General features: G+C 45.9%; 12 protein-coding genes, 3 long non-coding RNA genes and 1 pseudogene across 20 annotated transcripts in view; 4 read left to right on the forward strand and 12 right to left on the reverse strand.

Annotated features, from left to right (window-relative positions):
• Window positions 1-11,190: 11,190 nt before the first annotated feature.
• Window positions 11,191-60,888, reverse strand: LOC115546839 (transmembrane protein 131-like). The gene is given in 42 exon segments (XM_030360606.1): window positions 11,191-12,232; window positions 15,393-15,565; window positions 16,002-16,102; window positions 17,451-17,532; window positions 17,906-18,027; window positions 18,839-18,854; window positions 18,857-18,994; window positions 19,317-19,529; window positions 19,692-19,825; window positions 20,393-20,520; window positions 21,026-21,195; window positions 21,560-21,954; window positions 22,384-22,545; window positions 27,735-27,920; window positions 30,268-30,454; window positions 30,895-31,037; window positions 32,035-32,186; window positions 32,429-32,495; window positions 33,715-33,824; window positions 34,153-34,291; window positions 34,552-34,666; window positions 35,257-35,332; window positions 35,720-35,872; window positions 36,175-36,261; window positions 36,617-36,721; window positions 37,241-37,375; window positions 38,599-38,709; window positions 40,431-40,601; window positions 41,307-41,460; window positions 42,930-43,038; window positions 43,265-43,373; window positions 43,899-43,960; window positions 44,367-44,423; window positions 44,899-45,049; window positions 45,541-45,621; window positions 46,540-46,662; window positions 47,330-47,446; window positions 48,000-48,120; window positions 49,518-49,586; window positions 57,651-57,685; window positions 59,074-59,135; window positions 60,712-60,888. Coding segments are annotated over 42 exon segments (5,466 nt in total). The 5' UTR covers window positions 60,821-60,888; the 3' UTR covers window positions 11,191-11,896.
• Window positions 60,889-62,127: 1,239 nt separating this feature from the next.
• On the reverse strand, window positions 62,128-63,652 carry LOC115546691 (protein NYNRIN-like). The gene is made up of 2 exons (XM_030360377.1): window positions 63,604-63,652; window positions 62,128-63,216 (listed from the first exon to the last, which is right to left on the reverse strand). Exons 1-2 carry the CDS (start codon window positions 63,650-63,652, stop codon window positions 62,387-62,389), a joined length of 879 nt encoding a protein of 292 aa, XP_030216237.1. The 3' UTR covers window positions 62,128-62,386.
• A 9,584-nt stretch (window positions 63,653-73,236) lies between these two features.
• Window positions 73,237-93,757, forward strand: LOC115547865 (cyclic nucleotide-gated channel cone photoreceptor subunit alpha). The gene is made up of 10 exons (XM_030362357.1): window positions 73,237-73,449; window positions 74,881-74,989; window positions 79,675-79,728; window positions 79,864-80,031; window positions 81,494-81,550; window positions 81,768-81,836; window positions 88,266-88,367; window positions 89,982-90,088; window positions 90,977-91,806; window positions 92,250-93,757. Exons 2-10 carry the CDS (start codon window positions 74,925-74,927, stop codon window positions 92,772-92,774), a joined length of 1,977 nt encoding a protein of 658 aa, XP_030218217.1. The 5' UTR covers window positions 73,237-73,449; window positions 74,881-74,924; the 3' UTR covers window positions 92,775-93,757.
• A 364-nt stretch (window positions 93,758-94,121) lies between these two features.
• On the reverse strand, window positions 94,122-119,454 carry LOC115547935 (ubiquitin-protein ligase E3A). The gene is made up of 13 exons (XM_030362447.1): window positions 119,119-119,454; window positions 118,312-118,356; window positions 116,758-117,101; window positions 114,165-114,475; window positions 113,148-113,522; window positions 112,322-112,888; window positions 106,145-106,289; window positions 100,659-100,864; window positions 99,752-99,916; window positions 98,539-98,694; window positions 98,277-98,350; window positions 97,717-97,860; window positions 94,122-97,198 (listed from the first exon to the last, which is right to left on the reverse strand). The coding sequence occupies exons 1-13, from the start codon at window positions 119,232-119,234 to the stop codon at window positions 97,078-97,080; spliced, it is 2,769 nt and encodes a 922-aa protein (XP_030218307.1). The 5' UTR covers window positions 119,235-119,454; the 3' UTR covers window positions 94,122-97,077.
• A 223-nt stretch (window positions 119,455-119,677) lies between these two features.
• On the reverse strand, window positions 119,678-136,369 carry ddx4 (DEAD (Asp-Glu-Ala-Asp) box polypeptide 4). 3 transcript variants are annotated; one of them, XM_030362450.1, is made up of 23 exons: window positions 136,274-136,369; window positions 135,596-135,647; window positions 135,473-135,512; window positions 135,328-135,384; window positions 135,201-135,248; window positions 135,079-135,117; window positions 134,953-134,973; window positions 134,810-134,866; window positions 134,674-134,706; window positions 134,534-134,590; window positions 134,263-134,295; window positions 134,145-134,180; window positions 133,686-133,721; window positions 133,159-133,301; window positions 131,508-131,660; window positions 129,468-129,622; window positions 128,899-129,028; window positions 127,866-128,032; window positions 124,620-124,765; window positions 124,164-124,263; window positions 121,004-121,274; window positions 120,394-120,501; window positions 119,678-120,112 (listed from the first exon to the last, which is right to left on the reverse strand). In XM_030362450.1, the coding sequence occupies exons 2-23, from the start codon at window positions 135,617-135,619 to the stop codon at window positions 120,032-120,034; spliced, it is 1,935 nt and encodes a 644-aa protein (XP_030218310.1). In that variant the 5' UTR covers window positions 135,620-135,647; window positions 136,274-136,369; the 3' UTR covers window positions 119,678-120,031. The 3 variants fall into 3 exon arrangements, with proteins under 3 accessions (XP_030218310.1, XP_030218311.1, XP_030218309.1); XM_030362451.1 differs by having other exon boundaries at window positions 134,555-134,590; window positions 135,201-135,251; XM_030362449.1 differs by having other exon boundaries at window positions 135,201-135,251.
• Window positions 136,370-136,864: 495 nt separating this feature from the next.
• kpnb3 (karyopherin (importin) beta 3) lies at window positions 136,865-170,201 on the reverse strand. Its single transcript, XM_030362452.1, has 26 exons — window positions 169,997-170,201; window positions 167,340-167,420; window positions 165,852-166,044; window positions 165,461-165,563; window positions 164,787-164,883; window positions 163,769-163,873; window positions 161,234-161,356; window positions 160,055-160,175; window positions 159,437-159,524; window positions 153,203-153,309; window positions 151,866-151,990; window positions 151,674-151,763; window positions 150,471-150,644; window positions 149,658-149,876; window positions 147,216-147,299; window positions 146,938-147,070; window positions 145,868-145,989; window positions 145,261-145,357; window positions 144,447-144,619; window positions 144,024-144,135; window positions 143,660-143,715; window positions 142,294-142,416; window positions 140,384-140,603; window positions 139,440-139,668; window positions 139,149-139,290; window positions 136,865-138,162 (listed from the first exon to the last, which is right to left on the reverse strand). The coding sequence occupies exons 1-26, from the start codon at window positions 170,072-170,074 to the stop codon at window positions 138,076-138,078; spliced, it is 3,282 nt and encodes a 1,093-aa protein (XP_030218312.1). The 5' UTR covers window positions 170,075-170,201; the 3' UTR covers window positions 136,865-138,075.
• On the reverse strand, window positions 160,959-161,077 carry LOC115548077 (uncharacterized; annotated as a pseudogene).
• LOC115547938 (zinc finger protein 687b-like) lies at window positions 170,153-188,911 on the forward strand. Of its 2 annotated transcripts, XM_030362453.1 has the most exons (8): window positions 170,153-170,252; window positions 182,184-182,246; window positions 182,441-185,071; window positions 185,245-185,331; window positions 185,473-186,587; window positions 186,682-186,837; window positions 187,480-187,565; window positions 187,723-188,911. In XM_030362453.1, the coding sequence occupies exon 3, from the start codon at window positions 182,448-182,450 to the stop codon at window positions 183,378-183,380; it is 933 nt and encodes a 310-aa protein (XP_030218313.1). In that variant the 5' UTR covers window positions 170,153-170,252; window positions 182,184-182,246; window positions 182,441-182,447; the 3' UTR covers window positions 183,381-185,071; window positions 185,245-185,331; window positions 185,473-186,587; window positions 186,682-186,837; window positions 187,480-187,565; window positions 187,723-188,911. The 2 variants fall into 2 exon arrangements, with proteins under 2 accessions (XP_030218313.1, XP_030218314.1); XM_030362454.1 differs by lacking the exon at window positions 170,153-170,252 and having other exon boundaries at window positions 181,819-182,246.
• Window positions 188,912-199,565: 10,654 nt separating this feature from the next.
• LOC115547799 (uncharacterized) lies at window positions 199,566-202,123 on the forward strand. Its single transcript, XM_030362251.1, has 2 exons — window positions 199,566-199,929; window positions 200,276-202,123. The coding sequence occupies exon 2, from the start codon at window positions 200,672-200,674 to the stop codon at window positions 201,791-201,793; it is 1,122 nt and encodes a 373-aa protein (XP_030218111.1). The 5' UTR covers window positions 199,566-199,929; window positions 200,276-200,671; the 3' UTR covers window positions 201,794-202,123.
• Window positions 202,124-203,142: 1,019 nt separating this feature from the next.
• Window positions 203,143-204,058, reverse strand: LOC115547800 (uncharacterized). The gene is made up of 3 exons (XR_003977427.1): window positions 203,988-204,058; window positions 203,703-203,805; window positions 203,143-203,569 (listed from the first exon to the last, which is right to left on the reverse strand). It is a non-coding gene; the product is annotated as an uncharacterized LOC115547800 (long non-coding RNA).
• A 1,121-nt stretch (window positions 204,059-205,179) lies between these two features.
• LOC115547361 (ankyrin repeat domain-containing protein SOWAHC) lies at window positions 205,180-209,390 on the reverse strand. The gene has a single exon (XM_030361541.1). It carries the CDS (start codon window positions 209,157-209,159, stop codon window positions 207,528-207,530), a length of 1,632 nt encoding a protein of 543 aa, XP_030217401.1. The 5' UTR covers window positions 209,160-209,390; the 3' UTR covers window positions 205,180-207,527.
• A 489-nt stretch (window positions 209,391-209,879) lies between these two features.
• LOC115547362 (septin-8-A) lies at window positions 209,880-227,042 on the forward strand. Its single transcript, XM_030361542.1, has 10 exons — window positions 209,880-210,041; window positions 210,584-210,698; window positions 214,304-214,499; window positions 215,830-216,016; window positions 216,951-217,112; window positions 222,293-222,389; window positions 222,830-222,998; window positions 223,106-223,238; window positions 224,567-224,757; window positions 225,949-227,042. The coding sequence occupies exons 1-10, from the start codon at window positions 210,009-210,011 to the stop codon at window positions 225,962-225,964; spliced, it is 1,299 nt and encodes a 432-aa protein (XP_030217402.1). The 5' UTR covers window positions 209,880-210,008; the 3' UTR covers window positions 225,965-227,042.
• A 9,622-nt stretch (window positions 227,043-236,664) lies between these two features.
• Window positions 236,665-237,409, reverse strand: LOC115547795 (uncharacterized). The gene is made up of 2 exons (XR_003977425.1): window positions 237,265-237,409; window positions 236,665-237,164 (listed from the first exon to the last, which is right to left on the reverse strand). It is a non-coding gene; the product is annotated as an uncharacterized LOC115547795 (long non-coding RNA).
• Window positions 237,410-238,190: 781 nt separating this feature from the next.
• Window positions 238,191-238,799, reverse strand: LOC115547796 (uncharacterized). Its single transcript, XR_003977426.1, has 3 exons — window positions 238,693-238,799; window positions 238,354-238,470; window positions 238,191-238,271 (listed from the first exon to the last, which is right to left on the reverse strand). It is a non-coding gene; the product is annotated as an uncharacterized LOC115547796 (long non-coding RNA).
• Window positions 238,800-238,935: 136 nt separating this feature from the next.
• LOC115546692 (uncharacterized) lies at window positions 238,936-240,678 on the reverse strand. Its single transcript, XM_030360378.1, has 4 exons — window positions 240,151-240,678; window positions 239,765-239,987; window positions 239,539-239,665; window positions 238,936-239,238 (listed from the first exon to the last, which is right to left on the reverse strand). Exons 1-4 carry the CDS (start codon window positions 240,179-240,181, stop codon window positions 238,936-238,938), a joined length of 684 nt encoding a protein of 227 aa, XP_030216238.1. The 5' UTR covers window positions 240,182-240,678.
• A 4,365-nt stretch (window positions 240,679-245,043) lies between these two features.
• The window catches only part of LOC115547797 (double-stranded RNA-specific editase 1), a 43,217-nt gene continuing 23,294 nt past the window's right edge, over window positions 245,044-264,966 (reverse strand). The window contains exons 2-10 of one of the 3 annotated variants that reach the window (XM_030362249.1): window positions 264,797-264,871; window positions 259,653-260,662; window positions 257,378-257,492; window positions 256,769-256,937; window positions 255,822-255,976; window positions 254,087-254,255; window positions 251,857-252,038; window positions 247,670-247,848; window positions 245,044-246,732 (exon numbers count right to left, since the gene is read on the reverse strand). In XM_030362249.1, the coding sequence (XP_030218109.1) occupies window positions 246,556-246,732; window positions 247,670-247,848; window positions 251,857-252,038; window positions 254,087-254,255; window positions 255,822-255,976; window positions 256,769-256,937; window positions 257,378-257,492; window positions 259,653-260,662; window positions 264,797-264,800 (2,160 nt within the window). In that variant the 5' untranslated portion in view covers window positions 264,801-264,871 and the 3' untranslated portion in view covers window positions 245,044-246,555. The remainder of the gene's footprint in view (window positions 246,733-247,669; window positions 247,849-251,856; window positions 252,039-254,086; window positions 254,256-255,821; window positions 255,977-256,768; window positions 256,938-257,377; window positions 257,493-259,652; window positions 260,663-264,796; window positions 264,872-264,966) is intronic. The other 2 variants (XM_030362248.1, XM_030362247.1) reach the window with 2 other exon arrangements.

Consider the following 264,966-nt stretch of genomic DNA (forward strand, 5'->3'; position numbering starts at 1 on the left):
ATCCGAGTGGACAAACGCCTGAAGCAGCGCACCGGGGAGCGAGAGTTCCGCCCTCCTCCGAGGTCACCCGCCTCGGAGGCCCCTCTCCCGTTCCTGCCAGCAGCGGCTTATCCCAGCCAACCAGAGCCCATGCAAGTGGACCGTACCCATCTGTCCCCAGCCGAGAGACAGAGAAGAAGGGACACCAATTCTTGCATGTATTGTGGTAAACCGGGCCATTACTCCGCCCAATGCCCGGCAAAAGGCAACGCTCACCCGTAGAAGGGGGATTACTGGTGAGCGTCACTCCTCTTCATCCCTCTTCTACCATCCGTACCCTTGTCCCTGCCACGCTCTTTACAGGAGCTCATTCCCACCCCGTGTCTGCACTTATTGACTCGGGAGCTGATGGCAATTTCATGAACACCTCCCTGGTCTCTGAGCTACACCTCGTCCCAGCCCAGCTGAAGACGCCTCTGGAGGCAAGAGCACTAACCGGAGCAAGGTTCTCCCAGATAACCCATGTCACGCCCCCGGTGAGTCTACTCATTTCTGGCAATCATCAAGAGAACCTAGTGTTCCATATGTTAGACTCACCAACTGCTCCCATCGTCCTCGGCCGGCCCTGGCTGGTAAAGCACAATCCACACATTGATTGGGCTAATAACACCATCCTAGGCTGCCTGAATAACTGTCTTAAGAATGCCCTTACTCCCCCGCCTGCAGTCTCACCAGCCACAGATGATTCCATGGATCTGTCTGAAGTACCACCTGAGTACCTGGATCTCAAGGCTGTGTTCAGTAAAGCCCATGCAACCTCCCTGCCACCGCACCGACCCTATGACCTGGCCATCGAGCTTCTACCTAGTACGTCACCTCCTAGGGGCCGTCTCTATTCCTTGTCTTCTCCCGAAACCGCAGCTATGAACAAGTACATCTGTGAGTCACTAGCTGCCGGTATTATCCGCCCCTCTTCCTCGCCTGCTGGTGCCGGATTTTTCTTCGTAGGGAAGAAGGACGGCACCCTGCGTCCTTGTATAGACTATAGGGGTCTAAACAACATCACTGTGAAGAACCGCTACCCTCTGCCTTTGATGTCCTCAGCTTTTGAGTTGTTGCAGGGGGCCAAGATTTTCAGCAAGTTGGATCTCCGCAGTGCTTACCATCTGGTCCGAGTAAGGGAGGGGGATGAATGGAAGACTGCATTTAATACTCCTTCAGGTCACTATGAGTATTTAGTCATGCCTTTTGGTCTCTCCAACTGCCCAGCTGTGTTCCAGGGTATGATTAATGATGTCCTGAGGGATATGCTTAACAAGTTTGTTTTTGTTTACATAGATGACATTTTAATTTTTTCTCCGTCGGTTTCCCAGCACTCCCAACATGTCCGTAGTGTCCTGCAGCGCCTTTTGGAGAACCAACTGTTCGTTAAAGCGGAGAAATGTGAATTTCACAAAGAGACTGTTTCCTTCCTGGGGTATGTCATCACAGCTGGAGGGGTCCAGATGGATGGTCCGAAGGTAAAAGCAGTCACCGACTGGGAACGTCCAACATCTAGGCGGGAACTACAAAGATTCCTGGGATTTGCTAACTTCTACCGGCGGTTCATCCACAACTACGGTTCTCTGGCTGCTCCCCTAACCGCTCTAACCTCCTCCAGGGTGAAGTTCACTTGGTCACCAGCTGCCGAGGCAGCGTTCAATGACCTGAAGAGTCGTTTCACATCGGCCCCGATCTTGAGCCAACCCGACCCTGACCGTCAGTTTATTGTTGAGGTGGATGCCTCAGATGTTGGGGTGGGGGCTATTCTTTCTCAGAAGTCTGGGGCAGATCAGAAGGTCCACCCCTGTGCATTCTACTCCCACAAACTCACTCCCACTGAGCGCAATTATGACATTGGCGACAGAGAGCTATTGGCAGTAAAATTGGCCCTAGAGGAGTGGCGTCATTGGCTGGAGGGAGCTAAGGAGCCATTTTTAGTTTGGACGGATCATAAGAATCTGGAGTATCTACGTTCGGCTAAACGCTTAAATCCCAGGCAATCTCGTTGGTCTCTGTTTTTCACCCGTTTTGACTTTTGTCTGTCCTTCCGACCAGGATCCAAGAATGGTAAACCGGATGCCCTGTCTCGTCAGTTCCCAGATTCGGATCCTGCTCCTGCACCTAGCACCGTCCTGTCCCCACAGTGCCTCATAGGAGCTGCTAGATGGGATATTGAGACCATTGTCCGCACAGCCCTGTCTGGTGAGTCCGGCCCCAGCACTTGCCCTCCTAACTGTCTTTTTGTACCACAATCCGTCCGCTCCCAGGTCCTGCAATGGGGTCACTCATCCAAACTGGCCTGTCACCCGGGTGTCAGACGTACCACTGCGTTAATCAAGCAACGCTTCTGGTGGCCTGCTATGGAGCGGAGTGTGCGTGAGTTTGTGGAAGCCTGTTCTGTATGTGCCCAGAATAAACCATCAAACCTACCACCTGCTGGCTTTCTACAACCCCTACCAGTACCCAGGAGACCCTGGTCCCACATTGCCCTGGACTTTGTCACTGGTTTGCCTCCTTCTCACGGTAACACTACAATCCTCACTATCGTGGATCGCTTTTCCAAATCTGTGCACTTGGTCCCCTTACCCAAGTTACCCTCTGCCAAGGAGACAGCGGACTTACTCGTGCAGCATGTCTTCAGGCTACACGGGCTCCCAGTGGATGTGGTCTCAGACAGAGGTCCCCAGTTCACCTCTAATTTTTGGCGTGCTTTTTGCAACCTTCTCGGTGCTAAGGTCAGTCTGTCCTCAGGCTTTCATCCCCAGTCAAATGGCCAGTCGGAGCGAGCCAACCAGCAGATGGAGACAGCGTTGCGGTGCCTGACGTCATAGGACCCTACAGCCTGGAGTCTTCAGCTGCCATGGGTGGAGTACTCCATGAACTCCTTGCCATCTGCGTCTACTAGTCTGTCTCCGTTCCAGTGCTGCCTCGGCTACCAGCCTCCATTGTTCCTGACCCAGGAGGAGGAGGTTGGGGTTCCCTCAGCACAGACATTCATCCGACGCTGTCGCAGAACGTGGAGGCGGACCCGGGCTGCCATTCTTCGCTCGCAGACCAGCATGAGGAGTCAGGCAGACCGTCGCCGCATCAAGGCTCCCCACTACACCCAGGGGCAGCGGGTGTGGCTGTCCACGCGTGACCTTCCTCTGAAGGTGACTTCCCCAAAATTGAATCCACGCTTCATCGGCCCCTACACCATCTCCCAGGTGGTCAACCCCTCTGCGGTTCGCTTGAACCTCCCTCCTGCCCTCCGCCGCATCCACCCCACCTTCCATGTGTCCCGTGTCAAGCCCTTCCGGTGTTGCCGTCCGGGTTCCAACTCCGGCCCCAAACCCCCACCACCCCCCAGACTCGTTGATGGGTCTGAGGTTTACACAGTTCGCCGCCTGCTCGACGTCCGCCGTCGGGGTCGGGGCCACCAGTATCTGGTGGACTGGGAGGGCTACGGCCCCGAGGAGAGGAGCTGGGTCCCTGCCCGGAAAATTGTTGACTCCTCGCTCATCGAAGACTTTCACCGTCAGCATCCCGCTCCTACCTCGGTCAACGCCAGGAGGCGTTGGTAGAGGAGGGTGTACTGTCAGGATCCTCGCATGGACTGTTGTTTTTGTCTCCCCCTACCTGTTGGAGTGTGATTGTTCTGGACTTTGTTTATGTTTGGAGCCATGTGTTGGTCATGTGTCCGGGGTTACACCCATGTCCTTATTTGGGCGACTTCCTGCCTTTTGTTTGTGCCCTCCATTTTCTCTGTCCACCTGTCCCTCATTTTGTATTGATTGGTGGAGTATTTAAACGCTGCCCTTTCTGCTCACTTTGTCAGATCGTCACGTTAGATACTGTTTGCTACCCGACTGCCACGTGAGTGCGACTAGCGTGAAGCTCTTTAAAGAGAGACAATAGTTTCTGTTCTTCCCGGTTTTGAACCCTGCCTGTTTGGATTAAGCCTTCTGCCTATCAGTTTTTGGATCTCCTGCCTGTAGCTGTCCGTCAGTATCTGTCTGCCTGCCTGCCCGTTTACGAACCCTGCCTGTACCTGGAATCTGATTTGCCCGCTGGACTGTATGGAAATAAACCCTTTTTGATCTGCTATTGATTCCCGTTCTGTGTCGTGACACAATCTGGTAGTGACATAGAGGTGAGTAGCCTAAGAGAGGAGTTCTGGAAACCAATAGAGCCTTGGCTTTTCCTATGTTCAATGCAATTTATAAGTTACTTGGGATAAAAGCGTAAATATTAATGGTTTAAACCGAATTGTGACATTAGAGCAGAATCCTGTTGGCAGTGGCACTGATGTCTATAGTGTGTTTCAGTTGTCTACTGGTAAATAGTTTGCTGATATCTGTGATATTATTCCTTCCATGTTTCCTCTGTTGTGTTCAGAGTAGAGCTAGTGAGCCAGCGGGGGAGACAGAAAGTTTGGAGGATGAAAGCACAGGGAGAGTTTGTCAATCTAGTGGTGGCATATAGGTGAGTCGCTTAAGAGGAGTAAATATGAAAGGTTAAGACCGAATCATGTCATTCACGCAGAATCCTGTTAACACACATGTATATAGTGTAGAGTTGTCAAATAAGATTATACTCAGATACTAATCGATCAAAATTAAAAAAAATAATATCGGATTAGATACTTATGTGCAACATTATCGATACTAAAATCGCTGTCTTCATCTCTTTTTTTCTCGCCTCCTTCAGTTGACACACAACTCTACACAGCAGCGTTGCAGTTGCTAATATAGCAATATAATAATTATTAAGTCAAGTTTCATTCAAGGTTACAAAACATTGTATAATGTATGTATTCATAGATTAATCCATAACTACCGTAATCAGAAAACATTTAGGTTATGTCCTTGACATGTCTAATTCTTTAACAGTGCATCATTCAATACGGCTAATGGTTTCACCATGAGATTAGCTCAGTGTGCTCTCTCGTGAAACTATCGTGAAACTATCTATGTACTTATTAAACAAGTGGATGAAAATATCAGAAATTCTATATTTTCTGAGGGGTAACAAAAGTTTTGGGGTGACTTCTATTTAGGTCCATGAGAAAGATGCACCTGGGTGGGTTTTACTCAGCATTGGCAAATGTGATGGTTATGCAATAAAAAATGTAATGGAAGTAAGAACTGGCTGGATTTTGTGTCCTTGTTGTGGTGGTGCAGGTGTTTGTTTGTGTGTGTTTTGTAAAAAAGACAAAACATCAATGAATGTAATGTGGAAAAAAAAAAGGACTGGATTGGTTGAAATATTGAGCACAAAATGTCATATTTAATTTAAAAAGTAAAGGAAAACAGAGCTCTGAAGTATATGTGTGTCATCCTTTTCCTAATTTCAAGTCTTCCACACTCCCAGACTGCTTGGTCACATCCAGTATTAAAGTGTTTTAAACATCCATCCCTAAAAAGGTCTTCAAAATTAGGTGCAAGGTATTGAGATTTTGCTCTCAGAGTGCACCAGATTAATGCATGTTCAAGATCTTTGCCTCGGGGGGGGCGGACCCCAGGCCTTTGTCCCCCCCAATGTTGAAACCATGGCTACACCTCTGGCGTACGCACATTTTTAGTAACGATCCCACGTTTTATAAATGAGACCCCGGGGGTCTCATTTATAAAACTGTGCGTGGGATCGTAAATCACATACTGACTACAATTGTGCGCAGCTGAATCAGCTTCAGTTCCGCCCTCTACACGCCCCTTTTTAACCATAAATGGTCAATGCAAATTACCTCATGAATGCGATCTGCATATAAAACAGACTCAGATGCCGGTATTATGTTTTGTTGGAAACAATGGCAGAAGTACTGAGAAAATCAAAAAAGCGAAATTTCACGGAGGTTGAAGTGGAGACACTTGTGGGTGAGATGGAGGCCCGAAAGGTAGTTTTGTTCGGCGGTCACGGGATTGGGATCGCCAACAACAAAAAGCAGAGTGAGTGGCAACATGTTGCTGCAGCAGTGAACTCTGTCAGTAGCACGGAGCGCACTGTCCCATAATTAAAAAAAGAAGTGGTCTGACATAGAGTTACATATTTTTATCTAGCCTACCAATAAATCGTTATGGTCCCTAAATACCCTCTCCCTCCGATTCCTGCCATTTGCATGGTCCGCCAGAAGTGCCATATGGTGCAGCATTACCACGGCGCTCACCTCTGTATTTATAGGGTTACGGTAATAAGACTGACGAGAACGCCTAGGATAATCAGTTTGTAATTACCCACGTAAAATGTTCTTGAACATAACCCCTTTTTAATGGCTGATTTGTCATGAAAAGCATCAAGAGTAACGGACAACGATTGTGATGAGGAGTGTGGCTTGGTTTTTCACACTTGGGATTTAATTGACATTTGATTATGTGTTTACAGTCTCATCTCATCTCATTTTCGTCCGCTTATCCGGGGTCGGGTCGCGGGGGGGGCAGCTCAAGCAGGGGGCCCCAGACTTCCCCTTCCCGGGCCACATTGACCAGCTCTGACGGGGGGATCCCGAGGCGTTCCCAGGCCAGTGTTGAGATATAATCTCTCCACCTAGTCCTGGGTCTTCCCCGAGGTCTCCTCCCCACTGGACGTGCCTGAAACACCTCCCAAGGAAGGCGCCCAGTGGGCATCCTTACCAGATGCCCGAACCACCTCAGCTGACTCCTTTCTAAGTAAAGGAGCAGCGGCTCTAATCCGAGTTCCTCACGGATGGCTGAGCTTCTCACCCTATCCCTAAGGGAGACGCCAGCCACCCTTCTGAGAGAACTCATCTCGGCCGCTTGTACCCGCGATCTCGTCCTTTCGGTCATCACCCAGCCCTCATGAGTCATGACCATAGGTGAGGATAGGAACGAAGATCGACCGGTAGATCGAGAGCTTTGCCTTGCGGCTCAGCTCTCTTTTCGTTACAACGGTGCGGTAAAGCGAACGCAATACCGCCCCGGCTGCTCCGATTCTCCGGCCAATCTCACGCTCCATACCCTCACTCCCGAACAAGACCCCGAGGTAGCCTACTTGAACTCCTTCACTTGGGCTAAGGATTACAGGTGTTTACAGTGTCACATAAAAATATTATGTTATTGACACATGTTGGACAGATGCTTTATTCCATGCAGTCGCGCCGTTAGTGGACAGTATGGAGTGACGGGATTAAATATAGAGAATTTATTTTTATTTCTATTCTAAGGAGATATTTCTGGAGTTATAACTGAGAAATAACGCAGTGGATTTAAATTATTCAGATTAGGATTTAACGCATTATACGGGTTGAAATTAAATTTATGAAGGGCGATGATAAAACATAAGCGTTCCTCTCACTCTGCAATTTTTCGGTCTGACTTCAGTTCACCACCACACCGTCTGTGTCGCCAATTCTCCTTTTCCTCCAAACCATGCGTACGCAGGGGTGGACTGGGACAAAAATTCAGCCCTGGCATTTTCTGTCCAGACCAGCCCACTACATTATCAGCACTAGGGGTGGGACGAGACGAACGGGAAGAACCCTGTATGTACTTTATTAAAACAATTTAATCAAGTACATACATCCTGCTATTTGCACTGCAAATAGCAGTGCAAATTGCTATTTGTGTCTCTTGTGCTGCTGACAAGGAAGGTGTGAAACCTGAACAGGAAGTTAACGGACATCCTGTGGTCGCTGCATCTCCATCCCCCATATCTACATAGCTACAAAACGCTTGTTAAATATCACACTTGATCCAACGCTAATTTCTCTCTTGCAGTTTTTAGTCTGTGAATGGGAAAATGTTTTTGTGTAAGCCCAGCATTAGTTAAAACCAGACTCGGACAATAATAACAAAATATCCTGACAAATAATCTAAATAGAAACATATTACAGACAGTAGCAGCATTAGAGCTGAAACGCATTTGTTTCAACTGTGACTCAGTCATTGTGAAACCATAAATAGAGAATTTTTTTTTTTTATCTGTAGCTGCAAGAAAAAGTCTAAGACATGAATTACTTACTCGTGGGAGTCGCGGACTCCCACGATTCCGGCCCATGCCATGAGGTCCCGCCCACCCTGGTTTGTGTTGTGATTGACAGCACTGTCAGGGCTCTCTGAGCCTGTCAGCCCATGATTGATTGACAATGACAAACATAGACCAATAATGTGTCGATGCTGGCAACACACTGCTAGCCCTCTGTAGCCAATTGGCCGGCCTAATTGGAGGGAATTTAGAGAGAGAGAAAAAAACGAAACATAGCGGACCGGACCGGCCCACATTGTGTCAACGGCCCACCGGACGATGCCCGGTGTGCCAGATGGCCAGTCCACCCCTGTGCGTACGCATGGGTCAGAGTTTGCTTAGGGCTGCGCACATTTTCCCGTCAAGTTGGTTTTTTATAGATCACAACCTTGGATTGAAAAGTCACGTACGCAACTTTCAGCCCCGTTTTGTGCGTACGCAACGGTTATAAATGAGACCCCAGGGGTCTCATTTATAAAACTGTGCGTAGGATCGTTACTAAAAATGTGCGTACGCCCAGAAGCCAAGTTTTGCGTGCGCCAAAAAGTATTCAGATTTATAAAACACTGCGTACGCACACCTGTACGCAATCTTTGCTTTATAAATCACATACTGACTACAATTGTGTGCAGCTGAATCAGCTTCACGTTCCGCCCTCTACACGCCCCTTTTTAACCATAAATGGTCAATGCAAATGACCTCATGAATGCGATCTGCATATAAAACAGACTCAGATGCCGGTATTATGTCTTGTTGGAAACAATGGCAGAAGTACTGAGAAAATCAAAAAAGCGAAATTTCACGGAGGTTGAAGTGGAGACACTTGTGGGTGAGATGGAGGCCCGAAAGGTAGTTTTGTTCGGCGGTCACGGGATTGGGATCGCCAACAACAAAAAGCAGAGTGAGTGGCAACATGTTGCTGCAGCAGTGAACTCTGTCAGTAGCACGGAGCACACAGTCCCAGAATTAAAAAAGAAGTGGTCTGACATAGTTACATATTTTTATGTAGCCTACCAATAAATCGTTATGGTCCCTTTTTTTTTTTTTTTGTTTAATATGCTCTCCCTTATGCATAACCCTTTATTCACTTTATGTTTTTTTTATCTGATTTTATGTATTTTAATTTTTAGATCTTTTGTCTTGTCTTCCTTTTATTATGGAAAACACTTCATTGTATTTGTGTAAAGCACTTTGGGTTGCCATTGGCATGAAATGTGCTATATAAATAAAAGTACCTTACCTTTACCTTAAATACCCTCTCCCTCTGAATCCTGCATGGTCCGCCAGAAGTGCCATATGGTGCAGCATTACCACGGCGCTCACCTCTGTATTTATAGGGTTACGGTAATAAGACTGACGAGAACGCCTTGGATAATCAGTTTGTAATTACCCACGTAAAATGTTCTTGAACATAACCCCTTTTTAATGCCTGATTTGTCATGAAAAGCATCAAGAGTAACGGACAACGATTGTGATGAGTGTGGCTTGGTTTTTCACACTTGGGATTTAATTGACATTTGATCATGTGTTTAGTGTCACATAAAAATATTATGTTATTGACACATGTTGGACAGATGCTTTATTCCATGCAGTCGCGCCGTCAGTGGACAGTATGGAGTGACGGGATTAAATACAGAGAATTTCTTTTTATTTCTATTCTAAGGAGATATTTCTGGAGTTATAACTGAGAAATAACGCAGTGGACTTAAATTATTCAGATTAGGATTTAACGCATGATACGGGTTGAAATTAAATTGATGAAGGGCGATGATAAAACATAATCGTTCTTCTCACTCTGCAATTCTTCGGTCTGACTTCAGTTCACCACCACCTCCGTCTGTGTCGCCAATTCTCCTTTTCCTCCAAACCATGCGTACGCATGGGTCAGAGTTTGCTTAGGGCTGCGCACATTTTCCCGTCAAGTTGGTTTTTTATAGATCACAACCTTGGCGTGAAAAGTCACGTACGCAACTTTCAGCCCCGTTTTGTGCGTACGCAACGGTTATAAATGAGACCCCAGACCTGTGTAACTCTGGCCAGGGCATAATTCGTTTCAGCGATCACGTCGCGTTTGTGGTGGTTATTCGGTGGTGGTTGCACAGCTGAGCCACATTTGTTTTTCTTAATAGTTAGTAGTTATTTGTATTTATTATCTAGGTTTATTTTATGCACTAAGGACGGACGTAACAGCTGGAGGAAATTGCCAGAAAAGATTGGACACGCGTCGACACCCAAACTGAAATAAACCCACGTCGTCCGGATTCCCTTGCCAACAGCGCCCTCCTGTGGCCGATCGGAGGAATGAATTATCCAGCGAGTTGCAGAATTAAGCATAAATTACCAAATAGAGCAGATTAGTGAGATTATGAGTCAGATTAGTAATTATATGGAACTTCTGGGAAAATTTAAATGGTGTAATTGTTCAGTCTTGTAATGTTTTTGTGGCATTACTATAAAACACAACACACAAACAAAGACACAACATACACAACAGAGACACAAAGACACAGTAGCCAGCTGCATGTTTGACGTGGTTTATTTCTCGTGTCCGACACTCAACCAGAAACAACCACCCATATCCGCATGGGGGGGGGGGGGGGGGGGGGGGGGGGGTCCACAAAAATAAAATAAAAATAAAATACAACTTAAAATTGTAAAAACACTTTTCTCCAAATATTTTTTTTATAAAAACTTAAAAATGTCACCCAACAATTTAGCTTTCTGGAAGCTGGGTGCTGATAAGGTAAATGCTCTGAAGTGCATGCTTCGAAGGTCACCTCGCTGAAGCAAGAGACACGATTTTTTCTTAGGTCAAACTTAAAAGCTGATGCCGCATTTCTAATTAAAAGCCTTTGTAGGAGTCAACTTAAAATGGTCGGGCGAATCCCGTCAGGAGAGAATACAGCAGCCAACCCTAGACTTTACGCTTTAAGCCTTTATCAACGACTTTAAATTAATAAATAAGGAGTCTCGTGGACGTACGAAGAGGTTTGATTAATGTCCGATAAACGGCAGATAAACGTTCGCAGATCGGAGCTCATTTTCAAGACAGACCGAACTCTAAAGCTCTCTCCTGTAAAAACAAAAACAGGTTTATCCTTAAACAAACACATCTGATCACTTTAGCGATTCCGAAATCCAAATCAGGGGGCGAAGTCATTACTTTGTGACATCACGAATCACAAAGCACCGAATGCAAAATTCTTTATATTTGGGTTGGTTATTTCTTGGCATTAAAAATAAAAATGAAAAGTTTAACAAGCTTTTCTTGACCGAGGGACTCAAACCAACAACCACGGCCTGGGGGAGGAGGTAGTACTGTCTGTACCTGGATCATAGCGCAGAGGGGGGGGGGGCGAGAACCCTACCCACTAGAACCCACCCACCACCACCCAGTAAGAGGATGGGGGAGGGCTGAGGATAGAGGGAGGGGTGGAGAACGAGGAGGTGGAGTAAGGAGGGTGGGGGTCGAAGGAGGGGTGGAGGTAGCGGAAGAGGAGGAGAAGGGAGGGTTGGGGTCAAAGGAGGGGTGGAGGTGGAGTAGGGATGGTGGGGCTGACCGCCCATGAATAGAGCATTGAGGAAGAGGAGGAGTAGGGAGAGGTGGAGTAGGGAGGGTTGAGATCGAGGGAGGGGTGGAGGAAGAGGGAGAGGTGGAGTAGGGAGGACGGGGGTAAGCATCGAAGAAGAGGTGGAGGAGGTGGAGTAGGGAGAGGTGGAGTAGGGAGGACGGGGGTGAGCGTCGAGGAACAGGTAGAGGAAGAGCTGGAGGAGGAGGAGTCGGATGTAGAGGGAGAGGTGGAGTAGGGAGGGTGGAGGTTGGGGGAGGGGTGGAGGTGGAGTAGGGAGGGTGGGGCTGAACGTCGAGAAAGGGGGGGAGACGCGGCCGTCGTGGTTGCGGGTGCCGTCATGACGATCAGTTGCCGTTGGCGTCCGGGTTCGGCCACGGCTCGGAGCTCCGTCGATGCCCGCCGCCCCCGGCTCCACCCCCGCTGCTGCCGCCCCCAAGGGTGGGGCGCCACATGCTCCAGGGATTGTAGGCGGGGCTGAGCTGGCCGGGCGAGGCCGGGACCTGGGGGGAGGCGGGCGAGGGGGGGCAGACGTCCCCCCCCAGCAGGAGGTCGGAGAGGTGGCGGTTGGGGGCAGGTGGCGAGGAGAAGGTGTGGAGGGGGGAGGAGTCAGCGCTAGTGGACCAGATGGAGGGGCTGAAGGGGGGGCTGGACGACCAGAGGCTGCTGCTGCCCAGGATGGACTGAAGGGGGGGGGGGGCACATAATTAACAAATTAGTATGACGACATTGCTAACCAATCAGAACGGAGACATCGTTAACAAATAAGCACATAGAGAGTGCTCTCTCCCTGTGTAACACACACACTCTAAACCCCTCCCACACAGACTAAACCCAGAACACAGAAAGGAGTGGTTCTTAGACTTTAGGGTGGGGGTTCTTAAAGACATTAGGGTGGGGGTTCTTAAAGACATTAGGGTGGAGGTTCTTAAAGACATTAGGGTGGGGGTTCTTAAAGACATTAGGGTGGGGGTTCTTAAAGACATTAGGGTGGGGGTTCTTAAAGACATTAGGATGGAGGTTCTTAAAGCAGGGATGCACACACATGTATGACAAAAAAAGAGGGAGCTACACGAAGTCGGAAAAAATGTGACGGCATGATATCCTATTGTCATGAAAAGGCCTATGCTATATGCTATATACCTAGAAAGATAAAAACTATATTAGTTACTCAGTTAAAGTGACTTTTTAAACTAAGTTAATTTATTTTCACACACACACAAACACACACCTCGGCATTGGATATGTGATCACAGGCACAGGTACTGGCCCTGATCTTATCTGCTACTTAGGGGGTTTCTGGAGGAGGGTTTCGGAGAAGCTGTGCAACACTTTGTGTAGTTATTGTTGTTGTCACTTTCATCCGATGAATGTCTGCCTTACAGTGTGCATACAGGGCATGTACACCCCTGCTGGCATCATTAATTTCTTTAATGCAGAGTGTGCATTTAGCACATCATTTTTTTCTCAATTTATTTGAAAATATCAGACAGTGGAAAGTTATGCTTCACTGAATTCCCCTCAGTCTTGGCTTCTAATTTTAACCCTGACCACTTCCAACTGCACTTGCACCCTGCGTCCTGCTGCACAATAAGTACGTCCTTCTCCGATATTTCCCACCACTATCCTCGGGTCGGGCTGGGCCTTTGATTGAGCGTTTTTTTATTTTTATCATTGGTTTATTGGCCTAATCTGAGGAGAAATCTATGGCATAAACAGAAATATTATAGGCCTTTATTACACAGGTCTTCTCAATGCCGCGGAACGCTCCGTTCATTTTGGTAGTAGTCCGGTCACTTGTTAACCCCAGCGTCTTCCGTTGCTAAGCGACGTCACCGTCTTTGCGGATATTTTTTATTATTGCTCTGCTGATCAACACTACGAATGCTGGTAACGAATAAATTGTAAAAAGGCACACCATGTGAAGTTATTTTTTTAGTTTTGGCAAGTAGCCGTGTAATAAGCGGGATTATGTAGGCCTATAGAACGTCGCCGGTCATTGTAGAAAATAAGCCCCTTCAGGGCGAAGCAAGACCCCTTCGCTGCGCGTCGGTGTCCTGTTCGCCCTGTCGGGGCTTATTTTCCCCGATAATGACCGGCATTCTATACATTATCCCTTACATATATATTTAGCAGAGTAGGCCTAGTAACAAATGTGTACAAAGTTACATATGTGTTAAAATAAATGTCGGGTTGAAATCGGGCCCGGGCTCATAATTACAGTTAATGTGTCGTGTCGGGCCGGGCTCAGACAGAACGTGCACGGGCTCGGGCCGGGTCGGGCTTGATTTTCTGGGCCCGATATAAGCTCTAACGTGCGCATGCGCAAGAAAAATTGTAACCTTCAGTCGACGCGACGGCACGGGCTGTGATTGGTCCTCTAACAAATTCATTTCCAGAATCCCTTTTCTTCGAAGGCTCGAGGGGTCTCAGTCAGTCAGATTACGGAATATTGACACCTGCACGCGCGCACCGATCGACGCCCCCCCCCCCCCCCCAAAAAAACAACTCTTCGGATCTGCACGAACCACACAGGTCCCCAAAATGTACGATAAAAAAGCGACTCGCGCCAAAAAGCGCGCCGTTTGCATGTCTGTTAAAGACATTAGGGTGGAGGTTCTTAAAGACATTAGGGTGGGGGTTCTTAAAGACATTAGGGTGGGGGTTCTTAAAGACATTAGGATGGAGGTTCTTAAAGACATTAGGGTGGGGGTTCTTAAAGACATTAGGATGGAGGTTCTTAAAGACATTAGGATGGAGGTTCTTAAAGACAGGATAGGAGGTTTTTAAAGACATTAGGGTGGGGGTTCTTTTTTAATTTGTTTGTTGTTGTTTTGATTAATTGCCCCAGAAATTATTGCGATAAGCGATAATATTGCCGTTTTTCCACTGATATAATGATAATGGCATATTAATGCAAGTACACCCTTTCGAAGAGCAATAAGCTTTTATTTTTAAAGAACACTGGAACTGGACGTATATCCAGAATAAATTAACAAACAACCAAAAACAATAAATATAATGGACTCAGTCTATTTTAACAAAAAATGCTTGAGGGGGTTTACTCGTTGTGCCCTGTAATTATGAGCCCGAGCCGATTTCAACCTGACATATGTTACTTAGGCCTACTCTGCTAAATATATATGATATATATAAATATATATAATGCATAGAACGCCGGTCATTATCGGGAAAATAACCCCCCGTCTGGGCTTATTTCCGATAATGACCGGTGACGTTCTATACATTATCCCGCTTCTTACACGGCTACTTGCCAAAAAGAAAAAATAATTTCACATGGTGTGTCTTTTTACAATTTATTCGTTAGCAGCATTCGTAGTGTTGATCAGCAGAGAAATAGTCCGCCAAAGACGTTGACGTTGCTTAGCAACCGAAGACGCTGGGGTTGACAAGTTACCGGACTACTATCTATGCAAGTGACAGAGGGTTCCACGACATTGAGAAGACCTGTGTGATAAAGGCCTATAATATTTCTGTTTATGGCATACATTTCTTCTCAGATTAGGCCATTAAAGCAATGATTTTAAAAAAAGAGTGCGAATGGAAATTATTGCGGCCGTCAAAAAGTTATCGCTCATTTTTATTTATCGCGCAATAAATTGATATATTGCTTATCGCGACAGGCCTAGGTGGGGGTTCATAAAGGTGGAGGTTCTTAAAGACAGAAGGGTGGAGTTTTTTAAAGACATTAGGGTGGAGGTTCTTAAAGACAGAAGGGTGGAGTTTTTTAAAGACATTAGGGTGGAGGTTCTTAAAGACAGAAGGGTGGAGTTTTTTTAAAGACATTAGGGTGGGGGTTCTTAAAGAGGGTGGGGGTCTCACGGTGGTGGTGCTCCCGGTGGAGGCGGTGCTGCAGGGCCAGGGCTCCAGGGTCTCGCTGGGCCAGGCCGAGGTGGGGGGTGGGGGGCAGGGCGCCGGGGACGACAGGTGGCCGAAGTCGGACCAGCTGGGTGGGGGCTCCACCACGCTGCGGGCCGACGTCATACCGCTGAACACTGGGGGGGGGGGGGGGGGGGGGGGCAGAAGGTTGCTGGTTGACTTGCGAGACAAACGACCCCTACACAGGACACTGTATATCATGGTTCTACATATCGTAAGTCTCATAGCATAATTTATATCGTTAGCCTGATAGCATAATTATTTATGCTGATAGCATAATTAGAATAATTTCCTAGCCTCAAAGTATACTTCGTCAGCCCCATAGCATAATTACTAGCATTGGCATAATTTCTATCGTTAGCCTCATAGCATGATTAAACACAGATAGCTAGGATAAGGATCATGTTTAACTCTGATGGACCAAACTCTATGCAGTTGTTAAAGCGGGGAAAATTATCTGTAAAGTACAAGAAGTCTAAAGTATGCTACATAACACCGTTTTCCATTGATTGACGAACTCGCTCCTGATAGGCTGAACAGAATCCAGCTTACCTCCTGATAGGTTGAACAGGTTGTTGCTGCCGAAGGCGGAGAAGGTGTTGCTCATACCCGATGTTGCCCGGCCGTTACCGATGGGGCTGAGAGGACCGGGGCTACAGGAGACATAAGGAACGTAAACCAACAACCCTCTGCAATCTGTAACTTTAAAGTCAATCTGTAACGTTTCAGTCAATCTGTAACTGTAAAGACATCTGTCTGGGTTGGAGTCCCAGAATAAGGTATTGGTTCATGGTTAGAGTCCCGACGTCTGTCTGGGTTAGAGTCCTAGAATCTGGGTTAGAGTCCTAGAATATAAATTGCATGCCTTTAGGTCGGGTTGGAGTCCTGACACAGGTAACTTTGAAGGGTTTGAGACCCGAGTTCTGTCTGGGTTAGAGTCCTAGAATCCGGGTTAGAGTCCTAGAATATAAATTGCATGCCTTTAGGTCGGGTTGGAGTCCTGACACAGGTAACTTTGAAGGGTTTGAGACCTGAGTTCTGTCTGGGTTAGAGTCCTAGAATCCGGGTTGGAGTCCCAGAGAAAGGACCAAGTTCCTTTAGGTCGGGTTGGATTCCCGACGTGGGTACCAGAGAGACTGTTGATCTGATCTTAAATACATTGCACATTCTAAAATGCTGATCTATTTTACTAATTTCTTTGCAGATATTTTATTTTACTTATCTATTATTTTATTTTATTGTGTGACAATGTTTATATGTGCAGCACTTTTAGTCTGCCTAGTGTATGAAAAGTGCTACATAAATAAAGTTGCCTTGCCTATAGTCCATTTGCAACTGTAAATTAAATCTGCAATTTAACAGTCAATCTGCAACTTTACAGTCAATCTGTAACATTACAGTCCATCTGCAACTGTAAATTAAATCTGCAACTTTACAGTCAATCTGTAACTTTACAGTCAATCTGTAACTTTACAGTCCATCTGTAACTGTAAATAAAATCTGCAACTTTACATCCCATCTGCAACTTTACAGTCCATCTGCAACTTTACTGTCCATCTGCAACTCTAAATTGAATCTGCAATTCTATAGTCAATCTGCAATTTTGCAGTCAATCTGCAGCTTTACAGTCAATATAAAACTTTATTATATTATCCTGCAACCTTAAATTAAATCTTCAACTGTAAATTCTGCAACTATAAAGTAAATCTGCAACTGTAAATGTAATCTGCAACTTTACAGTCAGGCTGCAATTTCACAGTCAATGCTTGTAAAGTTTCAGTCAATTAGAATATACTGTCAACGTCTGCCTCAAATGTCTCAGATCGCAGACATAAATATAATATATTTAAAAATAAAAACGTCTACTGATCAAACTGGCACATTAATGAAGTGATTCGTTTCATCTCTGCTTGAAACTTAGTGATGACAGTTAGGTCTGGTATCATAGTGATGATAGTGTTGTCATGACGATTGAGAAGTAAGAGGGAGAGAGGGACAGACCTGTCGGAGCAGTCACTGTCCACCGAGGAGGACGGCGCCACGCCCGTCCTGCTAATGGGGCTGCGGCCAGAGCTGCTGCCCCCTGGTGGACAAGGAAGGAAAGACAACACGTGAACAAGATGCATGTGTGCTTCTGGTTCAGACACAAACACACACACACACACACACACACACACACACACCAGCGGAGGGGGCAATCACATGGGCCTCATTCATTTGAGAATTTATTGATTGATTCCTTCTGGAATTCCTCCATTTGATAATTCACTCATTCATTTGATAATTCATTCATTTGGTTTTTCATTAATTATTTAGAGAATACATTCATTCATTCACACGCCTAGAGCGAATCACGTTGCGCATGTTGAGTAATGCCACGGCTGCGCACAGCGTGATTGGTTGAAACCAAGGGCGGAAGAGGCGCAGCTGACCCAAAAGGTATAGGTGTCGTTTACCTGGGCTTTTGTCATAACCCGCGGCGACGGCGGCGAAGGTAGGGTTCCCGTTCTGCCCCGGCAGCGAGGTCGACTTGATCAGCTTCCCTTTGGGGGCTGGCGTGACCTTTGACCCCAGGTCACTTTAAAGAGCGAGACAAAGGGGGCGGGGTTAAAGACACAAAGGAGGTGGTGTTAGAGAGACACAAAGGGGCGGGGTTAAAGAGAGAGACGCCGTCTACAGCGTTGACACGGATCAGACCGTTCATTTATTCATTCGAGAATTCATTCATTCATTCAGTCGAGAGCGCATTCATAAGTTCGAGAATGCTTTCATTCGAGAATGCATTCATTCATTTGAGAATGCATTCATTAATTCAGTCGACAATGCATTCATTCATTCAGTCGACAATGCATTCATTCAGTCGAGAATGTATTCATTCAGTCGACAATGCATTCATTCAGTCGAGAATGCATTCATTCAGTCGAGAATGCATTCATTCGTTCTAGAATGCATTCCTTAGTTCGCGAATGCATTCATTCTTTCGCGAATGCATTTATTCGTTCTAGAATGCATTCATTCGTTTGCAAATGTATTCATTCGTTCGAGAATGCATTCATTCGTTCGAGAATGAATTAATTAGTTCAAGTATGCATTCATTCATTCGAGAATGAATTAATTCGTTCGAGAATGCATTCATTCGTTCCAGAATGCATTCATTCATTTGAGGAATGCATTCATTCATTCGAGGAATGCATTCATTCAGTCGAGAATGCATTCATTCGTTCGAGAATGCATTCATTCATTCGAGGAATGGATTCATTCATTCAGTCGAGAATGCATTCAGTCGAGAATGCATTCATTCATTCGAGATGCAATCATGCATCCATTCGAGAATGCATTAATTCATTCGTCTGTCTGTCTGTCTGTCTGTCTGTCTGTCCGTCCCCTACCAGAGTGGTGAAAGTCCCAGGCCGCCGGCACCAGGGTAGAGGGAGGAGCTGGAGGAGGAGGAGGGGGGGGGGCGGGGGGGGGCGTTCTCATGGGCCTCTTCAGGAAAGGGTCGGCCTGCATGGTCTGGAGGGAGATCTGGTGGAGGCTGTCCACCGCTGGGGGAGGAGGAGAGGGGGAGAGGTTAGGGACCAGTAAATCCATCCAGTAGAGAAATCATCCATCCGTTCATTCAAGGTTTCATTAATTAGTTCAAGAATGCAGTAATGCGTTCGAGAATTCATTAATTAATTTGGGAATTCATTCAATCCTTCACTCATTCGAGATGCATTGACGCATTCATTCATTCATTTATTCATGAATTCAATCATTGCTGAATTCATTCATTCGTGAATTCATTCATGGATTCATTCATTCGTAAATTCATGAGTGTTCATCCACTCATTTGTGAATTTATCCATCCATCCCCCTGCTCCTCACCGCTGGTGTTCTTGAGCAGCGGGACACAGTCCCACTCGGGGGGCGGCGACACGTTGCTCTCCCCCTCTGAGCTGCTGCCGCTGCTGCTCCTCCCTGCACATCCTCCTCCTCCTCCAACACCAACTCCTCCTCCTCCGGCACCGCCCACAGCGGGGCTGGGGAGGTGCTTGGCGAGCGGCGAGGGGCGCAGCTCCTCCAACTTCCCTCGAGGCACTGGGGGGGAGAGAGAGAGAGAGAGAGACAGAGAGAGTTAGGGAGAAAGGGAGAAGGGGGAGAGAGAAAGAGAGAGACCCACCCACAGACAAACAAACACACACACACACACCCACAGACAGAGACACACACAGACACACACACACACACACACATACCCACCTCTGGGTTTGGAGGGGAGGACCTTGGTGACGGCGGGGGACCCGGGACCGGTCAGGGCGGGGCCCAGGGCCGTCTTGGAGGTGAAGGCCTTGCGTTTGTTCTCCAGCGGGGTGACGTAGGGCAGCTCCAGAGAGCTGATGACCAGGGGAGGGAGGAGCACAGAGAGGAGGAGGAGCAGAGGGGGGAGGGGGGAGGAGACACATAAATTAATCATACGCAGGGGGGAGGGGGAAGAGAGAGAGAGAGAGAGAGAGAGAGAGAGAGAGAGAGAGAGAGAGAGAGAGAGAGAGAGAGAGAGAGAGAGAGAGAGAGAGAGAGAGAGAGAGACAACACCAACAGACCACATCACAACGACCTCTGACCTTTTAACTACACTGGTAGTTATAATGTTGTTTGGGGGAGAGGGGGAGAGAGGGACAGAGAGAGAGTAGGGGAGAGGGCGAGAGGACCTAGGGCATAGGGTTTTCCTGGCGAGGGTGGGGCGGTCAGATTACCCAGCAGAGGGCCTGTGAAGGTGAGTTATGATTAACAACTGGTGGGAGATCTTCACCCACAGCGGGGGGGGTGTGGGGGAGGGAGACCGACAGAGAGGGGGGGGGGGGGGAGAGAAAGAGGGAGGGAGAGACAGAGAAAGATGGTGGAGAGAGAAGAGAGAGGGGGGGAGACAGGGAGAGAGGGGGAGAGAGGGGGAGGCTCCTGACCTGGAGCTCAGACTCTTGTCCTTTGTGTGGTTGGCTGGCTGCTGCTTCTTGTTCTTGGGTTTGAAGCTCTGCTCCTCCTTCTCCTTCTCTAGGGGAGGAGGAGGCTGGCTCCTCTTCACCGCCAGCTCCTGGAGAACGCAACACAGACCATGTTATAAACCAACCGAGTTCTTATAAAAGTTAATTATAATTATCACTCCCTGAAGGTTATGAATCAGGGATAAAAAAACACTGGATACTGGAAGGAGCATACGAGGTAGTGAGAGAGGGAAAGAGAGTGAGGTAGTGAGAGAGTGAACAAGAGTGTGTGTGTGTGGGGGGGGGGGGGGGTAAACGATAGTGAGTGAGTGAGTGAGTGAGTGAGTGAGTGAGTGAGTGAGTGAGTGAGTGAGTGAGTGAGTGAGTGAGTGAGTGAGTGAGAGAGATGAGAGTGGGAGTGTGTGTAAGATGGTGAGTCTGTGAAATAATGAGTAAGTGGGAGTGAAGAGAGAGTGGGCAAGTTCATGCGTGAAAGAGAGTATGAGTGAGAGGCTGAGTGAGATGGAGAGGGAGCGAGTAAGTGAGTGAAGAGTGTCATTGTGCTACTGTGCGCGTAGGTGTTTGTCTGTGTGTCTGTCCATCCGTGTCTCTGACCTCCCTGAAGCTGGCCTCCGTGTCCGTGGTGCTGGTGTCCGTGGCGACCGATGAGCTGTCGTCCGTCTCCTCCCGTGGAGGCTCCTCCCCCTTCCCCGCCTTTGGCCGGAGATCCGCCTCCTCCCTCCTCTTGGGCACCTTGGGCTTTCGGGGAAGCTTGACCTTGGCCCCTAGAGGTCAGAGGTCACGGCGGAGGAAGGTCGTTAAGACAACAATAACAATTGACTGACGCCTGACACACGGTGTGTGTGTGATTGTGGGTGCGTGCCTGTGCGATGTTTGTAAGTAGAATTTTATAACGATCCATGACGCTAATACTTCCACGTGTGAAGATTTTAGAAGCAAACTAATAATAATTAGTAATTGTACTCGATAAATGACCTAGCCTGGAAATCCAGACCCACATCTAGAAAGCAGTAGGGTTTGGCAACGAGTAATAAAAATGGCACAACTTGAGAGGCGGTACCAAGCACGCATTTGAAAATATCCCTCCCCCTCCCTCCCTCCCCCCCCCCCCCCCCCCCCCCCCCTCACCTTTGATCTGCGGGCAGGGTGGGGCCTCCGGCTCCTCCCTCTCCGTCTCTGGCCTCTCCAGATCCTTATCCATGGCCTCCAGCAGCTTGTTGTACTCCTGCTCCTCGTGGCCCCCAGCCCCGGGGGGGAGTTCCCTCACCCCCGACCCCCCCGCCGCCACCCCCCCGGGGGCCCCGGGCCCCGAGCCCTGTGCCTGGGGCTGCTTGGGGCCAGAGGAGCGCGCCTTGCGTCCGGGGTGTTGGCCCCCCAGGACGGGGCCGTCGGGGGCCCGGGACGCCGCCTGGGGGGGGTGGGGGGGGTGCTGTTGTGGGGGAGGCGGCGGGGGAGGCGAGGGGGCCTGGGGGGAGGGCCGGCCGGGACCCCCGGGGCCACGGCTGGGCTTAGCCGTCGCTGGGCTGGAGGGGGGAGGAGGAGATTGGGAGACAGAGGTAAGGCTGGGAGGTGAGGGGCAGACGTCCTACATTATGATGCGTGAGAGGTGTTAATCTTAATTGAAGGCCTCTTAACTCTTAATTGAAGGCCTCTTAATTGAAGAACTCTTGATTGAAGGCCCCTTAAATTAACCCGCTCTCCCCTCCTCCCTCCCCCCTGTCCTCCCGGTGTGCATGTGTCGGTGTGAGTCTCCCCTCCCCTCCCTCTCTCCCCCCTGGTGTGAGTCCCCCATTACTGTGAGGCGGCGTTCTGCAGCAAAGCCCCCTCTCCACTCCCCCCCTCCCTCCCTCCCCCCTTACTGCGAGGCGACGTTCTGCAGCCTGACGATCTCCCTCAGGTCGAAGGGCTCCCTCCTTTCCCTCTCCTCCCCCCCTCCCTCCCTCCCCCCTTACTGCGAGGCGGCGTTCTGCAGCCTGACGATCTCCCTCAGGTCGAAGGGCTTCCCGGTCTCCAGGGGAACCATGGCCGCCTCATAGCAGAGCCTCTTCTTGAAGCCCTCCCAGATGCCCAGGGCCTCCAGGTAGGCCGTCACCACCACCAGCAGGAACATGGAGCTGGGGGGGGGGGGGGGGGGGGGGGGGGTCAGAGGTCAGGGGTCAAAGGTCAGTGTCTGACCTGGCTGTCTGTGTATCTCAATCTGTGTGTGTGAGTGTGTCTTGGTAAATTGTGTCACTTCATCCGCCACTGTGTCGGGTAATACTTTCCAGTCCGGTCCGATCAAATTTGCATATTTAATACATTCGTCATACGGCGCTGCACAGTTCCACAACCATTAACATCCGGCCTTCTTCTTCTTCTACGCCTCTTTTGCTGAACTGCGACTGTCAACATCCGGGATAATATACCAGAAACAGGGCTCTCAAGTCTAACGCATTCAGCGTGAGACACACGGAATTCAACCCATGCACACGCTCACACGCCACACTTCGTATTTCTCACGTAGAGAAATTACCAGGATAGCGCCCACCAATTTGGGCCGCTATTTAATAGTGTTACAGGTAGGCATCAAATGGGTTTCCCGTACGTCGGGTAACCAGACATCCTATTTTGCCCGGACATGCGGAATTTCTAAATCGTCCGGGATTTTATTAAAGCCTCATACAAGTTCACATTGAATTTGCTTTGCATTTCTCTGGGTCGTTCACAAATTAGTTGGGCTACGCCCTCCCCTACTCAGTTCTGTTCGCTTTACTTTGGTGGAAGTGAGTAGGGGGAGTGGTTAAGTAGAGCCTTCAGATTGGACAGTTTGACTTACTCAGTTACCCTCGTGTTTTGTATTTATTTTTTTACCATTATTGTTTTATAGGGACAAACATTAACACATTTCCCCTACAGGGGATCAATAAAGTTCTATCTATTGAACAGAAAGAAACACTTGGTCATACTTTACACACTTCACCACAGCATTGGCCTGCTGAATGCCACAGATATATTTTCAGCATTGGACTGAATGCCACATCAATATATAATAATTCTTTTGCACGTTTGCAACGTTTAAAAGTTCAGGGTATGAAGTTCAAGTATATGCCTTGAACTTTATACCCTGAACTTGAAGGGCCAATAATGCTTACCATCATACGTTAGTTACCATGTCTCTGGACACATTTGTATGCAGTCACATGTAAATATAAAAAAACAAATGTTCCTATTGACTTATGATGGTGTAGCCATGCATGTTGTTTTATTGTTAATATGTCAATTTGTTTTCTATTGAAAATACTTTGCATAGATGTTTGGGGATGAATTATCCCCAAACTTGTCATCATAACACCTTTGAAATAAACATGACTTAATATGGCAGATACCTGTGTATTGTTTATCATATGCGGTAAGAGTGTAACATTTTCCACTCAGTTCCTTGGTAGCACCTACTTACAGTAAAAATCCCTTCTGATGGAGAAAATGATGTGTATGAAAAACACTTTTCTTATCTATTGTTACTATTATATTGTTAAAAATGTGCGCATATATTAAAAATATATATAGCGTATAAAAAGTGGCTGGTAAAAAAGATGAGTGGCTGGTAGATTTTTAAATCTACCTGCCACAGTGGCTGGTGGGCAAAAAACGTAATTTCCATCTCTGGTGTGCGTGTGTGAGTGTCTCATTCTGTGAGTCTGTTTGCCTAATTTTCTGCCTGTCTGTCTGTCTCTTTATGAGTGTGTCTCTGTCTCTGTGTGTTTGGCAATGCAATAGGTTTTGTAGGTGGCAATTTGTATTAGAGCCCGACCGATATATCGGCAGGCCGATATTAGGCTTTTTTTTTTTTAACTATTCGGTATCTGCATTTATAATGGCCGATAAATGAATATTAAAAAATAATAATAATAATAATAATGTTGCCGTTGCATAGTTTGTCCACCAGAGGGCGCTCTAACGCCCCAAATCCGCTGATTCAGCCAGAGTCAGGGAGAGTGAATGACGGAGATCGACGGAGATCATCGGTGTTGTTCATGTGTGCAAGTGTGTTCATGCCATGGTAAGTTGGCAACTGTCACGAGACATACATTGCTTGAATAACAATTAAAAGAACATCCCCATCCATTGTCTAAAGTCGATAAGCATGACTTAATTCATGACTACCATGTCCAGTTTTGCTGTTGTTACGTGTTAGCTGAGAGTGAAAAGGATATAAATGATAACTACAAATAACCAATGTTAGGGAAATCTGTTTGTTTTGTTGCGCGTACATATAAAAATACATATATATCTATATATATAGATATATATATATCGGCATATCAGATTTTTCGGTCGGTCGGGCTCTAATTTGTATACGGGGGTGGGATAAACTAGTGATTGTTAGTGCTTGGCACTTGGTTCTAAGAACATCCTTACTGTACCCACAGAGATATATTGTTGTTTCTCTTACTTCTGACAAATGGAATTATTGTAGGTCTTTTAAGAAAAAAGCATCTGATAAATCATAGCCCCATAGTCATAAATATTTGGCCTTTTAAGCCCTTTGAGACTGTAATGGTGAGTAAGGGCTATACAAATAAAATTGAATTGAATTGAGTTTGGCTGTGATTGGCTCAGAAGAGATGGTTGCGTTGGATTGCATCCTGTTCTCGGGGGATGTGCGTGTTGCTGTTGCCCGTCCCCGGTCTGACAGCGATCTCTCGACAGACCGCATGCTCGTGTGAGTCCGCGTGCAAATGTGCTCTTTGCATTGTGAATCAGGAACATCCAACTCATAACATCGGGTGTTTTACAAAGATAAAATCCAAACCCTCATCGTACTACCAGCCTGCTGTCCGATATTCAGTATTTTTTTATTGGAGATAATTTTAAACTGCATGCTCGTGTGGAGGGCTATATAGGAAGTAAAATCTCAAAAAGAGGACGTTATAGGATCCCATAATGCCTTAACTTGTTCAGTTGCTGTCAGTGTCAGATAAAGGGTCCGTTGCGAAACACGTAGGCCTACACACTTTCTTAGGACAGCCAACCCCATAGATCTGTGAAACACAGGCTATTACATTCACATTTACCTTACATTTACATTTAGCAGACGCTTTTATCCAAAGCGACTTACAATAAGTGCATTTGTCATAAGAAGTGCATCAATATATCGCTGTCGGTACAGAAAGGATGTTCATAGAACCAAGTGCAAGTACCACGATCGCTAGGTCAATCAATTCCCCATGTTACAGCCATGATAGCAGCTACTGCAGTTGCTACACAGTTAAGTACTACAATACAATACAATACAGTGTACAATGGTGGTCAGAAGTGGGAAAGTGGCTATGCAGAGTCGAGGTGGACTCTGAACAGGTGAGTCTTGAGTCTTTTTCGGAAGATAGTGAACGACTCTGCGGTCCTGAGAGCGGCAGGGAGCTCGTTCCACCACTGAGGTCCCAAAACCGAGAAAAGTTGTGACTTTGCTGAACGGCCTTTGCTAGCTCTTAGCGATGGCGGTTCCAGACGTCCAGCTGAGGTAGTTGAGCGGAGGGATCGAGCTGGGGTGTGTGGCTTTAGCAATGCTTGGAGGTAGGCAGGGGCAGTTCCATCGACTGCCTTGTATGCCAGTACCATCGTCTTAAAATTGATGCGAGCTACTACAGGGAGCCAGTGGATGTCCCGGAAGAGGGGGGTCACATGGGAGAACTTCGGTAGGTCACATACAGGGCGTTTAGCAGACGCTTTTATCCAAAGTAGGGGTGGGAACGGTTACAAAAAAATTATAACGTTTACACGACCCCTTTTTTTTTCGTGTACACGGTTAACCATTTTTTTTATTAATGAAAAAAAGTATTTTTTTTTTTTAAAGTGAACCGCAGTCACGCTATAGGGGGATTATTTGTTCACCAACACGGCGGATGCGCGAGCAGAATGATCTCAAAAAGAACAACTGTTTGACCGGTTGCCAAGGTTATCTCCGTGCGGTTAATTTGCAGTTGCGGTGTTAATTAGGATGTTGTCAGCTTACTGTTACATTAAACTGTAATCAGAAAAAGCGGTTATATGCTATAGACCCTAGAGTATCTGTGGTATAATAAATGCTGGGACGAATTTCGAATTATAAATATGTAAACTATGTTGAAAGTATAGACCGTCGCGATTCCCATTGAAACAATGGCGCAGCGTTTTTTGTATTTTTACGGTTTTCGTTTACTTATTTTCCTAAATGGTTATGATTTACTAACCGGTTACACGTGTACCCGGGCACACCCCTAATCCAAAGCAACATACAATAAGTCAATTTATCAGAAGAAAGAGAAACAACAATATATCTCTGTTGGTACATTAAGGATCTTCATCGAACCAAGTGCAAAGCTTGTGCTTTCTGTTTGTGTGCCCGTGTGCATCTGTGTGTGTGTGTGTGTGTGTGTGTGTGTGTGTGTGTGTGTGTGTGTGTGTGTGTGTGTGTGTGTGTGTGTGTGTGTGTGTGTGTGTGTGTGTGTGTGTGTGTGTGTGTGTGTCTTTGTCTGCGCATGTGCGTGTCTCTGTGTGTGTGTGTGTGTGTGTGTGTCTGTGTCTGCACCTGTGCTTGTCTCTGTGTGCATGTCTGTTTGTGCGCACGTTTGTGTCTGTGTGTGTGTGCCTGTGTTTCCCCGTGTCTCTGCGTCTATGTGCGCCTCTGTGTCGGTTTGTGAGTCTGTGTGCCTGTGTGTGTGGTAGGGCTTTGACTTTTGCCCAAAAATCATATTCGAAGTTCGTTTGTTTATTAATATTAATATTAGAATATATTCGAATATTTATTAATAATATTTTGACCATTAAATGCCTTCAGTAAGACCTGGATTGGGCTTCGCGAGGTTTGTTTACCGGCGTTGCTATGGTTACCGGTCTTGCGTGTTCCAACGATTTATTAGGTTTCTAATAAATCGCTGTCTAATCAATACTTCATTCACTGCCTCTTCCGTGGTCATTACAATATTATGCCCTTAATATTCAAACCTGTTATTACCATAACATGTTTGAATATTAAGGGCTGCCTAATATTCGTTCGAATTTTGATTTATTTTTTGAAGTTCGGAGTCAAAGCCCTAGTGTGTGGTCACCTCATGACCACGGAGATGATGATGTCTGTCTGTGTGTGTGTGCGTGTCTATGTGTCTTTGCGCCTCTGTGTCTGTGTGTCTGTCGTGAGGGTGTCTCGGAGTGTGTGTCTGTGCCTGTGTGACTTTGCGTCTGTCTGTGTCTGTCTCTCTGTCCGTCTGTCTGTGTGTGTGTGTGTGTGTGTGTCCGTGGCTGTGCGTGTGCCTGTGTGTCTGTCTGTCTGTGTGCGTCTGCTCACCTCATGACCACTGAGATGATGATGTAGAGCTCCAGCTCCCAGCTGGGCCGGGGCAGGGCTGAGGAGCAGGACGCCAGCATGTGGTACGGCAGTGAGGCGTTGAGTGAGAACACAAAGTGAGACCCCCCCGCCGTGCTCAGCCTCAGCTCCCGGATCACCCGCGACGCCGTGAAGTCCGGTGTGAACCTGATGGGGGGGGGGGACACGGAGAGATGGGTTATGGATCAACAGAGTCATCGTTGTGGAACCGGAAGGTTGCTGGTTTGATCCCCGGGGGAGAGACATCAATGGATGAGTTTTAACAAAATACTGAAAAGATGAAAGAGAGACACAGAGACAGAGATGCTACCTACGCTCTGTGAAGGTTAGGCGGTAGCTAAGGAGGTACAGAGGGTTGCCTTGCGACCTGAAGTTGCTAGTTGGATCCCCGGCTCCTCCTAGCTGAGTGTCGAGGTGTCCCTGAGCGAGACGCCTCACCCTGACTGCTCCTGACGAGCTGGCTGTCGCCCTGAAGGGTCGACTCTGCTGTCGGTGGGGGAATGGGTGAATGTGTGCATGGATGGGTGAATGTGTGAACGGGTGACTGTGTGCGTGAATGGGTAAATGTCAGGCAATGTTGTAAAGCGCTTTGAGTAGCCCCTGGTCAGAAAAGCCCTGAATAAATGCATTTACCTTTCAGAAACAAGTCAGAAAGCAGGGTATTTCTTTGTTGACATTAAATACATCGGACAAGTGTCCGAAAAGCCAAACTTTTCAAGGACGTCGCTGGCCAGCCAGAGCTCCACACAAAAACTATTCTAAGACAAAGGGCCACTTTTATAACAGAGAGAAAGTGGTTGTGTTCGTTAACTGGCCCTTCAAGACTCTGCTGCTGTGATCCTCTGATATAGCAGGGTCTGGCTGGTAGAGCTATAATCAGTGTTATGAGGGACACCTGGGTCTGAACTATGAGGTGGACAGGCTCGTTATGCCCGGGACAGAATGGACCAGCTATCTGTGCTGGGAATGAGTTAACCCAGGGTTTTTCAACCTTGGGGTCCCGACCCCTTGACACAAGCCTCCACCTCTTAAAATAGGGTCTAGGTTTCTGTTTGTGTGCCCGTGTGCATCTGTGTGTGTGTGTCTTTGTCTGCGCATGTGCGTGTCTCTGTGTGTGTGTCTGTGTCTGCACCTGTGCTTGTCTCTGTGTGCATGTCTGTTTGTGCGCACATTTGTGTCTGTGTGTGTGCCTGTGTTTCCCCGTGTCCCTGCGTCTATGTGCGCCTCTGTGTCGGTTTGTGAGTCTGTGCGCCTGTGTCTGTGTGGTCACCTCATGACCACGAAGATGAGTTAACCCAGGGTTTTTCAACCTTGGGGTCCCGACCCCATGGGGGGTCGCCTGGAATTAAAATAGGGTCACCTGAAATGTCTAGTAATTGATTTAAAAAAATATATATTGATTTAAAAAATTAAAAGAAAAGAAAAATAATAATAAACAAATTTATTCGCCCGCCTGGCCCTGTCCCTCCAAAGACAGTTCCAAGAGGAACTGTGGCACAGACACCAAAGACACAGCGAACATACGATTCAGTATGGATTTACAAGTGTGATGAAATGTTACGAGGAGAAGCCGAAATGTCTGCTATGTAGTAAGGTCCTCTCTGCCGAGAGTATGAAGCCAAACAAACTCATAAGACACTGAGACACCACACAAAGAGCATGTCGGCAAACCAAGACCTTTTTGCAAAAATAAATTTGCCGACCGAACAAACAGCAAGTGTAGCATTTCAACAAGGCTGTGACTGCTAGTGAACGGGCCCTGAAAGCTTCTCTTGAGGTGAGATATCTCATTGCTAGGAATATGAAGCCACATAGCATTGCTGAGACTTTAATATTGCCAGCTGCCATCGATATGGTGAAAACGATGTGCAGGGAGGAAGAAGCTCAAAAAACAACTAAATTGCGCCCATCGCAGACATACTGCACCAGGTCGTAACCATAGTGAATTACATCAAGCCACATCCTCTGCGCGCACATCTGTTTGCAACACTGTGCGCCGAAATTTTTGATGTCAAAATGGGGTCACAGCCAAAAAAAGGTTGGGAACCACTGGGTTAACCTATCGATTTCTATGAACATCCTTACTATTTCTATGAGCATACTTACTATTTCTATGAACCTCCTTACTATACCAATATATCGGTAGACCAAAGAAACCTCAAACTCTTCAGAAATCCCAAACACTCCAGAAATCCCTACCTCTCCAGAAAACCCTGAAATCTCCAGAAACCCAAACAATGCAGAAAAACCGAACTCCCCAGAAAACCCTGAATTCTCCAGAAATCCAGAACTTGCTCTAAGCGACCCCAACCTGCGTGCCAATTGCATGGGCGACTCACATGATGACGATGTCCCGCGAGGCGTCGGGCTTCAGGGACATCGTCATCATGTGAGTGAATGGTTGAATGTGTGCATGAATGGGTGAATGTTGGTGAATTTGTCTGAATGAGTTTTACCCAGAAAACCCAGAAGTCTCTAGAAATCCAGAACTCACATGATGACGATGTCCCTGGAGGCGTTGGGCTCCAGGGAGAACTCTTGGCAGTGGAGCACCTTGAAGCCAAAGCCCTCACAAGGCCGGCCGTTGATCTCCAGGGACCGCACCACGATGGGCAGCCGGCCCGTGTTCTCCACCTTGAACGACCGCCGTAGCGTGAAGTTGGGCTCCTTCGGCCGGTTCTCTGAAACATGTCGACCAGGGGTTAGGGGGAGGATGTCATAAATATAAGGCATGTTAAGCCTTTTGAGACTGCACCTTTGATTAAGGGCTATACAAATGAAATACAAATTCACCACATCGACCAGGGGTTAGGGGGAGGGGGAGGAAGGGGAGGAGGGGGAGGGGGGCAGGGTGGGGGTTAGGGACGATGGCGTGAAATGAGTTGGACACAACTTTATTGAAGCGCTTTTCGTGCAGAATAGTGTTAGCTTATGGAGACGTTAGCTTAAAGATCATTTTTCTTTTTTAAACCACCAGATGTCTCCGATGACCCTAGGGTTCTCTCACACACACACACACACACACACACACACACACACACACACACACACACACACACACACACACACACACACACACACACACACACACACACACACACACACACAGGGTGTGACCTACTTTCAGTGCACTCCTTGAGATGGGACTCCACCATCTTGAAGCGCAGGAAGCCCCCCGGCCCCGGGTACTTCCCCCCCAACTTCAGCCGCTCGTAGCAGCCCTGGCCCTGCACCACCAGGAACTCCACCACCGTCAGGTTGTTCCTGGAGGGGGGAGAGACACATATACACACACAGAGAGAGACACACATACACACAGAGAGATACAGAGAGAGGCGCGCACACACACACACACGCACAGACACACACAAATATATAGAGACACACACACCGCACACAGAGACAAACACAGACACACATACACACAGAGAGAGACAAACACATATAGATAAAGAGACACACACATAGAGGTAGAGATACGCACACACATACACACACACACACACAGGTCAGAGGTGGAGGCTTGTGTCAAAGCGTCACCTTACAACCTCCACGCCGACACATTCTGCGCTACATTCCCAGCATGACCCTCGTGAAACGCACACCGTGGTGCCGTACGACAAAAAGCTGTGAGTAACATAATCTGCAGTTTGACCCGCTGGAGGGAAGCTCAAATTGAGTTAATTGGATTGTGCCTTAACGAGCTACACCTGTGTGCACTTCGACACACGCTCTGTGTGTGGAGAATGAATGCATGTACGTGTGTGTCTTTACTTTAAAGTGTGTGTGTATCTGTTCTACGCTCTGTCTGCCTGTTTTGTGCTATGTCTGTTCTGTGCTCTGTCTGCCTGTTCTGTGCTCTGTCTGCCTGTTCCGCCTGTTCTATGCTCTGTCTGTGTGGTCTATGGAGTGTGTGTGTGATTATGGCCCGTGGTACACATGGCTCAGAGGACATTCTTTGGACACGGCTCCACTCACTTAAGTGTGTTAAGTGGGTTCTGATTGACGTGGAAATGCAGTCAACAATTACAGCTAAATTGTTGCGCTTTCTCTACTGGAAAATCTCGTTTTTGATTGGTATGTTTCGGATATTAAACAGGAGAAAGGCCAACACTACAGTGCATAGCAGAGTATTCAGGGAATTAGTCTATGGGGAATGCACCGCAAATCCATCTTTGAGTATTCTACACAATATGGAGCCCAAGTGGACCCTGTGGGGCAGACCCTAGCCTCCCTCCAGCCCCGACCCAGACCCCCCTACCTGAGGATGAGCAGCGAGGTCACCGTGTGGTTGCCCTGCGGGGAGAAGCGCAGCCTGAGCCTCCGGTGTTCCTCGGGGTTCAGGGGAACGTTATAGACGTGGGGCCGGGGGGCGCCTTCCACGAAACCCCCGGAGGACCGGGGGGCTGTCGACTGGGGGAGGGAGGGAGAGAGGGTGCACCTTTTATGTTTACATTCAGGGTGTTGAGCAGAAACAAGTTCACCCATTCACCATTCATACACCCATTAACACATTCATACACATATTCACCTGTTCATACACATTCACCATTCATACACACACTCACCCATTCACACACATATTCACCAATTCACACACACATTCGCCCATTCATACACCCTCCTTTTATTGGCATGTCCCCAGGTGAACTCACCTGGTTCCTGTGGATCTGGAACTCCAGGGTGCTGGCGTCAAAGTTGGGAAGTCGCTCCATTGGAAAACTGGGAAGGGGAATAAAGAATGAACAGTGGGACCAGTGGCCACGGGGACACAACCAGTGGTCGAGTTGTAAAATAAAAGCTAGGGGGGATGGTGGATTTTAACTTTTAGGGAAAGATCATTTTTGCTGATGACAGCGCATATGGTGGGATACCAACGGTGTGATAATTATTATTATTATTATATTTTTTTGGGGATAAAATAAGAGCGATGACTACTGTCATGTCATCGCTCTTATTTTATCCTCAAAAACGCAGCTGATCGGACGCATCACACGATTCGGAGGCATGCATCACTTTTAAGGATTTTAAAAACTGATTCTTATTCTTTTTTAGGAATGAAAAGGAGAAAAGGGGACAGAGTTGGCTGCGGAATCGATGTCTAAGATGCAGAGACAGCTTCATGCTACCAGTGTCTGTTTCGTACGGTGTGGAATGAGAGCTCGTGAAGGCACTATTGCGTAAGCACGCCTGCGTGCTTGCGCAATAGCATACTGCCCGAGAATGCAGTATCGCTGTCAAATCTGTCCATGGGAAAAGTAACGTTAATTGAAAAAGGAAACCGCTATAATGAAATAGCGGTAATTTTTCCACATTAATTGATAAAACAACAGGGGATGGGAAGGGGGGATGGCTGTTCCAGACGGGGGATGATTTTGATCATTTTAATTCCAAAGGGGGTTGCCATCCCCCCTCATCCCCCCTCAACTCGAGTGCTGGACACAACCCCAAAAAGGGCAAAAACCAAAGCGCTCACTCAGATGTTCGCCACATATTGTTAGCCTCATGGCATATATGATATTGTTAGCAGAGGGTGTGTGTCCCTATACAGTTTGGGGCGTGTCCATTTAGCAAGGGGCGTGGTCATACACAGAGGGGGCGTGTCCCTACAGTTGGGTGTAACTCCCAATGGCAAGGGTGAGTGGTCCTACACAGAGGGGGTGGGACCCTACACATAGGGGGCGTGACCATAGTGAGGGGCCGTGTCCGTATACAGAGGATACGTGTCCCTATATAAAGGGGCGTGGTCATACACAGAGGCGGCGTGGTCCTACACAGAGGGGGCGTGTCCTTATAGAAAGGGGGTTTGGTCCTACACAGGGGGGGTGTGTCCCTGCTTACGTTTGAGTCTCCTCACTATGTTTCAATGAAAGACGATAGTGAAGGGATTTGCCTATAGAGGGGGTGTGTCCCTATACATAGGGGGCGGGTCTTAGCTTACGTTTGGGCCAGCGTGTGAGTGACAGCGGTGGGGTTGGAGTAGAGCGCCAGGGGGAGGATCTGAATGTAGAGACGGCTGTCAGCAGGGTTCTCCAGAGTCACCTCCACCTCCTGGGGAGAGAGGGGGAGAGAGGGGGTGGGAGGGGGAGAGAGAGAGAGAGAGAGAGAGGGGAGACAGGGTGAAGGGGGAGGGAGGGGGAGAGAGAGAGAGAGAGAGAGAGTCAGAGACACAGAGAGAGTCAGCCCTGAAGACTCCCTTGACTTCACGGTGTCATAGTGTCATAGTGTCTTAGTGTCATCATTTCTTTAAGTCTTCATGTCTCTTAATGTCCTGAGTTTCTTGTATGCCGCTGTGTCTGTTTGTCTCACCGAGGAGCTGTTGATGGAGATGAGGGGGAAGATTTCTCTGTGTTTCTGTCTTTGTGTCTGTGTGTCTCACCGAGGAGCTGTTGATGGAGGTGAGGGGGAAGATGACGTGTCTGGAGGAGTTGATGATGGACGGCCACTTGAGCTGGGCCAGGACGCGCGTCTGCATGTTCTTCTGGAGGTCCGCGTTGGCCTCGAACACCGCCTCCGCTCTGAGACAGGAGGAGGAGCAGGAGGAGAGGGTGGAGGAGGGGGGGAGGAGAGAGAGGTGGTCACAGAGATACAGACAGGGAGAGAGGGTGGAGGAGGGGAGAGAGGGTGGAGGAGGAGAGAGAGGGTGGAGGAGGAGGGGAGAGAGAGACAGACGGACAGAGAGAGTTATTGAAACATAGATGTTGAACAGACACATGCCATACCTGTAAGGGAACCTTAGTTAAGTTAAGGGGACCTTAGTTAAGTTAAGGAGACCTACATGTGCTGGGAGCTCTCCTTGAGGGCCTTCCACCTCTTGTTCAACATCTGGTAGAGGTCCACGTCTGCGTCCCACATGTCCTCCTGTAGGGCCAACCCGGGGCCCGGGGTCTCCGCTGAAACACACACCGGCTGGGGTCACTCACCGTCACTGGACCCTACCCTTAAGGGTGGCCACACTGTTATACGGCCACACTTCAATTAGCTCCTAAGTTGCTTAGTTAAGATGATCTTAAGAACTGAAGCACGCAGTATCTCTACCCTAACCCTGATAACGTTAAGCGAAAATACACTTAAATTAACTTAAGTTACACAGTCATGGGGAATGAGTGATGTTTTGCCTGCATATTGATGGAGAAAATACTAAAGTATGGATACATGAATGTACGGTCATGTGCCATACTTTCATGTTTCATGTTGAAAGAGTGATGTGTTGCCTGCTTAGCGGTTGAGAATATACTAAAGTGTGGACATGATTTACAAATATAAATGTAGCGTTGAAATTATATTTTTAATTGAAAAAATATATATACTGTTTTAAATATTATTTTAAGTATTTACTTTAAAATCCAGATTTGTAAATAATAAAAACGAAATGTCAATATACTCACACACAGCTATTACATTTATATAGCTCCAATGAGATATGAAATATCAAACATATTTTTGAATAAAATTTCATATTTTGAGAGTAGGACGGACTCACATTTCAGAATAAAGGGCAGGCCCACGTAGCAGTAGTCCCCACACTGCAGGCTGGCATCAAAATATATCTTTGCCACCTGAGAAAAATAAATAAACACAATAGGCGCTGAATTTTAAGACATTCGAACTACGAAACACAGGAGGGAGGGAGAGGTGGAGGGTTGGCGTGATGGGAGAATGGAGGGAGAGATGGGGGAGAGAGAGAGAGAGAGAGAGAGAGAGAGGGAGAGGGAGAGGGAGAGAGAGAGAGAGAGAGAGAGAGAGAGAGAGAGAGAGAGAGAGAGAGAGAGAGAGATGGGAGGAGGGATGGACAGATGGGAGGAGGGATGGACAGAGAGATGGAGAGAAGGGACAGACAGACAGACAGACACAGACAGACAGACAGACAACCTGGCGGTACCTTGGACTTCTTCTTGTACAGAGAGAGGGGCAGACAGACAGAGGGCGTTCAGACATGCCGGTACCTTGGACTTCCTCTTAGGCTCCAGCTCGTCCCGGCTGGTCTTCAGCCGGCGGTAGAAGAAGCGCTTGTCGTCGCTCAACGAGCGGATGTGCAGTAGCTTCACCCGCTGGGAGAAGGAGCTGATGATGCTGAAGCTCTGGTGGACCGTTTTACCCTGGAAGGGGGGTCAGAGGTCAAAGGTCAGGGGTCAGAGGTCAGAGCAGAGGTCGGGGTATAGGTCAGGGCAAAGGTCAGGGCTCTCCTTTACTGAATACCCACAATACCCTGCCGAATACACACTAAATACCCAAAATACACCACTAAATACCGACAATTCACTACTGAAGCCATGAGATCTGGAAGCAATAAAACTACAAAAATGTATTTATTCTGCACAAAACGTCCTAGCGGTCTGATTCCCTGAGCAGCGTTCTGCGGTCCAGAAAAAAATCTCAAAGCTTTATTAGCAGCACCTACTGGGAACGACGGTGGTAGTACGATGTGTTTGGGGTGACTGGTGAGGGTTCCCACGGCGATGACCGCCTTCACCGGTACGGTGAGAATCTGTTGACCGAACACAACGTTAGACACACTGAAAGAAAAAACACGCAAATGTGCAGACAAACACACACACACACACACACTAAGAGGACACAAACATGCAGACAGACACACACAGACAAAGAGGAAGACACAAACACACACACACACACACACACACACACACACACACACACACACACAGGGGGGATGATACTAGAACAACACACATGGGACAGACATACTCACACTAATAGGAGACACACAAACAGGCTGAAAGACACAAACATGCAGACCGACAGACAGGGGGAAGACACAAACTGGCACAAACGGGACACACAAACACACACTCACACACTCAGCTGTGGGCCGGTGGTACCTCATAGTCGGTGGTGATGTGTATGGCGGCGTTGTAGTGGCCCTCCAGCCCCCGGGCGGACAGGGTGACCCGGAACACGGCATAGTACCCCGAGGCCAGGATCACCTGGGGGTCAAAGGTCACAGAGTGAGGTCAGAGAGGGAGGGAACACGGCATAGTACCCCGAGGCCAGGATCACCTGGAGGTTAAAAGGTCAGAGATCAGAGAGGGAGGAAGAGAGGGAGGGAGGGAGGGAGAGACAGAGAGGTCAGAGAGGGAGGAAGAGAGGGAGGGAGGGAGAGATAGAGAGGTCAGAGAGGGAGGAAGGGAGGGAGGGGGGGAACACGGCATAGTACCCCGAGGCCAGGATCACCTAGAGGTCAGGGGTAAGGGAGGGATGGAAGGAGGGAGGGAGGGAGGGAGTCAGGGAGGGAGGGAGGGAGGGAGGGAGGGAGGGGGAAAGAGAGAGAGAAAGAGAGTGAGAGACAGAGAGGGATGGGTGAGACAGAGAGATGGGAGGTATGGACACAGAAAGAGCAAGAAAGAGAGAGCGAGCACGAGAGAGTGAGAGCGAATGCTCGGGACGCCTAGGACGTCAGACACAGACAGAGAATTGTGATGGGGACGATGGATGGGGGGGGGTACCGTTTTGTGCGTGGAGGCTGTGGCGTTGAGCAGCTCCCGGGAGCGGCTCAGCAGGCTGGTGCGGTTCCCCCGCTCCGTCTTCAGCAGCTCCACCACCACACTCTCCCCCGTCACCTGCCACGGCCGCAGCACCAGCTGGGGGGGGGGGGGAGAGACAGGTGATACATAAGTTAAGGCAAAATTATGCCAACCGATTTTTCCACCCAATTTGGAATCGACCAATCAATGGCCTGCAGCGCTGTTAAGCCCCATCCACATGTCAAGACCAGGACAGTTCAGCAGCCGGCAGAAACAATGGTTAAACGAGGCCTTGAACTAAAAATAAAAACAGGAAGTTCCCGTTACCACGCCGACACAAATGACGACACGTTACCACGAACTGTTCTCGTAGATTAGTACCATACCTTGCCACTTAAAAAAGGTACAATACCCCGATTTATTAGTACCGGCCCTTTAAGAAGGAGTGACTCTGAAGGGGACGTCACAGGGGACATTGTTTTGTTCAACATTAAAACAATAAACATTCGACATGGTATGGTATCGAGTAGGGATGGGCAAAATGATTCTTTTCCGGGAACTAGTTCTTTCAGTTTAGTTCACTATAACGATTTGTTTGTTTGATTCGTTCGTTTTGATTCGTTCGTTACGTCAGTTTACGTCATTTGACAGGGAATCTCACAGGTGTCTGCCCCCCCCCCCGCGAGACGGCCCAGACTATAATTTAAGCGACTTCTAGGCTCTACCCCCCGTGAAAATCGACAAGATATACTATATAGTTTGACTAAAAGTCCCACCAACATTTATACCACTAGCTTACTCTCTATATGTCATTCATGGTTTTATATTTATAATTTTATTTTACTCCACATTTAATTCTTCATTATTCAGGCATTACAGAACTTTCATGGTCATAAATAAAAAATACGAACTGCAGTTTAATTTCTTTGTTTGTTCTTGAATTGACGTAGAATGGAGCAAAGACTCCTGGGATTGGGAAATGCGTTTATCCAATAAACAGATGGAGGTCAAGTCTATTTTTCGGAAATGTAGGGGGATATATGAGTGGCCCCACGTTGAATGGTATGACCCAAGATACGTCAGACAGAGAAAGCGCGCAAATTCGACATGAAGAGTTGTTTTGGGGAACCAGTTCTTGTCGTTCAAGTTCGGGAGTCGTTCGTTGCGAACGAATCGGTCGCGACCAACTCATCCCTAGTATCGAGCCATAAGTCTGGTATGTTGACCAGTGAGTGAGTGAGTGAGTGAGTGAGTGAGTGCAGACAGACAGACAGACAGACAGACAGACAGACAGACAGACAGACAGACAGACAGACAGACAGACAGACAGACAGACTCACCTCTATAGGGTTGCTGTTGAAGACGGTCAGCAGGATGCTGCTGGTGTCCGTGGCGCTCAGGACCCCGAAGTCCAGGAAGCGGGGGTTCAGGCTGGGGGGGAGAGCCAGCGGCTGGTGGGGGGGGGGGGGGGAGACACCGTTAGAAACATGTCGACACCACTACAAGCTTATGTATTAATGTAAACATTTATGAATAGAAAAACAATAATGAATCCAGTGAATGAAAACAGGGACTTGTTCTATTTTAGATGCTAAGCACTCATTCATTTATATATTTCTGAATAGAAAAATAAGAAATTATGAATTAAATAAGGGAAAGCAGGGACTTTTTTTCATTGAACAAACTACGCTCTAATTTATTTGCTTAAAGAACCTGATAAATAAGAATAAATAACTAGGACTGCTGGCAGTCACCAAAGGTATCCCCAGCTACCCTAGTGAATTAGTGAAATGAATGCCATCAGCCCACGGCCAAAAGTCAAAACTGAATCAACTTTTGGAGAAACTGAATGACGCGCTGCGGCGGCCAATCACAGGATGCAGAACCTTGTTTAGCATGCAACGTAAGCATCTTCCAGTCTAACTTTAGGTTAGACGTTTGTGTGTCGCCTGATGTCACACAAAGGTAGGGTGCGATTCCGAGAGTCTGTGGTTAAGGTTGATGAGGCTGTGTCGCTGCGGTTACCTCCGACCCGAGCCCGACACAGTTAAAGTCTATTTTTCTCATACTAATGACACGTTTACGTTTGTGTATATGAAAGTACGCCTTTATTAAACAACTGCAAGGCGAAGCCCGTGAACAGTGAGCACACGAGTGCTCACGCTTGTCGCGCAGAATCATAACCAATTTAAATTCAAATGGGCCCATCAAAAAGGCCACAATAACGATAAATTCCATATAATTACTAGAGCTGTCAGTTAAACGCGTTATTAACGGCGTTAACGCAAACCAAATTTAACGGCGTTAATTTTTTTATCGCGCGATTAACGCAATTATTTTATAAAAAAAAAAAAAAAAACTTTTTTTCTTTTTTTTTTTTCTTTGGCTCAAAACAAAGAAGCAGTAGCCTGACTGCTATGTTCAAATGACATTTGTTAAAAGCAGTCGTTTAATTGCTCTATAGGCTCTTTTTTTGTATCGTCCTGTTTTGATCAGTGTATATGCCAATGTTGTTATCAATAAAAAATCATTTGCACAAGGCAAGCCGATGCACTTCACCATGTTGATAAGAGAATTAAAATGAGAAGAATTATGGGACAAAAAAATCAAGGGATATTTAGCATAGAAAAAGAATTTGCGATTAATCGCGATTAATTAGAGTTAACTATGACATTAATGCGATTAATCACGATTAAATATTTTAATCGCTTGACAGCTCTAATAATTACACAAGAGGTTCTGAGGTTCTGTAGGACAGTTAGCCTATGAAACGTCTACACAAAAGCAACGCCCATGCCAATTCCAACTCCTTATCGCGCAGATGTGATCAGCCGACCCGAACCCAAGCATCACTTCTAAATATTTAAAAGGTACCCGATCCGGCCTGTCGGGTACTGTCAGGTTCACTCAGGCCCGGGTCGGGTTTCCATGCTCTAACACAAACATACACACAAACCCTTTGGCGTAACACCACCCCTTTAAGTTCACCGCGTGATGTCGCAAACGTCTCACAAACGTTGCACAAACTTCGCACAAATGTTGGTCGCTTTCTACTCTACTCGATCAACGGTGGATACTGATGCTGAGGCTGCGTTGCGTCGCACGGACTATACAACCGTCACTCTTGCACGACTCTGAGCTTCGGATGCTGAGGCTGCGTCGCCACGGTTACCTCCAGGAAGCCGGTGTAGGCCCTGATGGGCAGGTGGAACTTGGAGGCGTTGGTGACCAGCAGGATGTTGCTGTCCACGTGGGTGGAGGGCCGCAGCGGGCGGAACTCCAGGGAGAAGATGTACAGGGACCCCTGGGAGGGGATGAGGACGGGGTCCGTGAAGTTCAGCACCTGGAGGCACAGCGGGGGGGTCAGGAGCAGGCTAGTAACGATGCTATTGACAAATAACAATGCTAGGTAAGGTAGCTCTCTCCGTGGGCGTTGTTAGCTGACATTCATGAATAAGACTTTGCTAGAAGTTTACGTTAGCAAACTGAATGTCTTTCCCTGTGTGCGTGTGTGTTTTTATCCCTGTGTGTGTGCGTTTGAAAGCGGTGGTGTTGTGGGTGTTCATGGTGCTTTTAATTGTAGTGTAGTGGTGGTAGTGTAGTTTGGGTAGAGGTGATAGTGACGGGGTTGGTGCTGGTAGTAGTACTGAAAGTGGTGGTGGTGTGATGGTGGTGGTGTGATGGTGGTGGTGGTGTAAGTGCTGGTGCCGATGTTGGTGGTGTTAGTGTTTAGGGTGGTGTTGGGGTTGGCGGTGGTGTTTAGGGTGGTGGTTGTGGTCAAGGTGATGGTGATAGTGGTGGTGGTGGTAGTATTCGTAGTAGTGGTGGAATTAGTGGTGTTGCTGTTGCTACTGTTGGTGGTGTTGTGGGTGGTGCTGTTGCTACTGGTGGTGGTGTTAGTGGTGATGGTATAGTGGTGGTTGTGTTGTGGGTGGTGGTTTAGTGGGGGTGGTAGTAGTTGTGAAAGTGGTAGTGGTGCTGGTGGCTTTAAGGGAGGTGGTGGTGTTAGAGGTGGTGGAGTTGTGGGTGGTGCAGGTGGTGGTGTTACCTTGAACATGGCGCTGGCGTCGTCGGGCAGGGCTACGTGGTGCACGCGGATGGCGAAGTGGAAGGTGTTGGTGAGGTGGATGGGTTTCACCAGCACCTCCGTCACGCTGTCACGGATGTGGAACAGGGTGACGGTATGGTCAAAGCCCAGGTACCTGAGAGAGAGAGGGGGGGAGGGAGGGAGAGAGAGAGAGGGAGGGAGGGAGAGCGAGAGACAGCAAGAGAGAGAGAGAGAGAGAAAGACAGAGACAGAGACAGAGACACACACGAGCACACACACACACACACAAACACACAGGGACATAAACATACACACACAAGAGTGGACAGACAAAACACACAAACACAGGGACATACAAAGAAACACCAACAGGAACAGACACGCACAGGGACCCACACATACACACACACACACAAACGCCAAAGAGAAAGAGGAAGAACCAGTCATTTCTAAAATTATCATTAAAACCACTTCTGATAAAGAGAAGAAATTGCCCCATTGGTGATAACCGGGAATCATGAATCACATGACTCATATATTTGTTTTATTTCTCCTTAATGTTATTGCGCTGTTTATCAGTCTGTATGTTTTCGTATTTGTGCACACAAATTTTAAGCTTTTTATGAAAAAAGTTCCCCTCCACACACACACAATAGGGTTGGGCGATATATCGATATTTTAAATATATCAAGATTTTTTCAAATGAGATATGGAAAGAGACGCTATCGTCAACATCGATATAGTTTAATTTGCGTTGAAAGTACAGCACATTTGTTCCAAATAACAGCAGTTTCAAACCGCTCCTGCCCCCTGCTATTTCGTAACTCTGACCCAGCCCGGCACCCCTTCTACTCACGTCACTTTTTTAAATCCCCTAGGGTGCGAAACATGGAGTCCGCCAGCAAACGCAGCACCTATGAGCTTGCATGTAAGCGGAAGACAAATGGCTTCATAGTTTGGGAATGGTTTGGGTTCAAGGTGTCCAACGAATTACAGAATCTGGTATTTTGTAGAGAGTGCTACAAATCGGTCGCAACTAAAGGGTCGAGTACGACAAACGTCTTCTATCACTTGCAGCATCACCACAAGATGCAATATGAAGAGTGCTCAAAATGCATGCAGCGATGCAAAATCTAAGGCTGTCTCGATATTAATTATTTTTTATTCCGATAAAGGCAGTACAACAATTGTCCCAAAATTATTGCGGACTTCCGGACACCCGCTCCGGCGGGTGTAGCTCCATGTCGCGATTAAATTCTGCGCTTCAGATTGATGAGGAAGGGGAAGAACCAGAGACGCGGAGAGCCCGACACAGTTGTAATGATTCATAATATTCCGGAGGCGCACACAGCTTTGGCCGTGATATTTTATATTATAATGTTCTCAAATACGAGGCAGAGGTCTAGTCCACGGTTTATTCAACCATCAAACTATGCAATTCCGAACGGTAGGAATAGTAACAGTAAACACAAACGGCAGGTAGGTATAGTATAACGATAACTCCACGGTAACTAACTTAATGGTTTCTCACTCCGCAAGACCCAAACATATAACATAAACAAATAACCTAGTAACGCCAAACGTCAAACACACACACACACACACACACACACACACACTTACCCGTCTAGGACCTCAGCCTGGTACGGTATCTCCAGCTTTGAGTAGCTCTTCTCTTTTGCTTTGACGGTAATTTTTCCCAACGACTGCGACGCCTTCTGGACCTTGGAGGCTGGGAGGAGAAACACACAATCACAAAGAATCCTAACAATGCTAACAACAACAATCCCAGCAATGCTAAGAACAACAATGCAAGCAATTCTAACAACAACAATGCCGACAATGTACCTATGCTAACAGTGTGCCTTGCTAAACACACATGCACATAGGGACACACACACATACAGACAAACACACACACACACAGTGTATCAAGGAGTTCCCGTTTTTCAACGTACCATCAAAACTAATACTTGCGACTTTGGTATATTTATTTTCCCCGGCTTTGAGCGTGATTGCCTTGAAGTCTATCGTCACGGCCTCGTTGGCCGGACTGGCTCTGATACTCTGGCAGCATTCGGAACAGAAGAGTTCGGGATTAGGATGCAGAACAAGACAACAGCAAGGTTTAACCTTTACCACCACCGTCGCGTTTTAATCTATCTTTCATTCTACTAATAGAAAAGGATGGCTAGCCGGAGCACTCACTACAGGCTTATAGTGAAGACTATGAATGGTTTAATGTATTCTATATTGTTAAAGCGGCAATGTCTAAGATTAAACCCATCCTAGTAAGTAGGCGACTTTGAGTTCAAATGTCTCCGGCTGGATGGATGGAGGCAGAGAGAGAGAGAGAGAGAGAGAGAGAGAGAGAGAGAGAGAGAGAGAGAGAGAGAGAGAGAGAGAGAGAGAGAGAGAGAGAGAGAGAGAGAGAGAGAGAGAGAGAGAGAGAGAGAGAGAGAGAGAGAGAGAGAGAGAGAGAGAGAGAGAGAGAGAGAGAGAGAGAGAGAGAGAGAGAGAGAGAGAGAGAGAGAGAGAGAGAGAGAGAGAGAGAGAACTAAGCGACGTTGTGTCGTTAGTCGGACCACTCACCGTAATCTGCACGTCTTTTGAGCCCGAGTTGAGCAGGTGTAAATTCAACTGCTTCGCTTTATCTGTAGAGGGCGTTCAGAGTGAGAGTCAAGACGTCAAACACAGATCATCATCACTTTATCTGTAGAGGGCGATGATCAGAGTGAGAGTCAAGACGTCAAACACAGATCATCATCACTTTATCTGTAGAGGGCGATGATCAGAGTGAGAGTCAAGACGTCAAACACAAACGTCATCATCCCTGAACATGAAAGAAAACACATTGACTGTGTCTACTTATCTCTTCCCAACACACAACTCTACACCCTGGTACACACACACACACATACACATACCTCTACACCCTGGTACACACACACACACACACACACACACCTCTACACCCCGGTACACAAACATCAAACCTCAATACATCCGGAGCTGTTATTGAAGGTTTGGATGGACATGTCTGAGGGAGGGCTGCGTTACCTTGTGAGCGGAGAGTACCGAAGTCTAACATTTCTATGGAGGAGTATATCCCAGGAGCTGTGGAGCAACCAGACACAAGCAGAGTCAGAACCAACCCGGTTCAGAGAGACAATAGCAATGTAGGTGAGAGAGAGAGAGAGAGAGAGAGAGAGAGAGAGAGAGAGAGAGAGAGAGAGAGAGAGAGAGAGAGAGAGAGAGAGAGAGAGAGAGAGAGAGAGAGAGAGAGTGAGAGAGAGATCATAGCAGCCAGATTCGTCACTTGTGATGAGAGAAGGACCTCAAACTCCCCATAAACACTCACAAAGAGACAGAGAGAGCGAGAGATAGAGAAAGAAAGGGAGAGACACAGACAGACAGAGAGACAGACTTCATGTCCACCACCACTACAACACAATTCGTACGGCCCTCAACCCATCCTCCTCGACAAATCAGAGCCTCCCCCTAAACCCGTGGGCCCTTAATCCCTCCGGAGAGACTGGCGACCTCCAGGGGTCTGGGACAGGGGGGGGTCTGGGACACGGGGGGGTCGTACCGGCGGTGACCTCCACCTCCACGGGCAGGATGATGAACTGGTCGGGGTCCGAGGCGTTGGTCTTGATCCTGATGAAGGCTGTGTGGTTGTCGGCCTCTCGCGAGGAAAAGCTGGCCCGCATCACCCCCTTGGTCTCAAACGGAGGGATCTCCTGTTGGGGGGGGGTAGAGAGAAGGAGGGGGGCGGAGTCAGCAAGGGGGAACCTATGGGTGCCAAAACAACGCTGTTGTCGGGACCGGCAAGCCCCCATCACCGATCTAAAATGTTTTGCCTGAATATATATATGGAGGTATGTATGTGTGTACGTCAATCATGGCACCAATTGCACTCCTGATCATGCCTGGAATGCCGGTGCCACCACTCTGCGTTCCTTCTCAAGATTTCTTCCTCGCTAATTACGCCTCTGAGACTTGGCCTGTGATTAAGGACTGAACAAATAAAATTGAATTTGTGTGCGTATGTATTTGTGTGTGAGCGAGCGAGCAAGTAAGTGAGTGAGTGAGTGATCGATTGAACGAGTGAGTGAGTATATTTGTGCATGCTTGTATATGTGTGTGTGCGGGTGATTGGGTGAGTGAGTGAGTGAGTGAGTGAGTGAGTGAGTGAGTGAGTGAGTGAGTGAGTGAGTGAGTGAGCTCTCACCCATAGGTGCCTTGTGCCACCCTGCTGCCCCGTGGGCAGCTCTAGATGGAGGTCCCCCCCACTGGAGTACATCTCTACCACCTGGGGACACAGGAGGTCAGTCATACATACATTCAGTATAGAGACATATACATATAGATATTAGGGCTGTCAAGCGATTAAAATATTTAATCACGATTAATCGCATTAATGCCATAGTTAACTCACGATTAATCGCGATTAATCATAAAAAAAAATTCTATGCTAAATATCCCTTGAATTCTTTGTCCCATTAATTTTTAAGAGCATTAATTTTAATGCTCTTATCAACATGGAGAAGTGCATCGGCTTGCCTTGTGCAAATGTTTTTTTATTGATAACAACATTGGCATATACTGATCAAAACAGGACGGTACAAAAAAAAAGCCTATAATGCAATTAAACGATGAACATACAAAGATATGCCTTGAACATAGCAATCAGGCTACTGCTTCTTTGTTTTGAGCCCAAAAAAAAATATATAATAATAATAATAATTTGTGTTAATCGCGCATTAAAAAAATGAACGTCGTTAAAATTGGTTTGCGTTAACGCCGTTAATAACGCGTTTAACTGACAGCTCTACATATATATTTATAATAGAGATATCTATATATCTATTTGAGCAACCGCTCTTGTCGGTTGTTTTGTGTCAGTCTTTGTTGTGTGTTCTTAGCATGGAGCCGACTGTTAACATTTCAGTGCATTATATGTATGAGACATATAAAATCTGAATCTATATCTAAGCAAGACAGAAAGAGAGAGAGTGAAAGACTTTTTTCTCTCTCTCTGTCTTTGTCCGTCTGTCTCTCTGTCGCCCTCTGTGTGTCTCCATCTCTCACACCAACTCCCTCTTCCCCTCTCTCCCCCTCTTCACCTGCAGTGGTTCACTGTGGGGATTGTGGATGTTGATGAGGGGGAAGAAGCTCTCTCTCCCTCCCTCCTCACCTCCCCCCCCTCCCTCCCTCCCTCCCTCCTCACCTGTAGCGGCTCGCTGTGGGGGTTGTGGATGTTGATGAGGGGGGAGAAGCTGCTGTTGACCGGGACCCTCGCCCCGATGAAGGGGCGGAGCCGGTATGGGTTGGGGATCCCCACGCCAAACACCTGGGGGTCAAAGGTGAAGGTGAGGAGGTCACAGGTTAAGACTTAGGATTCAGCCAATGAGGCGCAGTTAATCAGCAGCGTTAGGAGAGTAGATTTAGGTTAGACTTCACAATTTGCCCAAAATACGAGAATATGGTTCACGTTATAAATTACGATATTTGGGGCTATATTTCCTGTCTAACTCTTTAGGAATAAAGCATAAAAATGCAATAGAAATTCCTAAAAAACAAGAAATTATTAATTATATCGATATTTAACGACAGTGAATCGAATCTCGTATCGCAATAAGAAGGCGACGATATATCGCCTCATAGATATTATGTCCAACCCCTCGCAACCAATAGCTGAAGACTATGATAAATAAACAACCAATAGCTGAAGAGATAATTAAACAACCAATGGCTGTAGAGTATGATAAATAAACAACCAATGGCTGAAGAGATGATAATTAAACAACCAATGGCTGTAGAGTATGATAAATAAACAACCAATGGCTGAAGACTATGATAAATAAACAACCAATGGCTGTAGAATATGATAATTAACTAGCCTATGGCTGAAGAGTATGATATAATAATATCGATTAGGCTATGAGGCTAACAATATGTAAACGTAAAACGCTCCAAGCGACAGGATGATGATGATGGTGATGGCGACGGGGACCCACCTGATATGTGAAGACCCCGTGGTGGGAGGTGTTAATAAATAATGTGTTCTCCACGTTGCCCACCACCCGCGCCAGGAACACCACGTCGAACGACGTGTTCCCCCCCGGCGGGATTATCTGGGGAGAGACAGGAGAAGGAGCGAGAGTCAGGGCAGTTTCAATGTTTACATTTAGCACTTTTATCCATGCGTCTTACAATAAGTAGAAAAGAAAATCAACTGTGGTAAGGATGTTAGGACCAAGTGCCAAGCACTAACAACACTAGGTTAACCCATTCCCCGTCTACAACAAAGATAGCTAGGATAAGATCATGCTACACAACGAAGTACTATAACTAAGTGTGACATACAATACGCCCGTACATTAAGTGCCAGGATGTAAGTGTGTGAGTGAGTGAGTTTCTTTGAGTGAGTCAGTGTGTTTCTGTAAGTGAGTGTGTTTCTGTGAGTGAGTGAGGGAATAGCATAACTTTCTTTGAAACAAAATAGACAACTAGCATGCAAGAACGACTTAGGGCAGAACTAAACCGTAGATCGCTTCAGATGTCTCTACTTTGAGGAGACAAAGACAACACACGGTGCAGAAGCCTTTAAAAACACACAGCGGGGCCACGGACCCCACATGAGGAGGAGGAGTCGTTAGTCAGAGCACAGGGGGGGCTGGTCCTTACCCTGTTCTGAAAAAACGACGCGTGGAAATGCGCCGTTGTGGCTGATATCGAAATCAGGCTGATTTCTTCTGGGCTGGAGTTGTGTAAATAAACTTTTTCCATTTTGGGCATCCCCACCGGCCTGGGAACACACATATAGAGGGAGGGACAAACACACAGATAGAGGGAGAGACACACACAGATGGATAAACACACAGATAGAGAGAGAGACATACACACACACAGATAGAGGGAGAGACACACACAGATATAGATACACACACAGATAGAGAGAGAGACACACACAGAGATAGAGATACACACAGAGATAGACACATGGATAGACACACACAGATAGAGACACACACACAGCGATAGAGAGAGACACACAAACACAGATAGAGAGAGACACACAGAGAGAGAGAGAGAGAGAGAGAGAGAGAGAGAGAGAGAGAGAGAGAGAGAGAGAGAGAGAGAGAGAGAGAGAGAGAGAGAGAGAGAGAGAGAGAGAGAGAGAGAGAGAGAGAGAGAGAGAGAGAGAGAGAGAGAGAGAGAGACACACACACACACACAGATAGAGATAGACATACACAGAATGAGAGAGACACACACAGAGATAGAGGTAAAGACAAAACACACACAGATAGATACACACACACAAACACCATTAGAATTCAGTAACAGTTTTGTATCGGCTGATTATTGATGAAAGCTGTTTCTTTGCCTCAGGATAATAAACACCACTACATCAAAGTGTGTGTGCTTTAGCAGTTTACAGAGACACAGGCCCCAGGGGCAGGTTGGCTTTAATGGGAGCAAATGTTATTAAAACGCTGCGAATGGGAGATTTGCATTTAATGCAAAGCAGCTGCAATGCAAACGTTTACCAACCCAAAACACAGAGGGAATAATGTGCCTTTGTCTGAGTAAACTGCTTAAGCTCGCACAGTTTGATGTATGGATGTTTACTATTTGGAGCCAAAGACACACTTTCTACTTACTCACTGGGTCTGACATTAGCAGAGCCAGGGACAGTATAATAATCATAATAATAAACTTGATGCCTACTTTTGCACTTTACCATATTGCACCTTTATTATTGCACCTGAATAACATACCGCAAAACACTGTGAATATTCTGTTCTGTATAATTTATGCACTATGTCTGTCTGTATATGTGGATCATTTGTTGTTTTTTTGGTCCTCTGTGTAATTACTTGTTGCACGGTCTGATTGACATAAAGTTCACTTTGAGTACTGCGCATACCTTAAAAGATGAACTGTGACGTCCATTGCTTTGACGCTAGATAATTCAGTTAACGTAGCTGAAAAGCTATTTGTTGCTACATGTTGGTTTGCTACGTGTTGCTTAGCGTACTTACGCTTTGCGAGTACATACGCTTACCAACGTGTAGATTTTTTTATTTCGCTTTTGAGCTACGTTACCTGAATACGCAACCCTTTACGTACACTCACCACATATGGTTCAGCTAACGTAGCTCAAATGATACACTAGCTGACTAGCGGTTAGCTACTCACTGTTCGTGGAAGTCCAGCATTGGCGGCTCGAACCGTATGGGCCTGCTGTTGCCTCCAGGAAGGGGGAAGCTAGAGACAGAGACAGAGACAGAGACAGAGAGTTAGAAGCCGGGGGGATGGACACTGCTCTGCCTTTGCTCCAACACAAAACCCAAAAACACACCTGTGTGTGTGTGTGTGTGTGTGTGTGTGTGTGTGTGTGTGTGTGTGTGTGTGTGTGTGTGTGTGTGTGTGTGTGTGTGTGTGTGTGTGTGTGTGTGTGTGTGTGTGTGTGTGTGTGTGTGTGTGTGTTACATGTGATATATTGGCCAATATATGTCCACAAGCCCTGTGGAAGCAGAATGATGTTCCTGTGAAATTAGAATACATTACGGCCCAAAGTACCAGAGAAACCCAGTCCACAACACAGGAAAAGGTTGAAACATGGAACAGCCTTCATCGATTAAGGTGCTGGAACAGACCCTGTCCAAAACGAGGGAAATTATGAAACATGAAAGGCCTATTTAAGGAATTTAAGGGGTTTTAAGAAAAAGAAAAAATATATATATATATTTAGGGGATTTTGCTGACGCTTTTATCCAAAGCGACTTACAACCATTCATTCACCCAATCAAACACAGACGCCGGACTCGACCCCTCGCGGCGACAGGAGCAGTCAGGGTGAGGCGTCTCGCTCAGGGACACTTTGACACTCAGCTTGGAGGAGCCGGGATCCAACTAGCAACCTTCAGGTTACCGGCCAACCCGCTCTACATCCTGAGCTACTCTCGCCCCCTGAAGGCGCAGGAAAAGCAAGTATTCCAAGCATTCTATCTTTAGTGCACCGCTGAATTCTGAGAAGACCTTGGGAGGTTCAGAGCTGTGGCAGATGGGCTGACACAAACAGACACACGAGAGAGAACAAACTGCCAAATGTGTGGTTTTCACGACTCGAGAGATAGCGTATACGTTTGTTGTTATCAACGCGGTTCGTGTATATCCTTCGGTGGCTTGTTGGAACGCCAGCGAAGAAACAGGGCCTGGTTAAATGTGTCAAGGTGATGGTGCAGATTAGCAGATGCTCGTGAGAAAACCGTTTAAAAAGTGGTTTTAAATGTGCTGCAGAGTTTAAAACACTAAAAGCATCAGAATCAGAATTGTACAGTAACTACACAAGATTCAAATTCTTCTGATTGTTTCCTCCACAGCCAAATAGCAGCAACAATACAAGGTAAAGTAATTAGATAATAAAAATAAAAATAACAATATAAAATAAAATATATATTTTTTAAAAAGTTTAAATAAGTAGCAGAAGTTGTCATGGTACCAGTCACAGTTGATTGAAGTGCAAAGATGTTGCGCAAATGACAGAAATATGCACTTCAATAATCGTTTTTTTGTTAAGATTGTAAGCAGGCCTGTTGCATCAAGTCTTATCTAGAAGCAGAATGTTGAGCTTGGTGTGATACGGTGAACTTGCCTATCAGCGGAGGCATTAATGATTAGACTAATGGATGATTATGACGTGATATCGTGAATAAGTGACCCCTGCTCACTCACAGGTCAAAAGCAACTTGGACCCTTTGAGTTCACACAGAAACAAATGCTTGCACACAGGGCTGATATATATATTTGTATCATTATATTATTAATTATTATAATCGTAGAATATTAAAACCGGATTCTCTAAAACAAAACAATGAGTCTTATTTTATTTATTTTGTTTTAAAATGTACATCTGATCGAGCATTATACAGATCTGAACTGTTGAAGAAAACCTTGGACCTGACCTTGCATTGGAGGCGGCACTAGGAGCTCCGGGAGCCTCCTGGACCGCTCTGACCTCCACTCTGCCTCGTGTACACATGAGGCAGAGTGTCTGCGCGTGTCCTCCTGCACGCTTCTGCACATGAGTGTGCGTCCCCTTGCATTTGCCTGCGTCTGTCATCGTGTGTGTGCCCGCGTGTGTGTATGCCGGCATGTGTGTGTGTGTATGCCGGCATGTGTGTGTGTCCGTACGTATGTGTACATGCGTGCGTGTGTGTGTATGCACACATCACATGTGTGTATGCGAGTGTGTGTGTAAATATATATATGCCAGTGTGTGCGTGCATGCGTGCGTGCGTGCGTGCGTGTGTGCGTGCGCCTGTCGGCACGAGTGTGTCCGTGGGCAGCCTGCACGCCCATGTACATGTTTGTCTAGCTCCCGCTGTCCCCGCAGGCATCCCGTCCAAACAGAGCCGGGGCTGTGAATACTGGGATTCATAGAGCAGCAGCAGCAGCAGCAGCAGCAGCAGCAGCAGCAGCGTGGCCTCCGAGTCGTCCACAGAGAGGAGCTGTCTTTCTCTCTCTGCCTGGCGGGAGGTGATCTAGTGGATCACCTGTCTGCAAGCCATCCAGGAAACGACCGGAAGGGGCTGGGACTTAATGCGCGGAGGACTCGGGTTTGATACGTTTTGGAGATTTGAAAAATAAAACTAAATGTACTACGAAAGACCATCTAGTTTCTCTAGTGTCACACAGTCTCTCACACACAAGCAGTCTCACAGACACAGTCACACACACACAGTCACACACACAGTCGCACACACACACGGGTAAAGTTTCTCGTAAAGGCAACGCTCTTAATTAGAATAGATCTACAGCTTTGCGTCATCTTTCATATCAGATAGACACCAAAAATAAAAAAAGAGGAACGTTTACAGCACACCAAAAAACAGGAAACACATTCGAGAGAGTGCACGTTCATTTTCGTGGAACACGGTCAAGCGGAGGGCAGAGAGCGACAAGCACTATAGCGTTTGCCAATTATTGTATGTTTGTACGTCCTTGCACTTAAAAACAGTACTTGGCATGGTGTAGCGTCTTATCGTAGCTATCGGTGTTGCGTATGGGGAATGGGTTAACCTAGTGATCGTTAGCGCCCTGCAGCCGGCTCAGGGTTCGAGCTGGAGGGCGGGGGCGGTAGGACAGGACGTGATCTGTTTTGCAACAGCTCTGTGGAAGCCCGAAGCGTGCAGACGTGGTTGCAGGCCAGCGTTTCCGCCGTTGAAGTGCAGACACTCTGTGCTCTGAGGTTAGAGCTGTGAGGCAAAGCTTGTGCTACACCAGTCCTAGGAGGCGGCCTCACCCCACCTAGGAGGCTGCCTCACTCCCCCTAGGAGGCTGACTCACTCCCCCTAAGGGGGGTGAGTCACCCCCACCTAGGAGGCTGCCTCACCCCCACCTAGGAGGCTGCCTCACCCCCACCTAGGAGGCTGCCTCACCCCCACCTAGGAGGCTGCCTCACCCCCACCTAGGAGGCTGCCTCACCCCACCTAGGAGGCTGCCTCACCCCACCTAGGAGGCTGCCTCACCCCCACCTAGGAGGCTGCCTCACCCCACCTAGGAGGCTGCCTCACCCCACCTAGGAGGCTGCCTCACCCCACCTAGGAGGCTGCCTCACTCCACCTAGGAGGCTGCCTCACTCCACCTAGGAGGCTGCCTCACTCCCCCTAGGAGGCTGCCTCACTCCACCTAGGGTGACTTTACTGGTCTCCTCCAGACACAGGAGGCAGCTTTTTATTGTAAGGTTTGCATGACCTGGTGCTCCACAATGACATGCAGGAGATCTCTCCCTGTCTGTCTGTGTGTGTGAGGGTGGCTGTGTGGTGACGGCTGGTTTAACCTTTGCAAACCTGTGAGGACTCAATGTGCAACAGGTGTGCAGCCTCACCCACCAAGCATCCAATCAGACTCCAATCAGACTGTGGATGAGGTGTGGCTCATCCACACACAGGCCCACTAAAAAAAACAGGAAACCTTACAAGGCAATCATTCTTTTCTCGGGGACTCACCTCGAACCTGCTCTGTCTGAAAACACGTGACAGCAGCGCAAAGGAGGCAGCGACCAACTCTGCAGAGTAGTGATCATAAAGAATAGATTGTACAGCGTTTGTGCGCGGGTGTGTGTCCATGTGCATGTCCGTGCATGTGCGCGTGTGTGTGTGTCCGCTCGTATGTGTTTCTAAGCTTGTGTCCTCACGTGTGTGAAGACACCATGAGCTCTCCCCTTCACACATTAACGACGTGACATTTGCCACTCAGTGCAGCTCTCTTTACACCCGTCTTTGCATCCACATCGCCTCCGACCCTTCAGCCAAACACACCAATGCCTTCACGCCCCCCTCTCCCTCATAAAAACACCAAGGTGCTGCTACTCACTAGGCCACACACACACCACACAAAACGAAAACACACGCACACACACACTCAAACAAACGTACACACACACTCAAACACACGCTCATGTACACACACACACTCACACACACACACACACGTCGGAGAGAGAAGTCTCTTAGGAGGCACTCACACTAGGCCATCTGTAACGTGCCCAAGTCTGTTTGACGTCTGTACCTCGTACTCAAGTACGATTGCCCCCCTCCCCCACCTGTCATAGGTCATCGCCAAACCCTGACACCGTGGACAGGCTTGTTTTCCTAGCCAGAAATCTGGAGTAGGCTAACTGCTGGCCTGGCCCGACCCAGTCATGTTATTTGTTCTTTTGTAATTTGTTCGATGAGATTTGAACAAATTAGAGATACATTGTTGTAGTTGTAGTCTCTTGCTTTCTGTTATCAGTTTACATGCTTTGTTTGTTTTAAAAAAAAGTATTTTATTGAACCTTTTAATGACATTTGCTCTTTCCAGAGATGCACTATGCATATTGTTCTGTTTTTGTTATCCAATAACCTGCTATTTTTTTAAAGTATGGAGCCTAATTTAAACATTTGATTACAATTCAGAGATATATGTAATGTTTTAAGTTACATTTAATTCAATTAAACAGCATCATACAACTGTGTACAACATGCACAGTGAAACTTGTAAAAACTTTTTGACATAATTATTTTTTATTCCAATAAGGCAGTAGGCTACAGCCATTGTCCCAAAATCCTTGCGGACTCCCGGACACCCGCTGGAGCTCAGCTCCGTCAGGTGTTGCTCCATGTCGCAATTAAATTCTGTGCATAATATTCCGGAGGCGCGCACAGCTTTTGGCCGTGATATTATTATAATGTTCTCAAATACGAGGCGGAGGCAGTGTCTAGTCCACGGTTTATTCAACCATCAAACTGTATTCAATTCAGAACGGTAGGAATAGTAATGGTAAATCGGTACGCGGCGCACAGATACATACATCATCATGTCGTTATACATCATCACCAAGCATCCCCTGCTTAATAGAACAACATGGAGAACAACGCAGAGCCGTTCTACTCAGATACAGCCCGCTCTCTATTGCACGCCTTTTTCACGGTCTACACGTTTACACTCCCCGTTTTACACACCTCAATTTATCTTAATGATCATGATCTGCTAATGATCATATCGCTGCGCTGTCTCCACGACCCAACACAGCGATATGATCATGAGCAGTTCTAACTGGAGAGAAAGTGAAATCCGCGAGCTGCTGATCATTTGAGAGAAGGTGAAGCAGTCGTATTAATCAAAGAGGTTGAAAGATGGTGCGATCTACGAGAGAGACGCAGAGGAACTGTCCTTACGAGGCTTTTGTCGGGATAAAAAACTGATCTGATCAGTCTGATCGTTCTGTAATGTTAGCAGGGGGTCAAGACACAGGATTTCGCCGCCCATACTTCAAGTCAAGAAGGTAAGCCCGACGGTTTGATTTAATCTGGATCATTAACTAAGTGTTGATGGCCAAAAGGAAGAGAAAACAAACAGCCAGTTTAATTTAATCGGGCCTATTAAGTGTTGGCGGTGACAGCCAAAAGGAAGAGGAACCAAACAGCAAGTTCCTCGTGAACGACGATTAAGAAACCCGGGTGAGAATGTTGCAGGACCGCGAGAGGATTCCTCTCTGCAGACTTCAAACAAAGCACAAACACCCCTCTACACCCTGACACACACACACACAAACACAAACAAACCTCAACTGACACAAACATTGCACACACACACACACACACACTGATTGACAACCACACACACACACACACACCTCTACACCCTGACTCACACCCCTCTACACAGACCCACCCTGACACCCACACCCACAGAGATGATTTGCAAACGTAAAACTGAAGCGTGTGTGTGGCGTGTGCGTCGTGGCCTCTATTGGTGTGTTCCTGAATCCTTGAAGCAAGCCTTCCTAGTTGCACTTTTGATGTCATTTTCCAGTCTCGGAGCATTTATAGCGTTCCTGTTAGTCTTTGTGATTGTGTCATGAAATTGGCTGGTCGTTGTTTATTGTTAGCTACATTAGCTCTTTAGCAAACCAGCCTGAAAACAAACAATACAACTTTACATTGTATTGCACGCACAGCAAGACCGTGCAATGCATAAATTGGAGACCGGAATAAAGTAGCAATGTAATCAAGTGTGTAAGAGCATTTAAAATCAAAATTAAAATGACCAACGTGGAAATACAAAGAAAATAAATCTCTTCACGGGCGCAGGCATTTTGTTGAGAGAGTCATCAATGCTCTCGGTCTACTCTCAGATTTCCGAAAGATTAAGACAAAAAGGGGGCTTGCCTCCACGAGAAGCCGCAAGACAGCTGGCAGATCTTCGACTCGGAAGTCTGGCATCCGATGATTGAGGAACACAGCATCTGTCTCAGATGTGTTTCGCAAACACACCTTGGTACAAATTTGTATACGGCATCCAGGGGGAACACTTGAGTGCCGCACTACAAGTCACATGCTCCCGGACCATTACCTCCATGTGATCAGGGCCCAGAGCCAGACCATAATATGCTAATCGCGGCCTCAGCAAGCCATACGTCCTAGTCAAATCCATCGCTCACGGACACACACACACACACCTGTATGCCTGCACACCTACACAAACACACACACACACAGAAGATAGCTAACACACACATCATACAACAAACAATCACGAAAGACAGACTTGTACAAATGGGTCTCTCACACACACACCTTTCTCATCGCACAATTAAATTCACAAATGCTATCAGACCCGACACACACCTTTGAAACAAAATTCACACGCACCACACACAGAGTAGACACACACAAGACAGGTGAGGCCAGGTGTCACAGGGGGTGTTTACAGCAGTGGGGCTCTGGCCTCTGACCTGGAGGCATCTGATTGGACGAGACCGGATGCAAAACAGACACACACACACACACACACACCCACACACACACACACACCTTTTATTCCAAATGCAAATGGCCGCTTCTGAGTACTTGCAACCAGACACACACACACACACACACACTTCCTAGATCCCCCACCAGGACTTCTTCACACTTGACTTTGGAAATGTCTTCGGGTCAGCCGGTTGACTTGTCGCACACGGCGTGACAGATGGTGTAGAGATCACTACCGCCACCCCACAGCAGCCAATCAAACGCAACGACTCAGTGACAGCTGCTCTGGTCGGCAGCACAAGGTGTGGCCCCGGTGGCTGGTATGTCGCACGTGTGTTCGAGTACGAATCCACAACACTGCCCTTTTAGAGACGGAGTAAAAATAACTGGCTCGCGGCGCGACGCATGAATGCCACAAATGTGCAGGTAAATTGCTGGCATTTTCCTAGTAAAAAGCACATTATAAGAAAGGATTTAGGGATTAACATTCAGGGCGTTTAGCAGACGCTTTTATCCAAAGCGACTTACAATAAGTCAATTTGTCAGAAGAAAGAGAAACAACAAAATATATCTGTTGGTACAGTAAGGATGTTCAAAGAATCAAGTGCCAAGCACTAACAATCTCTAGGTTAACCCATTCCCCGTACACAACTGGCTAGGATAAGATGCTACATGATGCCAAGTACTATATTACATGCCAGGATGTACAACATACAATAAGTGTGTACATTAAGTGCCAGGACGTATAAACATACACAGTGATGACTGATAACCAGGGTTGACCTTGAATCTTCGACAGCAAAGACATTTAGTCAACGTCATTTCTTGCAAGGACACCCTTCATAATAACAGACTCCAACCAAAGACTGCCTGAAACACATCATCTCATCTAAACATGATACAGAAACTTAAATCCATGACCAGACGCAACGCAACAAGAACAACGACGACAAAAAAGACTGCTTCTTTAGAACAATCTTTTAACCTGCATTACAAGTGTGTTTGTGTGTTTAAAAGAGTGTCTTACCTTTTGTGGTGATATGAGTTTATGTCTGGCTCTGCCTGTAACACAGAAGAGCGACAACGTCAGGGGACAGGACACAACCGAAAACACAGACACACAGACAGAAAGAGAGACACACACAAAAACACCCGCACAAGGTGACACACACATACAGAGGGACAGAGACACACAAACACACAGAGACAAACACAAACACACTGGAAAGGAATAACTAGGAAGGAACTGTTAGTTCATGTTTGAGATTCTACTCTTTAGAAGCACAGACAAATTTAAGGCTAGATCCTCTCATCTATCATATCGAGGGAAACACACACAAACGCAATGGGCTGCAATGAATAACAGCGTTATTAACACACACACTCACACGGAAAACACCTACACACACAAAAACGGAGAGGACACACACACACACACACACACACACGGAAGGGAAACAAACACACAGGGAAGGAATAAACACACACACCTTTTTGTTTGGTTGGGGTCTATCCTATACCTCACGTTGAGGCCTTAACATAAACCCGAGCCCTGGTGAATAATGGAGGAGCCGGGGCCCGGTGGACGCCACGGTCATATGGGGAGAGCAACTTACACATGGAGCCGACTCACAACAGACTCAGGCCCTATCGAACAGACTCAGGCCCTATCGAACAGACTCAAGCCAAACACAACAGACTCAAGCCCAACACAACAGACTCTAACCCAACACAACAGACTCAGGCCAAATAGAACAGACTGAAACCCAATAAAAGAAAAACACAGACACACACCAATTTCAGAATCACAATCACAAGGCTAAAGCCGGCTTCTTAACAAACTTCCCTTTTTCTAAACGGTAATAACCAACAAACACATCCTGCTTTAGCGAGGCTGTGTCCCAGACCCACGCTGTCTGTACCTTTACTTCCCCTACTTCCCCAACAAGACAGGATGTGTGGTAAAAACAGATAGTGAGGGGAGGGCTGGCTGTACAGTGGGATATTGACCTGGACTTCACCCCCCAATGATATGAACAGGTAAAAGGACGCGCTACAGATAGTTGTAAAGATAGTTGCTGTAAATGGACTGCATTTATACAGCGCTGTTCTAACCAGTGGCACCCAAAAGCGCTTTACAATAAGGCCTGACATTCACCCATTCATACACACATTCACCAACACATATACACACACACACACACACAAACACCCCCCCCCCCCCCCCCGGACGGCAGAGTCGACCCCGCGGGGCGACAGCGAGATGGTCAGGAGCAGTCAGGGTGAGGCTTCTCGCTCAGGGACACCTACACACTCTGCTAGGAGGAGCCGGGGATCGAACCAGCAACCTTCAGGTTACCAGCAAACCCGCTCTTTCTCCTGAGCCACATGTCGCCTGTATGTCTGTCTGTCTGTGGAGGTTCACATGAAGTGTACATCGCTGATCTTACCTGAAGGAGGCCTTCATCACCAAAGTGAAACACCTCTAGGATGGTGTCTGTCTGGATAAAAGCTGTGGAGGAGAACACAACAAACAAGGCGCTAGTAATTCAAACTAGAGTAGTAAACGCGTGATAAATGGACTGCATGTACATTAGTTAAAAAGTTTGGGGTCAGCCGGACAATTTCATGTTGTCGATTAAAACGCACACTTTTATTCAACAGTTTCAGCTGTGCTAATATAATTGCACAAGGGTTTTCCGATCATAAATTAGCCTTTTAACACTATTAAACAATGTAGCATTAGAACACAGGAGTGATGGTTGATGGAAATGGGCCTCGGTACGCCTATGTAGATATTCCATTAAAAACCAGCCGTTCAGAGCTAGAATAATCATTTACCAAATTAAAAATGTCTAGAATGTGTTTCTGATTCATTTAATGTTATCTGCTGTGCTTTTCTTTAAAAAATAAGGACATTTCCAAGCGACCCCAAACTTTTGAACGGTAGTGTGTGTACATAGCGCTTTTCTAACCAGTGGCCGCTCAAAGCGCTTTTACAATATGGCCTGACATTCACACACACACATTCACGGGTCATGAATTCCAGCTCGCTGTCTCCCCCCCCCACCGCTGGCTCAAGTAGCCTGCAGAAAGCAAACTAGCTAGAACATGCACCACACACACACACACACACACACACACACACACACACACACACACACACACAGGACATCCCTGCAGCGTTTAGTATGGGGGCGGGTAACTAGTCCTTTAAAGTTAAAAGGACCTCTTGTGTGTGTGTGTGTGTGTGTGTGTGTGTGTGTGTGTGTGTGTGTGTGTGTGTGTGTGTGTGTGTGTGTGATTAAGAGTGTCCAATGTCCATGTCAAAGTGTGTGTGTGTGTGTGTGTGTGTGTGTGTGTGTGTGTGTGTGTGTGTGTGTGTGTGTGTGTCCAATCAGTCTATCAATACGTCACTATTAATAACTTCCTAAACAGCCGAGGCGGACCCTCCTCTACTAGTGAACACACAAACACCACTTTAAGTCCAGGACCAGGGGGGGGTCTACCTGCCCTGCTTAACGTCCTGTCACGACCCAAACATCAACACTAGTGCTAAGTAGCGAGGTAATGCTAACAAGCGAGCTACAGCGGAGGGGGGTACCGCCGCCAGCCGCCCTGTCACGTCCCGTCCCAGGCAGAGATCCTCCACTAACACTGCGGTCAGCGCTAACGCTAACGCCGACGCTAACCAGCGACCTCCGCTACCACTGCGGTTAGCTGATGCTAAGCTAAAGAGCTACGGCGACTACAGCGGCGCGAAGTACCGCCGCTAAGCCGAGCCAGGACTCCCGGCTTCAAGGTCGTTTTGTTGAACTTTGACGCGGTTAGGATAGTCGGGTCCGCGGGGGATAGCGAGCAGCTAACGTTAGCCTGGGGGTGTTGGGCTAACGCGGCTAGGCTAACGGCTACACACACACACACACACACACACACACACACACACACACACACACACACACACACACACACACACACACACACACACACACACACACACACACACACACACACACACACACACACACACACACACACACACACACACACACACAGTCCAAGTTGAGCCACGGAACGGACTCACAAACCTTGCTTGTTTGCCTGCGCCGCGCGAAAGATCGCGAGCAGTAATATCCGAGCGAACATGCCGCGCGTCGCGAAGTTAGCGAAGTTCGGGAATCTTTCAGCTTGCGCCATTTCTTGTGTGTACTACGCGCTAGCTCGCGCTCTCTGACGGGGACTGAATCGGTGTCTCGCGCTCCTCCCCGAACATGAGCAGCGGCAGCGCGAGGCGGGGCGACGGTGACGCGCCGTGTCTTCGTGGACGTGTTCGGGGCGCGCGGTGGCGCGTTGGCGCGGCGCAAGGGCGACGCGGCGGTGAGGAATTCGACACCGCGTTTGTTTTGGGGTAGAAATAAAAAAAAATTAAGGATTTTTAGTATTTTATATTTTATTTCATGAATAGGGTTATTGTATTGTTGACTTTTGTAAAAAAAAAAAAATACATATAAAATACAAAAAATATATTTTTTATTATGTGTATGTTATATTAGCCTATATAATAATTTATTTATATCTTGTGATTATGTGGTTTGAGCCCTATTTAATTAGTCTTTGAAGGGATTTTTAACCAAATATATGATCGCTTCATTGTAATAACGCTGTAATTATTTAACCTTAACGGCAGTAATATGACCGCACTTCATATATTTTCTATTCGTTTTTTTTGTTATTTCTAAATAATTTAGAAATAACAATTATTATTATTTAGAAATAGTTTAGCTTTTGTTCACACCAACAAATTCAACATACTGCAAAGACCTCGCCGGTGACATAACGATGTCCAGTCATAAGTACTTGAAGGAACTTTAATGTTACAAACTAGGTCACTGAAACCCGTAACCAACGGCAAAAATCCACACTAACAACAACCGGAAACCCTCAACCCTCCCTCCTTCCCGAGGTGGTAGCTGGACCCTGTACACCACCTCCCCAATTCTCTCCAGGACCCTGCATGGCCCGATCCACTCGCTATAAAGCTTCGGGCATCTGCTGTCATGGTCTGTCTGTTTACTTGTCTTGTTTTGGTGTGTTTTCTGTTTTACTTTGGTATCTCTGTCTTGTTTCTCCCCATGTCCGGTCAGGTTTCCCTCCTGTGTTATTGCTGCTCGCTCCCCTAATGTGTTTCAGCTGTTACTCGTTGCGTGCCCTGTGTGTGTTTGGTATTTAAGCCCTTGTCTTTCCTTTGTTCCTTGTCGGATCATTGTAGTTCGTGGTGAGTTGTGTCCTGTGTGTTACCTGTGTTCCCGGTTTTCCCTGTGATACCCGCGTCACCTGTGTTCTCGGTGTTCCTTGCCTTTTGCATTAATAAATTATCCTTTACCCAAACTGTCTGCTATTGGGTCCTACCTGCCTGCCTGCCACCCGCTAACCGTGACATCTTCCCTTCTTTCTTTGCGGGCTGTAGGTCCAGACCAGCTCCTCAGCCTCAAAGTGCCTGCTACGAGAATGCACATCATAGTTCCTTTTCTGCCTCACCCCTGCGCTCAGCACCTGTCCCCTGGTGAAAGGAGTGAGCTCTCTCCAGGCGGTCCTGGAGTCTCCTGGCATACTCTGGGCCGGGAGGAACGGGGGGAAAATCGGGCAGCCGGCCAAACGCCAGGTCAGCTGGGGTGCGAAGCTCCCTCCCCAACATCAGCAGAGCAGGCGTGCAGGACGTCGACTCCTGGACAGCTGACAGCTGACTCCTGTATGCCATAAGCACTAGAGGCAGATGATTGTCCCAGTCCCGCTGATGCTCAGCCGAGACAATGGCCAGCTGCTGCTCCATACAGCGATGAAATCGCTCCACCAAGCCGTCACTCTGTGGGTGCAGGGGGGTAGTACGGGTCTGCATGTCCAGCCTGCTACATAAAGCCGCAAAGACACACGGGATTCAAAATGTCTCCCCTGGTCACTGTGGATGGACTCTGCTGCCCCAAAACGGCTAATCATCCCCCCGATTAAAGCGTCCGCTACGGTCTCTGCCCCCTGGTCAGGCAGAGCGTACGCCTCTGTCCACTTGGTAAAATAGTCCATGGCCGTGAGGACATACTTGTTCCCCCTCTCTGTGCAGGGTAGCGGGCCCACCACATCCACCCCAACCCTCTCCATAGGGAACCCCACAGGGAACTGCTGTAACTGGGCAAAGGACCTTTCAGCTGGGCCTTTGTGGGCTGTGCAGCCATCACAGCAGCGACAGAAGTCCTCAACGTCCCGCTTGTGCTGCCCCCAGTAGAAGCCAAGGCGGAGGCGACGAAGGGTTTTTGTCACCCCAAAGTGCCCCGAGCCCACAGCACCATGGATCGCTTGAAGCACTTCCCCACGCAGAGAGTGAGGCACCACCACTTGCCACCTCACATCTCCGGTGGCGGGTTCCTTCCAGGCCCGCTGAAGCACGCCATCCCACAGCCGCAGGGTCTTGAACTTAGCCCACAGTCCCTTGGTGACCAGGGAGAGAACGGCCACTTCTTCCCATGGGGGCCGCCGCTGTAGGTCCAACCACTGGAGCACTGGTCGAAAGTCTGCGCCCTCCTCCTGCTGCCGTCTCCATCCTGAAGTGTCGACCTCCCGGAGCTCACAGCAGACTGGGGACGCCACCTCTACTGCAGAACATCCTCCTCCTGGCTGCACAGCTCCTTCTCACGGCTCTCCCTCCTGTCACAGTAGCGGCAGCCATCCTGACTGCAGGGGCGTCGGGAGAGAGCGTCTGCATTACCATGGCGTGCCCCTGCCCTGTGCACCACACTGAAGCTGTAGGAATGCAGCTCCTCGATCCACCGTGTGACCTGCCCTTCTGTGCGGAGTGGTCAGTCCGTACAGTGAAGTGCAGGCCACAGAGGTAATATTTGAAGTGGCGTACAGCTCTAAAGATGGCCAGCAGCTCGCGATGAGTGACGCTGTAGCGGCGTTCAACTTTGTTAAATGTCCTGCTGTAATACGCCACCACCCGATCCCCTTCCGGCCCTTCCTGTGCCAGCACGGCGCCATTGCCAACTTTTCTAGCGTCCGTGTCCAGGATGAAGGGCAGGGTCAGGAGGGGAGAGCACCGGGGCTTTGGTGAGAGCTCCCTTGAGTGTCTCGAAGGCAGACTGGCAATCCTCTGCCCACACAAACTCCCTGTCCTTCTGTTGCAGGCGGAACAGGGGAGCGGCCAAACAGGAGAAGCCCCTCACAATGCGTCTGTAGTAAGACGCCAGTCCGAGGAAGCTTTTCAGCTGTCTGGTGTCAGTGGGGATGGGCCAGGCCTGGACAGCTTACACTTTGTCCTCCCTTGGTGCTAATGCCTTCTCCCCCCACCTTGTGCCCAAAGAAAGTTACCTCTCACCTCAGGAAATGGCACTTATTAGGATGGAGTTTCAAGCCTGCCGCAGCTGCTTTCCCCAGAACCTGAGGCAGCGAGGCAAGTGCTGTCTTGAAGGAGCCCCCGTGTGCCAGTATATCGTCCAGGTAGACGATACACTACTACCGGGGGATTCCGGCGAGCCCTCTGTCAATCAGCCTCTCGAAGGTCGCAGGTGCATTGCAGAGGCCAAAAGCGAGGACCCGAAACTGCCAAAAAATCCTCTGCTAGTGCAGAATGCAGTCTTTGGTCTGGCATCAAGGGCGAGAGGGAACTGGAAGTAGCCAGAGCGGAGATCGAGCGAGGAGAACCAGGACGACCCAGCTACGACATCTAAGGCTTCATCAATGGGGTAGGAGTCCTTCCTTGTTACTGCGTTAAGTGGCCTGTAGTCGACACAGAATCTCCACTTACCCCCTTTCTTAGGCACCATCACCAAGGCTGCTGCCCAGGGACTATCTGAGGGTTCTATGAAGCCTGCCTGCTGCATCTCCCACAATGCCCGGTCCGCAGCCTCCTGGCGGGCCAAGGGCAGGCGACGCAGTCGCATTCTGATGGGCCTGGCATCCCCAGCGTCGATTTCATGCTGCACCAGGTGCGTTTGACCCACATTGCTCTCATTCAAGGCAAAGCTGTCCTTAAACTCCGCCAGTAGTCGCCACAGCTGCTCCTGCTGTTGAGGGTCCAGTCCATCACAGTGCCTCTGCCAAATTGCCCGCAGTGTAGACAGCACAGTCTCCTCACCTGTCTGGGGAAGCTGGGCAGGGCAGGGGAAGGGGCCCAGGCTCATGGAGTGGGATGCCGGGGTGGCAAGGGAGTAGTCTGCAGGGGCCGAAACATTGACACGAGGGGGTGGGAGGGAGGGGGAAGGATTCCGGAAGGAGGACTTGGTCAATGGACAGGGATCGGGAAGAAAGGGTGGTTGGAAGGTCTTTGCAAGGGGGTAAAGGGGGCCGGGGACGTGTGACTGGTCCATCTGAGCTGTTGTCGGTGGGGGCCGGATGTAGGAGGTGTTTGGCGGGGCCATATAGACTGTGGGCCCTCCTTGGAAGCCAAAAGCCCCCCTCTCCAGGTCCAGCTGGCAGCCTATGCACCGCAGGAAGTCCAGCCCTGGGATACAGGGGACCTGCACAGCTGCTACCCACACTGGGTGGAGGACAGTCTTTTCCCCCACCCTGATGGACAACAACCCCTTCCCTTTCATGGGAGCCCTCTCCCCCGTGACTGTGCGGAGCTGCACAGTTGTAGGTGGGACTACTGTCCAGTTTGGCAAAATGTCTGGCCTCACCAGGGTCACTGTAGACCCTGTATCGACTAAAGCCAAACAGGCCACCCCCTCAACAGTGACAGAAACATGACAAAAGTCCCCTGCCCAGGTCCGCCCCACCACGACAACAGGCTCCGGGATGCTGTCTTCCACTTCTGGGGGGAGTGGAGCCCCGCTCCCCCGGCTGTGATGGTGGGCTCCTCCAGACGATGACGGCGGGGGTACGGGGGCAGGGCCTCGCATCTCCCCAATTACGTGGACCCTGACTCATTTCCCTGGGCTTTCACAGCTTTAGGGCACTCTCTGACAAGGTGGACAGGCTGCCGGCAGCCCCAGCAGACCCTCTGCCCTCGACGAGACAGAAGCGGCGGTCCGCCTGCATAGAGACAGCGCGGACGAGTTCAGTGAGCTTGTCCACCCAGGCTGGCTTCTGTGAGTCCTCACTCCTCTCCCTTGCCGATCTCACCATCGGCTGGGGAGCAGGATGAATGTCGATTGCTCCAGCCCAGACAGCTCCCTCTCCATGGCCATCTCCAGGGCCTCTTGCAAAGTCTGCGGGTGGGCTAGCTGGGTCTGCGTGCGTAGTTCTGTAGGGGGAAGGGCCTGGAAAAACTGATCCCGAGCGAGTTCGCTCTGCACGGCTGGTGGCATGTGGGCGTATGCTCGCCGAGACAGGCTCTCGATATCGTTGGCCAGGGCCCGCAGCGTCTCCCCTGGCTTCCTGCGCCTATTACAGAGTTTTGAGCGCATTAGCCCCGGCTTAACACACAGTCCAAAACGCCCCCTTAGTGCCCCAACTAGGGCAACATAGTCCCCCCTGTCCTCTGGGCTAAGCAGCAACAAACATGACAATGTGTCGTCCGCCAGACACATCGCAAGCTGCAGTGCTTTGACCTTCACTGACCATCCGGCAGCATCGGCCAAAAGTTCAAATTGGGTGTGGAAAGCTTCCAGGTCAGCCTTACCGGTGTATCTAGGCGTCTTGATGGACACCGGGCTCAATGCGAGGAAGGCGCCGCCATGTCTGTCGCCGCGAACTATGCGGGAAAAATCATCTTTTCAAAGGCGGCCGGTTCCCGCTGGGTTCTTCCCCTCACCAGAGACTCCGAAGCTACTCCACACGCCCCCTCGCCGTAGTCTTCCATCTCTATCCTCACCCGACAGTCCGCAGGGAGCATTATTGGTCTTGAGAAAAAGCGAAAACAAAAACAGAGCTAACGGCGATAGCAACTTCAGCCGACTCGCCGAGCAGGACTGAGAAAAAAATAAAAAATAAAAACTTTCACTTCTGACAACAATGTAATGACCTTGCCGTTGACAAAACGATGTCCAGTCATAAATACTTGAAGGAACTTTAATGTTTCAAACCAGGTCACTGAAACCCGTAACCAACGGCAAAAATCCACACTAACAACAATCGGTTACCCGGGCAACCCCCATCCCGGTCCCTTCAATGTGCAAACCCCCAACCCCCTGTTCTCCCAAGGTCCTCCCCCAGCTGACCTGGTGATTCGCCCCCCACACTGATTGACAAGTAGAACATTCCAATGCATGCACATAGAACACTGGCATAAGGGACAACGAAATACAATGCAACACATAATACACAAACTCTTTAAATGTCCCAGGGTCGCTACATTACTAACAATTTCCCTCCATTCATTCATTCATTCATTCGTTCATACATTTGTCAATATCCGTGCGCGATTATCCCCCCTCTGAAAAAACGTCGGCAGAGGGCAGCAGAGCCAAGTCTAAATTAAGACACGGGTTCAACGTTAACGACATAAGTGCGCGTTCCCCCTCCGGCCGTCTAGTCGACCTTTGACCTCTGACCTCTAGGGCCAAACAGACACATGTCGTCATCCGTGTCTCCTTTTTGACGCAGATACTTTCTATGTTGTATAATTGTTTTGGGCTTAAGTTGATGGAATTAACTAGATTGAATGACATTTTCTTTGCATAACAATTAAATTATATTCAATTAAATTCATTTCCATTCAATACATTTAAATTCTAGTCAATTAAATGAATTTCATTGATAATAATTTCATTTCATTCAATTCAATTCAAGGTTTGCATATAACAAACCTTTACAGGGAAGTTGAGAACAGTCATGTCATGGAGTTGGGAGGGACTTGGGAGGGGCAAAGTGTTTTCCAGAAACACACACGACCCCCCCCCTGGGGATTCGAGTGAGCCCAAGCTGTGCAGAAGGGCTAATGAGTTTAATTGCTCTTCGCTAGCTTGTTAACTCGTCAGCACCAATGGGAATGCAGTGTGATGCTAATGCATCAAGATGATTGACACCTGCATGAAACTAACAAGAAGCTTGCATGCGTTTGGTTTAGTTTATGTTCATAGTGACTAGAGTCCTAAGTCAAAACCGTATCTCTCACATGATAATGCGCTGTTTGTAAGAAGGAGGGTCTCTCAGACTGAGCCGCAGTGCAATAAAGGTGTTTCACATTTCCATCATGAAGGTAGCCTCCAGGGGCGGACTGGCCATCGGGAGGTTCGGGAGATTTCCCGAACGGCCGGACGATTTCAGGCTGAGCCGGCCGGCCGTAATTCTTTTAGATATATATATTTTTTTTTATTATTATTATATATTTATATATATTTTTTTGTTGTAAAAGATGTAAAAAAAAATGAAAAAGTTAAGTAACGCCCCGTGCCCACTACCTCCGTCAGTTGACCGTTGCCCATTGACTTTGAATGGGGACGGACGCGCAATGCATTGTGGATCCGTCCGTTCAGTTGGAGCGTTCGCCACCGTCAGAAAGTTGAAAAATGTTCAACTTTTTCGGCAGCGACGGTTCCGTCATCCAGGGCACGAGGCGTAACGCCCCGTGCCCACTACCTCTGTCCGTTGACTGATCCCCATTGACTTTAATGGGGACGGACGCGCAATGCATTGTGGATCCGTCCGTTCCGTTGGAGCCTTCGGCTCAGTCAAGAAGTTGAAAAATGTTCAACTTTTTCGGCAGCGACGGATCCGTCATCCAATCAGATCGCGTCTGCAAATTTAAGCACTGTGACGCGACTCGGGCTCTGACGATACTGGAAAGCGGGAAAGCGGGTCATCTTGCATCGCTACAAGCAGGAAGTAGCGGGAAGAACCCGGCGAAGCGATTTGATTGGCTGACGGATGCCTCTGCAAAGACTACTCCCCCATCAGTCAGCAACGCCTTCCTACCTCCGTCAGTTGACCGTTGCCCATTGACTTTGAATGGGGACGGACGCGCAATGCATTGTGGATCCGTCAGTTCAGTTGGAGCGTTCGCCACCGTCAGAAAGTTGAAAAATGTTCAACTTTTTCGGCAGCGACGGTTCCGTCATCCAGGGCCAGGGCCCACTGCACCGTCAGTCAACGGACGTGGGAAGGCGTGGCTGACGGATGGGGGAGTAGTCTTTGCAGAGGCATCCGTCAGCCAATCAAATCGCTTCGCCGGGTTCTTCCCGCTTCTTCCTGCTTGTTGCGATGCAAGATTACCCGCTTTCCCGCTTTCCAGTATCGTCAGAGCCCGAGTCGCGTCACAGTGCTTAAATTTGCATACGCGATCTGATTGGATGACGGAACCGTCGCTGCCGAAAAAGTTGAACATTTTTCAACTTTCTGACGGTGGCGAACGCTCCAACTGAACGGACGGATCCACAATGCATTGCGCGTCCGTCCCCATTCAAAGTCAATGGGCAACGGTCAACTGACGGAGGTAGTGGGCACGGGGCATTAGCCGTGATTTGGGGTGGCCTGCTGCCGGATATTTACTTACAGCGCGAAACGGAGCTCTTGCCTGACGATGAAACGGGGCCGAGGGGGAGCACCCCCACAGTGTATGGGGGCAAAGCGAGCGGCCGAACGGCCCCTCCCAACTTGGACTGCTCTGCGGTCTGTCATTTCTGATTGGCTCAGCCTGACACACGGCCGGGTCACTTACCGCTCGTTGATCTCACTGAAGTAACACAGAAATACGAAAATGTCAAAAAGGAAAAAAGGAGGTGGAGAGGAAAAAGAATTGGGTGGCGCTCAGAAGTTGAGGTTGAAAAGGAAAAAAATGTTAGAGCAAGACGCAGCCAAATGTGCTAAATTAACCGACCTTTTCCGTGGAAAAGCCAAGGTTGACTGACAGCGACGCCTCTGTCAGCGAGACCAATGGTTAGGCGGGAACAGGACACAGCAGCATAGCTATGACAGGTGCACTAGCGAGCATGTTTGGCAATATAATAATGACTTAAACTAATTATGGAAGTACCAGAGATGTCGGAGAACAATTCATAATATTGTAATGCCCACGGAAGAGGCAGTGAATGAAGTATTGATTAGAGAGCGATTTATTAGATACCACCGCTAATAAACCATTGGAACACTTCAACACCGTCAACCACAGCAACGCACAACAAACCCCGGCCCGCCCCCATCTCCCAAACCCTGTGTATGTGTGCGACAATCTTTTTCCACTAAAATAATTGTATCTTGCACTATTTAGATCATTTTCAGCCTTGATTTACCTTTCTAGGCACATGCAATTTCTAATATTTTGTACATGGACAAGAAATCTTATAAAATATTTCCCGGTGATCTTCACAATATTCTAAACACATGCACATCCGATCCCAACATTGACATGCCGCTGCAATGCACATATCCACGGATAAGGACTAGTTTTTATTATTTTACACCGTGGCAAAATTATACGCGCGCTATTCCCGCAGTCTCATAAAAGGCCCCTCCATCCCAAAGTCCCGGGCCAAATTTTTGGGCCAGTCCATCCCTGGTAGCCTCTATAGTTCGACCCTACCCTACACTACAATACATTGCAGCGAGCAAAAAACCCTTTAAAGCCGGACAGGATTTACATAACAGGTTGTTGACGTTGTGGTATCAATTTGATTCAACAAAAGGTGTTTATCTGCACTGTGTCTAAAGGCATAAAATATGAAAACAAGTCGAATTCTGAATCATTTCCATGCATTTCTATTGAAAGGGGTACCCACACCCCTCTTACGCTGTATGTTGTATGTCCTTGCACTTAAAAAAAGCTATCTTTGTTGTATACGGGGAATGGGTTAACCTAATGATTGTAAGTGCTTGGCACTTGGTTCTATGAACATCCTTACTGTACCGACAGATATATTTTGTTGTTTCTCTTTCTTCTGACAAATGTAAGTCACTGGATGAAAGTCTGCTAAATGCCCTAAATATAAATATAAATGTTAAGTTGCATGCCCCAGACATTTCGGATCTGTGACAAATTAACACGGTAAATCCAGGCGGCCAATTATCGAGCCCCTGGAGAGGGTGCAATTTGCGTCGGAGGCGGAAAAACCAACGACATAAGCAAGGCAATGACTGAGGAACAACAAGTCCCCTTGGACGACAGTGTGGTTCCAGGTGGGTTGTGATGATGCTGGGGATTCTCTCTCTCTCTCTCTCTCTCTCTCTCTCTCTCTCTCTCTCTCTCTCTCTCTCTCTCTCTCTCTCTCTCTCTCTCTCTCTCTCTCTCTCTCTCTCTCTCTCTCTCTCTCTCTCTCTCTCTCTCTCTCTCTCTCTCTCTCTCTCTCTCTCTCTCTCTCTCTCTCTCTCTCTCTCTCTCTCTCTCTCTCTCTCTCTCTCTCTCTCTCTCTCTCTCTCTTACACACCGACAGCAGAGTCGACCCCTCAGGGCGACAGCCAGCTCGTCAGTGTGAGGCGTCTCGCTCAGGGACACCTCGGAGGAGCCGGGGATCGAACCAGCAACCTTCAAGTTATAAGTCAAACCTCTTCTACACAGTGCATCATTGCTGCACCTGTCAGAAGATTACAGACAATCTGATTTGTGGACATTAATCTCCCAGGCTTTAGGTGTTCCTTCACCACCAAACACTACAGTGTGTACACATTAAATACATAAACACACTTCTCTATGCCGCGTTTGCATTGAGGGATTATCAGTCTATGTCACTCTACGTCACTCCCTGCTCTGCGAGCATGTCGTCAGCAGAAAGAGACGAGAGCGAGAAGAGCTGCAATCAGGTCTTGTTGTGCGGTTGGTTTTATTTTTCATTTATTCTACTTCTTGCTTGCCAACATAATAAAACAATTCAAATACTTTAATAATTATGCTTTTTCTTATTCGTATTGCATGCTTATTAAATATATACTCTGTTTGAGTTAATCTCCCTCAAAAATGTGTCCCCTTTAATTACGATCTATCAATCATGTTTTTGACACCTCAAAGGGCATTATCCCGCTTATACCATGGTCACTTGCCAAGGTTAAGAAATTAAGATCATTCATTTATATTTTCATGCGTTTTACAATCCAAATATAAAAATTTTCACATAAATAGGATGGACCGTAGCTACGACTTGGCAACTAGAGGTATTCTAGTCCGCCGAGCTATGAGCCAGAGAGCTAACGTTATGGATTGTACATATTTATAATTCGGAATTGATCCCACCCTTTATACCACAGATACTCTAGGGTCTATGGCATATAACCGCATTGTCTGATTACAGTTTAATTCATTTTTCACAATTTACCAGCTCTCGTTGTGTAGACTAGTCACCGCGCCATTCGTTTAAATGGGAATCGCAACAGTCTATAATTGTATCATAAAGTGTACATATTTATAATTCAAAATTCGTCCCAACCTTTATACCACAGATACTCTAGGGTCTATAACATATAACCGCAATGTCTGATTACAGTTTAATTCATCTTTCACAATTTACCAGCTCTCGTTGTGAAGACTAGTCACCGCGCTATTCGTTTCAATGAGAATCGCAACGGTCAATACTTTCAACATAAAGTGTACATATTTATAATTCGAAATGCGTCCCAACCTTTATACCCCAGATACTTTAGGGTCTAGCATATAACCGCGTTTTCTGATTACAGTTTAATGTAAAAGTAAGCTGACAAAATCGCTAATCAACACCGCAACTGCAAATTAACCACACGTAGATAACCATGGCAACCGGTCAAACAAATTTTCTTTTTGCCATCTTCCTGCGCGGGCATCTGCCGTGTTGATAAACAAATAATCCCCCTATTGCTTGTCTGTCTCCAATAAAATGTATAATAATTATTGAATAAATATATTATTCAGATATTCTATTCAGAATATTATTTATCATACATGTGATACACTTTTCTATGCTTTGCTTGCATTGCTTGTTTGAAAGACACGCCACCCATCAAATAAGCCTATCTACATCCGATCAAATGATACATAATAGAATAAATCAAATAGATTTTATACTTTTATTTATATAGATACTTTTATATCTTTCATGTATTCGGATGAGAAAATAGTTTTTTTTTCCGTTCGAAAAAATAATTAGTTCCCCTGTCAGGCCACAGAAGCTATTCATAGAAACCTTTTTAGCTGTTAGCTTGGCACAGCTAGCCTGCATTTTGCTTTCAGCTAGCCATCTGCGCTAGCTAACTTTAGCTCTCGCTCAACAGTGTGTTTAAACTCAGGGGCCCGTGAGCGCAGGAGCATTAGTGGAGCTCAGGGGAAGAACACTCGTAGCTGAGATTAGCTTAGTTTAACTGCTTTTCTTTTGGCTGCCTGCTGAAAGGATTTCCCTTGTGTTTTGCTGTCTTGTTTTAGCTAGCAAGTGGCTAAGAGGATTGAGCTCTTTTCCTTCAAACTTGGCCCTGGAAAATTCATCCATGTTTGAAGACAACCGCAAAAATGTCATTAAAATACATACATGTTTTCTTGTCAACTTTTGTCGAAAAAAAAAAAAATAGAAAAAATATGCATAATAAATACTTAAAATAATTATGTAGGCTATGAATTATATATTTTTGATGTATATTATATTATTTTACTAATCAATTATACAATTAAAGTAGCATACTGATCGATGAGTTGATCAAGTTGATCAATCAATTACTATTCTACAAGTTGATCACTCAATTACTATTCTACAGGCAGTCGCTCCCGTCCTTCCCGTGACGGCGCAAACATCGCGAGAAGAGAGAGCAGCGGGCGCATTAGACGCACGCAGATTGGGGAGCTGTCTGCTCTGGTTCAAACAGCGGGTCGCGAACGTTTCAGGCCGCGTGATGGGACGTCGTCTTAGCCTGGAAAACGTGATTCTTCCCCGTTTTACTTTCCTGGGATTTTGTTTAGAATGAATTGAAGCAAAAAGATTAAAGATGGAATTAAATCAGAGTTGAAGGTGAGTGTTTTACCTCTCTCTCTCTCTCTCTCTCTCTCTCTCTCTCTCTCTCTCTCTCTCTCTCTCTCTCTCTCTCTCTCTCTCTCTCTCTCTCTGTCTCTCTATCAAATCGATCCATCTATCTATCTATCTATCTATCTATCTATCTATCTATCTATCTATCTATCTATATATCTATCTATCATTATATCTCTATCTATACTATCTATCTATCATCTATCTATCTATATATCTATCGTTCTATCTTTGACCATTGTCTTAGTTTATCTTATTATTATTTAATATTGTGATCTATACTGCTACTCATCTTTACTTATTTTTTTCATGTTTTTATTTTTACTTATCTTTATTTGCTTTATCTTCTATTGTTGCTGCTATATGTGGCTGTGGAGGATTCAAGCCTAATCATTTTACTCTTTTGTACTTAAGTACAATAAGATGTAATAAAATTAACTGTGTGTTTTATGTTACAGTGTTTCTTAAGTCTTAGTTTGTGTGAAGACACATTAATATTCTCAATTACCACACTGAGGGAAGGTACAGTTAGCGAGTCTTTGTTTTTTCAGAGTGTGTTGTTGATCTCTTCACTGTGAGATCAACCAGTTCTGCTGCCGGTTTGAAACTCTAATTTTAGCCCAGTAATCTAAGAAAATGGGATTATCTTCTCAAAGAGTAGGTAGGTTAAGAGGACTCACTACTGTGTATCTCTACCTACCTTTCTATCTGTCTGTCTGTCTATCTCTATCTATCTATCTATCTATCTATCCATATATCCATCCATCTTAATATATCTTTGTATCTTTCATCTATTATATATCTATTATAGAGAGAGAGAGAGAGGGAGAGAGAGGGAGGGAGGGAGGGAGGGAAGGAGGGAGGGAGGGAGGAGAGAGGGAGGGAGAGAGGAGGGAGGGAGGGAGGAGAGAGGGAGGAAGGGAGGGGGGAGGTGGGGAGGTAGGGAGGGGGAGGAAGAGGGAGGGAGGGAGCAGAGAGATAGAGAGGGGACCATTATTGCGTTGTTTTGTTTCAAAGTCTCTCTCTCTCTCTCTCTCTCTCTCTCTCTCTCTCTCTCTCTCTCTCTCTCTCTCTCTCTCTCTCTCTCTCTCTCTCTCTCTCTCTCTCTCTCTCTCTCTCTCTCTCTCTCTCTCTCTCCATCTCTCCAATCCTAACTACAGCTAAAGAGGTGATATCATGCCACCAGGTGTTAGAGTGATCGGCCGTAACGAGCTGTTTGAAACTCTTGTGATTTAGTGACATGACAAGTGGCCTGTCCACCTAGTTGTGTCTCATTTGCTACAGTCCACCCGGTAGGAAGGGATTCCGTTGTGACAGGGGGGGTGGGGGGGGTGGTACTTAAGTCACTTCCAGTTGACCCAGGTCCTAACCCTTGCCCTCTGACCCCTGACCCCCTGACCTTTCACCTGTGCGCAGCAGAAAGGAGGAGGAGGAGCCAGGCGGAGGGAGGAGCTGTCGTCATGGCGACGGTCTGCACGGAGCGGTCCTCGTACCCAGGTCCGGAAGGGGGGGACCACAGCAGCAGGTGGGTTCCACTCAGCCTCCAGCCAATGGCTGACAGTCAGCTGCAAATATGACTTGACCCAAAACAAATTCTAACAAAAGGTTTCTCGGTGGATTACAGTAGTATCAGATGTACTTATCAACATACTAAAAGTTTACCAAAGTTTGATACCAAGAAAGGCCCCATTTTCAAAATAGCCGCCGTCAGGCCCCAAAAATTACAATTAGTCCTCTGTATTCCTCCTAGACCAGGAATACAGGTGCCTGATACATGTTTTGGCCATGTAATATTCTAATTTGCATATTTGCATGATAGATAAGTTATTAAACGTACAATTATATATTAAAACAATTGGTTACAAGCATATTCATGTGAAAAATAAGAACAATTTCCCTGAAGTAATTGCATATTTCTCCTTTCTCATGCATATTTCTCTCTTTTCGCCTTGTGGTGGTGGTTTCTGTGATTCATAACCATTCTTTTGATTCCAATAAAGAATATATTCATTAGAACTGTGTGGTACTGTAAAATTATTAAAAAACAGGGCTGGCACGTGAAGGCTCAGTACCGCTTACCCCTTTCATTTCTTTGTGTTTTATTGTTTTTATGTATATATTTTTATGCATTTTATTTTTTATGCCTTTTGTTTTTTCGATTTTTTTGAATACTTTTCTTATTTATGCATCTCTTTTTATATTTTCTTCAGTTGTTACCTCTTATTATGGTTTATTTTTTATATTATTTTGCACTGTGACCAGGGGTGGACTGGCCATCTGGCACACCGGGCATCGTCCCGGTGGGCCGTTGACACAATGTGGGCCGGTCCGGTCCGCTATGTTTCGTTTTTTTCTCTCTCTCTAAATTCCCTCCAATTAGGCCGGCCAATTGGCTACAGAGGGCTAGCAGTGTGTTGCCAGCATCGACACATATTATTGGTCTATGTTTGTCATTGTCAATCAATCATGGGCTGACAGGCTCAGAGAGCCCTGACAGTGCTGTCAATCACAACACAAACCAGGGTGGGCGGGACCTCATGGCATGGGCCGGAATCGTGGGAGTCCGCGACTCCCACGAGTAAGTAATTCATGTCTTAGACTTTTTCTCGCAGCTACAGATAAAAAAAAAAAATTCTCTATTTATGGTTTCACAATGACTGAGTCACAGTTGAAACAAATGCGTTTCAGCTCTAATGCTGCTACTGTCTGTAATATGTTTCTATTTAGATTATTTGTCAGGATATTTTGTTATTATTGTCCGAGTCTGGTTTTAACTAATGCTGGGCTTACACAAAAACATTTTCCCATTCACAGACTAAAAACTGCAAGAGAAATTAGCGTTGGATCAAGTGTGATATTTAACAAGCGTTTTGTAGCTATGTAGATATGGGGGATGGAGATGCAGCGACCACAGGATGTCCGTTAACTTCCTGTTCAGGTTTCACACCTTCCTTGTCAACAGCACAAGAGACACAAATAGCAATTTGCACTGCTATTTGCAGTGCAAATAGCAGGATGTATGTACTTGATTAAATTGTTTTAATAAAGTACATACAGGGTTCTTCCCGTTCGTCTCGTCCCACCCCCAGTGCTGATAATGTAGTGGGCTGGTCTGGACAGAAAATGCCAGGGCTGAATTTTTGTCCCAGTCCACCCCTGACTGTGACCTTCACTAGATGGACCATTAGTTGTCACTCTCTTCCTCCCATAGAGGTTGATTATAGTGATTCTCACAATTCCCAACTTGACATGGTCCACAAGCAGGCATACATGGTAGTCCATGTGCCCTGCAACTGCAACTGCACCGTTGTGTTCGGCAGGCAGTTGTGCAATTACAGTGGATCATCTTCAGGAGGCGTTCTGGGGCAGCAGACTTATTGGTCATAACTGGCAGGAACTGATTCTCCACCAGTTTCCATCCGCAATCGACTGTGTTCATGTCACCTTCCTTTCCAATCCCCACCATGATCTGGAAGTACATTCTTTGGCAGTGATATTTGGTTGAGGACTCAGTTGGAGGCAGACTTTCTGGGGTAACAAATGACTTGGCGGTAACGATTTTCCTGCTAAAAAGGTTGTAGCGCAAAGTGGCAAGTGAATCGGTACTCTTTCCACCAAACAAAACTGCCATTGCCTTGGTCCCATGGTCCTCTATCACATTCCTTGCGTGATGTGGGAGCAGAAACACATTTGCACAGGACTGGATGGTTGATTCCCCATTCAAAAGTTTTTGGAATGCTGTCTGTTTGCCAACACTAAAAATGCGTGAAGTTGTATCACATCCTGTGAAGGCGTGAACAAACGGCAATTGGGAAAACAAGTCACTACCCAGGACTTGTTTCAGCTCACTGATGTTTTACACTTTAGTGGCTTTGGACTTGTCTGAACGAAAATAGAGGCCTCTATTGTTTGTCCCAGCATAGTAGAGGAGAAGAAGGATTAAATCTATCCTCTCCTATCATGGTTGTGGGCTGATGTTTTGAGGCCTTGACTGCAGCTTTGACAATGTCCACGTCTGCATCACCTGATGCATTGATAACAGTGCAGCCCTTCTTTTCCAGCTCCATGGTCATAAGATTGATCTTTCCTTTTTTGTTTGAAGATCTGGAAAGGAAATCATCCTTTCTTCCCACAAACTCAGTCTCTGCATTGAATTTAACGATGGGGCAGAGCTAGGCCTTCCCAGTACTGGTTGCTGCGGCGGATCACATGGAAACCCCTGGAAAACTTGTCATGTACATCAGGGTGTCTGGTTTCGAGTTGGCACATTTCTTGGAGGTAGAAATATGCCGATTTCAGGTAGTTGTAGTGCCCTGCGGCAGCAAATATTGGCAGACAGTCCAACATTGCGCGCAAGTGCATCTTCCAAGATCCTGTACGATCTGCTTTGATAAGAGCTCAGGCTGTCTGCAGCATCTTCTGATTGTTTACCCACAGCCGGCTGGTTTTTAACCTTGTGCTAAGGCCTGACCTTTTCCTTGATTGGGTTCAGCATATCTGATGCTGCAGCACTCTCCAAAGTTGTTTATTTCGCTACCATATATGAGTACATGACAACGTCTAACTGATCACTGTTTTGATTGTTTTTTTGTTTTTGTTTTATTTATTTCTTATTGCTTATGTTTATTTCTTTTTACACAATGTCTTGTTTTTTTTTTTTAAATAATGTATGATGACTATATGCTCTGTAAGGTGACCTTGGGTGTCTTGAAAGGCGCCTCTAAATTAAATGTATTATTATTATTATTATTTATTATTACATCTCTCCAGCTTGGTTCACCAATGACTCAAACTGTGAGTCATCCTCCTGCAGCTCTGACACAACGAGGTGATTGAGATATCTGTCCACTTGCAAATGTCCACGAAAAGCTCTTTACACTGACTTTCCAGTCATCATGTGCTGGACGGCATTTGATCAATAGACAACTTCGATAATGTTCCTGAGTCCAGTACCTTCCATCAGTGTGCCTATTGCACCATGTAGGTTCATAAAAGTAAGAAAACCTCCAAGCATTAAGACTATGCTTTTCAGGGGACTACTCTGGTGCATCCAGGATGATCTCTGCTGCTTTCCAGTACAGTGCCTGATCTAACGTAATAATGGGTGGAGCATTGTGTTTGATAGCCAGGTCACAAACAAAATACAAGGTGGGCAAAATACACGTTTTGTCTCCAGAGTACAGGTCAATCATTGGAAGGAACACATTTGCATTTTGGCAACAGTTTCGCTTTAAGGTGAAGACAGACCAAGACGACAACTAATCGTCGCCAGAAAATGGAGTCGGACGATTCAGTTAGCTTTGACTTGACAGATTCGGAACATTGGTTAATTTTTGAATATTTAGATAATGCAACACTGATAAGGAAGTGAAATATCACAAATATCACATCACATACCAGAAATACTGTGTGTGAGCTTAGATCCCCTCAGATCAGTCTGTAATCTATTTGTTTTTAGCTTGCTAGCATCTAGCTGCCCTACATTGCACGTAATTAACTAGGGTTTAGTTAGCATGGTTGCTAGCGAAGTTATTGCTCCATTTTTTCTACTCATATGACTCATGTCACAAACCTCTCCAGACTCTCCGACTGATATTAGGCCTGATGTGTCCTCGCCTTTACATGACAGGCTAAATCGATCTCTGGTTCACCCCAAACAAAGATAAAGCCTTACAGTAATCACAAAAAAAATCATGTTTTCCATAAGTATGTAATCATGTCAGTGCAATTTATGCAATTCCAATGGATTCATAGACCCAGAAAACATGGGGTTAGACACCAAGATTACTTGGCTATGTCAAATAATGAAGGAGTTAGGGTATTTTAAGGGCTTCCTGCCCATCTTGGACGCCATCTTGAAAATTACACCTTTCCAGTGGTCAAACTTTGGTAAACTTTCAGCATGTTATTGAGGACACCTAATACTACAAAAAACAGCTGAGAAACCCTTTGTTAGAATTACTTTGGGGTGAGGTGTTTTTTTTCATATCTGCAGCTGTATACTAATTAAGGGCGACATTTATAAAAACAACTAATATTTTTTCGCTCTGGAGGTCCAAAAAATATTTTCAACCCTTGACGCTTTTATGTAATGGTAAGTGGACTGCATTTATACTGCGCTTTACCACCCAGTGGCCACTCAAAGCGCTTTACAATATGGCTCAACATTCACCCATTCATAGAAAATGTTGCTCCTCCTCCACCCTCCAGATCAAGAGAAGATGGAGGTCAACCCGCCTTCCCAAAAACCAGGTCGGCATCCAGGTAAGTATCGCATTTTGGGAGACTGCCCAGCTAATAGCATTAGCTGAGCTCTCGTTAGCCTTCAGCCGATTCATTGCTTCAAAATCCATCACATTGACCCATCATCTCCATTACACTGAGGCTCCTCTCCTCCAGAATCTTCCGGCTGGTGCACTACGCGCTGAGTTGGGGGCCCGGGCCCCGGGACGGCAGTGTGGCCCCCGCCGACTGCACCGCGGGGAGCCACTCGGCGTTTCGGACAACCTGGAGGGCCGAGAGCGCCGCGTCACCCAGGAACGCCAACTGGAAAGCCGACCGGAGGGAGTGAGTATTGGGGGGAAGGGAGGGGGGTTCTGAGGGCCCATATGGGCGTGGCTGGACGAGGGCCACTGGTTTCATTCAACTTCACTGGCTCCCAGTACACTACCGCATCCAATACAAAACCCTACTCCTCACCTACAAAGCTCTCCACAACCTAGCCCCCAGTTATCTCTGCGACCTCCTCCAAGAATACACTCCCTCCCGCTCCATCCGCTCAACCTCTGCTGGACTACTATGTATCCCCACATCACGACTCACTTCAATGGGTGCCCGGTCATTCAGCTGTTCAGCACCCAGGCTCTGGAACTCCCTCCCCCCACACATAAAACAGTCAGACACCATTTCAACCTTCAAGTCACAACTCAAAACTCACTTGTTCAAACTCGCACACAACGTCTAACTGATCACTGTTTTGATTGTTTTTGTTTTATTTATTTATTATTGCTTATGTTTATTTATTTATTTATTTATTTTCCACAATGTCTTGCTTTTTAAAAAATGTATGATGACTATATGCTCTGTAAGGTGACCTTGGGTGTCTTGAAAGGCGCCTCTAAATTAAATGTATTATTATAATTATTATTTATGGGAGAACGGGAAAAGTGTCTTGGATTACCATTGGGAATGTGGGCAGGATGTGGCTCAGTGTTGTGTGGTTGAGTTTGGGAATTGGTGCACAAAACTAAAACGCCAAAGGTCGTCCGTAGAAGGTTCACAGACTCTTCAAAGTCATTGTTTCAATTCATCAAATTCATTTCTTTGCTTCAATTCATTGAATTCATTGTTTTCATTCATCAGATAAATCTCTACAATACATCAAATTTTGTAATTCATCAAATTATTTTTGTTAATTCATCAAATTTATCGCATCAATTCATCAAATTCATCGCTTCAATTCGTCAAATTCAAATCCAACCTCAGTGACCTTATTCTCCAAAAAGCTCTTCTAACAGCAGCTGCGTTTCCATCCCTCTGATTTTATCAGTAAACTTTTCGTTGCTCTCATCGAAGAAATAAACATTACAGCTATTTTAGATGGAAAACAACACAATTCCACTATATATCAGGACCTAAGAGACAATGTTATCAAAAGGATACGACAAGCCCTGGAATGTGTGTAGTTTTCCGCTCCGTGATGGAAACGCACCTAATTCAAATTTATTTTTTGCGAACTTTCTAAAGATTCGCTTCGCCTTTTAGATGGAAACGTGACTAGAGAGACAACACGGTTCAAAACATAGGCATAATTAATTCATAGAAGACTTCCTAACCTGTTCATAAAATCACAAGGAGACTCTTTGAATCCCAATATGGCTGCTCTAGGACTGAGCTGTTTAAACCCATGACCTGAGGTGTCTCTCTTTAACCCATGAACTAAGGTGTCCCTCCATTGTGTTCCTGTTTGAACCCGTGACATAAGGTGTCTCTCTTTAAACCCATGACCTCTCTCCATTGTGTTCTCTAGGGCCGCTCAGTGGCCCCTGGCAGCGATGAACCTGAACAACTGCAACAACAAGGATGAGTAAGTACGCACACTACAAAAATGATCTTTCATTCATATTTGCACAACATTTTTGCACTTCAGTCAACCGTAGAAAAGCGAAAAAGCCACCCTGCAGTTCCTGCGACGGCACTTTGTGTACAAACTGTGGACAATGGCGCACAATGGCGCCCTCCTGTGGTGGCGTTCGGTAGTTTCTCTTCCACGTCCATGACTTCGTGTGCTCTGGCGTTCGCAGGAAAAAAGACGAGAAAAAAGAAGAGAAGAAGGATGAGAAGAAGGATGAGAAGAAGAAGGAGGAGCCTCCGTAAGTGTTCATCTGAATATTTTAAGATTTGTCTAACAGTTTGATTAACCAATATGTTCCTCGGCTCCCATCAATTAAATTAAATCAAATTAAACTTTATTTATACAGACCTTAATCACAGCTCAAGTCTCAAAAGACTTCACAGGCCGTATGTTTATGAACTAGCCTGGTCCTACCAGACTCTTGTACTTCATTTCATTTCTACAGAGAGTCTGGACCTACTCAATTGACAAACGTTAAATGGGTAGTTCGGAATTTTGGCCTGATTTCCAAGTTAGCCTTGGTGTTCTTTATCATTGGAGACAGTTTTCAACACATTTCATTCAGTCCTTCTAGTTGCAGAGTTTGCTCGTGCTAGGCTAGTAAACGGCAACGGGCAATACTAGCCTGCTAATAAAACTGATAGCATGAGTGAGGTATCTCACATATGGCTACGCCTCCTCGTGTATCCCGCAGAAGCACTTCACTACGCCAGCCATGATTGGCTGGCCACGTCTGACGCACCCAGGTCAGCCCCCTATATAATTATCTGACGTGCGTACGGCGTCATTCAAGGCAGCAACCTCTTCTCGCTCACTGCAAGAAGGTCAATCCGGTGAGATACCTCACTCATGCTATCAGAGAACCGGGGTTACGGTCGTAACCTTAAGTTCTCTTTCAAGCAATCGTGAGGTATCTCACATATGGGATATGTTTACTCCCGTATTGCCGGACAGGCCAACCTCAACGATGCGTGACCATTCCAATCATGACAGAGCGTCCTGCGCTCCCTATGAGTTCACACACTCAAAACAGCAAGAGCCAAGTGAGGCGCAGTAACGTCAAGTCTGTAAAACCTCATGAACGTAGTGGGTGAAGCCCAAGAAGCGGATTCGCACACCTCCTGCAACGAAACCCCTTTAAACAAGGCCCACGATGTGGCAATGCCCCTTGTTGAATGCGCATGCAAATCAACAGGCGCCTCCAGCCCTTTTGCTGAATAAGCCAAAGCTATAGCCTCAAGTGTAACCGCAACATCGCCAGACTCCGCCCATCACTGACCCAATCCAGCACTGAAATCCTAGTTCACTCATTTGTCACATCACGCATAGACTACTGCAACGCCCTCCTCACCGGACTCCCCACCAAACTCATCAACAGACTGCAGATCATTCAGAACTCAGCCGCCCGGATCATCACCCGCACCAAATCATCTGACCACATCACCCCTGTCCTCATTCAACTTCACTGGCTCCCAGTACACTACCGTATCCAATACAAAACCCTACTCCTCACCTACAAAGCTCTCCACAACCTAGCCCCCAGTTATCTCTGTGACCTCCTCCAAGAATACACTCCCTCCCACTCCCTCCGCTCAACCTCTGCTGGACTACTATGTATCCCCACATCACGACTCACTACAATGGGTGCCCGGTCATTCAGCTGTTCAGCACCCAGGCTCTGGAACTCCCTCCCCCCACACATAAAACAATCAGACACCATTACAACCTTCAAGTCACAACTCAAAACTCACCTGTTCAAACTCGCACACAACGTCTAACTGATCACTGTTTTGATTGTTTTTTTGTTTTGTTTTGTCTTGTTTTTGTTTTATTTATTTCTTATTGCTTATGTTTATTTATTTTTACACAATGTCTTGTTTTTTAAATAATGTATGATGACTATATGCTCTGTAAGGTGACCTTGGGTGTCTTGAAAGGCGCCTCTAAATTAAATGTATATATAAGTGTGATAAACGCTGCTTCGTGATAGGGTTACCCTTGTGAGGACCAGACAATGAGACGAACAATTGATCCGCTTTCCTAAACGATAGAGTCCTTGACACATAAGCTCTCAGAGTGCGCACAGGGCACAATGTATGTAGCCGCCATTGTTCCGCAGACGTGAACGGCGGAGGGTAGAAAGCATTAAACTCCATGGAAAGGCACGAGTAGGACGTGTCCATGACCATAGGAGTCCCCAGAGCCAAACTGCATGCATGACGAATGCACCGATAAAGTGTGCAGATCACCAACTCGTTTTGCTGAGAGTAACGCCATGAGCAACGCCGTCTGAAGGGAAAGCACTTTCGCGTTCACTTCTGACAGTGGTTCAAAAGGAGGCCCCGATAAAGCCCCCAACACCAGTGGCAAATTCCATCCAGATAGAAGAATTTGCGAGAGACTGTAGAAATATCAACACAGTATCAACAGAACACTGGAAGGGGACTTCGTCAGTAGAAGTACACTTATCCTCAAAGACACGCCACTTCATACACGCCTCATACAAAGTACGCGTCAAAGGTGCCCTCGCGCTTTGGATCATGGTCATTCTAACATTCTGTGGCAGGCAGATGTTGGGTAAATCTAACGTCACATTCTGTGACGTTAGATTTACCCTTTCAAAGGCCAAGCCCAGAGAGCCAGACGTTCTGGGTGAGGATGAAAAATGTCCCCCCGAGCCTGGGATTCCTGCGCAACGGGAGTCGCAGCGGCTGAGAATAAAGCATTTGCGTTATCTCCGCCAACCACTGTTTCTGAGGCCAATTCGGCGCTACCAGAATAGCAATTAGACCATTGTTCCTCACTCTGTCTAATGTGGGGGTTATCAGAACCAACGGGGGAAATGCGTAAAGGAGTGTGCGTGGCCACGTGTGCGCCAATGCGTCCACCCCGAGCGGAGCCTGTGGATCGTTCAGAGAGAATAACAGGGGACATTGTGTGTTCTCTCTGGAGGCAAACAAGTCTACTGACGGGCACCCGTGGTGGTTCCGAGTGGTTTCATCACCTCCTGGTGAGGTCTCCACTCTCCATAAGGAGGGTGACCTTGTGAGAGTAAATCTGCGCCGTGGTTCATCACTCCAGGCACATGCATTGCCCTGAGTGAGAGTAGATTGGTGCTGCTCCAGAGGATCAGTTTGTGTGCCAGCCTGTGTAGTTGAAGGGAGCGCAAAGTTCCCTGCTTGTTGATGTAGGCCACTACCGTTGTATTGTCTGTCCTTACCAGAACATGAGTGTCTGTTACATACGGCAGAAAATGTCCCAGCGCTAGGAACACTGCGATAAGTTCGAGAACATTGATGTGAACAGAGTACAGTTCCGATCTCCATTGGCCGTTCACCGATTGCCCTTCGTTGGTGGTAACCCCACCTCCCTAGAGACGCATCGGTGGCAACCACTTTCCTCGCACAAATTGTGCCAAGTTGCATGCCCTGTGTAAGGAAATACAGATGTTTCCACTGGCGAAACACCAGTGCGCAGTCTACTGGGACAAATATGCGGCGGTGTGCATGAATTCGTGGGCCCTCCAGACCGAGTCTCGACATCCAACGTAGAAAACCCTTCTTATACAGCCTGCCAAGGGGAACCGCCAGCAGGGCTGACGCCATCAGACCAAATAGTCTGTGGCAGACATGCATGCATCGCTTTCACTCAGTCTGTGGTTAGTCGAGCCCAGAGACAGCCTGATGAAAGTTATTGACTGAGAAGGTAAGGTCAGTACACTTTTCTTCAAGTTTAACCTGAACTCCAGCGATGACAAGTGTGCCATCATGTGTTCTGTATGTGCAACTGCATCCTTTGCTGAACTCGTAGCCAGGAGAAAGTCGTCTATAAAGGTTGCCAGACGAATCCCCTTCGTACTGAGTGGACCTAACGCGGCTTGTGTGCATTTCACAAAGACTCGCGGGCTTTATGACAGGTCGAAAGGAAGAACTGAAAACTCGTAAATCACCCCTTGAGAGGCAAATCTGAGATACTTTCTGTGCGGGGGGTAGATTCGGATATGGTAATATATGTCAGCCATGTCCAGGGTGGTGAACCAATCGCCTGGAAGTACGAACCTCAGTAGTGCTGAATTTGTCAACATCCGAAATCTGTATCGTCTGAGATGCGTATTCAACGCTCTCAGATCAAATATAGGTCTCATGCCCTCTCCCTATTTCTTTATTATGAAATAGTAGAGTAGAGTAGAACCCGCTATTTGCTTGAGCTGGTGGAACCACTTGAATCGCGCATTTCTCCAGTAGAGACTTTATCTCTGCTGAAAGAAAGTGAGCCGCTTCCCCCACTGCCTGCGAGTGCATTATTCTCGAGAAACTTGGAGGGGAACGCAACTGGATTCTGTACCCTTTTTCTATGGTCTTCAGAATCCACTCTGATTTTACAATTGGCCACCAGCGCTGCATTCGCTGTGCGAGTGAGCCCACTGCCGGCGTCAGTGCCACAGGCGGAGCAACGCTGCCCCCTTTGTGGCAGGAAGCGTTGCTTCCCCCTGTTTATAGCCTGCTCTGACAAAGAGCTTACAGGGCTTATTATTTGTCTTTTTTTTCCAAAGCAGTGCCGTCGGCCTGGATGCCCTAGGAGGTACGATTTTATTGCTGTAAACATGTTGGTGCTTTTGACAGTGGTGGGGTTTCGTAACTGTAAACCGTCCTGAGTCGCAACGGCAGACTATTCGGACATACCCCTTTGCTGTGGTAGAGGAGCGTGCGTCTGGCAGAAACGCTTTCCCTCTCCCGGCAGCAAGCTAGGTGGACTGCTTAGGCCTCTTGCCCGGGCGTGGGCGAAGTGGCGCTGGCTTGCCTCCCTGCTGATCCACTGGTGCAACTGATTTGTTGGCCCACGCAGCCCCAGCCTCAGTCTTAGGTTGAGCTGGAGGTCTGGGATGCGAGCCGGGACGTCTCGGAATCCTGTAGTTCGGCGGAGGCCGCACTACCACCTGTGCAAAGAATGGCCGGGAAGTCGGAGCGGGGGGAGGCTGCGTCTTCCTGGGCATGCAGGTCTGCAGCACCTCACCCTCCCGTTCCTTTTCCTCACAGAGGCGTTGCATGGTGGTCATAGCGGGGCCGAACAAGCCCTTTGGATCCACCGCGACGTTCAGGAGCTGCACTTTCTCGCAGTGAGAGAGGCTGGATGAATTGAGCCAATGTGCTCTCTTCTGCGCCACCATGGTGCCCATAGCCCTTCCCGAAGCCTGCACGGCGCATCGGTGAAGACGGAGGCATAGGTCGGTCACGACACACATCTCGTCTCAGAGTTTGCGGTCCATGTCTCCCGATCCTGACATCTCTTCCTGTAGCTCAGCCTGATACGCCATCAACATGGACGATGCATTGAGAGCTCACACACCAAGAGCCACAGACTTGTATGCTTTGTTGGTCATAGAAGACTGGAAACCGTCCGTCTTCGACGGGAAGCTCGGTGCGGACGATGTGGATAGGGCTTTCTAACCCGGATGGAGATGGCTCGTGCCATCTTCACCTTTGATTTACCTTCGAGCATTTCCTATTATAGGCTACTGTGTAAAATGCTGTTTTGAATTAACGTTTGTATCAAAAAAGAAGAATCGAGTGACGCTCTTATTCCCGCTTATCGATTGCTCTTCCTTGGGTCCCCAGATGTTAACACTGAATTTTCCGACAGTGAAATTTGTTGCTGAATTTGGCATGTTGAATTTGGAGACGTTGAAAATATTTACGTTACATTTTTAACGTTAAATACTTGATTTTGAATTTTTAACATTGAAAAATAAAGCTGAATAGGATTTATTGAAAATTTTAAGAGTTCAATTCATAGGCAAAAAAATCCAGATTTGTTATTTCAATGCATAAATATTCAGTGCTTAGAATTCAATGCCTTTTTATTTTCAAAATCCGATGGCACAGATTTACTTCCATATCGTAGAAGGACTGAAGGAAATGTGTTGAAAATGAAAACTGTCTCCAATGATAAAGAACACCAAGGCTAACTTGGGAATCAGGCCTTGTGTCCACAATTCCGAACTACCCCTTTAACTCACTTGAAGGCGGGTGTCTGTTGAAGTTAAACTATTGGATCTGTACAGTGCCACACTGGATCTGCCATAACCAATCGCTAACGTTTGGCTGGGAATCACGTTGCGCGCAGGCTGTAAACAAACCAAACAATGTGCATGAAGATCAATAGGTCCATGGTAAAGATGTCCGTCAACGAGAGCTGACTTTAACGTCATTGTTCTCAGCCACTCTCTCTGTTCGCTGATTAGATGCAGAAAATTTAGACGGAGAAAACCCACTAAATACCGCAGACCCAGACCTAGTGCTGAAGTACTAAGCGGGCAGAGCCAGGCTATTTATGACCCCCCCCCCCCCCACACACACACACACCTGATCCTAGCAACCACACGCACACACACACACACACACACACACACACACACATCACAGACTCACACAGAGACTTGAAACACAGACACACACACAACGCATACACACAGACACGCATCACACAGACGCACACACACAAACCCACACACACACATAGACAGACACACACACACATAATAGACACCCACACAGACAGACACACACACAGACTCACACACACAAATCACACACAAACAATTATAATCGAAAGTTGTATGCTTTTATTTTGAAAAAAACAAACAAAAGCCTTCTTCCTGCTCCTCCAGGAAAGAGGTGTGGGTGATGGACCCCCAGACGGACACATACTACAACTGGCTGGTGACCATGTCCTTCCCTGTGTTCTACAACCTCATGATGCTGGTCGCCAGGTTTCCAACACTGCCATACGTACCTCCGGTCTTAGGACTATATACAAGTGTTCTCAACCGATCAAACGGTTGAGAAAGAATAAAAATGGCCGACATCTTTGTCTGATCGACGGTTGAGAACACCAAAAATGGCAGACAAAAGGTCAAGGACAACAAGGATGTAGGCCATTTTTTATGTTCGCAACTGTCGATCAGACAAAGATGTCGTCCAATTTTGATGTTCCCAGCTGTCGATCAGTAAAAGTGTCGGCCATATTTGAAGTCCTCATCAGTCCAAGATGTCAGCCATTTTTCATGTTCTCAACTGTAGATCGGTCAAAGATGTCGGCCATTTTTCTTGTTCTCAACCAACGATCAGTCAAAGATGTCTGCCATTTTCGATGTACTCAACTGTCGATCAGTCAAAGATTTCGGCCTTTTTTGGTATTCTCAACTGTCGATCAGTCGAAGATGTCAGCCATTTTTCTTGTTCTCAACTTTCGATCGGTCAAAGATGTCGGCCATTTTTTATGTTCTCATCCGTCGATCAGTCAAAGATGTCAGACTTTTTTTTTGCGACCACATTTTTTTAATTAAAAAAATACAGATTAACAGACAAAATGCGACATATTTTGTTAAGCAATAATATACAGAAAAACATAGACTATATATACATATACACTATATCTAGTACACATACTTGCAAATAGATACAGAGAAGTGTATTGATAAAAAAGAAAAGACAAGAAAGAATAGGAAAAAAAATAACAATAAAATAGAAATTTGAATAAAGACAGCTAGGAAAATTAGCCAAGGCTTACAAGCCCCAGCCAGTGTAAACAACAAAATAATACATCCCTAATATGTCAAAACAAACACATACACACACACACACACACACACACACACACACACACACACAGACACACACACACACACACACACACACACACACACACAGACACACAAACAGACAGACACACACCAGGGAGATTCTGTGGGTTTACTTAAGCAAGATTACGGGAAAGGGTTCCGGCTCCAACTTCATCTTCCTGCTGATCGGCATCGACAGCCCAGAGTGGTGCTTCAACCGCCAGAGAATTAGCGGCAGAGTGCCAATTGTTTAAATTGGTCGCAGTAGCCCTATTAATGTCAGACATTTTTGATGTTCTCAACCGTCGATCAGTCAAAGATGTCGGACATATTTGATGTCCAAAACTGTTGATCAGTCGAAGATGTCAGTCATTCTTCATGTTCTGAACTGTCGATCGGTCAAAGATGTCTGCCATTTTTTATGTTCTCAACTGTCGATTAGTCAAAGATGTCGGCCATTTTTTATGTTCTCAACCGTCGATCAGTCAAAGATGTTGGCCATTTTTTATGTTCTCAACTGTTGATCAGTCAAAGATGTCGGCCATTTTTTATGTTCTCATCTGTCGATTAGTCAAAGATGTCGGCCATTTTTTATGTTCTCAACTCTCGATCAATAAAAGATGTCGGCCATTTTTTATGTTCTCAACTCTCGATCAATAAAAGATGTCGGCCATTTTTTATGTTCGCAACTGTGGATCAGTCAAAGATGTCGCCCATTTTTGATGTTCTTACAAGCATTACTTCTGCTCCGCGTTCCCCTAGGTCTTGTTTTAACGAACTACAGATCAAGAACGTGACGATGTGGCTGGTGTTTGACTACAGCTCGGACCTCCTCTACTGGGTCGACACCTTCGTGAGGTCCAGGACAGGTGAGCTTCTAAACACCTGCACTTTAAACTCCCTTAAAAACTCCTTTAAAAACTCCCCTCTGACGCACTTATAATAATAATAATAATAATAATTGATCCGTTTTTTATAGCGCTTTTCCAAGTACTCAAAGACGCTTTACAAATAAGAAAGTAATACATAGACAGTACAGACAATGAAACAAAAGGGAAAATAAATAAATAAATAAACAACACTACAACAATAGGCAACACATAAAGAGAAAGGGAGAGAGTCGAAGATGGCGGAGGATGATTTGTCAAATGTTGTAGGTGGTCCTGAAGAGATAGGTTTTAAGTTGACTTTTGAATGAACAGAGTGTATCAAAGTTTCGGATGGCCAGAAGGAGGGAGTTTCAGATGGTAGGGGTGGCGATGGCGAAGGTTCTGTCCCCCAGGGTGCGATACTTGGTCTTGGTGATGGAGGTGAGAAGGTTGGAATCAGCGGAGCGTAGGCAGCGAGTAGGGGAGTGCCGATGGAGTTGACTCTTGACACTGAATGTATGCACTTATTGTATATTTGTGGGTCCTGGCACTTGAAAATACTACATGGCAATGTGAAGCCCCTTAAGCCTAGCCCCTTTAGCTTAGCTTCCTAGCCCCTTTAGCCTAGCCATCTAACCCCTTTAGTCTTGCCATCTTATTTAATTTTACGTCGCTTTGGGTTAAAGCATCTGCTAAACACCCTTAATGTTAAACATTAAAAGCCTTCCATCTGTTTAAAAAAAAATTGTTCTAAGAGGCTTGCCTTATGAAAAAATATAGTTTTAAAAGGCTTTAAAAAATGTGGCTTTAAAAGGCTTGGTTCTGCTTTTAAACACGATTTAAAGTTTTAAAAACTTTCCAATCTTTTTTTTAAATATTTTTTCCCAGGATTCCTGGAGCAGGGGCTGCTGGTGCGCGATTCCAAGATTCTGAAGGACAACTACATGAAGACGCGTCAGTTCAAACTGGACGTCATCTCCATGCTGCCCACCGACTTCATCTTCCTGCTGATCGGCATCGACAACCCAGAGTGGCGCTTCAACCGCCTGCTCAAGCTCGGGCGGCTCTTCGAGTTCTTCGACCGCACCGAGACGCGCACCAACTTCCCCAACATCTTCCGCATCGGGAACCTCGTCCTCTACATCATCATCATCATCCACTGGAACGCCTGTCTCTACTTTGCCATCTCCAAGACGCTGGGCTTCGGCTCGGACACCTGGGTGTACCCAGACATCAAACACCCGGAGTTCGGCCAGCTGTCGCGTCAGTACGTCTACTGCCTCTACTGGTCGACGCTCACCCTGACCACCATTGGCGAGACGCCGCCGCCTGTGCAGGACATCGAGTACCTCTTTGTGGTGGTGGACTTCCTCACGGGTGTGCTGATCTTCGCCACCATCGTGGGGAACGTGGGCGCCATGATCTCCAACATGAACGCGGCACGCGCAGACTTCCAGGCCAAGATCGACTCCATCAAACAGTACATGGAGTTCCGCAAGGTGACCAAGGACCTGGAGATCCGCGTGGTCAAGTGGTTCGACTACCTGTGGACCGAGGAGAAGACGTGCGACGAGAAGCAGGTGCTCAAAAACCTTCCAGACAAGCTGAAGGCGGAGATCGCTATTAATGTGCACCTGGAGACCCTGCGGAAGGTGCGCATCTTCCAGGACTGCGAGGCCGGGCTGCTGGTGGAGCTGGTGCTGAAACTGCAGCCGCAGGTATGGGAGAATTTACTTACATTTAATGAATAGGCCTATATGTCATTATTATCTTGTCTATACGATATATCAAAGTCATAGTCAAAGTCAGCTTAATTGTCCATTACAACAAATTTATAAGACAAATAGAAAAATTGCGTTTGTCTTTGACCCGCGGTGCATTAATTATGAAGAATAAAATGTAAATTTGGTCAAATAAAATAAGATAATTGTAATGTTTACAATAAATTATTTACAATAAATTATTCTAAATAGTGCAAAATAGTCTGAAATATTGGAAGGGTAGGCAAAACAAAACGGTATCTATAAATAAATGTAATAGAATAAAAAACGTGGCTTTGGTCTTACTTGTTTGCGCGTTATAATAAAGTCTTTATCTTTAATGCTTCAGGCTTCTCAAACTCTTTTGTTGAAGTGTTAAACACAGTTTATCCACCGCACAGGTGTTCAGCCCTGGCGACTACGTCTGCAAGAAGGGCGACATCGGCCGCGAGATGTACATCATTAAGGCGGGAAAGCTGGCGGTTGTCGCAGACGATGGGGTCACGCAGTTTGTTGTCCTGGGCGACGGCGCCTACTTCGGGGAGATCAGCATCCTGGGGATCAAGGGGAGCAAGGCGGGAAACCGGCGGACGGCCAACATCCGCAGCGTGGGGTACTCAGACCTCTTCGCACTGTCGAAGGACGACCTCATGGAGGCGCTGACGGAGTACCCCGACGCCAAGGGGATCCTGGAGGAGAAGGGGCGGGCCATCCTGATGAAGGACAACCTGATCGACGAGTCGCTGTTGGCGGTGCCGGACGCCAAGGAGCTGGAGGGGAAGGTGAGCCGATTCGAGGCCAACCTGGAGATCATGAACGTTAAGTTCCGGAAGATGGCGGCGCACCATGAGTCATACGAGCGCAAGCTGAAGCAGCGACTGGCCAACATGGAGAACCAGGTCAGGACCCTGAGGCCTAACGAATAGGAGGAGGAGGAGCAGGAGGACAACATGGAGAACCAGGTCAGGACCCTGAGGCCGAATGAATAGAGGGAGCAGGAGGAAGAGGAGTAGGACACAAGGCCCAATGAGTAGGAGGAGGAGGGGTAGGAGGCCAACATGGAGAACCATGGTCAGAAAGCTGAGGCCCAACAAATAGGTAGAGGAGCAGGAGTAGAAGGAGGACTATGACACGAGGCCCGATGAGTAGGAGGAGGAGGAGGGAGCAAGAGGATGAAGACAACATGGAGACACTAGGTCAGCACGCTGAGGCCGAACAAGTAGGAGGAGGAAGAGGAGGACGACGCCAGTGACAAGGGTCGTCTGGAGGTTCAGATGTGCCGGGAACCGGGGACTGGGTCGGATTTGACCGCCTCTGTTAGACAGGGACCCCAGTAGAAACATGTGTTCATGGCGAGTGCTAGCTAAAATACTAGCTAACACACAGCTAACAGCAGCTAACAAGCTAGCTACAACCTAATGATTTAGATGTTATCCCTCTTGCATCCTTGATAGGATGCCCTGCAATGGTAACGGGACACATGGGCGTGGTGTTGCAAGAACCGAGGAGTTACATGTTTTTTGTTGTTCTTTTCACACTACCCCAGCTAACATAGTAGCTAACACACTAGCTAACTATGAACAATGTAGAAGTTCAGGGGTTCGACTTCGGGAAAGGCCAAGCCATGGATCTTTTCTTCACTGTTTTCTCATTTATTAATCCATGTGAATAATACTCTGTACTATACATTATTAGTTGCAGCTTGATGCATCTTATCTGATTCCTTCCTGTATGCGCTTGCTAACCACATTCATATAAAGATGTGACTTGGATGAGAAAACACTACCTGTGTAAGAAACCCAATTGTTTTGTTTGTGATTACGATGCAGAAAACACACTGAGAAACTTCAATTTCCAAGTCCATAAATGTTCCTGTTTTTAAAAATAAATGTTCCAAACCAATGTTTAACATTATGGCCTGGTTATTGTTTCCTGTGGTAAGATACATTTATCCAATAAAAATTGAGTTCTTGTAAGTCAGTAAAATATCGCTAAACTGTTAAAGTTCTGTAAAAACTGTACAAAATAAATAAATACTAATATCACTACTTGATACAAATGTTAGCCAGATTATCAGGTGTTGACTCCTCCCTATTGGTTAAATCGTACAGAATAATATTTTATTAAGTAAGGGATAGGGGTCTTTTACTAAAATATGTCCTACTAGGGTACTTTTAACCTCTAAAAGCCTGTTTAAATATCACAAAGTACCTTTTCATTTGTTTCCGACATGAACAGTCAGGACGGTAAAATCACGATGCCCACACGATACAAACTGTAAAAAAAAGCTGTCACTTTTATTTAGCATGTTTACACAACACTCATCACTTCATAGCCTTTAGTCTTTAAATCATCTCATCCCTTAAAGTGTTACCGTCGATTCAAAGCCGTCTACGGGCGAGGGGGCTCTCCGATGCCTCGCCATCGTTTCATTTTTATCCGGCGCTAGAGTCCTAAGCGTACGATGTCCGTGTGAGCAGCAGATTCAACGGTGCAGAAAAAAAACAAAACAGGGCAACAAATGGAAACGCAGAGCAACTGATGGCGGCTTCCCAACTGACGTTTTCTGAGTCATCTCGTATAATTGTGTGTTTATTTTTGTTAAACAACACAAAGTTTCCCGTTTTCATGGCGCCGGGACAACAAAGATGGCCGCCGAAAAAGAAAAAAAAAAGAAATTATTATTAAATTATATTAACAATAAAAAGATTCCTTGCTACCCTCATTTATGGCACTTGGATCGTCACCGGCAAGCAAACAGGCTAGATCTCAAGCAGGTAAAAGAACGAACCAAACAACCCTCAAAGAAAACACAAAATTTGTCGAAAAGATCGGTTTCTCGCCGCCCAGGGATTTTCCGATGGAAAAACTAAAGAAGATGGTGGAACAAGAGCAACAGAAGAGCGAGGACGGCCCAGGTTTATGTTATTGTGCCAGTGGGCCCTCCTCTGAGTGGCATAACGGAAGCTAACCGAGGTAGCCTCAAACAAATTCTCCCGCCGAACTTTAAACTTTCGCCTCTTCTCCACAAAGGGGGTGCTTTGACAGGGGGTATGGTCCACGACACTAACCGTGATGCATGCTGGGATACGGTCCAAGCCAGTCCGGTACCCACCCCCCTCCCACATTCCTTGCCCGCCTGGATAAGGGGGGTTGGAAGGGCGGGGTAGTGATTGCTGTGACGACGAAGCGGTGTGTTTGAACGTCGGTCGAGCAGGGAAGGAAGCGTAGAGCAGCAGGCGAGTGATCCCCTCCACTAAACCCTATTTATTTAACTGCCATTAAAGTGCCTTTGAGCAAGGCACTAAGAAGTTGAAACCACCAACCCTCAACCAAACCTCACAACTTCCCAGCATCCGGAACCCCCCCCCCCCCACCCACCCCAGCCCCCCACGCCCTTGCAGATTTGTGAACAAAGTTTTATTTTATTTTGTATGATGACATAATTTGTGTCTGGGGTTTTCGAGTCTTCGCTCATCTTCTCAAGTTCACCTTTGACCTGTCCCCCATGGGGTCTCAGGTGTCCCCCCCTCCCACCCCCTGGGGGGGGTCTGTGTGATTGGAGGAGGGGCCCGGGAGACCTAATGGAGGACAGGTCAAAGGTGAACTTGCGAAGATGAGCGAAGACTCGAAAACCCCCGAACTAGCGTTTCTAATCGTTTGTTCCGATAAAAAAAGAAAATGTGACAGAAGAAAACCCAAATAAAGACACAAATTATGTCATCGTAATAATCATTAATGCTAAATAAAATAAAACTTTTTTCACAAATCTGCAAAGGGGGGTTCCGAATGCTGGGATGTTATCCGAAGATCCTATATCGGAGCGGTGGTGGGTTTGAGTCCCTGGTGCGGGTGTTTCACTTGGATCTCGCTCGCCCAGATCCGTCTATTCGTAAACGAGGGTCCAGGGGAGGGGGGGGGGGGGTTTGCCTTGTACCAGCACACACTACGTCTGGCTCGCCCAGAGAGAGGCTGAGAGAGAGATAGAGAGCGACAGTGAGAGAGAGAGTGAGAGAGAGGGAGTGAGTGAGAGAGAGCGAGAGGGGGGGGGGGTGAGAGAGAGAGGGTCCCCTCAGCGTACACAATACTGTCGTGTTCTTGGTTTCGTTTTATTGAGAATCGTCGTCACAGGAAGACATGGAAATAAAACGTGTTTTTCGAAATAGGACACAATGTGCGGCAAGAACAAAACAATAAATCGTATGCAAAAAAAAAAAAATATCGGACAAAGGAAACATTCTGAAAATGTCTAAGTGCACTTACACCGCTCTGACTTAAGTCTCTCCGCGGACCGGTCCAAATAGAGAGGGGGGGGGTGGGGTCGACGTTGTTAGTTAAAATGGTGCGTTCCACATGCTATAGTAGGAGAGGCTTGGGTGGGTCGGGGGGTGGGGGGGGGTACAGGAAAACCAAAACATTTATTTCGGACTGATCTTTGTACAAAGCGAGGAAAGACCTACGAAGTCGGATTGTTTGGTCGTTTTTCAGACTTCGGCCGCTTTTTATCGGTCGGGATTTAGCTCAATTTTCCGTCATTGACCGGTGTTCCATTTCCGATGCGTTGTCCGCAGTCTGCACCATTTCCATGCCGACCGTGCCGAACACATACACCACACCCCCGGGGTTGGGGGTTAAAGGTCACCATGAAAGAAAACAAAAGAATGAAAAAAATGCGAAAACCCGATATCTTTTTTCCAAATAAATACTACGAAAAAAAAGTGAAATCCTCTGTGGACGTAGAAAAAAAATGAAAGGAAAGAAGAAGGGGGGTAAGCCTGGGTTGTTTTTTTGGGAGGGCCGTGGTTGCCATGGTTGCCGTAGCACATTCAAGTAAGTATGTATGTGGTGGGGGGTTCACATCGGAGGGGGGGGGCGGGGGCGTGGCTTAGGGAATTGGGCGGGGCTAGTAGTAGAAGTAGTAGTAGTAATAATCGTTGTAGCAGTAGTAGCAACGACTAGCGGGACTACTGGGTTTGTTGAGCCGTGGTTGGCCAGCCACATGGCCCTGCCCCCCCATAGCCCCCCCCCCCCTTCCCCCCCGACAGCGCACGGTTCTGTGGTTAAATCCCCTTTTTCATGTCCTCGTTTCATATTTTTTTGTGTTTTTTTGTGTGTTTTTATCGGCGGTCAGGACTGCGGTGTGTGTGATGAGGTGGGGGGTGGAGATGGGCGGGGTCACAGGGTTTGAGGGCTGGGTAAAGGTGGGGACAGGGGTCGGGGGAGGGCCTCTCAGAGCATGCCAAAGCCCTTGGCGTAGGTGATGGCCTTCAGCAGCCGCTCCCTCAGCTTCTCCACTGTGCCGTACTCCGGGAGCAGGAGCACGTTGAAGCAGGTGTGGGAGGTGGGCAACCTGGAGGGGGGGGGGGGGGGGGGGGGTACAGAGACACACACAGTGTAAGTGGCTAAAGTAGGCTACAGGGGGTAGGCTAAGTAATAGGCAAAAGTGCTGGCCTTAAGAGGGTAGATGCTAGACTAAAGGGGCTAGGTGAGATGCTAAAGAGGCTAAAGGGGCTAAATGCTATGTTAAAAAGGAGCTTATTGTTAGCCCATTTAGCCTAGCACTGAGCCCCTTTAGCCTAGCACCTTAGAGCATGGTACTGAGAAGATGAAACCACCCACGCCCAGCCAAACCCGCCCTCCCTCCCTCCCACCTAGCCCCTTTTAACATTGCAGTCAGTGCTAGGCTAAAGGGGATAAGCTAAAATGGCTAGGCACCTAGGCTAAAGGGGCTAAGCTAAAGGGGCTAGGTGGCTAGGCTAAACAGGCTAGGTGTTACGCTAAACAGTATATCCATCACTAGGTCCTCCCATCAACACAGACGGTAAACATCATGGCCGGGGGGGGGGGGGGGGGTATAGGGGCCCTTACCTCTCGGTGTCGGGGCCGTTCTTGGCGATGATCATCTTGAGCTTCCCCAGGCCGCCCACGGGGGCGCGGTCCGTCCCCGTGGTGAACTGCAGGAAGAGACGCTTCTGGTCGTCTCCGAACGAGTGCAGGGTCTCCCAGAACTCCCTGAGGGGGGGGGAAAGGGCAATTAGTGTATGACCTTAATGTACACACTTAATGTACACACTTAATGTAGGCACGTAATATACACACTTATTGTGTGTTTGTACATCCTGGCACTTAATGTAAGCACACGTAAGGGCTAATTATGGTTCCTCGTCGACGCAACGCAAGGGGGTTACGGACCCCTTACGTCCTTTCGGACCCGCTCTGTGTCCCCAACAAGGTCCTGATGTGCGCCTCCCAAATATGTTAACCGTGTGTCGAGGCAACGCAGCAGCAAGGGCTGTGATTGGTCCGCTCGCTGAAACCCGACGCAGAACCACAACAGGTTCCCGACTGCGTTGAAGCGTCTGCGTGGTCCTTGCGTTGCGTCGACGTGGAACCACAAATGAGCCCTTCACGTGTTGTGTTTATCTTACTTGATGATCCGGGAGTCTCTGTTGTAGCCGCCGTCGTATTCTGTCGTCTCCTCCAGAGCCAAGAAGTCTAGATTCTGAGCGAGAGAGAGAGATAAGAGAGAGAGACACAGACAGAGAGACAGAAAGAGAGAGAAAGAGACACAGAGAGACAGAGACACAGACAGAGACATAAAGAGAGTGAGATGGAGAAGTTTCCTTCCTCTCTCAGCTCCCACTCCTCCGACCTCTCACCCCCTCTCCCCTCTCCTCCCTCTCTCCTCACCCGACTCCCACAGATGAGCAGCTCTATCTCCTCCGGTCTGAACAGGTACTTGAGCGGAGACTCGTTGGTGACCATGTGGAAGCCTCGTCTGAAGGCCTTGAACTGCTTCTCCACCGTCCTGTTCAGCACGTAGTCCGCGTACTGGGCCACGAACTCCTGCACCGCCGCCACAATAAGAGTGCCATTAAAGAAATACAAATTTGACAGAAATAAAAGAATGACAAATATAAAAGTTCTCGAACGGTGGATGTTAAATCGTACGTTTTGTTTCACAAAAAAACGAGATTGTCCGTACAGTCTCTATTTTTTTCCCGTAAAATTCCGACAATTGTACTAATCCTCAAGGTACGGCCACACTGAACGCATTACACGTGTAACGTGGCTACCCTGCCGCTTGATCATTGTGTCACAAAAATGGTTCACGGCGCCTAACGCGCCTTACGCGCCAACAAAGCTCGATGAGCACGCCCAAAACTTATTTTCCCCCACTACTTTTCTTTTGCTCCGCAAACACGGCTGAGATCACCACCATCACTGCGCTGTATTTGTTTGGGAGTTGGAGGAGAGCGTTTGGGTGCATGACATCCTCCGTAGGCGCTCATAGCTGGGTGAGTTTCACCACCTCCTACAGGAACTGGGGCCATGTTCGATGACCTGCTAGCCCGGGTTGGTGCCAGGATCTCCCGTCAGGACACCAAATACAGGCGCTCCAAATCAGCTGCGGAGCGCCTGTCCTTCGTCTCTCTGCCAGTGACGTCGGGTCAAGCTCAACGCTGATTGGCTATCGCAGCTAAACGTCACACGTAAGAGCTTAAAAAGTTAAATTCCTTGAACTCCGCGCGTAGGTGTGTTGGGCGCGTAGGTGTGTTATTTAGGTGCATAAAACAAGGCTAACGCTCTGCTTTAGCAGAGTGTGTAACGCATCTACGCACCTAAACCAATGGTTCCCTATGCAGAAATTATGATTTTCTACGCGCGTAACGCGTTCAGTGTGGCCGTACCTTAAGACGCTTTGCATAAAAGAGTATGTTTGTGAGTGTGGTTGGGATACTGGAATTGCCGTTGAATGCTGGAATAAATGGGATGGGGGATGGCCCCATCCCAGTTAAAGCTAGGGTGGGCGGTTCACTCCCGAAGCGTGCTTCGAACCGTTTGTGTTAATCTCTCTTCGACGGTAGAGCACCACGGTCGAAGTGAAGCGCGGCCTCCTCACCTTCCGGTTGTCGTTGGTGACGGGGATCTGGTCCCCGTTCTCCCGCAGGTCGTGCATCAGGGGGTTCCCGAACAGGTCAGTCTGGGAGATCTGGAAGGTGATCATCATGTCCTCCTCCACACTGCCCTCGTAGGAGAGCAGCTCTGTCAGGCTCTGGAACAGCACCTGGGAGACAGACAGACAAGATTCACTTTTACATCCTTCTCCTTGCTCAGCCATTTTATGTCGTTTACATAGTAGACCTACTGTCGTATCTAGAAAGAAAGTCATTTTATGCCAAACTATTCTGCTTCTTCAAATTTCAAGGTCCCAAAAATAAATAAATATATAAAACTGTCCTTGGCAAGAATTATTCCTTCTACTGCTGCAGGAGAGACAGAGAGCAAGACAGAGAGAGTGAGTGCAAGCGAGAGTCAGACACAGACAGAGACAGAGACAGAGACAGAGACACACACACACACACACACACACACACACACACACACACACACACACACACACACACACACACACACACACACACACACAGGTCAGCCATGTTGATATGCAGCTGTTCTTTGAACCATTAGCATCTTCCTCAAGGCTAAGGCATCTTAGGGGATTTCGCTCAGACTTTCCTGGGTTGAAGTGAAACTTCAGCCTGCTTTCAGATCCTCACCGCCTTGGCTTTCAAATCGTTGGCGAGATTTTTGCAAACCCTGTCATGACTAACACACACATCTACTTGCCATCTTATCGTTGAAATAGTACTGTAGTTTCTAGAAAGAAAGTCATTTTACGCCAAATTACTCTGCTTTGATGGGCATCAACTGCAATAAACTGAGATGTTTATTCAGAGAGAGAGAGACAGAGACAGAGAGAGAGCTCCCGAAAACAAAAAACATCCCGTAATAAATCCAACCCGTACCGGGTTGGAGTCGGCCAGGTCTCTGAGCGTCCCCTTCTTGCCCATGAGCTTGCGGTAGACCACCATGGGGAAATGGACGTCCAGTATGCAGTTGTTGTAGATGGCCAGGCCCAGCACGATGCCGATCAGAGTGTACTGCCCCTCGTTCTCCAGCGATGATGGGTTAAACCAGAACAGCTTGGTGGTCTCGTCGTAGGTGAACATGCCTGCGGACCCGAGATGGTATTTTAGAATATGCGGGCACTAAAATGGATACATACCCGGTAAAACTGATCTAAATGACTAATATAAAAAAAATCAAGTGTTTGTTATTTCATTGTGTCCATTTTATTTGTTGCGAGGGGGTGTTATGCAGGGGTTGCCAATTTGTTGATATTTCCATTTAGTGTTGGGCATGCTAAGGCTGTACGGCACATATGTCAATATCAAGGCCCGCGGGCCAGACACGGCCCTCCGCGACTTTTAAGCAGGCCCGCCAATAAATTCTGACAATCAATCTAATGTGGCCCGTGCGCTGGTGTTTAAATTTACGTCCATGACAATACAACATTAAAACACAGGAGGCGCTGCAGCGCTCCGCTGCCACGCTCCACTCCCGCGCACCACTCCTTTGCTCCACTCTCACGCAGAGACAATACAAACAACGTAAACGCTATCTGCCTTTCCAAAGGTAGCTAGCTAGCATAAACAATGGCCAAAAAAAGGAAAGTGGACAATGAATATCGACAATTTCAAGAAAGGAGGGAAACAAAAAAAAGCCAATGTGTCTCGTATGTCAAGAGTCATTGGCAGTTTTCAAAGAATATAACATTCGGAGGCAATTCGAAACGAAGCATGAGCATTATGGAAAAATGGACATGGAACAGCGGCTGCAAAAAGTCAAAGAATTAAAATGCAACCCTCAACAACAGCAAAACATGTTTACTCACATCAACAGTCAGTGAGGGAGCTGTGAAGGCAAGCTTTATAATAGCGGAGGAAATAGCAAGAGCATGCAAGCCGTTCACAGAGGGAGAGTTTATTAAAAATTGCATTGAAAAGGTATGCGATGTTGTATGCCCCGATAAGAAGCAGGCATTTGCAGATATCAGCCTCTCCCGAAATAGCGTGGCTAGTCGGGTGGATTAGCTGGCCTCCAACTTACAGACCCAGCTAAAAACTAAAGCCAAGGAATTTGTTTCGTATTCGTTGGCTGCAGATGAGAGTACGGACAGGACGGACACTGCCCAGCTTTCCATATTCATCCGGGGGTTGGATGCTCAGTTTTCCGTCACTGAGGAACTTTTGGATTTAAAATCGATTCACGGGACAACTACTGGACAGGACATTTTCACACAAGTGGAACGGTGCATCAATGAATCAGAATTGCAGTGGAATAAACTTGTTGGGCTGACAACGGATGGTGAGCCTGCGATGTGCGGGGAGGTCCGTGGTTTGGTCGGTTTGGTTCGAGAGAAGATGGGGCACACGGGAGGAAACTTCCACTTCCACAACTACCACTGCATCATCCACCAGGAAGCCCTCTGTGGAAAGCTGTTGGGCATGGGACATGTAATGACAGTTGTAACCAAAACGGTGAACTTCATTCGTTCACGGGGCTTGAATCGCCGGCAATTCAGGGCACTTTTAGAGGAGGAAAACTGCGCTGGTCGAGTCGGGGGAAAGTGTCGCTCGTTTCATGGAAAGCAAACAAAAGGTCACCCCCGAGCTTGAGGATGAAAAGTGTCTGAGCGACTTGGCGTTGACGTAAAGGAGCACCTCAATGCCCTGAATGTAAAACTCCAGGGTCGAAAGCAGCTGATCACTGAAATGCGAGACTCAGTAAAGGCGTTTCAAATGAAACTGCGTCTATGGGAGGGCCAGATGCGCCAAGGCAACTTGGCTCACTTTCCTACTTGTCAGTCAGTGACACAGTCACCATCCCATTCCCGACCAAAGTGTATGCTGACAAACTGAACACGCTCAAAGCGGAATTCAGCAGGAGATTTGCTGATTTTGGATTAGAGAAATTCAACCTTGATCTGTTCGCAAATCCATTTGCAATTGATGTTGACACCAGTGTTTCCGCTAGAAGAATCTGGTGCCAGTCATGTGACCGGGAAGGTTTCATTTTACCGGTCAAATTGGAAGAAAATCGGCCGGATATTGTCTGTGTTTATTGCACTTAAAAAAATAGATTGGCAGGCTATATAAAGAAGAAGAAGAAGTGTGTGATCATATTTTGATTCGCCATGGTTGTTAAATACCGGTACTCAGCAAAGCTTGCCGCTGGCTTTCCCTAGCTTGCCGCCGTTTAGTTCATAAACCTAAGTTAGTCTATAGTGATCACTTTGAGCGAGTGCACGAAATGTAACAACTTATTTATTTTATCACACAGGCTACGCTACAATCAAAACCCTCATTGTTTTACATGAATTGGATAAACAAATGACTACTGCAGCATATTTAAAAACAATTCAAATGAACACATTCAAAAATATTTCTGCTCAATTTAAAAGGTTGAATCTCCTCGTGACTGAATGTTTGTATACAGCGCGCATGCTGTATGCGCGCAGGGTTGATGCGCTCCACTTTTTTCTGTGGAGAACCAGCACCTTGAATGTTCCGCATAAAACGATCCGGTTTCGTTTTTGAGCTCCACTTTTTTCTCCACAGAAAAAAGTGGAGCGCATCATCGCCCGTTTCGGCTCCGTGTGGACGGGGCCTTATTTCCAATCGGTCATTCTGACCGGAGTCATTTAGAATTTTCGGTCCTCCTCAAGACCGGTAATTACCGGACAACGGGAACTCTGGTTGACACTGCACCTCAGCACTTGCAGTTGGAACTCATTGAATTGCAATGTAACGGTGCTCCGAAGACCCAATACCAGTCAATTGGGGCTTCTGAGTTTACACCTCTACTCCCTGAATCAATGCCACAGCTTCGCCTTCACGCTGCACGCATTATGTCTATGTTTGGAAGCATCTACTCGTGCGAACAGATGTTCTCCGTAATGAATCGGAATAAGACATCCCAAAGATCCCGCCTCACAGACCAGCATCTGGTCTCGGTATTGAAAGGGGCCATAGCAAATTACATTAAGCCTAGAATAGACAAGATCATTTCTAAGAAAAGGTATATGTCTGGTAAGAGACATGCACATGCAGGTGTGTGTCTGGTAAGAGTTTAACTAAATAGCAAGCACAATGCCTATTTTGCTTAGTTTTGTCATTATAGGCCCTATTGTTGTCCTTTCAGGTTTCCAAAGTAACATCACAGTATGATTTGAGGCATAACGGTATTATAGCACAGTACAGGGCTCCAGAGTCCGGACTTATTTTTTCACTAGGCGCCTGAACAGCGCAGGTTTTGCGATTGCGAGCGAGACTTCACCGGTGCTGGATATAATCAGGAGCGGAGGAGTCAACTAAAACCGTCAACAGTGGATGATGTGCTTTTTTTGCACAACCATCTAAAGCACCAAGCCGAACACCAGATAGTGTAATTTCCATCTAATGTTTCTAATTTTCCATTGGGTGCGGGTCGGGTGTCGATATCAATTTATAGCGGGTCTGGTCGGGCTACTGTCGGGTCTGGTCGGGCTACTGTCGGAACACGGGTCGGATGCGGTTTGAAGTATTGCGGGTACGGGCGGGTGCAGGGTTTGTAAAATAAGACACGGGCGGGTGCAGGGTTTGTAAAATAAGACCCGTGCAGGACTGACTTGCACTGGCAGCCTGGCCAAAGGTCGGAAGAACAAGTCAATAGTTTGCTTGCTCATTGTAATCGCACGTAGCAGGTTGTGAAATCTTTCTCCTTCGCACAGACGTTTACGCACACTCGATAATCTCTAGGACCCTCCCCCTCGACACATTAGCGCCATTCCCTATCCTTCTTACACTCATTAGCCTGCTAAAGATTCCGGATTCATTGACGCGGCCCTTTCACGTTTAACGTGTAAAATAAAGAAGGGCAAATTTACTGGTCGCACATGCGCGACCAGATGGAAAATTCAGTCGCACTCTCTAGCCCTGCAGTATGTTCATTTTATCTTCTAATTTGGATAGATAAATGTTTCTGAAGTGGTAAAATACTGGTTAGGCAGCAAAACGAAAAATCTATTCTAAATTAAAAAAAAAAAAAAATCTCTGAAGAACAGAAATATTTAATAGTATGGATTTCTTTCTCCACTTGCTCGAGGAGAGGTCCTTGCCGTATCATATTGGCATCTCAATTTGGCTGAAGAGTGTGCGGGCAGGTAACGCTTACCTGGGATTGAGTGTTTTGACCATATCTTTAAAGCCCTTTCTATCGACATTTTGAAAGGGAACCATTTCCTTACACAGGTAAACAGTGATGAGGTTTCTCATCTTGTTCCACCGCTGGCATTTTTTGTCATAAGGACTGGCTTTGGAAAATGCCTTCGAAATTGATGTCTGAGATGCAGCGACAGCTTCATGCTACCAGCGTCTATCTCGTACGGTGTGGAATGAGAGCTTGTGAAGAAGCAGAATCACTTCAAAAGCCAATGCAGGTCTACAAAGTCAAGCAGACCAAACAAAATAGATAAACCAGCTATATGCTGAAACAAACTCCAGCAGTGAAAGTGAAGACACAGGACTATTGCGCAAGCATGTAGGCACGCCGCAACCGCGCCTGCGTTCTTGCGCCATACTGCATAAGAAGGCAGTATCGCTGTAATTTTCTTGGTCGATTACGTGGACTAAGTCAAGATAAAACTGGGCGGAACGCAAAACGGAATAAGTAGGGCTGGGTTCAAATCGAATCGTTTATTCTGACTCAAATTGATCTTCATTTGATGTTTCTGATATAGATTTATAAAATCCAACGATCGATCATTTAATGTAGACTTGCAAAAAAGCTGTTCAATTCACGGCATTAGTTCTATGAGAATCAATTGTATCCCTAACCGATACAATTTATAATGAATCGAGATCGAATCGTTTCGGGAAATCAGGGGAGATACCCAGCTCTATCAATGATTCAATTTGGCTTTTTTACGACATTCATGACCTCCGCCCACGTATCTTTTTCGTGAAACCCGTATGTGCTAGATCTCCTGCTTGAACAAGGGTTTATGACACCTCAGGAGACAGATTCTACCAACGTTTTCGTTTTAGCGTTTAACGTTTTCCGTTCCGCTAGGTTTTAGCGTCGTATAGTATGCGATTTATTTAATTTATTAAGTTCCTTATGTTCTGGATTATTCACTAAACAGGCAATAAATCATTCTATAGTCTGACCAACACAACATTGGAATCAGTTGACATATAAACTTCCCTTTCCTTTAGGCCAGGCCGATGTGTTGAGATTTATATATGCAGTGATTGATATATCTTTATTTAACTATTGAATTCTAGATGAAAAATGTATCTGAATCTTCCTGATCTCGGTGACAGCAACCAATCACAAAAATGTTGGTTTGATTTTGTTTAATCCACCAGCTCTTCACCACCTGTGAACAACATGAACCTCCTCCACCCACCTATGTCGACGTTGAAGATCTCCTCCACCACCAGCTGGAAGAACTCTTTTGAAACGCCCCCCTCGTCGACGCCCTGCTCGCCCTCGAACTCCACGTATAGCTGCTTCTTCAGGTCGGCCGGGTTCTCCATGGCGATCATCTCCAGCTACAGGGGGAGGGAGAGGCGTGAGAACGGCCACTTACTAAAGCTCACTACCACGAACACTAGAGATGAGGAGAGAACCGCCACTCCCACTAGAGCTCACACTAGAGATGAGGACAGAACCATACACTAGAGCTCACACTAGAGATGAGGACAGAAACACCACTCACTAGAGCTCACACTAGAGATGAGGACAGAACCACACACTCTCTAGAGATGACGACAGAACCACACACTCTCTAGAGATGAGGACAGAACCACCACTCTCTAGAGATGAGGACAGAACCACCACAAACTATAGCTCACACTAGAGATGAGGACAGAACCACACACTATAGCTCATAGTCGTGGGAAAAATAATCGATTCTTCGATGCATCGCGATTCTGTGTAGAACGATTCCGTCTCGATTCTTAATAATCTGAATTAAAAAAAGAAAACATATATGACTTTTTTCTTTTTTAAAAATATTATATTTATCTTCAATGTGTTTTGGCCAATCAGATTTGTCTGGACACGATTGCGATTCAGCCTACGCATAGCATGCACGTAAAATTCACAGCCAGACACAAGAACAACGAACAAGTTCTTATTCTTATAATTGACTAACAGCATCTTGTACTTTAATGACATAGAAAAGAAAGATTAGAAAGATGTGTTGTAAGGCAAGCTGCATTGATTATTGCATTGTTCATTGAAAGTCATATTTGTGACAAAGCTTTTTCTCTAATAAAATATTAGACAAGGTAATTAATCTGTTGATTTCTTTAATGATCATCACAAAAGTAGGAAGTGATTAGCAAACTGAGTAGCAAATTCAGATGTATATTTTTAAATCCCGCATGGAAATGTTCATAAAAAGAAATGCTTCGAGATGCATCAAAAATCCTTTTACAATCGAATCATTGACCTCTGAATCGGAATCGAATTGTGAGGTGCCAAGAGATTCCCACCCCTAATAGTTCACACTCGAGATGAGGAAAGTCATGAGAACCACCACTCACCCTAGAGCTCACACTAGAGATGAAGACAGAACCACCACTCACACTAAAGCTCACACTGGAGATTAGTACAGAACCACCACTCACACTAGAGCTCACACTGGAGATTAGGACAGAATTTTTGTTGAATTTATAACATTTGGGCCGTTAACAGTTTTTCCCATTCAAATAAACAAGAATTAACGGATGGAACTAATGTTGGTTATGTAGCACTATTAGTTTTTTTTATTATTATAATCATGTACAGAAAAACAATATACACAATACAGAGGAATATGTAAGGGATAATGCCCAACGTGTCCATTATCAGGAATTAATGGACGACCTGGAGGCCTGCCTCCATGTCGACGGTTGCCTCCGCGAAGTCCATTAATTCCTGATAATGGATACCTTGAAGGGCCTTATCCCGCATATACCATGGTCACTTGCAAAAGAAAATAAATTAAGACCAGTCATTTATATTTGTATGCGTTTTACAATCCAAATATAAAGTGTTTCAAAAGCCATACATTTGTTTCCCTGGTAACGCCTGAGGGTTTGACTAATACCTGGAACAATCATACCCTCGCGTAAGGTTCTTATGCAACGGAAACGTTCTTCACTCCTCCAGCAAATAGGATGGACCTTAGCTACGACTTGGCAAGGGGAGGTATTCTAGTCCGCTCAGCTATGATCCAGAGAGCTAACGTTACGCGATGTACATATTTATAATTCAAATTCATCCCAGCCTTTATACCACAGATACTCTAGGGCCTATAGCATTTAACAGCGTTGTCTGATTAACGTTTAATTAATTTTTCACAATTTACCAGCTCTCGTTTTGAAGACCGAATCACCGCGCAATTTGTTTCAATGGGAATCGAGACGGCCTATAATTTCAACATAAAGCGTACATATTTATAATTCGAAATTCGCCCCAGCCTTTATACCACAGAAACTATAGGGTCTATAACATATGCCCGCGTTTTCTGAATACAGTTCAATGCATTTTTCACAATATACCAGCTCAGGGCCGTAGCACCAAATCCTAACCAGACTGATATAACCATGGCAACCGGTCAAACAAATGTTCTTTTTGCGATCATTCTTTAAATATCGATTGCTCCAGCCAGAGGACCGAAAATTAGCATTTCCCCATTATTGTCTTTCAAATGAATTTGAACTAACAGAAGCGAACTAGCGAAGTGGTTTGGCAGCAAGCCAGCCGGGTATATCCAGTTTGTTTCAGCGCCACGCACCACCTGACATCATTGATATCGCTCAGGTCCTACTCGCAACATAAAAATAAATCCACGCAATTTTTAGTAGTTTTAGGAGATAGGCCTTAAATTACACAAATTGAAAAACTCATAGGCCTTGTTGGAAATGTAATACCTTGTCAGATGACGTTTAATACTTTTTAATGGCCTTAATTTGGGCTAATTTAATTTACTACCTTTTAATACCTTCAACAAACCCGCGGTAACCCTGGAATTCTTGCCGATGATCCATGGCTGCCTTTGTGAATGTCGGCACACATCGAATAATCGATTATTCGTTCATACCACCCACTGATTATTCAACCATGAAAAATTTGAGATATTCACATCCCTAATGAGAACCACCACTCACACTAGAGCTCACACTAGAGATGAGGACAGAACCACCACTCACTAGAGCTCACACGAGATGAGGACAGAACCATCACTCACTAGAGCTCACACGAGATGAGGACAGAACCATCACTCACACTAGAGCTCAGCACTAGAACCACCACACACTAGAGATGAGGACAGAACCACCACACACTAGAGATGAGGACAGAACCACCACTCACACGAGATGAGGACAGAACCACCACTCACACGAGATGAGGACAGAACCACCACTCACACGAGATGAGGACAGAACCACCACTCACACTAGAGCTCACCACTAGAGATGAGGATAGAACCACCACACACACACACACACTAGAGCACCCACCCCCCCACCCCCCCCCACACACACACACACACACACACACGATGTGACTGGCAATTCAGCTGTATTAGAATCTCTCTTTGTTGTGTTCATCCCTTCATTGTTTCTTCTAGCAGTCAGACAATCTCTTTCCACAAGTCATATCAGTAAATGTATCATCCGGTCTCGGAGTGCTTGAAATCAAATACAAGGTTGTTTACAAAATAGAGCCTGACCGATACTGGATTTTAGGGACGGATGCCTAAATTAGGGAATAAAAGATTATCGATATCAATATATCGGCCGATATTCCAAATATTGCTTGGGCTTCCTAAAACCATGTGCTAAACGAACCAATGACCTGCATTATTCCGTAACGCACAATTCAAGCCATGGCTCGGGATTCGGGGGAATATCGTCCGATAAAATTCAACCATCCGATATATTGTCCGACCTCCAACCCAAAACAACCACATCATCCCACAAACCCAAACTCAAATCCCTGCACAAAAAACACACTCAGCCCTCCATAACACACGATCCGAACCATAACTCTGAATACGGTCTTCCGACAAAATTAACCATCCGATGTATTGTCCGACCCAGAACAACCAACTAGGGAAGGGCATGATTAATCGAGGATCGACTAATTGATAATTAAGAATTTCGTCGATGACGTGAATTTTTCATCGATAAAACTAATGCAAAATTTTTTTTACAATTACCATTCGTTGTGTTGTTCAGCTGAGAAATAGTCCACATAAGACTTTGACATAGATTAGTAACGGGAAACACTGGGGTTGATAAGTTAGCGGACTACTTTCGGAGTGCTAAGAAAGACGTGAACGATGCAAAAAAAGAAAAAAACACTTTCCTTGACAGCGGTCCAGTTCGGTGTGCATAAAAGTACAGACGGAACAAATGCAAACTACTGCGAACCCCCTGTATTCCGATTGAGGCGTATATGTGATAATTTTCTATTCCGATTGAGCTGTTCTTACAAGTGTCCATGTAAACGCGGGAGAATTAACGATACATTTTCAATGCATTTTGAATATAGCATATGAATAGTTAATTTTAATATAAACATCACTACAACCAACATCATCCCAAAAACCCCAACTGAAATCCCTGCACAAAAAAAACAACACTTCAAATCTCTCCATAACGCACGATCTGAACTAGGGATGGGCATAATTAATCGATGCTCGATAATTGATCGTTAAGAAATGCGTCGATCAATTTATATTGTTATCGATCAAAAGGACGTTGTGTTGCATACTGTGAGTCTTGAAGTATTTAATTGAATATAACCCTGCCGACTGGTGGAAAGTGAATGGAAGAAGGTTCCCCAGGCTGTCAAAGTTAGCGCGACAATACCTCTGCATCCCCGCAACTTCGGTCCCGTCAGAGCGGGTGTTTTCTGCTGCTGGACTGACAGTTACAAGGCTGCGTTCGCGTCTGACCCCCGAGCATGCTTATATTCCTAAACAAAAATATGTAGGCTGGAGTTACTGTATGCTATGGACAGTAGGGACAGTCACCACCGTATGTGAGTCGCTCTATTTTTTCTTAACGTGTTGTCTCTCGCTCCGCTTTTCTTTCGGCTTGGTGCCTCTTGGAGTCGTTACATTTTGCCAAAACTGTGATATTTTAGCAACAAGTTCAGCCTTGTATGTGTTCAATAAGGTATTTCTTTTAGATAGACTAGTTCATGCAATTGTTTGTAAATGGGTGGCTCATCTTTTTGTTGCGAGCCTTTTCCGCGCGCCGGCTGCAGCCTATAGGCATTATATGCAGTGTTTCCCCTAGAATTTTTTTTAGGCCCGGTGGTAAGAGCTGATAGTGTGATTTGTTATACATTTTTCACGGGATGCTAGAGTATTTGTTGGTTATTTCCATATAAAACACTTGCTTAGCCATCAAAGGTTGATAATGATTCAACACTGACAAGTGTTGGGAGGAGATAATGATCTCCTCCCTCTGCCCCTCTGACTTGTTCCTCCACACCTGTCACTCGCCCTTCTTCCCCACCTGTACTCTCGTTTGGCACCGTGTTTAGGAAGAACCTTGAAATACCTTTTTGTCCTTCATCCCTTTTACGTTTTTTTGGTGGTGCCATGCTAATGATGATATTACTTAATGCTGTCAGATTGTCCGTTATGATGGGGCATCATCTGCGCACGCGCAACACCGCATTTTTTTTTTTTTTTTTTTTAATTTAAAAAAAAAAAAAAAAAATTCTCTTTAAATTTTTTTTTTTTTTTTGGCCGGTTGTTGGCCTGGCGGGGGCGCTCGTTGGCCTGGCGGCCCGCCAGGCCTGAACAATGGTAGGGGAAACACTGATATGTCTGCCTTTTTTTCAAAACAGTTATACAGTTTAATGCCCACTTTTAGCCTACTGCCTTTGTTTGAATATTGTTATAAGTTGGCTACTTATAAGTTGGCTACTTATTGTAATTGGAATAGGCTACAGATTTAGTCTTGTTGAATCGTTTCCAAACCTTTAAGAGCCCCTGTAGGCGCATTGTTCGGACTTTACGAGCGCCTCATAGGCCTATAATGCCTGTATTTATTATTTTAAGTTAGTCCAAGTTAACTGTATTGTATTAATGTTGGCCCATACATTATTGTTGGAATAAAGATTTCATTGATAAAAACATGCTGCATTTTGTATTGTCGGGAATTTCAATATAGCCTATAGAAAAAAGTTAATGATTAATCGATAATTGATCGATAACTCTAGCGATGCTCGATCAAGGAAATTTCTTCAAATGCCCATCCCTAATCTGAACCATAATTCGGATTCGGTCGTCCAATAAAATAAACCATCTGATATACCGTCCCACCACTGACCACATCACCCCACAAACCCCAACTCAAAGCCCTGCACAAAAAACATACTCATCCCTCCATAACGCACAATCCCAACCATAATTCGGGACTCGGGGGAATATCGTCCGATAAAACCCTCCGATATTTCGGACCGGTTCCAACCAAAACCACATCATCCCACAAACCCTAACTCTAATCCCTGCACAAAAAAACACTTAAAATCACTCCATAATGCACCGAGTCGACGACGCACAACCTACCCGTACGAGCGCGTCATCGATGATGTGGTCGCGCCGCACCTTGAGCCTCAGGTAGGGGTTCAGCTGCTGACCCTGCACCAGGCTGTACAGCACCGTGATGCGTCGCTCGCTGTACATACGGATGCGGTTGTCGTAGTACAGGCCCAGGTTCTTCGTCACAGCGTTGAGGATGAAGGGGCAGGTCATGAACGAGAACTTATTCTCCGTTTCCACCTTGAAGAAGGTGTAGTCCTTGTCCATCTCCAGCACTTCGTTCAGCGGCTCGTTCACAAACTCCTCGAAGGGGACCAAGGGTCGGCGGCAGTCGCTGGCCCGGACCCCCAGCTCTGTCTCGAGGGGGTCGACCCGGGGGCCCTTCTTGTTGCGCCGCTCCTCCCCCAGCAGCTCGTGGAGGGTCAGCTCGCTGGACTCGGGGACGGGCTCGTCGTCCGGCTCCTCATTGTGGCCTGTGTCGACCTCCCCGCCCAGGACGTCGGCGTAGTAGAGGATCTTCAGGCAGCGCGTGGCGCCCACCACCGCCTCGTCGTCGTTCACCAGGTTACGTCCGCCAAACTCATGGCTGATCACCTGCAGGGGTCAGAGGTCAGCTAGGGTTAGAAGTCAGAGGACAGCTAGAGGGTCAGAGGTCAGCTAGGGGGTCAGAGGTCAGCTAGGGGGTCAGAGGTCAGCTAGACTCTGCATAGCCTCTCCCCCTCACCCGTCTTACTCCCCTATCCCCTTTAGCCTATCCCATTAGCCTATGTGTAAGTGTAGACCACTTACTTACAACTTGCTCTGGTTAAAAGCACCCACTAAAGGTAAAACCGTAACAGTGACTCCTCCTCACCTTGTAGGTGATGAGCTGCTGAAAGGTCTCCAGCATGCGCCGCAACGATGCCGCACCCTGCCGCGACCACAGCCGGGCAAGCTTGGCCAGGGCGGCCAGCGGCAGCTTGCTCATGGCCTTGCAGAACTGCGGCAGCGCGATCTCCAGGTACTCTGGGCTGTGCAGGTTGCTGTTCTCCATGACGATCACGAAGAGGTTGAGGTAGTGGGGGTCGCGCGAGTACACGTTGTGGTAGGTCAGGTCGCACTCCACGTTGGGCGAGAGGTACACCAGCGCGTTGAGGAAGGCCGCCTCCACCCGCTCGTTGGAGAGCAGGCGCGCATAGACCCGCCGCACCGCCTCCGCGTCCACCGACACCTCGTCCGCCCAGGGCTGCTGCATTAAGGGGAAGGAAAAGCAGAATCAGGATTATTTTGGTCGAGGGTTAGAGAGGGAGGAGAGACAGAGAGAGAGGGGAGACAGACAGACAGACACAGAGAGGAGAGACACAGAGAGAGAGTGAGAGATACAGAAAGAAGACGGAGGGAGAGAGAGAGAGAGAGAGAGAGAGAGAGAGAGAGAGAGAGAGAGAGAGAGAGAGAGAGAGAGAGAGAGAGAGAGAGAGAGAGAGAGAGAGAGAGAGAGAGAGAGAGAGAGAGAGAGAGAGAGAGAGAGAGAGAGAGAGAGAGAGAGAGAGGACATGGCCTTAATGGGGTAAAGGGGGAGATGACGACTACGATTATTCAAACGGTTATTTATGTGTTTTGAGAAAACATTTCTCTGCAAAATAACACTGCAAAGAAAATCAATAAAGACAATCCTTCACATCGAAAAGGTTTAAATCGAAAGGAATGTACAAATATGTATCGAGCTGTTCAATTTCTATAAAGCATTATAGAATTAAATGAATCAGAATAAAGAAAATAAAAATGAATTAAATGAAAATAAATACACAAAAAAATATATATATTCATTTGGAGATTGTTTCACCAAAAACCAAAACCACGATCAAAGCCCCTCCTTATCTCCAAGCCCTACCTCGTCGGCCCCCGTGGGTCCTCCCCCGCCTCCCTCACCCCCGGCGACGTGCGACAGCGATGAGGAGGCGGGCGGGTCCTCCTCCATCTGGTCCTCCACCTCCTTTTCATCCTCGTCTTTGTCCTCGTCCTTGCCCTGGAGGGACTTAAGCTCCTCCTTGGTTGGGGGGGTGGTCCGGCGGAACGATGCCACCAGCCCCTCCGCGCTGGAGAAGACGCGCCCGATCACGCGGATCAGAGGCGAGTAGTCGTCCTTGGCAGCGCACAGGGCCAGGATCTCGTACACCTTGTCCTCCGTCAGGAAGCTCACGTCTGGAGAGGGGGGTGATATCATGCTTTTTAGGGGTTAATATTTCCATTTGGGGTCACGACTAGAATAGGGTAACATGCCTGTATGGTAGCAAATATTAGTTATTATCCTCCCACTGTTCATTTCTGCAAAACCAATTTCTTTCAAAAACGGTCTGATTTGTATCATGTCGCGTTAAGGCCAGTGTAGGAGCGGTCAGTAAATCAACGCACTCATCCTTTAGTAGTGTCACAATGCGATCTTTTAATGCGTTACCGTAACAGCAAATAAATTAAACTCATTTTAAACAGAAAACTCGCTTCATCTCGTAATGCGGTTGGAAATCGTTTGCCCTTCCGCTCTCTAGCCAAACACCTGTGCTGAGGTGACGTCTACATATAGAGTTACCACCCGCTGACATCATCATTGCATCATCATCATCATCATTTCACGTCAACATGATCAATAGTGTTTCATTTTAAGTTACTCACATGAATATAATAAATATGACATAGGTAAAACACAAATCAGTGTAATGGCTTCAACACTCCGGTCCCTAATTGACCGGTATAGGACAATTCATACATTTGCATAGGAAGCATACACTCAAGAGTCCTTTATGACAATATTCAAGATTGACCATAGAATTTCAAAAATGAGCCAAAAAATAATCCAAGGTAGTTCCAATAGTCCATTTACAAAGTTCATAAAAAAGAAAAGGTGCTTGTTTGAGAAAAAGAGGAAAAAAAGGTTGATCTAAGGTTTCAGGGTTCCAATAAGAAAAAAGGGCATAGGTAAGGCCTGTCTCATCAGGTCATGTCATGTAGAAGGGACAGCTTTGTGATGGGCCTTTCCAGGGTGCCATTTTGTTTTTTGATCTTGACCCGACGTACATGTCCTTTTTTGTCGGGGAAGGTTTCCGTGACTCTGCCCATGGGCCAGGAGTTGCGTGGTGAGCTTTCATCAATAATCAGCACTATTTCTCCATACTTTAGATTCTTTTTAACCGTATTCCATTTCTGTCTCTCCTGTAGCAATGGGAGGTACCCGCGTGTCCAGCGTTTCCAGAAGATATCAGCTATGTATTGGGTTTGTTAAGTTTCCATCTTCTTCTGGAATAGGTATCACTTTTGTCGGAGTCCAGGTGGAAGAGTAGGCTTTCGCTTCATTTGAAGCAGGTGGTTGGGTGTCAGAGGTTCTAGATCCTTCACATCCTGAGATAAAAACGTGATTGGCCGGTCATTCATGATCGCCTCTACTTCACATAAAGCTGTTTGGAGACTCTCGTCATCCAGGGTCTGTTCCCTTGTGACGGAGTAGAGGATCTTTTTGATTATCCGGATGAGCGGCTCCTCCATGATGAGGACCATAGAGTGGAATGAAAGTCCATTTGATACCTTCAGCGTTAATCGAATGCTTGATCCCTCCCCGAGCATCCCAGTCTGCTGTGATTAGTCAGCAGGCCCACTCTGTCGCATTTAGTCGAATGCTTTGCGTGTGCGTCGGTAAATTCACGCCCCTGAGAAGATGTAAACATTGCGGGTAGCCGGGAGGCAGGACTTCCGCACCACCGACTGGGAACTGTTCCATGGAAGAAAAGTTTGAGCGCAAACGAGCCATTTCACACACACTTATTGAGAGGTGTTCTCAGTGGACACGAATACTCCCGCTAGCAGATTTTTCTGGCTTAGCAGACATTAAACATGCATACGTTGTCATGACCGCCAGGGAAAACCACCTAACAACACTTCACCTCTAAAGTCCTCACGCACAAAGGGAGGTAAAACGCCCTAATCGTAAAAGTAAACGCAGAAGACAAAACGACGCCTCGAGTCGTCACGGTTTCACTCCAAAATCCCAGGTCGAAGGTTAGAGGCGGCCCTCGCGCAGCCAACCAAAACACCAACCAACACACTAGGGCTGCTTGATTATCGGAAAAAACATAATCACGATTATTTTGGTCAATATTGAAATCACGATTAGTCAAACGATTATTTTTGAGTTTGAAAACATGTTGTATTTATTCAGCATGTCTCTCCCAAAAAAACTTTGGAACTGAGAACTTTGAAATTTCGCCTTAGAAAAATACACAAAAAGAAATTGTTCCAATCTAAAATAACATACAGATATGTATCCGGCTGTTTTGCCCTTTCTATAATACATTTAAAAAAAAAAAATATCGAAAAACTAGAATGTTAATTTCATGATTGTTTGAAGCTAAAATCGCGATCAAAATTCAATTAAACGCACAGCCCTACAACAGACAAGCCAACCAACACACCAACCAACATGGGCTACACCTCACCTTTAAAGTCCTCCCGCACAAAATGCCCGCCTTCCCTGTGGTTCACACGGCTGTTCCCGCACGCCTCCGCCCCTCCCCTAACCCCCCCGGCAGCGGCGGCGGCAGCCGCCAGTGCGCTGCTCTCTACGTGGGCCGAGGTGGTGCCCTTCTTAGAGGGGTGGGGGTCGCAGAGTGGTGCCCCCGCCTTGTAGAGCTCCAGCGAGCGCACTGCGGCCGCATTGTTGTCGGTGCGGAGGAAGCCGGGGGACGAGGCGCAGCCCACGTTGGAGCAGCCGCCATCGCCGCAGCCCTCGGTCAACTGGTGGTAGTAGCGCTCTATCAGATGCTTGGCGGCCGCCCGCTTCCTGTGAGGGGAGGGGGAGGAGGAAACGCGAAGTGTGAAGGGAGGGAGCAGGAGACTAACGTCAGGAAACCAGTGTTGCCAAGTTGGGCATGAAATCTGTCTCAATCTGGCAACACTGCAAGAAACGCCACTTATGAAGGGAAGGGATGGGGGTTTCGATGAGTTTATATTTTGACGTTATTCTATAAGCAACACAACAATGTAAAATCAAGGGTTGTAATTTGGAATATTATCGCGAAAGCCTCGATCCTCCAAAATGCAGTTTCTAACTTTTAAAACAATGTAGTGAACATTCCTGACCATTACAGGCTTTATATAGGTCGGGCCACAGTATCTCAGAAGGTAGATTGGGTTGACTGGTGACCTGAAGGGTGAGGCGTCCCTGAGCGAGACGCCTCACCCTGACTGCTCCTGACCAGCTGGCTGTCGCCCTGAGTGGTCGACTCCGCCGTCGGTGTGCGGATGTGTGTATGAATGGTTGGAAGTCACTTTGGATAAAAGCTTGAGCAAAACCACCTAAATGTAAATGTTAATGACTGAGCCTGAGGGTTAATTTATGTGGCATTCAATAAAGGGTTAAGGTTTAGGGTTGTGAACTGTCACGGACGTTTTTACTGGTCTGACACCACATCAGGCGAACAGAGTGAAGAGAAGTGTCACATGTTCTACAATACATCCATGCCCCGAGATGCTTAAGATATACACAGACTATCAACGGGAGTTGTCCTGTAAAGCAGTCAAACCTGGCTGTCTGTTGTAAACCAGCAAGAGATCGCTTTCCAAGCATTGCAATATATGATCATATAACACACAAACACAAACACACAAATGCCCACTTCTGTATGCTTGCACAGATACACAAACAGGCAGGCAGGCACACACACACACACACACACACACACAGGGAAGACACCTACACAAACACAAACAGGACACACACAACAGACAGACTTGCACAAACGGAACACCCACACACACACACTTCTGTTTGCGTGCACAGCTACACAAACGGACAGCCGGACAGACACACACACACAGACATAGAGAGAGTGACACACAAACACACAGATAGAGACACACACACAGACATAGAGAGAGACACAAAAACACAGATAGAGCCACACACACAAACAGATAGACACAGAGTGTCGCCCCCCCCCCCCCCCCCCCCCCCCCACACACACACACACACACTTCAGTTTTGTGCTTACATTCGGCTTGCTTCGGGGTTTTCTGCCTGAGTCTCGTCGTGTTCTCTGAAGGAACAGAAAAAAAAAGAAACCATCCCATCAATCACCGTATCAATAATAAACGTGTACGTGTGCGTGCGTGTGCGAAGATAACTGCAACAAACAGGCTTCCAATGACGCTCTGTGCTGTGCACCATCAGCAGCGCTCCCCGACACCCGTGCCCCGGTACCTCTGTGATGAGGCACCTGAGCGGGCTGTGCAGAGCCGGGCTGCGGGCGGGCATGCGAAACATGAGCCGGTGTTTCACACAGAGCCATCCCCCCTCCTAACCCCAGCACGGGTACACATCAGGCCCAATAAGTCCCGGTGGTACCAAGTCATGAGCCGCGTCCAAACCCATTAAACACCCGCCTCACCTCGTAGTTTTCACCAGTGACGGTGATGCGGTGACACGGTGCTCACTGCATTCAGCCGAAGCAAAGTTGTCAGACCTACTAACAAACAAGCTGCCTTGCTAACTAGCCGCTAACAGGCGGATGCGTGTATGACGTTGAGCTGCGGCTAATGTTAACTCGCTAAGCTAACGGTCCTAACGCTAGACAACCATCTTGCATTTTGCTTTAATTATGTAACAATACCACTCACTATTGCGAGAAAAAAATGTGTCTTATTATAAGTGCTTGATACAATATATATTACATTTAAGTATTAGTTATTGATAATCTTGTCAATAACTGTTGACAAGCAAGTTAGCCCGAGAGAGAGGCTAAAGCTAACGTCAGGCCTCCCCCATGAAGCCGCGGCTCTTTCCTGCGGCGCGTACCCACCGGTCGGACCCTCCCGCGGGGCTGCTCTCGGCCTGCGGTGGCGCACACTCACGGTCCTCCTTCTCGTCGGGATTCATACGACACTTTCTCCCGCGGTTGTTATTCTGTCGGTGCATGTATATTCCCGAAATACCGGTGAGTCCGTCCTAGCTGATGGGTGTTAAATATTAAATTAAAACTTCATTCAAGGCCTTTTTGTGGCGTGTTCTATCCTTTTTCTGATGTTTACCGCCATCTTGACTTCAGCAGCCAGCGGTCGAACCATCGACCCACAATGCACCGCGGCAGGACCAGGCTCAAGCTGGGATCAAATGTATCCTCTTTTCTAAACCCGAGGGTCTGAAGTACCCGAGATGATGTATTAACTTTATTCTGCAACTTTGAGTGAAGTCGGTGGATCAGGGTCCGAATTAATTATATTGTCAAACTATTTTCAATACTGCCAGACAATTCATGAATGCATTGTTAATAGTTAACCACAAATAAAATACATTTAATTTGAATTCAGTGCAATAGCAAGTCAAGTTACTAAATGACAACATAACCAAAACACCAGACATCAGTTAAATCATTTAGATTTTAATGTTTTTTACCCAACTTTAACAGGAGCGTACATCATTTAGACGAGTCAGGTCAAGGGCAGTCGTCCGGAACATTTATTTTCTTATGGGGATGTTCATTTTTTGACTTTCGTGTTTTTAATACGAAATCGCGTCAAGATCACACAGTTCACAAAATAGAAAGAACAGAAACACTCCGAAGTAAAACTGACGGAGAAGAAAATGCATGCAGTTCAACATTTAAAATAAAAAAGACTTAACTAATAATTAAATTAATAACTCGTCACTTCACGGACCAATAAATTTCCACTGCACACAAACAAACTCAACATGGGGCCGTTACAGGGAGTCCTCTACTCCCATTCTTCTTCATCGGCCGCGGCACTGGGAGCCGCACTGGACTGGTCTGAGCCGCCAGACTGGAAGCCTCCGGTCTGTGGGAACATTCAGGGCGTTTAGCAGATGCTTTAATACAAAGAGATTTCCAATAAGTACATTAGTCAGAAGAAAGAGAAACAACAATAACATATCTGTCGGTACAGTAAGGATTTCCATAGAAACAAGGACGTACAGCATACAATAAGTGTGTACATTAAGTGCCAGGATGTACAAACAAAAATACATTAAGTGTGTAAGAGGAGTGTGATTGTAATGAAGGGGCGATGTAGGGGTGAGACTATGCAGAGAAACAATTAGCACTCGATGAACGAATTACCTTTCTGGAGTCCGTGGAGGCAAACACGCGTCCCACAGGGTTGAAGCCGCTCGTACCGTGGGCCCCCAGCGCCGACTGCTCCAGCCAGGACGGCACCTCCTGCTGGGCCTGAACACAGTAAAACACAGGGTCGCTCCCTTCTAGCAGAGGGGAACGTCTCCTCTGTACACTTGGGAGGGGCGGGAATCTCCCAGGTAATACAGAAAGACGTTGCAAGAGCTTAGGGTCGCAAAGAGTTCATGGTATAAATGGACTGCATTAATAAGAGTGCTCTTCCAACCAGTGGCCACTCAAAGGGCTTTACAATATGGCCTAAATTTCACCCAATCATACACACATTGACACATCGACGGTGGAGTCGATCCCTCAAGACGACAGCCAGCTCGTCCGGAGCAGTCATGGTGAGGCGTCTCGCTCAGGGACACCTCGACACTCAACTAGGAGAAGTCGGGGGGATTGAACTAGCAACCTACCGGTTACAAGTCAACCCGCTCTACCTCCTGAAGTACTACTACTCAGGAAGAAGGCGTTTAAATCGTCCCCAAATGGATGATCAGTTGGTGGCGTAACAGCCCTTTAAGTAACCCCGTTGCCCTAACGTTTCACTCACACTACAGAGAATCTTGACAAGCGAGCGGGCCAGCTGGTTGTCCTGCTCCGGGTCGTAGAAGGAGACGGCCTGGCCCGTGTTCCCGCAGCGGCCAGTGCGGCCGATGCGGTGGACGTAGTCGTCTATGTTGTTCGGGAGGTCGAAGTTCACCACGTGCTGAACGTCCTTGATGTCCAGGCCTCGGGCGGCGACGGAGGTGGCCACCAGGACGGGACACTTCCCCGAGCGAAAGTCACCCAGGGCCTGCTCACGCTCGCGCTGCTCCCGGTCCCTGTGAAGGAAGGAACAGAACGGATGACTGACCGCGATTAGAGACCAGTGGTGTGTTCCAATATCCATACTATATGTACTCACTGCACTTAGTTTTTAAGTACGTAGGACGTTCCAATTAAGATCGGGGCAAAAATTAAGTGTACTGAAAGGACCCGAATGGTGTACTCAAAACGGTCAAACTGCAAAGTGTGGATCAATGTACAATTTTCCTACAAAACGGCAGCCGCCTTAGTTATGTAGTGGAAGAGGCGGAGCCAGGCTGAGCCAAAGTCGGCGCATTTCCAGTTTGCATTAATGGAGTCATTTTGTAGTTTTATAGATAAAGCGGGATGTTTATTGCGGGGGACAAGCCGCGGCGGCAATCACAAACTTTATTTCCGGTTAGTACACCACAGAGTATTCAATTTGGAACAACAGTGACATTTGAAAATCTGCGCACTAAGTTAGTGCGGATAGTGTACCACGTTTAAGTGACCTCATGGAAGTATGGATATCGGAACACAGCACAGGAGAATGTAGGATGAACCTCAATTAGAGAACATTAAATTACTCCCGGAGGAACGGAGGACTGAGCGCCATTAGAGAACCAGTCTTTTTTCAGGGCTATAAACGGCTTGGCATTCAGCTAATTTGGATATAACGTAGTTTCCCAGTAAGTGAATCTTAGTGCGGGGGTTTTCTCCACAAGAAAGTGAGTATTGAAGGCTTTACAACAGAGGAGATACGAGCAGTAGAGTAGAAAAGCGTACCAAGACATTTGACGAACTCCTGATATGAGGCAGTCTTCTGTCGCCCTGCATAACTGCTTGCAGTTCTAGTTAGGGGTCCAAGCCAACAGGTTGGATCCCTATTGTTTTTGTAAGGATTATTATTCTTCCCCCCTTGAAAGTGATACTACAGCCCAAACCGTAAATGGTGCACACGCGCCAATTGCATGACTTGATCCAGAATCGGCACCGCTACTCAGATAACAAAATCCAGACACGCCGGCCCCTAGGTGGCGCTATACCAAAGAATACGCGTTTGGGGCTATAACTCCCACACCGAACCTCCCACAGTCAAAAACTTGTACCCACATATTCACTGGAGTCTGCTGCATCTTTTGGCATAGGCCACGCCCATTTGCGTCTATAATTTTTTTTCGCAAAATCGCGAAAACCGCAAAACAGTTTTTTCCCTACTCCTCCCACATTTCTTGACCAATCGACACCAAACTTTGCACACGACATCTTCAGACGCACACGCAAAGAATGCACGAAACACTTTTTTGATGCGACCTTTGACGTCGAAACGGTATCGTTTTGAATATTGGTTTATTAGCTAAATTAGACGTGGAATATCAAAAATCCAAAGAAATCCAAAATTAGACATCGGATCGAGTCCAAGTTTTACACGCATGTTGGTGTTAACCTTAATGTCGTTCGATAAAAAATTCGGAAAATTTCGACATTAGGGGGCGCAATAAACGAGGAAATTGTATATCTTCTACAAAATTTCGCCGCGAAAACGCTACACTGACTTCTCGCTACTCCTACCACAGTCAAATCCTTTGTATCCACAGGTTCAGGGTAGCGTTTTGAACACATGCTTCGCGTTGTGCCGGCGAAACGCACATTTCTTGTCGCGTTGTGCCGGCGAAATGCACACTTCTTGGACCCCTGCATAACTGCTTGCAGTTCTAGTTATACTTCCCGCGGTGAAAGTGGAACCACAGCCCAAACCGTAAATGGTGCACACGCGCCAATTGCATGACTAGATCCAGAATCGGCACCGCTACTCAGATAACAAAATCCAGACACGCCGGCCACTAGGTGGCGCTATACCAAGGAATACGCGTTTGCGGCTATAACTCCCACACCGAACCTCCCAGAGTCCAAAAACTTGTACACACAGATGCACTGGAGTCTGCTGCATCTTTTGGCCTAGGCCACGCCCATTTGCGTCTAGGAATATTTTTCGCTAAATCGCGAAAACCGCAAAACTGTTTTTTCGCTACTCCTCCCACATTTCTTGACCAATCGACACCAAACTTTGCACACGACATCTTCAGACGCACACGCAAAGAATGCACGAAACACTTTTTTGATGCGACCTTTGACGACGAAACGGTAGCGTTTTGAATATTGGTTTATTAGCTAAATTAGACGTGGAATATCAAAAATCCAAAGAAATCCAAAATTAGACATCGGATCAAGCCCAAATTGTACACACATGTTGGTGTTAACCTTAACGTCGTTCGATAAAAAATTCGGAAAAATTCGCCATTAGGGGGCGCAATAAACGAAGAAATTGTATATCGTCTGCAAAATTTCGCCGCGGAAACGCTACACTGACTTCTCGCTACTCCTACCACAGTCAAATCCTTTGTATCCACAGGTTCAGGGTAGCGCTTTCAACACATGCTTCGCGTTGTGCCGGCGAAACGCACATTTCTTGTCGCGTTGTGCCGGCGAAATGCACACTTCTTGGACCCCTGCATAACTGCTTGCAGTTCTAGTTAAAATTCTTACTCAATCAAAAGGTAGGCTACACTATTGCATGAAAATCCCAGCCGAAATGATACCACTTCAATGATATTCAATATCTTCCTTAAAGTACTACTAGTCTATTTCGGGTCTGCAGTCTGATCAGGCTTAAAGACCGGGCAGCCCGAGTTTGTTAAGAAGCGGGGGATTCTAGCCTATATTTCAATGTAACTGTTTAAGAAAGGGATTGAGCATTGGATTAGATGGCCGCACATTAAAGAAACCGTAACTGATCAGCTTTTAAAACCCCAATGACAGAGTCCCTATATACACATGCAAGCCTGCCTGGGGCTCGTCCCCCATTCCTTATTGCAGTCAAACCTTTCCCAGCTAAGACCCAATAGCTTGGTAATGACACTAACCCGTGGATGCTTGTGGTGGCGACGTTTTCCTGGCAGAGGAAGGCGGCGATGAAGTCGGCTTGTCTCTTGGTTTCAACAAACACCATCGTCCGCTCGGTTCCTGCAAATCAAAACCACCAGCAACGACATCTTGAGATCAATAAGTCGTACCACTCATCTTAAATTAAGGATCATTGACCAAAGAAGTGACCTGAAATTAGTTGTTTATATTTTTCCTACAGGCGTCACCGTCAAAGGCAGTTTGAAAATCGGCCTCTTCCTATGTTTTGGGGACATCACAAGTGGGAGTGTCCACCTGGATGTACAATGGATAGATCAGTCTAACAGCGTACCGAAGCAAACGTTGCTCATCTGTCCGTCGTACGTCTAGGTGGACACACCCACTATAAGTCAATAAATCACCCCTTTAAACTCAGTCAAAATAGGTTGGCCCATTCTGGGACCAGTAGGCTTTACCGGTGTTCTTCAGGATGTCCAGGAGCTGATCCCTCTTTGAGAACTTGGTGACCTGGACCAGCTTCTGCTCCACGTCAGAGCAGGCCCCGCCCACCACACCCACAGCCAGGAAGAGGTAGTCCTTCTTCAGGAAGTCTCCTGCCATCCTACTCAAGAGACACAAGTCTATCAGCTTCACCGACACGTCCAACACACACCAGGCATGCAAACTGGCTCAGAGTGAAAAAGGTGAAAGTGATGCGCGAGCTGAGAAAAACACAGACCCACTAGGGGGTTCCAGGGTCATACTCCGGGGAGTTTTCTTTTACATTTTTTCTTACTTTATAAGGGTTAGTCACAAGCATTTAGTTATTATGTGCAAGGGCAGCCCCAATAGGTACATGACTTATTCCAAAGTTAATACTCTCCAAGAAGAATATTAAGAATAAAAAGAGGTGGGAGAACAGGGCAATAGGAGCATGCCATATTTATTTTTCTTCTTGGCCTGGACCAGTGTCTCAATGGCCCGCTTTTGCTGTTTTGCAGCATGCTTCAGTCTTGCTTCGGCTACATCAAAACTATTCATCAACAAAACTGGAGACTCAGAGCCACTGAGAAATTCTCTTTTGGCGCGTTTCCACCAGAGGGCTCGGTTCTTAAAGTTGAGGCACGGTTCGCGTTTCCACCGCCAAAAGTGGGCGTGACATTAGGATAAAAACAAACAAACAGTAGCCGCGAGGTTATTATGGATAATGGACGTTAACTTGGGCAAACGAGGTGGAGCATTGACCTATTAAAGAAGACAATACTTTATTAAAGCACGCAATTGTGACGCAGAACAAAATAAAAATAAAATCAAGTGCTTGCATGATACTGAAGCCTACAGCGATCGTTAGTTAACTTGTGTGGTGGTGCCTCATTTGTTCACCCATGTGTCATGGCAACGGGATTGCACTCATTGGATGAATCGATGAGAACGTTTTCAATATAAGGTTGCGGGGAGACGAAGCTCTGTTCGTTTGTATATTTGATTTACGTGACCATTTTTGTTACATGTTCGTTATATGTTTTTGGAATCAGTTATCGCCGTTCACCTTCGGGATGTTTACGTAGCTGCCGCGGCGATTGACATCCGGCCCACTATAAGGGTACCGTTGGCGGTGGAAACGAGACGTCGGAACTGAGCTGGGCTATACCGCAGCCTCCCTACCGGACTGAGGCGTACCGAACCACACGCTTGGCCGTTTCAGATTGTAGGCGACTTTCCAGCTGGCCGCGCGGCTTCACGAGCGTGCGCATACGTTCGACGAGCATGGAAGATACAGTTCCCCGAGAGTTCCGCTTGTCGTGACACCTGACATAATGCTGCGCCTTCTCTCTGCCCGCTCGCCTCTCCATTGAGAATGTATTAGCAGGCGCGACAAGGACTCCATGGCTGGCCATCAGACCCCCCCCCCCCGAAAAATGATTGCTCCACGAATCACACAAGTGGTCAAAACTGCGAATTTTGCCGAAAGGTGACTACAGGGTATCTGCAGGTTTCAGCAAGTCAAATTTAAGACTTTTTAAGACCTTTTTAATACCACCTTGAATGAAATTTAAGACCTTAAACCCGCGATGGTGGGGGGGGATCCCGCTGTATTACAACCCAAGCATAGCATGTGTGTCACTCAATGAGACTCATTCAAGTTTACTTTCTGTCTGTTTATTGAACATAAAGTGATACTCCAGGGCTCCAGACTAACTTTTTCCTTGGGTGCACTGGTGCGCCTAAATTTTTAGTTTGGGTATTTATGTTGCACCCAAGTTGTGAGTTGTTGAGAGGGGGGGGGGGGGACGACGACGACGACAGCGTCTGGGCCCCCGGGCAGTCGATATTTACGCCACTGATAATACCACGAACCTCGTTGAACATACCCAGGCTTTCTTGGGAAAACCTGGCTCGACAGAGCCGCAACTCGCAATCAGTTAAATGGTACCACAACGCTCACTTTAGATTAAATTCGTTTAACCAGGTTTTCCGCTTTAGGTTCAATGCGCGTTCACATAGAAGGGGCGTTTCTCGCGTCATTTGACTCACCCTTATGCAAAATAAATCGCGCAAGAGCGGTGTATTTCATCCAAGGCGAGCAATGTATTATTATGAACTCCTACGAGGAATTCAAATTTCAAATCACAGCCAAGGGGAACATGGTTGCCCATAATATGGCTAGGGTGGCGTGCTGGCAAAAATAGCCGACCGTGTTAATTCGTCCGTGAAAAGATTCTGCATATTGTCTAAAAAATATTATGCATCATCATCCCTTTTATCCCCATATATGTGGGGCCCCATGAATTGCGAGCCCAAGTACCGGGAATGCACTTGATCTCCGACCCAATATCGGACGTGCACGTCAAGTTGCTTGCTTTTAGTGGCGTGGTTCAACGTCTCCAACGTCAAAACCAAATTAGCCTTGTTAACGCTGCAGATTAGCTCATTTCGGACGAAAGGAGCTATTCCGAAGCGAGTTATATACGCCGTTTTGTCCCTTCCAGCTGTAAAGGTGCTCGCGATTTGAGAGTCAGGGTACATCAAACCGAAGAGAACTCCTATCCCCTCATTCGAGTTGTAGGACTGGTGCTTGACCACTGTGTTTAGAATCCACAACACCTCCGCTTTCAGTGTTGGTGTCGCACCAAATGCTACCCTCAGGTCAGTGCTAGCAGCGCGGACCGTCTGCGGCGATGGCGCCGGGGCAGAGATGCAAAATGTAGAAATGGCTGGGGTCTGTGTGTGGCTTCTGGCAGAGGTTTTATGTTTTTGGCTCTGCATATGGCTGACGACAGCCTTAATCCCCATGGTGCCGAGCTTTAATGTAGGCTACTTTTGCACGGAATGCATCTGGCCTGTTCTGGGTTGGCAACGGACGCTAGCCAACCTCGGAAACGGACGTCTTCCAGCCAACTGACAAACTTTTTTGCAACCCATTGTTGCAGACTAGCTAGCAAGCGCGCAGACATCCGTTTATATATGCAGCTAGCAAGAAAGTAGCCTCTCTACATCTCCTTCCCGAAAAGTCCCGCGAGAAAAATAAAAAATGAAATAGCCCTGCCCCGACAAATTTAAGACCTCCGAGTAATAAATTTAAGACCAGCATATGACATTTTTGACGAATTTAAGACTTTTTAAGGCCTTAAATTTAGAAAAATGAATTTAAGACACCCTTGTCTAGTTTGCATGACACACACACACACACACACACACACGCCCATCCCGGCTCCCCGTACCTCTGGATGTCCTCTGGGTAGGTGGCGCTGAACATCAGGGTCTGGCGCTCCTCTTTCGAGGGCATACCCGGAGAGCCCACCAGGCGACGCATCTCTGGCTCGAAGCCCATGTCCAGCATGCGGTCGGCCTCGTCCATCACCAGGTAGCGCAGCTTGGTCAGACCCACCTGGGGACGACAACCAATGAGTCAGGGGAGGGCATCACAGGGTACCTCAAGATACATGGCCTCGATACTGATGATATCAAGATAGTGATGATCAATAAATTGTAAGAATCCTATAACGATACATCTCTAACAATGAATACTTAATCAATGAAAAGTTCTGAGTCCTGGCTTTTCGGTCTTTATTCATGGTCCAAACTAAGTTTTTCAGTTACTAGTCTTTGGGTCAATTTTCACAATCTCATAGGGTACATTTATTTGTCCTTAAGATGTTGCTACTGGAGGAGATTCACACGAGAAAGACAGTAGTACTAAAGCAGTAAGCATCTGATTCAAAAGCAGCAAAGATTAGAGTAGTAGCATCGTTATAATCTCAACACCAATCCGTCGTCAAGCCAGCAGGCAAGATTTAGGGCTTATCTCAAGAGTAATTTGTTAGAAAGGCCTAAGCTGTTCATCAGCGCTAAGTAAGTGAAACAGCATCTGATAAGATCTGCTCTAGACTCCGCCGCCTCCGCTGTTCGAGACCAGTTAAGTTCAGACCACGTCCGGCTCAGTTCTGAGTAATCAGGGAATCTCTTCCTCCAACGGTTGATTGGATGACTGGATCTCGTCAAAAGACTACATTCGAATGAAATGCAATTCTTAAAAGGGTGAGAAGCATGGGGAGGGAGGAAGACGGGGACAGACAGAAAGATTGACATAGACCGAGAAATGGACGGAAAGATTCTCCCCAAGTTCCACTCCTCGCTGATCCCTTGACAATCCTCTTACCAACAACACTGTGGCCATGGTCACACCATCAACACCGCTGGACGGATTTCGAGCAAGTCCGAACACACCTCTGTGTGAACAAGATGGCGACTCACCTTCCCTCTCCCGATCATGTCCATCAGCCTCCCTGGGGTGCCACAGAGCACGTTGCAGCCCCTCAAAAGGTCTCTGATCTGATGCCCCGTGCTGATCCCTCCGTACAACACCACTGGACGCACGCAGGTCCTACAGGGAGGAGGGCAGACAAGAACATCTGAAAACCACATCTACCAACGCTTCTTTAATCAGTCACTCATCAAGCTCTGACGTTCAGCTACATGAATATGCCTTCAACACATTAAGCACCAGATTTATACACATCTAGATTGCCAGGGCGGCACTTGCACTTATTGTAAGTCGCTTTGGAGAAAAGCATCTGCCTTTTATGTCATTTTGTCACAAACTTCCATGCTGCATTCTGAACAAACCCTACACCCAAGGAAAAACAGAAAGAATAAAACGCAAGTAATGTTAGGTATTGCATTAGTAACAGTTTTTTAGTCATGGTTTTGTAATTAAATCGTTGAGTTCTGTCATTATGGACACCAACTCCCATGATGCATTCTGATAAACAATCCCTTCACCAGAGGACAAACATGCAACAAACACTAATCTTGCCACAGACCCATGAGCAAACTTGCGGGCCTCCAGGAAGATCTGGTTGATGAGCTCGCGGGTGGGGGCCACGATGATGGCCTCGGGCTCCTGTTGCTCACTGAAGGAGCTGGCCGCCACACCGTCCGCCATCAGCTTCTGGAGGATGGGCAGCAGGAAGGCCGCCTGGGGAGAGGAGAGCAGGGGAGACCGTGAGGGGAGTCCGGGAGGAGAGACTAAGTGGGGAGATGGATGGGCAGCAGGAAAGCCGCCTGGGGGAGAGGAGGCCAGGTGAGAGTGAGAGGGGAGACCAGGAGTTGGCGAGGAGAGAGAGAAGAGACCACTAGGAGAGTGAGGCTACCAGGTGAGACTTGGAGAGACCATGAGGAGACACATCTCGTCAGATAGACGTTTGCTGATGCAGGGTTTCCCCAGGTTTGATCAACCCAAATTCAAGACTTTTTTTTTGACTTTTTTAAGACCACTTCAATGAAAATTAAGACCTACATCGCACCCATTAAGCGGTCGTAAAACGCGGTCGTGCATATGTTATTCATGTTTTTTTGGAACATATGAAACATTCATGTCAATACATTAATGAATGTGCCAAAGGATAAGTGTGCACTCACCAATCAAAGAGCCAAACTGAGGGCCTAACTCAAAGCCTAGAGGCCTGATGTCTCTTAAGACCATGTACCCAGAAATTATAATAAAAGATTAAAAAAACAATACACAAAGTGATGGTGTGTAAGTGTAGCTGTATTTTTGGTTTAAATATCAAACTTTCAACACACAATATAAAATATAAACAAACAAACTATTTTCAAATTTGTTAATGTTTGTCCCTATAAAACAATAATGGCAAAAAAAAATATGACGGTAACTCTTAAGTCAAACCGTCCAATCTGAAAGCTCTACTTAACCACTCCCCCTACTCACTTCCAGCAATGCAAAGCGAACAGAACTGAGGTGGGGAGGGCGTAGCTTAAGTAGTTTGTGACCGACCCAGAGGAACGCAACGCAAATTCAATGTGAACATGTATGAGGCTTTAATAAAATCCCGGACGATTTTGAAATTCCGCCCGGACACATTTCTTTTTAAAAGTGTCTCAAAAAGAGGGCATGTCCGGGCAAAAGAGGACGTCTGGTCACCCTTCGTAAGGGGAACCCATTTGATTCCTACCTGTTCCACTGTTAAATAGTGGCGCAAGTTGGTGGGCGCTATCCTGGTAAGTTCTCTGCGTGAGAAATACGAAGTGTGGCGTGTGAGCGTGTGCATGGGTCGAATTGCGTGTGTCTCACGCCGAATGCGTGAGACTTTAGAGCCCTGCTTCCCCATGATGTGGCGTCTCCTCTCGACTGATTATGTTTGTTGAGATTGCCGGCGCGAAAACCCAAAGTATTGTTCGCGCATGCTCCAATAAATGAGACGTTCTCTGACTACGCAAAACCCCGATACGCAAAACGCCCCCCATTTTCCCCTTGTGTTACAGTCCGGTCGACTACGAAAACATATCCTAGTAGGAAATTTAAGACCATCTTTAAAAAATTAAGACTTGGGTAACGCAATACAAGACTTTTTAAGGCCTTAATTTAGGAACATGAAATTTAAGACATTTTTTAGACTTTTAAGACCCCGCGGCTACCCTGTGATGAAGAGGTTGCAGTTTAATTAATGCCTTATATTTGTGGAGCGTTTTTCTCGATACTCACTTAACTTTAACTTAAGACATGATGAAAAGCAATTTTTTTTTCGAATGTTACATTCAAAGCATGCCAATTGAAGACGAATGAGTTGTAATGTTCTTGTAAAAGAACGTAACAATTGCCTGCCTTGTACAGTAACACATGTTGGATGATTTCAGTAGCTTTTCAAATTTTAAAGCCATTTTATTTTTAGCGCATTTTAAAAATAGATCAAAAAAAACTTTAAAGATTTTATCTCCCTTGTAATGTAATACGATATATGTCCGACGTTTTCAGTAGACTAGGCGCAGATGATTTGTGTACACTACTACACACTAGTAGTGTGTGTAGTGTAAATGGTCCCGGTCTTGCCGGGGTATCTTACAGTCTTTCCGGAGCCGGTTTGGGCGCAGGCCATGATGTCGCGGCCAGCGGCGATGATGGGGATGCCGTGCTTCTGCACCGGGGTGGGCTTCACGTAGCCCGACTTGGCCACGTTCCTCTCCAAAGACTCACACAGGCATGCCTCCTTGAACGTCTGGATCGAGGAGAGAAACGATAATATTAATAGACGCTTTAGTCAGAAATATCCATGACTATTTTAGTCTAGTTTTAGTCAAAGCAGATTGTATCAGTCACTTTTTTGTAATGCAATTATATTTAACTCAGTCAATATAGGCCTTGTATAAGTAGGCTACCTAGTAGTATTGACAAAACCAACATTTTATTTTTGCCGAACCCATTTCACAATTCAAACAAGATAATCGTATTATTATATTATTGTTACCTTATAGACTCAAGAATACATCCATTCCAGAAATGGAAGACACTCTGATATGAATTTATAACGTATTTATTTGACCAACCAAACATGTTCCGTCCACATTATAACGGCGAATTCCGACACTGAAAGCGATACTTTTCAAAAACGATCGCTGAGGTGGAAAAATATGAAAACGCTGGGTTCGCGTTGTCGTGTGGTCAGGGTAGACGGAGGCTTTCAGATACGATGGCGTTCGGTTGCCATGACACTGCCATAAGCTTGCGCTCATCTAAAAAAAAAATGGCAGGGGAAATGGAAATGATGATTTCTCTGTGCAATGTATCTTCAGTTACAAGTTGTACGTTTTTATATTTACCCGGATTAGTGTGGACAGGGCCTTATGTTTTCATTAACGCTACCACCACAGCTGCGTCTTGTGAATCTAAATAATGCCGCGACGAGCGGGGATTCAGGAAGTAACGTAACCTGATACAGCCCCAGAAATAAAAAAAATAAAAAAATTCTCGACTAGTTTTGGTCAACGAAAATGAAGACATTTTCGCAGAGCATTATTTTGAAAAACACATTTAGTCTCGTTTTTATTCGTCAACAATGTTGCATCATGCATTTAATTATAGTCATTATCACATGACCAGCATTTACGTTGCGTCTTGTCTCGTTTTCCTCACGTGATAAAGGGTCGTTGACGACGATATTTAGTCATAATTTTCGTTGACGAAGCAACAGTAGGCACAACCAATACATAAAAAGTAAAAAAGTGGATTAACAATGGCCCGCGCACAAAATATATAGATATATAAATATATATAAATAGATCTGTGAGTGACTTTCACATCAAACTCCTTTGGCAGGGAGGCAACAATCTCAAATGTTTGTAGAAGTTTATTTCTGCTGTGTGATTGGCTGTTAGGTAAATCCATATCAGAACTTTTTTTTTTTTTTTTTTTAATCAAGCATTTTGTCTAATGCTTATCGTCGTAATCTACGTGAGTTTTATCGCGATTAATAATCAAATTATTGCCCAGCCCCAGTTGTAATACTATTTATTTTGGTTTTGGGTGGTTGGTAGTACCATTTGTTTTGTGTACGATCTCGGAGCATAGGTTGCCTACCGAGACAAGTTTGCGACGGCCTGCTTAAGGGTCGGGCAGCCAGCAGATCACGAGGAAAGATCAGATTTATGCGTCGGCCTAGAATCGATGATACAACCTTTAAGCATTAATAGAGGGTGGGGGGGGGGGCACACACTCACATAGATGGCCTGGGGGGGGTTGAGGCCGCTAACGTCCACCAGGATGTCGTCGTACTTGTTGAAGTTAATTCCCGACGCGTAGTGGGCGAAGATGGTGTCCTCGTCCTCGGGCAGCGGCGGGGGGACGTATGTCACCTTCGGTCCTCGGGAGGGAAGGAACACGGGGTAAGGGTTAGTGATCCACCCGACGTATCGGCAGGCCGATATTTGCTTTTCTTGGGTGTATCGGACGATTTTTTCTCCCGGTTTAATTTTACCATTTTCCCCAGCATGATTTACAGACAGTTCAATAATTGTTAAATTTTTTTAATTGAGATTTGTAACATTTGTCATTGTGTAATTTTTATGACGCAAATTAAGGGAGCAAAAGCAGTATTGGCTCCAAATATCGGTATCGGCCAACGCCTAAGGCTTATGAAAAATCCAAGAAAAAAAAACGGTATCGGTCATAAAAAAATCCATACCATGATATGCAGTCGACTCACAGCAAAGTGATGGAGCGCATCAACAAATATCTGGAGACTTACTTTCATCCCCTTCGGTTTCTCCGTCACCGGTAGAAACTGAAACAGACGTAGGAAGGGTTAGTGATTAAACGCTGAACTCAGAAGGTCTGAACTGGAACTGGGGGGGCTTAGAGCTGTACCCCCGAAGGAAGTCAGGCATTGTTTAGCTCAACACGGATTACAAACTATAGCTGGAGCAGCAATTGATGCTTGTTTTCGGCACTTAAAAACAATACTTGGCATGGTGTAGCGTCTTATCCTATCTATCTTAGTTCTATACGGGGAATGGGTTAACCTAGTGATTCTTAGTTCTTGGTTCAATGAACATCTGGACTGTACCGACAGCAATATTTTGACAATGTACTTATTGTAAGTCGCTTTGGATAAAGGCGTCTGTTTAACGCCCTGAATGTTATCGTAAATGCAGAAACACCTGTGGCAATCGAAGTGTTGATTACGATCAAGACATGAGCTAGTCACCTTTAGAGAAGTTATCCTCGTCTTTTCCACGATAACCTAGTGATGAAAAGGGTTAGACAGGGATTTGAACTACAGCAGGTTCTCAGTCTGTTACAAAATCGTAGTCTAGGCACTTTACCTCCACCTCCTCCCCTTTCCTCTTGGAATCCACCTAACAAGAGACACAACTTGGTATTAATTGAGAAACATAATTAAATTGATGCTTACTATAATATGGGTAAAAAAAATAAAGATATATATATGAAAATCATATTCCATCATGTAAGCATCATAGTTTTGGGGGACTTTTTGTGGGGGAAGTTTTACATACATTGTTACATTTTGGGGAAAAAAATACTATTGACAGGACTAGACAGGAAGATTGTTTTCTGTGAGGGCATTGGCTGTACCTCTGAAAGAGCCCTGCCCACCTCTTCTACCAGAGCCACCATCTTGATTTCCATCATCTTCAAAAAAAAAAAAAAATTATGAAACACAAGTGTAGGCGAACTGTCTACACAAATCTGATAGTTAAATCAATATAACATACCTCCAGAATCGCTCCTAAAGCCTCTGCCGCCCCCTGGTGGTTAAATCAAGTACTTATTAACATGTGTTCCATGGCACCAAAGCCATTAAATAACTCATGTTTAAGTAACAAGATCTGCAAAAAGCCCCATCATCACCTCTTCCTCCTCTCCCTCTGAAACCTCCTCTTCCTCCACCGGAGCTTCCCTCCGTATCTAAGACAACCGAACCACCTAGTCAGTCACTGGGAGGCAATGTCACACCGTAACACCAGCCCATGGATTAATAGTTTTAAACTCACCATTTCCGTTGTCGTCTCCACCTGTATGAGACAGACCTCTTTAAGTTTGTAGCTTGTTCACACAGCCCCCCCCCCCACCACATAATCGTCATTTAAACATAAAAACATATTTAATATTATAATCACCAGAAGAAAAACCTTTAAATCCTCCTCTTCCTCCACGACCTTTGGAGAAAAAAGAATAGTATTAAACCTTTCAGCTTAAATAAAGTAAACTATAGATGATATCAAAATTAAAACTTACTTACCTCTTCCCCCAGAATCTCCCCCACCTCCGAAGAATCCTCGTTTATTGCCTGCTTGGAGCAATTATGAACTCATAATTATACTTTCCATTCACATTTTTGCAGTTTTAAATGCAAGAGATTATCTCACCATTGTTGTCTACTCCACCACCTCCTCCACTATTCCATGAGGACGTCCCGTTAGAGACTAGAGGGAATTATATTGCATCAATTAAAAGAAATACAGATAACTAAGCAGAACATCGACAACCAATTAATGACGGGGATTAACTTACCACCATTTGATGACAAACTTGACGTGGTGGTCTTAGTTTCCTGTGATCAAGAGACATTGACACTTATAAATAAGGCGCCATTGCCAGTTCATTTAGAGACCAAATTCGATTGCAGATTATTACCTCTTCTTCCCACTCGTCACCCATTATCCACGGTGGAGTATTTCAGTATTTTCTAAAAGGATATTGACCAATAAAGAGTTGGTTATGTCCAGGGGACAGAAACAGAAGCATTAACATTTTAATGGACCAAGTTCGCCATTACTGCCGCATGACACGCGCCCTGTAGGGGCCATTTACCCTGCGACTTTTCCAAGTTAATTATGCCAAGTTAATTAACCTTAAACACTTTCGCCAATAAGTCCAAAATATAAAGCTTCTTAATATATATAAAATTGACGGGGAAACACCGGACTACTAAAACACGTGTAGGCGATGGGCGAAAGGTTCGGCGTAAGCTAGCGGCGTGGGCCGCTAATGTGCCATGCGGCCTTAGCTAACGTCCAACTTCAGCTCGCGGCGAACACGTAACGTTGATCAGGTTAAACAGTGTAAGAGTAAGTTAAATAGACGACATAACCCTTAAATGTGTGTTCGGCCGGAATTTAAAGTCATATTTGCGAAAAAGTCGCCGACATCGTCACCTTGAACCTGAACACGAGGCGGCTAACGTTAGCTGGATTTAAATTTAACAATTAAAACTTCCAACTTCGCGTCATTTGTTTAATTACTTTTCGCTCATGATCCAGTAGTCATTAAAGGATAATAATTAAATTATTAAATAGCGTATTGTAACTTTACATGCAGGAACGGAGTTCTGGAGCTCGGCGAAGCACGTCCGTCTTCCGCGCACCTGTTGGTCAAGAGAGCGCGGGCAAGCACATCGTCGACAATATAGTATCAGGGGGCTGGCCGGCCCCTCGACCTGCGACAGGCTCGCACGGCTGTCAATCACCTGCTCGGATTGCATCCGCCAATCACGGACACTTCTAGGCATTCGTCGTCAAATGTTGTTCGCCGATAAAACCTTGTATCGTGTGTAATTTCCTTCGTGTATCTAGTTAAAAATCGGATAAACTTTTTGAAAAGTTCCGGGCATATATTTTAAAAGAATGCAGAATGATTTATTTGAGGCTTCAACATGGCTACACAAAAAGATGTACCGGTATTTTATGGCACATAATTTAAAAAAGTAAGTTTCAATGGATTGTAATTGACCATATCCTACGTTAGGGAATTTAACACAAGCAAACCGTTGGTAGCCTTCCTAAGAAATACCAAGTAAGGTCATATCAATATATTAACTACCTTTTTTTTTTACATATTGAAAATATTTTGACCAAAGGTACCTGGCATGAAACACAAACACAGAGATACAAACAGAAAAAGACAATTCTTTCAGTTGGAATTTATTCTTGGTATTATTTCGTGTAATTCCATCAAACACCATCAGCCTCTAAACCAATCAGCAGTTGGCAGCGAAACATTTCCCGAACAGAGATTCTCCGAACTGCGTTCGATCCCCGACAGCGTGCCAGAGACCGGCTACTAATAAAGGTTATTGCTCTCCCTCACCAGAACTCCCTAGTACTATCAAAACCGTTCTAAAACGAGACACTTTGACACCTTTGAACTCCACCTGGGCTTCGACGCAAGTTTTGCTGAACCAAACCAGGGTTTGGGCGACCATCTCTCCCTGGGTTTCTAAGTCATTAGAATCGCGCCGCTAATAACACGGGGGTTAGCACTTAGCCCCCTTCAGAAGCATCCCCCCCTCCCCCCCTCATCCAAGCAATGGTCCATCAAGACCTCTTCCCAGTCCATCAAGACCTCTCCCCAGTCCCATACTGGGCATAAACCAAAAAGAAAACATGACAAATAAAAAGTAAATTCACAGGCGGAGGCGGCGGCCACACATGCACATTCCCCTCTCGGTCCGAATCCTCCTGAATGTCCAGTCTCCATCCGGGACCCAGACGACCAGAGACTCCCCCCTCCCTCCACTGGTTTCACTGGTTTCCACTGGGCAACACGTGAAAGGAAACAAAATATATGTATAAACCCCTTTAAACAAATAGCTTCCCCCAAAAAGAAGAAAAAACAAATAGTCCAGATACGAGACAATTAATCTGCTTTCGGATCGTTAGACAGACAAACGTCGCTCCGTCGAGGCCGGTGTAGAGTCTGCTCATGGTGGCGGCGGGGGCGGTGGAGGAGGAGGCCTTCGATTGGTCGACATCGCCGTCAAAACAAAAAACACAAAATGTCGGAGCGTGGGAGGAGCTTATTTCCCTCCGTTTTCAGCTGGCTCTGCCGCCCGTCTGACCAAGATTCGTGTCAGGAAAGGGTGGGGGGTGAGGAGGGTGAGGGTGTAGCGCTGGGGTTGGAGGGAGGGGGCTGGGGGAGGCACCGATCAGGGTGGAGGGGAGGCGGTGTTTGTGTAGCAGTCCTTTCACAAAGAGTTCGCAGCAGGAGGAAGTACTCATGAGCGGAGGGAGGGAGGTTTTCCCGGCTCTGGATGTTTTGACTTTATTTCACGTTAAAATGGGAGCAGTGGCGGCGTTGGTGGGGGGGTCTGGGGGAGGAGGGGGAGACAGGGGGACTCAGGCGCTGCTAAGCAGACTCTGTAGGGCTTTCGTCTGGGCCTCGTTGAGGGAGGAGATACACTGCGTCCACAGGCCGCCCGACGTCTGAGGAGAGAGAGACGGGGTTATAACCGGGAATAACACACTGAAGGAAGGTTAATTCGTAAATAATTAGGTAGAAAGTTAAACATCCGTTATAGTATCTTTTGGGATATTTTAGCCATTTGTAAACGTTTCACGTCTCATTCAGAAGAGATTCACCTCAATGAGACTTTCTGATCAAATAAAGGCTTCATGAAACATCTAGAAATCAAAAGTAAACATTTATCGTAATCCTTCTATCGCGTGTGTGCAGACAAAATGTGAGTGTCAGGGTGAGTCGTCTCGCTCAGGGACAACTCGACGCCCAGCTAGGAGGAGCCGGGGATCGAACTAGCAACCTTGCGGTTACCAGCCAACCCGCTCTACCTCCTGAGCCCCACCCAGCCCCTGACCGATCTTAGCACTCACACTAGGCCATCTGGCCATGGCCGTGTGGCCATTTTCACACCTAACCGTGCTCAAATGGCCCCATTGTTCTCTGGCCTGCACTCACACTAGGCCATCTGGCCGTGGCCGTTGGCCGTCGCAGCTGTGGCCTGGCCACGGAAGGCTCTTGTACATACGTCATCACGTCGTAACACGTCATCACCAAGCGTCCGCTGCATGGACCATAATAAAGTCTGCCGCCAGTCAGAGTTTAACAACAATGGATAACAACACAGAGAACACACCAACAGTTGAACCGCTTGACGCGATGTTTACCGTTTAATGGGAAAGAAGGCTCGTCGCCTTTATTATGTCATTGACTATACGTCATCCAGCTAAGGTTGCGTAGCCGTGTGTGTACGCGTGTCGGCTCATTAGCATCTGTACCGTAGCGGCCCGTGCCGTAGCAGCACACCTCTCCCAAGTGGCCAAATTGGCCCAGCCTGGCCAGACTGGCCACACTCACACTGGCAGATTTGAGCACGGTTAGGTGCTAAAACGGCCACGGCCATGGCCAGATGTCCTAGTGTGAGTGCACCCTTAGTACCATGCAAGTGACTCACCTGGACCTGTCGGACCACGTTGGCCAGCCTCTTGCTGCAGGCGTCCTCGCTCTTCACGGACTCGTTGGCCACGCCCTCGGCGATGATGAGGAAGATCTTGGGGAGGTTGGAGTTGTCCGGTCCGAGGACGATGGGGTTGTTGCTGTGGTTACGAAAGGAAAAAATTTAACATTTTATTCTCTCTCCTCCAACTCTCCCTCCCACCCACCCACCCCCACACCCACACCCACACACGCCTCTCTCTCACACTCCAACACACACAAAATGGCTCGATGTGGGAGAGGGGACTACCTCTCGATGAGGTCACACAGGAAGTCGAAGGTGTGGGCCGCCTCCTCCTTGTCCTCGTTGAGTGGCAGCCAGGCCAGCCAATGGGGGAGGATCTCGGTGACGTTGGCGCATTCCGGCCTGAAACGCATCACCTTGCCCACGGCCGAGATGCAGTTCTCAGTGGCGTTGACGTTCTCCTTTGAGCGCGACTCCGCCGCCTGGATGGCGCCAACCAGCAGCGCGATCGCCTCTGGGGGGGGGGGAGACGAACAAGGGTTAGAATGTAAGCCTCTTTTTGGTTAGCTGTGCATGTTGCGTATTAGCACGAGTTATGTAAGCTTGAATTCCCTGTTTGCGACGTTTTAATGGCATTTCATACTTATTCCATTTCTAATGCGCTTTCAGCAGCTTGTTGTGAGGAAGAAAGTGAAACACCAGGACCGTATTGAAGGTAAATAATGCAAATCAGTGCATACATCTCTACACCGAGTTACAATTTCCAATAGTTCTAACGAGCCAAAGGCTTGTTACTTAATTTCTGGAGGAATTTCCAAGCAGAAATGCTTTTTTCTTTCTAAATTGGATTTTAAACACGACCGTCTGTTTCATATGATCGTCAACATAGTAATCTACACTGTTTCTTCACCGTTACTGAAATAAGTAAAGGGGGTTGTCTTGGAAGGACATAGTTTAAAATGCTAACAAGCAAGTCTATCCATCCTTAACAACTACTACTGCTGCAACACCAAAAACACATCCCAGACCCATCCCTCCCGCCATCCATTCCGTCTCCCCCACACACTCAGCCTCCCCCACACACACAGCCTCCACCACACACACAGCCTCCCCCACACACACAGCCTCCACCACACACACAGCCTCCACCACACACACAGCCTCCACCACAATCAGCCTCCACCACACTCTTCATCCTCAATCACTCTCCGGTCACTGCGCCCACTCACCGGTGCAGAAGGGCCGGTAGCTCTCGCCGCCGTACTGCGCCATGACGCCCACGCCGTAGGCCCCGGCCTGCCTGACCTCGGGGCTGGCGTCCACCAGGGACTGCAGCATGGGCCGCAGGAACAGGTCCGCGTACTTGAAGGAGGTGGGGCTGCAGTGCTCCACCACGTCGTCGAAGATACACAGACCCCACTGCCGGTCTGCCCACGGACGGCTGGGGCACTGGGGGGGAACGAGAGAGGAAGAGAGGTCAGAGGTCAGAAGACACACAGCCCCCACTGCCGGTCCGCCCACGGACGGCTGGGGAACTGGGGGTGGGGGGAGAGGTCAGTCCCCAACAGCGAAGTGAAGGGTCAGCACAGTGATGTGAACTCGGTGGTTTAATACGCCGCTGTCGTTTAGGATTCAAGCGCTGGTTATTGGATGGAAATGGCATCCCTGGAAGGGAAGAGCCATCCTCGTGTTGCTTCCTTGGAGGAAGACTCTTCCTTCCTTGGTTCGTTCAAAGGATGGAAGTAAAGAGGTCCTTCCTTGGTTCCTTCAACGGAGGAAGGACGGAAGTTTCTTCCTTGGTTCCTTCCTTGCGGCCATCAAACGCAGCCTGTGAGGCCCTTTGAGACTTCCTATAACCGACGGGCTACACAATAAAAGCATGGCAAGACCCATATCCTGAATTTGAATCGTTAAAATAATATATGAAAAGCCTCTACGAGATGCCGTTGATGGCACTCAATTATTCTGAAGTTACTCATCATGGAGTAAGACTTGAGGCAGCGGAGTGTGGAGGCGAGAACAGACTTCAGCCTTAAGTCAGTGGTGTTTGGTTGAGAGAAGGGACTTAAGACCGTCTTAAGTCAGTGTAGTGTGTCGGAGAGAAGGGACTGAAGACAGTTTTAAGTCACTGTAGCGTGGAAGCGAGAAGGGACTTGAAACATTCTTGAGTCGCTGGAGTGTGGAGGTGAGAAGGGACTTAAGCCAGTCTTAAGTCAGCGGAGTCTGGAGGCGAGAAGGGACTTAAGACAGTCTTGAGTCAGTGGAGTGTGGAGGAGAGAATTGAATTGAGTCAGTGGAGTCGAGAAGGAATTTAAGACAGTCTTAAATTGTCTTAAGTTGCGACGTTGGCCGTCGCAACTGTGGCCTGGCCACGGTAGGCTCTTGTAAATACGTCATCACGTCGTAACACGTCATCACCAAGCGTCCGCTGCATGGACCATAATAAAGTCTGCCGCCAGTCAAGAGTTTTAACAACAATGGACAACAACACAGAGAACACAGTTCGCACTTTGCTGAGTCTGTTGCTTATTTGGAGCCGTTCTCAGATGGAGCCCACTCTAGTTCGCAGTCACTAGTTGAACCGCTTGACGCCATGTTTACCGTTTAATGGAAAAGAAGGCTCGTCGCCTTTATTATGTCCATGGTCGTCGCATGGACTATACGTCATCCAGCTCAGGTTGCGTAGCCGTGCGTGTACGCGTGTCGGCTCATTAGCATCTGTACCGTGGTGGCCCGTACCGTAGCAGCACACCTCTCCCAAGTGGCCAAGTTGGCCTGGCCTGGCCAGACTGGCCACACTCACACTGGCAGATTTGAGCACGGTTAGGTGTGAAAACGGTCACGGCCAGATGGCCTAGTGTGAGTGCACCCTCAGTGTAGTGTAGAGGCGAGAAGTGAGTTAAGACATTCTTGAGTTGGTGGAGTGTTGAGGACCGAAGTGACTTGAGTCAGTGTAGTGTGGAGGCGAGAAGGGACTTAAGACAGTCCTAAGTCAGTGGAGTGTGGAGGCAAGAAGGGACTTTAGACAGTTTTGAGTCGGTGGAGTGTTTAGGAGAGAATAGACTTGAGTCAGTGGAGTGTGGAGGAGAAAAAGGGACTTAAGCCAGACTTAAGTCAGTTGAGTGTGGAGGAGACTCACGATGAGCTGCACAATGAGGGGCATGAGCTGCTCGAACCAGGGCAGCACCTTCTCCTTGTAGGCGCTGAACACCGAGTGCAGGATGTCAGACACCTTGGTCAGGATGTACACGTCGTTCTCGTCCTACAGGGGGCAGGAGGGTCAGTGGATGAGGTGACACACGTATAACACACAGACATGGTTACAGACAGACACTCTTTTACAGACAGACACCTTTTGGGTACCTAGGAAAGCACTCTATAAATGCAATTCATATATTTTCATCCTGGAAGCAGGTTAGGTTTCAGATTATAATTTATATTCAGTTGGCCCCATTAGCATGTCTGCTAATGAGTCTAGCACAGAATTTACACATCAGATGATTCTTACAGGGGGATTATTGGTTCAGCAACACGGCGGATGCTCGCGCAGAAAGATGGCAAAAAGAAAATCTGTTTGACTGGTTGCCATAGTTATCTCTTGGTGGTTAATATGCAGTTGCGGTGTTAATTAGCGATTTTGTCAGCTTACTGTTACATTAAACAACAATCAGAAAATGCGGTTATATTCTATAGACTCTATAGCATCTGTGGTATAAAGGCTGGGACGAATTTCGGATCAAAAATATGTACACATTATGTTGAAAGTATAGGCCGTCGCGATTCCCATTGAAACTAATGGTGAGGTGATTATTCTACAAAACGAGAGCTTGTAATATGTGAAAAATGAATCAAACTGTAATCAGACAACGCGGTTATATGCTATAGACCCTAGAGTATCTGTGGTATATAGGCTGGGACAAAAAAAAAATTAAAAAAGGAACAATCCATAACGTTAGCTCTCTGGCTCGTAGCTCAGTGGACTAGAAAACCTCCCGTTGCCAAGTCGTAGCTACGGTCCGTCCTATTTACGTGAAAAACTTTAAATTTGGATTGTAAAAAGCATGATAATATAAATTTATGATCTTAATATATTTTTTCTTGGCAAGTGGCGATGGTATAAGCGGGATAATGCCCTTCGAGGTGTCAAAAACATGATAGATGTTGATAGATCGTAATTAAAGGGGACTACTTTGTGAGGGAGATGACCTCAAACAAGAGTATACATTTAATAAGCATGCAATGCGATTAAGAAAAAGCATAATTATTAAAGTATTTGAATTGTTTTATTATGTTGGCAAGCAAGAAGTAGAATAAATGGGATAATCAGTCTATTAAAAAGGTTTGTGCAACCAACCACACAACAAGACATGATTGCGGCTCTTATCGCTCTCGTCTCTTTCTGCCAACGACATGCGCGTAGAGCGGGGAGTGACGTAGAGTGATAATCCCTCTATGTGAAGTATTTTAGGCTGCATCGTGGGGGGGGGGGGGGGGGCCGGGCTCACCTCGTCCTGTAATGTCTCCTCCACCTGCTCGTCGTAGTCCTCGTCCTGCCGCTTGGCTGTCATGGAGAGGAAACAGGAGTTGTTGGATTCAACACACTCTCAGAGGAGTCCTCCACAACATCTGACCTGACATCTGATGTGTCAAGAGGTCGTTTTACTGGTGTAGAATAATTTTTCAAGGGCCATAAATTGCAGTTTGGCTTCAGTTGAATCTTTAACATACATATATTTTTTTACTATATTGATAATTGTTAATAAATTACTTGTCTAAAACATTTCACGTCTGGTTTGCATGAAATCGTTTTAGGAACGGACAGCTTTAAGGCTCAGGAGGTGGAGCAGGTTGACTGGTAGGGGTCCTCACCTTGTCTGAGCTCCTGGTTCTTGAAGTGCTCCTCCAGCTTGCCCTTCAGGATGCCTCCCAGCTCCTCAAAGTGCTCTGTGTTCAGACAGCCGTCGCCCATCAGCTCCACACACTGCAGGGGGGAGAGAGACAAGGCAGGGGGTCGGTGGAGGAGACACAACAGGACGCAACAGCAGGGGGTCGGTGTGCGGCACAGGGAGGAGGAGACACAGCCAGTGGCCACGGTGACATTAATTGACCCACCGACACACACTCCCTCAACCACCGACACAATCCCTCACTCACTCAGACACTCTCAGACTAAGACACTCTCAGACTCTCCCACTGTCAGGCGTTAGTTTCTTTTAGTAAATTCCTAACCAATCACAGCCTCTTAGCATTAGCAGAGGTACTCCGTATGCTAAGGTACGGAGGGGCGCTCACCTTGGCGAAGGCGTGCATGATCTCCGACAGCACGTCGGAGTCGGGCTCGGTGCCGATGGACTTGATGAGCGCATCACACATGAAGTGCCACATCTGTGTGAGGTAGTCGGGGCCGCGCACCCGCGCACACTCCAGCAGGAGGGGCATGGACTCCGCCGCCGCCACGCGCACACGTACAGGAGGGGTCAAGGGACAACACTCCTTGGGGCAGTGCATTGACGACGACATTGATTTCACTTAGTAATAATTACAACTCCCCACTTGTGAACGATCGTTAGCCATAAGCATCATTAGCAAATTGCAAAAACTATCGCCGTCATTAGAAAGTTGCCAACTATTTATGGCAAGTCAACACGCTAACTATCTTTAGCAAGTAAGCAAGTTGCTAACTATCCTTAGCAAGTCAGCAACCCAAGTCGCTAACTATCCTTAGCAAGTCAACAACCCAAGTCTCTAACTATCCTTAGCAAGTCAACAAGTCAAGACGCTAACTATCGTTAGCGAGTCAACAATTCAAGTCGCTAACTATCGTTAGCGAGTCAACAATTCAAGACGCTAACAATCTTTAGCGAGTCAACAATTCAAGTCGCTAACTAACATTAGCAAGTTGCTCACTTGTAACCAAGCATCGCTAGCAGGTGGAGGTTCCTCAGTAGACCAGGTGCTTAACAACCACCAGCCCACACCTCAACATTGCTGACGACCCAGGGGGGGCGGGGCGGGGTGGGTCAGAGGGGTCAGGGGGGGTCGAAGGGGTCAGAGGTTGGGTCCTCAGGGTCAGAGGGCAGGTCAGAGGTCAGAGGTGAAAGGATATCATCATGGAAGTAGAACTTGAGCAGCGGCACCATGAGCTTCACCACCTGCTCCGTGTACTCCACAAAGCCCTCCTTCAACTCCTTGGCGTAGCACACCTGGAGGAGAGGGGGTAGGGAGAGGGGGAGGAGAGGGGGGAGGGAGAGGGGGGAGGGAGAGGGGGAGGAGCAAGGTTACCCACAGCATTACACCTGGAGGAGGGGGCGAGGTTATACACACCTGGAGCGTCAGGGAGGGAACGAGGTTAAACACACATGGATGGAGGTATCCACGGCGACGCATCGAGGGGATTCAATGGGAGAGAAATAGAGAGTGAGAGTGTGAGAGAGAGAGTGGTTGTTTGAGAGCTAAGGAGTGAGAGCCTTTGAGATAGAGTGTTGGAGAGAGTGATGGAGAAGGTGAGGTAGAAAGTGAGTGAGAGCATTTGAGAGAGTGAGGGAGAGAGAGAGCAATAGTGTGATCGCGGGGAGAGTGAGTGAGCTAGAGCGCGTTTGAGGGTTTGAGTGAGTAAGCAAGAGAGAGTGACTGCGGGGAGAGAGAGGGTGAGCATTTGAGAGTGAGACTGTGTGGGTGAGAGAGTGACAGAAAGGGAGACCGGCGGTCCTCACCAGCATCTGGCAGGCCGTGGCCTTCTCCTCCAGGCCGGCCGTCTTGATGCCGAAGCTCTGCTGGTCGCCCAGGTTCACAAACTCCCAGCCGTCGTCCTCAGAGATATTCTCCATGTCCTGGGCTGGGGGGGGGGGGGGGGGGTAGGAGAAGGAGCGAGGTAGAGGTAGAGGAGGAGGAAGGGAGAGGTAGAGGAGGAGGAAGGGGAGAGAAGGAAGAATGAAAGGTAGAGGAGGAGGAAGGGAGAGGGAGGAGGAGGAAAGGGAGAGGGAGGAGGAAGACAGTGTTTAGCTTCACACACACAACCCTCGCTCTGGTCTTCGGTTGGGGGGGAGGGGGGGGGGGTGACCAAGTATAAGTACAGCTCTAGTCCACGTGGTGGTTGGGGGGGGTTTGATAACCCAGTATCGGTAGAGCTCTAGTCTAGAGGTCTGCATTGGGATTGGGTCCCGCGGGACCCAATCCCAAATCTCGCGGGAGCGGGCGGTTTGAACTTTGCTGCGGGCGGGAACGGGCGGGTAAAACAAAACACTGCGGGTTCAGGTCTAACTTAGAAAAGAGACAATATCCTCAATCACTGCGTGATTATATAAAGGTAGAAAAATAAATAAAATAGGCCTACAGAAGAGGAGAATAGAATATGAAACAGCCCTTATTGAATTGACAAATGAAAACAACGAAATAGGAGCGCTAGACCAGTGCGTCAAAAGACACGCAGCCCATGAGTCTCTTTTTAATAGCCTATATAATTACGTGTTTTCTCCTGCGGGACAGGAGAAGACACAAAATCAATGCATCTCTATTATTGTGCGGGCATAAATTCTCAGAGTTTTGCAGGTGCGGGCGGGAGTGGACATGCACATTGCGGGAGCGAGTGTAACACACACGTTGCGGGCGCGGGCGGTAATGGTCAGAAAATCAGCGGGAGCGGGCAGGAGCGGGATGAAGAAAACAGTCCCACGCAGGTCTCTACTCTAGTCCACGTGGTGGTTGGGGGGGGTTTGATAACCCAGTATCGGTAGGGCTCTAGTCCCCATGGTGGTTGGTGGTTGGGGCGGGGTTGATGACTTACTGTCCAGCAGGGCAACCTCGGGCTTGATGGAGGCGGTCTTCATTAGCGGGCCCATCACCACGGGGAGGTACTGCTGGAACTCCTTCCCCAGGATCTTACACATGCGCGCCCACGCTGAGATCATGTAGGAGATCTGAGACACAAGTTAGGATCAGACAGACAATCAAGAACACACACACACACACAGTCAAGAACAAACAGTCACACAGACACACACTTTGTTCAGGTGGGAGGGGGGGGAGCTGGGAGGAGGAGGGGCCGTAGGTAGGGGTACCCACCTGGGGGTCGTCGTCCTCTAGGTCGTTGAAGTCAGTCTGGGTCTTCAGCAGCAGCTGCATCACGGCCGAGGCATCGGGCATGAACTACAGACAGAGAAACCCAGGGGTTAGCTCTACACAGGAGGAGAACTACAGACAGAGAGAAACCCAGGGGTTAGCTCTACACAGGAGGAGAACTACAGACAGAGAGAAACCCAGGGGTTAGCTCTACACAGGAGGAGAACTACAGACAGAGAGAAACCCAGGGGTTAGCTCTACACAAGAGGTGAACTACAGACAAAGAAAGGAGCATCTGATATCCCTACGATGCTGCACTGCTATGCTGCGTTCGTTAATGGTCGGAGTGGGAAACGGGTCATCTCCGATCTACGTGTGTTCAAACTACCAAGTCGCCAACCAAATGGGTGCATCGACGCTAGAACTACAGCTACAACTGCAAGAATACACATGTATTATTATAATTATAGGTTATTAATGCTAATCTAGTTCCGAAACATTAAGTGAACCGATTATACATTGGTGTCACCGAAAGAGACCCCTTCAATAAGAACAGATACTGTTACAACTGGTTACAACGCTAGATGCTGTATCAGTATCGATACTCAGGTTCAGGAAATCTGAACCGGTAACGGGAAGGAAAATCTCTAGTTTCATAAATATTTGGCCTGTTAAGCCCTTTGAGACTGTACTGGTGATTAAGGCTGGTGATTAAGGCTATACAAATAAAATTGAATTGAAATTTAATTTAATTAGTTACAATGCTAGATCGATATATACTTGGTATCGGCTGATACTCAAGTTCAGGAATCGGAATATGGAAACAATAATGGTATGGGAACATCTCCATCCCCATGGCTACCTTCTCCTTGCCGATGGCAAGAAGAATGTAGCCATGGCGAATATCGTAGCCAAATATCGTTCGACAGGAAATATTGTCCTGATATAGCGATATATACATATTTTAATTAATAAAATAAAGCGCTCTAAAGAGATTTCCCTGCTCCCCGCGTCAAAGGCAAGTAACTGAAAAACTCAGTTTGGTCCATGAATAAAGACGGAAATCCAGCACTTTACCGTTTCACAATCATAATGTATTCATATTCAGATGGGGAGATTAGTAGGGCTGTAACGATACACAAATTCATGATTCGGTTTGTATCACCATTTTTGACCCACGGTTCGATACATCCCACGATTCTTTTAAATTTAAAAAGCATTTTATTTAAACAACACTTAAATACCAATTATCTTAATGTAACATTTAATAAAAAATAATTTGGAACACTGAACAGATTTGAACCGAAAGAATACTATTAAAGTATAGCTAAATTAATAAAGAAATAACCAAAGATTGCAGTTGGAGGATGCTTTTTGCTGGTAGGCATAATAGGGCCCCTTTAACTGTTTGGTTGGTTTATTCAAATATCCTTATTAGCGCTTCTTATTAGGCTATGTAGCTTAAATAATGACATAATCAGGCCGTATAGAATGCAACATGTTTAATAGCCTAACTTTCAATAGATGAGGAAAAACATGAACGTCGCAATAACGAGGCATAGTGTTACGAGTAGCATATGTGTATGCGCGAGAATGGCAGTGTGCGTATGCGTGTGTGAGTGACGTCAGCGAGTGAGTGGACGAGCGAGGAGAGCGAGCGGTAGCGCGCGTGTCTAGTGAAGTAGCGAACGAGTCCGGTAGAATAAAGTACCCATCCTGTCAATAATCGGTGGCCGCTTCATTCCGACCTATAAGCAGAAAAACTGCAAGTCAAATCACACAAAACAATAGAGACAGGATCACACAGGCAATTTTTTTCACGCTTGGCCCACTCTGGATAAATGTCGTTCATATCGCATATGAGGACTTCGACGGCTGTGGAGAAATGCAATCCTCCGTAGCCACGGAGAGCTGTGATCACAGAGAGGGCATCTCGTCACATATTTACGGCATCGATAGGAGGGGGCGCTGTCAGCAGACTATTATTTAGTATTTATTATTTAATTTCAATCGGACAATTTGACCGAAGAGTTAGAAAGGGCATATCGCGCTTCCGCCTTCTCACACCGCGAGACAGGTTCGTGGCTTTGAATATCGCGATTTTCGGTTTGATACGCGTATCGTTACAGCCCTAGAGATTAGTTTTGTTTTCTAGGCTTTTGGAGAGTCAGACGGATACTGGATTCTAGGGGGCCATGCCAATATTAAGTAGTAAAGGATAAGATACTCGCATCGCAAGAAGAAGGTTGACGATATATCGCCATAGCGATATTTTGTCCTACCCATTTCGGAAGCAACGCTCCAACAGCGAGGACTACGTGGACGTGGTCACCACGACTACCTTCTCCTTGCCGACAGCCAGGCCGATGAGGTCAACAATGGTGCGTATAAAGTCATAATAACGTGTACAGAGTGCGTCTGGGTCAGCGTGTTCGTCACGGTTACCTTCTCCTTGCCGACGGCCAGGCCGATGAGGCTGATGCACTCAATGGTCTTCCCCCGGAGGAGGCGGAGCTCCTTCTGGACGGCGTTCTCCACGATGTGCTTTAGCGACGGCATGAAGAGGTCGTAGTACGGCACAAACTTCTCCTCCGCCGTGTCCGCCACCGAGGCGATGGAGGTCACCACCTGCTCTAGAACCAGCTTGGTACCCTTCTGGATCAACTGGGAGAAAGAGAGACTATGATTATGGACAGGTTGAGAGAGAGAGAGAGAGAGAGAGAGAGAGAGAGAGAGAGAGAGAGAGAGAGAGAGAGAGAGAGAGAGAGAGAGAGAGAGAGAGAGAGAGAGAGAGAGAGAGAGAGAGAGAGAGAGAGAGAGAGAGAGAGAGAGAGAGAGAGAGAGAGAGAGAGAGAGAGAGAGAGAGAGAGAGAGAGAGAGAGAGAGAGAGAGAGAGAGAGAGAGAGAGAGAGAGAGAGAGAGAGAGAGAGAGAGAGAGAGAGAGTCACAGAGACCGAGAGAAAGAGCATGAAGAACAGGTTCAGAGAGGGAGAAAGACTGAATATGGACAGGTTCTGGATCAACCTTGGGGGGAGAGAAAGCATGAAAGAATGAACGTCACAGACAGACAGACAGAGAGACAGAAACAGAGCGAGAGAGAGAGAGAGCAAGAAAGAACAGAGCGAGGGCGAGCAAGCGAGAGACTCAGAGAGCGAGGGAGACAGAAAGAGACAGGCGGAGAGAGAGAGCAGGAGCACGACCAGGTTCTGGATCAGCTGAGAGACAGAGATGGAGACGGAGACGGACCAGCTGACCCACCTCCTGGAGCTTGGCCACCATGATGACGTGCAGGTGCTGCACCAGGCTCTCCAGGTAGGGCACCAGCAGGGACTTGGGGCAGTCCTCTGTGAAGTTGATGAGGGCGGCGGCAGCGTGGGCCTGCACCCGGGGGTTGGTCTGGTCCTCCATGGTCTGAAGCAGGGCCGATATCACCTGGGCGGGGTCAACCGAAACGGACAAATTAACAGACCGATGGAACTGAATGTGTTCCAATCAGTTTAAGATAACGGGCCAATCAGAAGCAAAACGTGTTCCGATCGGTTAACGATAAATGGCCGATCGGAAACAAAAACTTTTAGATCTTGGAACTGAATGTGTTCCTATCGATACCCGGCCGATCGGGACACAATGGATTGTTCCGATCATTTAATAAAATAAAATACGAGTTTTAACAGAATTGAAAAGCATTATGAACATGTGTAAACCCGAAACTGGATAGTTAGTAGGGGTGTAACGATCCTGCCTCTGTCAGCAGACGTTATTACCGAGGCAACCGTTTCAGTTGAGAACGCAACCCTGGGCTTAATGACACCCCCCTCAGAAATGTTCTTCAAACAGCGGCCTGCACTGCTCAAGTACAGGCTGATGCTAGGGATGTGACGATCTATCGATGTACATCGATAAATCGATTGATAGGCGAACGATCCAACTGCATCGATGCATATTGCTGTACTATAGGCTTTTTTTACTCTAAGTTAAGCCATGCAAGTGCAAGCTTTTGCACTTAAATGCAATGTGGCACTTTATTATTTGTGTTAAAAATGTATTGTTTTTGTTTTAGATATACGGATGAGCAAAGGAATAAAATGTTGAAATTATAATTAAGTTGATTTTTTGGAGTTGATGTGAATGTAAGACGTTGTGTTGAATGGGCATATGATATTGTGTCATATCGATCGCATTCCCCTGAATCGAAATCGTATCGCAGCAGACTTTCAATATCGGCAGATGTCGTATCGTTTTACAATTAATTGATTTAACATTGTATTGGGAGGAAACCAGAGATTTACACCCTTGTTAATCAGGGAGATTAGCAAAATGTATTGCGCACAGGAGGTGGGTGGGATGTCAGAGCTTGGGATAGCCGGGGGTTACGGGTTAACTGCAATGGGTCGATCGTAAACAATGTGTTCCCATCGGAAACCAAAAAGTTACCGGTTACCGATATTTTCGCCTCCTCACCTTATCGTGGAATTTCTTCTGGAAGGTTGGGGCAAAGTCTGTGGCCATCTGCCCGATGGCGTTACAGGCAGCGTAGCGGACTCTGGGATGCTGGCAGAGAGAAGCACAGCAGGGAAGAGTTCAACCAACATGACCAGAGACAGAGAGAGACAGAGACAGAGACAGAGACAGAGACAGAGACGGGGGTCTTACGGGGTCGGAGCAGAAGAGCAGGACGAAGCTGACGATCTCGCTCAGGATGGCCTCCATCTGCTGGTGGCAGCCCTCCCCGATGGCGGACAGCGCCATGAGGCCGGCGTGACGGTACTTCCAGTCCGCTGGGGGGGGGGCGGGGGCGTTTGTTAATTTAATGATTTATCAACACATAGATCCGCAAATGGACAGGGAATAAACTGTTGCCAAGCAACACATAAACACACTAGCTTAACTGTGCTGTTATACTCTTTATCAGCACTCATAGCATGCCTATTGTCCAATCAAATTACTTGGTCGGAACTAACTGTTGTATAATGTCCGTTATCATGTTCCTCTTCCTGTGTTTTAGTCGGCGTGACCGCCTAAACGTACACTGGACAGATCTGACTCCCAGCATACCCAGTGGACTGTATCAAACGTTGCTCATCTATACAGCGTACATCTAGCTGGACACGCCCACTTGTGACAGGAGAATCCAGATTCCCAAAAGGCTTGAGACAGCTAATCATGCTCACACAAAAGCGGTACTTTCCGGAAGGTGCTTAAGTTCACTCCCCTACACGGAGTGAACGCTCAGGAGGTAGAGTGGGTTGACTGTGACGTTGCTGGTTCAATCATCGGCTCCTCCTAGCGGAGTGTGGAGGTGTCCCTAAGCGAGACGCCTCACCCTGACTGCTCCTGACCAGCTGGCTGTCGCCCTGAGGGGTCGACTCCGCCGTCGGTGGGTGAATGTGTGAATGTGTGTATGAACGGTTGAACGAGTGGGTGAATGGGTGAACCTATGTGTGGAATGGTGAACGTGTGTGTGGATTGGTGAACGTGTGTATGGATGGGTGAACGTGTGTATGGATGGGTGAACGTGTGTGTGAATGTGTGCTTGAATAGGTGACTGTGGATGAATGTGTGAACGTGTGTATGGATGGGCGAACGTGTGTATGGATGGGTGAACGTGTGTGTGGATGGGTGAACGCGTGTGTGGATGGGTGAACGTGTGTGTGGATGGGTGAACGTGTGTATGGATGGGTGAACGTGTGTATGGATGGATGAACGTGTGTATGGATGGGTGAACGTGTGTGTGAATGTATGCTTGAATAGGGGACTGTGGATGAATGTGTGAACGTGTGTATGGATGGGTGAACGTGTGTATGGATGGGTGAACGTGTGTATGGATGTGTGAACGTGTGTATGGATGGGTGAACGTGTGTGTGGATGGATGAATGCGTGTATGAATGTGTGAACGTGTGTGTGGATGTGTGAATGTGTGTATTAACCGTTGTAAGTCGTTTTGGTTAAAGCGTGTGCTAGATGCCTTGATAGTAAATGAAGAGACTCACGGTTCTGGAGCATGGTCATGATGTGCTGCTTGATCATGGGCAGGACGATCTTGCCTCCCAGCCCACAGGCGATGCGGTCCAGAGCGCTCTCCCCAGCCACTGCGTTACTAAGGAGAGGAGAGAGGGGAAAAGGTCAGTACCCCCGAAGGTCCAACTGCCTGGACCCCCCCCAGAGAGGGGAGGTCAGTACCCCTGAAGGTCCCACAGCCTGAACCCCCCCCCCCCCCAGAGGGGAGGACCGGTCAGTACCCCTGAAGGTACCCCAGCCTGTCAAAAACGTTGCTTGCCTGTCAACACAATGTCCGCCATGTTTCTTCACCGTTTAGCTAGAGAACAAATTTGCAATGTGAAACAGCCAAAGTGGATTTTGAGTATCTATTGTTGGATTCGGACATTCAGAGCCATTAGTACGAGCCAGTATAAAGCCAGGAAGAATTGACACTAATAGAGGAGGAGGCTGCTGCGGCTGCAGCTGAACACGCCTTGCCTGTTGCCAAGGAGCGCGCCGGTTTGCTATGGCCGCCTATAGACTAACGTAGAGTCCCTGTGCTGCAGCGAATTGCAGCGATGCCAGTTTCTTCTAGAATAAATGACTGAATCTGGCAAGGACGGGGCCATGTGTGTAACCTCTCACCAAGGCTTTACGCCTCATCTGAACAGTTGGGTATTGGATAAATTTTTCCGGACCCAGCAATTGAACTGGAAACACCACCCAAAGCCCGCCGGGAAAAACAGACGTCTGAGCATAGAATAATTGTTGCTGTTTTTTTAAACATTGGCTACAATAGCTTTGAGGCCCAGGGATGTGTTTTCCAGGCCATCAGAGCTAATTACTCAGCACCAGATGGGACAGACGTACCGTGGCTACCAGGAGACAGTAGATGCTCAAGATGAGCTATGACTATTTTGACTCTACTTTACACGTTTTATTTGTGTAAATAGTTCATATTTTTTTTCATGAATAAAACTTCGAATTTATGTTGGTTGATTTGTTTACTAACCCAAGTGCTGTTATACTAAAGTAAGCCTACTGTATAAGATAAGAACTTATACGATGGATAAGATAACATTTATTTCAACTGGGGGAGAAAAGGTTGAGTACTAGGGCTGTAACGATACACAAACTCACGATTCGGTTTGTATCACGATTTTTGACCCACGGTTCGATACATCCCACGATTTTTTGAAATTTAAAAAGCATTTTATTTAAACAACACTTATATACCAATTAACTTAATGTAACATTTAATAACAAATAATTTGGAACACTGAACAGATTTGAACAGAAAGAATACTATTAAAGTATAGCTAAATGAATAAAGAAATAACGTGTGGGAGGATGCTTTTTTCAACTGTTTGGTTGGTTTAGTCAAATATCCTTATTAGATAGATAGATAGATAGATAGATATATACTTTATTAATCCCGGGGAAAATTCAAGTATCCAGTAGCAGCCGAAAAAACACATAAAAACAGTGCAGATGGATGTGCAAAAATACAGATATAAATAAATATAAATAAATAAATAAATAAAATGTCCATTGTTGTTATCTATTGTCCTCCCTGCCTTTACTGGGAGCTGTTGTACAGTCTGATGGCCAGGGGGACGAAAGAGTTATTAGCAATACTATTAGCACTACTTATTAGGCTATGTAGCTTAAATAATGACATAATCAGGCCGTATAGAATGCAACATGTTTAATAGCCTAACTTTCAATAGATGGAGAAAAACCTGAAGGTCATGAACGTCGCAATAACGAGGCGTTACGAGTAGCATATGTGTGTGCGCCAGAATGGCAATGTGCGTATGCGTGTGTGAGTGACGTCAGCGAGTGAGTGGACGAGCGAGGAGAGCGAGCGGTAGCGCGTGTGTCTAGTGAAGAAGCGAACGAGTCCGGTAGAATAAAGTACCCATCCTGTCAATAATCGGTGGCCGCTTCATTCCGACCTATAAGCAGACAAACTGCCAGTCAAATCACACAAAACACTAGAGACAGGATCACACAGGCCCCCTCTGGATAAATGTCGTTCATATCGCATATGAGCGCTTCGACGGCTGTGGAGAAATGCGATCCTCCGTAGCTACGGAGGATTGCAGTCGCATACTTACGGCATCGATAGGAGGGGGCGCTGTCAGCAGACTATTATCTAGGCAAATTATTAGCAAATTTCAATCGGACAATTTGACCGCAGCGTTAGAAAGGGCGTATCGCGCTTCTGCCTTCTCACACCGCGAGACAGGATCGTGGCTTTGAGTATCGCGATTTTCGGTTTGATACGCGTATCGTTACAGCCCTATTGAGTACAAATACTTGATATGCTGAGCTACTGTAATTAGCAAATGTTTGTATGCTGTTCAATAATATACAAAAGATGCACTTGAAAAAACGAGATGTGTCAGAGGGATACGTTTTGACAAAGTTTGCTCGCGCTACCAGTCGCGCTAGTATAATGGGCCCTTCTCCCTCCAAACGGAAACAGGCGGGCGGTGCAGCGAGCGCAACGCACTGTGGTAGTTGGAGGATTTCTTACTTTTGAGCCAGAGACACTTTCTGCCTTTTCTCAGGCTAGGATGAACCGATTTCAATTTGTTTTGCACATTTATAATACATATAATTATTTACTGCATATAACCTTCATATCTCCAGGGGTGAAGTATCCCTTTAAGAAGGTTCCCCTCCCCAGCAGGGAGGAGAGGGGAGGAAGCCACCAGCCACTGAAGGTTCCCCTAAGAAAAGGTACCCCTAAAGCAGTGGTTCTCAACCTTTTTTGAGCAAAAGCCCCAAACCAACAACCCCACTCACACTCGTGTTATATTGCTTCAAGGTGTCAATGCATCGTTTTCATTGATTTTGCGGTGGTCACTAATAGCAATGAATACCCTCTCAGTCGGTTTTGGTGAAAACAAATATTCATGAATATTCATGACATGCAAATGTCTCACCTCTGATTGGCTAACAGCACTGTACATCACCGTAATAAACCCTATTACACAGACAGACAGATCTATTGGCCAAGAAAGAAGAGTTGAGGAAGAAATGGTTGGTGTAAGTAACTCTTAAAAAGGGGGTTGAATAACAGATTATCGCTGCCTGTATGCTTTTATTTGTTGTTTCTACTATTACTATTATAGTTCCACAATTGTAAGGATTTACCAGTATGTGTTAAGCACCTGGCTAGAATTGGAAACAAAGTCTGTTGTCTGTTGTTTTATGTGGAGTTATGTGTGTTTAGCGGACTTAATGTGAGATTGTTTATTCTCCATGCTAATATTTATATTGCTGTTCATACTAACTCTAGCTTCTGTAGAGTGTTTTCTTCTAACTTAAAGGGTTAAAAATTCAGTTGATTATGGCAGAGTCAGCTAACAAGAAAGGGGCGGAGAAGCAGACGGCTGACTCCCAGCATAAAGTTCAGGACCCAGAGAGTGAACTCCACACAGCGACCATTGCTTCTGAGAGAGTAGGTTTGAAGGAGACATTTGAAGCTAAACCACAAAGCCTCACTGATCAACAAGGTAAATCAGAAAAAACAGGTGATGACCTACCTGAAGACCTCCATCGCTCCGAGCGTGCATGACATCCTACAGAAAAGATGCGTGCACTCCAAGAGGAAAAGGCCCAGAAAGGGGAGAAAGGGCTGCTATCCATGTATGAGAAATAGAACTCCCAAATATGCAGAGCGAGAGAGCAACTAAAGACATATGTGAAAGACAGTGACCTGTGGCGTCTCATTGACGAATGTAGGACAAGTAAAGAAGATATAATGACCATGTACTTTGAAATTCGAGATCTCACCACACCTTCAACTGACAAAAGATGTCGAGTTGAGACGTGTGAATCGGTGTCCAAAGAAATCATCAACATCGCCTACAGCAGAACGATAGGCGAGGAAGGTGAGTTTGGCGAGAAACAGGTAAGACGCCGTCTTCATGCACTGCTTCGCCATGACTGTGCAAAATCCATCTACGGATCTGCTGTGTCCATGATAAGTCACAACAAGTCTGATCACTGCTCTATGACATCATCACTAGCAGCCAAGCGTGCTGATGCAGCAGCTTAACTATCAGTGAAGAAAGCAAATTACGAGATGTAAGAGGAAGAAAAACAGAATCTATAAGAGAGTTAGAGGAACAACAACGGAAGGCTCTAGACTAGGCACAAAAGCGTGAGCTGAAGCGACTGCAGGTAGAGAAGGCAGTGCGGGCAGCTCAGGCCAAGCTTAAGGTCTATGATAAGGAGACGGAACGTGATGTTGCTTGCTACACAGACAATGAAAGGAACAATGAAGCAAATAACATGCTTATAACTGCAGTCCCTTCAACTCATGCTACAGCACCCTCTCACACAGACCTTTCCTCACTCACGTTCTTCAAGACAGCATAGCCTTAAACAGGCTTCCCTTTCCTGAACCATTCGTCTTCAGTGGTGATCAAATACGATTCATTGAATGGAAAGCAGCGTTTACCTCGCTTGTTAATAAAAAAGCAATCTCTCCGGATGAAAAACTCTGCTATCTCAAGAAATATGTTGGCGGCCTAGCACGCCAGGCCCTCGATGGCGCCTTCTACCGAAATGACAATGAAGCTTACCAAGATGCCTGGAACAAGTTGAATCATCGCTATGGCCAGCCACTCACCATTCAGAGAGCGTTCAGAGAAAGACTCTCCAAATGGCCAAAGATTCAACCTAAAGACGCTGAGGGACTAAGACACTTCTCAGACTTCCTGAACGCCTGTCAAGATGCCATTCCTCATGTCAAGGGCCTTGACATATACGTTCATAAACTTCCAGACTGGGCGGCTTCACGTTGGAACCGTGAAGTCACACAAAGCCTGAACAAGAAGCAAGAATTCTCCACTTTCAAGTGAATTCTTCACTTTTGTGAGACCTGCAAGGCAAAGCATCCAACAGCCCTTCACGACAACAACTATGAGAAGGAAAGGTCTTCATCCGAGGCAAGACTAAGTCAAGGTCCTGCTGCAACGTCACTCAGTGTAGCATCAGAAGGCTCATCCAACACATCGAGGGTAATACCAGTGTGGGTTGCATCCAAAAATAACCAGACTGTTGAGAAACGTGTCTACGCTCTTCTCAACACCCAGTGAGTGACACCAGTGTTTCCCCCAGAAAATGTCTTAGTCAAGGTGGTAAAGGAGCGGGGGGGGTCTCCGTTTCAATTCCATTTAAAAAGCCTTATGGCACGACAATTGTTATAACAGTATTACTGATGCATTATTGATCTTTATTTTTTACACCTGATGGAAGCATGTTTTCTTTCCCTACGAGACTTTTCTACTTTCTTAATGCTCCGCAATTGTAAGGATTTCCCCGTATGTGTTAAGCACCTGGCTAGAATTGGGAACAAGGTATGTTGTAAAAATATGTTTTATGTGGAGTTATGCGTGTTTAGCAGACTTAATGTGAGATTGTTTATTCTCCATGCTAATATTTATGTTGCTGTTCATACTAACTTTAGCTTCTGTAGAGTGTATGCATGCGGTGATGCTAAGCTAAAAGGTTTATTTGAGTCATTTCAATGGTTAAGATGGTTTATTTGTTTCTAAGAGCTAATTTTGTTGATTTGTCTGTCCTTAGCTCTTACGGTGTTCCAGAAAGGACTAATGTACAAAATAAGGAACGAACGGCTGTACATCAATAAACTATTTGGAAACATCAGTACGCTTCACCATTGTCTGGCCGGGTTCGCTACAGTTGGATTGAACATTCATTCACCATGACCGCGGCGCGGGCACTCCCACGACTCCCGGCCGCCACGTCACCCATCGTGCCCCGGCAGCGGCACCCCGCGGCCCGGGCACCGTGACCTTAGGCACCGCGACCGTGGCCATGGCACTCCCGCGACTCCCGAGGTGCCCCGTGAACGAATGAATGAATGAATGGCACGGGAACAACGGGTACTGCGGCCCGGGCAGCGCGAAAACAGATCGCGCGCAGAGGCCTAATTAGGCCTATACATTACGTATTTGAAATGCAACGTTTTTTCACCAAAGAAATTTGAAAACCATGAAAGTTTAAAATCCCCCCCAGGGGGCGGTACCGCTCCGTTGAGAAACCATGCCTAAAAGTAACCCCTTAAGGAAAGGTCCCCTGAAGGAAGCCCTGAAAGAAGCCCTAAAGGAAGACTCCCCGTACGTCTGCCCGTACGTCTGCCCTGAAGAGACCCGGTAGCCTGGACCCCCATTGTGGCAGCAGGGAGGAGGAGGAGGTGCTACCTGTCGAAGTCGTCCTCCTCCAGCTCGTCGGTCATGGCCCACTCCTCGTCCTCCTCCAGGTCCACCATCATGGCCAACATCTGGGGAACTGCAGACACAACAGAGGGGCTAAAACAGGTCCCAACATCTGGGGCACTGCAGACACAACATAGGGGCTAAAACAGCTCCCAACATCTTGAGGAGAGAGTTCCAGGAGGTTGTTGTGTGTATCATTGGTGTCCTTATGACATACATATAAAGGGGTTTTTTGGACATCAATTAAGGTTGATTCATCCGTCTCTGTGTGTCCATCTCACCGCTTTGAGCCATGATGGCGTTGTGATTGGGTCTGTCTGTGTCCTTTGCGTGCGCCTCACCGCTCTAGGCCACGATGGCGTTGTGATTGTGTATGGGTGTGCGTGCGTCTGTGTGTGCGTCTGTGTGCGTGTGTGTCTCTCTGTGTGTCTTACCACTCTAGGCCAGGATGGCGGTGCGTTTGTGTGTGTCTCTTAGTGTGCATGTGTTTGTGTGTCTGTGCGATGGCGGTGGATTTGTGTTTGCGTGTCTATGTGTGTTTGCCTCACCGCTCTGGGCCAAGATGGCGTTGTGCGTTTGTGTGTCTCTGTGTGTGTGTCTCACCGCTCTGGGCCACGATCGCGGTGTGTTTGCGCAGCATGGCTGCGGCGGTCTCCGACAGCGTGACGATCACCTCCAAAGCAAGCTGTCTCTGCATGTTGTTCAGGTTGGTGTCTGCGCACAGCTGGGGGTTAGGAGAGGGAGAGAGAGGGTCAACTGGGTTAACAATGAAATGATTCTGCTCCGGAGTTGTTGGCCTTTGAAGACATGGTCCCGCTAGGGCTACCCCCACTTCCGGTGGTCGTAGAGAGGAGCTTGGTACCGTTGAAAAGCTCTTCCCTGAGTTAGTATTCAAAAGTATCAACGTCTAGTCGATAGGACCTTTCGTTCAAAAGTTATTTTGCCAGGGACCATCACTGATGGTCCCAAAGGTAGCTTTCAACCCTTATTCTAACCCTCTAAGCCTAACCCTAATCTAGCAGTTAAACTGCGCTTTACTGGGGGGGGATCCACGGGGGTCGTAGTCTGATGATAATAATAATGGATTGAATTTATATAGACACTCAAAGACGCTTTTACAGGGAAGGGGGAACCTCACTAACCACCACCGGTGTGTAGCACCAACTTGGGTGATGCGCGGCAGCCAATCTGCGCCAGAACGCTCACCACACACCAGCTTGAGTTGGAGAGTGAGGGAATTAATGAGTCAGCCAATTATACAGGAGGATGATTAGGGGGCCAGATTGAATGAGCCTGGTTGGGCCAGGACACCGGGGAAACCCCTCTCTTTGCGATAAGTGCCCTGGGATCTTTTATGACCTCAGTGAGTCAGGACCTCGGTTTTACATCTCCTCCGAAGGACGGCATCTTCCACAGCACCATACACCCGTCACTGTACTGGGCTATCGGGATTGATGAGTGAAGGGGCCAGAGGGAAGAATGCCACCTATAGGCCACCACCCGACACCACTTAAAGCACCTGGTATTACCAGGCGGTCTCCCATCCAGGTACTAACCAGGCCCGACCATGCTTAGTTTCCGAGATCAGACGAGATCGGGCTTGTCCATGGTGGTAGGGCCGATGATGAGGTGGTCGATAAGTGTTAATTAAAATGTATTGTAAGGGCAAGTGTGATGGCCGTTACATGCCGATCAGGGTTTGAGGTTCTACGAGCGACCCTTCGTTTAACAAAGAGTCCAGGGGTCCCCCGGGGCCGTGGGGCCCCCAGACCCCTGACTCACCTTGAGGCTGAGCTGGAGCGTAGCCTCCAGGTTGGGCCTCAGGTATTTCGGCGCCGTGTCTGCGATCTCCACCAGGGACTTGAGCACAGAGTCGTCGGCCTGGTAACAGGACTCGTTCACCACCTAGGAGGCCACAGAAACGGGGAGGAGACCAAAAGAGTAGGGACAGTGGAAGGGAGAGTACAGGGAGATGGACACGTTTTTGCTTATTAAGTACATTTGCTATGAATGCAGTGTTTCCCCTATAGGTTCCCCTATACAAATTTCTTTTTTTCAACAAGAGGAGAGGAGAGCTTCTGCTTATCACTTTAAAATACGAATGTTGTATTATTTTGGGCTACGCTAAATAATATAACATTCTGTGCGCTACGTACGCTGGATATGCACTTCATATCCAGGTCAATTCACACATCTGTGAGTAAAGCATAGCTATAAACGGATAGGAACTTCCGTAAAGTTGGAAATAAATTGGCAGATTCAGAGTTTGGGTTCAATAGATCATCAGTGAAACATCGTTTCGACAGGTCGATAAGTAGATTGGCGAACAAAGAGCTTGTGTGTTGCTGACGGATGTCACAATCTCTGCGTTCGTCAATCTACCTATCAAGCCTCAAAAGCAAGATGGCGTCGACGGGTGATCTACTGATGGTATAAATTGTGTGCATTAAAATGTCCTTTTTAATAAACAATCTGTATTCTGTACACTTACAAAGTTATCAACGCCTCGTTTTATATGTTAAGACCCTTATTATACTACCAAAGAAGTGTCTGGCTACTTCCAGCATTTTAAGTGATTTAAAGTAGCGATTTAGTTTTTACCATAACAAATGCCCCCATCGTTCCAAGTTTATAGCGTTTTGGTGGAATCGGCTAAAGACAACCAACTTAAGAATGCGTCTATACGCTCTTTTCTGCTCCCAAACAAACATTCCAACTCGTTATTATATTAAACATATCCAAGATCCATTTCACACCGGAATTGTCCTTTCAAGTACACAAGAGTACAATTCTTTGGCTTGGTTCCTCAACAACCACACAGCAGCTAAAAGGACCACAGCAGGGAGGAGACGAAAAGACCAAGGAGGGGTGGAAGGGTGAGTACAGGGAGATGGACACGCGTGTGGAAAACACAAAGCTTTGTTACGGTTTGCGTGCGATGGAATTCAGTTGGACTGGTTCCCGTTTCCCGGCTATGGGAGGTGAGACTACTGTAAGATCCCATCCCATGCTTTTTCAGGGTTAATAATATCATTAGGGGTTAGTACTAGAATAGGGTTACCTAATCATGGTGAATAAAATGTATACTTTTAAAAGGGAATGTTTTGTTGAGTTTCTATTGCACCATGCTCTTTCTGTCATTTAGGAATCTCACGGTCACCCCACGACAAATACCCAATATTCTACAGAGAAAAGCGAACATCCAAAATACTAGTAAACAAAAACTGAGTATAAAACAGAAGAAAAAAAAAAAAATTAACCTAATGAAGAAGCGCAACAGTTTCATATCCTTGGGGAGTCACCGAGACCCCTCAACGATATGACACGGTCGTGACCCCTCGAGGGTGACCCGAGGGGTCAAACCAAGGGGTTAGGGCTGGGACGACGCGTCGACGTAATCTATGATGTCGACGCATAAATTACGTCGACGCGAAAAATGCGCGTTGATTAAAAAAAATAAATAAAATAAATAAATAAAATGGGCGGCGCCGGAGCGTAGTAGCAACGCGAGCGGCTTCTCAGACTTTCATAAGTGCAAGGCGCCACGCACTCGTTCCTCTAAAGTATGGGAATTATTTAATGTAAAAGGAAACGATTCCGTGATATGTCGTCTTTGCAAAATGGAGATGACTTTCCATTCTAGCACCACGGCAATTCACCAGCACCTGAAGAGGCGCCACCCGGTAGCAGCTGCAGATGACCGAGCACCGTAGAATTCTATGAATGCATTACTTTGCACTTTTATTTTGGAATTTAAAGGCAATAAACACAATTTAAAGGCAATTAACATTGAAATGTTAAGGAATTCATATTTTTTTCATTCAGATATGTAAATCAACATGTATAAATTGCTATTAGTCAATTAATGGGGAGATAATCGAAATCGAATCGGACTGAAAAAATAATCGCTAGATTAATCGTTTAAAATATAATCGTTTATCCCAGCCCTACAAGGGGTCACACCTCACAACAGGGGGGAAACCTTTGCATGGGAGGTGTGTGTCTGTCTGTGTGTGCCTCACACCAGGGGGAGAACCTTCGTATAGGCGGGTTCTGTCTGTCTGTCCGTGTGTGCCTCACACCAGGGGGGGAATCTCGTATAGGAGGTGTGACTGTCTGTGTGTGCCTCACACCAGGGGGGGGAACCTTTGTATAGGAGGTGTGCGTGTGCGTCTGCGCGCGCGCATGGGTCTCTCACTGCTCTGGGCCATGACGGCTGTGTGTGATGGGTTAAACCAAGGGGTCTGGTGTGAGGGGTCAGACCTCACACCAGAACGGGCTCTGGGGTTCGGAGGGACGGAGACGGCGGGGTCGTACCTGTAGGATGCCGGGCAGCAGGTCGGAGAAGTGTTTGAGGAGGGGGGTGTTGCCCTCGTTGGATAGGACGAAGGAGGCGGCTGCACGGGCGGCCAGGGTGCGGATCTGAGGGGGGTAGGAGGGCAGAGACCCATGAGCAACACGGCAACTAAGGACAAGGTGAACTTCATTATCCAAGTAGGAAATGAATGTGGTCTCCATTACACGCTCCATTGCGATACAGCCTACTGCATAGCATTAAAAAAACAAATACAAAACATCAAAAGAAAAACAAGGACAAGACAGACAGAGCAGTAAGAACATATAAAACATGACAAGCATGTATGAATAAATAAAATAGTTAAGTACAGATACATACAGTATGCTCATAGTTTAAAATGACTAACAGTTTTTAATTATATTGTTGTACAGCCTTATTTCTGTAGGCACAAAAGACTTGCTATACCAAGTGGTCCTAATTTTTCTTTGCAGGAGTCTGCCATTTGACCTGTTGCTTCTTAAGAATTGGACCACAGAGGAAAGCTCAAACCCCTGGTCTGGTGTGTTAACTGAGGCCCCCCCTCTAGAGGGATTCAAACCCATACACCAAAGATACTCAACACCACACTGGGAGTACTGGCAATTGATTCTTCAAACTGGTTCATTAAACGGGTATAGGAGGACACTGGTTCATTTAACTGGTATAGGAGGACACTGGTTCATTAAACTGGTATAGGAGGACACTGGTTCATTCCCAGAGAAAGGACCAAGTTCCTTTAGGTCGGGTTGGAGTCCTTAAATACATTGCACTTTCTAAAATGCTTTTTTAACTTTGCTATCTATTTTTAAAATGCCTTTTTCTAACTTTGCCTTTATTTTCAATTATTTAATTTTATGACCATGTTTCTATGTGAAGCACTTTGAGCCTGCCTCGTGTATGAAAAGTGCTATATAAATAAAGTTGCCTTGCCTTACCTAAACTGGTACAGAAGGACACTGCCCTCAGGGGCTCAAGGGTCATGACCTCAGGGGCTCCTACCTGTGGGTTTTCCTGGTCCTGCATGCACTGGACCAGCATACGTTTGATGACCTCCATGTAATGCTGCTGCTGGTTCCCGAAGATCCCCGGGAAATTCCTGGAGAAGTTGGGGAAAACGGTGAAACGTCAACATCGGAACGACGCAGAAAAACGTTTACCCAATCACAGCGACCGATCTAGAACAATCTATTGTACCCCGTTTGTTTGAACCTGACATGAACACATGAATAAATTTGAGCACATTAGGAGCGGGTTGGCTGGTAACCTGAAGGTTGCTAGTTTGATTCCCGACTCCAGCTAGCTGAGTGTGGAAGTGTCCCTGAGCGAGACGCCTCACCCTGACTGCTACTGACCAGCTTGCTGTCGCCCTGAGAGGTCGACTCTGCCGTTGGGGAATGTTTTTGTGGAAGGGTGAATGTGTTTGTGGATGACTGTGTGAATGGCGACTGTGTGTGACTGTGTGTGTGAATTGGGGACTGTGTACGTGTGTGAATATGTTCTTGAAAGCGTGAATGTGAATTCATTGATGAATGTACGTATGCATGGGTGAATAAATGAATGCGTGTATGCATGGGGGAATGGATGAATGTGAGCATGAATGGGTTAATGGATGAATTTCTGTATGAATTGGTGAATGCGTGTATGAATGGGTGAGAGAGCCCGGCGGTGCTCACCAGAAGATGTGCAGGGCCGACTCCCTGAGGCTCACGTCCTGGGAGTTGACCGAGTCGAACAGGAACTTAAGGAGCTCTGGCCACTGGTTGTTCCCGTCGTCACCTGGAGGGAACCGAGAAGGAACCGCACGTCAGGCAGGGCACCAAGACAGAGCACAGATCTAGAGCAGTCAGAACGCTGATCTGACAACAGATCTAGAACCGTCAGAACACAGACCTGACAACAGATCTAGAACCGTCAGACCCATCAGAACACAGATCTGACAACCGAACTAGAACCTTCAGCGAACAGCTGTAGAACCGCCAGTAAACCGCTCCAGAACCACGACAACCGATCCGACCACAGATGGTCCTCACGGTGAGCCCAGGCGTCCCCAGAGCGCGTTCTCACCGACGAGGTTGCGCGACAGCTCGGCGGCGATGTCGCAGACCTTCTTGCGGATGTTGGGTGAGGCCTCGGTCTGGATGCTGGCCAGGAGCTCCGTCTTCACGGCCGTCTGCATCTCCACCGTCAGCCCCGGGTAGATCTCCTCGAAGGAGGAGGACAGCAGCCTGCGCAGGAGCACCGCCGCCATCTGCTTCACCTGAGGGGGGTTAGGGGGAGCCGGGGGACAGGGGAGCAGGGGGTCAGTGGAGGAGGAGCAGGGGGTGAGGGGAGTGAGGTGTGGGGTCATCAAGAGGCCGAGGGGCTCCAGAGAACCACAGCCTCTGAAGTCCAGCCTCAGAGGCCATCAGCCTCTGAAGACCACCAGCCTCTGAAGACCCTCCAGAGGCCGACAGTCCTCAGAGGCCAACCTCAGCCTCTGAGGAACATCCAGGAAACCCATGATGTTTCACAAAACCTAAAACACAATTATTATTTTGTCGCTGACCGGGATATCAGGCCCTGGCATCGCTCTGGGTCTAGTCACAGTCAACCGAATCCAGAGAGCATTTAATTACCATGTATGCCTGTATTGTGTGTACACACACCCGACAGTGTATTGCAACCCTGACGCCCGTTTGAGGGGTCTAAAAATACTGGCATCAGGCCGGGAGGGAGAGCGGCCATGTGCTTTCAGAGACGTTGTGTAGTGAACGTGAGCGGCCAGGTGAGCGCTGAGCAGACAAGAGCAGCTGCTGCTGCTGCGTCTTCTTCTCCAGGCTCCAGGAAAACACTTCCCTCGCCTCCTCTACCTCCCTCTCCTACTCCACTTCCTCCTCCTCATTTTAACCTTTTCCTCATCGACCTGACCTCCTATTCTCCTTCTCCCCTCCCTCCTTTACTCTCCTCCTCACCTCATATTCTCCTTCTCAACCTCCCCTTCCTCCTTCTCATTATCCTCATCTTCTCCCCTTCCGCCACCTCATTATATATCCTAACTCTGACAATATGACTCTCCCCAAGTCATCGTTTACCGTATATATCCCCCCAAAAACCATTCACTACAAAGCCTTGGTCGCTCTCTTGTCGACTGAAAGGTTTCCTTGACTCCCTGGAGTTGCACCCCTGCCCCTTGTACGTCTAGCGGGCCATGCTAAATGTTTTGTCATGGCCACATGATGAAATCCAGTTCCTCTGGGGTTTTGTCAACACGGAAATAACCCAGAGATGACTGCAAATGTTTTTAGACATTTCATGTTGTGTTTATTTCAACACACTTGAAACACAGAACTGTTTTTGCAAGACAGTGCGGCATTTGGCTCAGGAGGTAGAGCGGATCGACTGGTAACCTGAAGGTTGCTAGTTCGGCTCCCGACTCCAGCTAGCTGAGTGTCGAGGTGTCCCTGAGCGAGACGCCTCAACCTGACTGCTCCTGACCAGCTGGCTGTCACCCTGATGGGTTGACTCCGGCGTCGGTGTGTGATTATGAATGAATGGGTGAATGTCAAGACTCACCTCCTCTGTGCCAGTCGCATCTCTGACGGCCTGCAGCAGAAAGGTCACCTTGTTCTGACCGGGAATCCCATCGTAAGTTTCCTGTGAACGCAGACAGTGTGTCAGGAACACACCTGGGAACATTTACATTCAGGGCGTTTGGCGGACGCTTTTACCCAGAGCGACTCACAATAAGTACATGTCAGAATAAAGAGAAACAACGATATATCGCTGTGGTACTGGTAAGGATGTTCATAGAAACAAGTGCCAAGCACTAACAATCACTGGGTTAACCCATTCCCCGCATACAAGGAAGATAGCTAGGATTAGATGCTACACCAGGGCTACTTTTAAGTGTAAGGACGTTCAACATACAATACGTGCGTACTATAAGTGTGAAAATGAGCGTGTTCACTGCATTTCACACATGGCCAACATGTGGTGTGCCGAAGAAAACTGGATATTCGTGTGTGTGTGCGCGCGCCTCTCTGCCTACTAGTGCGTGTGTCCCTGCCTACTAGTGGGTGTCCCTCCCTACCAGTGTGTGTGTGTGTGTGTGTCCCTGCCTACTAGTGTGTGTGTCCCTGCCTACCAGTGTGTGTGTCCCTCCCTACCAGTGTATGTGTGTGTGTCCCTGCCTACTTATGCGTGTGTGAGTGTGTGTCCCTGCCTACTTATCTGTGTGTCCCTCCTACTTCCGTGTGTGTCCCTGCCTACTTATGTGTGTCCCTCCTACTTCCGCGTGTGTCCCTGCCTACTAGTGTTTGAGTGTCCCTCCCTACTTTGTGTGTGTCCCTGCCTACTTTGTGTGCGTGTCTCCCTCCCTACTTTGTGTTTCCCTGCCTAGTTGTGTGTGTGTCCCTGCCTACTATTGTGTGTCACTCCCTACTTTGTGTGTGTGTGTGTCCCTGCCTACTCGTGTGTGTGTGTCCCTGCCTACTCGTGTGTGTGCGCGTCCCTGCCTACTTGTGTGTGTGTGTGTGTGTGTGACTGTGTGTGTCCCAGCCTACTTGTGTGAGTGTCCCTCCCTACGTGTGTGAGTGTCCCTCCCTACTTGTATGTATCCCTGCCTACTTCTGTTTGTGTGTGTGTGTGTGCGCGTGTCTTTCTCTGTGTACCGCCATCTCTGTGTGTGCATTCACACGTGTGCGTTTCCACCAGAAGCCTGGATTCCACTGAGCTTAAACCAGACAGTCCACCGGACCCACACAACAGAATCGCTGACCGATGGCGCGATACGTTTATAACACGTATCCAAAAGTGGGGACCCCTCACTGTACGTGATAAGACCCTAATCAGGGGGGAGGGAAAGGGTGAGGGAGAGAAAGGGCCAGAGAGACCGTGGACTGTGACTGCAGCACCCCTCACTGCATGGGATAAAAGACCCTAATCGGGGGGGGGGGGGGGGGGGGGGGGGGCGTTGAGGGAGTGAAAGGGTGAGGGAGAGAAAGGGTGAGGGAGTGAAAGGGCCAGAGACACTAGTAGACGATGACCGCAGCACACATCCAGTGACTCAGTGAGACTAATCCAGTGATCCGAGAGGGAGATCGCAGTGACCCCAGGCGAAGGCTTTGCAGTGACGCGACTTGGGCCAAGTGGGTTTAATCTCAATTAATCAATTAGTTAGTCAATTAACCAAAGCATAGGGAGTTTATGATTCCGCAGGGAGACAGCGGGGATGGCAGTACAGTGAACCCCTGATAACACATGGGAGACCACGTCACGACACACTGATCGATGTACACAGGCTCACTCCCATTATGTCAATAACAAACAGGTAATCAATAAACTAAGATCACTAGTTAAACCGATGATTATGGTTGGACCGTGTGGCGCAGAACAAGTGCGACCAGGCGAACATGTTAGCAGACTGGACAGCAGCTAAACCAGTCAGCTGCTATATCACTCGCTAACAGGGAAGTTAATCAGTCAGCCAACTCGAAAGTCACAAGTCTAAGACCTCAACTACCCAGTCCGCTAACTAGTCTGCTAACCAGTCAGCTGTGCTAGTTTCCCCTTCAAGCCACGACTATGGTGTCTATCACACATCTCTGGCTAGGTGGCTAAGGGTTAGCATCGTACATTTAGCACATGTACCAGGGCCTGTGATCAGTCCACGCTGCAGCACGGTGGATAAAGTTAGCGCTAGGGTTAGGGTTAGGGCTAAGCTAATGAACTAGTGCTAACTTTATGTTGCGTGGACGGCGCACGCTAGCTATCCTGCTAGCGTGCGCCGTTTACAAAACACGGGAGATAAGGTTAGCACTAGGCTAGTTAGCTGAGCTAGCGTGCACCGTCCACACAACACGGGGGGGGGGGGGGGTAAAGTTAGCACTAGGCTAGTAAGCTGAGCTAGCGTGCACCGTCCACGATACATTGGGATAAAGTTAGCACTAAGCTAGCTAGCTTAGTGAGCGACACGACTCGGGCGGCCGGTTTCGCGGGTGTGTCGGCTCCCCACGTGGGGCCGCCCCGCGATCCGCGCCTCACCGCCGCGGCGGGAACCCAGCGCGCGCGCACACACACACATACACACGCACAGATACAGGCAGCTAGCCCCGGTTAGCCTCTGAGAGCTAACAACGGTTTCTCCCCTCCGCAACTGATCCGCTCCGCGTCAACCGTCAAAATTGTCGGGATCGGATCGGGATCGCGTTCCTCCCCGGCTCCCGCCTCACCTCTGACTGCTTCCTGATGCCGTTGTCGGGGCTCATAAGGTTGCCCAGCAGGAGGTAGAATTGCTGCTGTTCCGCCATTGCAGTGAGATCCAGGGGGAAGAAGGAGCAGCAGCCCGGTGGAAGAGAGACGTGAGCGGCGGACGGCGCTGTTTTGCCCGACCCCCCCGTGGTCCCCGCCGCTCCGCGAGGTGATTGGCCGGCGCCGATGACACAATGACACAACTACGTCGCGATTGGTCCGTCGGCACTCAATCAGGTGTGTGCGTGTGTGTGCGTGCGTGCGTGCGTGCGTGCGTGTGTGTGTGTGTGTGTGTGTGTGTGTGTGTGTGTGTGTGTGTGTGTGTGTAAGTGTGTGCGTACGTGCGTGTGTGTGTATATACGTGCATAATAATACATTTCATTTAAGAAATAGATTTGTGTGTAATAAATGTTTATACATACATGTTTGTGTGTGTGTGTGTGTGTGTGTGTGTGTGTGTGTGTGTGTGTGTGTGTGTGTGTGTGTGTGTGTGTGTGTGTGTGTGTGTGTGTGTGTGTGTGTGTGTGTGTGTGTGTGTGTGTGTGTGTGTGTGGCAAAGGGATTGCGATTGGATTGGCTGCTGGGAGGGACGGGGGGGGCGTGAACGAGGTGATTGGAAGGCGCGCCAAACGAACACGTTGGGAGCGGTAATGGTTGTAATAGCGCCGCGGAGATAATTGCGTAACTGTACGTTCACACCAAAAGCTGTAAAAGAGGCAAAATCGCCGAATAGCTTTAAACGCAACGCTGTCCAAAATATGTACAGCTCAGAGGCGTCGTCAGTCCCTTTTTACTGGGGCACGTGCCCCAGTAAAAGTCTCCAGTGCCCCAGTAAAATTCCATTGATCATTATTAAATTAATCTGCAGAAGCGCCGCTCTGGCTAGGAATCGGCAGGAATTCATCAAGTGCATCTCCTGCTGCCTCGGGAGTCTTCAGTCGAGCCGGTCACTTACCAGCCAATCAAAAAACGAAAGGGGCTACATAAAAGCCAATCAGAAAATAGCACTACTGTATCTGGGTAAGATTTAACGCAACAACCAATAAAAAAAATCAGTTATTTCCGGATTCGTCCACGTGACTCTTCTGAATGTTTCGTTAGAAACCACGGGAGCTGGAAACAGCCCAGTCACAGCACAGTTATCTCCTGTTTTAACGTTACAACAAATTCTCAACTTGTTTGACACAAACATTGACAACTCGATTGGTGTTAGAGAATGTTGCCCACATAATTAGCACCAGTTTTTCAATACTGAGCGTCTGTAGCCTGTAGTTTTATAGCACTCACAAACACACACCATGCTTGCACGCACACACGCGGAAAATGAATAATGAATGAAAAATTGTCTGTCTTCAAAACTTGAGGAAGTTTTAGTGGCCAAAAACTTCCTTAACACAAAAAAGGAAATTATGGATATACAGGGTGTTTTTAACATACTGGATCCAACAATAATCCCAACACTGACACAGATAATTCAGATTGCACTCACAATTCCTGTAAACAGTTGTAGTTGTGAGCAATCTTTCAGTGTGTTGAGAAGGCTCCACAGATGGCTTAGGTCAACCATGGGGCAAGGAAGGCTTCACGAACTTTCTCCATTGTCCATTGAAAAGAAGCAACGATGCAAAGTGAGTCAAAGCCAAGTTATTGACCGCTTTGCCACCATGAAGGCGCGGCGATACAGCTTAATAGTTAAGAAATAATCATTTAAAAAGGCTCTGTGCAGTAGTGTATGGCCTTATTTAGTTTAATTTAAGAGCTTTGATGGTTCTATAACATTTTCCAGGTTGATTGGTGGCAATGAGCCACCTCACCATAAGTCAGAAATTCTATTAGTTTTAAACCTTGTTTCTTGCCTTTTTAGCATGTCGTTCTGGCAAAATTATGCTGTTTCCACACAGCTTCTAAATAAATATAGATGTGTAGACTTCTCCTGATAAAGAGGTGAAGGTCATAAAGAGACTTTTTGTTTATTTGTCAGTTACCTTATTTGTAAATCTTTGAGATGTGTATTTGTTTAAATAAATATCAGGTAGGCCTACTCATGAATCTATCTTTGAATCTTTACCTTTACCAGTGCTTTAATATAGCCTACAGTATGACAGTAACAATGATTTTGAAGCTCGTACATACCCTTCAGTATCCATTTCATATTGTGCACACGTAAAAAAATAAATAAAAAAAAAGTATTGGCAGTTGGGGGCCTGTGCCCTGGTAAAACTCTAGGTCTAGCAACAGCTCCTAACGATTTTGCTTTTCCATTGAAAGGAGCCGCGCTTTTTTGCTATTTTGGATTTTTGTAATATGGAATTATTTCAGGGGGGGAAAGAATAAATGTATGCAGAGTGCGTTCAGGATTAGGACTGATACACACTGTAAAAAGTGTTACAGGCAGTTGTTCATTCAAACTAATAACTGTCATTGAAAACAGGATACAATTATTGATTTGATTGTGTAACTCACTCTTTTTGCATTTTGAGACACCAAGTTTGATTTAAACTGAAATAAATATACGTCCAATGGACACAAAACAAGTTTTTGATTACTCTCAAACTATTTTTTTTTATTCATGACCTGAATGTAATATTTTTAGTTTGAGTCGAATTTGAATTTGCATGCAGTCGGAGCACATTCAGGTCCCAGTCTCAGAACGTGAGAGCTCTCTTTTGGTCGTTTACATCCTTGGAGGATTTCTATGGAGTCAGAACAGTCTCATTATTAATGAATGCACAGAGAAGGATTCACAAATGTATTTTGTGATTTATACATAAATTACTCTCTTCTCACAAATACATTTCAATGCACACACAAATGGATATCGGCATGTATAAATGTAAAATAAATCCATAAACAAAAATAAGTTTCACAAACATATTTCTGATCCACACACAAATATGTCTTGTTTTAAATAAAGGTAATATAAATCCATAAATATATTAATTTAAAAAAGATTTGTAATTTTCATCAAAAATGTATTTGCATGTTGTTACATTTATGTACAAACTGTTAAACTTGAATTTACAAGACGCTTTTCATTTGTGAGCTTGTTTGCATTTGTGTGTGAAACTGTCTGCATTTATGTGTGGATTTTTGAGACTCTCCTGACGTCGCTAGATTCACAAATGCATTTTTTTCAACAAGGAACTCTCTGTAGCCAATCAGATGCCTCCCTCGTTTTCAGCCAATCACATGGCTGCAGTTCCGACCTCTGAGTCCAGCCTCCAAGCCTCCCGGTTCTCTGTCAAATGTCTACTCTATCGGAAAGAACATGGTTTTTTGAATGATCGTACATAACAATCTCTAGGTGGTGAAGAAGTGAATGCTGCGTCACGACACTTTTTCCATCTAATTTCGACTGGGTTTTGGGATTATCGGTGCCGTTAAAGTAGTAAACGGCACCGACGTAAAAACCCAGTCACAGCAGTCATGTGGTTGACTGAAAACGAGGGAGGCATCTGATTGGCTACAGAGACTTCCTTGTTGAAAAAAATGCATTTGTGAATCTAGCGACGTCAGGAGAGTCTCAAAAATCCACACATAAATACAGACCAGTTCCCACACAAATGCAATTAAGTTCACAAATGAAAAACGTCTTGTAAATACAAGTTTAACAGTTTGTATATAAATGTTACAACATCCAAATACATTGTGATGCAAATTGCAAATATTTTTTTAATTAATATATTTATGGATTTATATTACATTTATTTAAAACAAGGTACATTTGTGTGTGGATTAGAAATGTGTTTGTGAAACTTATTTTTGTTTATGGATTTATTTTACATTTATACATACCAATATCCATTTATGTGTGCATTGAAATGTATTTGTGGGAAGAGAGTAATTTATATATAAATCAAAAAATACATTTGTGAATCCTTCTCTGTGCATTCATTATTAATGAGACTGTTCTGACCCCATAGATTTCGTCCAAACATAAACGTAAGTAGCAAATCAGTTGCAGATAATCAATGTTTTAGTATTTTGTGTGTTTTTTTGGGCAAAATTGCTATAATAAGGGTGGATTACCGCATGGGCACACCGGGCACATGCCCAGGGGCCCTAAGCCAGAGCTTCTGTGTGAAGTCGCTGTTAGTAACTTTTAATGTTGCATTGTCGAAGCAATCAGTAGAGAAATACAAAAATTCAGGCCTATTACTACTTAGTAAAATAAAAAGAGGGGCCTGCGGAGCAGTGTTAATTTCGTTAACGAAAAATGTTGGTCAACTACGTTTTTTTCCATGACGTAGACGAGACGTTGACGAGCTAAAAATAGATCTTTGATAATAAAAAACTATGACGAAATGTAAGTTTCGTTGTCGTTGACGAGACGAGACGGGACTAAAATGTGAGTGGTGTGCTATTTGGACATTCAAAATGTATGATATTTTCCAATCATTACCCTCCCGTAAGGTTCTTATGCAACGGAAACAATGTTCACTCCTTCAGACGGGCCTCATGCTGCGTTAAACGTTGAAGTGTGGGCATGGCGTCAGATCCGAGATCCGAGTCGGTTCGCAGAGAATACTCAAACGCACAGCTACGACTTGGCACGTTATAATATTTGTACATATTTATAATTCGAAATTCGTCCCAGCCTTTATAGCACAGATACTATAGGGTCTAGATTAGATTAGATTTCTTTATTGTCCTTGTTCAACAGAGTTAATCAACGAAATTAAGTTTAGAGCATCACCACTGGCATAGTATATAAATATAAATATATTAATAAATAAATAATAGATAAATAAATAAATAAATAAATAAATAAATAAATAACATGAATGAGAATGCAGCAAGTCCAGTCCATAGTTGTGATGTGTGAGAGTGAGATGGGGGGGGCTGCAGTCCTGCAATAGATGGAAAATAGTGTACAGTGCAGCAATGCAGTCCAGTTCACAGTTTTTCACACTGAAAAGACGCGCACAGCGTCTCCTCCCCCGCTTCTCAGCCTCAGGAGTGCTGGATGGTGATCTGGTGATCTCGGCTGGGATGGTGAAGTCCGGTGGGAGTTGGCGAAATGGAGCGTTGTTGAGCTTTAAAAGTTCATTTCGGCTGTACTTCATTGTCGGGGTTTGAAAGCAGTGTGAAAAACTGGAATAATATTAAGTGCTACCAAAAATTACAAAAAAACATGCCAGATTTTGGGAGCTCTGGGCCGTTGCAACTATGTGCGCCGCCGCCATGGCAACAAAGCCATGTCTGCTGTTCTATCTGCTCATTGTGCGGCCATCTAGCTCAATAGCCGAGTCCGGGGTCTTGTTCTCCAGACAGGTTTCCGTAAAGATTAAGCTGCAGCAGTTCTTGATGTGTTTTTGTGAAGCTAGTTCCAGTCGGATCTGCAGCCGCGCACAGCGTCTCCTCCTCCGCTTCTCAGCCTCAGGAGTGCTGGATGGTGAAGTCCGCTGGGAGTTGGCGAAATGGAGCGTTGTTGAGCTTTAAAAGTTAATTCCGGCTGTACTTCATTGTTCGGTTTGAAAGCAGTGTGAAAAGCTGTGTGAAATAATATTAAGTGCTACCAAAAATTACAAAAAAACATGCCAGTTTTGGGAGCTCCGGGCCGCTGCAACTATGTGCGCCGCCGCCATGGCAACCAAGCCAAGTCTATAGCATATAACCGCGTTTTCTGATTACAGTTTGATGCATTCTTCACAATCTACCAGCTCTCGTTTTGAAAGCTGAACAAATAATATAGCACTAAAGTGTGATGTCACGTTTCCGTAGCAACCGATTTTCGGTTCTAAACAAACCAAATGAACAAGGGGAACTCCTATGCCACACAAACCTTTTATAGAAAAGGAATGATTTTTTTGGAAATTGATTTGCGAGTTTGCTTTACCAATGATCTAAGTAATATTGAGAATAGATTGTCTTCATTTAAAAGAAAAACTAAACTAAAGTAACGTTTACAAACTTTTCCTTTTAATACCCCAGGGGAATACATGAATGGCCTCGACATGTTTCGATTGGTAGTGATTTTCACCTCTTGATATTGAATCATTTTCATTTGAAAGAAACAACACATGGAAGCAATGGAAAACGCCATCTCTCGTTCGGTTGTTTAGAACAGAAAATCCGGTTGCCAGGACAACGTGACGTTTACACTTTAGTACTCTATTTGACTGGAACCACTTAGCAGGTGTCCATAAATCAGGGGTTAGCCTAATTGAATTAGTTTAAAAAGAGAAAACATTTTGACTAAAAGTTGACTAAAATTACTTTTAGTCGTCTAAAACTAGACTAAATGTACGAAGGAGAACAATGACTAAAATGTGACTAAACCAATAAGCATTTTCGTCTAAAGACTAAGACTAAATCTAAAATAGCTGACAAAATTAATACTGCTGCGGAGTCCACGTGCCCAGGTGCCCGATATCTCATAATCCGTCTATAGCGGAATGTGCCGCGTTCCAGGCAGGCTCTTGGCTGGGCCTTAACACGTGTTTTTCCGACCCGTTACCCGCAAGGTAGCTGGCGTTACCCGCAAGGCTACCTGGCGAGTTAGCTAGCTAATATGAGCTAGCTGACGTTTGAGTTGTAATAACGCATTTACCGGTAACGTTATGACAATGAATCGCTCGCTAACATCCGGGGCAGCTAGTGTGGCTGGTAGCCCACATACTCTGCTGCACGTAGCTTCACCTGAGGTCTGTCATAGGGGATTATCACGCTTCCGGGTTCCGGTGGCGGGATTTGTCTTTGTCTGGCACTTCAACAATGGCTGAAACAAAGGCTAGATGTCACTCCTCTGTTCCACTTTGTACATCTAACAAACAACACCAACCCTACTTAAGTTTCCATGGATTCCCGACTGAATTGAGTCTAAGGAAGAAGTGGATTCAAGCGGTTCGCCGGGATGAAGGGCCAAACTTTAACATAAAACAAGGTAGCACGTTTGTTTGTAGCCGGCACTTTAGTGAATCAGACTACAAACGCTACAGCTAGCAACCAACCGGGGTCACACCAAGCGACTGAAAATCGGGTCTGTACCCTCCCGTTTCCAGTGGAACAACTGGGGACTGCCAAGAAGGGGGTCTGTTTATAAAAGAGCATCAACTCGCTTAGGCCATGACGTTCACCCGGCCCTTCCTCTGAGCAACCGCTGCCCTGTGAATAAGAGCCGATGGAGGAGTCAAGAACACCATGCCAAGCAAATTTGTGCAGTACAGTCCAGATGTTCGGGTAATCATCGACTGCACCGAGGTGAAGTCGATGATTACCCGAACATCATCTTACAAGAACACAACAACCTTTAAGGCCTTGATTGGGATTGCCCCTTGTAGTGCTGTGACTTTTGTGTCAAGTCTCTTCACCGGCTCCATCTCCGACCCAGAGCTGACTGAACGAAGTGGACTGCTGGATTTACTGGAGCCAGGAGATGGCTGCATGGCAGACAAGGGTTTCACCATCGAGAAGCCAATAGCTGATCGTGGGGCAACGCTGATTATACCACCCTTCAAGATGACAGGTAGGCATGAAAGGAATGAACATTTCAAATTAAAACTTTGACCCAAATGTGACCATTAAGATATGTAGACACATGTTTAAGATGGACTGAAGCACTCACAATAATATTACTAATTAATTTATCTCTAACCACTGCGCAGTTCACTGAAGAGGATGCTCTGAAAACACAAGCAATCTCTCGACTTCGAATCCTCATAGAAAGAGCACTAGGCAGTCAAGGAATAACGCATCTGGGAACGCACTGTCCTCTCACCTTGTCTGCGACAGTCAATCAGCTGTGGACCGTCTGCTGTGTGAGAGACGCCGAGATCGTTTAATGGCCTGTGGCATGTGCCACCGCGACCACTGACATACAATGGCATATGCCGTTCTGGAACGGTAACTGCCGTTCTGAAACGGTAACTGCCGTCGCGACCACTGACATACCATGGCATATGCCGTTCTGGAACGGTAACTGCCGTTCTGAAACGGTAACTACCGTTCTGAAACGGTAACTGCCGTCGCGACCACTGACATACCATGGCATATGCCGTTCTGGAACGGTAACTGCCGTTCTGAAACGGTAACTACCGTTCTGAAACGGTAACTACCGTTCTGAAACGGTAATGCCATGGCATATGCCGTTCTGGAACGGTAACTGCCGTTCTGAAACGGTAACTACCGTTCTGAAACGGTAATGCCATGGCATATGCCTTTCTGGAACGGTAACTACCGTTCTGAAACGGTAACTGCCGTTCAGGTGGAACGGTAACTGCAGTTCCCAACAATGGTATGTGACACCAGCATAACTCCTCCGTATAATTTCAAGACAGGTATTGCCATAAATGTAAAGGTATATATATTTGGTATTTATTGACACAATATCACAACATAACGCCGTAAATAAAGGGATTTACACGTTTCTCTCGTCCGTGCTGTTGTAAGGATATTTCCGATCTGTTTGTTGTTGTTTTTGTAATGACAGATGCTTTTGAAAACAGCCGGACCTGCTCCGGTGACGGTAGTTATAGCCTAGCCTTCTAGGTGGCCATAGAGCTATTGTCTATTGCTTTGTTCCAATATCCATACTATCCGCAGTCATTATACTTTATTTTAGTATGACTTATTTTTTATATAGTTTGAGTACGTAGTGCGTTGCCAGTTTCTACTGGCACCTACCGTTTTTCCGCTGGCATGCCACTCATGTAAAATGGTATTACCAGTTTCTACTGGCACCTACCGTTTTTCCGCTGGCATGCCACTCATGGAAAATGGTAATTACCAGTTTCTACTGGCACCTACCGTTTTTCCGCTGGCATGCCACTCATGGAAAATGGTATTACCAGTTTCTACTGGCACATGACGTTTTTCCGCTGGCATGCCACTCATGGAAAATGGTAATTACTAGTTTCTACTGGCACCTACCGTTTTTCCGCTGGCATGCCACTCATGGAAAATGGTAATTACCAGTTTCTACTGGCACCTACCGTTTTTCCGCTGGCATGCCACTCATGGAAAATGGTAATTACCAGTTTCTACTGGCACCTACCGTTTGCCAGTAGATATTCCTTTCCTGTGGTATTTACCCGTTCATACACACATACCACTCATGATTCACAGCTACACAATCATTCTTATAAAAACGGTAGGTGCCAGTAGAAACTGGTAATTACCATTTTCCATGAGTGGCATGCCAGCGGAAAAACGGTAGGTGCCAGTAGAAACTGGTAATACCATTTTACATGAGTGGCATGCCAGCGGAAAAACGGTAGGTGGCAGTAGAAACTGGTAATTACCATTTTACATGAGTGGCATGCCAGCGGAAAAACGGTAGGTGCCAGTAGAAACTGGTAACTACCATTTTCCATGAGTGGCATGCCAGCGGAAAAACGGTAGGTGCCAGTAGAAACTGGTAATACCATTTTACATGAGTGGCATGCCAGCGGAAAAACGGTAGGTGGCAGTAGAAACTGGTAATTACCATTTTCCATGAGTGGCATGCCAGCGGAAAAACGGTAAGTGCCAGTAGAAACTGGTAATACCATTTTCCATGAGTGGCATGCCAGCGGAAAAACGGTAGGTGCCAGTAGAAACTGGTAATACCATTTTACATGAGTGGCATGCCAGCGGGAAAACGGTGGTTCCAGTAGGAAATGGAACTTCCGATTAACATAATTGGCTTGCCAGCGGAAAAACTTTTGGCCTGTATGCCATGATACCACTGGATCATGTCGATATAGAAAGGTTTATGACACTGGATCAGGGTTAAATGATAGGAACCTATAGGCCTACTTAAAATATTTGGTTAAACACCAATAAGAACAAATGCAAAACTTAATATTTGGCCTATTGAATAGTTATGAGCTGAAGCAGTCATACAGTAGGCTTTATTATAGGCTACGCTACTAGAACATCTTGATAAAACACGAGTGGAAAAATGGATGACTGTCTAGCCATAGCCTACAGTGCCACCCCTATAGGGACCTGGCTCTGGTGCACTAACCGGAAACTACGATCGCAACCGCAATAAACATCTCGCTTTGAACGGTGAACTCTTTACACATAGTAGTTATAAAGCTATTAAAACTACAAAATGACTCCATTAATGCAGGATACGTGGAAAATGCATGGACCTATTAAAGAAAATGCGCCGACGTTGGCTCAGCCTGGCTACGCCTCTTCAGCTACGTAGCTAAGATCGCTGCCGTGGAGCACGAAAGGTGTACATCAATCCACACTCATCGGTTTGACCGTTTTGAGTATACCATTCGGGTCCTTTCACTACACTTCCTTTCGCCCTGATCTTAATTGCAACGCATTACGTACTCAAACTATATAAAAAATAAGTCATACTAAATTAAAGTATAATGACTGCGGATAGTATTGATATTGGAACAAAGCAATAGACTATAGCTCTATGGCCACCTAGAAGGCTAGGCTATAACTACCGTCACCGGAGCAAGTCCGGCTGTTTTCAAAAGCATCTGTCATTACAAAAGCAACAACAAACAGATCGGAAATATCCTTACAACAGCACGGACGAGAGAAACGTGTAAATCCCTTTATTTACGGCGTTATGTTGTGATATTGTGTCAATAAATACCAAATATATATACCTTTACATTTATGGCAATACCTGTCTTGAAATTATACGGAGGAGTTATGCTGGTGTCACATACCATTGTTGGGAACTGCAGTTACCGTTCCACCTGAACGGCAGTTACCGTTTCAGAACGGTAGTTACCGTTCCAGAAAGGCATATGCCATGGCATTACCGTTTCAGAACGGTAGTTACCGTTCCAGAAAGGCATATGCCATGGCATTACCGTTTCAGAACGGTAGTTACCGTTTCAGAACGGCAGTTACCGTTTCAGAACGGCAGTTACCGTTTCAGAACGGCAGTTACCGTTCCAGAACGGCATATGCCATGGTATGTCAGTGGTCGCGACGGCAGTTGCCGTTTCAGAACGGCAGTTACCGTTCCAGAACGGCATATGCCATGGTATGTCTGTGGTCGCGACGGCAGTTACCGTTTCAGAACGGCAGTTGCCGTTCCAGAACGGCATATGCCATGGTATGTCTGTGGTCGCGACGGCAGTTACCGTTTCAGAACGGTAGTTACCGTTTCAGAATGGTAGTTACCGTTCCAGAACGGCATATGCCATGGTATGTCAGTGGTCGCGACGGCAGTTACCGTTTCAGAACGGTAGTTACCGTTTCAGAACGGCAGTTACCGTTCCAGAACGGCATATGCCATGGTATGTCAGTGGTCGCGGTGGCACATGCCACAGGCCAATAAACGATCTCGGCCCTACTGGGCTGTGTGATGACCAACTTCCAGGGACCACTTGATTTAAAAGGCTACATCCCTGTTGAAAAGTGTTTCTACTCAAACATGTACCTATAAATATAATATGTAAAATATTAAAACGAGAGGCACTGAACATTTGGAGTGGTCCCTTCATTTTTTCAGGAGCTGTAATTTTGTACACTGAAAACATTGTATATATTGAATGACATGTATTTAATTGAATGAGAAGTCTTTCATCTATAATCAATTTTAAAGTCCAGTCAGTCCATCCTGAAAGTATTCAAAATAATGTTAATATATAATGTAGTGAATGATGTACTCAGAAAAAGGGAATGAATTAAATCCTTTTATTCTTTCAGTTCCTTTATTCATTCAGTTCATTTCACATTAATTTCACTTTCTGCTGAAGATACACATTCATATATGTACCAAAGAAGTACAAGTCTACCTTATTTTTCATCTCTTATCATTTCATCCCTCCAGACTGAGCTGACGCCAAACTGACGTTAGCATAAGCCAACCTACGTAGCGTAAGCTAGCTAGCAGACACTCACATTCGTAGTCGATATATTTCTCGAAAAATAAACAATCCCTTGTCCAGTTTGGAGCGGGCTGTTATGGAGTGTTGTTCGGTAAGTCTGTGAACTTCAGAAAACGTGACTTTGGGTACATTTACCAGGGATGTCGTGAAAGTGAACTGCCGGTCCTCCATCATCAGTTCGCCAGAGTGATGAGTGATTCACCGGATGTCACAGTGCACAATGAACACCGAATGCGGAAGTACTACGTATCAGCGTGATAATCCCCCCACAGACTCTCTCGCTCTCCACCCCGGAACGTTTATTTATTGGTGTTGTATTATGTGGTCTTCAGAGAGTAGTAATTGTTTGTTTTATTTTGTATGCTTTCAGAAACACGTGGTCGCTCTCTTCAGTTCCCTGGCTGTAGCCTATATCTTCATTCAACCTCCACAGGTAATATCTTGCATCTACACTGCACATTGCTTTTTTTTAACCATTTCACAAATCACCCTTGAATATTAGACCCTCCCTCATTTACACATTTTCATAGCAGCAGGAGGACTACTTATTTGTTTTAGTTCTGTTGATTGAACTGACACAGATCGGTGTATGTAGGGAATTTACTATTACTTCCTTTGTTTTCTCAGGTATCTGATGTGGAAATGCAAAGACTGCAGCCTGTCATTTTCAGAACGATCTGAGCTACTGAAACATTACCGCATTGACCATAGGTTTCACGGTAGGCGCCTTCCTTACCCATGCATCCATGCAAATTGCCCCTGTTCGTCCAAGACATGGAATGGTCTACAAAAACATATTACTAGGAATCATCCTTCTCAGGAGTCCACACAAAACATCTCTTCATTCAAGTGCTACATTTGTGACAACAATCAGCTTTCCACGGAGTATGATTTTTTTCTTCATATCAATCAACATTTGAAAAAAAATGAACAAGTCTCTTGTATGTTTGATGGTTGTTCATACAAAACAAACATATACAACAGTTTCCGGACCCATAAATGGAGAAAACATCAGTCATGCACCGTCAATGACTTTAAAAGTGGAATAATTGTCACATCATCACTCAGTTCCAATCCTTCTGACTCATTGAACTCTGACCTGAATGAAGAAGTACAGCTGGATGAGCCAATTACTGAAGAGTCTAGAGATCCAGAAAAGGAATTTGAACTGAAATTAGCTTCACTTTTACTTCAATTGGAACATACATACTTAGTCTCCAGTACAGCTGTCAACGAATTGCTTGAGGAACTACAACATCTTATTGGAACTGACTCTGTGCCACTTAGTCTAAAAACAATTAATCAGGTTTTGGGAGATAATGATTGTCATGTGGAAGCATCTGTTGTTGAAGAGCTAGCAACTGTTCTATGTTCTTCACATCCAATTCAAAAAGCAATAGTGAAACAAGGCCCATTGTCTACTTCTTGGAAGCGCAAATCGTATTATAGAAGAGAATTTGGTGTAGTGTCACCAGTGGAATATATTCTTGACAAAAGGAACAAAAAACCCTTACAGTATCTATCCGTGCTGAAAATATTGCAACAGATTCTAAATTCTAAATTCTAAATATCACCCGAGAGTGATACAGCATGTTAACAGTTGTCCCTTTGATGGTGAAATTTTCAGAAACAACACATTTCTGTCTAAAGACTGTGTAATTTCACTTAACCTTTATAGTGATGATTTCGAAATATGTAATCCCATTGGGACATCACGACGAAAGCATAAAATCTGTGCCATCTATTGGACTTTAGGTAATCTGTCCCCCGGTTGTCAATCTTCACTGTCATCGATACAGTTGGCTCTTCTAGTCAGAAGTAATGATTTGAAGGTGTATGGCTATGAAGCAGTACTCGAGCCTCTCATTTGTGATTTAATTTCCTTGGAACAGCATAGTGTGTTTTTGCCAAAGTTAGGGAAATCTGTTAAGGGAACAGTGCAGTGTGTTATAGCCGACAATCTTGGAGCCCACAGCATCGCTGGATTTCTTGAGAGTTTTTCAGGTGGTCATGTATGCCGATTTTGTGCAGCTTCCAAATCAGAAATTCAAACTAAGCAAGACAGTGGAGCTTTTATATCCAGAACAGAATCCCTTCACGCAGACAATCTCAAAACCTTAGAGGAACAATCTCGGAACAATTTCTGTGGTGTCAAGAGGAGATGTGTCCTTTCTGAGAAACTCAGTCATTTCAAAGTTACTACCGGTTTCCCTCCAGATCTGGTCCATGATTTATTTGAAGGGATTGTTCCTGCAGAGATAGCTTTATGTCTGTCGATCTTCACATCTAAGAAATACTTTACACTTGCATATTTAAACGAGTCTATACTACATTTCCCCTTTAAGTGGATTGACAAAGTTAATTGTCCCCATCCAGTGCCATTGACCTTTGCATCTCGAAAGACAATAGGTGGCAATTCCCACGAGAACTGGTGTTTGTTAAGGTTTTTCCCCTTCCTTGTTGGCCAGAAGGTGCCTGTTGAAGAACCTGCATGGAAAATACTGACTGATCTAAAGGAAATTGTGGACCTTGTTGTCTCACCTATTCATACAGAGGAATCGATTGCATATTTGAATTTCAAGATCTCAGAGCACAGAGTACAACTTCAAGAGGTTTTCCCAGACTACAACCTGCTGCCTAAGCATCATTATTTGGAACACTATCCTCAACTTATTTGTAAATTAGGACCATTACTCTGTCTTTGGACCTCGAGATTTGAAGCAAAGCACAGTTTTTTTAAGAGAGTTGTTCGATATACAAGATCTTTCAAGAATGTGTTGTCTTTGGCAGAGCGACACCAATTTCGCATGGCACAGCAGGTATTAATGTACTCTCAAAAACGTCTTCTGGAAGTGTCAAATGTTTCAACTCTTTCTGTTGATGTGTTGAAAGAGGAGATCGCACAAGCTATACGGCTGAAACACCCGACCATGGACAATGTGTGTCTGGCAAAGAATGTCACTTACGATGGATTCAACTACAGAACTGGAATGATCCTTGCACATGGATCTTTGGCAGAGATCCCTGAATTCACAGAAATCATCCACATGTTGGTTCTGAAGGACAATCTTTTTTTCATTGTTCGGAAGCTGAGTGCGTGGCACTTGGAACACTTCAGGGCCTTTAAACTTGAAGTGAGCTCCACCAAAGACGTAATACTTGTGGCGCCAGATGAACTGACTGATCCATATCCGCTGGTGGATTACACTGTGGGAGGAGCGCGTTTGATTACCCTGAAGAGATATATTCAAGTTTAAGGTCTGCATTTTCTCTAAAACATCTTATTTGCATATAATTAATTATACTAAAAAGGTTAAATGGGCACTTAATTGACACTGCAATCTGCACTTATTACAATTATAACCTGTCTTTATGCCCACACAATGTGGTTGTGAATGTGAAGTAATGCTTTGGTCCTGTTGTGTGTAAAGACATCCAGGACGTTTTTGACGCCAGCCTGCACTTCATCGGTTGCCTGGGCATCACCATCTACATTCACCTTCCTTCAACACATCCAGGTAATAACAGTCCTTAACCTTGCTTGTTGTTAGCCATGCTCAGATAGGCTCCCATTCGGAAAAAATGCTTTTATTCATCTGTAGAAACCTGAGCGAGCTGATGTCATTTCTTTTGTATTTCCCGGTCCTTTGTTATTTTAGGTGGTATTGAAGCAGCTTTCTGGACCCTCACGCCGAGACACACCTTGATCAGTCAATATGGCAAATCCCATACGACTCCTCATCTTGTTGAGTGACGACAGCTCAGAGAGGATGGATCTACCACTGGTGCCAGAGAAGGTTGAAGTGCTCGTTGAACAGGTGGTCAAAGAAGCATGCCAACTTATTGGATGCATCAGGCTGCAATACAAGGATGTGGACTTTGGTGGAACATTTGTTCACTTGAGCACAACCTCCTCGATCAAGGATCTTGCCACCATCAAGGTCATACCGCTTATTCCTGATAGTGATATCATTCTGGAATTTATAGACAGTGTCTCATCTAATTTGAGTGAGCTAGACTCAAGCTCCTTCTCAGCACACACTGATTCAGGTGACACAGTCATACTCAGCAGCAGCCCCTCCGGGAGACTCCGAACAGAGCCCTGGCCAAAGCAGTTCAATATCCCGACCTTCTCCTTTGAAACAGAAGGTCATATCGAGAAAGGGAATGCTGAATACACAAGGAACCAAACTAGACTGACCCCTTCGTCAAAAATGCTGTCCGACATACTGGAAAGATTGGCAGAGAAGATTTTCTCCTACAAGGCATACCCCACTGATGCAGACTTGGGTGATGTTGCAGTGGCTCTGACAATTAAGCATCCCTGCCTGAGGCAATCCGACTCCTCAAATGAGAGCTACTGATGGAAAATGAGACTCAAGAGCAAGATGTGCAACTATCGCACTCAGCTGAAGTCGCATGGACTTGCATTTGAGCTCATGGTGAATACTCTAAAATATAAGTCACGAGAAGATCTCTATCCCCTCCCAGCAAAGAACAACAAAAAGGCAAGAAGAGGTGAGGCCAATTTCTATCCTCAGACCAGCATTGCGACTCCAGAAAGCCTGGAGCAAGAGAGAACATTGCTTCTGACTGAAGTAAAGAAGAGAAACAATGAGAAAACCATACGGGAGAAGATGGCGTGGAACTTCGACTTTAGGAGGCAAGAGGTTGTGGATCAGAAGCCTTCCATCGAGAACCTCATGGAAAGATGGCCAGCTCTATTTCAGATGGAAGATACTTTCTTAACCTCTTCTATACTAATGCCTTAAAGGTAAAATAATGTTGTGTGGATTATATTGAATGCTTGTGCCAAGTTGGTCTTCTATAATAAAAAAAACAATTGTCCACTGCTTCCTCATGTACAGATCAATGCCAAGTTTCTGCGGGTTACTGCAGTTCCCTTGCTGACGAGATGTATGGCCCAGCTGGACAAGTACTCCACGCAGCTACTGAAGATCATCAGAAAGAAAGGAGGAGCAACCAAAGCAAAAACTGCCACGATCCTGGAGTTTCTTGATCAGGTATGATGTTGTGTATAATTAACCACCAACAACAGTTAGCATTTTAACCCTTGTCTGATGGGGATAGGTATCCTTTTCCATTTTTATTTTGGTGTGTGTGTGTGTGTGTGTGTGTGTGTGTGTGTGTGTGTGTGTGTGTGTGTGTGTGTGTGTGTGTGTGTGTGTGTGTGTGTGTGTGTGTGTGTGTGTGTGTGTGTGGAGCAGAAGGATGTGTGGGCTTTGCAATAAGCAGCAGGTGCCCTTCCTCTGGTGCAAACACAGTTGCATTTCAGGGGGTTTGGAGGAACAATACCTTGATTCCAGGTCAAATCCACATTCATACACAGCACAAATTAGTTGAAAGCAGAGACATCCAGGATGAGAACACGTCAATGACCACTGGCAGGTCTTGAGAGAGGGCTGTAAAAGGCAGGATTGGCCTGACCAGGCAAAGAGCCATCCAGTCTTCCCTCTTTTAAGAGAGACCGTCAGTGGTTTCTGACAAAGATGGCTCATAGATGACCCCTGTATGGCTCTGCTTTAAATTAATTTGTGATATGGATCCAATCGTACAAGCACCGACTGTTTGTGGTAGAGATGGGAATTCAAAAGCTTGCCTATCCTCCACATTGCATAGTAACTCTTTTTCACTGTCTCTGCAAGAGGCAGATGCTGATGTCAGAAGGGAGTGTGTCCTCAAACCTCAAAACCTGGGAGAATCTGTTGAGGACCTGATAAAAGAATACACGGTATGTCCAGATCTGTTCTGTCTCTCCATGATGAGATGTAACTTTACTAATCCTGGGGGAAGCTTGACAGCTCTGCCATTGGATGTGGTAATTAATCAGGTGTGCCTCACTCACTGCAGTTGTTCACTTATACATGTTGTCCTATATTTTACCTCAGATGTCCCAGATAGATCAAGCCAAGCAAGAGCTAGACAGTACCACCATGGCGGTCTTCGTCTTCAGAGAGAATTCAAGCCTTCTAAAACAGCCCAAAGAGATCGGGATCATCATTGATGGTGTAGAAGTCCTCACTGAGTTGTCTTCCGTGGCAGCTGGAGTGGTAATGCTCTTTGGACTCTGTTATGCTCTTAACATGGAATATCTCAAGGGGTTCAGGTTCACCTTTGAGGCTCTTCAGAAGATCCTGATGGAGCTTGGTTCCAACAAGATGAGCTCCAAGATTCGCAAACTTAATGGTGAACTCCACACTACACAGTAGTATGTGTGCCATGTGTAGACATGCTTGTGTGTGTTTGCAGCATGCACAGTATATGCACCTGTGCTTGTGTGTCTGTGTATTAAGCTGCTGGCCAGCACGTTACGAGGGGGAGAACCTCAGCGACAACCGATAGTAGTACTATTATAGTATGTTTATTAATTATTATTATTATTGTAGTATTAGTATGGTAGTTGCACCTAGCCATGGGTGCTGTAGCCATTTAAGATGTTATATTGTTGGGCTTTGAGCTTTAAGTGAATGTTTTGAATTTAGTCGTTTGAGGGTCAACACTGCTTCCGGAAAGCAATATTTAATTTAATTTAATTGCAGTTCAGATTTGATAGAGCCTGTGTATAGGCCTGCTACCATGTGTGTGTTTGTTCTGGTTCATTTGCTTGGTAGGCTTCTATTTTTTACTTATTTCTTAAAGATCATTGCAGTTTATATCCGTGCTGAAAACACAGCAGCAGATTCAGAATATGCAATCTTGATAAAGACTGCCTTTTAAGGGTAGTCTTTATCAAGATGGCATCTGGACAGGGAGATTCCAGTCGCCAGATGGTGATAAAGCAGTATATACCAGTATGTTGTTTTTTAGAAAACATAGCATCCTGCCCTCATGGCCCTGTCCTGCTCTCTCTATCCTCTTCTCTCCCGCCTCTCATCCTCTCCATCCTTTCCTCTGTTCCCCTCTCCCCTCTCCACCCTTCTCCTCCCCTCTCCATCCTTTCTCCTCTTCACCATCTCCCTCCCTCTCATCTGCTCCTTTCTCCTCCTTTCCATTCTCCTCCTCACTTCCTCTCTCCTCCCCTCATGTTAAATATGTTACGGTTCATATGTTAAAGTTGAATAAATACATTTAAAGTTATCTGTTGGCCAAGGGTCTTTTTTTTATAGAATTTTTAAATGTGGAAATAATAGTTTGGTTATGTGTAAATAAATTAACTGGTGTCAATGCAAACATTAATTCATGTTAATTTAGTTGAAAGTAAATGTATTAGTTTGGTTCAACAAATGAAATGTTGAGAAAATCATTTTGATCAAGGCAAAGATTTAAGGTTGGGTCAAGTGCAGCATTATTGTTTACATCAACATAAAATAATTAGGTCATAACAAGTGACTCAATTTAGATTCTGTGAAGTCAAATATACATGGATTAAAGTTCTCCGTCGCTACGACGGATTTCCGTCATTTGGAGTTCACAGAGGCCACTTCACATCTCCGATAACGTCGGGACAAATTTACAAACAGGCGTCATTTGGATAAACTAATCGCATATTAAGGATCTAAATAGGTACTTTCTCGCATAAAAAAATATTAAAACTTAAGAAAGTGATGTATTAACAGCACTGAAGCGAGAATTAAAACAGCTTTTAGCAGCTTTACCGCTACCGCTGCCGCGAAATGCATTCTGGGAAACTTGCATACTGTATACTGCGTTGCAGTCGGTCTGCTGTATACTGCATACTGAATCCCACATTCAGTATGCAGTATACAGTACATACCGCGCAGTATGTAGTCGGCAGTACGGTAGTATGCAGTTTCGAACATGTATGGCAAGCCGAGTGTGCCACAATTCGACTTCAATTAAACGCGTTCTGAAACGCCAGCACGCGTGCCCAGAACGCGTTTTGGTTTTCCAGAACGCGTTCCGGCGTTTCAGCGCGCGCGCCCAAAACGCGTTCCGGCGTTTCAGCGCGCACGCCCAGCGTTTCAGCGCGCGCGCCCAGAACGCGTTCTGGCATTTCAGCGCGCGCGCCAAGAACGCGTTCCGGCATTTCTGCGCGCGCGCTCAGAACGCATATTAGCATATTAACAGCACGCGTGCTGTTAATATGCTAATTCGCTCCTCCCCTCAATTTTCTCAGCAAATAGATTTGAGCCGTTTTCACCTAATCATATGCTAGGGCAAACACACAGACAACATCAGTCGAGACCATAGCTCTTCTTTCGCGAATCTTTTCTGTTGTGTCGTTCTTAAAGTCGAAAGATGTTAAGATGTTTCAAATTAGGTGGTTAATGTGGAGGTGGTGAACACTACAAGTACATACACTTTGACTATACACTATCTAAGCTACTTGACCGAACATTGTGTATGGTAAGTGCCGTGGCAACTATGATAACATAATTAAAAAATACTTTTATTTATAGCGCATCGTTCAGGGGCGTTGCTAGACCTAGAGTTTTACTGGGGCACAGGCCCCCAACTGCCAACATTTTTTTTTTTACGTGTGCACAATATGAAATAGATTGATACAGAAGGTTATGTACGAGCTTCAAAATCATTGTCAATGTCATACTGTAGGCTATATTAAAGCACTGGTAAAGGTAAAGACGCAAAGATGGATTCATGAGTACCGTACAATTATATTTATTTAAACACATACACATCTCAAAGATTTACAAATAAGGTAACTGACAAATAAACAAAAAGTCTCTTTATGACCTTCACCTCTTTATCAGGAGAAGTCTACACATCTATATTTATTTAGAAGCTGTGTGGAAACAGCATAATTTTGCCAGAACGACATGTACTAAAAAGGCAAGAAACAAGGTTTAAAACTAATAGAATTTCTGACTTAAGGTGAGGTGGCTCATTGCCACCAATCAACCTGGAAAATGTTATAGAACCATCAAAGCTCGTAAATTAAACTAAATAAGTCCATACACTACTGCATAGAGCCTTTTTAAATGATAATTCTTTCACTATTAAGCTGTATCGCCGCGCCTTCATGGTGGCAAAGCGGTCAATAACGTGGCTTTGACTCACTTTGCATAGTTGCTCCTTTTCAATGGACAAAAGAGAAAGTTGGTGAAGCCTTCCTTGCCCCATGGTGGACCTAAGCCAGGTGTGGAGCCTTCTCGACACACTGAAAGATCGCTCACAACTACAACTGTTTACAGGAATTGTGAGTGCAATGATCTGAATTATCTGTGTCAGTGTTGGGAACATTGTTGGATCCAGTATGTTAAAAACACCCTGTATATCCATAATTTCCTTTTTTGTGTTAAGGAATTTTTTGTCCACTAAAACTTCAAGTTTTGAATACAGACAATTTTTCATTCATTATTAATTTTCCGCGTGTGTGCGTGCACGCATGGTGTGTGTGTGTGTGTGTGTGTGTGTGTGTGTGTGTGTGTGTGTGTGTGTGTGTGTGTGTGTGTGTGTGTGTGTGTGTGTGTGTGTGTGCTATAAAACTACAGGCTACAGACGCTCAGTATTGAAAAACTGGTGCTAATTATATGGGCAACATTCTTTAACAGCAATCAAGTAGTCATCAGTCATCAGTCATTGTTTGTGTCAAACAAGTTGTGAATTTGTTGTAACGTTAAAAAAGGAGATGACTTACTCTGGGCTGTTTCCAGCTCCCGTGGTTTCCAACGAAACATGATCAACAAAAAAACAAGGAATTGAAAGCAACTTACAATATGCCTAGGTTACATTAATTTCCCCTGATGGCAGCAATGTTCCACTTTCAGCTGGAATTCACGGTACATCAAAACCACACGTCTTCTTTCGATTTCAGTTCCCTTTATTTATTCACACAGTTCAGCAGCGGCATTTATTCAGAATCAGAGCCCAAATTAAAGCTGCATTTAGGGCGACTATCACTACCCAGCAGAAAAATAGATGCACTATAAATGGTTTTGTATAGCAGTCACGAACATGAGCATAGTTGTGGAAATGCTGGTGTTAGAAAACAAAGTTGACGGGAATTAAAGTGCTGCACATCGACTGTACAAATGTAGATTATTCATCACAAGAATTTTAATTCAGAAATCGAATAGGCTAATTAACTCTGAATTGTGAGATAAAATTCAGCATTCTGATAATAAAGTCAGAATACTTGGATAAAATCCGAATTCTGATAATTAAATCCAGCATTAAAGGTTCATTTAAGAAGGTTCTCCCCAGTCATTTGTCGCCTGGTCGCAGTGTCGAGTTTTTTTTTTTAAAGTAGTTCACTAGTCATAGCGTGCAAATAAATTGCAGTGTCAGAATTCTGAGAATTTTGTCAGCATTCAGATTTCTCAGAATTCTCTTATGCTGCAAATTAAAGCGCTACTACTAGCAAACTAGTTTCAGCGTGACTGGAGAGAACTTCCTTAAATTAACCTTTAATGCTAGATTTGCATCAACGCTATTGTGTGAATTAGTATGGTTCTCTTTCATGGAAGCCGGAAGTGGGAGATTCCTTATTTTTTTTACCATTATTGTTTTATTAACAAATTTCTCCTACAGGGGATTGATAAAGTTCTATCTAGACTATTGAACAGAAAGAAACACTTGGTCATACTTTACACACTTTACCACTGAAACATTCAGAAGAGTCACGTGGACGAATCCGTAAATAACTGATTTTTTTCATTGGTTGTTGCGTTAAATCTTACCCAGATACAGTAGGGGTATTTTCTGATTGGCTTTTATGTAGCCCCTTTCGTTTTTTGATTGGCTGGTAAGAGGCAGGCTCGACTGAAGACTCCAGAGGCAGCAGGAGATGCACTTGATGAATCCTGCCGATTCCATAGCGAGAGCGGCGCTTCTGCAGATGAATTTAATAATGATCAATGGAATTTTACTGGGGCACTGGAGACTTTTACTGGGGCACGTGCCCCAGTAAAAAGGGGCTGACGACGCCTCTGGTATCGTTTATTACATTTATTTATTACAGCATTACATGAGTCAGCTTATTCGTCTTCTGAGTACAATAAAAACAATAAAAGAGTTCAGAAGTTAGAGTTAAAATTCCATTAGAAGTAAATAAGTCCGTCTGAAGTATTAACATGCAGTTGCAGGTTTTAGCCTGTACGTGGTAGTAGCCTATAAGACGAGGTATAATTCACTTCATCAGTTGGAATGAGACAGATAGAAAAAACTATATATATATATATATATGTATATATAATATAGGGAGGTGAGGAGATAGATACTACTACAACTGATACTATTGGTAACCAACTGGTAGGTATTGGTACCCAACAGACCAAGCCCTTTAGGAAGACTTCCATCCTGCTCCTGTCACATTACATAAATAGTTGGTGTATAGCCTATATAAATGCAGAAAATATTGCAGCCAAAATTGCCCCCAAAATATTCACAACATTTACCATTTAACCATCCCTTTTCACATTAAACTGGCCTCTACTCTTGATACATTTGTAACTCACCTACAAACTCACTCATAGCCTTTAATTTAGTGAAACGTTTTGGTCACCTTTTTCCTATTTCTTTTTCACAGTGTCTACACGTCAGGTCATGGTGAGGAATATATTAATCATATATTTATATTAGTTAGTTAGTATGTTATTACTATATTGTTATTAAGTGAACATCAGTCCATGTGTTACAAACAAACAGCAGAAATCAAATGCCGGGAGGAGGGAGAAGCCTGTCTGGGCAGGCTCTATACACTGCGGTCCCGGTCCAACCAGCACCTGCCGACAATCTCCTGATTAGGAGTGAGAGAAACTGATTCGCGAAAGAAGAGCTCTGGTCTCGACTGATGTTGTCTGTGTGTTTGCCCTAGCATATGATTGGGTGAAAACGGCTCAAATCTATTGGCTGAGAAAATTGAGGGGAGGAGCGCATTAGCATATTAACAGCACGCGTGCTGTTAATATGCTAATATGCGTTCTGAGCGCGCGCGCAGAAATGCCGGAACGCGTTCTTGGTGCGCGCGCTGAAATGCCAGAACGCGTTCTGGGCGCGCGCGCTGAAACGTATGGCAAGCCGAGTGTGCCACAATTCGACTTCAATTAAACGCGTTCTGAAACGCCAGCACGCGTGCCCAGAACGCGTTCCGGCGTTTCAGCGCGCGCGCCCAGCGTTTCAGCGCGCGCGCCCAGAACGCGTTCTGGCATTTCAGCGCGCGCGCCAAGAACGCGTTCCGGCATTTCTGCGCGCGCGCTCAGAACGCATATTAGCATATTAACAGCACGCGTGCTGTTAATATGCTAATGCACTCCTCCCCTCAATTTTCTCAGCCAATAGATTTGAGCCGTTTTCACCCAATCATATGCTAGGGCAAACACACAGACAACATCAGTCGAGACCAGAGCTCTTCTTTCGCGAATCAGTTTCTCTCACTCCTAATCAGGAGATTGTCGGCAGGTGCTGGTTGGACCGGGACCGCAGTGTATAGAGCCTGCCCAGACAGGCTTCTCCCTCCTCCCGGCATTTGATTTCTGCTGTTTGTTTGTAACACATGGACTGATGTTCACTTAATAACAATATAGTATTAACATACAAACTAACTAATATAAATATATGATTAATATATTCCTCACCATGACCTGACGTGTAGACACTGTGAAAAAGAAATAGGAAAAAGGTGACCAAAACGTTTCACTAAATTAAAGGCTATGAGTGAGTTTGTAGGTGAGTTACAAATGTATCAAGAGTAGAGGCCAGTTTAATGTGAAAAGGGATGGTTAAATGGTAAATGTTGTGAATATTTTGGGGGCAATTTTGGCTGCAATATTTTCTGCATTTATATAGGCTATACACCAACTATTTATGTAATGTGACAGGAGCAGGATGGAAGTCTTCCTAAAGGGCTTGGTCTGTTGGGTACCAATACCTACCAGTTGGTTACCAATAGTATCAGTTGTAGTAGTATCTATCTCCTCACCTCCCTATATTACATATATATATATATATATATATATATATATATAGTTTTTTCTATCTGTCTCATTCCAACTGATGAAGTGAATTATACCTCGTCTTATAGGCTACTACCACGTACAGGCTAAAACCTGCAACTGCATGTTAATACTTCAGACGGACTTATTTACTTCTAATGGAATTTTAACTCTAACTTCTGAACTCTTTTATTGTTTTTATTGTACTCAGAAGACGAATAAGCTGACTCATGTAATGCTGTAATAAATAAATGTAATAAACGATTCGCTATAAATAAAAGTATTTTTTAATTATGTTATCATAGTTGCCACGGCACTTACCATACACAATGTTCGGTCAAGTAGCTTAGATAGTGTATAGTCAAAGTGTATGTACTTGTAGTGTTCACCACCTCCACATTAACCACCTAATTTGAAACATCTTAACATCTTTCGACTTTAAGAACGACACAACAGAAAAGATTCGCGAAAGAAGAGCTCTGGTCTCGACTGATGTTGTCTGTGTGTTTGCCCTAGCATATGATTAGGTGAAAACGGCTCAAATCTATTGGCTGAGAAAATTGAGGGGAGGAGTGCATTAGCATATTAACAGCACGCGCGCTGTTAATATGCTAATATGCGTTCTGAGCGCGCGCGCAGAAATGCCAGAACGCGTTCTTGGCGCGCGCGCTGAAATGCCAGAACGCGCTGAAACGCCGGAACGCGTTCTGGGCACGCGTGCTGGCGTTTCAGAACGCGTTTAATTGAAGTCGAATTGTGGCACACTCGGCTTGCCATAAACATGGACATAATACACGCGTGTATTATGTCGTCATACGTCAACGCCGGTAAAATTGTCAAATTATATAGTGAGTATTTAAAAGGTCTACCGTTAAAATTGACTGAAAACACAAGCATTTTAATGTACATCCCGATTATATATTAAATATATATTAAATATATTATATACAAATGTATATATATACACACCATTTTCGCGCCACATCTTACGTCTCTTTGTTGTGTTAGTGTTGAGTGTCAGAGCGAAAGTTAAGCTAGTATGAACTCCCTTATAATGATTGACGGCTCTGATGTATCGGATATTGATAAAACACAAAAAAATAAATGGAGATGGGCATGGCTGACGGAAACGGGGAACGATGGCAAGCCTTTTTTAGAGAGTAAAATATGAGACAAGCTTTGCAAAAAAAAAATCTTAGAGTCCATTTGAAAAGACAACAAAAAAATTGCAATAGATGCAAAAGAACAGCTGTTTAAAATCCTCCTCCTGTAAAACAGTATTGGTCGAGCATTTAAACGTGATGGCTGCATTTGGTGCTGACGTCTTATACATTTGTATTTCTTAAGCAGGTGTCAAGTAACCTAACCTGGAACATGTTTCACACACTGCACGTGACTTGGGTGTAGCGCGAATAAAATTTCAGTCAGAAGATTTTTTTTCACTTTAATCCCTGAATATATTAGTTTGGTTCAACAACTGAAATGTTGAGAAAATCATTTGGATCAAGGAAAAGATTTAAGGTTGGGTCAAGAGCAGCATTATTGTTTACATCAACAGAAAATAATCAGGTCATAACAAGTGACTCAATTTAGATTCTGTGAAGTCAAATATATTAGATGTGATATCTGGACATAATTTTTTTTTTGATTTGAGCACGGTTATACTTTTTTCAGTGATATGTCGGCCTAGGCTTAATCAATTGTGTTTTAATATCTTTAGCATATTATTGCAATCTATTCTTTTCGTAGGCTACTCTGCGGTTGGCCTTGATGGGGAGATATTTTAACCCTTTTTAACCCCATTTTCCAGCGACATTCCTGCGTCTCCCCCTGCGTCATTGCCCGTTTCAGCACCATGTCAGTGGACAGGTACAATCCTACGATCGTCGTGAGTGCAGCGAATGCGCGTTCACGTTAAGAGGAGTTTCGGGAAACGCTCCAAAGAAATTATCGATGGTTCGAAAGATCCATCTTTCGAACCATCTTACGAGCGAAGATCGATCGATATCGGCCCTGGCCCCGTTTCCCGAAAGCATCGTTAGCCTAAGTGGATCGCAGAGTGGGTCGTACGAGCATCGTACAGTTTTCACACCGTTTCCCGAAAGCATCGTTGGTAACGAACGTCTTGAAAACGCTCGTAGCTAACGAGTGCTCCAGGGTACTCATAGGACGCTAAGAGCATCGTTAGCCTTAGAGTGAACTCATTATTGCATGCGGGTGTCTTCATTCATAAAAAAATGAAAACATTCGGGAGTATGCAATAATACAAATTATTCTAAAGAGGTCAGAGACTCCGTGCACAGCCCCGCCTTCCCCAGCGAACCAAGAAATCCCGCGCCGTGACGAACGGGGGATTTGACCCCCTCGGTATTACACAGGAAACTTGAGATAAGAAGGTGAAATCGCCGGGCGTGCCAATAAGCTGCGACTGAACCGGCTCGGCAGTGTAGAAAGACTATAGCCAGGGTTCGAGTTAGGTGGGAGGCAGTGGGAGCTGAGCTCCCATAAAGAGAGGTCTGGCTCCCATGAAAGCAGTAAACTCAAATATCATTTGAAGATACAGCCGCATAATATTGTAATTATACAAATAAAGCTATTTTCCCTTCCACATGCAGAGTTATATTGACGTTAAGTGGGATAATAGAACGCCGGTCATTATCGGGAAAATAAGCCCAGACAGGGCGAACCGGACACCGACTCGAAACGGAGGTGCTTCGATAATTTATTATTTATTTTCGATAATAAGCGGCTACTTGCCAAACGAAAAAATAACTTCGAAAGGTGTTTTTTTTTTTTTTTTTACAATTTATTTGTTACCAACTTACCATACGTAGGCCTACTATAGTGTTGATCAGCAGAGAAATAGTTAGCCAAAGACGTTGACGTCGCTTAGCAACCGAAGAAGCTGGCGTTGTTGTGAAGGGCCCATGCAAGTGAACGGAGCGTTCCACGGCATTGAGAAGAGCCGTGTCATAATAGAGGGTTTTCATCGACGTCACGTCTTGGGCAGTAACCCGGATGCGCGGCCATGTTGGAGGCACTCGATGTAAACACTGCGCTGTAATGCATGTAAACTCTGCGCTGGATAAACGAAAACGCTGCGATGGATAAAGGTCATAAGGTGACCAGACGTCCCCGATTTCCGGGGACAGTCCCCGTTTTCGGTGATCTGTCCCCGGTCAAAGCTGTCCCCGGAAATGTCCCCGATTTTGACAGTGAATGGGGGAAAAATGCGCGCAGACTCAAACACCAGTTATTACGGTAGTAATTTAACGCAGCACCAGAGAAGACGTCGTATGACGTACAGACGTTATCAGGACGTACGACCAGACGCAGCAGCGTCAACCTCAACAATCTAGAGGCGGCAAAAAGGAAAAAGAGAAGATCAGCGGTCTCATAAATGGTATGTTGTGTATGAACTTATTTATTTTGTGTGAATTGGCAGTAGACTTGGCTGTGTGTGTGTGTGTGTGTGTGTGTGTGTGTGTGTGTGTGTGTGTGTGTGTGTGTGTGTGTGTGTGTGTGTGTGTGTGTGTGTGTGTGTGTGTGTGTGTGTGTGTGTGTGAAGTGGTGACGTTAAAATAAGTATGATTGTTTATCTGAACTGAAGACCTAACGTAACGTTATAAAAGTCAGTGAACGTTAAAATCATGACAATGTTTTCATATCGGTCATTAGTGAAGCTGTAATGTTAACGTTAGCATGAGATTACCAGTTGATGACATTGTATGTGGCTCTGTTTTGGAAGAGGGGGAGGTGGAAGACTGCTTTGGTAGCATATGATTTTCCTGTAGGCATAGGGACCTGAGACTGTTAAAATAATAATAATGATGACATTATTTATTAATAATAAATTAATTAATAATCAGTCAATGGTTGATAGTTGTGTGTGTTAGGCTGCTGTTTTTTTTGTCGGGCTGTGTGGGTAACCAATGACTGTAGTAGTTATAAATGCAGACCATTTGATTAGCTGATGCCCTGAGTCACTGTTTTATGTCAATGTTTTTAGTAAAGGTATAATAAATAAATAAGTAATCAACAGAGTGAAGGAGAGAAGATGAAAAGAGCAGGAGAATAGTATGGAAAGGCAGAAATATAGAAGTAAACAACAGAGGGAAGCTAAGGAGAGAAGAAAGAAGGGTGAAGAAAAGAAAAGCATTGAAGGAGAAGAGAACAGACGAGAGTATTACATCTTTTTATATGTTTTGACTTGGTAATTATTACTAATTACATCTTGATGATATTTACTAGCTACTGGTCTGGCAGCTGTCTTTGCACATGACACTTAACTTTGGAAGAGAGATTTTTTTCTCATGTATTATTCTATATTTGTGTTTTTGACACTGCTGTGCACTACTGATACATGATATTTGTGGGTGCTGATATTTTGATTTATTAACCTTTTGCAGGGGCGCCACCAGGGATGTTGGGCCCCATTAAAAGATATCACACTGGGTCCCACCATCACACACACACAGGCAACGCCAACCATGTGCAGTTTCTGTAACCACACCTCTACCTGTGAAGGCTTCAATTATCTTATTGTCCGATACTAACTTTACAATATGACATTGAGTTGTGATAATATAACACTGTGAAGACATGAAGGAAACATTCTGCATACTGATAGTGTTTGTTTAATTATAAATTTGATTTTCCATTAAAATCCATTAATGATGTTTTTTTATTAACATAACTAATGTTCTAATATTTTTTCAGGGCCCCTGTCAGTCACTGGCCCACAGAATTTTCCTAACTTTTCGCCCACTAAGCTGGTTAAAATAAATGAAAAAGTACTTGTCCCCATTTTTTATTTCTTAATGATAATATGTAAGGACTTTTCACCGCCGCATTGAAAATGTCCCCGATTTTCAGTTCAGAAATCTGGTCACCTTATCATAAACCCAAGAAAAGCTCGTCAAAAGGCGTTATAGATGCAAAGGCATACAGGGAAGGACTTGGACCGTGCGAAAAAGCACGATATTTGAGGAAGTTAGATTTGATTGGTGGTGCAGATCCCTACGAGTTGGCTCCCTCGTCTTGGATCAATGACGACCCGGAGAGTCTTCCGTCTGTTTGTTATCCTGACATCGTCAACTACCTGGTTTTCTCGCCAAGCCCATACACAGCGGAAGACCTTAAAGCGTACAAAAGTTTGGAGGCCTATAACCAGATGGTGTGTGGATGGGTGAGGGAGATTCAAACCAAGTCATCGACGACAGATGTGTTGCGAAGGCCAAAGTAAGTAATGCAATAATGTCTTTAATCAACCTAACCATAACTGTATGATATCATTGCAATACCCAAGGTGTAGCCAGGTGATTCTCAACCGTTTTTCATTTCAAGGACCCCCAGTTTGATATGCAGTCCACAGACCACAGTCTAGATTGCTATGTACACTGTACACTATCAACTTTATTTATAGTGCATTTATCACTATCAGAGTTTATAACCTCTGGGGGCCTGTGTGGCCACATTGTGAACAAGTGATGCAGATAAGCCTAACTGTTATTCATTTTTTTAAAGTGAAACGGGGAGAAAGTATTTTGTTATTCTTACTTATTTGGTTGTCATGTCTTTTATTCAGGTTCTCCATTCTCAATCAATCCGAGAAACACCCCTGGAACCCTGGATAATCGCTGAGAAGTCTGGTCGGATACTTGGAGCCCACTGCACGTGTATGGCTGGCCTCGGAGAGACGTGCACACATGTTGCTGCATTATTGTTTCTCATAAAATAAACAGTGAAGTTGAGGGACTCAAAGACAGTGACGCAAGAGAAGGCGTATTGGCTGTTACCTACTGCACTGTCTAAGGTGGAATACAGGGAATGCCGGAAGATTGACTTCACTGTAACCAAGAGGTCTCAAGTAAAAGAGCTGGCAGGATGAAATGTGCTGCTCTTGGACAGCCACTTGAGGACCCAAGTGATACTTCCACTTCTTCTACTGTTACAGTTGGGAAACCGCAACAGCCAACCAGTGATGAACTGTCATCATTATTCAGTGCTCTTAGCGCGACTGGATCATTTTACGTGTGTTGACAATTTACCTCTTGTGTTGACGGAATTGCGAAAAGACGAAGCAGTTCACATGGACTATAGTGAGCTATTGTCCACATGCAAAGATGTTGAAATTTCTGTTTCAGAGGAGCAAGCAAAGGCAGTTGAGGCCGCTACAAGGGATCAAGCTTCCTCTAAACTGTGGTTTAGATTTCGCGCTGGTCGAATCACAGCATCTAAAATGAAAACTGCATGTTGCACTGATCCAAAACAGCCAGCTCAGAGCTTAATCAAAAGTGTATGCTATCCTGAGTCATACAGATTCACATCAAAAGCCACTACCTGGGGATGTAATCATGAGAAATTTGCACGTGATATGTTTATAGATGTACATAAGGAATCTCATGAAAATGTTAAAGTACACGACACAGGTTTTTTCATAAATCCAAGTGTGCCATTCTTGGGTGCTTCTCCCGATGGCCTTGTTTCTTGTGATTGTTGTGGTGTCAGTGTAATTGAAGTGAAATGTCCATTCTGTGTGAAAAGTGACATGTTGGACAGTGTATCCTATTTGGAGAAGGACAGTGAAGGGAAACTGACACTTAACCGAAACCACCAGTATTTCTACCAGGTGCAAACTCAACTTGGGGTGTGCAAACTGGAATCTGCCTATTTAGTTGTTTGGACAGAAAAGGATTTGCATGTTGAGTGCATTTTATTTGATGAAGAGTTTTGGGACACAATATGCCAGAAAAGCAAGAATATTTTTGACACAGCCATTATGCCAGAGTTAGTTGGCAAGTTTTACACAAGGCTTTCATCTACCATGGCCAATGTGTCCTCGCAACCTGGAGTATCTACCTCGGCTGAATCACATGGCTCTGATTGTGCTGCAAGTGCCAGTGGCCAAGAAGAAACCTGGTGTTTCTGTGGCCAGGTTGAGTTTGGAAAGATGATTTTGTGTGACAATGCAAAATGTCATATTAAGTGGTTTCACTACTCGTGCATTAATGTCAAGGTTGCACCAAAGGGAAAATGGTATTGCCCAAAGTGCCAAAAGCTACCTAAGTTTGAGCCAAAAAAGGGAAAGAAACCTTTGAAGTAAAAAAACAAAACTGTATTTTTTAGTGGACTGTTGTGAAGTTACGCACTTCAGGCACTTTGTTTTAATGTCGGTTAAAACAATATTTAATTTATTTAGAAACGTGTATCTTTTTTGAAACTGTTCTTTAAATATTTTTAGCATTTGATTTCAAGTTGGTGAGATTTTGCAATGCTATACTGACAAAAAAAGTTGTAAAACTCAAATTACATACAAAATTATGTTCGCACTATAGTATACTGTATATACTATAATTTATAGTACTGTATAGTTTATAAGCTATCTGTTCTGATAACTGTGTGGTTTTCCTTTAATAAATCTGTGTTCTGATGATAGTGTTATGTGTTCTCTTCCACAACAATACATTAACAAAAACTGTAAATTAACAACCATTTATAAATAATTTTAGGCTATATAGTCTTTTTATTGACAAAGTGCATCTAAAAATATTCTTCAGTCAAAATCAACAATGGATGGGCAAAGGTTCACCAGAGCACAACAGACAAGTCCAATCTTATCAATGGTACAATAACCATCACTATCTTTGCACATCAAGAAATCAATTGGTAATATCCCCCCCAAGATGGTATATTTCTGGCGCACGCTACCAATTACACGCTCAACATGAATCCTGACATGGGCAATTTTTCTTGTGGTTTCTAAGTCAACAGGAGCCAACTGTATAAATAAATAATAAATAAATAAAATAAATTGAATTGAATTGAATTGAATTGAACTGTGACTTTCCACGAGTGAAGGCTGGAATTTTTACATGAGCCATTATACAACCCAAAGTGGCTTGAATATTAAAGCCACGGTCAGCAAGGACAAGATCACCAGGAACTATGTTGTCCAAAAAGCCACAGTTTTCAGTTAGGTATTTGTCACTGACTCTTCCTCCCCATGCATTTGAAATGTAAGACACTGTGCCCTGTGGTGTAATACCAATCAAGAATTTAACTGTGTTATGGTGCTTGTAGGAAGACCATGTTTCTGCTCTGGCTATAAGGTTAGACGGACGTTCTATAAAAACCTCAAAACAGTCAATAATAACAGCACATTTTTTCCCAAAATGTTTCCTGAATTGCATTGGCATAGTTTTTTGTAAATGCTCTCTTTCTGGCCATATGATAAGTGGTTTCATACGAATAAACATGACATCAATGAAATCAGTGACTATCCTAGAAGCAGTGGCTATTGATATGTTAGATGCATATGACAGGAAGGTCGTGGAAACATTAAGCCTAAGGCGCATCAGTGTCAGCATCAACTGCTTAAACTTATCAAGTGACTTCTTCACAGGGAGGTGGGGACTAAGGAATGTGAAGAGTACCAACAGTATTTGGTATGTAGGTAGGCCAGTGAAAAATAAAACCTTTTCATCATTATCAACAAATGCACTTTGGTCATAGGTAGTGGACAAATGTGCAACATCAGAGCACAACTGGATGTTTTCAGTTCTAAGATTTTGAAGTTCGCTGGTCATAGCCTCAATTAAATCACCAGTCAATTCACTTTGAGTCTCTGTGCTGCACAAATTGCTGCTGATATAACCACTTGTAGTAGGGTCATCAGTCTCAGAATCATCAGTCTCTGCAGCAACTCCAGCACCAGCAGCAGCATCAGCAGCAGCTTCTCTCAGTCTCTGCTGGGTTCTATTCCCACGACGGCTGTAGCGTGATGATGTCCCAGCTTTTTCAGGAGACCTTTGCTGACCTGTCATTCCGACAGATGGCACCCAATCTGGGTCATCCTTTTGATAAAGGTCAGACCTTTTACCTGGAATACAATGAGAAATACAGCACATTGTAGCTCTACATTTTAAGAACTGTGTTGCTACCGTAGCAGGCTATTAAATATGATCCTAATCAGATATTAAGTCAATAATGCAACATAAAAACATGTCACTTACCTGACAAGAAATGGGCCAAACAAATTCGGACGTTGTCCAGATTTTTGCCACGTAGATCCTGGTTCAGCTTCGCTAACCACAAGCGCCTCCTTTCCTCTGACAACTTTTGGCATTGTTCCCCTTGATTAGTTATAACTTTTGGCAGTCTGTAATACTCCAAATGTTTTTCGCGGTCTGACCGATTGGTACAGCCAAAAACACGGCAATAATTTACCATTTTCCACGAAGATATTCGGGATCTACTGCGGCGTGCGCTTTATTTACCTTGGCGTGCGGTTTATTTACCTTGCCGAGTACCTCCAACATGGCGACTGCCGGATTGATGACGCGCTGATGACGCGCCGTGAAAACCCTCTATAGCCCATATTTACGTCCTACCCCCCCCCCCCCCCCCCCCCCCCTCAAACTCAAAAAAATTCAGCGCATTTTCAATGTCTACAAATATTCTATACTAGAGAGCCAATCAATGCAACCTTATGCGGAATCAGATAAAGTCGGCTCTCTTGCTGCGCAAAATATATGTTTAAAAAATCAGCACATTAAGATAAATGTAGTTGTCACACAAGCTATTTTGGATTTTTGTAATATGGAATTATTTCAGGGGGGGAAATGTCGCGAAGATCCATCGTTATCGGGAAACGGGGCCCAGGATGGAGAAGGTGAGCGGGCTTTCGATGGCTGCACGATAAAAATGTGTCAGGCCTGCCTGACTTACCCCAAATTTCCTCAGCTGACGGAGGAAGTATAATCTCTGATGGTCTTTGGAAATAAGATTGATATTCGGATTCCATGATAGGGACTGGTGGATAGTGGTCCCTACAGCTTTACCTTTGACTAATGGAGGGGATTTTGACTTAACTTTAATATGCCCATTGCGCTAAGTCATGCTGCCTGGGGATGTTGATAGTCGTTACTGGCATTTCCTTTTGAGTGAAAGTGTCCGGAAGAGGTGAGAATTTATCGCTGTCCAATGCTGACACTTCAATTCCTGAAACAACATGAGTGGGAACCGATTTTTCTGGATTCATTGTGCGAAGAAGAATTTGTGTTTTCCTTCCTTTGAGATTGAGATGCGTCATGAGCTCCTCAGAGCAGAATGTGTCAGAAGACCCTGGGTCCAAGAGAGCATACACCTCCAAGACTTGCTGCCCGTTGCTGCCTTAACCTTTACTGGGAAGATTGAAAGTGTGCACTCTTGGTCTCCAGCCCCTATATGACCACATGACTCTGCTGATGCACTGCCTATAAAACCAGAGGGTTTTTCTGCTTCTTTAGCTGTGGCATTTTTAAACTAAATATGCAAAGCGCTTGGGTGAGCCTTCTTGTATACTATACAAGTGAGTTGCTTTTGGCATTCTTTGCCATCAATCAAACAATCAAAACATAAAAAAAGTCAATCAAAACATTAAAAAAACGTCAATGTGGCTCCTATAATATGAGATTAACAGTGTGAAAGCAGTCAACAACACACACAGAATAACGTGTACACGGAGTTTATTAGTCAGTTCAACGTTAGATCTGTCTCGTTAGTTATGTTAGCTCTACGGCTAACGGCATCATTCAACATTCAAAATGGCCACAAGCCCCTCCCCACCAATACTTGCATAGTAGTATACACATCAAACACACGTACTGGGATCCAGCCCTAGAGATGTGCAGGTTAGACTTAAATATAATTATTTATGCATCATTGTCATTAATCAATAAATTAGCAGTACAGTATATGAGGCCAACGATTTAAATCTACTATAAAACTTGTAGCTCATGTTAAAGGAATGATGGTTCCTTAATATGCATTGCTTTTGAAATCCGTTACCAGTACAACCTATAAATCTACGATTAAAACTTAATGTGTAGCTTGAGATGTATGGCGTAAAATAATGATGGTTCCGTAATATGCATAGCTTTTCAAAAGACACCCATTAACAGTGTTTTTAGTGCTTAGGTACAAGATATAAACATTAAAACTACAACAAATAAGACTCACTTGTTCAGAGTTCACTAGACTCTGCATAGCCAACCACTCCCACCCCTCCTACACTTATTGTACGTTTGTACGTCCTGGCACTTAATGTATACACTTATTGTATGTCGTACTTAGTTATAGTACTTAGCATTGTGTGGCACCTTATCCTAGCTATCTTTGCTGTATACAGGGAATTGGTTAACCTAGTGATAGTTAGTGCTTGGCACTTGGCTCTATTAACATGATCCTTACTGTACTGACAGATATATTGTCGTTTTAGTCTGCTAAAACGCCTAAAATGTAAATGAAAAACTAATGCAAACAGTAAACACAATGCAAACAACCCCTTTAGTGTAAAAAAAAGCTGTGCAAAGGTGCACTATATAAGTCAACACAAAAAAAAAAACACAAATGTGTAACACTATAATTCCCCTGTATCATGTTATGCATTATGTTCGCCCACTTCAAAAAAGTGACGAGAAAGTGCAACCATCACCAAGCAGCACACATTCAAGGTTTTCAAATTAAGAGCGCAATACAATCAAAAGAAAAACAAGTTAAGTTAAATCGACAAAAAAATCAAGGCGTAAAAAAGGAGTAAAAAAACTCCTAGAAGTTTTTAAATTAAGAGCGCAATTCGAATAAAAGCAATTACCTAACGAGTGCGTCGAATCAATTGTAAAATTGACTCAAAGTTCGACAAACAGGACTCAGAAAGGGTCGGTAACCAGGTCAAACATCAGGTTGACGCAAGAAGAAGATATTCCAGGCATTGCTTCCCCTCCCAGCAACAAGACGCAGCACGTCCGACCAGTTTAATCCCTGAACGACCACGCCTTTTCTTAAAGTGAGCACAAGTAAACTATCTTTCTCCCCCTTCCTCCTCTCCCTCCTCCTCCCCCCTTCCCATACTTGGCCCTGGTACAGTCGAACTCTGTGGCGGTGGATTAGGCGAAAGAGGCTTTGCCTTAGCTCAAAGTCCTCCACATGCTTGGGAGAATTTGGACTCAGGAGAGCCAGCAGAAACCTGACAAACTTGTGGCGTTCATTTTGAATCCAAATCGGGAAATCCCATAAGAAACCCAGTCCAAAACAGCATCGAAAAGCAGCAGAAAAGGGGTCTTTGTCAGGGGCTAACAATGATTTACTTTGCCTGACATTCAAGAGTCTTTTTAGGGATAGTAAGACATTCCTGCCCCCACCCCCCGAGCACATTAAGATGCTTAGTGACCTCACTAGTGTGAGGTGCCCCATACGTCAAACTCAAAAAGGTGCTTAATACTTAAGAATCGTATAGCAGGTTTTCGTCCTATAGGTTTTCGTCCCCTAATCTAGCCTGTAGGCTAGATTAATCAGTGTCTGGAAATGCTTTTTAATAATCGCGCCTATCTTCTGTAAAAGAACAACACTGAGCTGTGGATCTTTACTGATTGCGACCCTGATTTTGACCTCATTTCCCCTCCCTCCACCTGCTTTGTGCCATCAAATCAGTCAGTGCTTAATACCGCAGAATCCAGCAAGGTTAACTTCCAAGAGTTATATTAATCAGTGTCTGGAAACGCTGTTTATAATCTGGCCTATTTTCTGTAAAAGAACCGCACTTGAGCTGTGATTTCATTCAGTTCTTTGATTTCATGCCTGGGCTTTATGCTTGCACTTCACTGATTTCGAAACTTGTTCTTTACTGATTTAAATCCTGCACTTTGAGCTGGAACTTTACTGATTTCAATTCTGCACTTTGTACTAGTACTTGACTGATCAGGACCCTGAGTTAGACCCTGCACTCTGAGCTTGTACTTTACTGATTCCGACCCCGAATCCCCCCCGAATCACCTTCCATCCATCCAGTCCCCCACTGTTTAGTGCGCCGTTTCCGGTCCAGGGACGTACTCAGACCTGGGTCGGGCCGGGCCAACGCCCAGCTCACGAAACGAAGCGCTGTGGACGATCTGTGACGTCCTGTCCCGTAGCTTCTGGAGCCTCGGTTTAACACGGCCCAGCGACGACATCCTCCGCAATGGCTTCACCCTCGCCCGGGCCCCGGTCTCCCCTTCGCCAGGCATCCGCAGGGGCCTCAGGTGCGGCAGGAAGCTCCAGCGAGCACCTTCCTCCCGGCCATCGACTGCATCCTCTTCCCCGCCGTCGTCAAACGCGCCGATAATATCACGTATGTCCAGGGCGGCGCCGTTCGCAAGGTACTGCGCCGCCTTCTGGCCGCCGTAGTCCCGCACCTCCACGTCCGCGTCGTACGCCCCGACGAGAAGCTTCACTACCTCAAGGTGGCCGTGCATAGCCGCCAGGTGTAGCGGCGTGTAGCCGCAGCTGGACCGCGTGTTGATGTCCACGGGCACGCCGCGACGCTTGGCGAAGTTCACCGCCAACGCGAGCAGCTCCGGGTCGCCCCGTTTGGCCGCCCAGTGAAGGAGATTGAAGCCGGTGACGAAGTCCTTGCGCAGGACGAGCGACGGTTCGCCGGTCAGCATAGCCACTAGGCGCTCCCACTCGCCGTCCGAAGCGCACATCATCCACTCGTGCTCCAGCGGGTCAAGCGCCGCCACGGAGGAGGAACCGTCGTCCGTATCCGTGTCCGCGTTCGACGACGCAAGCGATGCGGCGTCGCTGTCCGCGTCGCCACGCCGCGCCGAGCGGAAAGACGCGTTGCGCTGCGACATGGAGCGCAGCGCCTGCGGCGAGCGGTTCGTCGCGAAGTCGGGAGAATCCACTTGGCCGCCGCCGTCATCAAGTCCAAACACGTCCTCGTCAACCGAAGTGACTTGTTGTGATTCTTCTGCCGTCGCTAAGGAGTGCCTAAGCGTATCTTGAGACGCGGAACCGGGCGGGCTTCCCGGTAGGACGAACACGGAGCCTTCGCCCGCCACCGGGAGCGGTGAGTCGTCAATCACGGCGATCCTCGGCGCGCACCTCTCAATCGATAAAGTCTTCCCGCCGTTTGAAGTCCACCGGTTCCCCATGTCGTTCTCCCCGTGCGTGTCCGCGGTGCTTGGAGACGCGGGAGTTTTCTCGGATGAGATGTGTACATAAGGAACGGGCGGTGCGCTCGCTCTCACCTGGCTGTCATTTCCGTAATCCGAGCCAGGCTGTGTCGTGCTGTTCGCGCGCACAGACGGACTTGTCTCCCTGTCTCCATCTCCGTCTCTGCGCGCGCGTCGGTCAGCCGGCTCCGCGCGCGTCGTCCCTGCCCCGTTGCCAACAGCGACGCGCGGGTCAGCCTCCACGACCGCTGCAACGCGCGGCGTCACCAGGCGCATGTAGCGCTTCTTTAGGCACACGAGCCGCACGCCGTCCTCCACCCTGACGCACGCGACGGCGTCCACGTGGGTCTTGAAGGTCTCGCGGAGCGCGGTCCTCAGCGGGGGGTCGTCCTCCGGGAAGGCCCGCCGGAAGTGATGCGTCAGGTCGGCGTGCGGGACCCGGCCCCCCCTCTCCGCGAGGAAGCTTTGGATCGCGTCCCGGGTGCACTCGGTCGCCATCGCGATCGATGAAGTTTGATTTAGGGACGATAATCGATCAAGCGGCAGTTTAAAACGCGCTCAGTCAAAATGTCACACACATCCCCTCCCCGTGTTCTTTAGTGTGCTTTCTTAATGTACACCCGTTGCTGAGAAAATACCTGTAGGATGGTTCGTTATTGCGACAGAGGATAAGCAAGTGCCGCGAAGCGGGTTGTGGGCTGTTATATGTTTCGTCCCCAACGACGTGTTCAGCGTTGCCAGATTGGGCTAGATTTCCCGCCCAACCTGGCAACGATGGCTGCACGGCGCTGGTTGTTATAGAAACGCCGGCTTGTGCGGTAAATCTGGCCCAATCTGGCAACGCTGGATTTGTTCCCGGCCACCTAGCAACTGCCGTTGAGGAAACTGGCGCCTGTACGACGCCATACTGGACCCGGTGAGCGCTCTACGTGTACGGGGAATGGTTCCATTCAGAGCCAAAATGGCGCCGATTACAACCTTCAATGTTGGGGCGTACCATGTACGCGACGGGGGTATGTGTGGACATTGTAAATATAATCTGCTGGACTGGATTCGTAATAACGATCTAAATTAAACTAACGGGTTAGAGTTACGTAACATGAGTTAAATACAAACAAACAGCTGTTTATTTTACAGTTATATTGACAGTTTAAAGAATGCAATAGTTTATTTCACTATCGCACCCCTATTGTAATCCGCGATGTAGCATGAGCCCGAAAAAAAGTTGTCTTTCATTCTCAAGTTATGTGGAAAGCAAACAAACAGCAGTACGTGAAGCAGCACTGATTTATTCATGCTTAATTAACACTTTGAGCCAAAGTTTGACCGTCAACATCTCAAACCATCATGATATCGTCGGATGTCGAGCCGGGCCAAGGGGTAAATATTCCCATTTGTGTACTTTAACCCCGTAATGAGGCTTTTAATGTGTAGGGCGAGGGCCCTACACATTAAAAGTCCCCCTCAACATAAACAGTGGACTGGTAGCCGTCAATGGTATATATAACTCAGCTAAACTTAACTCAAGTATTTCTTATCCGTAGTATGTCCATAGTACTGCTTTTCCGGATAGTTTATCCGTAGTATCTCCTCGTACTTTCGTAGTAACCCCATAGTATACCATTGTATCGCCATAGTTTCTCCATAATATATCCATGGTTTATCCGTTGTATGTACTTGTTTATCCATATTATCACTGTAGTATTTCACCATAGTGTTTAGTTTTACATGACCTAAAAATACCGGTCAAGCAGAACCTTTTTACGCAACAAGAGATCGCGTCGAACGCTCAACCTGTATGACGTCACTATTGCGTTTCTAGGTTTGAGTTTGAGTGACGCACACTGTTGCATGGGAATGCGTTTTAAAGTGTTCAGGATACTGTCATTAACTTCCTCCATTGATTGGTGCGCACTGCGCAGGAGAAGAGCGCCCGCCCCCTCTCGCTGTCTGGTCACGTGGGGTTCGACGGTCTCCCCCATCAGCTGGTCAACAAGTCAACATGCCAGGGGTTCTGCTTCAACATCCTCTGCATCGGTGAGGACCCCCCCCCCCCCCCCCAGTTTGTGTGTGTGTGTGTGTGTGTGTGTGTGTGTGTGTGTGTGTGTGTGTGTGTGTGTGTGTGTGTGTGTGTGTGTGTGTGTGTGTGTGTGTGGTCATTATGTCATTAATTGCATATAGTTCTCCCTGTGTGTGTGTGTGTGTTTTTGTTTGTGTGTGTCGGAAAATATCTTGTATGTACATATGTGTCTATGCTCATTATGTTATTTATTAAATATAGATTCTCCTGTGTGTGTCGGAAAAGTTCTCTGTGTGTGATTGCTCATTATGTCATTCATTTGATATAGCTCCCTGTGTGTGTGTCCATGGGCATTATGTCATTTATTAAATATAGATTCTCCAGTATTTGTATGCATGTGTGTCCAAGGATATTATGTTGATAATGTGATTTAACGTCCTGTGTGTGTGTGTGTGTGTGTGTGTGTGTGTGTGTGTGTGTGTGTGTGCTGATTATGTTATTAATTTGATATTGTTATCCCAGTGTGTGTGTGTGTGTGTTTACGTATGCGTCCATTGTCATTCATTTGATATAGATCATTTTTTTGTGTTTGTCCATGGTTATTATGTAATTAATTTGATTTAGATTTTCCTATCATCTTTGTGTGTGTCCCTGGTTAATATGTCAATCATGTGATAAACATTGTTTGTGTGCGTGTCTCTCCCTGCGAGTGTGAGTTAGTGTGTGTGTGCATGCTTTTAACCTTTATCATACTTTTTCAGTGGCTCTTCCGTTTAGCAGTGTGTGTCAAACAACATTATTATTATTATTATTATTATTATTATTATTATTATTATTATTATTATTATTATTATTATCCTGTTACCTGTCCTCCAAGTGCCTTGTGGCACATAGGACCTTTACAGAACCTTTCACTTTCTCTCGGTCTACTGCTGCAGCTCATCCCGTGAGCCCCAGCCACCATCTCTCCTCTTTTTCTCCACAGTCCTTCTCCACGTTGTCTTCCTTTCCCTTCCGGTGCCACATTGCAATCACTTTCTCTAGTCTGCCTCAAGATATGGCCGATCATCTTCCATCTTCTGATCTTGACTTCCTCACTCAGGGTGCACTCACACTAGGCCATCTGGCCATGGCCGTTGGCCGTTTTCACACCTAACCATGCTCAACTGGCCCCATTGTTCTCTGGCCTGCATTCACACTAGGCCACCTGGCCGTGCCCGTTGGCTGTCGCAACTGTGGCCTGGCCACGGTAGGCTCTTGTACATACGTCATCTCGTCGTAACGCGTCATCAACAAGCGTCCACTGCATGGACCATAATAAAGTCTGCCGCCAGTCAGAGTTTTAACAACAATGGACAACACAGAGAACACAGTTCGCACTTTGACAGACACTCGACTTCTCTATGGAACCAACGTGAACCAACAGTTGAACCGCTTGACACCATGTTTACCGTTGAATGGGAAAGAAGGCTTGTCGCCTTTATTATGCCCATGGTCGTCGCATGGACTATACGTAATCCAGCTCAGGTTGCGTAGCCGTGCGTGTGCGCATGTCAGCTCATTAGCATCTGTACCGTGGAGGCCCGTACCGTAGCAGCACACCTCTCCCAAGTGGCAGTGGCAGATTTGAGCACGGTTAGGTGTGAAAACGGCCACGGCCACGGCCAGATGGCCTAGTGTGAGTGCACCCTCAGTGGCTTCATCTCTATGGGGTCAGAACAGTCTCATTAATAATGAATGCACGGAGAAGGATTCACAAATGTTTTTTGTGATTTATATCTAACAAATAAGTTTCACAAACACATTTCTTATCCACACACAAATGTGCCTTGTTTTAAATAAATGTACTATAAATCCATAAATATATTAATTAAAAAATATTTGCAAATTTCATGAAAAATGTATTTGGATATAGTTACATTTATATACAAACTGTTAAACTTCAATTAACAAGACGCTTTTCATTTGTGAACTCTTATGCATTTGTGTGTGGACTGTATTTTTATGTGGATTTTGAGACTCTCGTGACGTCGCTAGATTCACAAATGCATTTTTTTCAACAAGGAACTCTCTGTAGCCAATCAGATGCCTCCCTCGTTTTCAGCCAATCACATGAATGCAGTTCCGACCTCTGAGTCCAGCCTCCGAGCCTCCCGGTTCCCTCTGTCAAATGTCTATTGGAAATAACATGGGTTTTTTGAATGATCGTACATAACAATCTCTAGGTGGCGAAAAAATAATGCTGCGTCACGTTTAGCTACACACTTTTTCCATCTAGTTTCGATTGGGTTTTGGGATTGTCGGTGCCGTTGAGTAGTAAACTAGCCTGGTTCTACCAGACTCTCGTACTTCACTTCATTTCATTTCATTTGTACAGAGAGTCTGGACCTAATCAATTGACAAACGTTAACTCACTTGAAGGCGGGTGTCTGTTGAAGTTTAAAATGATTGGATCTGCCCAGTGCCACTCTGGATCTGCCATAACCAATCGCTAACGTTTGGTTGTGACGTATGTCATGCACCGGGAATCACGCACAGGTTGTACACAAACCAAACACCTTGCGCGTCTGCACGAAAATGTCCGTCAACGACAGCTGCAGGTTTTGTTCGTCGAATTTAATTTATCAGGGAAAAATTGCACATTGTAAATCAACTACCGACCTACAACAACAACTCAAACTGGCGTACGACTTTATCGTCATTGTTCTCAGACACGCCCTCTGCTCGCTGATTGGGGGCCGCTGTGGCGGCACCAGAAAACCAAATTACACACAGCAGGTCGAGACCTAGTACTGAAGGGAAATTCAAATTGAGCGGAAGTACTTAGGCGGGCGGAGCCAGGCTAGTAGTAAACGGCACCGACAATGTAAAAACCAAGTCACTGCAGTCATGTGATTGGCTGAAAACGAGGGAGGCGTCTGATTGGCTACAAAATCCACAGACCAGTTCACACACAAATGCAAGTTCACAAATGAAAAGCGTCTTGTAAATTCAAGTTTAACAGTTTGTATATAAATGTAACAACATCCAAATACATTTAGCTGAAAATTGCAAATATCTTTTTTATTCATATATTTATGGATTTATATAACATTTATTTAAAACAAGGTACATTTGTGTGTGGATCCGAAATGTGGTTGTGAAACTTATTTTTGTTTATTGATACATTTTACATTTATACTTACCGATATCCATTGGGGGGGGATTGAAATGTATTTCTGAGAAGAGAGAAATTTATATATAAATCACAAAATACATTTGTGAATCCTTCTCCGTGCATTCATTATTAATGAGGCTGTTCTGACCCCATACATCTCAGCTCTCTTAAGCAGGTCCTCAGTCCTGAGGACACAGAGAATTCTGCGCAGGCACTTGTTATGAATACATCAACTAATTTGTCATCCCCTTGTTCATTATTATTATCCATGATGCATCATCTCAAGAAACCAAAGTGCTCCAACAGCTCCACCTCAAACCAATAATAATTATTATAAATATAATATATATATAATAATCATAATGTTATTATGTATAATTATGATTACTATATATATTATATTACACACTATCTCTCTTTCTCTCTCTCTCCCTCCTTCTCTCCCTCCCTCCCCCCTCCGCCCAGGAGAGACGGGCATCGGTAAATCCACCCTGATGAACACGCTCTTCAACACTAACTTCGAGAGTGCCGAGTCGTCCCATTTCGAGCCCAAGGTGAAGCTCTCGGCCAAGACGTACGACCTCCAAGAAGGCAACGTGAGGCTGAAGCTCACCATCGTCAACACCGTGGGATTCGGCGACCAGATGAACAAGCAGCAAAGGTGGGTGATTGGGCTGCTCGATTACGGAAAAAATTGATATAAAACAAGAGAATCCTTTATTAGTCCCACAGTGGGGAAATTTGTAGGGCAGGATTATTTTGGTCCAGGTTGAAATCACGATTATTTAATTGATTCGTTTTGAGTTTGAAAACATGATGCATTTCTCTCCAAAAAAAACACTTTGTAACTGACAACTTTGAAATATCCCCTAAAAGAAAATACACAAAATATTCAAATCGAAAATAATGTGCAAATATGTATCCAGCCGTTCAAAGCCCTAATGGGTGACCATGACGACGGCAGCGACCGGGGGTGGTGCTTAAAGGGCCGGCGGTTTTGGGGTTGGAGTTTGAATACCGTGAAGTTGAAGGGCCGGCGCACCACCTTTTTCAGTTGGAGTTTGTGTTTGTAATTGTTAATTGTTAATTAATTGTTTTGGTAAAAGATGAACAAGCAGCAGAGGTGGTTCATGAGGCTGCTCATTATGGAAAAAAAAATCATAATCACGATTATTTTGGTCAATGTTGAAATCACGGTTATCAAACGATCATTTTTGAGTTTGAAAACGTGATGTGTTCATTCAGCATTTTTCTCCAAAAAAAACACGGAACTGACTCCTCCCTCAGTGTGTGAATGGGTGAATCTGTGCGGGAATGGGTGAATGTCTGTATATCCCATCGCTTTGGGTAAAATTGTGTGTCGTACTTAGTTGTACTACTTAGTTGTGTATCGTCGGACCCTAGCTATCTCTGTTGTGTACGGGGAATGGGTTAACCTAGTGATGGTTAGTGTTTGGCACTTGGTTCTATGAACATCCTTACTGTACCAACATTCATATATTGTTGTTTCTCTTTCTCCTGACAAATGTACTTATTGTAAGTCGCTCAGGATAAAATAATCTGCTAAACGCCCTGAATGTAAATGTAATGGGTTAATGTGTGCGTGAATGGGTGAATGTGAATGTTTGTGTGAATAGGTGATTGTGTTTAGGAATATGTGTGTTTGTGTGTGTGTGTGTGTGTTTGAATGTGTGTATGAACCGTTTACCATTCGCTTTGGATAAAATCTGCTGCTGAATGCCCTGACTGTAAAAGTAAATGTAATAGTCGCTTTGGGTAAAAGCATCTGCTAAATGAACCTAAATGTAATGTCAACTATGGGAGAATCTTTGTGATTGGGTGAATGTGTGTGTGAATGGGTGAATGTGTGTGTGAATGGGTGAATATGTGTGTGTGTTAACCGTTGTATCTCGCTTCGGGTAAAGCGTGTGCTAAATTAACCTAAATTTAAGGAAAACCCTGCGTGCATTTGTGCGTTTGTGTGCGCTCAGCTACCAGCACATCGTGGACTACATCGACACGCAGTTCGAGTCTTACCTGCAGGAGGAGCTGAAGATAAAGCGCTCGCTGCACAACTACCACGATTCCCGCATCCACGCCTGCCTGTACTTCATAGCCCCGTCCGGCCACTCCCTGAAGTCCCTGGACCTAGTCACCATGAAGAAGCTGGACAGCAAGGTCGGCCATTTGAGAGAGGGCGCACTGGACCGCAGGGTCTGACATTTTAGAAGAGAAGCTGGACCGCAAGTTTGAACGTTTTAGAGGAGAAACTGGATGGCAAAGTCTGCCATTTTTTGTGTCTGTTTGTGTGTCTGTGTGGCCCACTACAAACACTCACTCTCTCACTCACTCATGCACACACATACGCACACGCAGACACAGTCCCTCTCTCACGCACTCACTCATTCACACACAGTCACACAGTCACACACACACACACACACACACACACACACACACACACACACACACACACACACACACACACACACACACACACACACACACACACACATTTGACAGAGCTAACACACACACACATTTGACAGAGCTAACACACACACACACACACAGCTCCTATAGCACAAGCATTACGGTAGCAGCCTGTACTTGAGGAGAGGTGCATGCCGCTCTTTGAAGAACATATCTGAGGGGGTTATCATTAAGCCCAGGGTTGCGTTCTCAACTGAAACGGTTGCCTTGGTAATAACGTGTGCTGACAGAGGCAGGACCGAGCAGGATTTGACATCGCTGAGTCAGCGACAGGTATGTCAGCGCTAGGGCAGGCTGTTTGGTAGTGTGAAGGGGTGAGAGGGGTGAGAGGGGTGAGAGGTCGATCGATGATGTCACCGGTTTTGGGCTGGGATTTTTTTGTCCCTTTTTTGAGTAATTAAAATAAGACACGAGATAAAGAATAAATGTTATAAAATTAATATATATATTTAAAAAAAAATTATTCCTTTCCGATATTTCATTAAATATATATTTATTAATTTAAAATAAAATATATGTATATTATTATTATTATTATTAATAATAATAATACATTTTTAACCTTTATTCAAACATGGAAGAATTCTCCCCGTGTCTTGTGGGGAATGTCCCTCTGCAGGTGAACATCATCCCTGTCATCGCCAAGGCGGACACCATCTCCAAGAGCGAGCTGCACAAGTTCAAGCTGAAGATCATGAGTGAGCTGGTCAGCAACGGCGTCCAGATCTACCAGTTCCCCACTGACGACGAGACCGTGTCCAGCATCAACTCCGCCATGAACGTGAGTACAGGTTGTTGCTCCGAAAACGTGTCGTTTCCACCGTTTAGGCAGAAGTTGTTGTTTGTTTATGTCTGCCTGGCCATGCGGTCTCTTGTTTGTTCATAGTGAATGAATAAGACACAGTCAAATGTCCAATACTTGAATGTGTGTATGAATGTGTTTATGAATAGGTGAATATGTGTTTATGAACGGGTGAATGTGTGTATGCATGAGTGAATGGGCGTATAAAGGGGTGAACGTGTGTATGAAATGGTGAACGTGTGTGATCTGTTGTAAGTCCCCTTTCGGTATAACAAATGTAAACTAGAACTGCAAGCAGTTATGCAGGGGTCCAAGAAGTGTGCATTTCGCCGGCACAATGCGACAAGAAATGTGCATTTCGCCGGCACAACGCGAAGCAAGTATTCAAAACGTTACCGTGAACAACATGTGGATATAAAGGTTTTGACTGTGGGAGCTTCGGTGTGGGAGTTATAGCCTAAAACGCGTTTTCAGAACATTCCATTGGCCAAATAGGAGATAGACAATGTCGTCGTTTTTTGGCGCCGCCCTGTTGGCGAAATTTTCCCAAGACAATTTTCCTTTGCCAAAAACTCCCGTCCACATTAATAATTCTTGGCCATATTTTCTATATAGATTCGGGTTTGCCCCTTGATGGTTTCCCTTGAGTTTGAAGAACATTCCTTTGGCCAATTAGAAGATATACAATTTCCTCGTTTATTGCGCCCCCTAATGGCGAAATATTCCGAATTCTTTATTGAACGCCATTAAGGGTAGCACCAACATGTGTCTAAAATTTGGACTTGATCCGATGTCTAATTTTGGTATTTTCTGAATTTTTGCGTATCGACGTAAAACGTAGCTAAAAACAAATATTCAAAACGCTACCGTTTCGTAGTCGAAGGTCGGATCAAAAAGTGTTTGAGTTTTTCTTTTCGAGTTCGTCTGACGATGTCGTGTGCAAAGTTTGGTGTCGATTGGTCAAGAAATGTGGGAGGAGTAGGGAAAAAACAGTTTTGCGGTTTTCGCGATTTTGCGAAAAAAAATTCTAGACGCAAATGGGCGTGGCCTATGCCAAAAGATGCAGCAGACTCCAGTGGATATGTGCGTACAAGTTTTTGACTGTGGGAGGTTCGGTGTGGGAGTTATAGCCCCAAACGCGTATTCCTTGGTATAGCGCCACCTAGTGGCCGGCGTGTCCGGATTTTGTCGTCTGCATAGTCCGAAGAGACCTGGATCTAGTCATGCAATTGGCGTGTCGTCACCATTTACGGTTTGGGCTGTGGGCACACTTTTAGGGAGGTAAGTATAACAAGAAGTGTGCATTTCGCCGGCACAACGCGAAGCATGTGTTCAAAACAAATGGGCACGGCGTGTGCCAAAAGTTGCAGCTGACTCCAGTGAATCTGTGGATATAAAGGTTTTGACTGTGGGAGGTTCGGTGTGGGAGTTATAGCCCAAAACGCGTTTTCAGAACATTCCATTGGCAAATTAGGAGACATACAATGTCGTCGTTTTTTGGCGCCGCCTTGTGGCGAAATTTTCCAAAGACAATTTTCCTTTTCCAAATAACTCCCGCCCACATTAATAATTCTTGGCCATATTTTCTATATAGACTCGGGATTGCCCCTTGATGGTTACCCTCGGGTTTGAAGAACATTCCCCAGGCCAATTAGAAGATATACAATTTCCTCGTTTATTGCGCCCCCTTATGGCGAAATATTCCGATTATTTTATTGAACGCCAGTAGGGGTATCATCGACATGTGTCAAAAATTTGGACTTGATCCGATGTCTAATTTTGGTATTTTTTTTGATTTTTGATTTTCCACGTCTAATTTAGCTAATAAACCAATATTCAAAACGCTACCGTTTCGTTGTCAAAGGTCGCATCAAAAAAGTGTTCGAGTTTTATTTTTTTGTGTGCGTCTGACGATGTCGTGTGCAAAGTTTGGTGTTGATCGGGCGAGAAACGTGGGAGGAGTAGGGAAAAAACAGTTTTGCGGTTTTCGCGATTTTGCGAAAAAAAATTCTAGACGCAAATGGGCGTGGCCTATGCCAAAAGATGCAGCAGACTCCAGTGCATCTGTGTGTACAAGTTTTTGGACTGTGGGAGGTTCGGTGTGGGAGCTATAGCCCCAAACGCGTTTCCCCTTGGTATAGCGCCACCTAGGGACCGGCATGTCCTGATTTGGTTATCTGAGTAGCGGTGCCGGACCTGGATCTAGTCATGTAATTGGCGCGTGTGCACCATTTACGGTTTGGGCTGTGGACACACTTTCAAGGCGGGAAGAATAAAAAGAAAAATCCTTACAAAAACAATAGGGATCCAACCTGTTGGCTTGGACCCCTAAAAACTAGAACTGCAAGCAGTTATGCAGGGGTCCAAGAAGTGTGCATTTCGCCGGCACAACGCGACAAGAAATGCGCGTTTCGCCGGCACAACGCGAAGCATGTGTTCAAAACGCTACCCTGAACCTGTGGATACAAAGGATTTGACTGCGGTAGGAGTAGCGAGAAGTCAGTGTAGCGTTTTCGCGGGTACATTTTGTAGAAGATATACAATTTCCTTGTTTATGGCGCCCCCTAATGGCGAAATTTTCCGAATTTTTTATCGTACGACATTAAGGTTAGCACCAACATGTGTGTAAAACTTGGAGTCGATCCGATGTGTAATTTTGAATTTTTGGGGATTTTGGATTTTCCACGTCTAATTTAGCTAATAAACCAATATTCAAAACGCTACCGTTACGTCGTCGAAGGTCGGATCAAAAAAGTAATGCAGGAATTCTTTTCGTGTAGGTCTGAAGATGTCGTGTGCAAAGTTTTGTGTCAATTGGTCGAGAAATGTGGGAGGAGTAGCGAAAAAACAGTTTTGCGGTTTTCGCGATTTAGCGAAAAATATTCCTAGACGCAAATGGGCGTGGCCTATGCCAAAAGATGCAGCAGACTCCAGTGAATCTGTGCGTACAAGTTTTTGAATGTGGGAGATTCGGTGTGGGAGTTATAGCCCCAAACGCGTCTGTCCTTGGTATAGCGCCACCTAGTGGCCGGCGTGTCTGGATTTGGTTATCTGAGTAGCGGTGCCCGACCTGGATCTAGTGATGCAATTGCCGTGTCGGCACCATTTACGGTTTGGGCTGTGGTACCACTTCTAAGGCGTATAGTATAATAACTAGAACTGCAAGCAGTTATGCAGGGGTCCAAGAAGTGTGCATTTCGCCGGCACAACGCGACAAGAAATGTGCATTTCGCCGGCACAACGCGAAGCAAGTATTCAAAACGTTACCGTGAACAACATGTGGATATAAAGGTTTTGACTGTGGGAGCTTCGGTGTGGGAGTTACAGCCTAAAACGCGTTTTCAGAACATTCCATTGGCCAAATAGGAGATAGACAATGTCGTCGTTTTTTGGCGCCGCCTTGTGGCGAAATTTTCCCAAGACAATTTTCCTTTGCCAAATAACTCCCGCCAACATTAATAATTCTTGGCCATATTTTCTATATAGACTCGGGTTTGCCCCTTGATGTTTTCCCTTGAGTTTGAAGAACATTCCTTTGGCCAATTAGAAGATATACAATTTCCTCGTTTATAGCGCCCCCTTAGGGCGTAATTTTCCGAATTTTTATTCGAACGTCGTTAAGGGTGGCGCTAACATGTGTGTTAAATTTGGACTCGATCCGATGTGTAATTTTTGATTTTTTTGGATTTTTGATTTTCCACGTCTAATTTAGCTCATAAACCAATATTCAAAACGCTACCGTTTCGTCGTCGAAGGTCGGATCAAAAAAGTGTTCGAGCATTCTTTGCGTGTGCGTCTGAAGATTCCGTTTGCAAAGTTTGGTGTCGATTGGTCAAGAAATGTGGGAGGAGTAGGGAAAAAATAGTTTTGCGGTTTTCGCGATTTTGCGAAAAAAAATTCCAGACGCAAATGGGCGTGGCCTATGCCAAAAGATGCAGCAGACTCCAGTGAATATGTGCGTACAAGTTTTTGACTGTGGGAGGTTCGGTGTGGGAGTTATAGCCCCAAACGCGTATTCCTTGGTATAGCGCCACCTAGTGGCCGGCATGTCTGGATTTTGTCGTCTGCGTAGTCCGAAGAGATCTGGATCTAGTCATGCAATTCGCGTGTCGGCACCATTTACGGTTTGGGGTGTGGGCATAGTTTCAGGGGGGTAAGTATAACTAGAACTGCAAGCAGTTATGCAGGGGTCCAAGAAGTGTGCATTTCGCCGGCACAACGCGACAAGAAATGTGCGTTTCGCCGGCACAACGCGAAGCATGTGTTCAAAACGCTACCCTGAACCTGTGGATACAAAGGATTTGACTGTGGTAGGAGTAGCGAGAAGTCAGTGTAGCGTTTTCGAGGCAAAATTTTGTAGAAGATATACAATTTCCTCGTTTATGGCGCCCCCTAATGGCGAAATTTTCCGAAATTTTTATCGTACGACATTAAGGTTAGCACCAACATGTGTGTAAAACTTGGAGTCGATCCGATGTGTAATTTTGGATTTTTTTGGATTTTGGATTTTCCACGTCAAATTTAGCTAATAAACCAATATTCAAAACGCTACCGTTTCGTCGTCGAAGGTCGGATCAAAAAAGTAATGCAGGAATTCTTTTCGTGTAGGTCTGAAGATGCCGTGTGCAAAGTTTTGTGTCAATTGGTCGAGAAATGTGGGAGGAGTAGCGAAAAAACATTTTTGCGGTTTTCGCGATTTAGCGAAAAATATTCATTGACGCAAATGGGCGTGGCCTAAGCCAAAAGATGCAGCAGACTCCAGTGCATCTGTGGGTACAAGTTTTTGGACTCTGGAAGGTTCGGTGTGGGAGTTATAGCCCCGAACGTGTTTTCCTAGGTATAGCGCCACCTAGTGGCCGGCATGTCTGGATTTTGGCGTCTGCGTAGTCCCCATGGATCTGGATCTACTCATGCAATTGGCGTGTCGGCACCATTTACGGTTTGGGCTGCGGTACCACTTTCAAGGAGGTAAGTATAATAATAAACACTACAAAAACAATAGGGATCCAACCTGTTGGCTTGGACCCCTAATAATAAAAATCCTTACAAAAACAATAGGGATCCAACCTGTTGGCTTGGACCCCTAATAATAATCCTTACAAAAACAATAGGGATCCAACCTGTTGGCTTGGACCCCTAATCAATCCCCCCCCCCCCAGGGCATCCTCCCGTTTGCGGTGGTGGGCAGCACAGAGGAGGTGAAGATAGGGAACAAGATGGTAAAGGCGCGGCAGTACCCCTGGGGCGTGGTGCAAGGTAAGCTCCCTGAGCTGAGGGTTGAAGAGGGCTGCAATTTTTAAGGGGCTAGTCTTTGTTTAGACGCGCTTGGACACACATTCACCCATTCACTCACACATTCACCCATTCTCACACATTCACCCATTCACATATACATTCACCCATTCACATATACATTCACCCATTCACACACACACATACAATGTGTACATTTACACATGAATTCAGCAATTCATACACACATTCACCCATTCAGACATACATTCACCTATTCATACACACACTCACCTATTCATAAACACATTCACCAATTCATACACACACTCACCCATTCATACACACACAAAGCACATAACGACTATCATAACTGGCACTTTAGCAGCTAAAGGCTAGCCCCACCTTAAAATGAAGCCAGCCGTTAGCTCGGTGAGCCTGACGCTCCCCCCGGTTCCCCCCAGTGGAGAACGAGAGCCACTGCGACTTCGTGAAGCTGCGTGAGATGCTGATCGGGGTGAACATGGAGGACCTGCGGGAGCAGACGCACACGCGGCACTACGAGCTCTACCGCCGCTGCAAACTGGAGGAGATGGGCTTCAGAGACACAGACCCGGAGAGCAAGCCCGTCAGGTAGGACCCCCCCCCCTGCAGGAGACGGAACGTGTTCAAACGGCAGAAGTTCTGACGTGTGTGTGTGGGTGTGTGTGTTTGATATATATGTGTGTATATGTGTGTAGTCTCCAGGAGACGTACGAGTTCAAGCGGCAGGAGTTCCAGGGGGAGCTGCAGAAGAGGGAGGAGGAGATGAGGCAGTCGTTCGTCCAGAGGGTGAAAGAGAAGGAGATGGAGCTCAAGGAGAAGGAGAGAGAGGTACAATGGAGCCACCACTTCCTGCTGGACTCTAGACTACTTCCCAGAGTCTAGAGCAGGGATGGGCGAGTGGCGGCCCGCGGGCGCATGCGACTGACTGATGAACCGCAACTGATTCAGTCAGTCATTGTAATTATGCGGTTCACCGATAAAGGACGCTTCCTACACTGCAAAAAAGGCCACTCCTAAAATAAGCAAAAAAATATTAATGCAAGATATTTTTGCCTTGTAATAAGCAAAAGTATCTGCCAATGCTGCCAATGGAGCAAGTGAAAATTGTCTTAGTAAGATTTCTTGAAATAAGACATTATATTGAAGCCTAAAAGATGTGATGTAAAAGGCGATTCATCTTTTACAAATAACACAGCAGCTTAAAAACCTAATGACATGTCAAAAAAGCTTGTTTAACCCGAGATATGACTAAAAGGAAGCTCTAAAAGCAAGCTCCTTTTATATCACTTAAATCTTGCTCTTTAGGTGATTTTGTTTTATATTAAGTGTGATGAGATATTTTGACTAGAAATTAGAAAAATATACTTGGCAAGATTTAGAGTTTTTGCAGTGTATGCAAACAATGTCTGGGCCGAGGGCCTCGGGGCCCATCAGCGAGGAATAAAGACAGAGCGCCATGGCCATGAGCAGTGAAAACTCGATCAAGAAAACCGTACCTTTCAGTCAAGATGGGAAATCTGTTCATAGAATTCAACGGCAAACACATGTCTAGTTTCTTCAGAAACGATATCAGTCATGAAAGATTTCAACTTAAGTCGCCACTACAACTACGACATCTGCACTGAATATAATGCTAGTTGTTGCACTTTATGTTGGGCCACTGTTTTTCAGTTTTCTGCCATCATTGAATGACAACGTATGTGAGACCTTTGCACTGAAAAATACCAATCACTCATGTGGCTGTTATTGTTATTGTTGTATTTGTTGTTTAGCAAGAGTATAGACACGTTAAAAATGCATTTGAGCATGGAAAATATTAAATTAATGTATGTTTGTTCAATAAACATACAGACATACTGTATATCTACAAATATGTAGTTCTTATTAGGAATTATTTTGTAGTTTCTCTCATATCTAATTAGTTGAAGTGCTAGTGATGATGAAAAATGTTGTCCCTCTTTAACATGCCAGTTGCTAATCCCTGATCCAGACTCTAACATCCATGCACCCCTTGTGTGTTTTTCCTCCTCCCCTCCTCTCCCTCTCCCTCTCTGCCCCGGTCCTCCTCACCCCCTCTTCCCCTGTCCTCCTCACCCCCTATCTTTCTCTCCCCCTCGCCCCCTCTCTCCTCCCTCTCTTTCTCTCTCCCCCCTCAGCTCCAGGGGCGCTTTGAGCAGCTGAAGCGGCTCCACCAGGAGGAGAAGGGGAGGCTGGAGGAGCGGAGGCGCTCCCTGGAGGACCAGCTCAACGGCTTCAGCACCAAGAGGGCGGCGGCCGAGCTCCTGCTGCAGGGGGGGGGCTACGGGGGGGGCGGGGCCAACCTCAAGAAGGACAAGGACCGCAAGAAGTGAGACACACGCACACACACAATAGACACAGACAAAACCAGACACGCACGTGCCACGTACACACAACAGAGAGACACAACCAGACACACACATAGTAGCTACCTGAAGAAGGTCAAAGAAGAAGAATTGAGATTGACACACGTACACAAGCATGTACACACAGAAACACACATGCAGACAGACACACATCAGCCACCTGAAGAAGGACAAAGACCAAAAGAAGTGAGATGGACACACAACCTGACACACACATACAAACAAACTCACACAGCGGCAACCTGAAGGACAAAGACTGCAAGAAGTGAGACACACATGGATACACGTACACACGCATTTACACACGCACATACACACGCATGTACGCATGCACGTACAACAGCAGGACAAGGACCCCAAGAAGTGAGATGGACACACAACCACACACACACACACACACACACACACATGTTGACACACCCACACACACACACACAACAACCTCAGGAAGGACAAGGACTGCAAGAAGTGAGAGGAACACGCGTATACACACCCAACACAACACCCAGCACACAAACACGCACATGCATGTACGTTCACGGAACTTACAAAACGCACACACAGCAGCAAGGACTAGACCGCAAGAAGTGAGATGAACACACCACCTCACTTAGGCCCCGTTTGCACGAAGGGAAAACGCAGATATTTCCACGCGGTTTGGCCTCTCATTTACACGAAAACGCTGTTTTTATCACAGAAAACGATCATTTCTAAAAACTCCGGCTTTCTGAAAATGCCGGTTATGTGTTGTCGTGTCAACGGGGAGAAACAAGGTTTTAGGTTCTGAAGCGTCACATTATGCGCCAGGAAATGCTTAACGTCATATGAGCGCCCTATGTTTACAGTTTGTTTGTTACAGGAAGACGCTCGGGTTATTCGTTGTTGTTGATTCCGAGGATTCTGATTGGCTTGCATGGCTTTATCCTTCTCCCTACACTGCCGCCCATAGGTTTGGCATAGTTATAATGGCGCTCGACGGCGTATTTATGCGTTTTGATGTAAACGACAACTTTTTTGAAAACGATGTTGTGTGCACAATGTTATTTTTGAAAATGGAGGGGAGGAAATATTCGTTTCTATAAATACCCTGCTACGTGTAAAACTATATCTCCACCATCTTGTTGCTTTAATTGTGTTTCCTTCTTTCCCAACAGTTCCGGATTCATGTGAGGAATGCTGCGACCGAAGCGACAAAAACAATAATTCCTGGATGTTGCGACGAGCAAAATCACCTTTAAAAAAAAATCTTTAATTATTCTTTGTGTGATTTAAAGTGTGTTTAGTATATCTTGCCATAGTGTACGGCTTTATTTAAACTAATGTTTAACTGGGTTAAACGTTAAACCTGTGTCTGCAATTCACTCTATAGCCACAGGGGGGGCAAAGTATTTTGGTAGAGAGAAGTATTTTTGGGATGATGCTCATAGTTACATGTTCAAGGGTTTAAACTGTTTGGGTGTAAATGTCAGATGGCATATTTTGGTTTTATGGTTTATTTTATTTCATGAGATTGGTGTGGTTGAGGTCCGGTTAAATTATCTGGGAGGGGTGCTAGCTAGTATGTAGCCTAGTTGGCTAGGTACTTTGTAGCCCAGTTGGCAATCTAGTTTTTACCATACAACTAGTTGGTTGGCTAGTTGTACCCCACTTAGTCAAGTAAGTAAAGTTACTTAACTAGTGTGCACCCTACAGCTAGTTAGTTAGATAGTTTGCATCCTAGTCCGTTAGCTATTTTGTTCCCTACAAATAGTTAGTTAGCTAGTTTGTACCCTACAACTTTCTGGCTTATTTTGATCGATCGCAGTTAGCTAGCTCCAGACTAAGCTACATTCGCCCGTTTCCTCGGTCTAGCCAGAAGATTCCTCCGCAGACAGCCTCTAGTCCGGCTCTTCTCACCAGTTTGCGGGCCATGGACCATCTTAGTTCACCTGCTGTGGTTCTCAAAGCGCGTAGCTCTCATGGCTAGCTAAGCTGCTCAAGAACCACAACGTTTCTATGGTGCCTTCACTACATGACCAGTGTTTCTTATTGACTTGTTATTATGTATTATACTTACCCCGAGTACACAGTGGGGTGATATTCCTCTCGTTATATATAGATATTATATATTATGTATGGCTTTTTCCTCAAGCTGTGTTTATGTGTTTATTGACCACTGTCGGCTCATTTTTAACCGTGATAGGTTGAATTTGGTACAATTCGATTTTTTTTACGGAGAACAATAAAAAAAAAACATGATTTTGCAAAATCAATGGTGCCCGAGTCTAATTTTTTTTCTTTTTTAGTAATCGGTCGTCATTAAAAGAAGCGTATGGGGTAACACCCGTTTTTTACCTGTTGCCGTCAAATAAAACAAGGGGTAAACATGTCGTTTTATCTGTCGCCGGCAAATAAAACAAACACGTATCGGCGGTCATGAAAAAAACCTAAGGGGTAACTTATGGAGTTAGAATCATGCCAAAACCCCACATACACACAAAACGTGATTTACTCACGCAAAACGATTCACACACACACAACGTGTTTTACTCACGCACAACGATTCACATGTTTTGTATTTGGTTTGCAAATACAAAACATCATTCACAAACTAATGCATTTTGCTTCAGAAACAAATACAGTATGTTTTACACATACAAAGAAACATTTCTTCAATTACAAAAAAATATCCAAGTACAAACTAAAATCTTTCAAGTACAAACTAAAATCTTTCAAGCACAAAAAAAAATCCTTCAAGTACAAAACAATTCTACAAGTACGGAAATCTGAAAGTTTCGCGTGGATCACCAAGGCGGAAAATTAGTGCCAAAAGTCACGTGACAAACAAATGTCCTGTGATTCACACTACACAACAGCAGGTGGCGCTGTTGAGTCAGTTTAAGGCCGCCAGGACGATCTTTTTTCTCCCCAAAATCTTTATTTGCAACACATTCTCACTCCGAGCGTGTCGATTTTTGACGAACGGTCAGTGACTTTGGCTTCAGCCTCTGACGCAAAAGGGTACCCTTGTGCTTCTTTTTTCGACGCATGGGGTTTTCAACTTGTTAGAATGTAGGCCTAATTCCTCCACGGCAATATATGAAGCTATGAGCATTCATCCCATTGGCTAACGGAAGACCAAATGCCTGCACATTAACGGTGAAATCTGTGACATTATTCAAAACAACTACACCTAGGTGTCCTTGTTAATTACACAACATGTATGAGTTAAGGCTATGGACATCAGTTGTCCTGTTTTTTGCTTTGATTGAGAGAAACAATATTTTTTTTGATCAGTGTTGGATATCTGAGGTCGTTGCTATAGATACCACGTCCGTCCGCTTTTTTTGACCACTGACAGAGCAACACTATCGCATCAAAATTACGTTCCCAGAGAACTATTCGGCATTCTCAATTACGTTTGTCTGAAAAACGCATTTTGTCTGTGATTAAGTTTTATTGAACATATCGCAAATGCAATTTCGTTCTCAGCCTATTTTTTGCCATTTATTTACCGTGTTACAATGGCGATCGTCCTGGCGGCCTTAAACTGACTCAACAACGCCACCTGCTGTTGTGTAGTGTGAATCACAGGACATTTTTGTCACGTGACCTTCAGATCCACGCGCAACTTTCAGATTTCCGGATTTTCTTTTGTACTTGAAAGATTTTAGTTTATACTTGAAAGTTTTGTACTTGGAGGATATTTTTTTGTAATTGAAGAAATATGTTTCTTTGTTTGTCTAAAACACACTGTATTTGTTTCTGAAGGAAAATGCATTAGTTTGTGAATGATGTTTTGTATTTGCAAACCACACTGAGTGTGTGTGTGAATCGTTTTGCGTGAGTAAAACACGTTTTGTGTGTGTGTGAATCGTTGTGCGTGAGTAAAACACGTGTGTGTGTGGGATTTTGGCATGATTCTAACTCCATAGTAACTGTTATGTTGTAAGTAGTATAAAGCAAAGGAGACCAACCTACGCTCCAGTGTAAGTATATTGAGTAAGTCGAAGGTTGTAAGCGCTAATGTTGGCTCGTTCGTTCGCGAACCGGTTCGAATGAACGAGTCTTTAGGACGAACAAACCGAACTGGTTCGTTTCTCTCTTTCGTCTCGTTCACAATTCGATTCACCCGAAACTCGACTGAACGAACGAACGAGTTTCCGGGAGCAACTCCACTGAGTCTGACTGACTCAGCTGAGAACCGTGCAATGGCGTGCATTCAATGATGCGATTCACCGCAACCGCAAACTAGGCTGATTCGCGAACGACTCCACCCAGTTCAGTCGAGTTCCCGGTGAATCGATTCACCGGAAACTCGACTGAGCTGGGAGGAGTCGTTCGCAAATCGTTTGTTCGTTCAGCCTGGTTTCCGGTAGCGGTAAATCGCAACATGGAATGCATGCCATTGCATGGTTCTCAGCTGAGTCAGTCAGACTCAGTGGAGTAAGTGCTACCGGAAACTCGACTGAACGAACGAACGAACGAACGATTTGCGAACGACTCCTCTTGGCGAACTGAATCACGCAAACTGGGTCACGGAAACAAATCATTAAATTCACCAATAGTAAGCAAGCCTCACAGTACTGTTAGGTCTAGCTTCCTAGACTATTTCTACACGTTTCGTTCGACTTCTTCTCTAGTACCACAGCACACATAACAGTAGAGCGCACCTAGTGGTGTAATCAGGTAGTGGACACAACATCCCCCCACAACGTAAAACAATTACTTCTCTCTGTGAGAAACTCTGAAGTAATACGATTCTTCTTCCGTAAATCTATAACCATAGAACATTAAACCAAGTGATAGAAATGAGAAATAATATCAATGGCTAGTATCAGACCGTACTAGTTAAATGCAAAAAAATAGTTGACTGTATTTATCCACACATTTAGCAAGAACATCTAAGCTCAGAAACATAACTTAAAAGGATACGGCAAAGTCCTGGGTTCTTGCATCTCCTGTATCATAGTCTTTTAACCAGTCCGGAGGTTTACGATCTCTGGCAGGATGCATTCGTTCATGCATGGTTCTCTCAGGCATGCAGAGTTGAGATGTTCCAGCCAGCGGCTGCTCTGTAGGCATCACTGCTGCATCAGTTGGTTGAGTGTGCTGGTCTGCAGGTATCACGGCTGCATCAGGTACGCGAGTGAGGTGAGCTTTGTGAATTTGGGATGTCCTTTGGGCACATGAGTCTGCTTCTTCACTCTTTGTCACCTACTTTGAGAGCAGGCGCTCGCGCTCCCCTCTTTTTGTCACAGTATGTCTTGATCTGAGTCTGGCGGTTGGAGAACATCAGTTCAAAAGGTGAAACATTCCTCATTGAATGTGGGGTTGCCCGGTAGGTCTGCAGGAAAGCGGTCATTGTTTCTTTCCATGGTGCAGCTTGTATGATGGCAGCTTGCACACAGCTCATCAAGACTCGATTAAATCTTTCTACAGCTCCAATAAACGCTGGGTGATACACAGACACCTTGATCCATCTTATGTTGCGGTCTTTGAAGAATGTTACTACACATTCAGGGTTTCCATAATGACTGAAGATATTAGCGAGGAATCCAATCATGACCACGCTGGTAATTGATGCTGTAAAAGCCACTTCAGGCCATTTGGAACAGTAGTCAGTAAAAGCAATGGCATACCTACAGTTCCATGGGGCTGTCTCGAACGGTCCTACTATGTCCAGACCTATCTTGGTGCATGGTGCTGCAGGCAAAAGTACTGGATGTTGTGGTGCGGCGAAAGTCTTTGCCGTGCGGTCCAGGCTTTGGCATAGCGGGCAGGCTGAGATGTAAGACTGAGCAAGGGCATCCATTCCAGGGAACAAATACAACTCGCGCAGGCGTTGTTTAGTTCATACTATGCCCTGGGGGTTCTCATGTGCCAGCACAACAAATGTTTTCCGTAAAGAAATAGGCACCACTAAGCGAGACCCGCGGAACACTAAGTCCCCGTGTACACTCAGTCCATTACGCATTTTGAAGTATGGTTGCAGTTCAGTACTCAGTAGATTTTTGAAAAGCAGGCCATCTTTTTGGAATCTGTGCGCGCAGAGCAGAGAGCTCTGTGCACGATGCAGAGGCAGATTTGAACTCAGACGGTGTAATGGCAGCTTTTGCTGTGGAAAGCAATGCAACCAACTCAGGCTCAGTCTCTGGTTCGTACGCAGGATCAGTAGGCAATAGTAATCGAGACAAGCAGCCGCAGTTTGGTTCTGTGTGCCAGCATGGTACACAATGCCATAGTTGAAGCACAGCAGTCGGGCTGACCATCTTGCGATGCGCATTCCAGCTCTGTCAGCACCTTTACTAGATAAAAGAGTAGTGAGGGCCTGGTGATTGGTACGTAGAGTGAACCTGTGCCCCCACAGGTACGTTCTCCACTTCTCGACTGCCCAAATACAGCCTAAAGCCTGATTTCCACCGGGGACTTAAGCGCCGCGGAACGGCTGCGCCGCGGTCGCCACTGCTGATCGCTGCCACTCTAACCAATGAAACCATTTCCACCGGGCGCGCTGCGGAACGTCTCAGCAGCAGGAGTGGCACGCCGCGCCGCAGCGCTATCATTCTGTAGCACTTCTATTTTTGACGCGAGCCATTGCTGAACCGCGTCAATTTCAACAGAGCAGATCGAGCCGGGCAGGAAGTGAAAAAGTAAAAGTCATAGAGCATCCGGTCAATTTTCAAAATAAAACACAATACTCAGCTCATGTAGCCTATCACAACTTCATATCAACATTACTGGTGGAACCAGGTCAGCAGCCAATCAATCAAAGGGTCTTAGAGGGTCGGCAACATGGTCGACGAGAGACTGATTGTCGAAGTGGAGCAACAAAAAATAATTTATGAAAGAAATCATCCTTTTTATAAGGGCAATGTCAGAAAGGACAAAGCCTGTCATTTAATTGCATTAGATTTGGGAGTGGAAGGTGAGTACATTAGGTTTAGGATTATCGCGTGATCTCGTGATCTCGCGTGAATACGGCTGGCTCGCAAGGCAGCGCTACGCTGCCATTACGCGCCCGGTGGAAATTGACGCAGGGCAGAGTTCGCAGCCGTTCCGCGGCGCAGCCGTTCCGCAGCGCTTACGTCCCCGGTGGAAATCAGGCGTAAGTCCTCTTTCAACTGTTGCATATTTTCTTTTGGCCTGTGTCAACCCTCTTGAAGCAAATGCGACTGTGTGTTCAATGTTGTTAGGGTGTATCTGCGTGAAGACGGCGCCTATGCCATAGTCAGAGGCGTCTGTAGAAACGATGCTTGGCAGGGCAGGGTCATACAAGGCCAATGCTGAGCTGTCCACCAACAGCTGTTTCAACTCCCTGAAACACTTGTCAGCCGCATCAGTCCATTTGAAGACTGAGTCACTGCAAAGGATGGCACGCAGTGGCTCAACCACAGTTGTATAGTTGGGTATGAATTTGTTGTACCATGACAGCATGCCCAGAAATGAACACAAGGTCCCTGCATCGTGTGGTGGAGGTGCTTGTGCAATTGCTTTAACGTGTTCTGTATCCGGCTCGATGCCTTGTGCGGACACTAAGTGACCCAGAAAGCTCAGACTGGACTGTCTGAACTGGCACTTTTTATCATTGGGGACGCAGACCTGCAACTGTGAGCCGCTGTAACACTTCTTGAAGTGCAGTGTCGTGCAGCGCTTGGGTGCGTCCAAAGCATGTGATGTCATCGAGGTAGTTGTTGACATTTGGAACACCTTGCAGGATGACTGACATCATCTTCTGAAAAGCAGATGGAGCTGACGCTAAACCATAAGGTACCCTGCACAATCAGAAAAGGCCTTCATGGGTTATAAATGTAGACAAATCCCTACTATCGGGATGCAGAGGAAGTTGATGATAGGCACTCTCAAGGTCAATTGTGGAAAACATGATTGACCCGGCAAGAGTAGAAGGCAGTTCATCCATATGTGGTAGAGGATGACCGTCCACCACTATGGCTTTATTTGGTTCTCTGAGGTCAAAACACATTGTTATGCCACCTGTTTTCATCTGTGTCACGACGATGCCCTCTGATCTGTTCAATCACCCCAGCAGAGAGCAATCTGTTCAATTCATCAGACACATCAGATCTGACAGCAAAGGGCAGATGTCATAGCTTTTGGCGAACAGGTATGGCAGACTCAGAGACCCTAACTTTATGCATGAAACCTTTCACAAAACCCACTGTTGTTGAGCTTGAGCTTCGGCAAATCCATGCCCATTGGTGGAGTCCCAGTCTCTGTTACATAAAAGTTCACTTTACAGTACTCACTGTTCCTCACCACTGTAGCAGGCATGCATCCAAGCACTTTGATTGGAGTTTGGGAGTATGTCACAAGACGAGCTGCAGGCGGCTGTCGAGGCACTCCCTCAAAGTATTCCTCCACTATGCATTTTGGCAAAACTGACACTGAGGCTCCCGTATCCACTGTAAGTTTACAGCAGTAGTAGCAGAGTATATTCCGGTATTTCCATTTGACGCACGCTATGAGTCTGTTTAGCAGACCTACACACACGCGCAAAATGTCCCTTCTTGTTGCAGGTTTTACACATGACTTTAATCGCGGGGCATTCCAGTGCGTTAGACAAATGCTCGTCGGATCCACCATGAAAACACGAGCGGGAATTTGTAGCAGGAGTGTAACTGGCAGTAGAATGGCTTGCAGATGAGCCCGAACGTGCATTCCTGTATGGCTGTCTACTCTTTTCTTTTCCTTGAACTTGGACTGCATGTGCAGGCAAGCTACTTTTAACATTAGTCATGCACTTCGCTTGTTCTCCAGCTGACTCCATCTAACTAGCAATAGTGGTAGCCTGCTCCAGTGTTATCTTTTCAGTCTTTTCGGATACGTGGATTTGCAACATGTTCCACTAGCTGGTCACGTATCATGTCATCACAGCTAGCAAATTCACAAGCAGCAACTAACCTTTGCAAAGCAGTCACGTACTGAATGACCGATTCATCAGCTAGCTGGACTCGTTTTCAAAATGTGTGTCGTTCGACATCAACGTTTACCTTTGGCATGAAGTAGCCATGCAGGGCAGCTATCGCAGTTGCCAATGTAGCACCAGTCTCCGGCAATGTGTAAAATATTCTTTGTCCCTCTGTTCCTAACAGTGAAGCAAAAGGGCACGTTGTCTTGCCTCAGTCCATTTTAGGAAACAGCTCACCAACCGAGGCATCTCTTATTGGTCAACAGTAAAAGGTCAAAGATAGAAAAACAACATGTATTATCAACCCCAACCCAAGTAAATACGGGTACCTGGACTTGATCCCATGTCACACAGAGTTCAAATTTCAGAGGTTCTTAGACTTAGAAAGTAGAAGTAGAACCAGATTTTCACTCTGTGTGTCTCGGTGATGCAACGGAGAGAGATGATGATCTAAAAAACATCACTGAGATCTGGATACATGGGTTAAACTCCTGCCCATCACACTCTCCTGGGTGGGGGTTGTTACTACATTTTTTTTGTCATTGACCTTTGGCCTTTTACGATTGACTAAAGAGACCAACTACTTTTTGGTGGGAGGTTATAAAACCTAAGAGGTAACACTGTCATTTTTTTATCAGTCGCGTGTCTGTCTTTCTAACAAGGTCAATGTTTTTTTTTGTACTATGAACAAACGTAATTACTATTAACTAACTCAATAGTAATAGTTACTAACTTAAATAGCTAACTTAAATAGCAAGAATTTAAAAATAAGCAAAAGACTGCAATGACCACCTCCATCCACAAGATAGCAGCGTTGTGCAGTCAAAGATCATCCAAACTCCTAGAATTAATAATGTGTTGATTAAGATTTGGGTTACCGCCGTTCCGAATTCCAGAATAACCAAACATTTGGTCTCACATGCTGATTATTCTAATTCTATCGTCTAAATACATACACCCATGAATAAACTGAATTCTTTCTTGTTGGTACGGGAAAGACACTAAACTCGGCACTGCAGGTGAATGTGAGGAGACCATCTTCTCATCATATGTGTTGCACATAACGATGCCATTTCATTTTGAACATACTGTACGTTCCCTCCCATGTTAACTTGAGTAACATGGGACAGTTTTTGATTTTGTCAAATTCCTTTGCAAAGGAATTTGACAAAATCAAAAAAAAAAAAATGGGGCGGTGATGAAAAGGCCGATGCTAATCTGCGGCAAAATCCGCCGGCCCCACTCATTTCGAACAGGTGGCGGTCGCTGATATGAAGCCAGGTGATGGGCAGCCAGTTGTGGGCGATGGCTGATGGCGCCCGGTTCCAGCTTAAAGCCCATGGTGCAGGTTAACCGGAAGTTTTGATTAATGGGTACATAAAGCACTCAAAATATGTATATAAAGTTAGAAATGTCTCCAAAATGGTGTTAAAGTCCAGTTTTTGTAGTTTTTGGTTAGTAACGGTTATTTTTTACGCAATTTGGCGATGACGTCACGTAAGGTAGACGCATTAGAACTAGCATTATGGCGGACGGGGATGAGGAAGAGGTAGCAAGACCCACTGTCAACATTTATGATGGCCCACAGCCATATAATTTCGAACCGGTTAGGCGTATGAGGGGAAATGAGGAAATCCCGAGAGCCGATGGCCGTCAAAGACAAATAAATGCATGGTCAGAGGAGAATGAGTGGAGAGTTGGTGAAGTGTCCTGGTGAGTTGCTACCATTTAGAAACGCAGCAAGGAGCGCTGGAGCTAGTAGTCTATGAACAGCAGTGCATACAATAACTTATTTTCTTTTACTGTCAGTGAATAGCATCGAATGAAAGTCAACGTTTTCTTTATATCTAGTGACAGTGATTATGTCATTGGCTCAGATAAGTACCCTAAACTTAGTCAGAAGATCCAGAAATAGAAGGCATATTATGCCTTCTATTTATTCTAAATATGGGCTAGCTTGACAGTCCCACCTGTGAACCCCTAGTGTTTATTCTAAGCTTTTACCTTTCTCCGGTGAAAATGTTGTTTGCAAACGTAGCCGACGCCGAGTAGGCTGGTTATGTCTTCAGTGTGATTATTTTTGATAGTGCTAACTCGTTTTCCTCATGATTGATTGTCATTGAAACTGTCAGGGTACCGCTTACCGGGAGAGAGCAGTAAGCGTGTCTGTGTCGCTGTGTTTGGCAGGTGTCTGTGTGGGCGGTGTCGTCCCATGGAAACTGTGGTGGAGAGCTTGTGTTGTAGGGAGGTGAGCGCGTTTTGGTCGCTGGTCGAGGAGCTCGCCCCGCGGCCAGCAGATGTAACGTGCCTAACGCAGCATCCTGGATTTGAGGCATGCTGCCTGAATCCGTTTGTGCTAAAAATAGCATACACACACTTCAGGCAGGATCATGGTCCCCTTCAAGCCAGCACGCACGAGTATGTTCATGGTTTATGTTTACTTTACAAATCTTTTTACACTGAGTCATTTGAACCAACAGTTATAGGTGACAGATGTGTTGCATACACAATAAACATGCATAAGAAACAGGCTTCAAATGACGTTTCCAACCTACTTACAGTTTTAAACTTAAGAATCTTTCCTACTTATCCCTAGGCAATACCGGTACACTGCGTACAGGCAAGCTATACGCTGGGCTTATGGCGTTTTAGGGAGGAGTATAAGGAAGCCTCTACCCTCTTGTGTGGTTTCAACCATCAGACAGCAATTCCAGAATGGTGACCAGACCTATCAGGGCTTTCAATGGCCTTGTTTGGATTAAAATGAATAAAAATAATAGTTATGCTTATTCTGTTGTGATCATTCAATTGCCCTTAAAATGTTATAAAGTACAAAGAACACATGCATTTTGGATAAAAAAAAGTTGATTGGCATTGCTTGTAATGGTTACTGAACAAAGACACAGGTTGGAATTAAATCTATATAAAAAAATCAAAACAAAACATACAAGGAACACTGATGAAGGGCTAGACCCGCAATGTTTAATTCTAATTCTAATTAATTCTGCAATAGTGTAGTCATACCCGAGGGTCAGTTGATGGTTCTCTTTCTCTCACAAACACACACACACACTATTTCATGCAGTGATACATGCAGTGATACATGCAAAAGCACATCAAGCAGACACACAGTGAGCCCAGACAACACCGCACACAGAGGTTGACAAGGCACAGGTAAAATGATTACCAAATTATTTTGAATTACATGCAAAGAAATTTCATGCAAATAACAACTAAATCATTGGACTAGTCCGTGGAAAAAAATAATGTGAAATTAGGTTTTCTTGAAGCGTGACTGCCGGGCTAGGTAGAGGCTGATGGCCTCCTCCTTAGGAATCTGTTCGAAGGATTTGGCGATGGGGGCGGGTGCATCGGAGGACAGATTGGCGCCAACCTCTCGAAGAACCGCGGGTGAATTGGCGTAGCTCTCCCGAAGGGCCTTCATTAATGATGTTGCATAACCTGCAGACATAATAATAATAACATTACTTTATAAAGATCATTGTCACTGATCACTCGTGCGCCATCTCAAAATATGATAGAACTGCCTGACACTGCTTACCGTATGAGGCTGCCTCTTTGATGGGACGCACCACATGGGCACCTTTTCTGAAGCGCGGATACCGCACGCAGTACTTCTCTGTCCCGTCACTTCTCCGTGCTGTCTCGCGATTGGCATTGTGATTATAATGCAGCGCCACTAAGAGAAGCCTACAAAATAACACATTTGAGAAAACCTTTGAAACTTGGTGTATGACAAAATACTACAATAGGAGACACAATAGAAGGTCTGGTGCTGTGGAGACAGCTGACGAACATCTTTCAGCAAGGCAGCCCTCATCATTATGTTCTCCAACTTGACTGCTGCCAATGAGCCTGAAAAGACCAAGACAGGTAGGCAGGGAGGCAGACAGACACACAGACGGAAAACGTACAAATAGACAGGAAGATGGACAGACAGAATTCCTTTTTGAAATGGAAACACATGAAATTGTCCTGCATATGAATTATAGCAAACATAAACAGTAAACAGAATGTTATGAGATTGCCAGGGAATGAAAAAATAATTTCATCACAAAGGTCACATGTCAAAGCATCCAGACAATTACTCAAAGACAGCAACTAAAACAAAACTATGTATAGCGTGCATAATACCAGTACTGTACCTGGGTCCAGCCACTCTTTGTTGCGCTGATCTTCGTCTAGAGGGCCATGGGCACAACTGGAGAAGGCAGGGGTGTCATGGTCATGGATGTCCTGGATGTGGTTCACTAAACTTCTCCATTTGGCCTCCATGACCGCTGGGTTGCCATCTGGGGTTGAGGCTGCAGTCCAATAGAGGTGATTCACTATAGCTGGCCTCCACAACTGTAGTTGGTCACACTCTTTGGATGCTGCATCCAATGCCTTCCCCAGACCTGTTTTAGAACAAATGGTATTAATTGATATGCACTAACAAAAACTGCTTCAAGGTTCCAACAATGGATACATACTTTTGCCAATGTGCCACACGTCAAAATAATGCTGTGTCCCTTCAGGGATCAGCTCCTCTCTCACCCATTTGGCAACCTAAGGAGAAAAAAACCACAAACATCCAGCTTCAGTGCAATTCAGATATTTACATTCTATACTGCATTTTTATTGTAAATACCTGGCGATGTCGGTCCGTGATCAGCGTTGCCAAATGCAGGTCGTTTCCCCTCAGCAGGCCAACACTGCGCTTGAGGCCTTCAAGCTCACACCATGAGCTGTTGGGGACCTCTGAGCTCTGCAACATGACATAACAGTGTAAGTGTAGAATGCTGGTGGTGTTGAAGGAGGCGTTAATGAACCGAAGCGTTGCTGGACCAGGCATTATGATACACTACTCTAGTTAGGCAATACACAATAAAGCTCTATGCATGGTTGTAGTGGAAAGATGTTATATTAAGATACAATCCTTTTACCAAATTGCAGAGTTCATTTCTTTGTCTAATAACATCAGGTTTACCTGAACAAGCTGAACATCCACCACCTTGTTCACTCTGTCCTCTATCAGAGAGTATGACCCATACTTTGCGCAGTGCCCAGGATAATCTGACCTGGAATTAATTACAATTTATGTTTCAAGTTTTTAAAACCATGGTCTGTAAAGACAATCCACCATGTCAACTGCAAATGCCAACTAAAGCCACCCTACATGATAACAAATAACAAAATCAAAACGTGGAACTGGTCTAGCTCTCACACTGGTTCACCTGCAGTCACCAGCAAGAACTAGCCCGCCATCCATTGCCCGTAGGTCACTAAAATTCTTGGCTTGATCATTCTGCCAGGCCTGAACGATTACAGGGATGGTGTAGCGGCGCTGATGGCGAAAGAAACTGCTGGCACTGATGCACTGCAGGCCAAACAGGGTCAACATTCTTAGTGTCTGTGTGGCCAAACATCCAGTAAAATGAATGGCCCCACTTAACAGGAGGTTGCAGGTTGGCATGTTCCTGTGGAGCATTGGCTGGTTTTGCCAGAAACGGTGGTAGCCACATGATGCACAGACCTAGATATGTAAGAAAATAAAATAAAAAATTGTACCGTAATCAACAGTATATCAGGATTCAATATAGAGTAAGTACTGTACATTACTGGTCAAAGGTTTCATATTTTCAATGAAACACACATGACCAATACAGTATAACACTCAAATATGATGGCATCACAAACCAGCAGACTTAAGCCAGCCTGGTACATACATTGTAAATTAACTGGCAAGACAGTCAGAGCTATCAGATTGTAATTAGATATTCAGATTTTCTAATCAGATGGCCACGTAAACAAAACTGCATTAACAAAACTGTACCTGCTTGATCTTAACAAAAGTTCCTTCCTGCTGCACGATGCTACTATCCGACCTCTCACAACAGGCCGGACAGATGGCAAAAAGGCCCATCAGCTCCTCTTGGCAAACAATGAATTTGTCAATGCAACTACAACAACAAAAAATGAGGGGGAGGGGGGCGGTGTCATTCAAACTAACAAAGCATTGAGCATTCAATATGGTCTATGTTGGTTTTAGATTATCTCACTTGTGGTGGGGGTCACACGTGTAAGGTGGCTCCTCATCAAACAATTCCTCCTCATCCATCGGCTCTTCGGGCACCCACGACAAGTCACTGATGACAGTGGCATTATCATCATCGTCGTCGTCAACTGTCTGTTCAGGACTAGCGAGGGGAGTGGAGGTTTGTGGGCTGATTGAAGTCTGTGTGCCCACGCTAACCATCTTGGGCTTCAGGTTAACCTGCACAGCTGTGGCAGAGGCAGTAAACATACCCAAACATATGACAATCATGGCAAATCGGCGGCTATGTTTTGGTGTAGGCTATGTATTCATTTCATCAATGTGTATGGAAATGTCCTACTTGCAATGTTTTAGACATAATATCTTCCCCTTAAAATACCAAAGATTTACCGTGAGACCATCGGGGGGGCTTCAAAATCATTGTGTCCCAGCGTCAGAAGTGGAGGAGGGCAAGGGCTGATCCCCAGTATCGACACTCTCCACAGTGTCTACACTGGCCACGGTCTCCTGCTGTGAGGCGTCTGTCAACATCTTGCGAAAACAAATATAAAAAAGTATATTAGTATAAAGTATAGTATATATAAGTATATAAAAGGTCACGGTCAAATACAGTATATGTGAAAGAGAACCGTAGCAGTCTAGCACTAACACAAAACGCAAACACACTGTTGTGAAAGCCGCTTGATGTTGACGATCACTGATCCAAACACTAGCCATGAAGCTTTCATGACGATATGGACATTTACTTCAGGGCAATTTTGTTTTGGCTCATATTCGTGAATCACGAAATATGCTCTTCTAATGTCAGACTGATCATGCTTGTAGATGAGGCTGTGTCAAAGGGAACACGGTATGCAAAATACACAGAGCTAGCTAACGCGCAGCTTGTAATTAGCAGCTATAGCATGATGCTTACCGTGGCAATCGGCTGTCTCTCGACCTCGGGACAGGGCAGGCAGAGTGGTTTGCATGCACAGACAGCACGGCGGTAGGAATTAACTTCGCCGTCCTCTTACTCTTTAAACCAAGTGAGACCATCTTGGCATCCCCTGAGTGGTAATCCTCCTCCTTGAAATGCGCGCTGCATATTCTGGAGTACGCGGTAACAGAGCTAGCTGAAAAATCTGCCCGCCTAAACTTGACAAATTGCACCCAGCTTCGGAGAATCCCTTTGTCCTTGGGGAAGCAATGGACCCTATGTCCACTTTTGCTTTTGGAGTTGTTGCACCCGCCACAAATACAGTAGAAAACCATGTTATCTACTTATATATCTACTCTCTCTCTCTCTCTCTCTCTCTCTCTCTCTCTATCTATATATATGTTATGCTATGCTATGCTATCCCTCACTATCTATCGATGTTATGCTATTCTATCTATCTATCTATCTATCTATCTATCTATCTATCTATCTATCTATCTATCTATCTATCTATCTATCTATCTATCTATCTATGTTATTCTATCTATCTATCTATCTATCTATCTATCTATCTATCTATCTATCTATCTATCTATCTATCTATCTATCTATCTATCTATCTATCTATCTATATATATATATCTAGGCTATCTCTATTTATGTATTTACTAATATAATCTGACACTGTCACTCTCTCTCACTAGCGGCTTCGGCTGTCGTCCAAAAGCGGAGTACCCTACGTGACGTCATGCAATGCATTGTGGGAGAAATAAGAATCATCGCTAACCTGTGGCTAATAACCACTAATATATCACCTACTTTTCCTAATATTTATATTTTGTGATACCCTACAACATCAAATACAATGGATAATTGTTTAAATGTTTATTACCAACTAGAAAATTGCCAGAAAAGAAGAAAATAGAAACCTGCACCATGCCCTTTAAGATACGCCGGTCGTAGATAAGAGGGTAGCGAGACGGCTACTGCTACCATGTGACACGTTGACAAAGGATCGCCCGCGACTGATAAAAAACGACGGTGTTACCCTTTACGTTTTATTTGATGACGACCGATTAAAAATGTAATTAAAAATGTAGTTACCCCTTATGTTTTTTTTCATGACGACTGATATAAAACTAGTGTTACCCTTAATTTTTAATGACGATTGAATAAAAACCAGTGTTACCCCTTGTTTTTTTTAATGACGACCAATAGAAAACTAATGTGACCCTTATGTTTAATGACGATTGATAAGAAACGACAGCATTACCCCTTATGATTTATTTGACGGAGAAATTACAATGTTCCCCCTCTGGTTTTCTGTGAAAAACACCCCTTAGGTTTTTTTGACGGCGACAGATAAAAGACGACAGTGTTATCTCGTATGTTTTTATCATGACTACTGATAAAGCTGATATGCTCGGGGACACCTCGACACTCTAGCTATGTGTTGCCAGGGATCGAAACAGCAACCTCCGGTCACCAGTCAACCAACTCTACCCCCTGAACATAGCCGACCCCATCTCGTTTAGTGAGCAGCACCCCCCAAAATTGTCCCTCTGCTGCACAAACCAACAAAAAACACCACACAATAAATATATAATCAGAACTTCATTCAAATCTCCGGATCGGAGATTAACATCCTCTTTATTATTTTGTATTTTTTTCATGTCAGTCATTTTGTGTTTATTGAATGCAGTTTTTTTTTTTCCACATGCTTTACAGTGATGGCTCATGCAGCGTGCTCCATGTGTTCACAGACCTTGGGGAGGGGGGGTGATGGCGACTCAACCGCAAGGCGTACCAGCCGGCGGCTCGTAGGCCTACTCAAGATGTCTCCGAACTCCGTCAGCCCCCCCCCCCCCCCCTACCGTCTTGTAGTCTTGCCATTGAGATGCTTAGCTTAGCTTTGTCCCCGGCTAACTCTTTAGCAAATGTTTCAGACCTGGAGCTTCACTTACAACATAACAAAAATATCAGATTATTCCGGTAGCCTACATCTCTTTACCTTTCAGCGTGATTAAAGTATCGATTGTAAGCAAAAGAGGCCCTATTCCGATGAGGTGTGTGGCGGGGACCCAAATACTCTGATATTTGTACCAAAAAAGCCTACACGTTCCAGGTGGGGATCAATCCTGAGATAAGCATAGAAATGACAAGAAACGCCCTCCCAGCCACCTATATCTCCAACCCAAGTCATTCACCCCAGCTTAAGTGGAAGTCCAACTGATTAAAACTGTTCTACCTCGTCGCTGCTTAAAACGCAGTAGGGCTGCCCTACCCTTGCAAACCCGTGACCAACAAACATGACCAACACACACACACACACACACACACACACACACACACACACACACACACACACACACACACACACACACACACACACACACACACACACACACACACACACACACACACATTTGTTCACGCAACATCATCCACAAGACAACAAAGAGAAGACATTCAAAATAGCTTCAGGATCGATATATCGTGAGATTTACGTTGATTTACATCAAAAGGAAACAGAAGGTTACATCTTATTAATTATGTACAGGTGGAGGTCAAATTATTTTGAGAAATATTTGAGGCTGGAGGGTCAGTTTAGACTTTCAACAGGTGTAAAATGAAACGTTTATATAAAAGGGTAACGTTTAAAGAGGAACGCAGATCAGAAATATCGACTTAAACGAAGCTTTAACAAAAAAACTTCACTCAGGTGAAGAGACGGTGCTACGGAAAACACAGTTTTCAGAATTTTGTGATAGGCCTATTATTCTCGAGTGTTTTAGTCCGGGGCCCGAATAAGTGAACGATAACAAAAAAAACACACAACACTTCACCAACACGCAATCACTCACAAATAACAGATAAATACATTAAAACACAACCGCTGTTCCGAAATCCCAACGCAAACTGAGAGATTTTGTGCGGATATTAAAAATGATTGGAATGTGTATATATACATATATATATATATATATATATATATATATATATATATATATATAAAAAAAGGTTTTGTCTCTCACACGGATGCTGACATCATCTTTGGTGAAGATTAATGAGATGGTGAGAATGATTGAGTTCTCTCTTCGGAAGTAAATGCACAAGGGAGAGGATTTACAAACAACAACAAAAGCGTTTTTAAAAAAGACATTTGTGGATCAATTTGGGTGCAAAGCGATACAGTGTAGGGGGTGTGGGGGGGGGGGGATATGTCGACAACAGTTTGGTTTGGTTTTCTGCTGTGGTTCACGGGCTGCATATGGATGATATTTGCTTCGAAAGGAAAGAAAATAAATTCTAAAAGGGAAAAATGTAAAAAAATAAATAAAAAGGAATACTATTTTGAATTTCACAGGCTCAGAACAGTTAATTCATTGCATAGGGGTTTGCTGGTACCTTTATACTAGTGCAACAGGGCCAGGAAAGAGGAAAGAGAAAACAGGAAACAGGACATTTAACGGTGGGGGATCGACGACGACAATGATGCACACGTCCGATCCGAAACGCAGGTAGTCATGCTATTGGTCGTTTGCAGCAGCAAATACGTGAGTGGTACGTCTCTGTTCTTGGACAATCACAGGATAATTTCATAATTTTGCACACATTTTGAAGAAAGCACAACCTTGTGTTGTTACCGATGCAGCATCGCATTACCGGTTTGAATGTGATATCGTCACTATTATGGCAGAGCAAATTCTATAATCGTATGCCAACAGGAGGTACATGGTCGGAAAAAGAGCAGCAGACCAAATTAAGGAAGGGAATTAGATCTTTACCACAAACCTGTCGGATCTTCCTCGGAGTTTGGGTACATTTGTACGTGCGCAATGACTGTACTCACTCCATCCTGTGTGCCGATCAACTTTGACAACATGGGAACTGTCGCTGTCTGTCATCAACCCCCGCTGCCGCCCAATAAATATTTTAGAATGTACACTTGCGTTCGTTCGTATAAAGTTGCATAATTCATTGACGTCTACAAATCAAGATTCACATTAAATACCAAGTGCTGTCCAAGGAACAGGGAGGTGAGTACAACATGACAGAACAAAGAAAGAAAAACAAAAAAAAGGACTAAATAACAATAAAATAATTAAATGTCCCATGGCATGCTACTTTATGGATGCTTTAATATAGATATAGGCCCCAAACACAGTATTTGAAGACGTTCCCGAAATTCTGCCGTGGTGCAGAATTACAGCTACTACGAGCCAGTCGCACCGCGTCGGGTTCTCGGACGTCTCTGGTTCTTCCACGTCGACATCAATCTGAAGTAGGCTGAACGACGACATGGAGGAGAAAGGGATTGTTGCCCGCGATTGTTGACCGTGGTTGTCTCCTGCCGGAGCCTCGCTGCCGAGGGACCACCGCCTCGGCAGCGGTCAGCGCTTAGGCACCACCGCCTTCTGCAGCACCGAGGCGGTGGTCCCTTGGCAGCGGGAAGCAGGGCGCAAGCAGGAGACATTCGCAACAATCCCTTTCACCTCCATGTCATGGTTCATGTACTTCAGGGAAAAGCTAAAGTTCCTTTCCTCCAATTCATTCTCAACCATGGCTGAGATATCTATATCATATAATACATATTATCACGGCCAAAAGCTGTGTGCGCCTCCAGACGATATTATGAATCACAAACGACTTTGTCGGCTCTGGTTCTTCCACTTCCACATCAATCTGAAGTAGACTAAACCGCACGCTGCCTGCTGCCGGCTGCCCGCTGCCGGACGGTGGTGCTTTGCGGCGGTGGTGCCTTGCGGAAACCGGCGGCCGGTCGCAGTTCGTACTTCAGGGAGTCAAGCCAAATTTCCTTTCCCCCAATTCCTTCTCAACCATGGCTGAGTTAACCCCAACTACAGTCTCGTGGAAATACAAGAGAAGTCAAAGAGCCGACGTGTTATGCGCCATAACACCAACAGCAAACACTTGTGTTACAGTGTGTGTAATCACACACACGCATGTGGCGCTCGCACGGCCGTTTCTCATTGGCGGGCCAAATTCTCTGGACGGGCTAGGCAAAGAAAGGGGAGGAGCTTAGATCCTTTATGACGACATATGGGACCACATTCAAAATGAGCGCGCTTGAGCCTCAGTTCTTCAATGGCGAGCAGAACACCTAGTGCTCGTTTTACACCGAACGCAAGTTGTAGCTATGGTCCCCCAGTGTTACAAAACCTCATAAAGTGAGATTTTCATGCCATGGGACCTTTAAATCTGCCAAGAGTTTATACTTTGCACATCAACTACACCCCAGACGCACACAACCAGAGACTTCACCATCCGTCCCCCTTTCTGTAATTTTTTCCGAAAGCACAATTATTAATTACTTCCGAAATCGTAAATTCCCAGAGAAAACAGTAGTCCCGGATAAATCGGTAGTCCCAGATAAATCGGTAATCTCCCGATGAATCGGTAGTCCAAGAGAAATCGGTAGTTGGATTGGACATGACGAGCTGTGCGACGACACAATGACGTAAAGTCAGTCGTTTCTTGGGGACCCCGGTGGCTCAGCAGGTAGAGCGCGTACCATAACGGCTCAGTCCTGAATGCAGAGACCCGGGTTCCAATCGTTGCGGTCCTTTGCTGCATTTCCTCTCCTCTATCTCCCACAAATCCCTCTCGATCTCACTCTATCATAAAGAATAAAAATGCAAAAATAAATCTTTAAAGTTGGTAGTCTCTCAGTAGTCCCATATAGCCTCAGTCCCGAACACAGCAACACAGGTTCCAATCCTGCCCGTAGTCATTTTTTGCATCTTCCATACCTTCTTCTTGATCTCACTCTATCATAAAGCATAAAAAATGCAAAAATAAATCTTTAAAGTTCGTAGCCTGGAGCTCCGTAGTGCAGAGTCTGGGCGGTTGGCTTAGGTGGCGAGGGTGAACTGGTCCTGCTCGGTGGGCTTCTTGACCCAGGCGCCGAGCCCGGCCTTGTGGAAGGCCTTGGTGAGCGCCTGCTTGGCCGCCTGGTACTCGCTGGCCGCCTGCTTGCTGTCATGGTACGTGGCTGGCGTGCTCGTCCGGATCCGCAGCGCAGTGGAGAGCTGAGGGAGGAAGGGGAGAGAAAGAGAGGTTGAAAGAAAACAGACGGGAAAATGCTGCAAAAATGCCAGTAAAATGCCAGAAAAACGTAGAAAACCTCAAAAGAAAATCTGGTAAAATGACTGCCACTTCATGTATGCACCAGTGGAGGCTTCTCGAGTGAGGAGAGGGAGGAAAATCCTCCTTAACATTGTTGAGAATAGAAAATGTAGATTGCTCAGACTACTGTAATGAATTAATGCCCTTAAATATGACTACTTTAATGCCTTTGTATGTGCAATGTTTGTTTCCCTGGGTAAAGGGACATTAGCACCCCCTATCGCCTATTGACAATTACTTCAGGGAGGACGTTCCTCCCTCAGCCTCCATTGACTCCCATTCATTTTCCCGAAAGTGTTGGCGGCCGGTGAATAACACAGGGTTCAATGGGAGAGAGGAGGAAAGTCGTTCTCTGAGTGGGTGTGACTAGCTGACTAGCCCTGCAGTGGAAACGCACCAAAAGTCACCATGGTGTTACAGCGACACTAAAAGAGATCGACTTTCGTGTCCCAGCTAACCCAGGCTTTGAGCACAACATACCTCGCTAACCAACTAATCGAGGTTCGTAGTACAGGGCACACATGTCTTTATTGTTGTTGATGTTTGTTGGTGTACCTTTGTTTATTGTGTGTCCGTATGTCTTTACTGTTGTTGATGTTTGTTGTTGTATCTATGTTTTTTTGTGTGTCCATATGACTTTAATGTTGTTGATATTTGTTTGTGTACCTTCTGGTATTTTTGTGTCCATAGGTCTTTATTGTTGTTGTTTGTTGGTGTATCTCTGTTTTTTGTGTGTCCATATTTCTTTATAGTTGTTGTTTGTTTCTGTATCTTCTGTCCCGTAAAAAAAAAAAAAAAAAAAAAGATAATGAAGCTTTGTGTGGGGGGATGCGAGCCCACCTTGGCGGTCAGGTTGACCCAGCGTCCGTAGAGGGCGTGTTTACAGAGGCGTGAGGGCCGGCCCAAGTCGTCCTTCCCTGTGGTGGCATTGATCACCTCCAGCCCCTGGTCGCCCAGCGTCCAGTTGATGCTGAAGTTGGGGGCTTTGCCCGGCTGACGGGCCTCCGCGTTGCTGATCCCTGTGGGGGAAGGAGGGGGGGGAATCTTAGACTCGAGGGAGTTATTTAGTTTGTGAAGTGATTTGTCGGCGAGGATAACTGAAGAGGTTGGAAAACACCTACCTCTTTCTTTTAGAAAGGGAAAAAAAGGAATCGAAAAGTTTAACAAGATAATTTGCGTAAAGACATAAAACCGGTGAGCTAAGCTACCAGTAACTCTAACTTAAATTAAGTTTCACTGTAGCTTTTTGGTGCCTTGAGCTAAAGTGAGCTAAACAACGTTCTGTTAATTTCCCGACAAATATAACGCGATCGTTCTTTCTCCGTGGACTCTGTGCGCTGTGTGTTCTATGTTCTGCGCGGTGCATGTTCAATGTTATGTTGTCTGTGCGTTGTACTGTGTTGTGTTCTGTGTTGTGTGCGTTCTGTGTAGGGCTGGGCGATATGGACCAAAAGTCATATCTCGATATCTTCAAGCAGAATATCGATATAAGATAAATATCGATATTTGTCGAAGGGGGGGGGGGCGCGCTCCGTGCGCTCCGTGCGCTCCGTGCGCAGATTTGATATTACTATTTCTACCGTTCGGAATTGAATACAGTTTGATGGTTGAATAAACCGTGGACTAGACACTGCCTCCGCCTCGTATTAGAGAACATTATAATATATAACATCACGGCCAAAAGCTTTGTGCGCCTCCGAAATATTATGAATCGTAACGACTGCGTGGGGGGGGCGGACATGACATGCTATTTTATGTATTCTTTAATATAGGTATTAGTGGGCATCTAACACAGTATTCAAAGACGTTCCCGAAATTCTGCCGTGCAGCCACGGCACCATGCGCTCTGTTTACAGTGGATGTATCGCAATGGCGAGGCGCACATAGCCTTTAGCCGTGTTCTGTAAATATTCTAGAACACACGGGAGGCATGTCGCAGTTCATGTATTTCAGCGAGTCAAAGCCAAAGTTCCTTTCCCCCAATTCCTTCTCAACCATGGCTCAGATAACCCCCAATACAGTCTCGTTGTGGAAATACAAGAGACGTCAAAGAACCGACAAGAAACACTTGCGTACAGTGTGTGTGTTCACACACACATGTGGCGCTCGCACGGTTGTGTCTCATTGGCGGGCCAACGTCTCTGGGCGGGCCAGGCAGAGTAAGGGGAGGAGCTTAGATGCTTTGTGACTGACAGACCAAGACATTCCAAATCAGCGCGCTTGAGCCTCCGTTTTTTAAAGGCGAGCAGAACAGCTAGTGCTCGTTTTACACCAAACGCAAGTTTTAGCCACTGGGGGACCATAGGCAGGCTAGGGGAACTCATATTTATGTTAGAAAACCTCATAAAGTGAGATTTTCATGTCATGGGACCTTTAATGTTTTATGTTTGGGTCTCGCGGAGTGAGAAACCTTGAAGTTACTGTGGAGTTACCGTTATTACTATAGCTACCTACCGTTTCGATTTACAATTAATATTCCTACCGTTCAGAATTGAATACAGTTTGATCGTTGAATAAACCGTGGACTAGACACTGCCTCCGCCTCGTATTTGAGAACATTATAATACATAATATCACGGCCAAAAGCTGTGTGCACCTCCGGAATATTATGGACAGAATTGCAACCCTTTGGTTGCGACAGTTTTTAAGCACACTCCACAAATTACGTGATTTTGTAATTCGTCAGACAACTTATATCCAAACCATTTCCATACTATGGAGCCGTTGGTCTTTCGCTTGCAAACAAGCTCCTCGGAGCTGCATGCGCAGGCGGACTCCATAGCTGCAGGGCCGGATCTACCATTAGGGCCCACGGCACTGTGCCCAGGGGCCCCAACCATTCCCAGCCAGTGGGGGGGCACCACACGAAAGAAACTTTTTTTTTATTTATTTATTTTTTATGAATGTTTGTACTCTTAAAATAGTTATACATGGTATTATTAAATAGGGTATTCATTTAAAATTCATTATTAAAAAGAATGTCATAAGAACAGCAATATAATGATTCTGAACAATATAGTGGCCTAATGTGACAGTTAACCCCCCTCCCATAACCTGTCAATTGAGCCAGTCCACCTATGGTGAAAAAAAAAAAACGCGGTAGAGATGAAAAATTGACAGTCACAGACATGATGAGACATCAACTGAGTGGTTTCGCTAAAAGACAAAAAAAAAAAGTGAAAGACAACAGGCGTTTAGCCGTTAAAATAATAATGATAAAAAAAATATATAGAATTTTTTTTTCCAGATTTTTTTCGGGGAGGGGGGGGGGGGGGGGGGGGGGGGCCTTCAGACATTTGTGCCCAGGGGCCTATGATTTGTTAATCCAGCCCTGCATAGCTGTGTTCGAAATCGTTCCCTATCACGGATATAGTGCACTATATAGGGTGCTCGCCATTTTGTAGTGGTGTTCGAATTCTCAGTGGTTAATTTCATGCACAATATAGTGCACTTAAAATACCCAATGAATAGTGAACGTTTTCGAACACGGCTCATGTTTCAAAAAGTGACGTGAGTCAGTGGAGGGGGGGGGGGGGGGGGGCAGGCAGAGACTGTGTGGGCCCTATTTTAACGGTCTGAAACGCAAGTGGGAAGCGCAAAGCGCAAGTAGCTTTGTGGGCGGTTCTACGGCCTTATCGCTATTTTACAGGCGGATGAATGACACTTGCGTCGCCGCGCAGGTGTCAAAAGGGTTGGTCTGAAGCAGCCTAGTTACCCGTAGGTGTGGTTTGGGCGTAACGTCCAACAAACCAATGAGAGTGCCAGCTCCCATCCCCTTTAAGAGCCATGAGCGCATTTGAATCGGACAAGTTGATATTTTGACAGCGCGTCTGCAGTCTCCGATGAGACAGATGCACATGAATTTCAAACTGCAAATGGCTCAGTTTATTGCCAAATAATATGGCATAATTCACACATGGAATAAGGGGTTTTCTTCCACAACTTCAGAAATACTGAGTCCTCAAATAAATTTCGGCAAAGAAAACGTATATGATATAACATATGATATGCGGTAACTGTGGTTCTATTTAATGATATACGCAATACATTATAAACATTGTTTCTTATCAGTATTGTATGCTATCCTAATATGCATGTGTCCCCGCGGTAATAGACATTGCCATTGATTGTATTATGCGTTACGTGTTTAGTTTGCGTGTGTTTAAACAGAGCACACACGCGCGCCCGCATTCATTCATTCTTTTTAACACTCACTCGCGGTAAAACAATGTTTTTCACGATCAAATACTCATCAATCCTAAAAGTTATGGGCATGTAGGCCTACACGATGTCTGTGTCAAGAAAATATGTGTTTGCTGTACGGTGTTTGCAGATGCATTGATTTAAAAGTACAACTTATTACCGCTGCATCAGCTGTTCTTTCCCAAATAATTTACCAAGAATGTGCGGCTAGGTAGATGGGTGAAGCAAAGTGTATGCGCGAGGTGCACAAGCAATCCGTATGCATCGCATGCGCATGTATGCATGCGCCCTTAAAATAGCATCTGAACAACGCGCCAGTGACTTTAAACCAGGTATTTCCTGGTCAGTAGCGCAATGGTATTCAGAAACGGCAAAATACCGTTTGCGCCAGAACACGCCTCCTCCTTCCGCCGAACCGCCCCTTGGGGCGCATGATCAATCCCTAATTTACCGGCGAGTGGCGGTGGTGGGAAAAGAACGCTCTGCGCCAGTTGTAAACTAGCAACGACACATGCGCCAGTGACTAAGTCACTTGCGCCGGATGCAAGATAGGGCCCTGTGTGTGAGCCGGAGGCAGAGCGGGAGAGACATAAGCAGAGTTACGAAATAGCAGGCGGCAGGGGCGGTTCGAAACTGGTGTTATTTGGAACAAATGTGCTGTAATTTCAACGCAAATTAAATTATATCGATATTGACGATATGGTCTCGTTTCATATCGCGTTTGAAAAAATATCGATATATTTTAAATATCGATATATCGCCCAGCCCTAGTTGTGTGTTCTGCGCGTTGTGTCTCCTGTGTACGGTGTGGTGTGGGGGCTGACCGCTGAGCAGAGGCCGGTTCAGGGCGAAGGGGCTGGGCAGGTCCTCTATGTCAGTGATCCTCTGGTACATGGCCCTGGAGAGGTGGTCCGCGTGGTACAGGCTGCCCAGGATCAGGCTGGAGAAGTATAGCGGCTCCGTGAAGTAGCTCATGAGAGAGCCTTGGAAGCCCACCACGTTCCACCTGACAGGGGACGAGAGGGACGAGAGGGGAGAGGGGGGAGGGGGGAGGAGAGGAGGAGAGGGGGAGGAGAGGGGAGTGGGAGGAGGGAGGAGAGAGGGTAGAGAGGAGAGGGGAGGGAGGAGAGGAGAGGGGAGAGCAGAGGGGAGAGTGAAGAGAGGGGGAGGAGAGGGTAGAGTAGAGAAGCGAGAGAGGGGGGAGAGGAGAGGGGTAAAAGGGGAAAGGATGAAAGGAGGAGAGGGGAGAGAGGAGAGAGGGGGAGGAGAGGGGAGAGAGGTGTTAGGGCTGGATGAAAAGCTACTGAGCCAACACTGAGCTAAGCTACCAGTAAGCTAAGCTAACAGTTACCCTACGTGAAATGAAGCTTCACTATAGGTATACACGTCAAAGTATCATTTATAATTTACACTTTATATTGTTTATACCGTCTGTTTTTGTTTTTTCTGTTGGCTTTACTTTAGCGTCTATTTTTGTTTAAATTAGTTCTTTGTATATTGTATTGTATCTTATCCTGGGTTTTCCACTGCTGCTGAGCTGTTGTAGCACTTTTCCGACATACATGAATTTCAATAAAAAAAATATAACTGCGAGCAGTGGTTAACCGGGTCCGAGCAAAATCAAAAGTCAAGAACAAACTAATGGAAGATATACAAACATAACCTATAATTGTCATATTTAAGGAAAGATGTTCCACTTATAAACCTGAACTGCAGCCTCATTCAAATGATAAAATTGTCTATTGATAAGCACACAACATCCAGAAAACTCAAAGCATACTCAAGTAAATTAAGGGCTTTCTTCAAAGCATATACCTGAAAAATCTTCGAAATTCTGGGGAAATTAAACATTTGTAGTCAAGAACACTAACGGAAGAAATATAAATATGAGTTAATTATGAAGGAAAAATTGTTAATGAAGAAGTTCCCCCTAATGCCACACTGTGTCTTGGCAGACCGATTCTTGGTTCCTAATGAGCTGGAATGTTGACTGCCTGATGAATTTCATTGTTTGTTGAATTGCTGTTCAATGTTGTGCTTCTTAAATGAGTGGTAATGACAGAAAGTCATATTCAGCTTGTTCGTAGTGCTCTAATCAGGACTCGAACTCTCAACCTAAGAATCCCCAGTAGACAGCATTATCCCATTGAGCCACTGACATTCCTGACCTGCAAGAAGCCTCATTCACACCCTGAAAATGTCGATTGATAAGTACACAACATCAAGAAAGCTCCAAGCATACAAGAGAATTAAGGGCTTTCTTAAAGAGTACAGATCTGAAAATGTGCACTGATAATGGTATCCATCTAATGATAGCTGTATGGTAGTTACACAATAACAAAATGGTAATATAGGCAAAATGGGTTGAGACTGTGGACGTTTGGCTTTTCTAGGAAATTGGGGGAAAAGTAAACACTTTTAAAGCAAAAGAGCAGGGTGAAAAAGATGCATCTGATTTTAGAGATCAATATGATGAAAGAATTTTGAGTCCAGGTCAATCTAGTAAGGAGAAATAAGCCTAATTCATGATTTTTTTACAATAGCGCCACCTTTGCGTGCAGTATCACAAATTCGGGTTTATGGGTATTGGGGGTTTTGCTAACCATACCTCAACATTTCAAGAGTTTTCTTCTTGCGGTATATGCTGCAGTATGACTTTTAAAAAATTTGAGAAAAAAATTGTGGCCCCTGGGAGGGGAGAGGGGGGGGCTCTTTGATTGAAGCTTGACAAACCGAGGCCGGTTTGCAATTTAAAACACACCTTTAATACACACGTTCACCCATTCATTCTCACGTTCACCCATTCATACTCACGTTCACCCATTCATACTCACGTTCACCCATTCATACTCACGTTCACCAATTCATACTCACGTTCACCCATTCATACTCACGTTCACCCATTCATACTCACGTTCACCCATTCATACTCACGTTCACCAATTCATACTCACGTTCACCCATTCATGCGCACGTTCGCACACAAAGAAATGTAAACGAAACACGCACCCCTAAACCACACCACAGAGGGGCTTTTATTTTGACAGAGCTCACCTGGCGATCTTGTCGCTGCAGGACATAGTGAGCAGGCGTTCCCCCTGCAGCACCCCGTCCCAGGTCTGGATGGTGTTGCTGGTCCGGACCGGGATGGTGCCCTCCCCGGACTCTATCTTGGTCCTCAGCTGGCCCCGGGCCTTCCTGTTGGGGTGTCGGTCCCCCTGGTCTGGGGACATCGGGACAGTGGGTTGAGGTCAGGGTTAAGGGGTGATGTACTTTTGATGTAGACTGTGTTTTTTCACACAGAGAAACGGACGTTAATCATTTTTCGGGTCGCAAGTTATTTTAGCTGCCGAAAATGATTGATATTATGCGCCAGGTGTGAGTGTGATCAGCCGTTACAAGTGGGGCACAGCGATATATCCTCGCCCTTCTTCGTGCGATACGAGAGTCGATAAACTGGTGCAAACTATCGATATAATATTTTCCCATAAAAAAAAAAAATGTAAGAATTTATTTTGCAACTTTATGTCAGACCATGTGACGCGTATCGTGAGGTGCCCTGTGGTTGTGTGAGTGTGAGGTGTACTGGTGGTGGTGGTGGTCTGAGGTGTACTGGTAGTGGTGTGAGGTGTACTGGTGGTGGTGGTGGTGTGAGGTGTACTGGTAGTGGTGTGAGGTGTACTGGTGGTGGTGGTGTGAGGTGTACTGGTGGTGGTGGTGGTGTGAGGTGTACTGGTAGTGGTGTGAGGTGTACTGGTGGTGGTGGTGGTGTGAGGTGTACTGGTGGTGGTGGTGGTGTGAGGTGTACTGGTGGTGGTGGTGTGAGGTGAACTGGTGGTGGTTGTGTGAGTGTGAGGTGTACTGGTGGTGGTGGTGTGAGGTGTACTGGTGGTGGTGGTGGTGTGAGGTGTACTGGTGGTGGTGGTGTGAGGTGTACTGGTGGTGGTGGTGTGAGGTGTACTGGTGGTGGTGGCGGTGTGAGGTGTACTGGTAGTGGTGTGAGGTGTACTGGTGGTGGTGGTGTGAGGTGTACTGGTGGTGGTGGTGTGAGGTGTACTGGTGGTGGTGGTCTGAGGAGTACTGGTGGTGGTGGTCTGAGGTGTACTGGTTGTGGTGGTCTGAGGTGTACTGGTGGTGGTGGTCTGAGGTGTACTGGTGGTGTTGGTGGTGGTGTGAGGTGTACTGGTGGTGTTGGTGTTGGTGGTGGTCTGAGGTGTACTGGTGGTGTTGGTGGTCTGAGGTGTACTGGTGGTGGTGGTCTGAGGTGTACTGGTGGTGGTGGTCTGAGGTGTACTGGTGGTGTTGGTGGTGGTGTGAGGTGTACTGGTGGTGGTGGTGTTGGTGGTGGTCTGAGGTGTACTGGTGGTGGTGGTGTGAGGTGTACTGGTGGTAGTGGTGGTGGTGGTCTGAGGTGTACTGGTGGTGGTGGTGTGAGGTGTACTGGTGGTGGTGGTGGTGTGAGGTGTACTGGTTGTGGTGGTGTGAGGTGTACTGGTGATGGTGGTGGTCTTAGGTGTACGGGTGGTGGTGTTCTGAGGTGAACTGGTTGTGGTGGTGTGAGGTGTACTGGGAGTGGTGGTGGTGGTGTTCTGAGGTGAACTGGTTGTGGTGGTGCTATGAGGTGTAATGACCCGCTGGTCTCGTGGAAGATGTTGTGGTGTATGATGTACTGGATCTGTATGTCTAGGGTTTACTGGTGGTGGTGCGAGGTGTACTGGTTTTGGTGGTAGTGGTGGTGGTGGTGTGTAGTGTACTGGGGGTGGCGTGAGATGTACTGGTCCCCACTGACCCTCCACGCTGGTCTCGTGGGGGCTGAAGATACGGGCGTCTCCACAGGGGGAGGTGCTGATGTAGAGGTGGAACTGGACCTGCTCCTTCAGCCTGAAGCCGGGGGCCGCGTCGCAGCGGGAGAACACCAACGCCTGCTGGGACGGGCTACTGCTGCTGACAACACACACACACACACACACACACAGGTGCACATACACACACATACGGGCATGCACACACACACACACACACACACACACACACACACACACACACACACACACACACACACACACACACACACACACACACACACACACACACACATACACATACACTCAGACGTAGGCACGCACACATGTAGACAGACACACACACACAAGCAGGCAGGCGTACACACACAAACACACACACACACACACACGGTAAGTTTGTGAGTGAGTGAGTGAGTGACTGTGTGTATTTGTGTGTGTCTCACCAGAGGAAGGCTTTCAGGTTGCCGTATGAGGGACCATGTGTATCTGTGAGTGTGTGTGTGTGTGTGTGTGTGTCTACATGTGTGCGTGCCTACGATTGAGTGTATGTGTGTGTGTGTGTGTGTGTGTGTGTGAGATGGGTGTTTACGTATATGTGTGTGCGTCTGTATCTGTGTGTGTGTGTCTCTATGTGAATCTTTGTGTGTGTGTATGTATATATGTGTGTGTGTCTATCTGTGTGTGCATGTGTGTGTAGCTATCTATGTGTATCTGTGTGTCTCTTTGTGTGTGTGTGTGTCTATGTGTGTGTAATGTATTGTGCGTGCACCCACCTGAGTAGTGCTTCCAGCTGGCCGTACAGGTGTGTGTCTCTGTGTGTGTATCTGTGTGTGTCTCACCTGATCAGGGCCTCCAGCTGTCCGTACAGGTGTGTGTCTCTGTGTGTGTCTCTTTGTGTGTCTCTGTGTGTGTATCTGTGTGTGTGTCTCACCTGATCAGGGCCTCCAGCTGTCCGTACAGGAACCGCACCAGGGAACGGCGTGCTACGATCTCAGCGTGGCAGTCGTTCAGCGCGAGGCCGCGGTCGCTCATGTACTCGCCGTTGATGCACTTGGTTCCCGTGGCAACGCAGATCACCTGCGCCTCCTTCACATCCGCGCCTGGATGGGAATGGGAACGGGTTAACGTAAAGTGACTTGAGTGTCTATGTTTGTGTGTATCTGTTTGAGTGAGTGAATTATCAGACTGAAATTTTTTATTTGTAACGGATTTTGATGGATTTCCACAGAATGGAATGACAAAGGTCAGTAATTTCTTTCGGATTTTGTTGTAAATTCACGGAAATCCCCTGAATTAAGCCACAAAAATCGGTCATTGATTACAGATTTTGACGTAAAAAAATCTTACAGAAACTACAATATTTATCGATTTACCGCCGTCCGACATTCATTCATAGGATTCGTCGCCATGCTGTAACATCGAACTATACAGAACCTTAAAATCGTTGCTATAAATTTTTAGAATTTTTAGCATTTTCCGACAAAATTCAAAAAGAAAGTGATCAGGGAAAAAGAAAAACCAAAATACCACAAGACATTACCTGTCGTCATGACGACGCCGGCCAGAACTTTCCGCCGCGCGTGGGGCGAGGTGAAGCTGTCCGTCAGCTCGCTGAACTTGTCCACGACGAGACGCGACACGGCGTCCGCGAGGACCTGAGAGAGTTCGGAAACGGTAGAACACGATAAACGTTCACGCTAAATGGACTGCATTCATATTGCGCTTTTATCCAAAGCGCTGTACAATATTGCCTGACTTTCACCAATTCATATTCACCCATTCATACACACATCCACCCATTATTGCACCCATTCATCCATTATTGCACCCATTCATACACACAATCACGCACCCATCCATGCACACATTCACCCATTCATGCACACATTCACCCATTCATGCACACCTTCATCCATGCATACACACACCCATCCATTCATACACACATTCACCCATTCAAACATGCATTCACCCATTAATGCACCCATTCACCCATTCATACACAAATTCACCCATTCATACACGATTTCACCCATGCATACACACATTCACCAATTCATACACATATTCACCAATTCATACACACATTCACCCATTCATAGACACATTCATTTGTGTTAGATTGTGAAGGTTTCAGTCTCGGATTGCCAACTGAAACCAGCCGCCAGGGGAAAGACGTGTATAATCTATGCTGCTGTTTGAATTGCACTCAGCGGTGATGTTAATTAAGATAGCACGCATGCGCAAACACAGACACACAACCACACAAAGATATTCACACACATGTACATACACACACTGAGATATTCACAATCATGTATACACACACAAAGACATACACACAAACATTGAGATATTCACAAACACAGAAAAAGACACACACACACACACACACACACACACACACACACACACACACACACACACACACACACACACACACACACACACACACACACACACACACACACACACACAGTCATTCACACACATGTATACGCACCAGTGGAGGCTTCTCCATTGAGGAGAGGGAGGAAGATCCTCCCTAACATTGTTGAGAATAAAGAATTTAGATTGCCCATGACTATTGTAATGAATTAATGCCCTTAAATATGACTACTTTATTGCCTTTGAATATATAATGTTCGTTTCCCTGGGTAAAGGGACATTAGCACCCCCTATCGCCTATTGACAATTACCTCAGGGAGGAACGTCCTCCCTCCGCCGCCGTTCACTCCCATTAATTTTCCCGAAAGTACTGGCGGCCGGTGGATAACATGGGTTTCAATGGGAGAGAGGAGGAAAATCCTCCTCTGAGTGGGTGGGACCTTAAGGGGTCTGATTCGCGCAAAAATCTATCCGTCTGCGCTATGAACCAATAAGCAGGATCCCTGGATGTTGAGCAGTGTTGCCAGATTGGTCAGATTTCCCACCCAATTGGGCTACTTTTAACCATGTTAGGCTGGAAAAATTATCATTGGGCGGGAAATCTGCCCAATCTGGCAACGCTGTCGATAACAATCCCGGTCTGCATTGCCGCGGTGCTCAGTCTGAGAGACGCAGAGCAAGTGAAATCTGGGATAGCGAGATCCTAAATGCACAATGGAAACATTGGAAACGGAGGACATTGTTAACGTCTTATTACAAAAACCATTCCATTCATTCAGAAAGAGGTAGACCACTTCCCAAAATCAAGGTCATCAGAACTTGAAGTAATGGCAACGTCAGTGTTGTGAGTGCTACATGGTTTGCTAGGTACGCATGACTTACTGGTAGCATTACAAGCAATTGTAACTGAAAATAAACATAGCTAAATAACTTCAGTCAGTGAGGGCAAAAATAGGCCCAATAATAGGCCCAGATTTTTTTATTTACTTTTACAAATCAATAGTAGGCCTAATTTGACTAATATGCTTTGCATCCTTTCCTTCTCAAATTACAGTGATGCCACTGGTGGCTTTGTATACATTTTGTTCACATAACTCCCTCCCTGCTATTTTGTAGTTCACCAAAACACCCTGAAACAACTTGAGTCTCACATTCTTATGCCACCATACACCAACAGTGCAAGCAGGCCAATGGCAACCAAGCGCGCAGTCCTTCCTCCCTCACTTTAAAAACCACCAGCCGCCACTGATACGCACACAGAAAAAGACACACACACACATCCGCACAAAATGAGATACACACACACATTAAGATATTCACACACACACACACACACACACACACACACACACACACACACACACACACACACACACACACACACACACACACACACACACACACACACACACAAACACAGACAGTACCTGGGGCAGGTGCAGCTGCAGCCCCTCGCTGGGGATCGGTTGCCGTGACGGCGCCTGGTCCAGCTGGACGTTGAACAGCGCCGCTAGGGCTGCCGCCGCCGCGCGCGCCTTGGCTAGCTTCTTGTTCCGGGCGGAGCCCTGGAAGCTGTGGGCGTCGACCGCCACCGACATCACAAAGTTCTTGGCGTGACTCTCGCCGCTCTCCGAGACAAAGTCGTACTTCAGACCCGGCCGTAGCTCGTTGAGGATCATCACCGGGTTCTTCGCGCTCGAGGGCGGAGCGAAGGCCGGCGTGGCCGCCGCCGTGACTCCGCCTCCTCCGCAACCGGCGACGCCAACACCCACGAGAATCTGTCCGTTTGCAACCGGGGAGAGGAATTCGGTGCCCAAGGAACCATTGACTCCAGGTGCCGGTGGCAGCTGGAACTGGAAGGGGTCGTCCGTCGGCGTGGCGATAACGGCGGTCTCGAACCCATTGAACAGCATGTCAGGGAAGTCTGCGTGGTCCGACGTAAAGTCTGTGTGCACCGCCAGGGTGCGTCCCATTGCCAGGTGAGCCTCCGACGCGTTGGGGAACTGGACGAAGCTCCGCAAGGCCCGCTCGGCCGCGCTCAGCTTGGCCTTCTTCTTTGTGGGTCCGGCGCCCTCGAACAGCTGGCCATTGACCTCCACGCTGAGGACGAAGACGGGCGCGTGGACCGGACCGGTCTGGGACAGCAGCTTGTACTGCAGCCCGGGTTTGATCTCATTCAGCTGCATCAACGCGTTCTTTGGGAGCACCGGCCCCGGCGCCTTCTTGCGTTTCTTCGGTCGGTACTTGGAGCTGGCGTTGTTCCCTTCCTCCAGGGGGCGCTTCTTGCTGTTGACTCCGCCCCCGGTGGGCTTCCCATTGGGCAGCAGGGCGCCATCAGGCCCCGCCCCCCCTGCTGCACCCCCAACACCGCCACCGTCTTTGGAGAAGCGGCGGTTGTGGGAGTTGCGGTTCTCCTTGACGTCGGCGCCGCTGGAACCTGCGGCGGCGGGATTGAGTGACTTACGACGCCTTTGTTGGAGGATTTTGTGAACGGAGAATTTGTAAAAGGTTCCTTTATTTTTTTCGCTCTTTGCGTTGTTTTTTTTAAACAGGTGATGTGTGTTCCGTTGCTTATATTTAAGCTAATACAAATATGGATTACGGTTGTCGTTTAAAGTGCCGTTAAAAGCAATATTAGTTTTAGTAAAATTCGAAAAAAATGCTTATTCTTCAAAAAAACACAATCAAATAGCTGCCGTGCTCTCCAACAATGTTTTTGTTCTAACACACAAGACAAACAACCAAATAAAAGAATATACTTGACAGGGGTTTGATATTAACCAAGCGACATGCTATCATTAGCTAGGGTAAAAGAGTAGGACGTTTTAAATGTTTTATAATCTAAATGGCCGCCGCTCGGGTGTGTGATAAAACCCTCAAGGCCTTGTGTGACTTATTTTTCGTTGTTTTAATTCAAATAGTGTACCTAATTTCTTTAATTTTTATCGCTATCTATGGAACACAGATCACCATGTCCTGTTACCAAAGCCGGTTGGAACATGATGTAAATTCTCATTTATAACATCCTTCAGCAAAAGCCTGACAGGGGGAGGGGTCACCACCCCCCCCTGAGGTAAGACACACCCCCCTTAAGGTAAGACACGCCCCTATATATTAACCACGGCTCAGTCGAGAAACTCAGAATTAACTTCACAGGTCTGTAACAAGGTGGGGGAGAAACACAAGGTTCAAACACAAAGTTCCGACTGCAAACACTTTTACCAGGAATCGCAGAAACAGTTAAATTGTATATTAAGGACTGTTACACACAGGACTCAGAATATGATTTCTATATGCAGTGTTTATGTAGCTTAAAGGTCCCCTATTGTGCCACCAGGTGGGAGTGTGATAGGCCGTTACAAGCCGTTTGAAAATGGGCGTGTACACCTAGATGTAGAGCGAGAGAGCTAGAGGGAGAGAGAGACAAAAGCTGTGTTCGAAATCGTTCCCTATACACTCACTCACTATTCCCTATATAGTGTTCATGATATAGTGCACTATATATGGAACGAACAAACGAAAATTCGGACACTACGCTGAACATTTCTAAACGTCGTTTGCGTCAGTAAATGCGCCGGGTTTTGTGTGATGCAGACAGATGCGCCCACATCATGTAAACAAACCGAGCACTCACGAGGAAAGCTGGAGGTTGTATTTATGTTGAATGTAACATTTCCTTGTTAAATTTTTTTTAAATTAATTTTGAATGTTAAATTTTCTATGTTAAATCCCAAATAAATTGTTGACATTTCTAAACGAAAGCCGGAGCTTCTTCTTCTCCTCCTCCGGAAAAACACGACCGCATTGCATTGTGGTATGCGGGAGTAACATGTAGGGTACATGTACACTCAAATTTTGGGTATCTTAAGTGCACGAAATTAACCACTGAGAATTCGAACACCACTACAAAATGGCGAGCACCCTATATGGGGCACTATATCGGTGATAGGGAACGATTTCGAACACAGCTAGTGAGAGAGAGACTGAGAGAGAGACAAAGAGAGCGAGAGAGAAGTGCCACTTCCTGTGTTTTAGTGACATCACAAGTGGGTGTGTCCACCTAGACGTACGCTGGATAACCAGCGTACCCAGTGGACCGTAGCAAACGTTGCTCATCTATCCAGCGTACATCTAGGTGGACATGCCCACTTGTGATGTCACTATAACACAGGAAGAGGCTTATTTTTTTGTAAATGGCTTGTAACGGCTAATCACACTCACACCTGGTGGTTCAATAGGTGCCCTTTATATTAAGGTAACACCAGGTGCGAGTGCGATTAGCCGTTAAAAGCCGTTTTGAACATCACAAGTGGGCGTGTCCACCTAGATGTGTGACGGACAGATGAGCACCATTTGCTACGGTCCACTGGGTAGACTGGTAGACTGATCTGTCCAGCGGAGGGGAGGGGAGATGAGCATGTGTTTGTACCTACACACCGTCCATGTATCGGTGTGGACAATGTGTATCGGAGTGGACAATGTGGCTCAGTGCGTCACAATGTTCCCCGACATAGCTAGAATGGCCTATGGCTTGCCGTCAGAGCGCACAACCACTACAAGAGTACACAATGAACACACAATACCAGTTAAGACCCAGCGCAGCAGCAGGGAAAACCAGCGATTACTGGTCTGTTGGGGAATGAGAGAGCCAGCGAGAAAAGAGTGGAGATGGATTACTAGTGTTTGCTGGGAAACAACGCAAACAAGAAGGTCAATGTGTCATTCGTTTGCTCAGGGGAAAGACAGCGGGCCAGCAAAGCCTGGGCTAAGTGCCAAATGTGCTATCTGGTTCAATTCCCCCGTGCAGAATAAATACAATTTAAATTGAGTAAGAAAGCAAACTTTAAAATCGGTTATTTGTTTCGGGCGCATTGATCGTATCATTTTAAGTATAGCGTTTATTGATAGCGGAGCGCTTTCCCTGTTAATAAAACATACAGCGAGACGCTTTGGAAGTCATGCCCCACTGGTGCGAGACTGAGGCTCAGGAGGTAGAGCGGGTTGGCTGGTAACCGGAAGGTTGCTAGTTGGATCCCCGAGTGTGGAGGTGTCACTGAGCGAGACGCCTCACCCTGACTGCTCCTGACGGGCTGGCTGTCGCCCTGAGGAGTCGACTCCACCGTCGGGGTGTGAATGAGTGTATGAATGTGTGAAAGTGCGTATGACTGGGTGAATTTGTGCACAAATGCGTGAATGGGTGCATGATTGGGTGAATTTGTGTATGAATAGGTGAATGTGGTTGGAATGGTTGAATGTGTGTCTGAACAGATGAATTTGTGCATGAACGTGTGAATGGGTGGCGTTAGGCCAGGTTATTTCTATTTTCAGAGAGAGAGGGAGAAAGAGGGTCAGAAAGATGGAGAGTGAGAGGGGGAGAGAGGGGGGTCAGAAAGATTGAGCGAGAGGGAGACGGGGGAGAGGGAGAAAGAGAAAGATGGGGGAGACGGGGGAGAGGGGGGGGTAGGAGGCTCAAATAAACCACACCCCAGGGGGGGGGCATTTGGGACAGGTTTATGTCGGGGGCCGCGGGGTCAAGTTTTGGAATCTGTCATCAAAACTGGCTGAGATATCCCCCGCCGAAACACCCCGGCCGCCCGGATTAGAAGCTTAGCCCGCCGCGAAAAAAGGGGCGCGGAGGAAAAAAAAAATGGAACGAATAATTGGAACACACCCATAATTTCCTCCCCTACGAAAAGCTTGGGGAAAAAAATTATATATATATATATATAATATATATATACTTCATCATTTAAACAGGCCCTCAAAACCCAGCTTTTCAAGATCTCTTTCACCTCCTTCTCTTCTCTCCCCTTCCCCCTTTTAACTATATTAGTTTTTTTGGATACCTATTTTATTTGAACCTATTTTATCTTTTTTAACTTATTTACGTTCTGATTAATTTTTTTTTAAATTTTGAGTTCACTGACTCTCTAAAGCTTCTTCGAGTATTTAGAAAAGCACTATACATTAGTTTAATGTATTATTAGTATTGCATTTATAATTACATTAACATTCATTAAGCAGATATTTTTACCCAAAGCGACTTACAATAAGTCCATTTGTCAGAAGAAAGAGAAATAACAATATATCTCTGTCGGTACAGTAAGGATGACCATAGAACCAAGTGCCAAGCACTAACAATCACTAGGTTACCCCCATTAACAACAGAGATAGCTAAGTACTATAACTAATAATAATAACAATAATAATAATAAATGAAATGTATATAGCGCTTAATATGGTACTCTATGACGCTTTACATATTGCCCTACCAAAACTATTTAAGACAGACTAGGAATAAAAGAAAAACAGAGGTTAAACATGAAGAATAAGGTGGGAGTTAGGTGGGGAAGGCTATTGTGAAAAGGTATGTTTTGAGGGCAGATTTGAAAGAAGAGAGGGTTGGAAAGACTTTGATGTACGACATACAATAAGACATAGACTAAGTACGACATACAATAAGTAGGAAGGGTTGGAGGGGGTGGCTTATAATTATTGATATTTTTAGAGACAGTGTCAAGAGCGAGATATAAAAAGTGGTTGAGGATTAAAGGTGAAGTTGGTGACTCACTCATGACCTCGTCCTCTACACCTGCTCCGGGGAACAGTTTTTCTTGGTTCCTCACTGGCTCTGAACCAGGGCGACCTAGGAGGACACACACAGACACACAAACACGCACACAGAAATGCACACCGACGCGCACACACACACACACACACACACACACACACACACACACA

This window comes from Gadus morhua, chromosome 7 (assembly GCF_902167405.1).
Source record: "Gadus morhua chromosome 7, gadMor3.0, whole genome shotgun sequence".
In the NCBI taxonomy this organism is placed as follows: Eukaryota; Metazoa; Chordata; class Actinopteri; order Gadiformes; family Gadidae; genus Gadus; species Gadus morhua.

Bases quoted from the DNA above. Each gene is read 5' to 3' on its own strand.
- LOC115546691 (XM_030360377.1), bottom strand. From the start codon at position 63,652: ATGGCGCCGTGCTGGCACAGGAAGGGCCGGAAGGGGATCGGGTGGTGG. The intron at 63,217-63,603 runs GTATTACAGCAG...TCGACACTTCAG, and splicing joins GAAGGGGATCGGGTGGTGGC to GATGGAGACGGCAGCAGGAG.
- LOC115547865 (XM_030362357.1), top strand. From the start codon at position 74,925: ATGGCGACGGTCTGCACGGAGCGGTCCTCGTACCCAGGTCCGGAAGGG. The intron at 74,990-79,674 runs GTGGGTTCCACT...TCCACCCTCCAG, and splicing joins GGGGGGGACCACAGCAGCAG to ATCAAGAGAAGATGGAGGTC. The intron at 81,551-81,767 runs GTAAGTACGCAC...TGGCGTTCGCAG, and splicing joins AACTGCAACAACAAGGATGA to GAAAAAAGACGAGAAAAAAG.
- LOC115547935 (XM_030362447.1), bottom strand. From the start codon at position 119,234: ATGCACCGACAGAATAACAACCGCGGGAGAAAGTGTCGTATGAATCCC. The intron at 106,290-112,321 runs GTAGGTTGTGCG...CTCCCCCTGTAG, and splicing joins TCGATGACGCGCTCGTACGG to CTGGAGATGATCGCCATGGA. The intron at 99,917-100,658 runs GTACGGGTTGGA...TCTGTCTCCCAG, and splicing joins ACCTGGCCGACTCCAACCCG to GTGCTGTTCCAGAGCCTGAC.
- ddx4 (XM_030362449.1), bottom strand. From the start codon at position 135,619: ATGGGTGACGAGTGGGAAGAAGAG. The intron at 129,623-131,507 runs GTAAGATACCCC...TCCTCTCCCCAG, and splicing joins AAACCGGCTCCGGAAAGACT to GCGGCCTTCCTGCTGCCCAT. The intron at 124,264-124,619 runs GTAAAGCCTACT...TTTGATTTGCAG, and splicing joins GGACATCCTGAAGAACACCG to GAACCGAGCGGACGATGGTG.
- kpnb3 (XM_030362452.1), bottom strand. From the start codon at position 170,074: ATGGCGGAACAGCAGCAATTCTACCTCCTGCTGGGCAACCTTATGAGC. The intron at 145,990-146,937 runs GTAAGTCATCAA...CCCCCCCCCCAG, and splicing joins CGAGGTTGCCCTGCTGGACA to CCCAGGACATGGAGAATATC. The intron at 143,716-144,023 runs GTGAGGACCCCT...TCTCCATGACAG, and splicing joins GAACCAGGAGCTCAGACAAG to CCAAGCGGCAGGACGAGGAC.
- LOC115547938 (XM_030362453.1), top strand. From the start codon at position 182,448: ATGTGGAAATGCAAAGACTGCAGCCTGTCATTTTCAGAACGATCTGAG.
- LOC115547799 (XM_030362251.1), top strand. From the start codon at position 200,672: ATGAACTGTCATCATTATTCAGTGCTCTTAGCGCGACTGGATCATTTT.
- LOC115547361 (XM_030361541.1), bottom strand. From the start codon at position 209,159: ATGGCGACCGAGTGCACCCGGGACGCGATCCAAAGCTTCCTCGCGGAG.
- LOC115547362 (XM_030361542.1), top strand. From the start codon at position 210,009: ATGATATCGTCGGATGTCGAGCCGGGCCAAGGG. The intron at 214,500-215,829 runs GTGGGTGATTGG...GTGTGCGCTCAG, and splicing joins CAGATGAACAAGCAGCAAAG to CTACCAGCACATCGTGGACT. The intron at 222,390-222,829 runs GTAAGCTCCCTG...GGTTCCCCCCAG, and splicing joins CCCCTGGGGCGTGGTGCAAG to TGGAGAACGAGAGCCACTGC.
- LOC115546692 (XM_030360378.1), bottom strand. From the start codon at position 240,181: ATGATTTTGAAGCCCCCCCGATGGTCTCACG. The intron at 239,666-239,764 runs GTGAGATAATCT...TTGTTGTTGTAG, and splicing joins ACGTGTGACCCCCACCACAA to TTGCATTGACAAATTCATTG. The intron at 239,239-239,538 runs GTACAGTTTTGT...TTACATATCTAG, and splicing joins CTTTTGTTAAGATCAAGCAG to GTCTGTGCATCATGTGGCTA.